Source organism: Lepisma saccharinum, chromosome 2, assembly GCF_977018435.1.
Source record: "Lepisma saccharinum chromosome 2, izLepSacc3.1, whole genome shotgun sequence".
Classification (NCBI taxonomy): domain Eukaryota; kingdom Metazoa; phylum Arthropoda; class Insecta; order Zygentoma; family Lepismatidae; genus Lepisma; species Lepisma saccharinum.
The window spans coordinates 7,915,926-8,204,283 of record NC_139230.1 but is presented as its reverse complement, the minus strand read 5'-3'; the positions used below and the strand labels follow the sequence as shown (position 1 = coordinate 8,204,283).

At 38.1% G+C, this 288,358-nt stretch overlaps 3 protein-coding genes across 3 annotated transcripts; all 3 read left to right on the top strand.

Annotated features, from left to right (window-relative positions):
• The first annotated feature begins 20,606 nt into the window (after positions 1-20,606).
• On the top strand, positions 20,607-26,564 carry LOC145984355 (uncharacterized). The gene is made up of 2 exons (XM_083118010.1): positions 20,607-20,716; positions 26,252-26,564. The coding sequence occupies exons 1-2, from the start codon at positions 20,612-20,614 to the stop codon at positions 26,486-26,488; spliced, it is 342 nt and encodes a 113-aa protein (XP_082974136.1). The 5' UTR covers positions 20,607-20,611; the 3' UTR covers positions 26,489-26,564.
• Positions 26,565-57,957: 31,393 nt separating this feature from the next.
• LOC145981096 (protein GVQW3-like) lies at positions 57,958-58,311 on the top strand. Its single transcript, XM_083114237.1, has one exon. The coding sequence runs from the start codon at positions 57,958-57,960 to the stop codon at positions 58,309-58,311; it is 354 nt and encodes a 117-aa protein (XP_082970363.1).
• A 45,236-nt stretch (positions 58,312-103,547) lies between these two features.
• dome (cytokine receptor domeless) lies at positions 103,548-257,520 on the top strand. Its single transcript, XM_083117013.1, has 23 exons — positions 103,548-104,066; positions 156,033-156,122; positions 183,417-183,652; positions 186,453-186,743; positions 187,708-187,846; positions 209,818-209,990; positions 213,726-213,883; positions 215,877-216,054; positions 217,426-217,588; positions 218,929-219,074; positions 221,183-221,340; positions 222,031-222,190; positions 224,315-224,476; positions 227,923-228,090; positions 229,347-229,519; positions 231,600-231,711; positions 240,631-240,795; positions 241,729-241,881; positions 243,651-243,741; positions 245,280-245,346; positions 245,761-245,862; positions 252,419-252,562; positions 253,931-257,520. The coding sequence occupies exons 3-23, from the start codon at positions 183,430-183,432 to the stop codon at positions 255,281-255,283; spliced, it is 4,479 nt and encodes a 1,492-aa protein (XP_082973139.1). The 5' UTR covers positions 103,548-104,066; positions 156,033-156,122; positions 183,417-183,429; the 3' UTR covers positions 255,284-257,520.
• The last annotated feature ends 30,838 nt before the right edge of the window (positions 257,521-288,358 follow it).

Here is a 288,358-nt window from a genome sequence, read left to right as displayed (position 1 = left end):
TTTGCCACTCTGAAATGGCGACGGCTATCATCATAACATGACTTGTTTCTAACCTGTCTATATTGGCCCTCTCTCTACCCCTCCATAAATTTGATTCGAAAGGCACAATCATTCCAGTTCTTGAATAAGACTCGCATATGCCCTCAGAAAAAACAAGAGAAGAAATAAATAAATCAAGTCATGTATATTCTTCATCCCCGAATTTTCTTCCACAACACTGCACGAAGCCTCGAGTTTCGGATATTGTTGTTGTGCGACAGGATAGGATAGATGAACCGTATGTTTACCGAGGACCAGACGTAATCAAACATTTTTTTGAAAAGATAGTTGAAGAGGTTGAGACTATTGGCAGCCTCTTACGCGAATTGAAACCAAATGCTCCCATTATCCAGCTATGAACTTCAATCTTACAATAATATTGAAACGTGTCCGGTGTGCGATCAAAGGTTTTACCGACGAGAACCGGAAAGTAATTTCATCATAATTATTTTACCGGAAACTACATTGGTGGAATCTGTAACATAATGTATTCATGTATGTGTTTGACAATCATATATCACTTACTAGAACAATTTTCACATTGTTTTCACTACGTGAGATGATATTTTATTTACATTTGCGATAAAATAGAGGTTTGGGTGTAATAACAGTTTTTATTAATTAATTTAGAGATGCATTTTTTATTTGTTGAGTTAATGATTAGGTTAATTTGTTATTTCTTGCAAAAAAAAGAGGGAACCACAGCTGAAAGAAAATACACAACTTGTATTATTGAGGTCAAGAGTTTGTTTTAACATCACTTTTTGCATACATAGGCTAATCGCGACTCGGGATATGTTTAAAATGGAATCTGAAATATTGATTATGCGACCTGACTGGAACTCGGAATAGGACACACTGATTACAAGACGTCGATATATTACTATTTGGTAAGAAATTGTAGTGTTTCAATTCACACACACACACACTCACAATTTAAAACAACTAAACTGATCGTAGGCCCAACTGGCGGCTGGCATACACAACTATCCATCCACCAGTCGTCTTCTGGGGCGTGTGTTTCGATGAGTGTCAACAACCTCCATTGTGAAGTAAAATTTGTAGGGGTAACATCACTCTCCAATTACAATGTTGGCAAACTTTTCAATTTTATCGTAAACGACGACAAAGGTATCGGCTACCTGATCAAAATTATCAACACGCTGCCTCCGAGATTCTGGAACGTTGCCGAAGGAAAGGGACTCGTGAACGACATCATCAACAAGTTACCTTTCGAGATATATTTACCTGGCTACCAATACTGCGGACCGGGTACCAAACTTGAGAAAAGATTGGAGAGAGGAGACAAGAGTGTGAATCCGTTGGACGCGGCATGCAAAAATCACGATATTGCTTACAACACGCACACGAATTTGGATGCACGTCACGAAGCAGACAAGAAATTGGAGCATGCTGCTTTCAGGAGGGTCATGAGCAGAGATGCTTTTTTGGGAGAAAAAGTTGCAGCATTGGGCACCACCATCGCCATGAACACGAAACAAAAATTTGGATGGGGAATCCTACCTAGAGTTATTTTTAACTGGCAACGAGGTGATCTTGGTCAGCACGACGAACCCTCAGCCGTTATAGAAGATATCTGAAACCAGCTTACACCAGTCACTCATAGCCCCCCCCCCCCCCAATTTTCTCACGATGGTGGGTTGCTACCGGCCCTATACGTAGGCCGAATAAATTCCGACCAGAGCCGGATTCGAACCTATACCGTCTCGCAGCGAACAATCTCAAGACGAGTGAACGCCGTAATTCGCTCAGCTACGGAGGAGGACTCTCTCTCTCTCTACTCTTTCTCTAATTTTCATCATCATTGTTAAAATTAATCCAAGAGAAAATATATATTTTGTGTTGACATGGGAAATATGCAATAAAAAAATACATGATCAATAGTTAAGGTCAAAATCTGAATAAACAGTGAGGGTGATACACGCAAGCTTCCAGGCATGTGATTTACACAGAATTAAATATAAAATGAGAGATGGAAGGTTTTTGTTACTATTAGAATTTAAGGACGGAAAATATGTACAGCAAATGAATACTACGTTTGACTAATCGTGAAGATGAGTATCACAGTACGTTTTTTATCGTTCTTATATAAACGTTGAAACGTTTAAGAACGTATAAGAACGTTTACCGAAACGTTTCACGCAGCGTTGAAACGTTTCGGTAAACGTTCTTATACGTTCTTAAACGTTTCAACGTTTATATAAGAACGATAAAAAACGTACTGTGATACTCATCTTCACGATTAGTCAAACGTAGTATTCATTTGCTGTACATATTTTCCGTCCTTAAATTCTAATAGTAACAAAAACCTTCCATCTCTCATTTTATATTTAATTCTGTGTAAATCACATGCCTGGAAGCTTGCGTGTATCACCCTCACTGTTTATTCAGATTTTGACCTTAACTATTGATCATGTATTTTTTTATTGCATATTTCCCATGTCAACACAAAATATATATTTTCTCTTGGATTAATTTTAACAATGATGATGAAAATTAGAGAAAGAGTAGAGAGAGAGAGAGTCCTCCTCCGTAGCTGAGCGAATTACGGCGTTCACTCGTCTTGAGATTGTTCGCTGCGAGACGGTATAGGTTCGAATCCGGCTCTGGTCGGAATTTATTCGGCCTACGTATAGGGCCGGTAGCAACCCACCATCGTGAGAAAATTGGGGGGGGGGGGGGGGGGCTATGAGTGACTGGTGTAAGCTGGTTTCAGATATCTTCTATAACGGCTGAGGGTTCGTCGTGCTGACCAAGATCACCTCGTTGCCAGTTAAAAATAACTCTAGGTAGGATTCCCCATCCAAATTTTTGTTTCGTGTTCATGGCGATGGTGGTGCCCAATGCTGCAACTTTTTCTCCCAAAAAAGCATCTCTGCTCATGACCCTCCTGAAAGCAGCATGCTCCAATTTCTTGTCTGCTTCGTGACGTGCATCCAAATTCGTGTGCGTGTTGTAAGCAATATCGTGATTTTTGCATGCCGCGTCCAACGGATTCACACTCTTGTCTCCTCTCTCCAATCTTTTCTCAAGTTTGGTACCCGGTCCGCAGTATTGGTAGCCAGGTAAATATATCTCGAAAGGTAACTTGTTGATGATGTCGTTCACGAGTCCCTTTCCTTCGGCAACGTTCCAGAATCTCGGAGGCAGCGTGTTGATAATTTTGATCAGGTAGCCGATACCTTTGTCGTCGTTTACGATAAAATTGAAAAGTTTGCCAACATTGTAATTGGAGAGTGATGTTACCCCTACAAATTTTACTTCACAATGGAGGTTGTTGACACTCATCGAAACACACGCCCCAGAAGACGACTGGTGGATGGATAGTTGTGTATGCCAGCCGCCAGTTGGGCCTACGATCAGTTTAGTTGTTTTAAATTGTGAGTGTGTGTGTGTGTGAATTGAAACACTACAATTTCTTACCAAATAGTAATATATCGACGTCTTGTAATCAGTGTGTCCTATTCCGAGTTCCAGTCAGGTCGCATAATCAATATTTCAGATTCCATTTTAAACATATCCCGAGTCGCGATTAGCCTATGTATGCAAAAAGTGATGTTAAAACAAACTCTTGACCTCAATAATACAAGTTGTGTATTTTCTTTCAGCTGTGGTTCCCTCTTTTTTTTGCAAGAAATAACAAATTAACCTAATCATTAACTCAACAAATAAAAAATGCATCTCTAAATTAATTAATAAAAACTGTTATTACACCCAAACCTCTATTTTATCGCAAATGTAAATAAAATATCATCTCACGTAGTGAAAACAATGTGAAAATTGTTCTAGTAAGTGATATATGATTGTCAAACACATACATGAATACATTATGTTACAGATTCCACCAATGTAGTTTCCGGTAAAATAATTATGATGAAATTACTTTCCGGTTCTCGTCGGTAAAACCTTTGATCGCACACCGGACACGTTTCAATATTATTGTAAGATTGAAGTTCATAGCTGGATAATGGGAGCATTTGGTTTCAATTCGCGTAAGAGGCTGCCAATAGTCTCAACCTCTTCAACTATCTTTTCAAAAAAATGTTTGATTACGTCTGGTCCTCGGTAAACATACGGTTCATCTATCCTATCCTGTCGCACAACAACAATATCCGAAACTCGAGGCTTCGTGCAGTGTTGTGGAAGAAAATTCGGGGATGAAGAATATACATGACTTGATTTATTTATTTCTTCTCTTGTTTTTTCTGAGGGCATATGCGAGTCTTATTCAAGAACTGGAATGATTGTGCCTTTCGAATCAAATTTATGGAGGGGTAGAGAGAGGGCCAATATAGACAGGTTAGAAACAAGTCATGTTATGATGATAGCCGTCGCCATTTCAGAGTGGCAAATGTTTAACATTAATTGTTGAATTTTATTTTAGGCTAGGCATATTAACTTCGTCAATTTTATCAAAACAACCATTATTCATCCTCATCGTTGCCATTAGCCAAAATAGCCTCCCTTCTTTTTTTTCCCCCCCAATTTTCGTAGTGATCTCCGTTTGCACTTGGCTTTTGTAGATTAACAAAAATCAACTGAAGTTTGAACACGTCATACAGGTGCAAGCTGCTTTTGTGATTGTTCTCATCGATTATTCAAAGTGTCTAATTTTCGCATATTCAAATACACACAAGTAGAGGGGGTTCATGCCACATTAGTAATTTTAAATTGTATTCTCGGAGCCATGCACACATTTCCTAACATTGTTGCCTTGTAGTCGATGAGTTGTGCAGGTACAGCTGTGAAGTTGTTAATAAGACCCAACACAGACAAGTCACCCAACATTGCTTTTCGACATAGATTTTTAACTAGAAAATTGTTATGATTACAGTACACCCATATCAGTATACAATAACATGGTGCCATTTTTTCTGTTTCTGTTGCCAACAAAAACAAATCTACAGACCACAGGTTCGAGAAATAAGACATTAACTATATTTTGCATACATGTAGGTACGCCCCGCGAGGTGTGTTATTGGAAGACTCAATACATGTGAGCATTGGAGTAAATTTTTTTCTTTTATTTTGATGTCCATGCATTTATCTGAACCCCTTGTCCAACCAAAACAAAAACTCCGATCCCATCTGGAGACTGCAAAAACTAATATGTATGTTTATTCAGAAAAACCATCCATGGACAATACCGTTGCGCCCTCCATGTGCATTTTCCTTGTTGGCTGAACGCAAAGATGCCCGAGACTGCTTTCAAAATTGCTTTCAGCCTCGCATCACCATACACCCGTTTTCTACAATTCTATTAGCCTACTATTATTATCTAAAACTATTTCATCACACACAATCAAAAAAAATAAAAAAAAATAACATTTCTCTCCTTCACTCGCTTTTAGCCATCGTCCAGTGTCCTTCTAGATAGCAGGTGAATCGTGACTAGCAAAAATATTGAAATCGAAATATGAATTATCCGTTATAACCCCCCCTCCTCTTTTTTTTCTCTCCCCTTCTTTACATGCACGCTCGATGACATTAAAATAAGCAAAAAACATACCGCTATGCTTAAAAAAAACATCCATTGTACAACTCTATAGGTCGAGGTTCATAAGCCTCATACATCTCATGCGAGGGACTGCATATCTTGTTTGCAGTTTATAGTGGCATCATATTCCTTCACTCGGGAGACTTGCAAGACAGCTCATTACTAGATCTGTTTTGTGGATATGAGAATGCTTGCTATCAGTAATAAAATATTTATGCTGTTTAACCTAACAGCTGAGGGGGCCGGGGCATTCCACATTTACCTTTGCTAGTGCAATAAATATCAATATTTTTAAGTTATGCAATAATTTTTGACATTATATTCATGTCCATTTCCAAAACTAGATTTATATACACAAACAACTCGCTCTTGCAATATATTATCTATTGTGAAAAATTCTCGCATGTTCGCAAAACAGGAAATACGCGTCATAGCTTCCGTGAATCAAGCACAAGGTTACTGGAGCACGCAAAATACCGTATGCCAAGAATTAAATATTCCAAATGCAGGCATCATGCACAAATAGAATAATCAGGTTGAATTTACAGTCTAAAACCACCATGTTCTGGCAGCAAGTATCAAAAACATGTGGTTAGGAGATTTTGATAGAGAGTGAGTAAAATAGTTGTTGCAAGTTACCTTTTAAAACCCAGTACATGTGTAGGAATATATTGCATATAAGCTGTCTCACTCTCTCCGTATGTGTGTCAGGTGGTCGTGTCGATCGTTAGTTGTATGTCACAGCTTAACCGTACTAGGTAATATTTTTACATGAGGTAAGTTGGCATACTCTGCAAGAGTATATGTTTCAAGCTTCTAGCTGTAAAAAATTAGCTTTAGCCTATTTGCAAAGTGTAAGTTTGGCTCGTCGAAAGCAACTCAAACAGTGTTGCCAGCTGTAGGTTAATTTTCCCCCGTTATACAATTACAAGAGGTGAGTTGCTTATACCCTATCTGGAAGATGTGTCCATGGCTTATGTCGTAGGTTAATTTAGTTTGCAATAAATCTTGTGTGTTGGCCCTTACAAGTAATATAGCTGCCTTTCTGCCTTTGAGTCACCTGTAAGGCTATATGTAGGTGGGCAAGTAAGGTTAGTTTAGTTTACGATAGATCAACCTGTCATGCTATGTACTATTTTCTGCTTTTTGAGTTACCTGTAAAACTATATGTGGGTGGGTGTGTGAGGTTAGTTTAGTTCACAATAGATCGCACTTTAAATTTGCTCACACTCTCTCTGTCTGTGTGTCGTGTCGATCGCTAGTTGTATGTTACAGCTTAACCCGAACTAGGTAATATTAACTGTACTTCAAAAAAATAAAATTGTGTGTATCTCATGTCAAACTAGAAATAAAAAAAATCAAAACATTAAGCATTCATGCAGATTAATTAAGCCGTAAATTCAAAATTTTGGCCTCCACACAAATCGCATTACATACATACATACATGTGGAAAAAACAAAAATATGCATGTTTTTTCACCCATGGCATTTACAAGAGCCCCCTGTAAGTAAGACTAATCGGGGCTAAACCTACAGTTTCAAAAACCACTTGTGCAAGTATCGAATCCTTGAATACCACTGCACCATAAGGGAGAAGGTCCGGTAAGAAGAGGGTGGGGGTAGAAAGCTGGAAACATTAACACCGCTATTGCCAGTTAGTATCTTCTTCATCTTATTGCATACTTATCATCTTATAGAAGATTACGCCGTCAACTTGTAACTTGTAGGTTAGCCTCGCCTGTGAAAATATCATATGTTTAAAAAACAAGAGGTTTGTGAAGCAACTAGTCAGTGTTGCCAACTCCTATTGGTAGGTTAGTTTCGCCTGTGAAAAATCACATGGTGAAATTTTCTTGGGGTGGGTTGAGCCCCACTGAGCCCCACTTTTCGAGCTTAGAACCGAGTTGATTGGTCTACTACACAGTACAGTCGATTTCAAATACCGCTACAATACAATTTTTGCAACATGAGGAGAAAAACATTATAGCAGAAGGCCCAAAACATCATAGAAGAGGTCCCGTTAGGTCGTAGCAGGGGCCAGGGATTTCCTTAACAAAAATAAATTTTGATTATCACACACACACACACATTGTAGAAGATCACACATGAGAGTTTTAAAAAACAAAACACATCGTGGCAGATTACGCTGAGAGCACAAGGTCGTGGTAGATTACACTGAGGGGGCTTACAGTAAAAAAAAACAGCCTCCTTATAGGAAAATATCATAAGTCATTTCAAAAGTAGGTCAAAAAACAAGTTAGCATAAGAGCAAAATTTGCAGAAGATAAAAAATAGCTTAAAAAATAATATCAGAGTTTTTTCTGTTCATTTTTTCTCTCATTGTAGGTTAGTTTAGTGCATAAAACATCGTAAAATAAAAAAAATAAAAAAATAAGTTAGCATAAGAGCAACATTTAAAATAGAATAAAAAATAGTTTAAAAAATAATGCCAGAGCTTTTTCTGTCCATTTTTCTCTCATTGTAGGCTAGTTTAGTGCGTAAAACATCATAAAATAAAAAATAGATCAAAAAATAAGTTAGCATAAGAGCAACATTTGCAGAAGGTAAAAAATAGCTTAAAAAATAATATCAGAGCTTTTTCTGTCCATTTTTTCTCTCATTGTAGATTAGTTTAGTACGTAAAACAGATTACGCTGAGAGCAGAAGCCTATTAGCAGGTCGTAGTAGATTACACTAAGAGAGCTTACAGTAAAAAAAACAGCCTCCTTATAGGAAAATATCGTAAGTCATTTCAAATATAGGTCAAAAAGCAAGTTAGCATAAAAGCAACATTTTGAAATAGGGTAAAAAATAGCTTAAAAAATAATATCAGAGCTTTTTCTGTCCATTTTTCTCTCATTGTAGGTTAGTTTATACCCAAAAACAAAAACCTTGGTGATTTTTTCGAGTGAGGTGTTGGCAACACTGCAAAAAAATAGGGCTCATGCCTTACGAGAGCAAACCGTTAACATACACCGTAAAAGGCTACGCCTCGCCCCTAAGTTGGCAACACTGCGAGAAAATAAGGCTCATGCCTTACGAGAGCAAACCATTAACATACACCGTAAAAGGCTACGCCTCGTCCAAGTTGGCAACACTGCGAGAAAATGGCGCTCGGTGAGATTCGCAGTATTGCCAGCTCCTTGCTTTAAATTAGGTTAGACCATGATAAAAACCTTGGTAATTTTTTCGAGTAAGGCGTTGGCAACACTGCGAGCACCACCGAGCGCCATTTTCGGGCTGTGAACCGGGTTGATTACTCTACTGACAACTTAGAAATTATGCATAGAGACTTGCAGTTTTTACTTCCATGCTGAGGTCCAGTAGTATAGCTAATATATAATTTTGTATTTCCCATGCATTTTATGTAATTTAATGTGAAAATAGTTGATGTTTGGTTACATGTTAAGTGAAAAATAGTTCCTTGTTTATTTAGATACAATTAACCTAGGGAGGTAGAAAAGAAACAAAATAACAAAAATTTATTTACGCATGGGGTATTAGGATAAGCTATGCATTTTTTTTTCAAATAAAGCATATACTGTTTAGGTATCACTGTATTATTTTGGATGTCAATCACAGGACCTTTCTGATAAAGAGTACAATTTTACAGCTCTATGCAGAGAATAAACTTGTTACATGATTCCTGTGTTTTTTTCTGCACCACTTAATTGTATTATTGTATTTATAATGTTACATATGATAAAAATTTATAAATGAAGTTCATATGAACACTGATAGATATTTTATTTTATTAAAAGCATGTGTGAAAATTAAATATGTAACATCTTTCAAGATTGAAATTTTTTTCAAGAACTTTGTAATGATAAAGTATCAATCAATTGCCAAGCAAAAGGGGGAAAAGAAAAAGTTACATTGAAAATTAAGAGAGTTAGGAAGACTCCTCCAATGAATTGAATAATTCCTCACACTAAGTGGTTTTCACTGGTTGTTTCATATTTAATTTTTGCTTCTGTGGTAGTATCATCCATATTATTAGAATTGTTGTACAGGGTGTCCCACTTGCTACTTTACACGCCAATGAAATGTGAACTGTACGTACCTTAGTCTGTGCGAAAGGCAGTGACATCACAGTGTGTGCTGAAAATAGTCACCGTTCACCTCCAGGCAGGCTTGAAAACGATATCCCAGATTTTTGAAGATCTGGGCAAGCATATCTTGAGGCATATGGATAGTTGGAACACATGCAAGGCAACCAATTACTGTTCAGCACGTCACTCAGCCGACAGCCTGACAGCACACACCCCTTCGCCTTCCATCCTTGTGGAATGAGCTTTGTGCAGTTCATGTTTTATTGCGATGTCTTGTCAAATATGTGTGTTGGGTAAAGTAGTGAGTGGGACATCTGTATTTATATTTAGTTTTACACACCTTAATTTTTGACAACACATCTTATGTTGTTCTCTTGGGAAATACCTTTCTACATTCCCACTCTTAAATTTCTTACCTCTATGCACATGTCTTCCAATTGACATTCAAGAACTTTTCAACTTTTAGTAATGGCAGGCTTTGTAGCATGAGTGGGCTACAGAATGACTGACAAATGGCAAACTTCAACATTTCAAATGTCTGATACTTCCATTTCCACATTCATTCTTATTGTCATGGCCAACCTATTGGTGCAAATAAGTGGTCTTGAGTAAATCAACATACACACAATATAGAAATCTGTGAAAATCTGTCAGCAAAGTTTTCAAACCTTGGTTTTGATCGATTGACTTTGTTTTACTTCACTTTTGTGCCACTTTTGGCTAATAGCGAAGATGAAGATGAATGATGTCATGAAATTGATGAAAGGACACTCGCAAAGAACAGTCGTGCCCAAGCCAGGATTTGAACCCAGTACCTCTGGCATCATAGCACAGTGTGCTAACTACTCTGCCATGGAGGCCTGCTTTAAAACCTTGGTTGCAACCCGAATCTTAAATTGCAGTTTTTATATTCCCACCTTAACCACTTCCCCGAAACCGAGGGAATGTGAGGAACAAAGGGAGAGATCCACCATGATATGAAACAAATGGAATAAAGGTACCAGAGATGTCAGAACATAGCTATGATTTCAAATTTCAGATGGAAATTTCTGACGCATGACGTTCAGAGCACAAAATATTTAACCAGAGTTTGTAGAACAAAGCACCGAGGGAAAAAGCTAGAAATATGAAGGAAATTATGAGGTTCAATTTCTTGCATGTGACCAGAGACTGCATTAGACCCAGAATTTGAAAAGGTACCTTGGTGGTCAAACACATTAAGTAGTAGACTTTCAATCTCTCCACCAAAGTTTTCAGGTTTCAGGCGTGGGTGTGTGTGTGTGTGTGTGTATACCTTTATCAATTTCACGTTAATAAAAGTCAAAAGTGGCAGAAAAGCACCATAAAATGATTAAGATGCAAGAACATTGACAAGTAGTCACACCTAATACAATATCCATCATGCCTGCACAATACATGAAGATGATTTGACAGGGCTTTACTGCCTATCAGGTTGTGTTGTTATCTGCCAGTTGCTCCAGAAATCAGAAGTCACATGAAGCATATTCAGGTGTATGCAACTTCCATCTAGTGCATGCCAAGCGCAATTGTCTGGGTTGCCAACCATGATTAAAATTGCTATGCATTTCAAGCTGTGTGCATGACATCAGTGTGGAGATTATAAAACTGTTAGATTTTGCAACTTTTCAATCTAGTCATTTTCCATAATTTTGCATAATATTCATAAGAATATTTTGTGATCTCCAAACTGACTACCACATTAATTTTTCTTGAGGGCATTAATTGCTTGTTACAATGCAATACTATTTGTATTGAAATAAAAGTATTAGAAACTATCAAATTTTCCAAACTTGTTTTTTTTTTTTTTTTTAGAATATTGAAAGTGTGTGTCTGTGTGGTTTATTTTATGTTGCTTTCCTTGTTTTGAAATCATTAAGGTTCTCTCGGTTTGATTTTGACAACTTGTATGTCCTTTGTGACTGGTAGATAATTTGCAACAGTGTTGGTAAATAATGAATAGGTGAAATAGAGGAGAGAAGGCAGTTTGTGTTGTAAATACTAATTTTTATTGGATCAGTTGTCAGACTCATGTGGCCAACATGATCACCTGTAAAGGGAGACACAAAAGTGAGGGGGTGATGCAACCCTCAGTAGATGTGTAGAAAATCACATATTTTATGCAAATAATTTCATTTCCGTCGCAGCACTTTACATTAATTAATAATATTTTATTATTAATTGTATAGTCCCATCTGTCCAAACCATTCATAACTATAGATTTAAGGTAAGGATATGCCCTTGCATGTCTCCTCTTTATTACCACTCCAGAAAAGTGGTAAGAGATTCCTGCATAACAGACAATGGGAACAGTTCACTACAAAAACCATCTAGACATTCACCTAGGCAGATAATGTTAGACACGATGTCTGGCCTTCGCAAGTTTGAAGACCTTCCTGACCTTTGAGAAAGCTGTAAAACATATGGATCTGGTGATAATTAGGAAGACATTCCACAGAAATTGGAGGACATAATTTTCCAAGCTAGTGCAGTTTGAAGCAACCATAAGTTACACGTACATTGTCTGCAAGTAACAGATGATTTTCATTAAACAAACCTGTCTTCCACTCATGTGTTTTGTGCAAGAACAAAGGTGACTTAGGCATATCATAACAAACTACATAATCTTCACAAGATTAGCGTGTTAAACTCGTGTGACTTTCGGGTTGTATCTTTATCATCATTCTGTGCGTGCACTTTAAATTGCACCATTGCGAGGCCACCTGTGCACTGTGCATTGATTGATTGACTGAGTTGGTATTTTAAGTCCACTTTATGCACAGTAAAGCTAATCGGGACTGGATCTTCAGTTTAAAGTGGGATCCGAACCACTATGTGCCTCCACCGGGAATCAAGCCGAGACCCCTTGATTACAAGGCCTCACTGTGCATTGAAAACGCTATCCACAATACTTGTACATCAGTTTTGGTAATCTTTGGTATGCAGAAATAGCAATTTTCAGATAATTAAAATGTCAACGCTCTTGTCTTTGGTGCGAGAGGTCCCGTGTTTGATTCCCAAAAGGAGGCCCATAGCCAGGCCAGGGCCAGGGGGGGCTCAGCCCCCCCTGGAACTGCCGTCAGCCCCCTTTACATTAGGTAAACTATTTTGCATAATTTGTTTGCAGTGAAGAGTGAAAATGTAGACAACTCACAACTTTAAGGATAAATCCACAGAATATGAACAATATCTATTACATTCGTTCATTTTGTTTATGAGCAGAAGTAGCTGCAAGTATTTAGAATATTCTCTAGACTTCAGAAAGTTTTTTCATAGGGGAGCTTCTTTATCTGTACCTTCACTGGCCCTGTTGCAACCTCCCATTTAGGCAGAAATCTGCGACTTTGATGTCATCATGCAGGTTCCCTCCTCATCTGTGTCAAAGGTCAACGACAGCTCCCAAGTTTTGGGAAGGAAGGGGAGTTTAATTGCTTCGGCCGGGGGTGGAATATACTGAAGGCACTTTGATTAAATATTTTGTGTTTTTTATGTGTGATATATATATATATCTGTATCATCTAAAATAGTATGGGGTGTGTAAGGGATAATTTCAGTATCCGTCAATTAACACTTCAAGATGATGTAGAAAAATGTAGTATTTGTGTAGTATATGATATTTAAAAATGAATGAGTGCCCCCCCCCCCCACACACAATTTATCTTCATTTAATATTTTTTTTAAAAAAAAATGGACTTGGTTTACAAAGCCCCCACCCCCAATAATCCGTGATCAATTTGGGCCTGAGGAGCCCCCAAACTTTCGGCGTTCCATCATCGTGAGGACAATTGGAGAGCTATCGATCATTGCACAACGAACAATTGTGGTGAAATATTCCCCGCTCCAATGTTAGGTCGCGTTTGTTTTCCTAGAAGGCTCACAATCATGGCGACTCCATCCCATAATGTTTATTTCAAGGACTTCATTTATAGGGCGAGAAGTATATAACTACCGGGTATCCGCCAGTCCGTGCTTGGTCACGTGGAGGCTGTTGCCGAAACACTCGTGTCGTCGGCTTCATTGCAGAAGCGTTTTCCACATTGCAAGAATTCTTCGCACATTGTTTTTTGTATTTGATTTTCAATATTCACCACCCGCATCCGAACGTAAAGCTCTTCTGTGTCGAACACATCCTAGAAGCACCGCACAAACGAACAAACTTTCCATGCTCCACAAGAATTCTATTTTGAGCCACACAGTTCCAGAAATAGGAGAAAGCGGCAAGCTTTGGCAACGCCGGTGGCCGGTTCACCAACATGGTTGGTGTTCCCTGGCACAGCCCCTACTGTCATCTGTTCTTTTGGCGGGAAGCCGGTCGAGTTATACATTTTTACCCTGCAGTGAAAGCGAAGGGATGTATTGGTTTCCAGGCATGGAATACTACTTTTTCTAAAACTGTGAAAACTTCAGTTTCAAGTAGTTGATATTTATCTGTTGTTACGGATGCCTCGCAAACAAACACTGAAGAAAGTATATCTATATTCTCTGTTCATGCAAATATCTTGAAGAATGTTATAGCGGATACTTATTATTCCACGGAGCATGTGAACTCTTTCCAATAATGGATCTCCCTGATGGTATAGTGGTAACATCATCACCTTTTAATCAAGGGGATCTGGGTTCAATACCCGGTGGAGGCACATAGTGGTTGGATCCCACGGTAAACTGTAGGTCCCATCCCGATTATCCTTTCTGTGCATAAAGTGGACTTATTGTTATTACCAAACTCAACATCGACAACAAAGTTGCAAGTGTAGTTCGACTTTCGCAGCACTGATGTCGCACCAAAATGATGATATGTGTACTTTTTGTAATCTGCAAGTTACTGTAGTGTTGCCTCAGCATCCAGAAGAGACCGGCGGATACGGTGTCGGAGATGCAAACTTTCTTTGACATCACGAACTGTATGTTTGCGCTAAAGAAAGAAGCGATTCACTTGCAGATTGATTGATTAATTGATTTTACTTCGCTGTTCTGCCACTTTTGGCTAATTGCGATGATGAGGATGAATAGTGATAAGATGAAATGGATGAAAGGACAATCACAAACGTATATAGACAACACAACACGAGCCCCATGGAGGATTATACAGACAGTGAGTCCAGACGCCAGAGCCTTGCTAGTCTTCAAAATGCAGTCCAGGGCAGGGGGCGATTTGCCATTAGGCTATCCTAGCCTAGGGGCCGCACAAAAATGAGAAACCCCATTTTTTATTATCGAAGTTTAATTAATATTTTTTAATCTGATTTGTATATATTTTAAAGCTTAACAAGTGTTATTAATACAGAGCGTGCAATTAGTGGAAGTGAAGTAACATGATAAAACTGTTAATAATAATGTCAGCAAGCCCCAAAAGAAAGGCTAGCCTAGGAACCCAAATTTTATAAATCCCCCCTTGGTCCAGGGTGTACTACGTGGAAAGGAGGTTCACATTTGAATGTCCTCAGAAAGGGTCAACCCTTCCACCCCGATTCACTTTCAGAAAGGTCCCGTAATGTATAAAGACACACTGTCTTTGATTCATATACTCTTGTACAGTGGCGGCGATTGGGTTCCAAAACTGGGGACAAAGACAGTTAACTTTACCTCCTAGATAAGATTTAGCATAGTGCGGAGGCAAATGCCCTCCTAATCGCTGCCACTGCTCTTGCACAATATTTATACATGGTGTTAGTCAGGTTGGTGTGGTAATTGAATAATTTCCAGTGGGGAAATTCTAGTAACTACCCTTGAAGTACCAGGATAATATATAAATTGAAGGACTCGGGTGTAAAACATGGTGACATTTTGGTCATTTCTGAGTTCATTAAGAAAGAAGGTTATTAGAAGCTATACTATAGATAAATTGTTTTCGTGTTGTGTTTACCAATTGCACAAGGTGTCACCGAGTCCAATGGAAATTGTAAGACATGGCAATTTCACTCGAAAATTGAAGGATGGCATATTTTACTTTGCAACTAAAAAATTACCAAATGTCACCATGTTTTACACCAGAGCCCTTCAATTATACATATATGTACGTAGTTCACCCCAAGAACCAAAAATTGGCAAGCAGGGGTGGAAAATGCAGAAACAAGAGGGGGAATTCCCCCTTATCCACTTTCAAATACCACCCTCGTTATGTTTATGCTACCTATATTTTTCTTCCTTCATTGTGAATTATATATTACACAAAGTATCAGGGACGGTGTTATTAAACAGAACATGCAATTTGATTTTGCCATAGCGGAAATGCACGTTGCAGTTTAAATGTCTTATGTGCATCCACAACAGTTGCTTAGCCTCCATGTTCATTTCTATAATGTTTACAATCCGAGTAGTGTGTTTTTACTCAACGTTGATCGAAATTGTACAGCTATCAGAATTGTTCCTACAATACGTAGGTACGAATTGCTATCGTTTCTGCTCGGACTCAAAATTTATTGTTGTGTAATGGGTTACTTTCCACGTAGTACATCCAATTGTCATCCTCACTTCCACGTAGTACACCCTGGACCATCGGAGGCTCAAGGGGGGGAGCCGCCGTGCCATGACACTACCCTCAGAAGAAACTCATATCTCGCCCAAGTATTGTTAAATTAATACATTGATAGTTTACAGACAAGGAGATTCGAATCTTGCAATCGGCCAAGCTAACTTGACCTCCAACCTCCTCACTGCATCGCCAGCTGTTTCGTACCCTAGCGAGGCAACAGTCCGAGCCGCCCAAGAGCTGGCCTAACCAAGTTGACACAAGTGCAGAGGGTTGAAGAAGTCTCAGCGAGGGATATTTCCACCATGAGCCGGGAACAAAAGTGGCGGGGGGCGGGGTTGGCCCATAAGATACCAGTCGTGCCCGTTTTCAGCTGGCACGGCGAGGGAACTTTCGCAGTGTTGAAACAGTTGCCACCTTCAGAGATAAGTCGCTAAATACGACTGATTTGTAAGACCCGTTGGGGAAGTAATTCGTGAGAAAGCTACTATCTACTTTTCTGCCTACTATTGGAGAAAAGAACCTAGTATTTTTCCAAAGTTAAATAAACATTTTGATAATAGATAGATGCGCCCAGTGATGTGCGTCTACACGCAAACAACGATTGTCTACATTCTACGTGTAGACAATGTAGACTATGTAATCTACGTAATCAACGTAGACAACATGGCACTCGGCGTTCTCTGTGCAATGCACGCACATCGTTCTAGAAGCAGCAACCAGCATCAGCAGGTGGAAATAGAAAGCGTGAAGTATTCCACTGTCCAGAAATAAGTGTTGTAAGTATTTATTTACGTTCAACTAATTCAGTAGGTATTAACTGAACTGCAAAATAAACTTGCCGCGACATGCCCCCCCCCCCCAAAAATGCCATGTCCGTAGAAAGACAATATTTCTTTTATTTCTATTTCCACCATTTCATATGTGGAAAAATCTGCTGTAAAGACACGTCCACTTTCCTAAGATAAGCAGTAATAAGACAAAAACTATTTTTAGCCTTCCCTTCAGGCCCGTAGCTAGAATAGATCTCCAGGGGGGATCACGGGTTATCAGGGGGCTTTGTAAACCAAGTCCAATTTTCAAAAGTTTAACAATATTAAATGACGGTAAATTTTTGGGGGGGGGGGGTCATTAAGTTATATGAACTTTGGAAATATCATACAAATACTACATTTTTCTATATCTTTTAAAAAATCGTGTTTTTTTAAGTGTTGACTGCTACTGAAATCATCCCTTACTGCACACACTATACTACTTTTGATGATACAGATATTTATATCACACAGGAAAAATGCACATTATTAAATCATAGTGCCTACAGCACATTCCACCCCCGGCGGAAACAATGAAACTCCCCTTCGTTCCGAAAACTTGGGAGGTGTTGACCTTTGACACAGATGCTGAGGGAATTTGCATGACGTCATCAAAGTCACTGATTTCTGTCTAAGTGGGAGGTTGCAACAGGGGCAGCGAAAGTACAGATAAAGAAGCTGCCCTGTGAAAGAACCTTCTAGAGTCTAGAGAAGAGAATTTTCTAAATACTTGCCGCTACTTATACTTTTTCTTACAAATAAAATGAAGAAATGTCTTAGCTGTTGTTCATGTTCTGGGAATTTATCCTTCACCAACGTTGTGAGCAAAGTAATATCTGCTGTCTACATTTTCAAACTTCGCTGCAAACAAATTACAGAAAATAGTTTTGCCTAATGTTAAGGGGACTAAAGACAGTGCCGGGGGGGGGGGGCTGACGGCAGTTCCAGGGGGGCTCAGCCCCCTGGCCCCTGCCTGGCTACGGTACTGCTTCCTTTTTATCAGTGTAAAAAATAATGTCAGTTTTCATTATGGCTGTCATATGTTTTTCTTCTGCCAATCCCCTTTCCTCTCGATAGTGAAAATTCGATAACTTTGATTACGTAAAAAAAAGAAAAAAGGTAAAGTGCTCCCCTGTGCATAGCACCATGCCATGAAGGCGTATAGGGGGTAACACCCCACACTTTCTTGATCCGGTCGTGAGTTAGGGTGATGTGATCAGCATCACGCCCCTGACCGCCTTTACCCCCCAGGGTTTCCCCCAGGTACCCATGTTATTCGACGCTGGGTGGGCGCCGTGGCCGCTTCCATCGTTAGAAAAGTTCCCGGATTTGAACCGGCCGGGGATCGACGCGTTACCGACTGAGCCACCGTGGCCACATTTGATATTTTTGATTACGTCGGATGGTGTTAATTTGGTTATAGGCCCAGATTATCGACATGTTTGAAGAAAAAAATACTTCCTCTTTCAAAGACTACTAGGATTTATTTCTTCCCTGTCGTTTTCATTGTCTACGGTAGACTATGTAAACTATAAGCCAATGTAATCTTCGTGTAGACAACGCATGTAGACGTAAACTTATAGTCTAACGCACCCTAGAGGGCCATCCAGACTTTTTTTATAAATATAAAAGTAAAAATTCCTATGGTGATGCGAGTTTCCTTTGGCATTTCGACAATTTCTTTTTACAATAAATGTTTAAGATATTTTCGACATCCAGTTGGAATACTTGTGCATGGGGCAGGTCCGTAGCCAGGCAGGGGCCAGGGGGATCAACCCCCCTGGCACTGCCATCAGCCCCCCTTGACATTAGGTAAAACTATTTTGAATAATTTGTTTGCAGTGAAGAGTGAAAATGTAGACAGCTCACAACTTTAAGGATAAATCCACAGAATATGAACATTCGCTCATCTTGTTTATGAGCAGAAGTCTAAGTAGCTGCAAACATTTTGAAGATTTTCTAGACTTTGTAAGTTCTTTCACAGGGGGGGCTTCTTTATTTGTACCTCCACTGTCCCTGTTGCGACCTCCCGTTTAAACAGAAATCTGCGACTTTGATGTCATCTAGTAAATTCTCTTCGCATCTGCATCAAAGGTCAACAGCTCCCAAGCTTTGGGAACGAAGGGGAGTTTCATTGCTTCGGCCGGGGGTGAAATGTACTGTAGCCAATATGATTGAATATTGTGCGTTTTGTGTGTGTGTGTGTGTTATACATACAGTATCTGTATAATCGAAAGTAGTATGGAGTGTGTAAGTATCAATGTCAGTATCAGTCAATTAACGCTTCAATAGATGGTTTAAGAGATGTAGAAAAATGTAGTATCTGTATGATATATAAGTTAATGACACTCCCCCAGACACACACATCTTCATTTAATACTGTTAAATTTTTGAAAAATGGACTTGGTTTACGAAGCCCGCCCCCTGATAACCCGTGAGCCCCCCCTGGAGATCAATTCTAGTTAGGAAAGTGTCCTGTAGTGTATACAGATAGGTTAGTGAGTGAAGATGAACCGGATTAGTGCGTTATTGCTTAAACACACATTGTTTTCCACGTTACCAAACGAGGATAAACATCTTGGCCAGTGGCGCAACCTCAAGGAGAGGGGCGGGGGTGAGCATTGCGGAGGTTTCTTTTTCGATTGCTTGATCACGTTGGCACCAACCATCATAGTTGCCGCCGGCCGCCACTACCCTGGACTGCATTTTGCAGACTAACGAGGCTCTGGCGTCTGGCTCTATGGCCAGTATAATTCTGTGCGTTGTCCTGTTTTTTTGTCCTTATGTGTGCTGAGTGCCCCTTTACAGCCTCAGCTTTTAACCAAAGTCAGATTATTTTAATATTTTAGTTAAAAGACATTACAGTTATGTTATTTTAGTTATGGTAAGGGGCTATACCCCGTATAAAGTGACGGCTGGTAAATAGCCTAAGTGCTGACGCACCCAAAATTTTAAATTCAAATTCAAAATTTCGTTCTACTGTCCACAGAAGCAGTAGTGTCATACATATATGTTACTGCATTTGAATAGGTAAGCATTGAATTGTCACACAAAGTGGGATGCTCTTACAGAATTCTATCTAGTTATGTTCGTTTCAGTTTCAAGATTATCTAGAATGTACCACTTTACCATATGAATGATTCTGTACATCGTGTCAGGATAAGCCTTCCTACCAGTTGCCCTTGTTTATTATTATTTTTCACTCGCACAACAGATTCACACTAGGGGTTCCTCCACCATTCAATAGCGATACCAACTTTGTTCCAAATTTGCAATGGCTGTTAAGAAGCAATAAAGATTCAAGCCAAGATTGAATGTTTTCTTCGAACACTAAATACGGTCCTGTTATATTCTTATCACTGGAACTTCCCATAAAGTGCACTGTTAACAAAACTTAGGTGATACAAGTAAAAAAACAGGAAGTTTTCTACCATGTTTCACAGTGTGCGAAGACTTCTGCTTTTGCTGTTCTTAATTTGCGCTATCAATTGGGCGATACGATGATCCAGATGTTTCTGAACACTCCTGAAAGTGATGCTTTTTATGGTCATATTCGTCACGTTTTCGTGACCCTTGCAACTTAGTCTACTTGGGAATACTTTACTATTTAGGAAACATATATGTTTGTCTTCCGCCACGTTGCAGAGAAATTTGAATAAAAGGAGATCCCCTCATGTAGTTAAACAGTCGAGGTCCAAGAAGCATGGCTTCCTTACAACAGTTGGCGCTAAGCTTTGTTTTGGTTCTTTCCTTCAACGATGTGCTATGCAAGGCGAATACTGGAGAAAGTATAGGCTCTGCTGTTGAGGTACGTTTACGAAAGTTAAGTAATGACAAATATATACATAGCCTATGTATTTTGCAAAAACGTGAAAGTCTTATGATTGTTTAAAATTTGAAATCAATTTGCTCCATTTTTTGTATCCCATGTCAGTTGATAAACATAAATCGAATATCAAATTTCGTCCTAAATTATGGAAATTAAAATGTGTAACAACCATTGCCAAATACACCACACATCACTGTAATATTTTATTACTGTTAAGCAGTTATGGACGGTTTTGGAATACTTTATCTTGCTTAAGATCTTAATAAAACTCACTAGTGAAAGCTTTTCGTGGTACACATTCTAGTATTATATTATTTACATAGAATCTCTAGCAATTGACTACTTCGGTAGTAATATCATACGTCCATGACAGGGCAGAGTTGGCGGTGCAACCCCACAGGGTCTCGCGCTTCCGTATATACAGGGTGGCCCAAATAAAACTACCCAAAACAAAGGTGATAATTAGGGAAAGGAACTTTAGGTAAATAAATGTTTTTTCTGCGATAAGATAGAGACCCTCATTTTTGCCAAAATTCTGATCATAGCCTTATATGTCAACACAGCAAATTTTATTTTACATAAAAACACATATTTTCCAGTTTTCCGTATGTAAATACATATTTTGCGAATTTTCATTTTAAATACATAAAATCGCTCATTGACTTCATCTACCTCAAAATCCTCGAAGGAAAAATGTTTATTCTCCACACCTCTTTCATATCGAGAGTGCTAGGTTTGTTTTGTCTTTGAACACCCTCGCTGGCAGACTTCTGGCACCTCGCCTATGATCCTATTGGGAGAAAATAGCTGTAAGTAGCTGGGGCTGGCTACACGTAACGATAGCAAGGCTTTTTAATGAAGCAATGCAGCTATTGTGGCCAGAAGGCATAAAATTTGACAATGTTCTTCTCTTGACAGATGCTGCAGCTTACATGCTTTAATCTTGCCGTTAGCTACCCCAAAATGGTGCACGTTACATGTGTGGCGCATGCGTTGCATAGAATATGTGAAAAGATAAGAGCTCTTTATCCCGATGTCGATAAACTGGTTTCAAATGGGAAGAAAGTTTTTATCAAGTCGCCTAGAAGAATAGACATTTTTAAACAAAAATGTCCTGAAGTTCCCCTTCCCCCTACACCTGTAGTTACGCGATGCAGATGTTATGCCCAGAACTTTGAAAAAAATTGTATCTGTTGTAAATGATCTCGACAGAGAAGAATTCTGCAAGAACTGTTGATGGAGCCCTCCTTAAAAGTCGAATTGGCATACATCTCAACAAACCTGTCCATTCTCTCTAATTTCATATGAAAGCTTGAATCGTCCGCGAACACTTTGGCAGCTTCCATTGGTGAAGTCCGTATAGTAGAAACGAAACTGAAAGAACTCACTGGATCTAAATGTACAGAATTTTTGTGGAAAAACCAAGTTTTTCAAACATTGTGCCAAATTGCATGTGTTTTGGAAGGAGGTGAAGTAGAGGAAGAGGAAGCTTTGGAAAACTTCGGCGTTAGTGACATTAGCTTCAAATATGCAAGAATTGTTTCTTGTGACATGGAGCGATCTTTCTCACAATATAAGATGCTTTTTAGAGATAATCGTCACAGATTTACAATGGAGAATTTGGAAAAACTATGGTGATCCACTGCAACTCTTCCAAAAAATAGCTCGCTAAGAGGTAATCATTTAGAAACTAATTTCAGGTGTTTAAAATGCATGTTATAGTTTGTTTTTGTTACCAAATGTTTTTATTTTTGTCACATATTTTCCTGTTTTTATCACATATTTTCAACATTTATGACACATAAAAAATAAATATTTCTGAGTTTTTTAGCACATAAAGTTCCGTTCCCTAGTGATAATAAGCTAGTATTTTATCAGCAGAATGTTTTTGTAGTTGTTGTCAGATACTTCTTGAGTGACGTGTTTTGGCTTATTCTTTAAAATTTGTCATGAGTTTCAAAATCTCAGCTGCAATTGCGATATTACACACCAGTAGCTTAAAACTACATTCTGACTAAAACTGACATGTGCCGCCTCTAGGCCACTTCCAGCATCTGATCTGGGCGGTGGAGCGTGTGGCACTCTTGTGACTGCATTTGCCCAAGTTTTAACATGTAAGTTACAGATTGTTACTCGTCTGGTCCCCACACTTTACCTCCGCACTCGAGGTTCGGTGCACTTCGTACGCGGCTCTGATTTGTCTAGGGGTATCTTTCTTTGTACGACAATGCACGTGGGTTGCTACAAGTCAACATAATTATATAATTAACTACAAGAGACAACGGATAACCTTTGCGAAACCTTTATTACGATAGGGGATGAATTACCTTGTCCAGCTTGTGTGAAATTAAAAAACTGTAATTTTGGATATTTTCTATAGTTTAATTAACGTAAAATTTAAAGTATATACAAGTCGTATCCGAACGTTCATTTCTCTAATTATTTATCGGGCCAAAACTCTAATTTTTGATGTTGGAATCTCTATTGTTTGTACCTGGATGCTTTACATTTCATGAATTACATCAGGAGTACGCTTGTCACAAGGTAGACTCGCGTTTCTCCAAGAAACGTCTTAACAGGCGCTAGGCCGCCCGACGTGTACATTTCTCAACACTCCACGGTGACAAGGCACTAGGCTGCCCGGCGCACCGTAATTACTTCAAAATAACATCCAGTACAAACTACCTTTTTACCTGTAAACTGGACACCAAGGCACTAGCTTGCCCGGCAATCCAATCTCTTACAGCATCCGTTTCGGGAGACCTGTCCTCCGGTCCTAGCTAACCGAAGCAAAAACAGCCTCTCCCTTCCAAGTCTCAGTTCCAACAGCCGACCTCCCCTACTCTCATCTGAGAGTTTATATACGTTTGGTTGGCGTCTGTTGCCAACGGCCCTTCTTTCAAAATTTTTAATCTTTAACAGCTAAACTGCCCGCCTTTCTCTTGAACGTTCGAAACACGAAGCAAGAACAGAGAGCTACATGGAAAAATACAAACCTAAAAATGCATAATAAATTGATTTACACTAATAACACATATATATGTTTATACACGTAATTACCTAATTAATTAACATATTAATAAAATATTTAAATAAGGAAAAAACACTGTTGCCCTGACACGGGGGCAGGGTAACAATATGTACTTGATAAAACATACTAACACTCTTCGCTTCGTTGAGTATAGTTTTGTTTGGACCACTCTGTAAAAGTGGCGAACAGTCCATACACCTAGACGTGAGTGGTTTTTCAAAAAAAGGCCAAATTTATTGTCATTTTGGATTAAAATTTACCCTTACAACCCCCTAAACAACCGCCGGGCCACGGGCTTGATCCTGAGGAGGCTACCACCTAGAAATATGGTATTTCGTTCGGGGTTCGACGGCGATAACAGGAAATGCTTTCGTGACAGTGGCGGTGATGGATCAACCGGTCAGAACTTTGCCTCCTGCCTCCAAATTTGGAGGTTGACGGACTGGCCGTTCTCGAGTCAGGGACGGAAGGGTGAAACGACTTTCAACCCGAACTGGCTACCACCTACTAAGATGGTCTTTCCAGGGCACATATTGATTAACGTGTAAAGTTTAAAAAATCAGAAAGTTATTTACGAGAGCATCGACTTTTAAAAAACGAAATTACAGGCCCGCAAGCTCAAGAAGGTTGAGAACCACGTACCTAAACACGAACTCACACGCGTCTCCCAGGTGGAAAATTTTAGATAAACCCCTACCCCGGTCCATGGACTTATCAACACTTGTATCGTAACCTTACGAAATGCTTTGAAATACAATATTCACTTAACATTTTTCCAAAAAAAATTCTTCCCCCTACCCTCGTACAGATTTGGGCCTATATTGTTGATCGTCTAAATGTCTGAATGTGTCAGCGCAGAGATTCTGTATTCATTAATGCAATATAGAGGGAACCGTGGCATGAAAGCAAAAGTTTAAAAGGACTCATCTTTTTTACAACAGAAAGATTTAATTTATTTATTACTTGGGAATTAAGTATTACTACAATCACTTGTAACACAGGTTGCATTGTATAGTACAAACTCCTTGGTAAACAATTCGACAAACGTGCTTTCGGATTGCAATGATCCCACATTTACACTAACTCTACTTGAGTAGCAAGTATTACTTTCTTTGATGACGAAAAAGGGGTAATGGAAATCAGATTTTTTAATATAAATTAAGCGTTATACCACGTAACTGGCACCACTGATGTGTTTACAAGAAGCGGAGAGGGAGAGAGATGAACCTGCGGTACCTATTGTATGCTGCATATTGATTTACAGTTCTTGCTTAAAAAATCGTATCGAGCAAGTAGTTTCATTCCGTTTGTGGCATTGCAAAGAACTTGTTAGGCTAACTGAAATCAATTACGGCAGAATACATGTAGAACATATTACTAGATGACAAGCTGATAATTTATTATACAATATGAAAGCACTATTTTTTTTATTTTTTTATTTAATGTACATCCTCGTGGCGGAGTGGTTAGCACATCGCGCTACGACGCCAGGGGTCCCGGGTTCAAATCCCGGCATGGGCATGGATGTTTGTGAGTGTCCATTCATCAATTTCATCATATCATCACTCATCCCTATCTTCGCAAATCAGCCAAAAGTGGCACAAAAAGCGAAATAAAATAAAGCAAAACAATCAATCAAAATATAATTAATTATATAATAATCCTTTGCGCAACAGCCCTGAAGGGCCTTGGCTTACCTACCGACTGCCGGTCTCCCTCCCACGCTTTGCTTTCCTTCGTCACCTCTAAGCGTGGAGATCTGCAACCAGTATTGGATCTGCCCGACGTATCCCCACCCGTTATAGTAGGTTTCCGGGACCGGATTACTCTTACTCATTCGAAGCTCCCCAATTTCCTCGCAATGGTGGGTTGCCACCGGCCCCATACGTAAGCCGAATAAATTCCGACCAGATCCGGATTCGAACCTACGCCGTTCCGCAGCGAACGATCTTAAGACGAGTGAACGCCTTAACCCGCTTTTTATTATTATTGTTATTATTATTAAGGAAAGCCCCTATGCAGAAGCTTCCCCCATCACACTTCATTCACTCATATAATTTCATTTATATTTCAATTTCAGGACTTTTCAGGACAGACAATCACAAACATCCATTCCCGAGCCGCTAGGATTCGTACCCGGGATCCCTGGCGTAGTAGTGCGATGTGCTAACCACTCCGCCACAGGGGCCGACACCCGCTCGGCTACGGAGGAGTACAAATCTAATTAATCTACTTAATTGATAGATCTAATTGGACTTCCCGATGGCGCAGTGGTAGCGTCGTCGCCTTGTCCCGGGTTCGATACCCGGTGGAGGCACATAGTAGTTCGGATCCCACTTTAAACTGCAGGTGCAGTCCCGATTAGCTTTTCTGTGCATAAAGTGGACATGGAACAACAATTCAATCAATCGATTAATAGATCTAATTAATCTAATCTATTAATTAATCTATGAACTAATCTATTATTAATGTGTTCTCCACAGAAGACGCTGTCCCTGATTCATTTAGATGACATCTTCTTGAGGAAGTGCTGTTGGTTTCAGTTGCCTTTCAACGTAAAACGCACATGTTGTGACGAGCTCCATAGACGCCAAACAACTTCAGTGCTACCTCCACTGACGTCTATATCAACTTCACCAAGTTCGTCTCCATCAACGGCATCGATACCCGGTACACCATCTGCACCGACGACGCAAGCACCAATATCGCCAGGACGTTGATTACCGAAGACAACACAGATCATTTGGCACCTGTTTTAAAAACCGAATAACAATGTTCGATGCATATTAAATTTATAATAAATATGTTACAATGTTTTTGGTACTTTAAAAATCCCAAAGAAATGGCAATACATTTAAAATGTTAAACCGTATCTTGTAATGCATGTTTAATCGACAATATGGTTGTTGGCGACCTCCGTGGAGGAACTGTTAACACAGGGGTTCCGGGTTCGAATCCCGGCCTGGGCACGGGTGTTATTTGTCAGTGTCCCTTCATCAATTTCATATCACCCATTCTCATCGTCGCGATTAGCCAAAAGTAGCAAGAAAAGCGAAGTAAAATAAAATAAATCAGTCAATCAAAAATATGTTTGTCACCCCCTTCTTTTCGATTCCCGGTGGAAGCACATAGTGGTTCGGATCCTACTTTAAACTGTAGGTCCAATCCCGATTAGCCTTACTGTGCATAAAGTGGACTTAAAACAACAAATCAATCAAATCAATCACCCCCTTCTTGTTGGATGTCGATGGTTTATGAGGGTGTGCCTGCCATCACTCCTGCTCAAACTGGATTGTAATTTCTTAGCGCACATAATAACGTGTGCGTTCACAATATCGCCCTTTCTGGAAATCAAGACAAATATTAATAGATGATATGTAGTTTCACAGCAGAAACTGCCACTTAAGTGGCCTAACGCCTGAAGGTTCGGCTCAGGACCTTCCCAGCGAGCGTTTCGTGTTTGAGTCCTCGCTGGACATGGGTGCTCATTTTCAAGTTTCATTTCATTTGTTATTTAGCGAAGCTTTTCTGCCACATTTTGTTAATCACGACGATGAGGATGAGTGATGAAATTGATGAAGGGACACTGACAAAGAACGCTCATACCCAGGTAGGGATTCGAACCCGAGGCCCCTTGCGTCGTGGCTCGCTGTGCTAGCCACTCGCTCATTTGTAAGTATCCACTCATCAGTATAATTCATCTTCGTCATCGATTCGCCTAAAGAAGCAGAAAGAGTGACGATAAATACGAAAAATTAATATAATCTAGTATAATACATCAAGAGAAACCTAACATAATGGAGTCTAGGTATCTATTACGCAAGCCAGCCGCGCTTCCTTAGAGATTTGTGCAGCTTGAGAAATCTAGATCTTCGCTTTATTGTTCCACCATGTTTTGTCTCTATGTTGAATTCGAAGGAAGCAAACGCTCGGTTCACTGGTTTTGAATAGCTCCTGCGAGCAAACGTGAGTTCTCCTGTTTCGTCTTTCTGCCACATTTAATAGTTATTATACTGTGTTTCAGCTTCGCATTAATGCACACAAACGCACGCAAACACAACACAAACAATGCCAGCGGCTAAAAGATGAGATCTAACACGCTATTCCATCTACGTTGCGAACATATAATTCAGTGTTTGGAAGTAACGATTTACTCACAACGCAGTTACAAGCAACAGTTACTTTTTCGATTTACTTTTTGAAATTAGTAATTGTGGCTCAGTTACTTTTCCAAACAACTAGTAACAAAATTAAGAGTTACTTTTACAGTTACTTCTCTTTACGTTTTCGAAAGGAACAAAACTTCCTTCAGCCAATTTTTGTAATATCTCGAACCAGATGTTCACCTAAAGAATGAGCCAATTGATGAATGTTAATATTATGAGCAAAATAGTATATTTTTATCATCAAATTCGCCCCTGCATTTGTCTCAAGTGTGTGTACTTCAGAACATCTAGGGTATAAGAGAATTATAGTCTCCGATTATCATCCTGGAATCCTGGACATTCCACAGTTTCTTTGTTATCTCCCGCCCGGGTTCGAATCCCGGCTTGGGCATGGGTGTTCCTTGTGAGTGTCTCTTCATCAAATTGATCACATCATCACTCTCCCTCATCTTCGCGATTAGCCAAAAGTGGCAGAAAAGCGAAGTAAAATAAACTAAACCAATCAATCAATATACATCAAGGTTGCCTAAAAAATTGTGCATGTATAGAGGAAAATGAAAAAACTTGCTGAACAAATGCAAAATGAAAGGACAAGTCTCTTGGTTTGCATATTGCAGCCGTGTACTTACCATGGGCACAGTTGAGAAGGGGGAGTGGGGAGTATTTTGGGTCTGAAGCAGTGTTTGACACAAAGCGAGACAGTCTCGACGTCTTAAAGAACGATAAACGGTTCTCTGGAAGCCTTTTCATTCTATTCTTTGTTCATTCACGTTCTCTGAAGAATATAAATATGTGACGCATTTTCCCTAGAATGGAACAAAACTCTCATTGGCGTTTATTCTCTTTTCAATAGCTCCATTATTCCTTCATATCTGGGCTGATGTCAGTCCACTTTATGCACAGTCGAATCTGGAGGACTTGGCAATGGCTGTTGTATGTGAATGAGCTCGGTTCTTGCTTCTTGGGTATTGAAGACGAATTACTTAACATCCGTTGATGAGACTTTCGTTTGTTCCCTATAGACTGCCTGCTGCACCACTGGACAGATACCAAACTACCAGTCTTTGGAATGCCAGGTTACCATGTATATTCCTCAGTACGATACATGTGCGATACTTAGAAAATACTGTTCATGGAAAAAATATTTTTTAAAACTAATACTTTCACGTCGTGGCTAAAAGCTGTGTAGATTTCTAGAAAGAAATAATTTCTCAGATATAGCTAAGGACAGGTCCAATATGTATGATGATGACAACTCTTCCCTGCATGTTGCATCACCACATACAGCGTAATATTAAAGAGATGTAATTAATGTCTTGCTCCTCACGCACACGTATCTTTAGGGATGTTTCCTCTTAACAATTGTTAATCTAGGAGCATAGCATCACAACACAGGTGGGACAAAGTTTAGTTGAATGATCTTTCACAGGTATCCAGCTGAGTTAATCTCCCATCTTTTTACATTTCCATTTACCCCAGCAGTGTTTACTTTTAAATGTTGTTCAATGTTTTTTATCACCAAGAATTCTTGGAAAAAAGTAATAATTCTTACTACACATATTTCATTTCAGTATTCACTGCAGTCTTCAATATATCATTCAAGTTGATGACAAATGTTGTCTCTTACCTTCAGTACCCCTGAACAAGAAATTATTTCCCCTTCTACGAAGAGTTAGGAAGCAAGGGTCATTTCGAAGGTCTTTTCAAGGAAATCTTTACTGCTTGACATCAACCTTGCTTGTACTTTGTGCCTTTAGAACAGCAAGACACTTGGAAAACTCTCATATAACCTGTTACGTGAACACTGAACATAAAACTTACAAAGTTGCTGATGCAACTTCTTGTCAAAGGTTGATATATTGTAAAGAAGATGTATTGTGGACAGGTAAGTAACAGCAACCTGTCAGGTGTGCATAGTAACACGTATTATTACAGTTGACTTATTTTAAGTATCAGAGACATTTCCCAGAAACACTCAGGGTCTGGTTTAAAAAGAGAATTTCTAGAACCTGGATTTACAGAAATAATAAAAGAATTGAAAAAAATGCAATTATCTTGGACAAATTGACAACTTGTGACAACCTGAAAATAATTTATTCCATGAGCCTCACAGTCTTAGTAATATTATTCCCATATATCATGGTTGAAGCCAATTTAAAAAACAATTAATGCTGAATGTTATTTTCCCACAAATTCTGTGTGACCTTAATTTGAAGATTTTTTATCTGGATTCATTGAACCTTAAACTTTCTTTCTTCTATTCGATCAATTCAAAACTCTTTGTTTTGTGATGCGTCATGTGCTATAGAAGTTATTATTATTATTATTATTATTATTATTATTATTATTATTATTATTATTTTAAGTTTGGGGGACCAACAGGCATTTAGCTTCCCAATTATAGGTCTCCGCTAATATTTAAAAGTGACAACTACAAATGTACATGTCACACACATACAAGTAAATTTGTGGTTGATTACATTATCAGAATTTGACATGCTAATTTAGAATATGCCCAGTCGAAAAAATTACATTATATAAAAGTAAAGCAAAGAATTATTGGTATGTACAAAGAAAGAAAAGAAATAGAAATCTACCACTCAAGTATTACAATAAATGATCATTATTTTTCTGACAGGAGAATTCAACTAATGGTTGTTATATGTAATATATTCACTATGGAATATGTATATGGATATGAATATTGAAGTATATTAGAGTATATTTTGGATGCAATATTATCAGTGCAAATTTTGTTTACTTTGTATATTTTGTGTATAAAAATGCACTCACTGTAACCAACAAAATACGTAATCATTGAATAATATGAAAGACATGGCAGAATAATAATAATAACAATAAGCAAAACAAACCATCTTTGCACAAGTATCAGATGGTTATTCCAATAGTTCTTTTTAAACCAGAAAAGTTACACAGTTGTAGAAGAATTTCAGTCACCTCGGTAGGAGAGTGTTGAGTCCTCTACTCACTACTCGCTATCGATTGTTCTGGGTTCGAGTCCCGCCTTAATAAGAGTGTTTCCTTGTGCTGGTCCCTTCATCCATCCTCATTGTCCACCTATCATTGCGACTATAGCTATTTTCCAGTCTTACGGCGGGCGCTCTACGTGCTGACAAGGGAAGTGGGGAGCGGGGAAGCGACCAATCCAGCGCTGTAAGAAACGCAGCAGCCTGTAGAACGAGGTGCGCGTAGTAGTTCCTCCCCTCAACGTCGTAACTCTCGGCGCCACCATTGTTGTGTGGTTGGTCTGCGGGGTATTCCCCGCTCCCCACTTCCCTTGCCAGCATATAGAGCGCCCGCCGTAAGAGTAGAAAAGACTTATAACCTATAAAGATAGGAAGTCGTTATAAAACAAGCAAGATAAGAAATCCAGAGGAACATGAAACTTCACAGTGTCATGATCTTCTTGTGTTGAGTAACTACATGATCTGAAACAATGAAGAATCAGAGGATCGTTTTCTTTTCAGGCATCTTCTAAACTAGCTCTTCATAACCTGTAGTCCGCGGACCCCCAGAGGACCGCTAGCCCAAAGGCTCCGCAAAAACTTGAATACATTTTACAATCTCTTTTGTCACGAATGTTCGATATCAAATATTGATTGATTGATTGACTTGCTTTATTTTACTTCGCTTTTTGTGCCACTTTTGGCTAATTTGCGAAGATGGGGATGAGTGATGATATGATGAAATTGATGGATGGACACTCACAAATATCCATGCCCAGGCCGGGATTCGAACCCAGGACCCCTGGAATATCAAATATTAAATGAACAGATTTAAAAATCTCGGCTTGCTTGAAATACAAACATGACAATATTTTCAATCGTTTATATTAATATTATAGATTGTTTACAATAATCATTTCATAATATAAAATATTAAACCATCATTCACTGTGAAGTATCATTATTATTACAATAAAAATGTGAGTAGGTAATAAACTGCTTTTATATTTGTAAGAGCACCTTTAAAAAAATTGATACGCTTTTGGACTTCAAATATTAAATCCTCGGTTTGCACAAAAACAAAGGATATTTGAAGGGGGTCCACCGTCTAGAATTTTGAAAGAATTGAATTGTTTTAAGTCCACTTTATGTACAGATAGGTTACTCGGGACTGGATCTACAGTTTGTGGGGTCCGAACTAATGTGCAATGTGCCTACACTGGGTATCGAACCAGGGAACCCGTGATTACAAGCCGACGACGGAGGATTTTGAAATCCACTATTTACCTTATCGTAAAGGATGGAATGCCTCGTAGCTACAATGCCGAGACACGATCTTCGTGGACATTTATCAATCCAGATTAGATCGAATCTCAGGCGTTGGTAGTCTCGAAGTGGTGATGATACTACCCCATCGCTATACAAATAGTTCTCGGAACATTCGTGACGAAGTGCTGGTACTAGACGCGCAATTTGGCTCTTTTCCAGACGCTGCATTCTGAACAAGCGGATTCCATTCATTAGCACAAGAATCCGGGCACCTCGCTTTCCGACTTTCCTCTTGCCAAAGGCTTTCATGATCGAACATCTCGCTTCAACGGCTATATATAACGAAAGAATTCTAAAAGCCAATTTGTTCGCCGGAACTTGGGTAAATATGCCAGTCACAGAGATTCATGAATTGTTCTTCGGAAAAAAAACACTTACAGCAAGATTCTATTTGCGGGTATAATACGATTCAATTTCTCCCTCGAATCTCAGGTTTGATCGATTCATTTGGTTTGTCACTTCTATTTTCTGTCACTTTTGGCTAATCGTGAAGATGAGGACGAGTGATGATATGATGAGATTGATGAATGTACACTCACAAAGAACACCCATACCCAGGCCGGGATTCGAACCCGGCACCTCTGGCGTACTAGCGCGCTGCTCTAACCACTTTTTTTTTTTTTTTTTTAAGGGAAACCCCTAAGCGGCAGTCTTCCCCGCACATCAAACGCATATCAATTTATCTGTTCTATTTTTTATTCAGGACAGACGAACACAAACATCCGACCATGTCTTACCCGGGATTCGAACCCGAAATCCCTGGCGTCGCTGCTCTAACAATTCGTCAACGGAGATCGGCAATCTCTGGTTTGGCAAAGGACGGAAACTATAGAATTCAAAACAAATGTTTATTGTGGCTATGATCACATTTAATTATTTCTATGGTGAAATAATCCATTTTCATTGGATTGCCGCCGGGGTGGTTGTAAATCAATCATCCAATCATATAGAATGCAATGACTACAAATTGAAATTTCAAAGGCTAACTGTAACTAGACTCATACATTTACTGTAAACAAAAAGGAAATAACACAATGTGCTAGGTTACTAGAGAGGATGTTCCAAAAAATATGTCGTAGATGGATCCATTAACAAAATAGTGATTTCTTTTAGAATTATAGGAACTATGTTTGGGTTGAAGCACCCAGATTGAAAATATCCAAAATACAATTACGTTATTTTATCAGACCTGGGTTCTAGCGGTTAATTTTATCACCATACTGCATTCGATTCTCGATTGAGATCGATTGAGATTGGTTCAGGTTCCAGCCCAGCTCCTACATATACATCTAAACGTGAATATGAAACAAACTTTATCAAAGTTTATGTACGTACATTGCTCTATTGTCAAACGTTGACCACCGCGTATAACCTTTTGATTGATTGATTGATTGATTTTGATATTATGGGTACTTCAGCACAGAGGCTATATTTGCTCGTTGCGCAATACGGGGATCTGCCCTAACTAAAACATAATTGAGGACAGTCCTCAACATGAAAACAAAATATCTGTGTTAAAAACTTCCTTATTAAATATTTAAAACTAATTCATTCATTTATTACTAAACACGAGCTAGAACTACATTATCTCTGAGGACTAAAATTTCCTAAGCTAAGGCTGTAATGGGACACTCAGCACACGTAAAGTCAAAACACACGAGAACACACAGCCCTACAGTACAGTAGGTCCAGACGCCTGCCAAAAATAGTTTCCGGGGTGTATTAGATGCAAGTGATTGATTGATTTGGTGTTTTCAGTCCAATTTATGCACACTAAGGCTAATCGGGACTGGACCTACAGTTTCAAGTGGGATCCGAACCACTGTGTGCCTCCACCGGGTATCGAACCCGGGACTCCTTAATTACAAGATGACGACGCTACCACCGCGCCATCGGGGAGGCCCTACATGGAAGTGAGGCTGACTTTTGGGTGCCTTACCAGAAGTTACCCCTAAGACGCCTGCGTATAGCTTTTTCGAATCTTTATTTGCGTACTTCCACATTTACTTTTTCTCCTTGAGATGTCAATGAAATATATGAGGTGGCTGAAGTTATGAAAGATGCCACGACTGCTTGCTTTCCAACGTCTGCGTTATTCACTTGAACCTTCGCATGCTTGCTGGAGTACCTGTCCGACGGGATGCTAGATATGTACAGCCACGTCTCGAGCGCAAAATGTACACAAACAAACATGCAGGCGGTGGTTGCTCTGCAAACACCCAGAAGTTTCGGAGAGCATTAAGGAACTGCTGCTGCATTTTTTACGAAAGGAAAAAACGGTACTCGAGAACGTTCGGTCGTTTTGATTTTAAATGTGGTCAATGTAAACACTTCACCCAGGTCAATTAATTCACAGGTGTCCTTCTGTAGAACTCTCGGCCATGAGTTACTCGTCTGAAGGAAACGAACAATAGTAATAGTAATCACAATAGTAATTCACAATATTTTGTTACTTCTTTGGTTACATCTTTAATTTTCATTCATTGCTCATTACTTATTTCAACCACATATTCAATTAATAAAATATACAGAGAGATCATTACGATTGAGAGTAGTCCATTCCGTTATTATAATCTGCAGATTCGTGACAAAAGAAGAGTCTCAATATTCTTCTGAGATTTAAATTGAATCTACTACCTAGTTATATGTACTAATGTGTGTACATACTACCAGCAATGTTGCAGGAATTCAGTGTTCGAAGTATGTGAAATGTGCCCTTGTAATCAGGGGTCCCGTGTTTGATCTTCACTTGAGACACATAGTGGTTTGGATCCCACTCCATTGATTGATTTGTTTTATTTTACTTATGTATAAAAAAATTGATCGGCCTTAATAACCAAACCATAAACACGAAAATGTTCAACAAGGTAATTTATCAAAATCCTCAACATGTAAAGTAACTGTCTCTGCTTCACTGAATTTACTGCAGCATTAAATAAGAGTAAAAAGAAGCACCTTAACAAATTTAGTAATACTTTTGTAGAATGAAAAGAAAATCAGTTTTCAACTTTCAACCTTAGGAAAAAAATAACACCAAAATGTGAAGCTATTTGAAAATAAACTTTTTTTTTTCTATTTCAGCATGTTCATGAATTTCATTGGAGGAACATAACATTTTCTTTAGCTTGCTAGCTTATATATTCCTGCCATTTTTTTGCATCATCTAAGTATAGTTATTTTCGTACAATGAAAGGAAAATATACAATGCTTCCTGGCTCAATAATTGGCAATAATTTATATTCATAATCTAAACAATCCTAATTCTAATAAATTGAAATTATTTTTTGCTTTAGATAACAATAATTGAAGGTAAATTATTGTTTGTATTTTTCTTATTCTCTGTCCCGTTTGGTTAATTTCGACCATATTGATGAACAATGATTGGGTGATTTAGATGAAGGGTTTCACAAAAAAAAAAAAAACTTCCATACCCAGGCTGAGACTTAAACACGAAATCTCCGATGGCGAGATCGTGAATCGACCACTTAACGAGCTAGGCCATCTAGTCGACTCAAAAAGATTGATAGATAATATTTTTATATTTGTGTTGGGGAGGGGAGAAAGAGAAGAGAGAGCGTCGTAATCTACGAGTTACAAGTTCTCTAAAGTAAAGTAACAGTAAAAAACATAGTTACTTTTACAGAAAAGGAGGCTGTAACTTAATTATTTCTTTTTTAGCTGTTGAAGTGTAACTATAATTTAGTTACTTTCAAAAGGTAACTTTCAGAAGATTGACTTGTGTATGTATATGAAATGTGGGCCTTGACGATGTTAGCATAGTTTTACTCTCCGGAACTTGCTACTAATTACAGTAATTAAGAGACATGCCTTACAACAGTAGCAAGTATGTCAAAACTTTGTGCTGTGTTTGTTTCCCACTATTTCCAGCAATAAAATTGCCGTGATGCCGTTCAACTTCTTATGCGGGTTTCCTGCTATGCGATTTGATTTCTGGATTCGACGAAAACTGTTTTGACTTAGCAACAGGTAAGTTATTGAGATATATATATATATATATTGCCTTTGATGCACATATGTATTAATAACCCACAGCGCGACAGCCCTTGAGAGCCTTGGCTTACCTACCGACTGCTGGTCTCCCTCCCACACTGTTCCTCCTTCACCTGTTATAGCGTGGAAATCTTAGACCAGTATTGGGGTGACGGGTGGTCAGCCCGACGAACCCCCAGCCGTTGTAGGCATTCTCGACCTCACTCATTCGGAGCTCCCCAATTTCCTCACGATGGTGGGTTGCCACCGGCCCTATACGTACGCCGAATAAATTCCGACCAGAGCCGGATTCGAACCTACGCCGTCCCACAGCGAACGATCTCAAGACGAGTGAACGCCTTAACCCGCTCGGCTACGGAGGAGGACGCACATATGTATTATTTCACAATAATTTTTTACTTACTTACTTCATGTCACAGAAATAATTGATCGAATTATTTTATTTGTGTATATGCATCAACATCATGGAAAAAAGAACTTCTCGTATAGGGCTTACATTTAATTGTTGTTTTAAGTCCACTTTATACACAGAGAGGCTAATCGTGACTGGACCTATAGTTTAATGTGGGATCCGAACCACAATGTGCCTCCACCGAGTATCGAACCCGGGACCTATTGATTACAAGGCGTTGATGCTACCACTGCGCCAAAGGGGAAGCACAGATAGAGCTTATATGTAACGAATAATAATGATAATAATAAAGTAAGCTTTTTAAGACTGTTTTATATCCATTAAAATTGCAAAAATGGGAATTGTGTTTTGAAATACAAATGTGCAACGCAATTTCTTGGCTTCATAACCAAGAAGGTGGAGAGACGAATCTTATCAAAATTTTGGTTTACATGAAAGGAAGCATGTTTCTTGATGAGTACGTAATGAGGCAATCGGCAAGGTTATGTTTTGTAATGCTGCAGGCTGCAGTTGCTTGCGCAGATACGCGATGTGTAGAATTTATCTTTTATTTGAACAATGATATGGCCCAGGCGCTTGAAGTGGAAAGTATTAGGTGGGGCTGAATGTTTGCTTGAGCCTCAAGGATTGCTGTGGGGTGATCTTGTGGTTTAGCACGGTGAAGATGAGACAGGTGGAGATACTTTGCGTGAATTTTCTTATCTGGGGGTATCATTCCCCAGCAACAAATCAGTTTACATTATTCGTAATTGATGGACTGCATGTAATGCTTAAAATATCAGCATTTTATGTAAAAATCTTTTGAAATACAGGGTGGGGCGGATTCTGAGATTTGTCCCAGTTAGTTGTGGCAATATATAGCCTATCTACTTATATGTATTTCTTATTTAATAATTTTCTATCTGTGTTAATTGTTACACGATGGATTAAAAGAATAATGTTTTGGTCCATATTATGTTCAGATAGGATACTTGAAGTAAACTTACCTAAAGAATGCAATTTAATTATTTTTCAAACCTATTATAAAGTTAATATCAGTAATCAGCGAATTCATTTTAAGTTGTGTAATCGCTACTTTATTTAAGTATTTTTCAGACATAATATTCAAAATTGTAAAGAGTAGAAAATATCAAGTATAGCACGAATGCTTAAGTTGTCCGGTGGTAGTTAACGTTATCGCTATCAGGGGGACAAGGGTTCGATCCTCGGAGGGGCACTCTCAGTGTTTTGATCCCACTCTAATCTATGGATCCAGTAGTGATCGGTCCAACTGTTCATAAAATGGACTTAAAGAAACCAAATGCCCTCCATGGCAGAGCGGTTAACACATCGCGCTACTACGCCAGGGATCCCGGGTTTGAATCACAGCCTGGGCATGAATGTTTGTGAATGTAGTACATCCTTCAATTTAATCATATTATCACTCATCCCCATCTTCGCAAATTTGCCAAAAGTGGCACAAAAAGCGAAGTAAAATCAAGCAAATCAATCAATTAAAGAAACATTTTTTTAGGTCTTTTGAAGCTTTATTAGAATCAAGATGGCGTATCCGACTGAGTAGTGGGCAACCGTGCTGTAGCTGTTGGCATTTCGATCCGAATCCAAGAACCCATCTTTCAAATACCGGGCAAGGAAATTATCTATCTCTTGCATTTCACTATCCAGCGATAGTCCTCGTTTAACTTAGACGAACAAAAGATGAAAGATGCAATTGACATAGTTAAAGTCGAGAATAAAATAGTTGCAGTGTGAATACTTGTCACAATCCTGGGTTCAAATCATACTTGAATTATCAGGAAATATGATCTCGGCTACTCTTATTCCCATGTTTCGTCAGTAGAGACGCGATGTTCTAGTCTTTGAAATTAAAACAAAAGAAAGACATATAATTTAACAGTATTCTGACAATTACCATGTGAGAAAATTACACTCAGGCACAGTACAATGAAACAAATTTATGAACGAACAGTAATTGTAGCAATTAAACTCTATTTTGCTGGCTAATGATTTTTTTAAATATATAATAACCGTCCCAGTATTTCTAAAATTGTATTAACTATCTCAGACCCTAAGGCTTCTACTGACGCATAGAATTTATTCACTGTACAACTTCCCTAATTTAAAATTTCTCAGTCTAGCTCTTGTGAGTGAATAAACTAAATATCATTATTAAGGATATAAACTAATACAATAATCAGAGCGAAATAGTTTAGCAATTTAGGAAGATGGAATATTGCTAATTTCTTCGCCATAAGGGGATTTAAAGGTTGTTAAAAGATTGTTGGCTTTGGGTAACAAATCAGGAGTCCGAAATTCGATTAGAACCACTCAACACCTCACCGAATTCTTTAAGAAAGTGGTAGTCTTTCCAGGAACAGGGACAGATGCAAATCCACGCTTTGTCTCTTCATCGGCCAAAATACCAGGCTTCCATTCATCCATCATCTCATCTCCCTAGTTAATCCCCATAGCGAGCGGATTGCTGCAACTCCCGAAAATAAACGGGTGAAACGAGAAAGATGCAGTTGACTAAGGTGGGCTGCTGCATATCAACTGTTTGGAACCAAACCACGGAGTCAATTTGGAGACGTTACTCGCATGGTGTGAATGCCATTGAGAGCATGAATTATGTGCGCGACGATATGACATCGTCTGGCGCCAATCCTAATAGCTAAAAAAAAAATGTTTATCAAACATGATCACGTAATAAGCCTTGCCAGAGAAAAGACAGCAAGGCTATTAGAAAGAAGCATCCTGAGTGTAGTTTCTCGGAAGCCTCGGGCCATCTGCAACACAGTGGATCTGTTTGGAAATCTGCATAGGTCACAATGTACTGCGACTCCAATAAAAATATGAAGCCTTTCTTCAGAAGTATAACGTATTTGGAATTCCCAGAAAACGGGTCAAGGCGAACTGATGAAGATTGAAGAGTTTATGACATTTCATTAAGTGGCTATCGCTTGACTCGGCTGAGTTCATTACTGGCTGAAATTTGCTTCGTATACTTTTACGACAGAGCTCGATATTTGCAACGGTGGGAGTTCACTAAAACTTTTGTTTCTTTGCTGCAGATGGCTGCGGGCGTTATGGAGCTGGCCGGGATTTTCGTGACGGAACTTTTTTCTAGAATGACACGGTTCAAGGGTTGGGAAGGGGAAACAATAAATTGACGGTAACTGGGCAACAACATGCAGTGGCGGTTCCAACAGATCAGCTCATGGAGGCGGAACGGTTCAGGACCATAATTAGAAGTTTACGTTGGAAGGTGTTCGAGTGCAATTAGATTTCATCGGTGGAACTTTGTTGCTGTTGTTAAGCTGGCGGAGATGAGGCAATAAATGTTTAGAGGCACTTCTATTATATCGATATAAATAAATTAATTAAAATATCGTAATCAGGTAGGCGCATGTGGTAGAAAACTCCTGTTCAAACCTCGCGATCTGGGTTTTCATTGGCCTCTTTCAGTCCTTTTGTGGCGAGTTCTCTAGTTAGGGAGGACTTACCGAAGGATACGGACGCTTGCTTCCGTCATTATCATCATCGCTGCAGCTATGTTATCGTACAATTCGCTTAAGTAGCACTTATCATTTGTCGACGTTGGAAAGAATATATTCAAAAGTGTTATTTAATAAGTTTTTACTTTACAGAGACATTGGAATGAATTAAATGGATGGTTAAAGCAAAGCAAAGAAATGTAAATTGCTGTACTTTTCAATTTTAGTGAAACAACCTTGCATTTGTTCCTTTGTTACAAGTTTTGGCAATAACTATTTGTTGAATTTCTTCTGTCCCTCTTAATATGTACAGTCACGGACACTTCTGGGTTGTAATGATTCCATTGAATTTTAATGGGAGTGTTGCAACCCAGAAGTGTCCGTGACTGTACAAGATGAGTCTCAAAATTCAGCATTTACTGCAATACTAGGCTATTATAATCAACTCTTTTTACTTGCATTATTCAAGGGCGTTGCATATTGATGAAAATTGTCATCGTTCTATGGGAAGTCCCAGTCTTGCCTTGATCTATCTTGATTTCCTCTAAGATAACCAGGAAAATTTATGTTACAAGAAGTTGTTTCTTTAGAGTCCACTAAATGTATTTTTGTACACATACATCTAATACTTTCTCAGTTGACACGGCCGTACGTAGATGGCAGCCTTATAATGCTACTTTTTAACTTTTGCGGATTACTACCCTAAGGAGTATATTCGGTCTCCTCTTGAAATGCCTTTCTTCCGACCTGGCCCGAAGAACACAGATTCCATAAAATAGCTGGCGCTGTGGGAGGAGTCACACGGCAAGCAAAAAATACAAAAACCGCAGAAGGTAAACAAATGAGTGTGAGCCTGAGATAAACATCACTATCAGGCAGCCCCTGCCCCTCAGCTAGCAAGATGTTTATGATCCAGAAGGGTTTGAGGACTGAAAGAGTCCCTTCGTGTTCCTCTTTCTTGGCATAATGGAATGTGGAATGTAAGAAATCGGTGCCCATGATCATAAGCTCCTGTGCCACTCTCAGCGGCGTGTCCAGGATTTTCGAAAGAGGGGGTTAGGTATACATTTTTAAGTAGTCAGCCCTCATTTTGTCATATTTTCCTGCGTTTGATGTTTTTTTTAGAAATACTGGGCCAAAAGGGTAGTTATAACCCCCACCACCCCCCCCCCGCCTTGGGCACGTCACTATCTTCTGGTTACAACACCACTTGTTTTCCAGCTTGTTTTGGGTACATCCAATTTGCTCATTTCTTATACCTCCCTCGGTGAATTCAAACTATAAGCTTCGAAACAACGATAAGATGAAACCGGCATTCATGGATCCTTGTATCTTTCTACTAAATATAAGATATTTCTTTCGATTAAAGGAATTCCTCCCCTATGGCGTGCTGGCTATCACTGTGGATACCACTTACAACTGTAGGTCCAGTCCAGATTAGCCTATCTAAACATAAACATAAAGTAGGTTAATCAAACATTCCTTTTAGAAAAGAAACTGAGAATTTATGCTTTGAAAGATTTGCAAAGATTTCTTTGTTCGCGACACTAATTACTATAATGTCAAATCAAGAGAAGTCTCCTCTGTTAGCACGCCCAATTTATAAATGAAAACACACCACTTGGCATGGTTTTAAAGATTTTTGAAAACAATTTATTTGAATGAGCTCGAAATATGCCTTTTTATTGTTGTTTGTTAATCACATGCAACGGGGGCTTTACATGTTTGTGAGAATGCTTACTTTGTATTGTAGTTTAATTTCACACACTCCTTATGGTGAGAGATACGTTGGCTCGTAGCTGCATCAAATCATCCACAACATAACAGATGGTTGTGGGCTATAAAGTTGCTTTTTTCAAGGGTTTATGGCACGACTTCGAACCGTTACGTGTTCCGGCTCGCAGTTCGAAGGACATCATAAATGAGATGGGAATGCACCATTCGCATCAACATACAGCTATACCTAGTATGTGGCTATCACATTTATGTGCTTTGGAAAGTATGTAACAGGCCTGATCACAGATGCACATTGAAACATCGGGAAAGAAAGACGGAGAAAAAAGAATAAACAGGATAAAAATGTATGAGTAAATTTCTCACTATGCTGTGTGAGAATGTGGAGGCAGTAAATGCCGATGTGGTATCATGCATCTACCTATAACCCTTAGGAGATAAATATCAAATCGGTTTTATTTACTCTTACAAGGCCCTTTATACCATGTGTTAACTTTTTCCTGAGTTGTTAATAATAACCAGTATTCTACACTGTTACAAAGGTAAACGAAGATTATATTTTTCGCAGCTACAGTAATTCTGATGCATTTCCGTAGCTTTTGCACATCAGTTTAGATTTTTACGATTTTTGAGCTAGTTATGCTTCTAGCTTTTAGTAATAAGCTGTCTAGTATTATACTTTTTTTGGAGGGGAGCTTTTCTTAATTTGGGTCGCTTTTCAACCACTTTGGGTAACCGTGAATTCACGATAGAGAATGATGACTAGATGCAATTGATGAACAGACAAAAAGGAACAGCCAAGTTCTGGCCGGGACTTGAACCCGGAAACTTCGGGGGCGAGATGTTGAGTCGACCACTCAGTGCGCTCGATCACCAAAGTTGCTTAGCTTATCTGGTAACAAATGGGAAGGGGTGATGCCTCGATGAACTTAATATTTAAAGAAAGTGACATTGGCCTCCCCTTAAAATGCACTCTATGAATCGACTGACAGATAGGGAACCCTTTAAATTGGCATAATATATAACCTAGTATCATATTTTTACCTATTGTGAAGAAATACCTAATGGCAAGCGCTACAGTATTTGAAGAATACTGCTATTACCGTTCATAACTTTTATTTATTGTGGCTATTATTTTATTTTATATTATTTATAACGATAAGTTAACAACAAGAAAGAAAACTAATAAAAAATAAATGATTGTAACTTTCTTAAATGACAGAGAGAAGCTATGGATAAATCAGTGTAAAGAGCGTTACTTCTTGAATCTACCGATACATTCTATGCAGTGCGGTATTTGAAAACTTTCCAATGAAGGAAATTCCAGTAACTTATCCTGAAGGATTGGGATATTGTATAAATTGTATATAAAATCCCCATCATTTTGCCAAAAATTAACAACTAAAAGGGGAAATTCCCCTCATTCCTCTTCAAATACCACCCAGATTCTACGAACATGTCCCCGGAACTCCCACTTTTCCGAGAACCCTACTTGTATCATACTTACAACATTGCTTTTATGTGTTATGTGCCGTTTGCCATTTTCATAGTAATAGACAATACATCATACATGTAAAAACTTTACATACAATTACTTTGGCATTTCTCATTTACTTTAAACTAGCCGTAAATGTTGCTTTACTGTTGCATCTCGTTTCCTGTGGTGTATTCTTGGAACTTGATTTCTGAAGTCCTTCCATGAAAGCGTGTATCGTAAACCTTGAAGAAAAAGAAAACGGATACACAATTAAAACACTAATTTAGGTTTAGTGAATCTCCAGATGAACTAATTTACGGTAGAGATAATAGTGAATGTGTTCCGAATGGAATCTTGAATCTAAAAGATAGCGAAGAAAGTGAAGAAGTATGAAAACATCACTACAGTTCCCATATTAATCAGACACTATTAAGTGATGTATGTATGTATATACGTGTGTATGTACGTGTGTGTGTTTGTGTGTGTGTGAGAAGGCATGCAGCAAAGAAAAATACAATATAGTCACATGGAAAGAGCATAGTAGATGCAGAAATTCTGTTCCTGGAGGGGCACAACATATGCTGTAAGCATTTATATATTAGGGCTGAGCCGATTCTCATACCGATTCCCACTGATACCTACACCATGCTTCAAAATTGTAACATTTAAAAATTTCAAAATTTAGTGGATGAGTATTCCACTCCAATTATAAGCATTAATATACTAGTGTTTTGCTTCAAAATATTAGGAATATTACATCGGAATATTAAAATATGCATAATATTGGTGAAAAATCAATAGAAACTTGAAATGTTGCAAAAATTCCAGGTTAATTATACTTCACGAAAGTGTTGCGTGCGATTTTTGCGGACCTCTCGAACAATAAAAGCGCTTGAAGGTATCATCGAGTATCCAAAATCCTACCAATAAAAATAAAATCTAACCGATACCTTCCGATATCGATACGACTGGTATCGGACGATGCCGATACATCGGAATCGGTATAGGTATCGGCTCAGCTCTAATATAAGTGTGTGTGTGTGTGTGTGTGTGTGTGTGTGTGTGTAGAAAGAAAAAGTTCAAACGGAACATTTTCTTTCTACAGTGCAGATCCTTCACTTCACAAATTTCCCAGAAAAGAGAACCAAAATTAATTGGATGGAATAGAAAGGTTTGAGCAGTTAAAGAGAGAAAAACTTTCGTGAGATCAACAATGACTTTTCTATATCTAATCTCTCCTTGCTCCGAAACCATTGAACGAATTATGCTTTACAATTCTTTTCTCCTTATCTTCCCTGGTTGTGTGTTTTTTAAAGTGCATATTTTTTAATGTTATACAGCCGAATCAATAATTTGGCGGAGTTCTGTTGGTAGAGACCTTCAAAGTTTGATTGCCTGAAGGTTGGGGGAGGGGATCCACGACTTCAATTCGGCCTTGACCACGTGTTCAAAGTGGCGACTGCCAGGCTCTATCATTTTTTAAAGTCCCCATGGAAAAATGGAAGACACGGAAATGAACAAAGTTGACTTGCAGCAGCGCTGAATTGACATCAGTGACGATACTAAAGGAGGGCTGTGGGCTACGCCCCCTAAAAATGGATGCGCAGACTTTTTAGATATTTATTTTTTGTTTTTACTATCAATTGCCATATAAAATATCCTATGCTAACTTTCGAACTTCTGAGATTGTTTGTGTACTCCTGTCTATCACTCGTCCCCCTCCCCCTCTTAGGGAGCTTGGTGCTGATCACATCGCATCCACAAATGGCCGAGAATACGAATGTGTGAGGCGTTGCTTCCACGCCCTTTATGCCTTCACATGCCTTTCCACGCGCAAATACACAGTCACACAAACACACACTACTCATCACATTTTTTAAAATTAATGCACAGCTCTACCCCGAATATAGAATAAAATATGTGCCACTGCTACATGCGACAGAAAGCTTTCCAGCATTCTATCAGCAATGAAATGGTGCTTGTTTGTGGTTATTGATATTGTATCAAATCCATTTGATATGTTCCTCTAGATAAAAATCGTCAGCGTTGCATATTGGATATAGCATAATATTTTATCAGAACGTGTGATATTACATCACTAATAATAATAATTGTGTTGTGTAGCCAGCCCCATAGCTGAGTCGTTAGCACATCGCGCTACAACGCCAGTGGTCTCGAGTTCGAATCCCGTTCTGGGCTTGGATGTTTGTTAGTGTTCAATTTCATCACATCGTCACTCATCCCCGTCTTTGCAAAATAGCCAAAACGTGGCACAAAAAGCGAAGTAAAATAAAGCAATTCAATCAATCAATCAATCAATAATAATTGTAGCCCAGCAAACCATGCAAAAGATATCACATGAAACCACCAAAAGCATTGAATCAGAGAAATTGTTTGTGGTCTGAAACATCAGGAGACATCAAAATTAACAAACACATTTTTTGGTGAGAGGTTCAGAGCATAAGTTGCGTAACTCCACTTTTCGTAGAAATTGAGTTACATGTATAACTTGGAACTGTGAAGTATCAACATTTCAGTGGTAGAAGTCTCCTAAGTTTCAAATTCTTTCTCCAACAAATTGTATTCCAACAGCTAGAGATAGTACTGAGTTATTTAAATGTGCCTTTTTGTCAAAACTGTCTCAAATGGAGTTAAGCTACTTGAGCTCTGAACCCCTCTGCCTTTCCAATCTCACATAATTACAAATTTTAAATTTTTCATTATTATAGCATGATTACTTTCAAGTCGTTGGTTCGACGACATGTTTCGAAGGATGAAGAAGTGTGAGTGTGGTGGTATTTTGAAAGATTGTGAAAATTAAAGGTGTACTCGTATTGCAAAACTTTCCTAGTACCCTTCGTATTTATCTATAACATTAAAATCTTTACTTCTTGCAGCCTATTTTTATTTACTGTTTACTCACCACTCAATTCATACTGAGAGTAAGCAACAAACTGGAGAAGTTTCAAAGATTGTTCTCCTTTGTACAGTGAGAAAGATCGTTTGTAAGGTATTGAATCGTATAATTGTTATTTTCCTAAGCACGAAAAGTTGAAGTAATTTAGCTCTGAGGAAATGTTTCCAGTTTCCAACAAAATTAGTTGGCTGGCGACACACAGGTAGGAGAAGTAACTGATGAGATATATCCAAGGCAACGGAAGAGCTTAATTGGCGATAACCGTCTTCTAGTTTCACTTGTCGTTTCAGTTCATTGTGTTCTTTTCAGAGCAAGTCTCTCGTCTGTTAACTGAAAGAACAATTCTCCGCAAAAGCAGGTTCGAGATAAAGCGAAATGTATTTCAGTCCTTATTTCTTCTCTAAATCACTTAAGTTCCTTTTGATACTTAATATTTGTCTCTTTTGTCTATTTGCAGTTTAATACAGAAGAAAATTTCCTATATGTATGGTATATACTTTTAAAGGACAATTGTCAAGATTCTAAGAATTGAAGCTGACCTTCGCGGCGACCTCCGACGCCAGGGGTCCTGGGTTCGAATCCCTGCATGGGCATGTATGTTGTTGGTGATTGTCATTTTTCATTACTATCATCACTCATCCTCGTCTTGGCAGAAAGCGAAGTAATATAAACCAAATCAATCAATCAATCTAAAAATCGATGTCATGTTAGATACATATTGCGAATGTTTTTGTATGTCTGTTATTTTGCATCGCATTTCTTCCACTTTTGACTAATCACGATGATGAGAATGAGTGATGAGGATGACAATGAATGGAAGACGTTCAGAGAGAACACCGTTGTCCACGTCGAGACTCGAACCTGGTACTTTTGGTGGTGAGATCGTAAGTCGAACACATAACGTGCTTAAAAAAAAAACCGTCATCTTATTTTGTTTTTATGGTATTCTATTATATTCTTTTATTCTTTAATTTCAAGAGGGCAGACAAACATAAATATCCCTTCAGAAATGGCACAACGAAGTAAAAGCATTATTATTATTATTATTTTCTTATTTTGTATCTATAATTTCAGAATTGTTATGTTCCCTGAAAATGTTTGATGCCGTTATTTGTACAGCCGAATCCAGATCTGACGCTTCCTTTACTTAATCTAAAATAAGGCAGAAACCAACGATAGAACAGAGAGCATTGAGAATAAAGGAGATTTCCTTCTCCAATTGGAAGGAATTGGGGAAATGAAACACAGACGTTCCAAATGTTCAGTGTTAGCTATAGTGAGGCACGTTCTCTGCTCCACTCACGAGTCATAGACCGGGGAAACCTTTTTAAATTTGTTTCAAGAGATATGTGCGTAATTGTGGTATTGCATTTATGTTACTTCGTTTTTCTGCCACTTACGGCTAATCGCGAACTGAGCTACAGAGAATATAACACAAGTGTTCAAGCACTCACAATATAGATAATGCACCCAACGCAAAAGGAGAGTTCTTTGTGTGACGGAGTAATCAAGGGTTCGATACCCGGTGGAGACACATAGTGGTTCGGATCCCACTTTAAACTGTAGGTCCAGTCCCGATTAGCCTCACTGTGCATAAAGTGGACTTAAAACACCAACTCAATCAATCAATTTGTGTGACCGATTCATATTCGAGAGTTCAAGAGTTCAAACCGTGCGGTTGGCCACCTGGACTCAGTTCTCTTCTGTTGTTTTCCTCAATCAATACAGACAAACCTACGATGGTACCTCTAACGGACATTTCCATTCATATCATTCAACCCTCTTTCTTTTCTTCGTTCACTCATCATCTTTCTGGTGGTAATCTAACGGTACAAATTAGCGACGTTAAGTAAATGAACAAATAATCATAATAACAATACAAGAGCTTCATATTCTACTCTGTCACACATTCACGTTGCGAATAGAAACATGCCGGTTGATATTGGAATTTTTCCACTCACTGATCTTTGTTACTGCTTTTTGCGGTATAATATTTCATCGTAATACACGTTATAATCAGTTTTGTCCTTTGAAACATATTATCAACGTATAATCGATTTCAGATTAACAACAGTGCTGATAAACTTCCTATAGATTCTAAAAGTCGATTGGGTTTAAAGACAACAGAGATTAAGGATGCCATTCCTAATCCTACCATTTATTTTATTTTGAAACGAGAGGTTTATGTGGAGTTTTCTATCCGGGGGTACAAGTTCGTTTTTAGGTGGTACAAGGGTGAATTTAGAGCTAAGATGACAATAAATTGGACCTTTGTGAAAAATTTTAATGGTGTGATTGAAAAAATGGGGGAGGGTTTTTGGTGTGTGTGAATAAAAATAAAATCACTGTATAAAATAGACTATGGGTTCTAATTTGCCAAATCCTTAGCTGAAAAGTTTATTCTGCTTGCTTGCTTTATTGTTCTAATATTATATAAATTAACACATACAATGTTTTATCTGTGTTGTTTTTGTAACATAATTGTATTATTTAATACATTTAGGCTACACTATCAGTAAGTTATTTGGAAGAAATGTAAATATTTTAAAATGAATTTTGGAATTGTTTTTCAATTAACTAATGGGCTATTTTTAATTGAATCGGTCACACGAACAACGTTGTAACCAACATTTTTTGCCAACAGAGACGATAGAGACTTTAAGTTGACAAAAGTAGTGTTTTTGGTAGTAGTGACACGTTTTATGAGCAGATGGAAGATTTCCGCATTGTAGAACTTCCTATTCGAGGAAAAACGTATAAGAGAAAGCAACAGAGCCATTTGTTTTGCTGTTTGTGTGGCATTTGGTGTTGGATTATAACGTTGTTCGCGTGATCGGTTCAATTAAGGGGTATAGTTGATATTTTTAATTATTAATACAAATTTTTACATGAAAACGTACTTTGGGGGGATAGATTTTGGACCAAAATATTTTGGGAATACTCCCATATGCAGTATTGGAGTATGCCATCTCATGACTGTTCAAATACGTAACATGCACCTAAATCTCCAGTAATTTTAACACAAATGAGATTAACCGTAATTATTTACAACTTCGTTACTTAGATTTTGCTAATCGTATCATTATTTATCGACAATAATTTATCAACCCGAAGAAAAATATTTCGAATCATGCCGAGTTCTATGTGGCTTGCGGAGGCTATATCAGCATTTACTGCCGAAGATTGCCAAGTGGCAATCACTGCCTTCTTTCCTTGTCACGTGATCAGCGTTGATTGGCTTGGCACTTTGACAGCAGAGTCTAACAGTATGCAAAGGCATTGCCAAAAATTTCAACTTTTCATACATGTTAACTGATTTTGTACACTTTATGTGCACTAAAAATGAAATATGCTCTATTTTGCTTTGCGCGTGCATCCTTGTATTTATAGTCGGGTTACGGGGAAAGAAGTTGCACAAACGAGCAAAGAGAAGCTATCTCACTCTCTCCTTCTGAACAGCCTTGGCATTGGGGAGAGCGCCAAAAGCGGGGAAAGGGAGGGAACCGAGGTTGAATTAGGGGCACAAGAACACAAACACCATGGTGTGACTGACTTTGCATCGCATTTCTTGTTCCGGTGGCCATTTTACAATATGGCTCCCACTTGAACGATTGGTACATGAAGTGAGTATTTCGGACGCAACTCTTAGTCTTTTGTAAGAAGACTATTTCTATTCTTGATATTCGTTACAAAAATATATAAGTGATTCAGTTTCATGTGTTTACTATTTTAAAAATTTGCCAGTAACGGAAGTTCAAGATTTTCTTTTGAAACTGCTTCCAGTGTGCGCTGCATTTGTGTATTGTACACCCAACGGCGAAAGAAACAGTAGGCGAATTGTCCACCACCATTTTCATTCGGTCTGAATTACACAATGTGTTAACAATGAATTGAAATAAATACGTCAATAAGCAGAGAACAATGCCTGCTTCGAACCAACATAGTTTCATTCCTTAAAACAACACAGGATGTAGAATAAAAAAGTAATAAAAATAGCGTTGGACAATTTGCGTACCATTATTTTTGCCGTTCACTGTACGCCCATATGACAAGCTCTCATTTTGTACATTGTCATCGTGCCGACATCCGCAGCAGAGTTGCTATCTCAGCGCGCTACGACGAGAGGGGTCGCGGATTCGAATCCCGGCCTGCGCATGGGTGTTCTTTGCGAGTGTCACTTCATCAGTTTCATCATACCATCACTCATCCCCATCAATCAATCAATCAAACATTCTTGTCGTTGTCGCGGTTAACCTGGGTGTAGGAATTCGCAAAATAATAACAATAATGTAATGAGTAAAAGAATGAATTTTTTTTTAAAAAAATGAACAAATTTTATGATCTAATTTACTCAAAGAACCCTGAGAGGGATAGGAGTATAGGGGTACTGGAAACGCCATACAAATATTGTTATATATGTATATTAGGTGACCGCCTATCATAAAATGTATTTCAAATATTAGCATTGTGTTGTTTCAAAGATTGAGACCGAAGGATAAATAAATATTATCTGAGATAGGTATGATTTTTTTTTATGTTTGCCCTTCTTCAGTGGAGGAAGGGTACATCCCAGACACATGGCCTCCGGGCTTGCATGGAAGCATCATAATTTTATTAGAATTGTTTGAACTTTGCATTATTTTTCCAGACACAGCCCATGACATAATTTTAAAAAGATCAATCGTCAATTTTCCAAATTTAATCCAACGTTCTGGTTTGTTCATTCGTTATATTATGTATCTTTTATTCTTCAAGGTTAATAGTGAATATGAGGATGGATTCACAAGGACCGAGGATGGTGATGAAACATAATGATTCAAACAAGAACCTCTACTTCAAAATCTTGCTATACAAACCACTACATCACAGACGTTGGCTCCAAGTTTTGCAGAATTAATATTACCAATACAGCCTCTAACGTGACTTGTGTGAGGTAAACTAGAGTTAGTCTCAGTGTTGAACACAACGAGATAAATCGAAAATATTTTTTCTTAGCCTCTCTCTTTTTAAAATTACTTCTAAAGTTAAGGCAAGCACCTCCTTACCAGAAGAATTCTGTGCAAAATGGATTTTGCCTGCTCTGAGGTGACACGAGAAGTAAATATGCAGATGAAGCCAAGGCAGGTGCAACTCAACCAGTCCATATATGGCAGGCGAAACGTAGGTGGCACAAATTTAGCTAGAAGGTAGAAAGCTTGGCCGTCGTTCATTCATGAAGTATCATGACATTTTATCACGTTAACTTCTGGCAACTTTTATGTACATTTTGTTCCAGATATGTTATTCCATTCACCGAATAAAAAGAAGAAAAAGACCAATCACGCACTACACATTTTTTTCTAACTTATGTAAGAACAAGGTGTCACAACTTTTGTAGATTTTGTAGTTGTCGTTAAATATTTTTACATTGCTACTTTCAGTAATTCATGGCTCAACGTTCGGAAGAGAGGCTACACCTTTCGGACGCTTCGAAATGAATAATGGATTGGGAGGGAATTCATGTACTCTTCTTATTTTGCGTAGTACAGGGGCGTACTGAACGATAGGACAAGCGGCCACCTGTCCCCCGGGCTCCAGCTCTAAAAGATATTTTGGGCCCCTTAAATTCCATAACAATAGATTGCAAAAATTGACATAATTAACTATTGTAAAGTGTACACTTTGTAAAGTGTACAACTTATAACAATTGTTGACCAGAAATTCATAACCAAGCTGAAAAAAAATACCATTAGTACAATTAGTAAGCCATGGTTTAGTATCATAATTTGTATCATATTTTTCTTATTTTATATTCGCCGGCTCCCTTGGCGGAGTGGTTAGCACATCGCGCTACGACGCCAGGGTACCGAGTGGGAATCCCGGCCTGGGCATGGATGTTTGTGAGTGTCCAGTCCATTCATTAATACTAATACTATACTATATCAGTCAAATAGACGTACTGAAACACACACTACACACCTAAGAAAACGACCACACAAGAGGTATCATACGCGTATTAACAAAATTTGTAAGCCGAGTTTGTTCTGAATTACCGAACAACCCCGGTACCAGATCCTGCGGATTACATTGTAACTTGCAGGAATGTATCTATATGTATTCTTTGATCCAAATAAAGTCACGAGGAAATGAAAACGGGGGAACTGATATTCCGTGGAACAGATGTTCTGGTCTTTTTAGGTACCAGAACATAAGCGCATACCCTCGAATGTATGCGGGTGGAGGGCCTCCCCGATGGCGCAGTGGTAGCATCTTCGCCTTGTAATCAAGGGCTCCCGGGTTCGATACCCGGCGGAGGCACAAGTGGTTCGGATCCCACTTTAAACTGTAGGTCCAGTCCCGATTATCCTTACTGTGCATAAAGTGGACTTAAAACACCAAATCAACCAATCAACGTATGCGGGTGGAGACGGGCATTATCCGGGGGTTCCCCCCTTTTGGTTTGTCCATTCATTAATTTCGTCATATCATCACTCATCCTCCTTCTTCACAAATTAGCCTAAAGTGGCACAAAAAGCGAAGTAAAATCAATCAATCAATCTTATTTTATATTCATTTCGTGCCACTTTCCATGGTTTAGTTGGCTTACAAAAAAATTAGAGCAGTATTCTGAAAGGCAGTCGTGTGTCATAATTGTAATAAAAATACGTAACATAACATGTAAGTGAAGCTTCCGAAAAGTAATAATTATATTTTCTAAAGTAAACACAGAGTACATGATGAAATGGAGAAATAGGGCACTGAATGATAAAGTGTTACCCTCCCTACAATGTCATTAAATTAATTTTATTAATTTGTGGCCCCACATTCATGCTGCCCAGGATGATGGAAAGCAATGTCACAAACTGTTCAAGCCAGTACTCCCTTATCTACCTCTGTAGTCTATGATCGGGTGAAATTGGTGAAGGGACACTCACAAAGCAATAAATAAATAATTAAGTTAAAATACAAATGCCCAGACCCGAACCCGCAACATTTTGGGACGAGATAGTCTACCGCTCAACGTGGTCAGCCACCAAGGCGGCCAGTTTAATGCTAGTCAGTGGCAGAAGTAGTCATTATTAATTATTCGTTCTCATAATAATAAATGTGTGGCAGCTTTTAAAAATTGGAGCCACGTAACCGTTATTATATTCTAAAGGGGCAAAACAAACCGAGATTGCTCGTGTTGCACAAAACTTGTGTTGTATATGTTTTGGAACGTATTTAATTGGGTTTTTCGGTTTTTAGTAGTTTCTGATGAACAAATTGGTCGGATAAAATATCTTTCTGCAGCTTTACTTATCATTAATTCTTCATAATGTGTACAATCTTTTAGCTTCAAGCCGACCTCCGTGGCGGAGTGGTTAGCACTGAACACTACGACGCCAGGGGTCAGGAGTTCGAATCCCGGCCTGGGCATGGATGTTCTTTGTGAGTGTCACTTCATCAATTCATCCCCATCTTCGCGATTAGCCAAAAGTGGCAGAGAAGGGAAGTAAATAAAACGTATTAATCAATCACAAATATTTTAGTTTCAAGGTTTGGCGTCTCAGATTCAATATTTCGAGAACAGTTCTCTTCTCAATTGTGAGTGAGATTACCACGTGATCTGGTAATGTCTCAATCTAGAGTGTAATGATCAGTTTCAAGCAGATTGAGAATATTTGTACGTGCAATAATACTCGGAGCAGGATGTTATTCATCTCGGATCTACCTACTAGAAAATTTGCATTTGGAGTGTAATCTTTTGCTCCGTAGCTTCGTCCCCCACGATCACGTTCCTCTCAACATCATCTTGATTACGCGAGTTGTGCTACGTCTCTTTACATGAAAGTTAGTGAACGCAGGGAGCGTTGCTGTGGAAACGACGACCGCAATCACATCCTGAACGGATTCGTAAACACTGGGAATCCTTTTCATCTCACGAATTGCGAATTGAAATTTCCCCAACTTAATCTTCACGTCTTTACATAGGCACTACCGATGCTCGACAACTTAATATTCTTGCCAATGGGCCAAAACTTATTTTTAAAGTCCATAGGTAGACCAATTAGGAGCGAGGGGATCCATAGTTTAAAGTGGGATTGGAAATACTAAAATGTGGTCCCACCAGTTATCGAACCGTAAAATTCCTTCAATTTCTCCTCGTCGCAGCTGTTGCGTTGCCGGATATAAAAACGTGGTCCTCACATTTTAACATCTTCCCGTGCATTTTAAGTTTGTTCGCAAAATGCTTCTCTGACCGCATACGTACAGTCACCGGCAATAAAAATGGGACACCTAGATCCTAAAATGCAGGCTTACTTCAATGCGTTATGTGTGTTGCCTAACTGTCCTGCGATAGCAGAAGTTGCTATTCAAGTCTGCTCATCGCCGTAGAATGAAGCAACACACATAACGCATTGCAGAGAAACCAATATTTCGGATCTAGGTGACCTATTTTTATTGCCGGTGACTGTACATGTTACTTGCTCAATTTCATCTCACTGATTGTGTCTTAATAGTGTGACACGCACGCGGAATAAATAGTGGTTACATTTCGTAGTATGAGAACCAGAGGAACGTCACTCGAAAAATGTGGTTTAGATATTTGTACAAATAAACTCCTCTGAAGATCTCTATTTGGAGTCAGGTCGACATACCTCCATCTCTAATCCTTAGCAGTTAGGTGGAGACATGCATCTCCAACTAACTAACTTTCTGACATATTCCTAAGAATGCATTATTTCATCTCTCCTGCAAATTCGAATCCTGGCCTGGGCATAGATGTTTGTGAGTGTCCATTCATCAATTTCATCATATCATCACTCATCAATCAATCAATTGATACATTAGAGTTACGTTTCTCTGGTTCTCGCACGACGATTTGGCTTATTACTTAACAAGCAATGGATGAAAAGTATTCCTTGAACACTTCAGGCACAAACACTTTACACCTATCTGTTCTTCTCAGTGATGTTTACTTTTAAACATACGCCGTTTTTACTGATGAACCGAGACAACAGATGGTATATCTCTCTCTGCTTTATTAGTCTGAATGCACGAACAGTGTCTGTTCCCTTTTTATTGGCGCGTGTGGCTGACATAGCTATTGTAGAGCAAGTATGCAATGAATAGGCAAGCTCTCTTTCTATTTCAGTCATTTTTACGTCATCTTTTGGGTTAATTGCGACGATGAGGATGAGTGATGACGTGATGAAATGGATGACGAGATACACAAATTGAAATACCGATGTGTTACCAAAGGTTCGAATCTGGGACCTCAAGCTTGATTTGATTTGATTTAGTTTATTTTACTTCTCGTTTTGTGCCTCTTGGCTAATTTGCGAAGATGGGGATGAGTGATGAAATGATGAAATTGATGAATGGACATTCACAAACAACCAAGCCCGACCGGGATTCGAACCCGGGACCCTTGGCGTCGCAGCGCGATGTGCTAACCACTCGGCCACAGGGTCGGGCGGGACCTCAAGCTAAGTAGCACCTTATGATGTCTATTGTGCTATGGAAGTCGGTGAATAAATTAAGAAAATTTTATCACATATTACTGGGGAAGATGGCGTCCTTCTTTCCATTTACTACTATTACCGTGTGTTGCGCACACGCGTGTATATGTCTGTTAGAGTGTGTATAATAGGCTATATATTATTAGCAGAAGAGAAAAGACGGTGAATAGTATGTTAGAAGACTTAACTGACCACTGTGGTACAAATAAATGTGAACAAGACAAGGGCAATGGTTATTGGGAAGAACAAGAATTACCTCCCCGATGACGCAGTGTTAACGTCATTACCTTGTAATCCAGGGGTCCCGGGTTCGATACCAGTTGGAAGCACAAAGTGGTTAGGATCCCACTTTAAACTGTAGATCGAGTCCTGATTAGCCTTTCTGTGCATAAAATGGACTTATAACTAAAAAGAAAACGTATTTGGAAGAATCCAAGAATAATTTACATGAGAGTACAAGACCAAAATGTAGAAAGCTGGCAGCTTCGGATGCCTGGAATGTATGATAAACAGTGATATGAGCTACAGTCAGGAAGACAGGTGAAGGAAGTGTGTTTTGTAGACATTTAGAGCAACGACTAACAAAGAGACTAATTAAATGTTTTGTGTAGAGTGTAGCTTTGTATAGCCCGGGAACCTGGATGATACTAAGAAGTAAGGAAAAGCGACTAGAAGCTTTACAGAAATGTGGCTGTGACGAAGAGTGCAGTGTGTGAAATGAACACTTTAACAGACAAAGTAAGGAATAAAACCGTGTTGGAAAGAGTTGGGCAAAGAACAGCAATGCTGAAAGTGATCAAGAAAAGGAAAAGTTATTGGTTGGGACATTGACTAAGAAGGAACTGCCTGCTAGAAAACGCACTGGAAGGTATGGTTAACGGGAGAGTATCCGGGGCAGAAGAAGATATCAGATGATCGATAATATTAAATTAAGTGGATCCTACGCTGATATGAAGCTTAAGGCTCAAGATCGGAAAGCCTGGAGGTTGCAGAGAAAAGTTGGCCGATTAAGGCAGAGGACGACGAATGAATAAATGAAACAAGTTTTCATTTTAACCATCATGCGTTTTTATCATTAGTCGAATATATCGATCCAGTAACGTGGCCAATGGATTCAATGTTGTAGTTTTTTTGAGTATCGGTATAATCAGTGGCGTTCCCAGCATTTTCGGAATTGGGAGGGTTACGCAATACTTTTCTTTTAGTGAGCCTCCTTTTGTCATCTTTTCCTGTCTTCGACGTTCTTTTTTTAGGAATACTGGACCACCACCAACTCCCACTTGGGCACGCCACTGGGTACAATAAAACCGCAACTTTTAATAGCATGAGTGTAATCGATGTCCTGAGACAAAATAACATGGTGTGTAAATATGACAAGACTGTCTTGGAAATATTTTTCTGATAAAGTGCACGGGGCGGGTTAACAGTTCAAATTACTTTCTTGCCGCACTGACTTCATTGTGAGTGACAGAAGAATGCAAAGAAAATTAAGTATCGATCTTTCCAAAAAACAAATAATGGTATGTATATCGTGAATTATATTTAAACTCGAGCGAGATCTCATTTTTTTTCTACCTGAAGCACCGGCGTCCTATAAACACTGATAATAAGTTATTATTTAAATAATCTTGGCGAGATAGTGTCAAACCGTATTTATTTTCACCACGCATTTGTAAAACATTTTAAAGGAAATGACATGAAAGTCAATTACACACATTATCAAGACACGTATGAGTGACGCAGGAAATTTCGAGTGCAAACGCATATTCGCCTGTGTGTTTCCCGCAAGTACAGTTACCGGCAATAAAAATGGGACACCTAGATTCTGAAATACTTACTTCTATTCAAGGTGTTATGTGTGTTGCCTAACTCTACTGCGATATTGGAAGTTGCCATTGAAAATTTGATTTTAGAATCAACTTATCGCCGTAGAGTTAGGCAACACACATAACGCCTTGCAGGGAAGCGAGTATTTCAGGATCTAGGTGTTCCACTTTTATCGCCGGTGACTGTACAAAAATATTGCTTGGCACGATTCAATAATACGTGGGTGAATCAAATATAAACGGGAATTTATTTCTTACGTGCAGGGAAAGTGTGGTGGAGTCCTGTAGCCTTGAGGTGATGATAGTGGGTGTATCTGGAGTCTGTTCCTTCCCTGGAGTCCTTGTCAACTTTTAACATCAGTCAGTAACACGATGAGTGAGCAGGGGGTACACCCGTCCATTGCGCAACGCATCATTATCAAATTTCTTACAAACGAAGGGGTAAAACCAAGTGAAATTTTGACCAGACTTCGAACACAGTTTGGTGAGTCCACCCTTTCAAAGACCCGTGTGTATGAATGGCACAACATGTTTTTGGTAGGACGGGAAACTGTGGAAAATGAAAGACATCAACGGCGGCCAAGGAAAAGCATCACTCAAGAAAACATTCAGGCTGTTCAGGACTTGATTGAAGGTGACCGTCGCTTGGCAGTCAGTGAAATTTCATCTGCAGTGGGCATAAGTTATGGTAGTGCTCACACGATCATTCTTGAGAACTTGGGCTAAAGAAAAATCGCTTCGAGGTGGGTCCCACGCCTCCTAACTGAGGAGCAGAAAAAGGTTCGACTGAAAATCTCTCAAAGGCTCCTGGTTCGTTATGAGAGAGATGGGGATGAATTTTTGCACCGTCTTGTCACCTGTGATGAAACTTGGGTCAACCACTACACACCAGAGTCAAAACAGGCCAGCAAGGAGTAGCGGAAAAAATAAGAGGCTGGGCCAGTCAAGGCCAAAAGCCACGCATCAGCTGGGAAGATTCTTGCCACAGTTTTTTTGGGTTTTCAGAGGTGTCATTTTTATTGATTATCGTCATGAAAGAAGAACAGTAAATGCTGCTTACTATTGTCAACTCCTGGAAAGTGTTAAGGCTGCTTATCGGACCAAACGACGTGATACACCCATCAGAAGTGTTCTGCTGCTTCGTGACAACGCCAGACCTCACACAGCGGGTGTAACACGTGACAAACTGGACGAAATTCATTGGACACCACTTGAACATCCTCCATACAGTCCAGACTTATCCCCTTGTGATTATCACTTGTTTGTACCCCTGAAAGAAGCACTCGGAAGTAAGTGTTTTCAGGATGATGTAGAAGTGTAAGAGTTCGTGTGCAACTGGCTGCACACACGACCGAGAACTTTCTAGGACAAAGGGATTTCCAAACTCCCTATCCGCTGGTAAAAGTGCATTTCAGTTCAAGGGAGCTATGTAGAAAAGTAATTTCTTTGTTTTGTATTTGTATTTTGTTTCAATAAATTATGAAAAATAAATTCCCGTTTATATTTGATTCGCCCTAGTTACTTTGGAAGCGCGAGGCCCTGTGCTCTTGCACGCGTCGCACACCTCTAACGGCGGCCCTGTTTCTACTTTTCATAGTTTCTGAGGTATTTATAGTTTGGTGGTGGATGTGCATATTTCAGGATATCTTCTCAGTCTTGGGTTGGGTACCCTAATATAGCTTAATGAACACATAGCTGTTGTGGAAATGCAGTAACTGGAACTCTTGAAAGTTTCTGCTGATACATCTTAAATACGGAAATTATTTTCCAAGACTTCATGATTAGCTTTTAATATATTTAAACCTTGTCGCTACGACCAATTTGGTTTTGTTTGCATACTTCCCAGTCGACATTACACTCCCTGATGCAAGTTATAAATATCTACGACATGAATTAAATTCTCTGGAACCAAGCCCTGTTACTTTGCCGGCAGTGCATGCGTTTCTTCCTGCAACAGAGCAGTTTCGATTTCAATTCAACAGTTTGAAGATGCTTTCTATCTCTTTGGGGTTGTTTTAGGTCGCTGTTCTACCTTGGTTTAATGTCGACAACGACTTGGCATGGTTTATTTACTTCCCTTTTCTGTCACTTTTGGCTAATCTCGAAGATGAGGATGAGTGATGATATGATGAAACTAAAGACTCGCAAAGAACATCCATGCCCAGGGCGGGATTCGAACCTGGGACGCCTGCTGTCGGCGTCGACGAGGGTGGATGGTGAAATGTTGAGAAGATGTTCTTATCCAATGTATAAAGGGATGTAGTTACAATGCAAAGAACTATGTAATTCTTTTCTCCTTCACCCTTCGTGGCTTTGAATGATTGTAGTTAAGTCAAATGGTGTAGAATTATGCTATAATTTTGAGAGAAAAGCCTTAGCTTGACTTTAAACTAAAAACTGGAAAGGCTTTGTGGATTAGAAGTTGATGAAAAGACGAGGTCACAGTTTGAGACTGATTAAGTTGTTTCTAAATCCTGGCCTCCTCCATTGTTGCACGTTAACAAAACAGCATCCCACTCCCACAGATTCTTTACAGTTCTTCTTCAAATTCGAGGAGTCAGTCTTCTTCCAGGAAATGTTGTTTTTGTAAGAAGGGTGAAGGTCCTGTACCAGTCTTTACGTGGACTTCTTTCTTGATGTCATGCCTTATACCGCCGCGTTGAAGCCGATCCAAGGATGGAAGAGATGGCAACTCTTGACCACATTCTACGATATTGTTCTCTCTTCTGTTGGTCTATTCAGTTTCTCCCTTTGACTCTTCCTAGGTGGTGTGGCTCTGCGCTATCTAGAGGAGCTGACCTTCACGCACGCTTGACCCAGCAGGGAGGAGCACACCTGCTGCAACCTTCGACCATACGAAAAAGAGAAGAAGACACAACAGCAGGTATGAAAAAGCGAGAACAAAACCTAAAAAAAAAGTACCTTAGTCATACACCCAAGCGAAGGGTAACCATCCATAAAATCGCCTCTTTATTGATTTCATTCTCACTGTTGTAATTTACTGGATTGCTCTATTAGCAAGAACGTAGCATCCATTTTTATCAGCCTTAGTTTTGTTTGTGTTTGTTACATCTTATACGTGGCAATAGTCATTTATTTATTTAAAATGGGGTGTAAGAGGTGACCCTTTGTGAAGCCACCCTTCAACGTAGTGCACCCAGAGGACTGCATTTTGCAGACTAGCAAGGCTCTCGCGCCTGAACCCATGGCCAGTCTCTTTGAGACTTCTGTGCTGTCCGTATTTGTTTGTGATTGTTCCTTCGTCTATTTAATCTTATCTCCATTCATCTTCATCTTCGCAATTAGGTGAAAGTGGCAGTAACGCGAAGTAAAATAAATCAAATCAGAAATATTATAAATGCATGTGTGTTGATTGATTGCTTGATTGATTTGTTGTTTTAAGTCCACTTTATGCACAGTAAAGATAATCGGGACTGGACCTACAGTTTAAAGTGGGATCCAAATGTATGTATGTATACCGTGCTCTGTCAACTATCCTGATTTCCTTCTAGGCACAGCCCTGACACAAATTACGTACATTTCATATTCAGGGTTGTCCCTGATATTGTAGTGGTTAACGTTGTCTCATTGTACTCCACCATCTGATCCCGATTATTATACACTGTGGTTCAGATCTCATTTTGATCTGTAGGGCCAGTCCCCTTCGGGTTTTTGACTTTAAAATAATGCTTTAAAGAATGGTACAGCGTTAAACTTCCCTAACTGAAGCCGTAACTAGTGTCCGAAGTTACATTCATTGATGGATAATATATTCAATAAACTCACTGGCTAAACCGATGGTCCAGTTGGTAGGGCGTCTCTCTGCCGCGAGGGAAACTCGGGTTCGATTCCCAGGATAAGAGATCTCAGGTGAGAATTTCTCAGACCATGTCCTTGCATAAGGCAGCTTTGGGGTTCACCCAGCCTATCATTGTGTGGCCACCTGGTGGTGAAGGCGGCGGGAGCGTGGTACTGATCACATCACCTCCTTAATAATAATAATAATAATAATAATAATAATAATATCGTCTTTATTGAGAGGGCGTGTTTCGGCCTCGCGGGCCGCTCTTACAACAAACCCTTTAAAAAAAACATTACAATTGACACTTTACACTTCTTGAAAATCATTGTTGCAGTAGAAAGAATAAAAAAAAACATTCATACTTAAATGTAAACAATTAATGTACTGAAGGTAGAGTTAAATCAAAAACCACAATTAGAATACAATTATTACAGCTAAAACTAAAACCAATACCTCATTCCCATTCATTAGAGAAAAGACAAATCCAGACAATATTGTTTGGACAGTAGATGATTCTTTAGGTTTATTTTGTGTGTTGCAGGGTGGAGCTCCCCTGAGGTCAGTGGTGGGGGAGGTCATTCCATTCTTTTATTGCGGTGATTATGAAAGAATTTCCATATAATCTTGTTCTGTGTACAGGAATCGTGTTTTTTGACGAAGATTAATTTGTTTTCCTTCCTTCCTGTACGGAGCAATTTGATCATATAAATATCTTGGTTCCTTATTGTTCAGGATCCTGTACAATAACGACAATGCCAAAAATGTTCTCCTGTTCTTAACGTTTAACCAATTAAGTTCCTGTAAGTATGGGGAAATATGTTCTCTTCTTTTGATATTCAGTATAAATCTTATGCAACTGTTTTCAAGTTTTTGTAGCTTGTAATTTAGGGTACTGTTGATGTTTATAAATACGGGGGAAGCATAATCAATTTTTGGCATTACGAGTGTGTTGACTAGGTGAGTTTTCGTTTCTTCGCTTAGCATATGTTTGAATGGAAAAAGTGATTTCAGTTTGGCTATCGAGTTCTTAATTATGTGTGTGACATGGGAACCCCAATGTAGATTCTCGTCCACTATTATGCCGAGGTTGCGTGCTGTTTCTACTTTCTGTATTTTGGAATTATTCAGTGTAGGGAGGGGGAGTTTTAATTGTTCTAACTTTTTGAGGTTACTCGTTGTGCCTAAAGTTAAAATGTAAGACTTAGATGAATTCAATTTGAGTGCATTACATTCAGACCATTTAGATATAAATTGAGGTCCTGTTGCAATGCTTCTAGGGCCATTGCACTGTTTCTTAATGGTGTTTGTATATATATTTGTGTGTCATCCGCATACTGGTGGTATTTGCAGTGTTTTAGTGCATCATTAAAATCTTTGATGTATAGGGAAAATAGGATAGGTCCTAGAATACTTCCTTGCGGTACTCCTTGTTTGATATCAAGCCATTTAGACATGCACGATTTATTCTCATGCACTAATTTCACACATTGTTGCCTGTTCGTTAGATAAGACCGAAACCATAACAATTCTTTATTTTTTATGCCGATAGATTTCAATTTCTCTGCCAAGAGGTTGTGGTTTATGGAGTCAAATGCCTTGGTGTAATCAAGGAGTACCAGGAACGAAATTTTACAATTATCCATCCCCTTGGCTATGTCATCAACAATGCTAACTAAAGTAGTTACTGTACTGTGTTGTTTTCTGAAGCCTGGTTGATGCGGATAATAGTGGTTATGCAACATCAGATGGTCTACTAATTGTTCTTTTACTATGCGTTCTATAACTTTAGACATAATTGGTAGTACGCTTATTGGTCTTAGATCTTTAACATCAAGGGAAACAGTGGTTTTCGGTATTGACGTCACTACGGCCTTTTTCCAATCTTCAGGAAATACCCCATGAGTTAGAGAGCAGTTTAAGATGTGAGTTAGGCTCCTTAGGCAATGCGGGATGCAGAGTCTCAACATTTTTAGACTGACACATGATTGTCATGAATGTGTGGAGACCGCCTCCACACATCCTATGAGCCTCCACGACTTCTTGCAATGTGCAGGAGAAGGCTTTACCCCCCCCTTTATGTTATTAGAGATTATTTTTTTATTAAGGAAGAGACACATCGTGCTCGCATGTTACTTGCAAGGACATTGAGGAGAATTTTTAAAATAACACTACGATAGAAATGCACAGCAGAAACTGAGATGGAAAAAGTTAAAACAAAAATGAATTTCATCATAAATAAAATTAATCCATCAGTCTATAGCGAAAATAAGAATCGAATGTACTAACGCTCTACATACTTTTATTCTTTCTCACAAACAGATCTGCAGGCTATGCATATTGCCAAAATTGCGTTTGTCAAGTCACGCGAAAGTTCTTTCCTTTTTGTAAATATATTAAGAATATGTAAAAAAATATATTTTGATCAGTAATTTATTTCTGTGGGAAACATGACTCCAAATACAAATTATTCCAAATGATATAGAAATAAAACCAATATTATTATTATTATTATTACCCCCACACCCCCTATACGCCTTCATGGCGTGGTGCTATGCACAGGGGAGCACTTTACCTTTTTTTATTATTCCTAACAAATTATTCCAATATTATTAATTATAATAGTTTCACTTACAATCAAAATAAATTACAAACTCACGTGTTAAACCTTCAAGTTTAATTAACTTATGGTTAACTTATCGCACATAAATGTAATTTTTATATATTTTCTGACTTGGAATGTAGTAAAAAAAACCCTGACATACGTACTTAAGAGGCAGTGAGCAGAACAAGTTGTGGTTTTATTGATTGGTTTATTTTATTTTCGCTTTTCTGCCATTTTAGACTAATCGCGACGATGTGGATGAGTGATGATATGATGAAATTGATGAATGAACATTTGCAAAGAAAACCCACGCCCAGGCCGGAATTCGAACCCGGGGTCTCTGGCGTCGTGGCGCGCTGTGCTAACCAGAACAAGTTTTGGGAACCACTGCTTTAGTTCAAACTTCAATTGCATTGCGTTTCTTAAATTTTTCCACAGTTATCTGCCACAGTTCTCTGTTTCCCTTCCTCTCCCTTGACCTTGAAACCAAACTTCTTTAGGTATATATGTACATGTGCAATGCCCGCCGTCAAGCATTTGTTTTAAAACACATCTACACGCGAGAATATTAACGCACATGACGTTTTTTCCGTTCTTGCGATTTTGTGACGCAACATATTCAAATAAAAAACATCGACTTTTCAACTCGCTCCTTCTATTTTCTTCGTGCAGCTTCTCATTGCATGTTTATCGACTGGAAAGAGGCAATCGTTGCAAATGAAAGCACCTTGCTTGCAGATTGTTGTGGTTTTATCATGCAGAACAACTTGCCGGACGAGCTGTGGACGGAGGGATAAAAACTTGGCTTGCGTGATTTCAGCAAAGTTTTGATTTCCAACTAGTTGTCTTCCGGGCCAAAGAATTTTTAGCTTGGGTCGGTCATGCATTCCAACCTTCGAGTCTGCAGACGTTCTTCGTTCTTCGCACAATCCACATTCTCTGCTATTATTACCATTTAATTGCATTATAAAATCAGATGTCTTGCTATTAAATCCAAACCTCCTCATTCAAAACTGACCACTCTGATCTATTTATAGCGTACCGTGTGTTTACAACAGCTTCCTGCACAAAGCCTTAAACTATTGTTCAGTGCTCTTTATTCTTTGTTATCCACCTTGTCAGGAATCGGAACACTGCAAATCTATACACCAGGTACCGTAGTGCTGTGTTGAACTCAAAGATCATGAGTATTGACAGAAAGAGATGCTTCTTGTGCTGTATTTTTCCAGTTTACGTCACCTGTACCTCTCAAGTTAATCCTGGCGAAGACGATGGAAGATGAACTGATTAAATTGGCAACCCAGGATTCGAATCCAGGAGGCTTTTTTGTTGCAATGCGTTTCCCACTTGCATTTAATTATTGCTGTCAGTGGTGGCACCGAGAATAGGCGAAGGGCCGGCGGAAAGGGGGGTGGGGGGCGAACCTTCCCACCGTCCACAGCAGCAAATTTCCAGAGCGGCAAAATTGAAAGAGAAGGAAAAATAAGAAGAAAAATTGAAAACTTGGAAGTTATAATATACTATAAAACTTGTTCGAAATAGGCTCAATTTTACTCAACAAAAATATAGTGAGCAAATGTCTACAAAACATCAATCTCGATGTGATAGATGCTGTTAGATTCCTTGCAAATATATCAGAGCACTTTGAAAAAAGCAGGAGTGATGAAAAGTTCCAAAATTACTTAGTTGATGCGAATGAATTTGCATCAGATTTAGATATAGTCGATCCAAAGATAAGCAATACTGTACAGTTTGGAAATCGAAAGAATAATAAGCAGTTTCAGTATGAAGCAGAAGACGAAACTGTTGAAGATTCACAAACACGGTACAAAGTTGATTTTTATTACCAGATCCTAGACATGATAAATCCTAAGAGAAAGATTTGTACAGCTTAAACATCATAGTGAATTTTTAGATTTCTTGTTTGATATTACAGTGCCTTTCACGGCCGAGGTGGCCGTGGAGCGGCGGCGAGCGCGCCGGGAAGAAAAAACACTTCAGTAAGCTTCCTTAGACATGGCATCTGAAAGTACAAAATCTCACGGTATATTAACAAATGAATGCTCTAAAGATATTAGCCCTATTGATTAAAAAAGTGAACTGAAATTGCTTTCGGCTACAATAAAACACAAAAGTTCCCCAAAGGAGACTTTAGAACTGATACAGGGCCATGATTTTGCACCTAATGTGAGTGAGTGTAGCACTTAGAATTTTATTAACTTTGCCGGTAGGTAGCAAGTGGCGAACGAAGTTTTTAGAAACTATAGCTAATAAAATTAATTATCTTCGATAAACCATGTCTGAAACACGCTTGAGTGGTATAGCGATGATATCCATGGAGAGCACCAGTTGGCTGAGACGTTAGATTACGTCGATGTGATCAAGGCTATTGCTAAAACAAGAAAAGTTTCCTTCAATTAATTGAGGGATGTTTAACAAGTCACTCAGCCCCAAATAAATGGGTACTTGGGGGCAACCGCTGGGGCTAAAGGCGGCCGGAGCGTGGTGCTGATCACATCACCTCCAAAAATGTCCGAGATCGAGGATGTGTGGGATCCTACCCAACATCACCTAAATGTGCCTTCATGGCACGGTGCTATATGCACGGAGAACTTTACCTTTATGTTTAACAACTATAGTTATTTATCATCACATTTTAGTATAGGGGTCTAAGTACAAATTCGAAGAGAATATGTTGTTACTCTTTAGTTGCGCTTAAAACCTACGTTTTTTGTAGTTTTGTTATTTTAAGGGCTAGGCCTATAATAACAATCAATTTATTTCCCATTTTACGGAAGATAGCATTACACATTACATGTAAATTTTTATGAAAAACTAAATATGCTGACCAAGGCAGTAATTTATTTTATTAAAAACATAAACTAAAACGTAACGTTTCAACGTTACATTTCATAATCATGGAAACAAGGCTTAATGGTGGTGTAAATTTTTAACAAATCCAGTCATATATCATAGGAAAACAACGGTAAAAGTATGAGATCAAGTCTTCAAAGCATTTTTTTTCTAATACTTGTTAGATTTGACATAAATTTGAATTTGAATTATATTACTCCATATATACCATATACATTGGTATTTGGAGGGTTCAGTACAGTTCAGATAGAAAATATAATTACAAAATTTCTATAATTTACAATCTAGATATTCACTAACGCTATAATATTCCTTATTAACAAATAGTATTTTAAATTTGTTTTTGAAACTTGTAATACTTTCTGCTTTAATATCATTTGGTAGGTTATTGAATATTTTAATTGCCATCTGTTCGGGTCCTTCTTGAACTAATGTTAACCTGGTGAAGTATGGCTTTAGAAGCTGTTTATTTCGGGTGTTATATGTATGTTCTATTGAACTTCGTAGCGAAGGGAGGGTTAATATTTTGTATTTCTTATACAACGTTTTGCACGATTCCATAGTCTTTATTCCTGCTATAATCCTAATGGCTTGCTTTTGATTTCTAAATGCTTCTAAACTTGCCGGCGAGTTTCCACAGAATTCTCTTAATGATATAAAATATAATTTACTGTCCCATTTTTTAAAGTTTTGCTGTGATCGAAACATCCCTTTGTTCATACTTCTATTGCAATAGCGAAACAGGTATTTAGTATTTTATAGTTTGATGTTTTACTTAGTAATATATTGATTTTTCATTTTCCCGTTGCTGCGTAATAATGAGGAGAGGGAGGGGGTTCGAAATAGAGCGGCATCTGCCGCGACCGACCTGGGCGGCAAAATGACTAGCGCCGGCCCTGAATAGGCGAGACTAGACTTGGTACAGTCTTGTCTCGTGATAAGAAAGCCTATCCCGCTCTCGTTCTCACCTGTTTCGTCTGGAGTTGGTAATATCTGTGTCGTTCTTGCCCCGGTACTATGTACTACAAAATGTAGAATTTTAACCAAGAGATGCCGAGTTCGATACCCGGTGGAGTCACATTGCACAGTAGTTCAGATCCCACTTTAAACTGTAGGTCCAGTCCCGATTAGCCTATCTGTGTATAAAGCAGACTTAAAACCCAACTAATACAAACAAACAAAATGTATAAAAATATTTTAAAGATCTTGCTGATTGTCCACATCAGGTACGTTTTTTTCCTTTCATATAGATAGACTTATTAAGACAATTTATAAGAACAAGATTTGTACATAATAAACACAAAAAAAACAAAACAATTTTCTGTATAAATAATCAGAAAGCCCGTTATTTGGTATAATCGAACAAGATCTCTCCGATAGAGTTGTGGCAAACGACTTATCCTTGTAATCAAAGGGTCCCGGCTTCGATTTCCGGTAAAGGTATGGTGTTCTTTATGAGTGTTCTTTCATCAATTTCATAATGTCACCACTCATCGTCATCTTCGCGATTAGTCAAAAGTGGCAGAAAAGCGAAGTAAAATAAATCAAATCAATCAATCGATCGTAGTGCATTCTGCTAACCACTTCACGGTGGAGTTAATAAAATAACAATAAGAAACTCTATCCCCCTCTCTCTAGTACAAAATAGCAAAGGCAAATGCCACTTGTTATATGTTCATTGGAAATTTCCTTTCTTTAGGTGGCTTTTATCAATAATTATAGGATAGGACGTTCTAGCGTAGATACTACACACTACAGTATGTACTTAAAAAGCACAAAGTAAACAACAACACTGCAAAACAATAATATTATGTACCTGTGGGCTGAAAGGTATTATAAAGTTTGATAATAAAAAAGTTGCATAACTTTAGAAACTTTCTTTGAAAAAAGCCCAAGGTTTCTGATTTGTAATCCTTCACGTGGAACTTGTAGCAATGAAATATTACTTCAAATAAAATGTTAATAATCTTATCTTACCACCGCGTGAACCCACATTTTTTCGCCGTATTTAAATTCGGAAGATGATGTAACACAATTTTGCTTGTTGGCTGGAACGTTCACTCTCACCACATGTGAGTCTGCAGGTCCATTCCCAAGAGAAAAGACCCACAGGCTGTTCGAAAGAACACTCGGTGGCACTCAAAAAAGAAAAAGGTTTGTACAAACATACCATTAATGACAGAATTAAATACTGTGTTATCAATGCAGAAAAACATATTTTATTGCTACCTTATTTGGATTCTTTCCCACCCTAAGTTCTGAACGCCAGAGGTCCCGGGTTCGAATCCTGGCCTAGGCATGAATGTTTGTGAGTGTCCATTCATCAATTTCATCATATCATCACTCATCCCCATCTTCGCAAATTAGCGAAAAGTGGCACAAAAAACAAAGAAAAATAAAGCAAGTCAATCAATCATTCATATCAACCATAAGTTCTGAGAAATAGAATCTACAATTCTAACTTCTAATTCAATAAATGGCGCTCAGAACTTACATGTTTCAGGTTTCAAATTTGCTAAGTATCTGGGATACTTTACATTTATTTTTAAAACAAATGCTTTGTGTGTGATTTCAGTGAGTCAGATCAAATTTAAACTATTTCATTGATTATTCTGTACTGATTTCTTCATTTTAGTAAAGCTCCGTCTTCTGTATATGTAATGTATTTATTGTTATCAATACTGGACGGATACCATTTCCGTTTGATTTCTCATATATTGTTACTTATGATGTTAGTGTAACGTTTCACAGAAGCTTACTTGTTTCTATGGAATTAGAACAATGCAAGTATGCATTAAGCTTTGTGTTCCAAGAAAGATATTCTTTTTAGTCAATGTCTAGCAGGTTATGAAGCAGAACGATAAGAAGATATCATATTACACAATGGGTCAAATGATTTTCTGCTTGCACAGGAGCTCATATGAACATTTTCTTGAGTTATTTTTAGCTTCAACAAGACTGTTTGTTATAGTTAGAGCCGTAGCCAGACATTTCTGTGTTCGGGGCGAGACTAGATTTTGGTACCCCCTTCAACATATTGTGCCCCTTAAAATATCGCTTCATGCAAAAGTTATTCTCTTGACATACACTTTTTTTAATATTTACATGCAAACAACACCATACCAAATAAACCTATATAGAGTTCCGGAATATTCTTCCTTAAAAAAAAAAATGTGTGTTTGTGTGTATATAACTCGCATCACTGCATCACGAAACCACTAGGAAGAGATATCACAGCTCAAATTACACTCTTCTTAGGCTTCTTAGTCTTAGCTCTGTTGATGTACGTACACCGCGTTTTCTTTATCTATAAGCCTAAAGGCATTTATGGGCATTCGAATCCATTACAGTGCAATGCACGCAATTCAAACTTGTGGACCTCACCGATGACGTAGTGGTAACGTCGTTGCTTTGTCATCAAGGGGTTCAAGGTTCGATAACTTGTGGAGGCACATAGTGATTTGGATCTCACTTTCGTCTAATCTGCAGGTTCAGTCCCGATTAGCCCATACGTGCGTAAAGTAGACTTCCTAGCGTTGTAAAAGTTCAAAAGTTAAGACGATTTGTGACAATTTCTAATAGTTCGAATATATCCATTTGATCACTGATAAACCTGGCGTTTAAGCTTAATCCTCGTTGTCTCGTGATTGACCAAACTTTGAATTCTAGATATGAATCTTTGGCTGTCAACATCTTATATTAATCATGGTTAAGAATTTCAGGAATTAAATAATTTTATAAAATAAATTTACATTGTATACATTATATAATATTGTATTTTTACAATATTAGTGCACTATAGAATAAGAATCTAAAGATAAAATTGGTTTTGTATGCTTTTACATTTTGTATATTTAATCATTGTTATAGTACAATAGTACAATACAATAGCCCATCTTTATGTATATATAGGTATTATGTGCGCTCTCAACCTATTATAATCTGTAATGTACATGCACCAATGCCCCTTAGTGGTATTTTGGGTATCAAGAGTTCTGAATAAATCTCAAATCTAGCGTTTTAAACGTTTAAAAATTATTGCGATTTCTACTAGAGAGAGTTCAAATTTATATTTTGCTTGAATGAAAAGATTAGTAACTAATGTTATTTTGGGGAGAAGATAGATCGTTAATATGTCATTCTTTGCAACGTGGTCATTCTGTGTTAGAGTTCAGAAAGCTACATTTGCGTTAAAACAACTTGTATTCTCTAGTAACTTTATTTTTTGTTTCGATTGCACTGGATACAAAGTACAATTTTGTTATTCATAAAATCTTGATAGCAGACTTAGGCAGTTTCAGTTTGAATAAGCGAATTTACCTTGACACACATGGTTCCAGTCATGCCAGTTACAAGGTGATGTAGATTATCGATTTGAAAATACGTCACGATTCGCTAACAACCAGCCACGCAGGACAGGAAGTGGAAAGGCTTTCCACTTTCGTTTCGTTCTTCTTTTTAGTATCACAAGGCAGCTCGCATCATGAATAGCAGAGGCACTAAAGAAAGAAGTTGGGACGAAGAACATCACCATGACATTACGTCAAGAATCTTCTGTTTGTCAACACTGCGCTGACAACTTTTTTAGGTGAATAGAACTAGATGACGTGCAAGATGACTTTTAACTTTAATAATGTCTCCCCTTTTCTTTTTATTAGCCACTTTTTTTCACGTTCAAGCTCTCTAAGATAGGAAAATGTAAAAGAAGAACATAAATCTGAATTCCAAGAAACCATAATTCTCCTTTGGGAAGCTTAGAATTAAAAGGAGCAAAACCGGCTTAATAGAAAAATGACATCTAATGGGCTGTATGGTGAAGTTACATTGTGTGATAACTGACCATTTGAACTTTTTTATTTTTTTTTGTTTGCTTGTTTTACATTTCGAAAGTTCCAAGAAGGGCAAATTAAGGGTGAGAGGGAAGTTTCTTTAAGTGTGAATGTTTTCATCTGCCGGATAATAATAAGCCATGTGTCGTACATTTCTGGCTTCATTTTAATAGATAACCATCAGCTATTCGCAGACGTACTAATCTGCTAAGAAAAGCCATCATCTAGTCGCTGGTTTTTCTTCTTGAAAATGAATGCTCACGCCATTTATCAAGCGCAGACCTTTGACTTAGCATGTTGCCAGAATTGAAGTAAATTGGCGTCGTGTTTATCGCCTTTGAATTGAAACACTGCTCTCTTCTAAGGTTTATGTATATTCTGTATCATGTAGGGTATGTGATGGTTAATATTTGTTTTCCTTCAAATAAGTTCGTCTCACAAAAACATTTATATTACATTTATACACAGGCATACATTATTTAAAAAAAAAAAAAAAAAACAGTTTTCATCTTGTCGGTCTATTTCGGGATGGTCCAAATCTGTCTTGTTAATTTTTAATCACACGTTCTGTACCTTCGTTGCACGCGCTTATGGGTTTGAGTTTTGGTTTTAAGTCCACTTTATGCACATTTAGGCTAATTCGGACTGGACTTACAGTTTCAAGTGGAATCCGAACCCTGTACCCCTTGATTACAAGGCGACGACGCGCCATCTGGCACTGCATGCTATAACCAACCAAAGGTTGGGTATACATCCCCAATACATACAGGCAGCACTCCACTCCAACCAAAGTACAAGGCCAATTCAATTCAGGTAAAGTTAATAGGAATAGACATTCCCAATATATGTTAAGATTAATAGAAATTAGGCCTAATTAGTAAAAGTATGATAAAACATCAAAATATTAAGTAATTAATAAGCCCCAGACCAAAATTCATTGGTTATCAAAAAGACATCCTTTTTTTGGACAAACAGAATTCAGAGAGCACATGTTGTTTTTCATGCAAATTTTTTATTAAAACAGATATTTTCAGGATAACATTTGTGCAAGCACAAATTAACTTGCTTTCCCTGAAAATAACTCCAAACCACAATTATATGTGCAAACAAACCACAAAAACATCAAAAAATCGATGTTTTTGGACAAAAGACAATCGGTCTCACAGCACCAGAGCCATCTGGTGAGAGTCAGTGGAACTAGCCCTGACTGGACTGCCATCTATTGGATTTCCTTAGGTACTAGATCAAGGCAAGTAACCCAAGGTGCTGTGGACCAATCAGATGGCTTCATGGGCGTGGCTACCAGACAATGAGACTGTGATAGCTTCTAACATGTGAGGAAGCCATCTTGATTCCACTCTGTGTTGATAGTTAGGATAGTTAACATCGCTCCAAGTTTTGGGCCAGTGTAGGCCAGTGGAGAGAGGACAAAGGAGAAGTCCTTGTGTTCTAACATGTGGAATATCCACTAAGTGCTGGGAAACAGCCCTGTAGTGTATAATATGGATGAATTACAGCACTTGAAGTACCTTAAAGTGCATGAAACCAATATCCATGAAAATTCGGAAATTTTCAATACCACATGGTGAGGGCAGTGAGCCACCAGGAAACCATGATGTCTTGTATCCAAAGACATCCACCATTATTCGGTCCATCCTTTGTGATTTAGCTCCCTGAAACAGTCCATGTGCAAGCCAATACCCATATGTCTTAAGATACCGCTATATTTTTAGTGAAAACCCACCAGAAATTCCCCCATTTATAGTTGGAGTGAAAAGTGTTTGTTTTAAGGCCCATGTGTGATGAGGTGAATGCAGGATATGTAAGTACCATGCTTTTTGTTACCTATTTGTTGGTTCTAAGTGTAAAAACGAACCTATAAGTTTGTGCAGTGCTTGTATATAAGTAAATGTCTTAACTCCCAGAATATTAAATGTGTCTTTCCAACATCTTGATTTATCAATTCATATTTGGGCGGGTAAGTCCGGGAAGCGTACCTCTCGCTCCGGAATAAATAGGCTGAAAGTCCCTATGATAAACCAGCAATCACTCCTCGGAATGGATGCTGGTCTATTGGGGACATCCTCCATGTTAATGGTCACTGGAGGACAGCGTAGAGCTGCACGGGGATAGGTGCGTCCAGGTTGCATAGCCAGGTAGTTTTGTGGGTTCAATGAAGCCCAAGGTGGGTGAGTAGGTTAGGTTCATCCTTCCTACCACTCGGCAACGTAACCTGGAGGCACGTATCCCTGGACCAGCCGCGTAGACAAAGCCATCCGACTCCCAAATCTACCGTCAGTAGTCTTTGGTCTCCGTTGTGTCTTTTGTCTCTCCTTGCCGCGCGGTTCGCAAGATTATGAGACTCAGTACCGGCACTCCCCAAATATGAATACCAGATCAAGGTCGTTGGAACGGCCAGCAGGTCGTGGGTTCCCACCCAGCGGTGGTGCAAGTACCAGTAGTAACCCCCAACTTGACCTCATTGTGGCAATGCTCCAAGAGCAAGCGAAAGTATCTGAAAGTGTTAATCAGAAACTTGAGGCGCAGGGTCAGAAACTGGATGCGCAGGGTCAGAAACTTGATACGCAGGGTCAGAAACTTGATGCGCAGGGTCAGAAACTTGAAGCTCAGGGTAGGGAATTTGCCAAGGCATCGGCTGAAGTAAATCGGAAACTTGAAGCCGTAAGGACGGAATTCCAGGCCAGACTGGACTCCATCCACGATGCCACCACAAAGACCTCAGAATTGTTGACTAAGCAAGTAGCTACCAACACCAATAGAATAAGTCAGATAGAGATCCAGTGTAATGACTTAGAGTCAAGGTTAGATAGGGATTTTACACATGTGTCAGGCCAAATTTCGGAACTGAGGGAACTCGTTAGCGAAGTGCAAGGCGGTGACAATCAGACCACCACAGCTCAGATTCTAGGGAGGTTAGATGCCCTAGAAAACATATGCAGAGAGCTCACTTGCAGTGACCACATGGTCACGATCGAGAACAGGGTTCTCGAGCAAGTGAGAAAGGAAATGCCGAACTGCCAGGCGGAAGGCCGCAGATCGAATGAATGCATTTTCGAGGGCCAAGTCACTGAGCAGCGCACCTCCTCACAACAAAGGGTTGGTGAGGAGCAGCTGCCAGCAGAACAAAGGTCTGACGATGCAAGCCTGATGAGGATTCTTGCTTGCCTGGAAGGGATGGAGAGACGAATTACTCAGTCCGCCCTTCCACTGACGTCAGTTACCATGCCCGTCTCATCTGCAAGGAATGTGTCTGTTCACCATGCCTTGCACAAAGCTAAACGAAGACCTAAGGGTTACGAAAGCTCTGACCAGAGTAGTGGCTATGTGTCTCCCCCTAACAAGTACCACCCACTTGGTAACTCCCCGGAGTCCAACTCCGAAAGCTCGGACGCCGAAGTCCGCAGCCAGAGGAAGAGGAAGAACCGGAGGAGGAACAAGAGCAAACCTAGGGTTAGGTTTGCTGATCTCAAACAGCTCCCAACCTTTAACGGGCAGGGGAACAGGCTGGCCTCCGATTTCGTGCAGGAGTTTGAGAGAGATCTCACTCTCCTGGAGGTAGATTTGGCGGATGCCCTCCAAATAATCTCGTTCTGTCTACGGGACGAGGCAGGGCAGTGGTACGAGAGGAACGAACGGAAGTTCAAGTCCTACTCAGATTTCAAAAGGCAGTTCCTCTCATATTTCCAAGGGGATGGGTGGAGAGCTTCTTCCCTTGCGAAGGCTCTCAACGAAAGGTACAACCCATCCCAGCACAGATCAGTGCACAAATATTTCTGGCGCCAAGTCAAAATGATTAGGCTTGCGTTGCCAGAAATCGCCGACAACCAGGTTTTCACCCACGTTGTGCAACAGCTGCCGCGCAGCTTGAAGGACCAGCTAATCCTAGCTCCCTTCGTCTCTCTTCAGGAGGTGGCCAACTCCATACTTCGGTATGAGAGTGTGCAAGTGCCACAATATACTGAGAGGGAAGTTGCAAGGCCAGCACGACCCAATTACGGGAAAACCACGACTCGCATTAACCGGACCTATGTGAGTCGTGGTCAGGGTGAAGCGAGCGGTTCGTCCAAAAAGGAGGACGCTCACATGTGCAAGTCTGCGAGGGGCTCCCGGCCTAAGGAGTACCCAAACAGAACCAAGGTAGACCGGAGAAAGGGTGGAACGTTCCAACGTAAGAGTTCCGCCAGCTCACACGGGTCTTCCGAGCATCTCGCTGAGGTGCATCCAAATGTGCACAACCAGGGAAACTAGGTAGGCAACGTCCTGACGTGGGGAAGGGCGATGCCAAACCTAAACCTGTCCCACAATGTTCAGATTCATGCAAGCACACTCCACTGATAAATCAATATCAGGCAGTGGGTGATTCAATGTTGTCACGTCTTGCGCAAAGAAAATTCGGGTATCCTGTCCAAAGAGACAGTGATGGTAATTACCACATCGGACTTTGCATATCTGGACAAACCTCAGCGCAGTTGCTCAGTGCTTTGAGAAGGGAAAAGTGTGTTCATAAAAATGTGTTATTAATGGTATCCACAAATGATATGCTCCGAGGGAAGGACACCAACCAGGTGTTCCGGAACCTCCAGGATATCATTTACACCCTAAAGAGGAAAGGTGCTCAGAAGGTCATTGTTCTGACTCCTCCGCCAGTTCCCAGGTTAGCCAATGAGAACCGACACAGGTTCTGGGCCATGTATGACTCATTGATTGCAAAGATATTATCCCTTGATGATAATAGCAATGTAAGGGTTCTGGATTCCTCATCGAAATTTGTGCACAAGGGCCAAGAAATGAACATGTCGCTGTTCGAAGAAACCATGGGTTACGGTCAAAACATGAGACCCGACCTGGTTCACTTCAGCCCACGAGGTATGGATACCATACTCAAGGCACTCGATGAGGTAAAATGGTTCACCAAACCAGGTCACACACCCAAGGGTAAACAAATGGAATCTCAACAGAGCGAGATGAATGCCATTCTGCCCTATGAGCAACCCTCGGGAAACTAGCCAGTGCTATTCTCGCTGGGGGTGATGGTGGCCAGGGTGTAACAATTCCAACTCGGTTAGTAAGCATGGAATTTAATAGTGAGGAAACTCATTGATATATGTTTTGTACATTTTTCACTTCCCCAAAGAATCATAGTAGACAATGGTCCCCAGTTAGGGCCAAGCAATTCACTCAGGAACCCCGTTATGGAACACTTCCATAGTCCTACAGGTGAACAAACCGAATGGGATCAGCAATTGTTCATGGCTGTATCCCGGACGGCCGAAAGGCGAAACAAAGCCAACAATAAGGTAAATGAATCACAGCAAAACAGGACTGTGATCAAAGTGTATGACTTAGTTTTTCTTAAATCCCATCTCCAAAGCAAAGCTCTAGAGGGACAGACCCACAAATTATTCCACACCTTCTTCGGTCCATTAGTTTGTAGTGATCAGGTGACAGATAACATATTTAATCTTGTTCATTGTGTTAGCGGTAAGAGCCTACCCAACCAACATGTCAATAACATGAAGTTGTGGAGGTGTAGCTATAAGGTGTATAGTCATTACATTGAGAAGCTCAGACTACTACATCCGGTGTTAGCATCGAGAGTACCTCAAAGAAGTTAATTCAAGCCAAGGGGCCTCTGAATTCAACGAGGACTCAACCTCAATCCCGACGGGGTGCAGCCGTTTCCCTACGACTTGCTTTGTCTGTTGGTAAGACGAGTAACTGCGCACAAATGGCTCCACCCTCGTACCCTTGTGATACTTCCCCATGGAAACTGTAGATGTCTGCTCGTCAGCTCTACGTTTCTTCCTAAACCCGATATCAGTAGGACCTAGGAGAGAAGTACGCGACGGTACGGCTCCTGCGCTATAGTATTAGTCGCATAAGAGGTATTGGTATCCCTCTAGCGCATCCAGGGTAAGACGCACGGATAGGAGTGTACAACAGGTACAAGATGAGGAGAAAAAGCTACACATTTTTTGAACACTAGTATTAATATATGGAAAAGGTCAGAAGTTTTGTGGATGAGGTTCTGTCTGGTCTGCGACATTCACCCATTTGTACATAGGGTAGAAAAATTTATGTCAAGATCATGTAAGGGATTATTTTATCATTGTATGCAAAAGTCAATTTCATTGTTGTGTACAAAAGTATTATCTCGTTGTTTTGTACAAAAGTATTATTTCATTGTTGTATACAAAAGTATTACTTCAGTATTATATGCCAAGGCAATTTCATTGTGGTATAAAGGATAATTTCATTATTGTATACCATTGCCATTTCTTTGTTGGACACAAAAGTGAGTCCAACCATCATATAGAGATTTATTTCCTTATGAGTGCAAATCTATGCTAGATCACTCACTACCAATCAAGCGAAATATTGTTTAGCAATTATTGGGTATTTGCACTACCGATGGGTTGGGTTCGACCAAACCAGGGTTAGCGGTAATAGAGAGATGCAAGCACCCCCAAACATATAGGGTTGTTTATGAGGAACAACCCATAACCAACAAGGGTAAGGTCAAAGCCTGCGTGTGAAGTGGGGCCAGTGAGTACATCACTCCAACTCCCCCTCGGTGTCACCACAAAATCCCGGAGCAAACATACAAAAGTGCATGGCGTCATAAGCAGAAGCAGACCCCCAAGCATATTATGCCAGGAACCAGAGACAATCTTTTCAGCGTTCCAGCAATATGGGGAAGCAGGGAGTGTGTCAGGGGTTCGTAATCGAACATTGACATCCAGAAACGAACCACCATGACAATCCGATAGACTTCACACAAGGAGTGCATTCCACAGATTGTTCACAATCCCAATGGGTAGCCAGGTAGAAGCATTGTTCCGCCAAGCGAGCAACAAAAAACATTTGCTGGCAACGGATGCTGCGCAAAGCCAGGCGACAGCATGCTCCACCTAAGGAGATACTGAAGAACAATTGTGAGGTGACCAAACGTGGACCACATACCAAGGTGTATGATGAACAGTTCTTCAAGGTACTGCACCCTCAAGTGAATGAGGGGCAGAGACATTAGATACATATCTAAAAACTATTATGCAGCTCAGGTCGAGTACAAAAACTGTATTCAGTGCGACAAAGAGCAGACATTATAACCAAAATCATTTATTGAAAACTTTTAAGTGTGTGTTATATTAACCATGTATATACCGTCTAGGAAGCCGTTCGATATATCAAACAGAACAATATCTCAAACATATATCCATGTGACGGACAAGAATAAGTGCAAATTTACTTTTTTTCATGTATATGTTCTTTTCGGACCAGCGTGGTCATAACGATTCAGTGTGTATATAAATGTTTTGTGTATGTATTTGGGTATAGTGTAGTAAAGGGTAAAGAAAAATGATCCGCTTCACGTATCCTTTTTCTTTTCCCGAGGGCCCGGGATATGTATAACCAACCAAAGGTTGGGTATACATCCCCAATACATACAGGCAGCACTCCACTCCAACCAAAGTACAAGGCCAATTCAATTCAGGTAAAGTTAATAGGAATAGACATTCCCAATATATGTTAAGATTAATAGAAATTAGGCCTAATTAGTAAAAGTATGATAAAACATCAAAATATTAAGTAATTAATAAGCCCCAGACCAAAATTCATTGGTTATCAAAAAGACATCCTTTTTTTGGACAAACAGAATTCAGAGAGCACATGTTGTTTTTCATGCAAATTTTTTATTAAAACAGATATTTTCAGGATAACATTTGTGCAAGCACAAATTAACTTGCTTTCCCTGAAAATAACTCCAAACCACAATTATATGTGCAAACAAACCACAAAAACATCAAAAAATCGATGTTTTTGGACAAAAGACAATCGGTCTCACAGCACCAGAGCCATCTGGTGAGAGTCAGTGGAACTAGCCCTGACTGGACTGCCATCTATTGGATTTCCTTAGGTACTAGATCAAGGCAAGTAACCCAAGGTGCTGTGGACCAATCAGATGGCTTCATGGGCGTGGCTACCAGACAATGAGACTGTGATAGCTTCTAACATGTGAGGAAGCCATCTTGATTCCACTCTGTGTTGATAGTTAGGATAGTTAACATCGCTCCAAGTTTTGGGCCAGTGTAGGCCAGTGGAGAGAGGACAAAGGAGAAGTCCTTGTGTTCTAACATGTGGAATATCCACTAAGTGCTGGGAAACAGCCCTGTAGTGTATAATATGGATGAATTACAGCACTTGAAGTACCTTAAAGTGCATGAAACCAATATCCATGAAAATTCGGAAATTTTCAATACCACATGGTGAGGGCAGTGAGCCACCAGGAAACCATGATGTCTTGTATCCAAAGACATCCACCATTATTCGGTCCATCCTTTGTGATTTAGCTCCCTGAAACAGTCCATGTGCAAGCCAATACCCATATGTCTTAAGATACCGCTATATTTTTAGTGAAAACCCACCAGAAATTCCCCCATTTATAGTTGGAGTGAAAAGTGTTTGTTTTAAGGCCCATGTGTGATGAGGTGAATGCAGGATATGTAAGTACCATGCTTTTTGTTACCTATTTGTTGGTTCTAAGTGTAAAAACGAACCTATAAGTTTGTGCAGTGCTTGTATATAAGTAAATGTCTTAACTCCCAGAATATTAAATGTGTCTTTCCAACATCTTGATTTATCAATTCATATTTGGGCGGGTAAGTCCGGGAAGCGTACCTCTCGCTCCGGAATAAATAGGCTGAAAGTCCCTATGATAAACCAGCAATCACTCCTCGGAATGGATGCTGGTCTATTGGGGACATCCTCCATGTTAATGGTCACTGGAGGACAGCGTAGAGCTGCACGGGGATAGGTGCGTCCAGGTTGCATAGCCAGGTAGTTTTGTGGGTTCAATGAAGCCCAAGGTGGGTGAGTAGGTTAGGTTCATCCTTCCTACCACTCGGCAACGTAACCTGGAGGCACGTATCCCTGGACCAGCCGCGTAGACAAAGCCATCCGACTCCCAAATCTACCGTCAGTAGTCTTTGGTCTCCGTTGTGTCTTTTGTCTCTCCTTGCCGCGCGGTTCGCAATGCGCCTATGGGAAAGGTTACTGTAATTTCAGATTATTGCAAGCACACATGTTCTAGAAGTCTCCAACGTGTTCCTTTTCACATGTAGTGTAGATTTGCTAAACAGATTCAGAGACGATAACGGACGTATGTGTTTAATTGACATTTTACGTAGTTATATCCAAGTAAAGTTAGTTGCAAATAATTATCTCATTCATACGATTTATTTTGTTTGGAAAATGTCCTTAGCTTGCAATGACCCTTGTCTAGAATCCTATAACGGGACAAGGTGAACGAAATGTGTTAACGCATCATTCATGGTCTTAAAATAAATTACTACTAGCACATGCCGGAAAGAGATAAGTGCACTAATACATCTCTGCTCTTCGCAAGCCAGGAATGCTATTTTGAACTTCAACATCCAAGGGTTATCAATGTGAAAGGTCAAGTAGTCCAATGTACTTCATTGGCTCCTCCTCCCAAGCTAAAGAAATAATACAGCATGTTTTATGTATGCGCTGCTATGCCCATATTTTCCAAATTCATTCTGACCGTAGCATTGCATCAGCCCTGAATTTTTAGCAGGCATTTATTTCGATCTTGTTCTGCAGCTGTAATGTGGACATATCGAACAGTTACTGTAAAGGGAATCAAAACAGAAGGCGTACCAGCGTACCATAGGGGGGGGGGGGGGGGGGGCAAGATAACAAGTCAGCTCTTTGTCAACGTCAAGTTGGTAAGAAGTGGAGAGATGGTGCGTTGCACATTGCCTTGCCCAGTTTCCATCTCTCTTTCCAGCTGCGCATCAGAGTAAATAAGGTGTTTTCAAAACGCTGCCCCAACCGCAAATGCAAATGTTGGGACACAACATGCATGCTATGGCTAAAGTGATGGTATGCCGCTGCGCTGTACCATGGGACTAAACGCTTGTTACCTCATGTAATTCCAATAGCCTTCCTGGTAATGGCTTGAAAATTCAATCTCGTATCTTTCCTTGAAAAAAGAAAGAAGTTCGGAAAAGTACCCACTTACATTTTTCCAAAAATCAACACATAATACGTCTAGGGAAAAGATCTAATTCGTTGCCTACTAAAAGCTGTACTGATACAGTAAACGGAGGTTGAAAATTAGCGACAATGATTACATTTTTCATAAAGAAAAACAAAGCTACTGTAAGTTTTTAAGTATGCATGTCTTAATACTGTGAACATCATCTGAAAAATAATTACATTATGTTATCTACACAATATCTATGGTTTGTGAATGTCCCTTTATCAGATTCATCTAACCATAATTTATCCTCATTGTCCCGATTAGAAAAAATCGCAGAAAACAATAAAAATAGATAACACGGTTTGTGCTATTAACAAGAAATGAAAACTGTGCATCCAGGGAACTTACTATCGAGCTCCTGTGATATCTTGGAATTGATTCTATTTAACATTTTCGTGTGAAATTAGTTATCTTTTATGTTATGTGAGAGCATAAATGCCTATAATTATCTTATAACAGGCGTTCGTATACGTTGAATTTTAAATATATATGTTTATATATCTTTAGATTTACACAGAAGTTAACCTTCTTAGAATTCACTGTCATCTTACCATCGGGCCCCGTTGCTTATCTTGCTTCAGGACCCCAAAGGTTGTTAATCCGGCACTGCTAAGAGGAACGTACATTTCGTTGAATGTCTGTCAGACAGACATTCCACGAATTGCTTACATTTGCTTACATTTGCTAATCATTGAAACTAATGATAATGAATAAATACTGTACATATCGAATTGGAATAAAAGATTTGAAAGTAGCTAGATCATAATTGCTGACTTTTACCGCATGGTAACAGTTTGACTGTGCGTGGTTATAAGTTGAAAGGTTAGTACAGACCTAATACTGAACTCGTGGGTCATGGCTATTTTATATAAAGCATATTTAATATTAATGAAACAATGCTTTAGTTTGCCTTTAATGTCTATCTGTGCACTTATTACTGGATTACTGTAATTATCAAAACCATGTGTCCTCCCGGATAGTGTAGTCATAACTTCGTCGCCTTGTAATCAAGGGATCCGGGGTTCGATACCCGGCGGATGTTGATTGATTGATTGATTTAGTTTATTTTAATTCGCGTTTTGTGCCTCTTGGCTAATTTGCGAAGATGGGGATGAGTGATGAAATGATGAAATTAATGAATGGACATTCACAAACAACCAAGTCCGAACGGGATTCGAACCCGGGACCCTTGGCATCGCATGCGATATGCTAACCACTCGGCCACAGAGTCCGGCACCCGACGGATGTATATTGTGGCTCGGGTTCTACTTTAAACTGTGGGTCCAGTCTCGATTAGCCTATTGCGCATAAAGTGGACTTAAAAACAATCTCGTAGAAAAGTATATATTAATCGCAAAGAATATTTCCATCTATGCTTGATGTAGGGGAAACCGTTTGAAAGTGTATGAAACAAACTCGCCTATTTCTTACAAAAAGACAAGATTTTCCAGCTTTATCATATCTAGCATGATATGGCAAGACTTGTTTATATTCTGAAAACTGTTAAGAACTTAGGTATCCCATATACCTAAGCTCTTTCATTTTTTACCTTTACCAAAGTGGTTGAGAATATGTTGAAATTATTATTGGAAAATAAGAAATTTAATGTTTTGAAAATATCCAAGATTTGATTTGATTTGATTTGTTTTATTTTACTTCGCTTTTTGTGCCACCTTTGGCTAATTTGCGAAGATGGGAATGAGGGATGATATGGTGAAATTGATGAATGGACACTTACAATATCCATGCCCAGGCCAGGATTCGAACCCGGGACCCCTAGTGTCGTAGCACGATGTGCTAACAACTCCGCCACAGGGGGCGGCGAAAATATCCAAGAGGGTGTGTGTTCAATAATATGGTCGACACTTTCTCCATGATCATGTGGAACATACTAAGGTCTCCAGTTTTGAATCATTTTCACAATGAGACTGACGAGTGTTTTCTCAATTTTCCTGTTCCTGTAACAGTAACTACAATACGACGTATCTCAGTCATTTTTTTACTGAATAAATTGCAATTTGATAATTCTAGCATAGAATATGAAATAATAAGTAAAATAATAACATAACATAACATAACATAACATAACACCTGGCGCTACAGCCCTGGAAGGGCCTTGGCCTATCTCCCGACTGCCAGTCTCCCTCCCACAATCCTACCTAGAGGTGTGAAGTTCTTAAACTGGTAATGGGGTGACGTGGGGTCATCGAACCCTCAGCCGATATAGGAGATATCCCTGACCGGGTTATGCTACTCACTCGTAGCTCCCCAATTTCCTCACGATGGTGGGTTGCCACTGGTCCTATACACAGGCCGAAAACCCAGAGACTCGTCCCGCAGTCGGAGTTCAAATCACAGCTCCTTAGACCGCACGGCCACGGAGGAGGACAATAAGTAAAATGCATTTTGTAAATATTATTGATGTGTTTCTCACAAGGTGGTTCGATTTAAATCAGGGGATTTAGAAAAACACACTAATTTAAATCGCTTTTAATAAATATTTTGTAGAATAATGTACAGATGGAATTTGTAGATATCAGAATCGCATTTGGTGAAAGTACATTAATCTCGTAATCATTGATGGTGTTTATTATGCTCTAAGAAAGGAAACAAATATATGTACCCATGGGGCGAAGTTCATACGAAAGGAAATGTATATGTAAATTGTAAACATACTTAAATTTATCTTTATTCAAAATTCAATAATTTTTATAGACAAAAATATCAAAAAAATTGCGTGGGATAACATACAAAATACTAATCACGTTAAACCGTAAATAGTGTCATTATCATTAAGCTGTAAATTAACATGGCAGCTGATATTTTGCAAACTATCATTAAAATAATCACCAACATTCAGCTACAAAAACTATATACAAAAACTATATCCAAAATGTTATATTTTCACTAAAAGAAAAGTTACTGAAATTATTATAGTTTTAACACCCTCAACAAACATTTCATAGTAGGTTGGTTGTTCATATATACAGTATCAGATACAGAAAAATATATATTTATATTGCTTTTATTTGCTTTAATCAAACTGTTCAAATATTTTATAGGGCTGTTTACTAGACAAAGCCTTTCTATATTAAATATATATATCGATGTATATGTATGGTGCCAAAAAAACATTCAAGCAATTTTAAGCGTGTTCTTTAAAAACATCGATTTAAAATTAAAAAGTCATCAAAAATGATATTTTTAAAATAAACATCATGATTACGAGTATTATCCACCCTGCTCTCTCACATGAGGCGTTACCCTTAAATTAAATTAGGGGCTTGTTGTATATGTAACTTTCTGAATTATTAACGAAACAATCATTGGCCCACGCTTCATATGTGCAAGATCTTACTCAAATATAAAGAATAAAGACGTTATTGTATAACGGTTTGATCAGAGCTTGAAGTGAAAAATGTTAGCTGATGAAATGTTTGGACGAGCCTTGGGGTTATCTGGATGGATGCTCTTGTGGTTATGAATTATGATACACATAGCTGGGGGATGCTTGGTGAAAATGTTGCAAGCTGGAGGAATATCATCCTCCCATATCCTCCTCGCTTTGAGCACTGGGTTTGATCCAAATAATGGCAACAATTGGGGAAGTAGAGAGAGGTTCTGAGTTCGAGTCACGAACCGAACTTGATTGTTTGAATGAGTCTGTTCTTTCATCAAATCATCGTGACGATGAACCTAACGTTGTAGAAAAGCGACGTTAAATAACCACAAATTGGAACACAACAAAAACAAAGGGACGGCAGTTGGTAGGTAGGTCCTGGATCTCAAGGGCTGTTGCGTACGGGTTATTTGGGTAAGAAAGTGAAAAACGGAAAATTCAGTGGCTTCATCCTTCAATTCAAACTCAATAAATGGCAGCACACATTTCATTTAACTTTTCTTGTTAAAACGGATAAATAATGTTTTTTTTTTTAGATAACTGTTTCCCCCAGAAAATATATATTTTAACGTTTTATTTATGTGTGCATAAATTTCAAATACAATTTCACATATTTGTGAAGAAAAATTATAAACTGGAATCTCTTGCGGTAATCCGTAAGTGAAAATGTGACAAAGAAATGAATTTTTTGTGTTAAAAAGAAAATCAGAAACATGTGTGTCGTGTATGTACGCGGAGGTACTTGATAATATAAAGATTAACACGAGGATACAAAATAACAACGATTTAATACTAAACTTACAATAACGATTTCTAAGATGGCTGAACACACATTCTAATCAATCAATAACTTTACAAACAATTGAATATCGATTCAGATATTATGCACACTTAACATTCCCCCCCTTCCTTATTTGACTTAGTTATATTTCAGTCTATCAGGCGGTTTCTCTGTCGAGAGGACTCCTACACTGATGCTGCTGTTGTCGCTAATGTGGGCTACAGGAATCATCCAAATACGATGTAGACGGTTTGTCATCTGGCGTAGAAGCTTCCGGCGCCACAGAACAACTGCCATTACTTCCACTTTTCCTGTAATGAATAAGTATTCATCGCAGAAAACTGATCAACCGTCTTGACCTGTATCTGGTCCATGAATTCGTTCATCATTATCCTCCTGCTTCTTCTGACTTCCAAAATGATATCTATCTTTCTTGTCTTGTATCCACTTCAACTGATCTTCATGCACGACCCGGTTTCTATCTTCAACGTTCACCAGCCATGTAACTTTGCTTTTCCGTGCTATAATTTTTCCCTTGACATACCTCATACAATTCCTCTTGTCCTTAAATGGTAGCATAACCCATACAAAATCGCCTCTATGGTTCACCTTTTCATCTGCTTCTGCTTTATCCCTTTCGAAGTTTTGATCTATTATTTCTTCCATTTGGGCATCAAATTTATTCCTGAGAATGTAGGAAAATATTATTTGCTGTGGCGTTTTGTCACCTGATGCGTCATATTCGCTTCTCAAAGCCACCAAATACTCTCTGCAATAATTCTTCAACGTTGACATGCGAATTCTTATTTAATTGCTCCCGTACAGCACAGTTTAGCTTTATTTTCACTGTCTGCACGTAGCGCTCAACCTGACCATTGCTTTCAGGATGGTACGCAGAAGAATGGTACAAATTGACGTGACGTTCATCAAAGAATGTTTTTAATTCTGAAGATGAGAATGGGGGACCATTATCTATCACAATACACTTTGGTAGCCCAAAAATAGCAAAATGTTTAATTAGATAACGCTTTACTTCTTTAAATGAAGTAGACGAAACTGTATCACAATCTACCCATTTGCTGTAGGCATCTACTATTATAATATAAGTAATACTTCTATACACAAAAAAATCCATATGCATCCTTTCCCACGGATATCTGCATTCAGTCCACGGAATATAGTTCTTAGCACTTGTATTTGGCTTGACTGCCGCACAAACTTCACATTTATTTACATACTCTTCAATAGCCTTATCTATTCCTGGCCACCAATATCTCTCTCTGAGCATAATTTTTTTTTTTTTACAATACCACAATGATCTTCATGGGCTCTCTGAATAATGTAATTTCGCACTCCTTTGGGAACCACCAGTCTCCGACCTCAATACAGTAACTCATCCGTAATGCTTAATTCTGCTTGTCTTCTCTTGTACGCCAACAGTTCCTTCAATTTATCTCCTTTGAACCCTTTCACATCGTGTGGCCATCCATTCTTGCAATAAGATTTCGTTAACTTAAGAATTTCATCTCGTTTACAATACGTCAAAATCTCATTCTTTGCATTCAGCGTAAGCGTAACCTGGTACACAAATTCATCTTGCCTAGGATCATCATCATCATGTACGTCAGGAAGTGGCAACCTTGATAACATGTCCTGCAAGTTCAACTTTTTTAGTACATATTAGTTTAATGTGAAAGAAGCCAAAAATAAACACCACCTTTGAATGCGTGGCGACGCCATAATAGGAATTGGTTTTTCCATAGCTAACAATTGCTTAGCCGGCATTGAATCTGTCCATATTTCAAACGATCTACCTTGTACGTATTTTTGGAAATTCCTCACTGTATATATGATACATAAAGCTTCTTTTTCATGCATAGGATACTTAACCTCGTGCTTATTTAACGTACATGAAATACATTCAATCGTACGCAATTCCCCTTGTACTTTTTGGCATAATTGCGAACCTAATCCATTTTGAGATGCGTCACACTGTATAATAACTTCTTTATCCTGGTCGTATGGAACAAGGACCTTGGTATTTTGCAAAGCCAGTTTAGCTGCCTCGAATTACCGCTGACAATCATTTGTCCATTGCCACCGCACATTTTTCTTCAATAAATTGTAAAGATCTGACAAGATAACTGACAGATTAGGCGCACATCTTCTGTGAAAATTAATACCTCCAAGGAAAGCCTTTAATTGTTTGGTGTTGCAAGGCTTTGGACATTGTATCAATGCATGCAGCTTCTTTTCAGAAGGATGTATTCCTTCTTTGCTTAAAGTATATCCTAAATAATCAATTTTGTTTTTGAAGAATGAACACTTGCTCCAATTAACCTTAACATTGTACTCATTCAAACGGTATAAAACTTCAAGTGTTCTGGTAACTGCTTGTTCTAAACCCTTGATAACAATAAGGAAGTCATCTTGGTATGGAATGACAAAATCTAATCCCTGTAGTATGCCTTCAATAGTTCTTTGAAATATTTGTGATGCGATCCGTACACCAAATGGCAATCTAGTATGTTGTACCAATCCCCATGGGGTATTCATTACGAGTAACTGTTTAGATTGATCATCAAGTTTTATTTGAAGGTAAGCACTTCTGAGATCCAAGGTAACAAATACATCACATCCATTAACTTTTGGAAACACTTCGTCTATCCTGGGCAAGGAATAAGTTACGTTTTCAACATATTTATTCACAGTGTTCTTGAAATCGCAGCAAAGCCTCAAATTGCCACCATTCGTACACACAACGACCATAGGACTCGCCCAATCACTTGAGTCAATCTTTTCTAGAATGTATTGCTCAATCAATTTGTCTAATTCAGACTTAACTTTGTCACGTACACCATACGGAACATTATAAAATTTCTTAAAAGTTGGTGTAATGCCTTGTGTCATTGGAATCGTTGCGGTAAAATGCTTAATTGGCTGCGACAAATCATTATCGAATAATTCTTTATATTCGTGCCTAATAAATTTTATTAATCCTTGCAATCAGATTTTTCACATTTAACCATCTGTGATTTAATCCAGGTTTGCCCATGCACAATTTTCAACTTGTCAGCTGTTAACACAGACAAAGCATTAGTCGTATCCTTCGACTTAACCAAAGTTTGCCCTTGATCAAATTTCAACTTGTCAGATGTTAACAGACGAAATATGAGTCGTGTCTTGATACACTTCCAACGGTGGCCTCAATTGAGATAGATTAATGTGACAATCAGGCAATAAATGCTTAATCCATTGTCTTCCCATGAGTGGATATTTTAAATCACATGCGACTACATATAAGTCTAATATTTTATCTACATGTTCACACCACCGACTGTCAAACCGATAGACACATTAAAAACATACCAAACGTTTTCAGACCATGATGAAGAGACAATACACAGACTGACCGCCAAGTTTCCAGCAGTCTACATCTACAACGCAGAAAGAAGCCACCAACTCATCACCTCAGTGACGAAGATAATAGGTGACCAACAAGCCAAGATTCGACTACTACATGATGGAATGAAGATCCAAGCTAACACTAGACCAGCTTACAACAAGCTCATCAATCACTGCAAAGAACACTCACTCAGCTACGCCACCGACAAACCTCGACGAGACAGGCCAGTTAAAATAGTACTCAGACAACTGCCAATCGACTTGTCGACTGAGGAAATACAGACAGAGCTATCAGCGCAACACTACCGGGTCCAACAGGTCCAACAGATGAAGAAACGGGACCCCAAGACCTTCATCAAGAGACCGATGCCACTGTACTTAGTTTCACTGAGCAAAGGCGAGACAACACGAAACATCTTTAACCAAGATTATCTCCTGAACTACAAGATGAAAGTGGTGCCATACCGGTCTCCAGGAATACTACAATGCCATAAATGCCAGTGGATAGGGCATTCCCAGAGCCAATGCATGGCTCAACCAAGATGCGTGAAATGTGCAGACAATCATCTCACGTCAGAATGCCAAAAGAAAGATCGGAGACTCCCTGCAAAATGCTGTAATTGTGAAGGAGACCATCCGGCCAACTACAGCGGCTGTAAAATGTTCCTATCAGTACAATAGATGAAACCAAATCCAAAGCCAGATGATGGGAAGGAATATCAGAAACAACTACCAAACTCACCGCAAGAGAAGCCACCAGCGAAGACCAAACCACCGACCACCATGAATTATAGCCAGAAGCTTCAGACTCCAACTGAGGAACAAGAAGAGACAAACGAGATCATCAAGTGGATCCTGACAAAATTGCAAGACAAGAGACTTAGAACTCTCATCAAAAATATGAAAGACAAACTCCGAAAGACAAAAAACGACACAGAAAAAGCCATTACTATCGTACAGACACTCATCGAGTTCGTCGCAGAAGAATTCTAAACAGACAATAAACAACAACTCAGACGCAACATAAATTGTCATAGCAAAAAACGGCCCTTTTAGGACCACAATTTCAGTCGGCCCTTTTTAGGATCACAACCTTCAGTTCATAATCGAACTGCCAACACAGACCGAACCTCAAGCGACAGTTGCAGGGGTAACAGATGCCCATTCATCGCACTACGTTAATACCACAACCCTAAAGCAAATGGAAGTCAGGGAAACGGCACTTCACCATGAAACCTCAAGAAACATTCATTCTTTCATTACATGTTCACAACGAACTCTTACAGCAACCTTTCCTACTAACGGCAAGGTCATACTGCTAGCACATCGTAAAACACAGTCAGCTTCCAGATATTGCAAACCATGCAGTTGACTGTCACAAAATGTTTTACTTGCAGTCGAAACTTGTGAACCTGTATCTATTTCAAACTTCAACATAGAATCATTAATATTGAGAGCAATTACATATTCGTACGAAGAAACAAACTTACTAGTAGCTTTATCACAATGAGCTATTTTCATAGGCAATGAAGAATGGTCAGATTTAAGATATGGTTGCGACGAAACTGAACTTTCATTACAGTGAGACAAAGTATACTCAATCGACTTTTCTTGCATAAATTTACTTTCTCCATTTACTTTCATAGTAAGCATTCCAACCCTTAATTCATTTACACCTAACACATCACTGTCCATATCATCCGAAGAAACAGGTTCAACAGCCTGTACAGCGTTAGCCTTGTACTTGCTATAAGGTTTAGTACTATTAGTTTCTTTATTGCGCTGTAACTTGAAACACTGGGAAACATTGTGACCGAACTTTTTACAGTATCTGCACTGCTTGAAATATTGTTGCTTTCTTTCCCGTTCATTTTTATTTCCCTCATTATTCGATTGATTTTGTCTAAACCTAAGGTTGGATCCACTTGACCCAGTATTTTGGAATTTCCAGCTATCCTGTTTTGGATTAGAATTGGCACCGGAGTTCAAACGCGTATCGCCCTTGTACTTATTTACCTTTGCGCGGTTAGTGTTCACAAAATTTACATTGGACTGGACGTAATACTCCTTCATATCTGCTTCTAATTTTTCCATCTGCTTAGCTACCTCAAAAGCTCTGTGAAATTCCATTACATTGTCAGCAATGAGTTTCTTGCGAATAGTGTTAGATCTGATTCCGCTAATTAGTGAATCAAATAAAGCAATGGAAAGAAACTCAGCATAACCACACTGCTCTCCGATCTTTCTTAATCTCCTTACAAAATCTTCTATTTGTTCGTCTTCTTCTTGTACACATTTTCTAAGCTTTACCCTTTGCACAATATACCGTGCGTCCATTTCGATCTGCAGCCGAGAGATCGGGAGAAGCGTGGCGGGCGGCGCTGGCGGAGATGCCGACATTTGCGGCCTGAAATGCCCGCTTATTTTATGGACATATGCAGACATTTATATAAATATTGCAAAGCGAGCACTAACCTGTGTTATAAGAGTATGGTTTTAATTTTAGTAGCTTAGTGGCTGTATGTGCTGATGATTTTGACACTCCCATCTCCTGTGAAACACGGCGTAGAGGTTTGTTTGGATAACTTTCTAACGCTGCCCCAATTTCATCGAGTTCATCGAGGAAGCTCACGAAAACCATTGACTTTTAATGGTTTCGTCGGCAGCGTAATCTTGATACAGTGTTGCACATTCGAAACCTCCAAACGATCCCCATCGACACAAAACTCTTTCAAGGATATAAACTTAAGCAGGACGTTGCTGGTCAAAACTATGATTAAAATGTTTTATTATCTGTGACTCTTATCGTCACTTCTAAAGCGTATTTTTTTTGTGTATATAATTGCAGAACTTGGATGAATTACAGATGATGAATTATAACCCAGGTTAGTGCTCGTTTTGCAATATTTATATAAATGTCTGGATATGTCCGTAAAAATAAGCGAGCATTACAGGCCGCAAATGTCGGCATCTCCGCCAGCGCCGCCCGCCACGCTTCTCCCGATCTCTCGGCTGCAGATCGAAATGGACGCACGGTAGTTACTAGATGGACTATAATAAGATTTTAATCTTTGTGCAATATCCTGATAGGATTTATCATGAGGCAATGCAGGTGCAAATAATTCACGTAGAACTTCATATGGCTTGTTTCCAATGACAGATATTAACCTAGGAACTTTCTTGTCCTCTGGAATAGCTTGCGTTTGACAATAATTATCAAAGCGCTCCAAATAAGCTACTATCTTTCCATCTTGGGGATCATATTTATCAAAAGCAGCTACTAAAGCCATTATACATTTATTTACACTATAACACGAAGCTTAGAAGTGAAACATACTTATCCTTGATTTCTAATCGCATCCTCGTCGCCATGTATAAATCTCTGTCATGTATGTACACAGAAGTTAAATTATTCACACACGTAGGTACTTGATAATATAAAGATTAACACGAGGATACAAAATAACAACGATTTAATGCTAAACTTAGTATAACCATTTCTAAGATGGCTGAACACACAATCTAATCAATCAATAACTTTACAAACAATTGAATATCGATTCAGATATTATGCACACTTAACAATGTGGAGCCTAGCTAGAGCTCCTCGGGATGAAATCTTGCCATTGCACACCGGCAAGATTACTCCTGGAGGGTGGAGACGTAATATTTTTTGGAAAAGAAACTCCAGTTCCTCTTGATTAATAGTAAGGCAATTTTTATTCGGGGATGGGGAGGAGATGATACAAACTGGGCTAGTTGAGGCCAGTTGTTGACCGTCGCAAGAAATTTCTGTAGAGAGGATCAGACCGCTGATGTAGATTAAATAGCAGAAACTATTATGGTCAACTGTTTCAAATAAGCCCATTTTACTCCTATTTTATCGTTATTATTAGGCACGAAATTTGACGACCTAAAAAATATCAAAAAATGACCCATAGAATGGCCTTAAAATTCTTAAAAAATTACCTAAAAATAATTTTCGCTCTGAAAATGAAGGCTTTATGTTTTTCATAAATTTCATAAATATTTCGATAAAACCTGTTGTTTGGTGGTTTAAACTACTGAAGCAAAGGTATAAAAACAATTAAGTGCTAATGTAATTTTTAGGGCTGAGCCGATACCACTTTGAACCGATGCCGATGCCGATACTTGAAACTTGCAATAATTAAAATTTGTTCAAAATAATTGATCAATATTACTGTGTAAATATTCTTCTCTAATTATATGCATCAATTTACCTACAACTTTGCTTTATAATATTCAAGACTTGAATCAGAATATTAAAATAGGTATGATGTAACCACAAAACATAGTTTCTAGTTTGGTGCAAAATTTGAATTGTGCATAATTTCCAGGAGGATAATTAGACTCCGCGAAAGTGAAATACCAAAATGCCGGGAAAGTTTCGGCTGATATCGGTAGATGAATTCCAGCCGATACTTTCCGATACCGATACCACTGGTATCGGCCGATACCGATACATCGGCATCGGTATCGGCTCAGCCCTAGTAATTTTCTTTATTCTTACTTCAAGGTTACATGTAATACACCGCAAGGTTTTTCTGTGTAAGTCATAATGTCATTCATCTTCTTTCAGGGCTGACCTTCCACGATGCAGTAGTCTGCCAGCAACTGAAAATACGGTTGTGTTTTGCGTACATTAGATTATATTTTTTTTAAAATATTGTGACTAATTTACTTTAAAACCACAGATTAAAGTGATAATATAGGTCGTCAACAAGGAACTTCAAAGTAGACTTCACACAAAGTATTTGTGTGAAGGAGCAAAAATAAATTTACCACAATAAATTACTTAATTCTTGCCAAAGATTTCAGTTAAAGCCAGCCTCCGTGGCAGAGTGGTCAGCACATCGCGCTACGACGCCAGGGGTCTCGGGTTCGAATCCCGACCCGGGCATGGGTGTTCGTGAGTACCCATTCATCCATATCATCACTCATCCCCCATCTTCACGAATAGCCCAAAGTGGCAGGGAAGCCAAGTAAAATAAAACAAATCAATCATTTCAGTTAAAATAATATTGTACTTTTCGACTGATCGTATTTTCCATTAATGGCGAACTTGCTAGAAGGACCATATCAGGAAATTTAAATATATATAATATAAGCGAATGCATTTAAAAATTAACCAGACAACAAGGGAGGAGATGAAAAAGCCTAAAAAATGAAGAAATATGCAATAAAAACGGCACAAAATACTGAAAAATGACCTAAAAGCAAAAAAAATGCCGAAAATGCAAAATAAAAATAATGTTTTCTGGTTGTAACTGAAGGGGAAGAGACAGGTATCAGGTATCAGGTATTGATTGTTTTCAACGCTCAGATAAAAAGATGATTTGTCAACAACACGAGCAGTAGTTATTATTAACATTTTGCTGTCTACTTTTCCCACTAAGTTAAGCTTAAAATGTTTCAGGAGGGCAATGATACGGGGGAAGGGTTATTCGCCATTTGCTCAGGGTAAATCGACAATTTATTGTCATTTTCAAACGACACTGGGATACCTTTCAGTAGGGATTTAACCTGAATTATCCATCTGGTAGGGGATGTAAGCTCAATTTAGGGGGTGTTAGAGCCAGAATTACCCTTAATTAGGCCTTTGTGAAAAATTGTATGAGGGTGTTTAAGAGATTTTAGGGGTGTTGGGGTGTGTGAATAAATTACTGCCTGACACCTCTTTTGTCCCCTTAAACCATACAGGTTCGACTTTAGGGCGGATTTTGAGTTGTGTTATTTCACGTCGGTTTCCTGTTACTTTTGGCTAATAGCGAAATTGAGGATGTGTGATGATATGATGAAATTGATCAAGGGACACTCACAAAGAACACCCATACCCAGACCGGGATTCGAATCGAGGTCGGCTGTTCTTACAATCTATACTAGATGGACGTAACTTTGTCAGGCTAACTGCGATTTTCTTATTTTTTCATCTACTTTATGCCTAAAAAAAGCGAAATAGATTATTTTTTAGCAGAATATTCTGCAGAAATTGAAGAGACCTCAAATGAGCACAAATTGGAACACAATAATAATACAATTAACAATGGTGGGTATAATAATAACAATAATAATAATACATAACACAAGTGTGTTTGAGCACTGGCGTACGCAGGATTTTTTTTCGGGCTATGGGGACTGAACTTGTGAACTTGGATGGTGCATAAGTGCGTTCAGTGGCGCAGGAACATACATATATACCTACATAGTACAAACATATATATATATATAACATAACCCACAGCTCTACAGCACCTTGAAGGGCCTTGGCTTACCTACCGACTGCTGGTCTCCCTCCCACACTGTTCCGCCGTCACCTTGTTGGAGCGTGGAGTTCTTAGACCAGTAAAGGGGGACGGGTGATCAGCCCGACGAACCCCCAGCCGTTTACTGTAGGTCTTCTCGACCGGGTTACGCTCACTCACTCGGAGCTTCCCAATTTCCTCACGATGGTGGGTTGCCACCGGCCCTATACGTAGGCCGAATAAATTCCGACCAGAGCCGGATTCGAACCTACGCCGTCCCGCAGCGAACGATCTCAAGACGAGTGAACGCCTTAACCCGCTCGACTACGGAGGAGGATATATATATATATATATATATATATATATATATATATATATATATATATATATATATATATATATATATATATATATATATATATATATATATATATATATATATATATATATATATATATATATATATATATATATATATATAATGTTGTGGCATGGAAAATTCTATTTTAGAAGAGCACACAAGGATTTCATGTTATTTTAATCGAAACTTTACATAAATACATTTTACATCTATATATTTTTAGAATTTTATAAACAGATAATTCCGAAACATATAAAGCTCTAGACCTCGTATTGGACTCATTGCGAATGTGATGGAACGGAAAATCAGAATTTTGTCATTTGAAAGTAGTGAACAAACATGCATCTATTCATTTTAATGGTGGGCGCGATTTCAAGAGGCGATGGGATCTTAACCAGGGATCATTATTTACAGCCCACTTGTAAACTCGTTCATACGGTGTTTCAGTTGAATTCAATTAAGTTTACCGCACCATAGATACAAAAATTTCGTTACGCAATTTATGGCGACTGTGTACAGTATGCAATTTATGGTCCCGAGCCTAGCCAATAATTTTTGTGAACTTATAATTCAAGTGTTTGAGTCCACCCAATGTTTTTTTAAAAAATTGACGCACATGGCTGTCTCTCTTTTAGATGCCATGTATTCGGTATTTTTTCTGACTTCTGGTTTTAACAAGTACTTTTGTATAGATTACTAAAACTGCTGTGATTTTGGCGTATGTTGGGTCACTAAGTCGTTTAATCCTGTTCGAGAGCTTGTTGAGATCTGTAGTGTTTTGTTGTGGCTTAATAAAAAAAAAAGCCAAGATGGTCCCCGATCGACTCGTGGGAGGTTCAGGTTTGAAGGATCGCTAAAATATTTGAGAAAGGAGTTATTTATGATTGGAATTTGCTATATTTTAAGACTCTCTACTACTACTGAAAGTACTACAGAGCATTCCCTGACATTCGCTACGAGACTCGGCGGCAAGCGGCCCGGCGTCAGCGCTTGTCTTTCCCGGTGAACGGAGTCCGCGACAGTCGCACGCTACAGTCGGTTTTTCTCGCTCTGCCTGCCTTCGCTCTCTTTCCCTTTTTGTTGACGTTGCAGACTGACGCCAGTATAATCCTCCCTCGGAAGTTGTGTTGTGTCGTGTCCGTGTGTTGAAGATTGTGGCTTAATATGACACCACAAAAGTTTGCATTACAACAAAGGATTTATCTTGTCGAGATGATATGATCCACATTTTTATGTGACGTCACCAGTAGAAGATATGTCACTAATGTATTTATTTTTGTAAAAGAAAGCGTAATTTCTTTGTTATTATATGTAATAATGCACCTTGTTTGTAATGTATATCTTTGGTTTATTGTTTATCGTACTTTATGCTACATTATGGGTAATTTAATGTATCTTTGTTTGCAAGAGTGCACTATACGAATTTGTATTTCTAAAGATGTATAGATGTCAGTTTTGTTGATAGTATCCTTTTGTAGATAGTGAGTGATTCATCTGTACTTTAATCTGTGTTCTCGAAAATAGTATAAAAGCGAGGATGTCGTGTAAGAGATATCACACTTTTTCGCCACGGATCGACGAAGCTTTTAAACTTAAAAAGAACTCCTCGGTGTTGTGCATACATCTTGGTATGGTAGTTCGGGGCGCAAGCTAGGCCTATGTGATCATAGGTACGCCGATAGCCATGCATTGATGATATGCACAATACTGCAGCCATTCTACGTCAAATAATAAAGTTAGCCTAAAGACTAACTAACTAACTAACTAAACTAACTCTCTAGCCTTCTTAAACCCGAAGGTTCATGGCTGCAGCAACACAGGCCTTCCATCTGTCCCTATCTTGAGCAAGATCTATATAATCTTTTCCATCCCTACCGATTTCCCTTAGGTCCATCTCGACGTTGTTCCTCCATCTTCGTCTTGGCCTTCCTACTGGTCTCTTACCATCAGGTTTCCCAACAAGAATCCTGTAAACTCCTCTTTCCTCTGCCATTCGTGCCACATGGCCTGCCCACCTAAGTCTTCTTGATTTAATTATTCTAATAATATCTGGACATGAATACAAATTATGTAGTTCTAAATTATGTAACCTTCTCCACTCACCTGTCTCCTCATCCCTTTTAGGTCCAAAGATTTTCCTAAGGATCCTATTTTCAAATACTCTCAATTTATGTTCCTCTTTCAATGTAAGGGACCAAGTTTCACACCCATATAATACTACAGGCAAAATTACGGTTTTGTATATTTTAACTTTTAGTTTTTTAGATATTAAACGAGAAGACAAAAGTTTATGAAGAGAGAAGTAACATGCATTTCCTGAATTAAGCCTACTTTTTATTTCCTCTTTAATATAATTTTCATTTGTTAATATTACTCCTAAGTATTTGAATTTGGAAACTGTTTCAAACGAGATGTTATCAATAATTATATTTTGATTATTACCTAACACTTGGTTTCGGCCTGTAAGCATATATTTAGTTTTCTCTTTGTTAACTTCCAAACCTATCTCTTTAGCAGTTTTGAAAAATATTTTAGCATTATTCTTAATTGTATTCACATCATCCCCCAGTAAGTCTACATCATCTGCATATGCTAACAACTGAGTCACACCATTTAATTTTAGTCCTTCTTTAGTTTCGTTTACCTTCCTAACAGCATATTCTAAGGCAAAATTAAAGAGCAATGGAGATAATGCATCTCCTTGTTTTAACCCATCATGAATTGTAAATTTGTCAGACATATTAATACCCACACGAATTTTACTTTCTGTTTCACTGGTGCATATTTTTATCATACTAACAAGCTTCTTAGGTATTCCAAACTCTACTAATATATTATATAATTTATCTCTTTTGACTGAATCATATGCTTTTTTTAAATCAATGAATAGCTGATGGACATTTTGATTATATTCCCACTTTTTTTCAAGTGTCTGTCTGATGTGAAAAATTTGATCTGTAGTTGATCTGTTACGTTTAAATCCACATTGATAATCACCTATAATTTCATAAGCATATGGGGTTAGTCTTGTTAAAAGAATGTTAGATAATATTTTATATGTTGTTGAGAGTAGAGAAATTCCACGGTAATTATTGCAGTTCATTTTATCACCTTTTTTAAACACAGGAACAATTATGGATTCTTTCCACTGTTGAGGGATTTCTTCTTTATTCCATATTAAACAAATTAATTTATGAATTTGACATATTAATGAATTTCCACCATATTTAATTAACTCAGCTGGTATTAAATCAATGCCAGGTGCTTTGTTATTCTTTAGCCTTTTAATAGCATCTTTAACTTCAGTCAAGTTAGGTTCTGGAACTAAAGGTTCTGCTGTGTGTACTTCATTCACTTCTGATTTATCTCCTACATGGACATTTAAAACGTCATTAAAGTAGTTCTTCCATCTATTTAGAATATCGCTTGGGTCAGAAAGAAAATCACCGTCTTTATCTTTTATCAAGTTTACTTTAGGTTGCCACCCCTTTCTAAACTCATTTACACCTTTATATAAATCTCTGATATTTTTATTTTTGCTGTTTGTTTCAATTTCGTTAATTTTGCTTTTCAAGTAATCTCTTTTTTTACTTCTAAACGTGCGGTTAACTTCTCGCTTTATTCTATTATAATTGTTTAGATTTGTATCATCAGAGTTATTTAACCACCTAAGTCTAGCCTGATTTCTTATTTCTATTAGATTATGACATTCATTATCAAACCATGGCTTACTTTTTCTCGGTTTATGGTATCCTATACTTTCTTTAGCTGCTGATTCTATTGCATTACGTATGTGCTCCCAATTCATATTTACGTCTGTTTCATTTATATTTTCATCATCATTTAAATCCTGCAAAACATCAAATCTATTTGACAGTTTAATTTGGTAATCTTTCTTAATTCTTTCATCAGTAAACTTTCCTGTATCAAATTTTAGAACTTTTATATTTTGTTGCTTATGATTTATCACTGAGAGTCTTTCTCTTAATTTAGCAATTACTAAATAATGGTCACTGGCACAGTCAGCACCTCTATGTGTACGAACGTCAATTATACTAGTATGCCTTCTCTTATCAATGAGAATATGATCTATCTGATTATGAGTTTTACCATCTAGAGAAGACCAGGTATATTTATGGATATCTTTATGTTTAAAAGTGGTACTTTTCACAATTAAATTCTTTGAGGTTGCAAAAGTAATCAATCTTATACCATTATCATTACTTAATTCATGAAGACTTTCTTTACCAATCGTGGGTTTAAATGTCTCTTCTTTGCCAATCTGTGCATTACAGTCACCTAACAGAATTTTCATATCATACTGAGGAAATTTATTAAAGACCTGTTCTAACTCTGTATAAAAATCATCTTTAGTATTATCATCTTTATCTTCCGTTGGTGCATGTATGTTTATTAAAATACTTTTACACCACCTACCCTGTAAAACTGCATATGATATCCTATCATTAATAAATTCTACTGTTTGAAGAGCCGAGATAATTCTATTATTTATGAAAAAGCCTGTTCCAAAATTATGATTTTCAGTACCACCATAGAAAAAAGTATAATTTTTAGTTTTACAATTCCCTTCTCCTGGCCACCTAACTTCCTGGACAGCTACTACATCTAATTTATACTTAACTATCTCATTAACTGTACACTGAAAAGCCCCAGGCCGGTAAAGGCTCAGAACATTCCAGGTGCCTAATTTAATATCCTTATTCCTAACGTAGATCTTATCCTTAGTCCAGGGACCTCCCAAAGTAGTCCCCACCCGGAGATCCGAACGGGGGACTATTTTACCTCCGGAATATTTTACCTTGGGAACATCCATGGCCTTATATTGCTGATTCTTGACATGGCTTTTTACAGTGCAGAGTTGTCAGCTCTACGCCTAACCCCCAATATGAATGGAGGAACTACTACAGAAGACAAACACAAACACATTAGACAGCACAACTACTACACAAGACACACACAAACACATCCCAACTATAACACAATATAAACACAAACACACCACAACTACTACACAAGACAAACACAAACAAATTATACAGCACAACTACTATGCAAAACAAACATACTAGACAGCACAACTACTACACAAACATACTAGACAGCACAACTACAACACAAGACACATACATACACACCACCGATACTACACAAGACAAATAGAAACACATTAGACAGCATAACTACTACACAAGATAAACACAACCATACTAGACAGCACAGCTACTACACAAGACAAATTCACATACAAGCACACCACAACTACTACACAAGATAAACACAAACACACTAGACACCACAACTACTACATAAGACAAACCCAAACACACTACACAGCACAACTACTGCACAATACACCCACACATAACAACCTCTACACAAGAAAAAACATAAACGCACAACTACTACTACATTTTAGTATTCATACATTCTGCTTATTACTATAATCTCCAATACCCCCACCCCTGTGTCACCCACTCTGATTCTCAGGGGAGGGGGAAAAGACAGTATATTTCCTAGAACCAAACCTAACAACCTCCATGCTAATTTGGAAATAAAAGGCTAAAGAGCAAATATTGGCTCAGTTATCATTGCATATCTCTTGGTGTGGTAGTTCAGGGCGCAAGCTAGATCTATGTGATCATAGGCTTGCCGATAGCCACGCATTGAGTTTTATGCGTTTTAATTGAGTCAATTCATCGACAAAGCGAAATCCTCGCCTTCGTCTCAAGTATAGTTGGATTATAATTGCAATAAATAAAGAATAAAACTTTTCAGTTTATACATACGGCAGTAATGTGGTTTTATTTCTCTGTGCTGTGAATATTGTCTTTGCCTAACACTATCCCTGTACCTGAGAGGAGTCTGTATACTTCACCGAGTCTCATCGTTCACCGCTGAGTATTATTAAGTTAATATTAATAGTATAGTTAATAATACGACGCGTCTAATAATAAATACTAGAACGTATCAGAGTGTTACTTCGGAAAGAGGAATTTTGGAGAAGTGCAACGACGTTTTGCAACGAAATTTCCTGGTGTTCCCGTTCCACATAGGACCACTATATTAAACCTCGAAAAAAAGTTTAGAGTAACAGGGTCAGTTCTGAATAAAAGTGGAGAGAAAAATGGGGAAATCTAAAAAAATGAAGTATACAAAGACAATCCGCACACCATGAGGGAGTTAAAAGAGAGTATTGTACGAGAAATCGGGAGAATTACAGTAGACGAACTTGCACGTGTAAATGCTAATTTCCTTCGGAGATGCCAGGAATGTGTTGCAGCAGAGGGACATCATTTTCAACACCTTCTGTAGTCAAGGTTAGTACCCAATATGAAAACTGTAATTTTAATAACCGACTCTAGCGACTGTCGCGGACCCGTTCACCGGAAAAGACAAGCGCTGATGCCGGGCCGCTTGCCGCCGAGTCTCGTAGCGAATGTCAGGGAATGCTCTGTATCATTATATATGCAAAATCGAAATCCTTCAGTTCTTAGAGCAAAGCAAGAAATTGACATGGCTACTCTTGAAACATTGAAAACGATTAATTCACCGTGTAGGAGGATGGTAGTTCAGGAGTTAGACGAAAACCATACGTTCGAAAGCAATTTTTTTGCAATCTTTGGTAGAAAATATGAATAGCGGGTTTGAAGACTTAGGCTTCTTTTCGCATGTAGTCCTTTTAAATGAACACACATGGCATCGAGATGATTATGAACTTGTGTTTTAAGGTGACGTGTCAGGGGAAATTCAATGTAAGCGAAATCATGTGTGCGTCACTAGTTAAATATTTTCACATTTACAAATAAAATCTAAACACATTGGCACCTCACTCAAGGATTTTGTGAATTCAATTGAAATTGTAACAATATACAATACAGCTGAATGTGAACACGGGTTCAGTGCCATTAATTTAACCTTTACTGAACAGACAACAGAGTGAGATTAAATATTTGCTTGGATCATAGAATGCATCGCGATGTTGGTGTTTTATTTTCATGAGATATGAGCTCCAATTATGCCTTTCTTTTGAATTTTTTATTTTCTAAAAATTTCGGGGAGAGCTGTAGCCCCTTCAGCCTCCTTCTGCGTACGCCAGTGTGTTTGAGTATTTGGTCTGGTTCCCGAAAATCATAGAAATCAGCTCTTACATATTGAAATATTAAAATAAACATATTCCGTTGAACTTTTTATGGAATTCAATTTAATAATGCACTTAAAATTTGCATTTATTAAATTAAAAACAAAGCTACATGCGAATCACACTCCAAAATTACAATTGAAAATAATAAATAAAAAACAAGCTTGCTTGTTCTGCTTTCCAGCTAAGAAAACTGGTCACCTTATTCGATTTTTAGTTCTAAAAGCTTAATTATAATTGTAGTTGTAAAAGTAATGTTTGAAATCAAACTGATAAATGCTCACCTAATTAGAATAAATATTATGCTTTTGTTACGTGCGCCTTGCCATATTATGCATCGTGCTCTTCATTTGTTTCGAGCATGCGCTAGTGCCATCTATAGAAGGTGAATAACTTGGGGCTGTTCCTGATGTGGTTTTTCAAGGAAGAACATTGTGTCCTCTTTTAAGTGTCTTTTGTCGTAAAAGGTGTTTATTATATGTGCAGAATTATGGTATATAGTGATATTATGAACTGGACAGAGCATTAATACCTATAACATGTTGTTTGGCACCAAATCAACGTAATATATTCTGTGCGATTTGGACAAAGTGTGTACTTGGCCCGTGACGTTTGACGTTATTATCGAGAAAGACGTTTCTCGGAAATGGCCGTCCGAGGAAGGATGGAGAATGGTGTTGGCGTGTAGTGCTATGGGATGAAGTGTTGGATTGTTTAGTTTGTAAATGTTCATGTGTTGTAAGACTATTGTAGTTGTGGTACTTATCAGGACACGCTAAAAACAAGCAAATATCTTTATAATGCAGTGGATGTGCGTTAAATGTGAAGTAATCTGCATGTGGACAAGCCTACTTTTAGTGTAAACACCATCATTGGAAAGAGAATCTACGTGTAGTGAGTGATTACACACTGATGACAGTAAGTTGAAGCAATATTTGTGGTATATATTGTGGTATGTATGTGCAAGACACAGCACTGTATAGTTGTCACTCAAATTAGACATGCGAAACACTTGATAGCCAGTAGCATTTATATCCAAATAAGTACATCGAAGGTGAGTTCGAATCTGAAAGTTGAAAAATTAGGAATGTTGAGGTATTTTGTGGTATTATTTGTGTAATACGTTATGAAGAAATACTTCATTACAATAGTTATGCACAATTTTCAGTTCTTATTTACCGAGGCGTAATGAATGAATGGATAGCTAACCGTAGTATGTTATACTAAGTAGTAATGACTACCCTTATCTTTTGGCCGAGTGGGCTCTTCACACCCTATTATCGACGTAACTCCGAATTTAGTTTAAAATTCTGCAAGACATACTTTTTTTCACCATTGGCTTGACAATTTCCTTAAAACCTAGTGTACACACGGGTATTTTTTTTTTCATTTCTGCTGCATGTTTTTGCCAGAATTCAAAATGCAGACAGAAACATCGCATTAGAAGAGTGCTGCATGTTGTTTGTAGTACATAGTGCTTGGTATATATATAAAAAAACTTTCCTCAAGGGGAAAAATGCATGGAATGCTTCAGGTAGGTAATCTCCTGCTTTGTGTGCAGTTATGACTATCGTAAATTGGTTATCATGTTTGGCCACAAAATCATTCACATTATACTAGTTTTATTATTTTTTTTAAAAAAAAAGTTGATAATTCGGTCTTCAGAAACCAACGGCCTCACTTCAGTATAATATATGTTGACAATCCATAAACAGTAAGCAAACTTAACATCTTTCAAACCAAAACATTAATTCTTTTTCTGCTGAAAGCAAATTTAACATGTAGAATCTTATATTTTATTGATTGTGTACACAAGTTTACTATTAAATGGTTCCTCAAGTTACTCGGATTTCCATATAGCCTTTTATTAAATGCAATCTTTGAGTTTTGGGATACATTCCTGGCATAGATATTTAGTGCTGTAGATCCAATTATAGAATCTATCTTGCTTGCCCTGATTTTTGTTTCACAAATTGTAGGGGACGATGAGGAAAGGTTTTAGAATATTGGAATTGAACATGAATGTTCGTTTGAAGTCTGAAGAAACTGATTTTTGCACTTTAATGTTACACAGGGCATTTGTTTATGAATTTTTCCTGAGAAGTAGACTGTGCAAGTAAATATATTTTTCATGTCCAGTGCATTTACAGGGATAACCTTCTTTTACATGCGAGAGCTGAAGGAAAGTTCTAAAGTAACTAGGCTATATCTAATTCAATGAAACTTATCTATCGTAATGTCGACCTCCATGCCTGTGGTTAGCACATCATGCTATGATGTCAGGGGTCCTGGGTTCGATTCTCAGCCTGAACATGGTAATATATGCTCTGTGAGTGTCCCTTCATCTTATTATCAACCATCCTTCTCATCGCAATTAGCCAAAAGTGGCAGAAGAGTGATGCTAAATAACAAAAAAAAAAAAGTCCTAACATATTCACTCCATAACATTGTAAGCATGTATAATTGTAATTATAAAGCCAAGAGCATGCCAAATGTGGTCTGCCTAACCTACTTTTGCACCTGTATGGGAATGGAACTATGATCGGAAATAATATTTGCCATGAAGAATAAGACGAAGCTTTATTTTTTAAAAAATAAAAAAGAGATGATCATGTACCAATTTGGGGCATGCAATTTTTTTTGTAGATGGCAGCGTAGTATGTATTCCCGGAAAGTCTAAAATTAGTTGCTTATTAGAAAGTATATATGACAGAAGAAATTATTTTGCATGAAGGACATAGTAAACAATCAGTGAGACTCTTCAGTATGAGAATGTAGATACGATTAGGATTAATTGACTGTTGAAATTGCATGTGTGTACTGATTTGATTTGCTATTTAGCATTGCTTTTCTGCTACTTTTGACTAATCGCAATGATGATTAATGGTTAGATAAAATTGATGAAGAGAGACGAAGATAGATCACTCAATCCAGTCTTCGATTCAAAACCAGGACCCCTTGTGTTATGTATCACACTGTGCCAACCGCTGCACCACGGAGGTCAGAATGTGTATAGTGATATCTGGTAAGGTAAAGTTCCCCGTGCATATAGCACCATGCCATGAAGACACATATTGGGGAGGGGGAGATCCACACATTCTGGATCTGTACCATTTTGGAGGTGATGTGGTCAGCATCATGCTCCAGCTGCCTCCACCAGGGTTGTTCCCAGGTACCCATGATTTGAGGCTAGGTTAGCCCTAGAGCCACATTATGCAGGTACAAGGCCAGAAGAATTCCGACCTTAGATCACCCACCATGGGAATCGAACCAGTCTCTCCCACGTGGCAGTTAGAGTCCAGCACAGATATTTCTGCCATGCGATGCACGGCAGAACTAAAGAAGCAGTGTTGCTAATGGAGCAGATAGAAAAAACGGCAGATAACAACATGCCAACGTGTTAAACCGCAACAATTGGACCACAACACTCCTCCTCAAGCAGTATTATTATTTCCTCTCTGTGATCGGCGAAAGTCGGTTGCCTTTGTTCTACATTTACAAATGATGCCGGCTTCCACAACAATAACAAGTACATATACTGCCACTAGACGATAAGCTGTGCGGCTTTTTTTTTTTCTATGAACCAGGGCTGGCGCCAGTCATTTTGCCTCCCTGGGTGGTGGCGGTAGATGCCGCTCCATTTCAACCCCCCCCCCCCCCCCCGTGCCATTACGCAGCAACGGGAAATTGAAAATCAATATATTCCTAAGTAAAACATCAAAATATAAAATAAATAATGAGACGACTTATGCTATTTAATACTATTAAGCGCAAAAGAATATCTCGCTCGACCACAGTTTTCAATAGGCTTATTTTTTCTTCTCTTCAAATTTTGCCACCCTGGCTGGTGGCACGGTTCGCCCTCCCCTTCCGCCGGACCTGCTATGAACTTGGTCACCCATCAAAGCATGGCAATTTTAACACAGAAAACAATATGCATCGCATTAAGCAGCAGAAATGACAGCCTCCTCTTCCTCCACCTAAATCCCATCTTTCGCAGCAAACGTCGCACTCTCTTGACTTCCCGCAAAATGTATGTCCGCCTGTAATTTGACATGCAATTTTTTTCAATGTCGGCACTTCATTTTCATGCAGAGCATAGTCGTATATGTGCCTACGAATAACATTTTCATCAAAAGCGTCCACTGACGATTTGGTCGCTGGTCTTTGTCATTCTTTCCCGGGAGTGTGGAATGATGTGGAGGGGCCTTCTGACATCTCAAGAGATTGTCTTTCGTTCATGATAGCCCTGATTGTTCGTTCAGAAACTCCAGTTGCAGCCGCTGCTCTCTTGCCAAAATGCTGTATTGGGATGCTAATACCTTCACTGGCTTCCTCCTTCATGAACTCGTGCACGTTGCAATCAATTTCCCGAGGTTGGCTATGCAAGGTTTTTGATTTCAACTTTGACAGAACAGGAGGCATTATGGAATTTAACGTTCATTAACGAACACACACTTTCACATACACACACGCAATACACGCACACAACGTCAAACCGGTAAAATACTTAGTATAAAATAAAAATATGGTGCTTCTAATCCAACAAAACTCACCGTCATTTTACCTGCCTTTCCCCTTCCGTGACAGAAATAGTGCTTCATTATTACAGTTGGCAACACTAGTTACTAGCTAGCCAATGAACATGCACTGCATAACAGAAGCAACCACTACGCCGTGCTATATTGCCACATTACCGTCCCTGCCGAAGGGTGTGAACCCCGAGCTGGAGCGCTATTAAATTGTTTTCAATGATGTTTGCGCGAGTGTGTCCAGGAATGGAATGACAATATGGCAACAATAGCGAAGGTTTTCGAGCAGGGTAGAACACGTGATACTAAGAGAGAGGGAGACGAAACGAAAATTGGTATCTACGCAACGGCAAATTTGTGTGTGTTGTACTCTAGAAGACAGCAGCCTTCCTGAAAGCTAATATTCTTCTGACTTGGAGACCTGGATATAATCTTATCAATGAGAGTTTATGAATAAAGCACTAGACACAAATACAGTTGTTATGCATTTAAATTTTTTTATTCTGAATTAAACTCTTTTTGTGTAGAGAAAGTGCAATAAGGGATAGACTGACCAAATGTTTGAATTGGTAATCAAGAGGTCCCAGGTTTGGTACCTGGTGGAGGCACATAGTGGTTTGTATTCCACTTTAAACTGTAGATCCAGTCCTGTAAAGTGGGTTTAAAAAAAAACTCAAATGAATCATTGGTTCTCAAATTCATACTTACGATTGTACATTTATTTTATATTTATAGATGATTGTAACCAAATTTCACTTGCTTTTGTCCACCATTTTTGTTCACAATTGTTAATGTTTTTATTAGTGATGGCCACAAGTAGACAAACTTAGGGTACCCGGTCACCTGAAAATTTTCACTAGGTGCCTGAATTTTCAATATCAGTTCTATTTTTTTTATATAAATAGTTTGAGTTCACCTTATGGAAATTTCTATTACCTTTTTTAAAAATAACAAGTAGAATGTTTTTCTTAATGTCTGTGTGCTTTTTGTATCATGTGTATAATTAGTAGGGAACGGTTTTTTAGGTGTTAAAAAAGAGGGATTTAGGACTTTTAGGTACTTATAATAAATTAATAGGCATAACTATTAATTAATAATAATTTTATGAAATTACTAGCTTTAGATGCAATTTACACAAAAGTTCAATGAATACTATTCTCCGAATTTGTCCAATATGAAAACCACCATATGCTTTTCAATGTTCTCTGTGGTGAAGTTGTTTGTGAATGCACGCTTGTACAGTCACGGACACTTCTGGGTTGTAACAATCCCATTAACTTTCAATGTGATCGTTACCACCTAGATGCGTCCATGGAGAACCTTCTCTCCATGCTGCAGGAAGTTATTGTTGAAAACGTCGTGAATGCAACTGCTCCTAATTTCCAAGGCAGGTTTGGTTCTCCCGAAGGTGTGAAGATAATGTCGTCGTCTTGTAACAAAGAGGTCGTAGGTGCGATATCTGTTAGAGGCGCATAGTGGTTCGGATTCCACTTTAAACTGTAGGTCAAGTCCTGATTAGTCTATCTGTGCATAAAGTGTGCTGTTAAAACCCTCAACTTGAAGCAAATTTAAACCATTAAACTATCAACATGGAATTTAGCAAAATGAAGGCCTGTGAAATTTTAAATTGGACATGAAGATTTATATTCTTTGATGACTCTTCCATTACATTGTTTGTCTCCATTCAATATTTACTAATTACTCAGAACCATGTAAATTTAGACAAATAACATTCAATGAACTGAAAAGTCTACTTAGTAACCTATTAATTGATATCTCGGAAGGCAAAACATAAGATTTGCTCTACCAAAAAACCTAAAATTTGCATTATTGGGAATTGTGCATTGGCTGTCTGTCTCAGGAGTAGGAATTTAACTATTTGCAGATATGCAAAATTAAAATGGATTTGCTTTACACATGTTATCCATTTATTTATTATTCCCCCCCCCCCAAAAAAAAAAACTCTTCCAAAGGTGTTAGTTTATAGGCATGTTCAGTTATGCTGTATTAGTATTTTTGTAATTTCTTTTTCTGTGGTCTAGTGGGTAGGTCGGTCATCTGACTGCCATGTGGGAGACCTGGGTTCAATTCCCAGGCTGGGTGATCTAAGGTCGGAATTGTTCCGGCCTTGTCCCTGCATAAAACTTCTCTGGGGCTCACCCAGCCTCAAATCAATGGGTACCTGGGAGGGGGAGGTGGCTGGGACATGGTGATGACCACATCACCTCCAAAAGTGGCTGAGATCGAGAATGTGAACTAAATATACCTTCATGGCACGGTGCTATATGCACGAGGAACTTTACCATTTTATATTTTGTGTAACATTTTTAATCTGAAGAGAGACGTTCTATTAGTTGGTTAGACAGATATAGTTTAGTTACCGTAGCATGTCCAAATTTCTTATTTAGATGCATGTGTGCCACACACACCATTTTATAACCTGAACTCGAGTAGCCAAAATATATCTAAATGATTACTTCAACAACCTGCTTTTGAGAAGGATATTTATGAACAATTACTGCCTTCCTTTAATAATTATTTGAATTATGTTTACATTACCATATTATTTTTAAGAAAAGATCAGGAATGTATACTACTACTTTGTACTTTTTTATGAACATAACTCTAATAATCCAGAAGTAATCTTCATGTTAAGTATATCTTATGCAAATATTAAATTATAAAGAAGATAACACATAAGTCAACATGTGAGAGCTATGGGTGCAAGTGACCCCAGGTAAATGAGAACTGAAGACATATATGATGAACTGAAAGTCATTGATTCCTTTTGAGAAGAACTATTCTAATGGATTGTAATTTTTTATTTGCTTAAAATTGGACATGAAAGTAGTTTTGTGTCCATGCTTCGTTGTTTGTTTTTCAGTGCTGTGTTTTGTATTTGCCTTTATGTTTAGTGAAAGGTCAGGGATGTTTTGTGAGTGATAACAGTACAGGACTGTGAAAACAATTATAGTTGGGTACCAAATTATGTATTTTTTTGTTTTGGGGGTAAAAAATATATCACATTCATGTTTAGCATATAAACGTATCATTTACAGTTTGAACAGGCATATTGCAGTTTCTGTCAAAGGCTTGAAAGACAGACTGGTCAAGTCTACTGGGTTTCTTGCTCTCAGAATCCTGGAAGATAGAACTGCAGTGAAGTTGCTCAGAGCCAGTACCAATGTGTCTGGATGGACATGTTAGTCCAGACAGAGAGCTAATGGATTTCACATGGTAGCAGGTGATAGTAAAAATAATATTTGTTTTCACATGTCTCTGTTGTTATCATTTATTTTTAATTTAAAAATGTGGAGTTCAGGTAAGTTAGATTTGTTGTTCAAGTTTTAAATGTTCTCATTACAGTAATTTCGCATTTTATGTGGTGTTCTTAGTCATTGTGCTTCAGAAATATTGCGGTCACTAACTCATATGATAATGGATAGTTTGTTTTACTCACAAGATAATATTGCATGCTCAAGATGTCTGCTGCTCATGAATTATGTCAGAATTAACCATGAATGTCAAGTGGGGTTTCTTCACAAATGTGAAAAGTGTGCAGAATGAAAAAAAAATATTTGAAACAGTAGATGATAATTATTGAAGATTAGGCACACACAGGAGACGTAGCTATTACGTAGAAATTTTCAGCGAGAAAATGCAGGCTCGACCAGGACTCGAACACGGGTCTCTGGCATACCGTGCCATTGCTATAACCACTGAGCTATCAAGTCCGCCTGGCCTCGCCCGATTTTTTGCTGTCGCTGTTTCACCTGCGTGGAATCGTCTCTCCAGTACTGCCGCAACTTAAAAACACTGTAGACTTCGACGTTGCCTGGTTCCTCCCAGCGTAGAGATGTTAATTATTGAAGATGAGGCACACATGGGAGATGTACTACGTAGAAATATTTATTGTATACATAAGTGATTTAAGATCATTAACATGATTTAACATTTTGAGTTTGTTTCTATAAAGCTGGAAAAGAGCGGCAATGGGATTCGATGTGATGACCACACATCACACCCCCCCCCCCACCAGTGAAAATATCCTGGCAGGTGATGGTCGTGAAAGAACTCTCTCGCCGCAGGGTGTGGGTGATCGAATGTCGTAATTTTTCCGGCCTTGTCCTCACATAAATCGGGTACCTGGTGGTATAGGCGGCCGGAGCGTGGTGCTGATTACATTACCTCTAAATTGGCCGAGATTGAGAATCTGTGGGGCCTTACCATCCACATACCCTAAATGTGCCTTCATAGCACGGTCCTATATGTACGACGAACTTTACTTCCTTTTTAAATATATATATTTCAAATGTAAACTATCAATAGAAATGTTTTTAAAATATGATATACTTGCTTCCGTTAATTGGTTTTGTATACGTTAAACACATTACGTTAATTCCAGATCCAGCGTATTATTTTCCTTACTACCGTATTATGGAGTCACAGAATACTCGTTTATTTGCAAATTTCAGTGTTTTTCGATATATTTGCATAAAAGTTAATGAAATCGCGAGAACTACTAAAATTGCGTACAGTCCAAATTCGCGCGATTTGGTTTGTATGAAGAATTGGTTCAGCATATCATTTTATACACACACAATCACTTTCCGGCAACAACAATTTTTTCAGTGTATGCGAAAAGTTAGGGTCCCTGGTGATGGCTCATGGTGCTGCCTTGTAATGAAGGAGTTTCGGATTCAATTCCTGATGGAAGCACATTGCACGGTGGTTCGGTCCAGTTCCAATTAGCATATTTGAGTGGACTTAATTCAAGCTTTGCCAGACTTTTTGTTTTTGATAGAAATGTGCAATATAACAACACGTCGTATTTACTTTGCAATATCTGATTTCGTTAAGACAATATTTTCGGTAATTATGTGTTGTATGGAATACAACTCAAGATCATGTGCTCATATGTTGTCTGGCTTCAAAGTTCACACGCTCCATTGTGCCGGAAGTGTAGCATGGTTCGAAATGCAGTGTCAGCTAGCCAGTTGCCTTATTGTGCAGTACAGCCATGGACGTCCGCAGGATTTTTTCCAGGGAGGGGGCAAACAAGGTAAATTTTCCCCAATAATAGTGTTGTTCCCTCAAAAAACATTGTTTAAATTTGAATTTATCATATTCATGCAATAATGAAGACATATAATTGTGGCTAAAATGAAATTATATGTGACAAATATATAATTTTTTGTTGACTTCCCCCTTCCGGACGCCCATGAGTACAGCCCACAAATCTTGGATAACACACGACTCTAATGAATGGAAATGCGCATGCATGTTGTGCTGCTGTGTTTTTGTCTTCCAGAACGTGGTTTAAAATCAAGAAATAATGTGAGAAAACATCCCCATTTTCATTCACTATGCAAGCACAACCACCAGACCGAGGCAAGGAGGTTCGTTTCCAAACGAGACGTATTGCTTGTCATTGTCATTTTGGTGGTCTGAAACTTTCCTTAATCGTAAGCGTGAGCACGGGGGCAAGGGGCGCAGTTCGTCCCCTAATATTTTCACTTGATGGTTCGCAAAAATCATAGTTCAGTTGGTACACCCACCTCAATTAGTACTCCGGAAGTTTGTTTCTTTATACAACATATTTGCAGAAGATACAATACAATTTACAGGTGTATCAATATACGTTGTATAAACACGCCTTATTACTAACTTCGTTGACCCTGTACTACAGTTTAAAACTCTTGTACCAACTGAACTAAGACTAACATTTCATGGCGGAAGTTAATTCGAACGTTGGACCAAGAGTGTTTCATATGCTATCCAATATTTGGAATTATTATGCATTCAATTTGCAAGCGTGTGTATAGTAAAAGTTTTAATTTAAGAAGAATCGTGAATTGTGTTTAGATTCGGCTTTCTGAGTAAATATAAGCTCCTGTTCCGGACTGGATGTATGGCACATATACAGGGTGTTACCGTGACCTTGTTCCAAACTTGCAGAGTGGATGGAGACTGACCCAAGTACCAGTATGAGATAAGGATACCCTGTCCGGAAATGCACCATTGAAAAGTTATGAGCCAAAACTAATTTGGACTTCTATGACGGTGGAATAAGACAACTGGAAGATGTGGCTTCTAGATTTAATACGGACGTTATCACAGTGTATCGTAGCACTCTACGACGAATTCGTTACAGTAATTGTTCAAAATGGCTGCCCCCAGCGTCGATGCAGGCAGGATAGCATCGCAAGAAGCTCTGTCGCATCTGCTGGCAAGGATTCTTTCCAGGAGGAGATGCAAAGGGCTGTTCCTAGGCTCAACACCCAATCGTTTGAGTGAGGAGGACCACCTGTTGGCATATCCAGAGCTGCTTGCGACGCTGAGGCCACTCTTAAGTACGCCCCTGTTTGTAAAACAGTGGGATGTAATGTATTTTTCTTTCCCCGACTGAACTTTCATCAAAGCTTTTGCTCCCCTCCCAATTAGAATGTGTGTGCACGCCTATTTACATATTTATTTATTTAATTATTCGTTTGCTTCCTACAGAGAGAATCTCCAATTACAGTAAAGCTTACATAATAGAGTTAGATTACATATAAACACACACGTCTGTCCTAGCCAGGATTCGAATCCAGGACCCGTGGCTTCGTCAAAATTTGGCAAATTTAAGTTCAATTTTAAGCTTAAAGCTTGTTTAGGCTATCGGATTGGATCTACAGTTTCGTATGAAATCGACCACTGAACCATGATTACACCATGAATCGAACTATGAATTCCTTGATTACAAGGTTAACCACTGTGCAGGCTACATTTTAAATTCGTGTTTATTGTATACATTATTGTGTAGTAATGGTACAGGGTAGGGTTTGTAAAAATCGAAACGAGACTGAGACTTAGTCTCCGAGACTTTTGGTGCGATATGTAAAATATATATACGTATATCTATCTAAACAGAGGTAGACGAAACTAAAAATAATTCAGACGCCGGCCCCTTTTTCTCAGGAGCCAGCATTTTTTTCAAGTACGGGATAAGAATCCATGAATCCAACTAAGATAAGCTATGAAATGTGATCTTGATACATTAAATTTATTAATTAATACAAGATTGGATTAAAAGTAATTAATTCTTGCGCGGATTGGCCTTCCTAAACAAGACTCCACTCTATGCAACACATTGTAATATATAGCCGAGTCTTCCATATCGATGCAGATTTTAAAATTCGGCTACCAACAATGCCAATATTTATAATGGCATATTTATTATTCTGATTTAATTATACACGTGGTACAAACATACTGTACTAGTTATTAAAAAAAAGAAAATGAAATTTCCGCAAGCGAACTTTTATATATATACACACACACAAAAATATATTTAGAATTGAATTTAAAAATTCAGTCGCTAGGTGAAATGTTTCAGGCGCCATGGCGACCTACCCCTGTACCTAAACGAACTTCTTCAGACATAAAATTTCGAGACGAGAACGAGATTGGTATTTATAACGCCAGACCGAGAGACACTGCCAAGTCTCGATACCATCCCTATTATCGTTTGACCAAGTTGCTGAAATTGACTGAATGAAGTACATACATTATTTGTACACTACTGTTGGAACAAAGTGGCTCATTATTCTAATCCTTCAACTGTGGAGTGTGCCACTCTTTCTGCACAGGAGTGTTCTTGAGTAGACAACAGAAGGTGGTTAAGTGGTCGATCAGCATTTGCTGAACCTCGACCAAGAATAAAGACTATTGAATTCTCAAAGAAAAGCATAGCATAGGCGTTATTAATTATAACATACAGTGTAGGGCCTCGGGTTGAATTTCATGTTCTTCATCCGAAACCGGGGGATGCGTTGCCATGTGCAAATAGCATAATGACCAGTTTCATATCCAGTGGACAGCTATCGATCGGTTTTGGAGACCATCATAGCAAAAAGGCTGCTTTTCCTGTAATCGCTTTGTATATGCTTTGTAATTAGACCCATATGCTACCGCTGTGCTATTGCTGTAAGAACCACACGCGACGGGTGGTTTCGTTGTACATTTGTGGGGGAGGGGAGATGAAATGAAAATGCGTGTCATGCAGAAATGTAGGAAGATCAGTCCAATAGGTCTAAAAATAGCTAGATGTATTCTTGATAATTTGTTGATCAAATACTGATCGAAACTGATGCTGCTTCATCTGCTAAAATTTTTCCGTGGATATGCATAGCATTTGAATTATTTCATACTCGGATATTCAAATGAATCAAGCTACCCATTTGCACACACGTTTTTTTTTTAAAAATACAACGGTAAATTTTCATTGTTCAAGAGCAAGTTGGTGCTGCTACAAAGTCACTTTTAACCATTTATTCATTTATATTTTATCCACGTTAAAAATATCAGGATTTGAGTACATCCTAATATATTTTTTTAAATGTGGATTTTCTCAACACAACGAGTCTTACATCTGAACATTCTTTTCATGTGTGTTGGAGTTTTTTTGTATGTATTTCCCGCACCCAAATAAATTTTCGTTTGCCCTGGGACTTATTTTACTACATTCTCCACCTACGTTAGGACATACTTTGCGCAATTCTGTTGACTTTCATTCTTTCGGTTTTCGTCTTTCCACAGTAAAAGTTCACCAAATACGAAGGCAGATTGATAAGTAACGAGATATATTTAAAGGAAAATATAGAATCATATGACACCCCAGGGTCTGAAAATCTTTTTGATGTAGCATCCCTCATTTTCATTAAATTTTAACAGGCTTTCAAAAACCTGTCTAAAACACGTAGCAGAGTGTTTTGCAACATGACGTTCAATGTTTGCAGGGTGGCGACAGACCTGGAAAACCGGGAAAAGTCAGGGAATTTGAGGTGTCAAAAATAGTCAGGGAAATGTCAGGGAATTTCTTCTTCATTGACTTTTTTTAAATTTAATTTAAAGATATCGTTATGGAACTCTGCACGGGAACAGAAAATTGTTATAACTCGGGCACTATGGGAGCAATCTACTTCAGATAAGTTTTGCTTTGCAGCTAAAATATCAGCGCATACAACCGTGTACAATTCAGAACGCCTGACCGAGATAGGGGGTTTGGGGGAGCCCGACCCCCGAATTTCAATGAAAAAAAAACAAAAATCTGAAGTTTGCCCCCTCTTCTCTTGCTATTTTGGGGATAAGGTGCAAACCTTAGTATTCTCTTCAAAGAATGGACGTGTCCAAAGAGAATGAAACATGTTTCATGTTCCTGGGTGCCATACAAGTTGAATAATGAGCCAAAATGTGAAAGTCTGTTCGGAAATGTGGCATGGATATGTTGCAGAGAAGGGGGAGGTTGGTCATCAATATGAATTTCCCAGGCTTGCTCCAGACCTGTGTCAGAGTTTCCACCGAAACTTAAGTGTTTGAAGGTCCAAAAAGCACATTCATTTCGTAATCAGCACCATGATACCATATGGTATCATCGGGCGAGTACGACCTTACACTGATGATACCATATGGTATCATCGGGGGAGTAAATGTTAAGCCTCTAAATATTACGTGGAAAATGCATTGAATTATATTTTTTTTTCTTGTCCGTATGGGAGTAGTAAGAGAACTTGTCAACAGATGGAGGGGATAAGAGCAGGTGACGCCGTCCGATAGTTGTCGGATGTCGTAGTAAGGCATTTTGTTGGGCAAACTGAAGGAACATGGAAACAAATAGGTTCCATTGATACATACGATTTTTGCCACCCGACAAAGTATCTCACTACAACATGGGACAGAAATTGCATGGACTGCAACATCCAGCAAAAATTTCATGCATAAACAAAAAGAGCTTTAGACTGCAAATATGCTACTGGAATTTTATTACTCTTCTGGCTCACTTATTTAATGTAGCAGTGCTTACGAAGGTTTTCTTTCATCGTCCTGACGTATTACTGGTTTTGCACAAGTTAACATACGTTTACAATGACATTGCACTATTCTTAGATATCAAGAAGAATCCAACCAAATGGAATATATATTGAATACTATCACGAAAAAGTGAAACATAAATCTGCATTAGTAAACGTTATAAAAATTGGCAAGTGCATGCTTCCAACCTCAAATTTACTGCAACACTGTAAATTCCTGTCTGTTTAAACTCATGAGAGATGGTCATTAATCTCTCACTCAGTAAGGTTAATGTCCAATATTATGAAATAAAATACTAATAATAGATACGTAAATATTTGAATATCATATTTACTCGAATCATTCAATCATAAAAGCAAATCACTTTCTTCAAGAATTGACTTTTCTCTGCCAGCCCTGCTAAATCTTCACTTGCCATCTACTGATTTATATGAGGGGTGGCCAGAAAGTAATTTCCAATTAGTAGGGACATTGATTTTTCGTAAACGGGAAAACTGTGAAAAATGGTAATTGCTGCGAAGTTATGTTTAGGAATGTGCAGTGATGATGTCTGGACACATTTTTTCGCTCGTTCGAAATAATGTGAATTTGGCATAAAATGTGAATTGTTGGCGTTTTTAGCGGTTTTTTTTAAAGAAATGTCCTAAAACAACGAAAAATTCCATGAAATCCAACATTCTTGTCTTTTGTAGGCCATGTTTGTGTACGTAGAACATGCAAGGTTTCCAACATTTTACTCAAGAGTAAACTATAGAGTTATACGTACATGGAATAATTCCGACGCCACATTAAATCATGTATTTCTCACGATTTTTTCAACTTAACAAGTGAAAAAAAGATAATGCCAATTTTTGGTGCCATAATATATTGGTATCTGTCACGTGAGATTGATTGATTTTAATTTTTTGTGTGCGTCGCCACTTATGGTTATTATGCACCCTTCAGTATATACGGGGAAAATTCCATTATCTAAAATCCTTACCTTAAAATTAAAAAAGGGGTATGGAAAATAACTTTCCCGAAATAACTTTGAAGATATCAAACTCTCACGAAGAGGCGTAAGCCATTTGACTTACTTTGAAACAGTAGTTTAAAAACACCATGAAGGTATAATTTCAGATATTTGCCAGGAAATGCGCTAAAATGAAAACGTGTAGTAAAAAAATAAAAAATAAGAAAATACACCAATTTTTAAAAAAATAACAAAATATCAAGGTCCTTACCGATTGGGCATAAATAAAACAAGAATATCAGTTGTACTTTATTACATTAGTAACAGTGAGTCCTAACCTAATTTTCGGCATAATCACCACCGTTGTTCTGGCATTTGTCATAGCATGGCACTAAATTTTGTATGCCCATGGCATATGTGTCTGACAGCAAAGACTGGAACTATTTCTACCGCAGTGTAGCTGTCAAATCCTTGCCCTGCCAGAAACCTCTTCAGTTAAACAAAGAGATGAAAGTCGGTACATTCAAGGCAAGGGCTGTACAGGGAGTTGTCCAAGATCTCTCGCCCGAAGTGATGCAAAGTACCCGTGTGTACTCAGCTGTATGGGGTTGTGCACATTCGATTGGCCTTCCGTGAATTGTCTGCACCATCGTCTGACCTTACTATCACTCACGACGTCCGGTCTGCACACCTGACACGATTGCTGGTGGCTCTGTGCCAAATTCTGAGCGTGCAATGTAGGCTACATCGCAGTCGGTGGGATACTGTATGAGAGCTGCAATCTTTAACCTAGAACTGTCCTAAAACGGCTGCATTGCAACTGTACCAGATGTGTAGCTCTCCGACCACTAGTGCTGCGTATAGGCACCTTTGGGGGAGCTTTTTTCAGGATGCCCCTCGTATATGAACTTTCAGAAGCTTTTATTATTAGAGTGTTCCTGTTTTAATGTGTGGTTAGCTAAATCAGGTACCTATACAATGCAATTCTATAAATTCCTTGTGTTCAATTTCTAATACCTACATACCCTTTTCGTCGGTATTAATGGTATAACTGCATATTGTCAGTTTCACACACTTTATTTTGTTAGATTCAGTTGTTTCACTTATATGCAAGAGTTAAGTTGTTTGCTTTACAGGGAAGAGAGAAGTAGCTTTATGCATTGAAAAATGAGTCCACACTCATGGTTCTTGCAAGCAGAGGGTTCCAAACCTCAGTGGAAATATCAACATATAATACGGAGAATGTATAGCTAAGGAGACTGATAAATTACAAATTGTATTTCTTAATCAATCACTCTTCACTCTTATTTCATTTAGTCGTAACTTTAAAAATAATCAAGTATTTTATTTTAAACTTACTGCATATGAAAAATTCCGTAATCGTTCCCTAGCTTGTGAATTGTAATAATTTTTCAAATTCACTATTTTGCAGTTTGAATTCAAATCATAGAGAATAGAGAAATTAAGTCAATTTCATAGAAGATAATATTGGTACTTAACAAAACCATACGTGGATCTGTGCGAGTTTATTATTTATATTTGCAAAAAAATCGATTTAGTTAACTTTGTAATTGTCAGGGAAAAATGTAAATTTTGTCCTGGAAAACCTGGAAAAGTCAGGGAATTTCATTTCTGCTTGTTTGTAGCCACCCTGGTTTGTTGCCGTGGAGTGTTTCACTTGATCTCAGGAGGTTGTTTTTCATTGTTGGGAATGCCTATAATTCACACTCAGACCAGGCTATATAGAGGGCGTTCCACTGTAGGCCCTATAATTTTAGTCAGCGCTGGCTGTCATACTTCACACACTTTCTCATCTGTCCTGACAACACTACGAGGTGCCTCCACTCATTGTGGCAGAATTTTGAAGACTGTGACGGTCCAACTGGAAGCATTCACAAACACCGATAGGTATACTCTACATTGTCACACCTACTTCAGCTCCCCGCAGAAATAAAAACGGAAGCAGTCTTATTACCATTCAGTCAGCCTTTGTATAATACTCTGAACGTGTACACTCTATTTGTGGAATCTGTGGACCAAGGCCGCGCATAACGACAGACAAGGGGAGAAAGCGAATGGGTAGAGTCAAGCAGTGCGCGCACCTGCTAACGGCTGTAGCTGCAGCCGCGTCTTTCCCTCCATGCTCTCACTTCCCCTCTCACGCGTTCATTAGTCTAGCCCTCTCGAGTCTTGTTTGTTTTCGTTTACTTGGTCCAGAGTCAGGGTGTAGCTTGTGTGACCATAGCTACAAATCTAAGGGTCCAACCACACGAGCCCACATGTATTTCATGCATATACATTCTATAGTAAGCTACTCCGTTACATCGAGACATGGCTTGGAATGCCACTCGGTGACCAATTGGTGGCACCTATATCATGTGATTGTTAGTATCAAGTGCTCTAACTCTGCTTTCACATCTAAGAAACGTACTAAATGCGACGGGCCGCTTCGGTCTGTTGTTCGCTCATGCGCGGTGAATGCTTTCTTACATACTGAAGGGGCCCGTGTCGCTTGCCATTTCGATGTGAACCTCCCTGTTGCTTCGGTCTGAAAACTAACTAAAACCCGCAGAATCAAACAATATGATTTACATGGTGTTCGCGCAGCGTTAACTACAACGGTGACTGACACACTGCAATTGTGTTACACCGAATTATTTTTGTGAAGTATTACTAAAACGAAAAATCATGAAATGCAGTTCATTTATAGATTTAAAGTGCACAATGCAAGGATGTCTCAGATGTAAATATTGCGTTTTGCTACAAATGTATTGTGTATGACATTTTATTTTTACGTGATACTGTCTTTCTCTTTTCGTGGCGACAGTTAGGAAGGATAACAGATGAGAGAATAAACAAACGCAGCCATGCATTTTCTGTGTCTCCTAACTAGCTCATTACGCTAACCAGCGAGCTAACGATTATTATTTTCACATTTCGAAGGCTAGAATCTTATACTTTGACATGTTTTGCTGTTGGATTTACTCGGTAGATCTCTGTCCTCCATGGCAGAGTGATTAGCACATCGCGCTACGACGCCAGGGGTCCCGGGGTCGAATCCCGGCCTGGGCATGTGTGTTCCTTGTGAGTGCCCCTTTATCCATTTCATCATTCATCCCCATCTTTGCTATTAGCCCAAAGTGGCAGAAAATCCAAGTAAAATAAACTAATCAATAAAACAATTATAAATCGGTGTCGTGTCATTTGAGCCGAGGCTTCTTATCCGTTCATTTCCACCGTGACATATGTCAAGACCTTCCTTGGCTGGTTTTCCCAAAATCCAGAGTGTCATCACCGCCGCGCGCACGTATTTATGGGCACATGGTGTGGTGCATAGTGGATAAAGTGGACTTAAAACATAAAATCAAACGTGTGTTTATGACGATGCACAGCTGTGTTTACACTGAAATGTTAAACCTATCGAGAGAGTCAGATGATGACTTTTCTTTGCTTATTTCATTACTTGTATCAATTTTATTCCACAACAGAAAATACATAAATAAGTATCAGCCTATTAACTATTAATCATTTATTGTTAATCGTCAAAAAAACATTGTAAATACAGTATTGTTAAAATATTGAAAGCATTCTACAAGTACTACGTAAATGTACACTTTGGAAGCAACATAAATGTGCCAGTCTATTGCAGTTAATTATTATACACTACATAAAATCGTCAAAAACATTATACATGCAGTGTAATTTTTTGCAAACATTATATAAGTAATAGCTATGTATATATAAACACAATATTTCGATACACTTGCACAACAACAATACAAATGTTATTTGAATTCTTGTAGGTATGCAAATGCTCTAAGGCATTCCACGCGTTGTTTCTATAATTTCCATAGTCTCAGCCATCTTGTCGTCTCTCTCAAGTCTCAGTTTTACATAAATACTAATTTCCCAATGTATATCCCTCATATATACTTTCATCTTACATTCATTTACCAGTCACCTTCCTTTTCAATCGAAGATAAACACAGCTGGAGGCAACGTCATAAACACACATGCGCGCGGCGGTAATGACACTCCGGATTGTGGGAAAACCCACCAAGGAATTTCTTGACATATGTCGCGGCGGAAATGAACCGATAAGAAGCTTGGGCGCAAGCGACAGGGACTCTTATAAATCACCCGGTAGTTCAGGTGAATTATAAGACTGTACCTTTAACAGTGGTTTCAGACATTACTTTCCACTTGCTGGCTAAGTGGACGAGAGCGTTGTGCCGCACTACCAATCTTTGTCGCAGGTTCTTGTTTGAGTCTTATCTAATGCATTTGAATTTGAATTTGATTTTAAAATTGTGGGAGCGTCAGCACTTAGGCTATTTTGCTCCCGTCACATTATACGGGGGCCAGCCCCTTATCGTTACAAATAACAACTCTAACGTTGCCGAACTAAAATCATAAAATATTAAAATGTTCTGACTTTCGTTAAAAACTGAGGCTGTAAAAGGGCACTCAGCACACATACAGCATACAGGACAATACAAACAAAATTATACTGGCCATTGGGCCAGTCGCCAGAGCCTCGTTAGTCTTCAGTCCAGGGTGTACTAACGTGGAAGTGAGGTTGACATTTGGGTGTACTACGTGGAACGTCACCCCTTACACCCCTTATCTAATGCATGAATGTTTTATTGTTTGTTCTTTTTTCTGATCATCATTCATCATCATCGCGATTAACCTAAAAAAGTAGAAGAACCGCTCACCTCCATGTAATTTTTATTTCATTCTCGCCAACAAGTCTCGTTTAAACTAACTGTAAAAATGAGAGAAGGTAATGTACCAATCACTTCTGTTGTTTTCGTTCTTCTCCATGTGCCTCCCCATGTCTTCTCTGCAGTCCGACTGTATAGCTGACGGATAAGAAAATAGAAGAGAAAAATTGTCCATTGTATTTTCGTTCTCAAGGGGTCCCCGTTTCGATACCGGATGGTTTGTATCCCACTTTAAACTATTAGTCCAGTTCCGATTAACCTATCTGTGCATGAAGTGGCATCAGCATTTAAATTCCTAGCTATATTCGTTCTTTTTATTCTACATCCCATGTTGTTTTAACCCTAGCTTACCGGTGTCGTACAGTGGGATCCATGAGTATTATCGTGCAAATTGTCCATGACTATTTTCATTAATTTTTCTCTTACATCTTATGGATTTTTATGTATGCTGGTGCAGAAGTTGTCAACAGCTTGTTTTTAGTTTTATTTTAATTCTTGAAGCTCTTATTGGGTCAAATAAAGTGCAAGAACATGGTGATGGACAATTTGCACGGTAATACTCATGTATCCCACTGTACAAGAAATTTACTTACCTGAGTGGGAGGGGGAGGTCAGAGGCCCACACATTTTTTATCACTAAAATTCAAGAAACCATTTTGTTATTGAATCACTGCTTCTCGTTGTTTATATAGCTGCAGTTACATAATAATTGCAAAAAATACCATCAGTAATAAAAAATAAGAACCAGTTAACGCATGAGTGTCGCACATCTTAGCATTCACTTAAACCACACTAAAATATATTAATGAATTTTTATTTGCATAGTAATTATAATACTTACGAAAATTACCATCATTACCAACCAATTGTACACTGTTACATGCATGAGTGTCATGTCGGAACACACATCCTAAGGATGGGGCTGATAGTCCCGCCACGTGATTTTACCTACTATGTACGTTCCCTTTATGATTTTATGGGAAAAAAGTAATACAGGAACATCCTAGGGGAAAATGTAATTTATTTGCAGTTTTGTTTAAAAAACTTTTCAGTTGAAAAAACTAAAAACAAGAAGTGGTGGGACTGGCATCTCCTGTCGGGTAAGCTAGGGTTAAGGAATGGAATGAGACTGATGAGGAGGTTCCTCTGCTTATTGGTGTTTTTAGTCCAATTCATGACTCTTGCACTGGGGAAAACAGAGTGAATGTACAGTCACCGGCAATAAAAATGGTACGGACATGGATAGCAAATTTTCAATGGCATCTTCCACCATCGCCGTAGATTTAGGCAACACATAACGCTTTGCAGGGAAGCGAATATTTCAGGATCTAGATGTCCCGTGTTTATTGCCGGTGACCGTACATGCTTATGGATAGGTGGCCTTTACCAGCAGAATTCCGCGATGATTTTCATAGATTGAGAACTTGAAGTAAACTTGCACCGAGTGGGTCGAGATCAGACACGGTCGTGCATATTTGTTCCCTCCTACGAGAGTAGGTCTGCGGGAAGGTAAGCCTAGTGTGTTCCTTGCCGCCGTCCGCGTCGTGGACAACATCAGAAATGCTGGGGAAGCTGGCGTTAACTTCAGCCAAGAATATTTGTTGTGAAGCCGAAGGCACCTGGCACCGCGGAAAGACCCACTTCGTGTTGTTCTCGGAATAAGAATGCTTGCGCAACTCATTAGTATATAGCTCCAACGTGCGGATCCATCATAAACTGGTTCTGTGAGCTTCGCTGCTCAGACCTGCTCCAGCAGTTTATCATCGCTCGATGCTTGCAAACTTGATCAATGATAAATGTTGTCCGTGAAGCCAAGCAATTGATGGCGTTTTGGCGATGTTTAATCAACTGCGTAGTACTTTGTTTCGTTGGCTGATACTACAAATCCATTACCCCAAGCCTCTCAAATTGCTGCTTTCCGTTTACGTAGGTATCGTAGCCGTCAATGTAATCCCTGTTGATTTGGTACCTACGCCCACCGAGCTGCTCATTGCCAGCAAACCTGCTGCTTGACCTTTTATGAAGCGAGGTGTACTTGAGCTAAATAAAGTTGATTCTCTTTGTTCTCAGAGTGATAGGAATTTGAGATGGTTGTCAATTGTGTTCAGAGTGATTGTATATAATACGCGTGCACAGGGTGCCCGAAAAACGTTGTCCATAGTTTCAGGTGCTGGCTCGGCGCGTTAAGTGATCGACGTTCTATCTCTTCTTCTTCTTCTTATAAGGCGCTACAGCTCTTTATGGGCTTTGGCCTGCTCAATTACATCCTTCCATTCTTCTCTACTCAACACACATTTCTTCCAGTTCTGTGTCTTCAGTTTTCTTATGTCATTTCTGACGTCGTCTATCCATCTGGTTTTGGGCCTTCCTTGTGATCTTGTAGCAATAGGTCTCCAATTGTAAATTTGTTTCACAATTCTTTCTTCGGGCATTCTTTCAATATGACCCAACCAGCTCAATCTTTGTGTTTTGATAAATCTTCTTATATTCTTACTCTTTATTAATGTTTTAAGCTCTTCGTTTGTTTTTATTCGCCATATATTATTAGATTGTCTCGTTGGGCCATATATTTTCCTTAATATCTTTCTTTCAAATATCATTAGTTTTCGAATTATGTCTTCTTTCAGCACCCAGGTTTCACAGCCATATGTAACCACAGGTCTTATTATGGATTTATACAGCTTTAATTTTATTTTTCTGGAAAGTAGTTTGGATTGGAATATCCTCTTATTCGCATAAAATGCTCTGTTTCCAGCTGCAATCCTTTCTTTAATTTCTTCTTCGATTTCATTGTTTCCATTTACTATTGACCCGAGATATTTAAATGACTGTACCTGCTCTATGTGCATTGTATCTAGATCCTCTTTTTGTTGTTGGATTTTTCTTCTTGTACATCTCATATACTTTGTCTTTTTTTCGTTCACTATTAGTCCATATTTCATTGCCTGTTGCTTTAGTTTCACTAGTGAGTCCACCATTGATTGCTTAGTTCTTGTAGTAATTACTATATCGTCTGCATATGCACAGATCTGTCTTAATCTTGTTGGAATGTTTCCTCTGATTTCCAACTTCTGAATTATTTCATCCATGACTATGCTAAATAAAGTTGCTGATAATGGGTCTCCTTGTTTTACTCCTCTATTTATTGCAAATTTCTGACTAAAATCGTTGTTTCCTTTTACTACTGCTGTAGTGTTTTGTAATGTCAACTTTATTAATCTTATTAGTTTGTTTGGGACGTTAATTTTCTTTAGACATGTAGGAATTATATTTCTATTTACTGAGTCAAATGCTTGCATAAAATCGATAAATATGTTATGCAATTCAATATTATATTCATAACATTTTTCATATATTTGTCGCAGTATGAATATATTATCAACTGTAGATCTATTTGCTCTAAATCCCATTTGATATTCACCCAATTTGTTTTCTGTATTTTCAGAGATTCTATTTTGTAGAAGAATTGCAAAGATTTTGTATGCGACATTCAGAAGCGTAATTGGTCTGTAGTTATTACACTGCAACCTGTCTCCTTTTTTAAAGATTGGGCAAATGATACCATGTAGCCATTCTATCTCACCACCGAAGTTCATGGGTTCGAGTCCCGACCTATGCATGGATGTTCTGTGTGTGTGTCCCTGCATCAGTTTCATCTAACCACCGTTCACTCTCATCGTCGCGATTGTCAAAAGTGGAAGAAAATTATGCTAAGCAACAAAAATACACGTTGACCAAAAATCTCCGTCCCCGTCTCGAAAATATTTGTTTCTCTCGTCTCGTGTCTTTTCTCGAAAGAGACGAGACTTTTGTCTCATGACGAAAACGAGACGCTCGAGAGCATCCGTGGAATCAAGAATGTGCTGTATGATTAATCAAGGCTACGCTATTGCCATTGTCTCGCCGTTTGCATCAGAAATGTTATGACGTCGCTTCGCAGAAAGTAACTGTGTAGTGACGGAAACAGTTTTTCCGCTCTAGTCGCCAGATGCACGCGGAAAACAGATCAAGCTATCGTTCTACCCAACTTCGTTAGTGGGCCCGACCCTGTGGCCGAGTGGTTAGCACATCGCGCTGCGACGCCAAGGGTCCCGGGTTCGAATCCCGGTCGGGCTTGGTTGTTTGTGAATGTCCATTCATCAATTTCATCACTCATCCACATCTTCGCAAATTAGCCAAGAGGCACAAAACGCGAAGTAAAATAAACTAAATCAATGAACAATGAACTTCGTTAGTGCGGTGGTGGTGTTGTCACCTACACTTCTTCTGTAAGCGCTCGATCCTTTAATTGTTGAGAGCTAATTATGTAGCTTTTTCGCAGGTAATTTTATTGAAAACACTCCCTCTGTGCATTACTAAGTTTTCCTCTTTGCTGTTTCTTCCGTCTATGTGAATGATATTTTGGCCCCGTGAGATTCTTTCGCACTTCGCGGCGTACAGTGCTTCAAAATGTTCCTGTTGGGTTTAACTTAACGGTGAGAATGCGTTACTTTAGTACGGAGCAAGCAATTTATTTTTTTGTGTATCGAGTACAGAGGCTTGGATCTCTTAATTGAACCGCATCCAGAACTTTAATTACTTGTCATGCAATCCGAGTTGGGTTGTAACGTAGTAGTAACGTATCCTGTTACTTCTTCTTTAATTGTGTTAGTATTGCGTTACAGAAATGATGTAAGTAATCGTAACAGTAACGTGTTACCTGGCGAACTTCAGAATTGCGAAGAGTTGGTCTCTTCCACCGTCTGTGCCGGTTACCGTGGCAGAGTGGTTAGCACATCGCACTACGACGCCAGGGGTCACAGGTTCGAATCCCGGCCAGGGCATGGATGTTTGTGTGTCCCTTCGTCAATTTAATCATATCATCACTCATCCTCATATTCGCAAATCAGCCAAAAGTGGCACAAAAAGCGAAGTAAAATAAAGCATATCAATCAAAATTTCCACCGTCTGTGAGGAAGCTTTTAGTATATTCTGACTTTTTAATGTGTTGTGTTTGTCTTGCGCAGGTCCCTTTACAACATTGCACTTTTAATTTTTCCAAAGGGGCTTTTTACACCCCATGTTTTAACTTTTTAAAGTCAGAATTTTAGATAAGGGATGTTTCCCCGTATACGTTGAAGGGTGCAAAATAGCCTAAAGTGCCGACGCACCCAAAACTTTTAATTCAATCAATCAATCAATGCAGAATTGCACACTCGAGAACAAAACATAGTTTCTTACTAATGAAAATTAGCAGTTTCACTTTCCTCAACAACCATTTATGTGAACATGCACATGTGTGTATCTGGTTGTATTGTATGTATATGTGGTTTGCCTGGAATTTGTAAGATATCTAATTTATATGACAAAGTGCTTTAGGATAAAGTAGTGGTAAAGCGTTATTTTTCAGCAAATTCCCCAACTTTGCCTGTATTTAATTGGTTTAATATAATTGTCATTCGCGCAACTTCACATTCATCTTTATTATAAGGGCCTGCCTCATGGCGCAGTGGTAGCGTCGTCGCCTTGTAATCAAGAGGTTCTGGGTTCGATACCCGGTGGAGGCAAATAGTGGTTCGGATCCCACTTTAACTGTAGGTCCAGTCCAGATTAGCCTTACTGTACATAAAGTGGACTTTAAGCACCAAATCAACCAACCAATCTTTATTATAAGGAAGATTGATTGATTTGTTTAGTTTATTTTACTTCGCTTTTCTGCTACTTTTGGCTAATCGCGATGAAGATGAATGGTGGGAAAATGAAATGGCGGAAGGGACAATCATAAACATATGCAGACGACACAACACGAGCCTCGCAGAGGATTATACTGACTGCGAGTCCAGACGCCAGAGCCTCGCTAGTGTGCAAATTGCAGTCCAGGGTGTAGTATGTGGAAGTTAGGTTGACATTTGAGTGTCTTCGGAAAGGGTCTACACCCCTATAAGGGAGAAGAGATTCAGCCTGTGGCTGTTTTCTTCCACCTAGACCAATTTTATGTAACAAATACCAGAGTGAAAAGACAAAGAAAACAACAACTCTCACGAAAAGGATATACGTGAATAAATATTATTATGTTTAGTTTCAGTTAGGTAAGGTACTAAAGTAATTCAGTCACACTGAATTTCCTTCTACTTTCCTGTCATACTCTAATTGATGTTGATCCAGACTACACAGAAAATGGAATTTGTGCACTTTTTGTTATTGCAGCAACAATAATAAATCTAGCAATTAATATTACTTATATCAAAATCAGAATTTAATCATAAATAACCAATATAATTTCAACTACCATAATTTAATATTCAAGCAGTAGATAATAAAATAAATACATCCCCATTTCGATTTGACAAAGCAGTTCTCCAGTCATTGCTCTGCGATAACGTTATACTGTTGGTTTGAGATTTTTGCGATGCACTGCATGTGGATTCTATATCACGTGCTCGCAGGTCCCTTGGAATTGTTTGTGCAGAAGGCTGCACGTCTGGGAATTTTTCGTTGAGATGAACAGGGCACCTTGGCGCCTTGTGTCCTGCATCGTGGGTCGTGACATGTCACGCTGGCCACGAAACACCCACTTCTGTCGCCCGACTTCTACCTGAACGTCATATTTAATAAATAACTATACAGACTTTAATCTATATAAATTGAGCTTCAGATAGTGTGATTCGCCGAAGAACATGTACAGTATATGCTTAGATATATTTTGGGTCGTTTCAATCCTACCATTCTGGGTTGCTATAATCGTTGTTAACATTATGGTATCAACGTAAAACTGACACAATACCAAATCAAAGCTAGAGGAAAGTGTCTAATGAAGCGTGCATATGTGTAAGCCGGCGTCCGTGGCAGAGTGGTTAGAGTTACATGCTATGAAGCCAGAGGGGGTTGTAAGGGAGAATTCACACCGAAGTGACACGTGTCGCTTGGAAGCTAACCGTCAGTAATCAATCACGTGTCGCATGTCGTTTACGTGGATCTCGGACTGTGCCGTTTTCTCACTAACGTGCATCGTGTCGCCTCAGTTTGTTGTTCGCGTATTCGCAGCGAAAGCTTCATTCCAACGAGCTATATTTAGACTAGAAGAGAGCCCAACCGGCGCATCAAGTTTGATATAATAAAGTATCGATATGTACAATGTTTTAAAATTGTTTTAAGTTTTAGACACAATGTTATTTTCGCTTTATCAAGTTTTTTGGTGCAGTTATCGGCTGTAATTTGCCTTCAACATCGTTTAAGGAGGCCGTGTTTTGGCCATTTACGATGTGACTGCTTTTATTTGAAAAAGCCAGCATATGAAGGCATTTTAGTCCAAAGTAAATCAGTAAACATGGTAAAGTACTCTTGTGCATTGTTTTTCAACCGCCCGGCCGCGACCCGATACCTTGCCCTCGTGTCAACTATACTGAGCTGCGAAAGGTTCTGCTGAAAGTGGTTGACAACTATCACAATCCAAATATCATATTTGAGTTGTGAGTTTTCGTTTTTTTTTAGTCCATTTTATGCTCAAATATACTTATCACGACTCGACGTACAGTTTAAAGTAGGACCCGCCCCACTATGTGCCTCCACCGGTTATCAAACCCGGGATCACTTAATTACAAGGAGAAGACGTTACCACTTCGTCACATTTTTATATTTGTCAACAATCCTACACGTAATCAAACTATTATTACTCTTTATGATTATGCCAGAATTTATTTATCAATATTTTAATTTCATAGGTACACGTTAATTCATGCATAGGATCTTAAATATTGTAAAGGTATTTACGAGGAAAAGTCTTGGTCTAAGGGCAAAAAATACCAGGACATGCTTTCGCGAAGGTAGAGAACCATTTCTCTAGTGTTTAGGTATTCGCTTTATTCAGGCTGGAAAGTCTAGCGTATACAGTTTGAGGTCAGTGCATATTACTTCTCAGTTTTCTCATGCACAACATGCCTCTCCCGAGTTTCAATAACTTGCACAAATTTTACAACGCGATTTACATGTAACTATGTCTCTTGTTGAGTTTTTTTCGAGTGACTAATAAACTGATTAATGCAATTATATCCGTACCATCATGCGAACTGAGCAAAGTAACAAGTGTCGCGTGCACCTTGTCTCTTCGGTGTGAATTCTCCCTAAGGGGTGGACCTTTATAAAGACACACACATTTCAACCTCCGTTCTACGTAGTACACCCTTGACTGGATTTTTTTTTTTTTTTGCAAACTTTCGAAACACTGGCGTTTATGATTATATTAATTATTTACTTTATTTTATTATAATCTTTTGGACTCGCAACCATTATAATCCTCTACGGCGCTTGTGTTGTATCGTGCATATATGTTTGTGCTCGTCCCTTCATCAATCTCATCACCATTCATCCTCACCTTCGCGATTAGCCAAAAGTGGCAGAATAACAAAATAAAATGAATCAAAATAAACAACGAAGCCAGAGTCCCCAGGTTCGAAGCCTGGTTTTACTTGTCTGATTATCTTCATCGTCGCTATTAACCCCTGTGGTAGAAAAGCGACGTAACAAACCAAAATAGAATGAGAGAGAGCTACATCAACGCAACCTTCATTTGTCCTTTCACCTCGCAAAACACATCTACTACACAGAATATTTATTACAATTCCTTTTAACTTCTTTATTTTACTTGTTCTTTAGCCACCTCAAGGAGCCTCCTCTTCTGATGTATACGTAATGGATTGTAAACTTTTCTTTCCGTTTCTGTGCGTGGCATATAACTTGACAGTCTTGCCTTTTTCTATATTGCTTGTAGTCTAACCTTTTTCTATATTGCTTGTGATATTGGCTAATTAATAAAGTTAATATGTATGTGGCCCATGTATTTTTCTGAACACCTAGCCGTCATACACTGTTAAGTCTCCAAATTTTTCACAAATTTAACCTTCTTTAGTACTTCTTTTTTTTATTGAAAAATGTGTACTATTTCAACTGCGTTCTTGAATTTCTGAGATTAATTTCTAAATGCCGAAAATGTTAATCAATCCGTTTCAGTATTGAATTTAGTATTGCTTGTTAATTGTTATAATCCTATGTTATATAAATTAAGGCGGAGCGTAATCAAGTGTCAGTAAAACGAAGGCAGCAGAACTAATTACGTGCTCTACGAATGCACATTGTGCAGGCAAGACCTCGGACACGCTTGTAATTTTCTAAGATTTGTTCGAACTCGAGTGGTTGTACCTAGAAGCATGCACTGATGTGAGAATGGTCAAGGGGAATAGTATCATAGCCCCACTTTTCACAACTAATATCGAATGTGTTTTACTTGCTTCATAATATAGCCGGCATTCCTCAAAATGTTTTGTATTCGCAGGACTCGTATCGAGTAGGAGTTGAATAGCACCTTTCAGTTTTGCGTTCTTTTATTTGTCGGCCTTGCTACTTTTACTTTGGGTGATGTCCCTTAAGAGCAAATACTGTGTTTGTGTTTATTAACGTTTTATCTTTTCCATGAGACGAATCTTTGCTGTAATTTTTTGTGTGCTTATTTGTGGTATTAGGGTAAACTGACGACAGGGAAAAGAGTATTCCTGGCGAGAAGACCGCGACCTCCTGCCCTCTCGTTTGAACCGTGCATAATGTGGAAAAACGAGAAATGAGTTTCAAAATAGGGGTTTCTTTGCTGACAGATTATTTATTTCATTGTACAGTCACCGGCAATAAAAATGGGACACAGATCCTGAAGTACTCGCTTCCCTGCAAGACGTTATGTGTGTTGCCTAACTCGACAGCGGTTGTAGAAGTTGCCATTGAAAATTTGCTATTAAAATCCACTTTTAGACATAGGCAACGCAATAGCGTCTTGCAGGGAAGTGAGTATTTCAGGATCTAGGTGTCCCATTTTTATTGCCGATGACTACATTACGATGGTTAAGTATCACAATACGAAGAAGCTTGCTACTGTTATCGAGAGATATAAGAAGAGAATGTATCAGCGGTCCTAGGTTCGATACGTGGTGGGAGCACCAGAGCTTTCATTGTTGACCCAACATCAATTTGGAAGCTACATGAAAATAAGTAACAAAACTCCTGTCAAGAAAACCAGCTATTGGCGATCCTCGGTTGACAAGCGTTGCCGCAAGGTGCGCAGCAGGAGGAGGTTCCAATTGGGCATTGGACATCTGCTGTAGTACACACCGAAACAAAAGTTACTGTTTCTATTTAATACGAGAGCGAAAATCACACGACAAATCAATGGCACTATACTTATTTTGAAAGAAAATATGATCGTAAAGATGTACGTACCTACTAAATTCTAATTCCAAAGGAGCATAACCCTTCAAGAACCACTCAGAAAGCGCACAAAGACAAATAAATTACTTTGACACCACAGAAACCTATTGACGAACCTTTGCCAGGACATGTGGGATGTGTTTGTAGCGGATGGCAACATCCATTTATATTCACCCCCTCCCCCCAAATCGCGGAAAACGCAAGAAACTAACTCATCTTTTCAAGATAATCTTGACTATAAGGGAAAGAGTAAAGAATCAAAACTTTACACCCCCAATGTTTACTGCATGTTCATTATTTTCTCTTCAAAAGCTAACGACTTACTTTTCTGATAAAACCACTCTTATTTTGTGGTGGTCCCATGCTGAACTCTTAACTTGGGATCACCAATAACAGCGGCGATGGGACTTGATCCGCTGATCACGCGTCACCCAATGAAAAGCCACTTGTCAGTTTGTGGCCAAGTAGTTTAATTTTTCGTTTTAAATAGTTGCTACTGCGCAGTCACGTGAGTTATCTGGAAATGAAAATGCCGTGGAATATGGTAGTTCCAAGTAGAAAGTTTTATCTTTTTTTCTCTGTAATTCCTATGTTTGTGGACTGCAAGGTGTAATTGTTTGATAAAAATCTTGGAGATAGCTCATGTCTTACCCTTGTTCGAATGAAATTTAGAGATAAGGTGATTACAATGCACTTTCTAGCTATGCTATTATTGTTCACAGATTTCCTCCTCCTACCCATGCCGAGTTAAGTAGAATGCTAAAAAAAATATCACTGTTGCTAGAACGTGCATTAGGATTACATTAACATAACTCTGCTAAAGAGAAGAAATATATTCACTGTCACTAACCGCCACAAATGATTATCTTGGCTGTGGTTAACAGCCGTGAGAGCCTCCTTGGTTTACAACAACAATGCTGTCTCTCTCAGTGACGAGCAGCGAGGGAGGTTGAAATTGAGTGCCTTCTAAACGGAAACTCTATGTAGAGAGGTACGTAGTGGGCATGTGCAACCCCACTCCTCAACACACATATTTAATGCCAATATTTATTAGTTACATATTAATAGCTTGTAAATGTTTTGTGCGTGTTGTACAGTCACGGACACTTCTGGATTGTAATGTTCCTATTAACTTTTAATGGAATCGTTACAACCCAAAAGTGTCCGTGTCTGTACAGAGGATTTCGAAAATCGTACAATCTTCAAGTTGGTCGCTTTTGACTTGAAAACTATAAGACATTTTTATATCGGGTATTCTGCATTATGAAACTTCTTCCATTGATATATTGTCAATGCTTTGCATCGGCAGTTTTTTCATGCAGGAAATTTTAGATATTAATGGCTCAAATCAGACGACTTTATCCAGAACGCCAATTTCAAGAGAGAGAGATAAAATTATAAGGACTACAATTCGAATTGTTGTGATTGAAGCCATGTTAATATGTGTTGAGCGACGTCATGTGCAGTACCAAGTAGGATTGGGAATGACGGTTTTTATTATCGAAATGTGAAAATTACCTTGTAGCATGAATGGCTTTCAACCAAGTACTTTACTGTATTTATATGTAAGATTCTGCAGGCCCATGTGTTTGTTTTATGAGGCTCTTTTAGTGCTCTGCTAAGTCTGCAAATGAGAATTTATAATTATTAGATGAAATTATAAAGAATTATTTCTAATATATATCTTACGAATACAGCCTGAATTCGGCTTAGTCTTGTTCGTGCAATATACGGTACAATTACTTTTTAATAACAATTAATTATATTATCGTGCTGAAAAAATGTTCGCAAAATTTGAGCTGTTGGAAATTGAGGGTCAGTGCAGTTGGCCGGGATTTTTTAACATTGACTTGTTGGAAGAGCTTGCGTGCAGGAAGCAAGTGGCGTCTGCAGGTTTTTATGGCAGGGAAGAAGGTGAGATGGTCCGATAATCCCTCTCAACAAAACCACCTTGTTGAGTTGGCCTGTGGATTTGTAGCAGCACTTCGAAAGAAGATATTTCCTTGGCATTTAAAGCATGCAGTTTCAGAATGTTCTTTTTTTTATGGGGAAAAATAAATATTTTATCAAATACGTTTCATGATTAAGCTTCTGTTGGGTAGTGTCAAAGCTCTTAAAAGACAAAGAATCATCATATGCGCGATGCTAAGTATAATAAATATTCATGAAGACATGTTACTAAAGGTAAACTGTGCTGGAACAGATCTTTATATTGTTAATGACAAAAGTAACCATACTGGTCTGTAACTTTGTTTCTGATTGGTGTAACATATTTGATTTTGTGTATCTTGACTGTCGGGTTAGCATAAAGGTTAAGCCCATTTTAAACTTCAGTAGCTGTAGCTGCGCTCACTTTTATTATTTGTCCAGAAAGTAAATGCGCTGTGGTTGTGATCAATTCTGAAAGATACTAACACCAAGGAATAAGAATTTCTTTCGTTTCATATCGCATATTGATGGTATACATGAAGGAATAGTTTTCGATAAGATATATATATTAGCAACATTAAATTGATTGTGTGCCGAAACTTTGTGTATTAGACAACGGTAACTACAAGAAACAGAAGAAATTAATGCTGTCGTCATAGATCTTGTAAATGAACGAAGTAAACGTAAAAACACAGATTAACATCTTAGTGCGTAATTAATTAGCATAAGCCTGTGTATCGAACTTGATGTTTGAAAGTAAAAATACAATAGCCATTCAAGTGGGGGAGCGAAGTTTAACGTAGATGGTTAACCTGGAAGCGTCCTACAGGATGTAATGCAATGCAGGAGCAATCATAACCTTTGTGTGGCCTCGGTTACTGACGTTCCAGTCCTGGATATTCCTTTGCAAGTGTCCGTTCACCAATTTCATCTAATCGTCATCATTCGTCCACATCGCGCGATTAGCCAGAAGTGGCAGAATAGCAACCTAAAATAAGAAAAGCATAAGTACGAAAATACAAACAGTATTTGTGTGAAGAAGCGTAGTTTGGTTTAAGGTGGTTTCATTATAAGTTGTGAGCTGCGAACACATTACGGCATAGGGCCTCCCCGATGGTATAGTGGAAACGTATCTGCTTTGTCATCAAGAGGTCCCGAGTTCGATACCCACCTTTAACTGTTGGTCCAGACCCGATTCACATACCTGTGCATAAAGTAGACTTAAAACAAAAAGAAACTCAAACACATTGCGATACTTTCAGTACAAGAAGACGTTCTTTAATATTTTTAAAGCTCCAGTTGTTACAATGAACGGAGTATCGGTAAGTCTATTTTTCCTGAGTTATCGAAGACAGTTCGAGATAATTAGAGGGAAGCAGGAAGCAGCCATACTTGATGCAGTGGTTCAACTGATTATAGTTGCCACATACAAGCGTGGTAGACCCTTGGCTGGCCTTTTCTGAGGGGAAAGGAAAATAAATTGTTTCGCGCGTAATTAAAAATAGTATCCATCCTTTACGTGGAATTTCGGAACGAAGACTGAACATCGGTCACGATGTCTACCGTTCATGCTGCTGGCGTCTTAGGTTCGAAACTTGAGAAAACCTGGATATGTCATTGATGATTGAGTGATTGAATGATTTTTAAATTATGGGCATGTCCGTCACACAACAGGGACAAAATCCTTTACTAAAACAAAAAACAAAACTGAAGCTAGGACCCTAACAATAAAGTAAAATGTTTGTTCATAAGCTCAAATTCTAAAACGTCTAAAGTTCTAAAATTTAAACGCCTTACCAACAGCTAAAACTATACTGTCTCAGAGGATAAAATCTCCATACCTAGATTAAAGCCGAAGATGTAAAGGACACGTATAGACCAACACAGGACAACACGACCTCACAGACGATTATACTGGCCATGGGTCCAGTCGCCAGAGCCTCGTTAGCCTGCAACAATTCAGTTACCATGGTGTACTATGTGGAAGTAGTGAATTTCGGTCGTCCCTCATTGCCATTGTGTTTATCTAATCAACTATTTCATCATTTAATCTCTTCTTCGCAATTAACCCGAGAAAAATCGGTGTCATAGGTGGAACGACTGTTAGAGAGAAATTATAATTTTGTGTATGTGTTTTCCATAACCTTTGTGTTGGTGATTTGTAAATTATTCCTGTTGTTTCCTTTATCTGAAAAGCGGCCCAGTGAAATGTTAAATACTGATGTAACCTCGTTCATTCGGTTGGTGGCTAATGTCCATCGTATAACACGCAGACAAACACACATGCTCACAACCCCCCTCCCCCCTCCTAACAGACGGAGCGGGAGAGAGAGGAGGAAGACTATAACCAGGCTTCGAGTTCCGTTTTAACTCCTGGAAGATGCTCCATTAACGCTGCTTTACTGTTCCAGGAACAACGAAGTTGTCGGAGAAGTATTCTTGTTGCTTTATTTGCCAATTCAGTGGTTTGTTGAGACCGTCATAATGACCATTCAAGTTTTGTTCAGTTATCAAGCATGCATAGTTGTAGTGACCTTAAATCTGAGTCAGCTTCCTAATTTAACCGTTAGAGCTTGATAAATCAATCAAGGGTCTGGTCGTAAACTTCCAGGTGTGTGTGTCTCGTTAGTGATAAAGTACTTGTTTGCAACAAAGAAATTGCATTCTAGTGCATAGAGTTATCAGTAGTACTGATAATGTTAATAAAGGTGAGACCTTTATGGAGAACTTGGGTACTCGTGAATTTTGAATATGATTTAGAAGGAATACAAATTGAAAACTTTATTATTCGCACGGTACTCTCTTATTATTATTGGTAATACAATGCTATCCTTTGCCTCCTGATATTCCACGTTATTTGTTTCCAGTGGCTTATTTTCAGACGTTCTCAGTATATGTCAGAGTTGTAGTTTTGTGTGTTCATTGTTGTATGCACATCGGGCCGTGTTTTCTTCTGTTACCGCAATCCTTACATTTAAGAACATATTTTCCAGGCGCTGCCCTCTTGATTTCACAAAACTTAGTATTCGACTTCTTTTCTAGATCGGATATATGTTACTGTTGAAAGGCTGATGTGATACTGCCGTAAGCAGGTATCTCCACAGAGAACAAATAACACTTGAGTATAGTACATTGTGAATAGTTACGCAAAAGTATGCATATACACAAGCACAACCAAGGGAGATGAAGACCTGTATATGCTTTTAAAATGGGATGGGTTTGAAAATACGTATACCTTTTATAAAAAAACTGAATCCTTTGAGTGTAAAATGAACGAAGGCTTTGACAATTTTCATTTGCGTGATCTTGCAGCAAAATTCTATGCAGTATTTTTTTTTTAACTGAACGGAAGGGAAACATACATTGACTGGTATTGTTAACTCCAAGTTATGCTGGCAATTACTTTGTAAAATTACGTTGTTGTCAATTGTTAATGGGAATACGGCATTATCTTTACGGCTACCGTATTTCTGTAAACGACTACAAGTAAATTATCGGGTATACCTGTTTCACTCAAGCAAGAATTCATTTGGGGGGGGGGGGGGGGTTAGATACAAACTCGGAACAGACAGTGAAAGTACAGGCTATTAGGTATCTTCAGAGAAACTTCGACAACAATTCGTATCAGGTTGTTTCTTACGAGACAAGTTGCCAGGCATTGTGCTTCACCTTCTGCCTGAAGATGATCGCTACTGTTTACATCGGAGAGCTTGTTTCTCACGTTGCGTAGAGTACCGTGAGGCTGTGACGAATCCCGTGCTTCTTTCCCGTGGAATTGGAAGTCCATGTGTTCAGAAGGTAAAGACCTCGTCTCACTCGAAAGGAGAATCCCTGTTCCTGGTATTTGAATGAGAGGTTAATTTTCTGGACTTCTGGGGCGGTCGAGAATTGAGTGTCGAACGTGACAAAGGCTATTTGAAGCGTGAGTCGAATGGCATGCCTGGCTGGCAATGCCATGGTTTGTTCAAAGAGGAAAGGTGCTTGGAAGAAAACTAATGACCTCGATCCCGGAGAAATTTTCGCTCCCCATCCTCGCCGTGTAGGTATTACGTTACTATTGTAGCGCCATTAGCTCTTAGTTCTCGCACACTATAAAAAGTTCTAACATTTCAAGGTTTTGTTGACTAATACACGTGGAATTCTATGTATAACTATGTAGTACATATTCTCTGCGCGACCTGGGTTTAGAGGTGGTTTGGGAAAGAGCACTTACGAAAAAAGAAAAAGAAAAAAAGGAGAAGTTTGTAGCAGACAGGTTTTTATGGTTATTCTTTTAATAGCAAACATTGCAGATATGATATACAGTTGAGACTGCTTTATACGTAACTCAGTTCTACGTAATTCTGCTTTATACGTAAATTACTGTAGGTCCCGGCAAAATATAAATCTTTCACCGTTCCCACTTCTCGTCTTTGGAACTCACTGCCCCTCGAAATACGGAACTCATCTTCAGCATATGTCTTTAAGACACAATTAAAACCTTTTTTATTTGTCACAAAAAGTTAGCACCTTAGTGGAATGTTAGTGAAAAATTGAATACGGCTACGTACAGAAACACTGAAAACCCTTATTCGAGTGTGTGTGTCTGTGTTTTGTTGTATGCTCTTGAGTATAGGTTAGACTTAATTCCCGTATGATTTTTTTTTATGTTGTAATTTTTCTTTGCAACTTTATATTTTCTTTCTTTGTTTTCAGTATTTAACTTTTTATGTGTATTGTGTGTTAATGTTTTCTAATTTTCATATGTTAAAAATTCGCTGTAAACATGGTTAAGTGGTAGAAAAGGCTACAAAGCCTTAACTTCGCCATGATAAACAAGACGCAATAAATAAATAAATAATTCATAAACGTGTTAATTAAACATTATTTGTACGTAATGCATTTATATGTAATTCGATGTTATACGTACTAATTTTCCTAGAATACAGTTGATTTGTACGTAATCAAGCTACAACAATATCACAGAGGTATCAATTTCTTGTAGTTACCAAAACACAAGGCGAGTTTCAACGAAACTGGATAGGCGGGTTTGTCGGCAGTCGGTCTCAAGTTGCTAGAAGACAAACCAAAATGTTTGATTTCTTTAAACCAGGGCCAAGTTCAAAATTAATATCTCTATTTAATGTTTAAATTCTAACTACGTAGGCCTACTGAATCAAATTTTGAGTTTCATTTGAACATCGAACAATTTGTGCATTTTCTTACAGTGACAATAATATTATGTGAGATTCCATGTTAACTATTAAAGTGAAAAGATGTTTAAGATTAGTATGAAAAATTCTAGTTCACTAAAACTATAGTGTCTACTGTAGTACTAGTACTTATTTCAGTGTCAAAGTGTTCACTAATAAAGCGGCAAATGTAATGCATTTAAGTATCAAACTTTTAGATTAGTTAATTTACCACTTTATGACAGAAATAACCAGTGTTATACTGTATCTTGTTTCTCAAAATAGATACAATGATATGACATGATATCTAAATCTGATTTGTAAATAATTCTCAGTTATACGTATTATTTTCTCTTCATCTTGACATACGTGTAAGTCAGGTTCAACTGTAAATGTTTCATCATCACTGTTTAGAATTTTTACATGCCCAATATAAAATTAGACTCACGATATTTTCTTTAATTGATTCAGTATGACTTATATGAAAGCAACAGAAAATCGCAATTAGTGATTTATGTGCCTTTTCCCGAACATCCTAGATTTGTTATTTAGGCGAGTATGAAGAGAATGTATTGAACTTTGAACCAATCACGTGCAAACGTGCATTACCATGAGAACGAAAATTCCTTGTTTGATCATTAGTTTCCTGCCTAATTGGTGTACACAGGGGAATATGACTCCAGAGTTGTATAAACTAACACTTTTGAACAAGACACAAAAATATTTTAGCCCAATAACTCACAGGCGAAAAGGTGAACATTAGCATCTTACTAGTACTCATTTAGTATAAAGAGAAAATGATAGAACTTTATTCGTATGTTTTGTTGAGTATTACCATATACATTTTCACCAAGTTCAGTATTTATCTTGCTGTGATTGTATAATAAAGGGTAATTGTAAAAGCATGCTATGTGCATTAAAAGGCGTTGTTCATTATTGTTCTTGAAATCCAATATTTCTGCGGAGTTACCCAAGAGTAGACTTCTTTTAATAGATTCAGTCTGATTTGTTCGTGGTCTTCGGCGATTCGCATAACTGATGTTCTACATGCCCGAGGATCGAAATTCTTCTGTTGGTGCCGCATGACCCTGACCGGCTGCTTTACCTGCACGAATATATTCAGTAGAATGTCCCGTTACATCGCCTTTGAGTAATCATGTTTCATGTCACGATTATTATTACTTGAAAAAAAATGGAAGAAAGTCTTAAGGTTTTCGAGTGAATCGGGCAAAGAAGTAAAAGGATTTTATAGGATACAGAAAACAGAGTTTACCAAAATTCCACGCTTTTGATTGAACTTGTCAGATGTTCAGAGACAAGCCTGTTCATCGAGTCGAAGAATAGATAAACAATTGGGAATATGGTACCAAAACGAGCAAATAGTATATGTGTGGAGTTTTGATTGGCAGTTGAAAAGCACTGCGGTGTGTGGTGTTTTGATTGAAAGTTGAAAAGCACTGCGATGTGTGGAGTTTTGATTGAAAGTTTAAAAGCACTGCCTTCTAAAAGTTATTTCAACTTCAAATGAGATCAACTCCGGGATGTCCCTTGATCCCGTCTTGATATTGTGGATGCTATCTCATTACGGCTAATCTTCTGTAACATTCCTGTTCATGGTAAGATATTTACTTCGTATAGTGTTGGAATTTAGTTTTTAACGGAGAAATCGCCAGGTAAATTGCTTCCTGCCTGACCAGGAATTGTCCAGTCAGTTTGTCCCGTTGATGTTTACTGCACGTGGCTATTTACGCTCTTTTCTCGACTAGATTGATAGAATGGAATATAGAGAATGGGTGGAACGGAAGTTAATACCCGCACCCCCATCCCCCATTCAATTTCACAGAACTGTGGAATTTGAAAGTCGTACGCACAACATGAGACTTCTTGTCGATAAGTGAATACCATCAGCCTATGTGGCAGATTTCCATATAATTGAGTTAGAGAACGATTAGTTCATATGAACTCTCCAGCCTAACCATTTACAGTGCGTAGTTAGAGATAGGTTAGTTTATGGAACTCCCCAGTCTAACTATTTCCTATTTTTTTGGGGGGGGGTAGGAAAAGGTTTATTAAGTCCGTGCCTTGACTCATTCTCATCCAACAGGTCGGTAGGTACCTTCCTGGAGATGAGGCCTGCTCGAAAAAGGTTTAAAAGTTTTATGTGGCTGAGAGTTTTTCGTAAGGGGGTGTTAAGCCAATGGTCCTAGGTTCGAATCGTAGACAAGGCATGCATGTTTCATTGTGTTTGTCACCCCATGCATTTCATTATTCCTCATCATCGTCGCATTCAATTGCATAGGTAGAAAAGTGGCGTAATAACATAATAGAATAGAATATGCTACCGGGTAGCATAATAAACTACGATGTCAATGTTTCTGGTGTTGTATCCCACCTTTTCTCTCCGTAGGTGTGGAGGCACATAGTGGTTCGGATCCCACTTTAAACTGTAGGTCCAGTCCCGATTAGCCTTACTGTGCATAAAGTGGACTTAAAACGCAAACTCAATCAATCAATCTCCGTAGGTGTGAATAAATATGTAAGAACGATCACGTATGATTATGCATTAATATTTTTTCGTAGCTCTCACGATAAATCTTGTATTAATATTGATGTAACTATAGTAAACTGACTTCTCCCCCATTAAAGCTCTGCATATATGAGTCTATATTTAATTTTTTTCTCATCCATTCCTACTGTTATTTTAACTTAGAGGACCGATAACTTTCAGTAACCTACTGATATAAACGTTTCACCGATATTTCAATGTGCAGACAGGCTAATCGTGACGGGGGCCTACAATTTGAACTGAAATCCGAGCAAGGTGCTCCACTGTAAATCACCAATGTTTATTTATTTATTGAACGCAACAGGCAAATGCCCTATTACAGTACTGATGGTTTACGCAGTGTGCTACCTCACAAATTCACACATTGATATTACATAGTTATTGTCTTAAGTTGCTTAATCATATTGTAATGCGTACATGTGTCTACTATAGAACATTGCACACCTTACTGGATTTATTGTAACCCCCTTTTGTCGTAGTCGTGAAGACGATTTTATTTGATTGTTTCACCGTTTTCGGGAGTAATGGGGTGTTGATATGAAATCGCGACATGCTTTGTGAGCAAGAAGTTAAATAACATTTTCTAAGAGCCCAGTTGAAGATAGCATCCGAGGTTCAGACGAGTAAAGTACTGTGCCATGAATCTTAATCTGTCTATATGAAAATATATTTATTGGTGAGGTCTTCAATCTCATTATGGACTATATTGACAAATAATAGAAGATTGTTTCTCCCCCCTGATCGAGGTTAATGGGGAATTCTTGTATGCTAATGAACATTCATTGACATGCAGAGCGTGTTAGCATTCGTTTATTCTCATTGTAAGCTTCAGACGGCGACCTTTCCTGCTTTGTATACAATGTACGAGATTAGACTTGCGGCAGAAGTCTGTTCTGTTGCTTCTTCGGTGACCAAGTGCGATGCGTGTTGTTTGATTGATTTTACTTCGCTTTTCTGCCACTTTCGGCTAATCGCCAAGATGAGGATGAGTGATGATATGATGGAATTGAAGAAGGAACACTCAACAAAGAACACCCATGCCCAGGCCGGGATTCGATGCCATAGTTACGGATATAATATCGTGAACCGACTGGCAAAGACATCCACATTGTTACCAAGTAGCTAGATGGCTCAAGAGTTCTTTCCAGGCACCTAGATCATGTTTTTATGCATAGTCGTTATCTGAAACACGACTGACTTTTCATGACAAACAAAAATAAATTAAAATGTTCCCTGTAGTTTATGTATATTCGTATCCTTTTATTATATTGTGATCTGCAGTGTGTAGTTATTGATCGTAGCTTAAGGTGTAAGTTGTGCGTGTGAGACAAGGGCCTGACGTCATCGATCGTTCACTGACGTACATCGTGAATATGCTTCACAGAATGGAAAGCTTGGGATCGTTCATTGTCCTTTAAGGCTTAAAATTGATCGGATAGCTTGCAACCTGAACCCTTAACATTCAGATCAGTTCAAACTTAGGTTCTGCACTACTTCATTTTTGTTCATAAAGAGAACGAGATCAGTAATAAATTAAGGGAGGCCGTAATACTGGGAGCCAATATTGGCAAACAATTGATTTTTAACTCTTGTTGACTCAAACTATACTGTTAAACAGCGAAAACTAATATCAACTAAAAAGTAAAAACTAAGTAATACTTCAAGTTCGATACCCAACTCTCATCTAATATAGCTTTAAGTAAAGCACTTTAATCGAACAATTCTCACTTCACACACAAACACACGAGTGTTTTATACACTAGCACGTAACTGAGTGAATATTTATATGAACGTATTACCATGACCTTGGAAGAATAGCCAAACTTCAAACACTAAGATTGTCGCAATATCTTCAATAGCAAAAAGTCTCCAAGTGAGAAACCAAAGAATCATTACTCCATGAAAATGTAAGATTTTTTAATTTTCCTATTTTGCATCGCTTCTCTGCCAGTTTTGGCTAATTGCGATGACGAGGATGAATGGTGAGTAGACGAAATTGATGAAGGGACTCGCAAAGGAGCTCGAACACCGACTCTTCGCGATTTAATCGAGATCATGAGTCGAAGACTCGATGTACTATGCCACCGAAACTGCGAAGATGTAAGAAATTGCTTAGATGATAATAGTATTTTACCCACAGCAGTTACGATTTTTAAAGTGTTTACATTAAAGTTACACCAGATTGTGGTTGCGTGCTGGAAATTTCAATTGTCCAGTCAAATGTTACAAAACCTGTCTCTAATAATTACACGCTTTGATTAACTTCCACCTTGGTTGAAAATTCTGTGCTTTGTGTTCTCAATTTTCGCACAAACATTCAGATGGATTTGACATTTACAGGCTTGGGAGCATATCTTTTTTTTATTTTCATGAGACTAGATATAATTGTGTTTATAAAAGATAAACAGAAGTAGCCCTACTTTATAAGATAACAAAGTCATCTTGTTTGTTTTGACTTTTATGAAGCGCGAATGATCTTTTTTGGTTTCGGACAGTATATGAATTGAAGTTCAATAAAGAAAATTACTTGGAAAAGTTAATTCCAATGTTTGTTACAAGTTAAAAAATATTATTTGAAGTTAAGATAGTGTGCACTACATTTGTTGACAGGACCTTTTCTTCATGCCAATAATGGTGTTTCCTCCAAACATGATAGCTGAGTTAATTGCTTTACCAAGACTTCCATGACTCAACTACAGTATTTGCTGTATTTTTAATAATAACCCACAGCGCGACAGCCCTTGAGAGCCTTGGCTTACCTACCGACTGCTGGTCTCCCTCCCACACTGTTCCTCCGTCACCTGTTATAGCGTGGAGATCTTAGACCAGTATTGGGGTGTCGGGTGGTCAGCCCGACGAACCCCCAGCCGTTGTAGGTCTTCTCGATCGGGTTACCGCTCACTCATTCGGAGCTCCCCAATTTCCTCACGATTGTGGGTTGCCACCGGCCCTATACGTAGGCCGAATAAATTCCGACCAGAGCCGGATTCGAACCTTCGCCGTCCCGCAGCGAACGATCTCAAGACGAGTGAACGCCTTAACCCGCTCGGCTACGGAGGAGGACATTCTGTATTTTTAGAGTATCATAAAATTTAAATGTTTTCAGTAGATGCTGCTGTGTTGTTTTACCATTTACCGTTTCTCTCTCCCAACTTTATCGTAATCCATAAGTACTGTAAAAGTATCTTCTAAATCGTGCATTTCTTGTTATCAGCTTGTTGTTATCAAAGTGCAAAGTTAAGTCAGACATAACGGGTGAAGGTAGATATGGATGGAGAAAATAGAAGCTTGTTTTTACTGCTCTGGAGTGAGCATTGCTCTTAGAGAAATCAGCCATTTTGGAATGTTTCCCCGGGGAAATAAAGCCATGCAATGGCAAGTGCCCATATCTCTCTTAGTTTTCATGCAATCCGTGAGTATAGTGTTTGTGAGGTATGTCTGGTGAAGTGACTTGAAATCATAAGTTTGCTAGAGGCTATTCTTGTGAGTAAACGAAGATGTTCGTTACAGTGCTGATCTAAATATTACAAGGTAAGACTCTTCTATCTAGAGGTTTAATTTGAATTTGAAAATATGCTCTTTATTTGTATAAGTCAGAATGTAACGAACAGAGAAACATGGAAGAAAGGGTAATAACGACACATTGATCATCATATACAAACCATACACGTCAACTTGATTCGAAACACTTTTATCAACTGCTCAGGAAACTATACCTGCTCCGTAACTGAGTGCTGTAACTATAAACAGTCTTCCCATTGTCGTTAGAAAATATATATATATATTTTTTTGTCCAGAATGATGACAAATTAGGTATTTCTTCAGGGCTCTGTATTCGATGAAACCAGCTGAAATGTGTTGTTCTCTTGTCAGTTTTTGTATCCTGTTCGTGACTCAAAAAAATAATTATATGTGGAACAAGTGCATTGTATTATGGATGTTTGAATATGCAATGAGAGAGAGAATCAAAATTAGAAAATAGATTTTGATTGACATTAAAATTTAATTTTCTTTCAAATTTTAATGAAAGTTATTTGCCGTTGAGTGTTCGATTCACGGCATCTCTCCTAAGTTTTATTTCCACTTTATGCGCATCTGTTTTAATCGCGATTAGATCAACAGTTTAAAAGCGAGTCCAGAACCATTGTTTGCTGTAGTTGAATCCAGAACCCCTCGATTACACGGTGACAGCCAAGTTCCATATTTTGGATTCGGATGAGGATACGCGGTTTCCACATTGTTTGTGCCTACGTCTAATTACATTCATTCTCATCTTCGCCATTAAGCTGAGGTAGGAAAAGGGAATTGAATAACGAAATTTGTACTGTTTGAGATTAGGTCTCGGGTCATTCGAGTCTCTTTGTGGTCTCAGTTCATAATCTCATTGACTGAAATGAGATCATGAACATAACTAATATGTGACCTTGACTGCGAAGGAATGAGTGGCCCTCAGAAGGTTCAGCAATAGATGGAATTGAGTCTCATTTCCTTGTATAACATCCAAGCTATAACTTACTTGGTGGTGGCGGTAACAACGAATGTTGTGGAATAGACAGTGGAATATCCAGTTTGTACATGCGAGTTTGCCCTCAGTGTGTAAAACGAATGCTCCGATGGAAATTATTGACTGGTTAGACTGCATTCCAGTGTAGGTGCTGTGTTAGCCGCATTAAAATGAAGTTACTGTTAAATATACGCCTTGAACAACCAGCAGATTAATTTTAGTAATACGCTGTTAAAACAAGCAATTAGGTAGGAGACATTACGTAATCTGTGTATTGGTTTATTGTACCTTTCTATGGGCTTATATTTCCTGTGGGCAGGCGGAAACCCGTGCTGGTGTTCTACTATTCTTGCATTTAAAAAAAGACTGCACATCGTTGAATAGCTATTATTTCTCCTGACATAGACTACTATGCACCAACATACAATCATGTATGGCCATATCGATAATACATATAATCCTATGGTTGATTTTGATATATTTCTATTTTCTTATTTTACGCAACTTTTGTGTCTCTCTAAACCGGTCGTAACGATGCGGATGAATAAAGAATCGATGAAATGAATGAAAGGGCTCTTGCAAAGAAACACACATGCCCAAGCCGGGATTCAAACCCGGAGCTTTTGGTGGCGAGATCGTGATCTGACGATTCAACGGCAAACTTTGATTATTGGCACACGCATACACATGGTTAACATTTGATTTGTGAAATTTTTGAACCAGAACCAATGTACTAGGTCATTCAAAAATAACCGGTACTGATTTTTTTTCCAAATCCTTTATTGTCAAATACTTATTTGCACATGTCACCAAGTACTCCCCTCCAGAGTCCATACATTTTTTCCAACGTTCTGGAAGCATCTTAATGCCCTTTTCATAAAAGTTTTCGATTGTCTGCGTATCCACTCCCGAACACTGCCGATGACGGCGTCGTTATCCGCAAACCGCATGCCTTCCAAGTCTGATTTAAGCCTTCCAAACAGGTAGAAATCACTTGGGGCCAAATCGGGACTGTATGGCGGGTGTGGCAGAAGGTCCCATTTCAATTTGCTGAGGATTGCCATAGTTTTTTTTGGCTTTATGAGGCCGTGCATTGTCTTGAAGAGAGGCTACCCGCTTTCCACCTCTCATCCGCTTGGATCTGATCGTTTCCTTCACTTCTGTTGTCAGGCGTTCTGAGTAATAAGCTGCAGTGACTGTTCTGGCATGTGTAAGAAAGTCTACATGGATAACCCCCTGCCAGTCCCAAAAAAAAGTTGCCATCGCTTTTCCTACCGAACGGGTCCTCCGCGCTTTCTTGGGTCTGGAAGAACCGTTATGGCCACCACTCACGTGATGACTGCTGGGACTCATTCTCCACGCGCTTTCTTCCCTCTCTGAAGTACTTACACCACTCCAAAACACGGGTTCGTGAAAGACACTCTTCCCCATACTGTTGATTGAGTCTCTGTAAAATTTCAGATGGCTGGACGTGTTCTCCAACGAGAAATTTGATCACAGTGCATTTTCATTGTTCCACGCTCCGCGGCACCTTCTGTTTGCTCATCACTCGAGCAACACTCAGACACGACTGAGCAGGTTCTAACCTAGGCGGAAGGGAGGGTGGGGGTTGTGGCTATATTCTCCCAAGGACGCACAACTGCTGCGCATGGCAGGTTGTTTGAAAAAAATATCAGTCCCGGTCATATTTGAATGACCTAGTATAATCCAGAAATTGTATACTTTATCTACAGTAATGATTTTTATTTTATTTTATTTTATTTAGCGTCGCTTTTCTGCCACGACGATGATGAGGATAAGTGATGCATTATAAAATTGATGAAGGGATACTTACAAGGAAACAGCCATACCGGGATTTGGACCCTGAACCGCGGAGGTTGGCTAGTAATAAATTCAAAATGAAGCAGTTCGCATTTTGTTATTATTGTAATAAAGGTTTTTCACAAGGGATAATCATGTACGGAACAGTATGAAAAATAAATAGGAAAATGTAGGATAAAGACAAAAGTTCTCCCTTATTTAGTGCGTGTAATGAAGTTGGATTTCCAAAGAAATGTTTGTATTGGCATTTCAAAATTTATAGATGCGCTTGTAGAAATGTAATAATACTAAGGATTAAAAACAACGATATCATTAAGTCACGTCTTTAAGTAGCGGTAAATACATGGCTTAAAACCAGAGCCACTTTTCGCCAAGTACCACGGTGAGTAGCTGTTAATGGATAACCAAGGTAACTAATTGCGCAAGTGTAGCAAATTCCGAACGTTTCAATTTGCAGATTTAATTCGCTCTCTTATGGGCCGCTCTGTAGTTTCTGAAAATGAGAGAGGGGAGTTTTTTTTTCCATGGATAGGCTGGTTGGAAACCATAGCAACCAGTGTGTCGCAAGGTTCGAATTGATCACGTCTCATGGTGAGGCATTATGAGAGAAGGATGAGCGAAATGGGCGTAATAAAATGCAGGGCCTTTGTCCGGGATATGAATTTTCGTTCACTAGGCATAAACAGAAGTGCGTTATTCAAGCTATGTAATTAGCGAGAGCGTTAATTAGCATGAATAACTTAATTCTGCGCTTAGTGAAGTTCACTAGATGGACAAAAGTACTCGTATTAGTAGGTGTTTTGGTCCAAACATTACTGGAGAACATATTTGAATTACATTCGTCACCACCAAGACTAACATAGTAACGCGACCTACAACCATTGATAAAAAATCTAACCATTACTTGTTTAGTTTGAAATTAGATATCCATCTTCCATGCTATTGATTCTCCCTTCCTTTTATATTTGTGTTCCTGCAAATCTATTTGTAATAATTTCGAAAATGTCTTTAAAAAAGAAGCAAATATACACTCCTGGAGTATTTGGGGGAATCAAGAGTTCAAATCGGTAAATATATTTCGTAATAGCAAGATATAAGATTAGTTTTGATTTTTAAATTTTTCAGTAGAGAACATGAAAATTCATTACCATACTTGGTCCAAAATTTTCAGTTATAACTTTTCTAAGCGAATGAGAGGAAATACTAATCGTAATGTATACTAGGCGGCATGCTATCCAGACATATTACTATTGTGGAGAAAGCTTTCTTATTTATATTGAGCATCTAGAATAACAGAGACCATAGGATAGTTAGTTGTTGTCCAGAAGTGATTGATAAAAGCCGCCACGCTAACCTCCATAACGAGTTCGAAGCCTTGCCCATTCATTGTCTATTGTGATATTGTTTGACCATTACAAGAGAGCAGATTGAGTATACATTACATGAAGACCGCAAGCGTTTCCTTCGTTGTTCACTCAGTTACTCGTCATCATTGTTTCACCTTCCCCTTCGTCATAACCTACTGGGAAAAATATTTATTTAGAAAATAGTGTAGTCCTAGTGTACGTCAAAGTAGTAATTGTTCATTCTACAGTTGTACCAATGAATGCTTGCAAGCTAGGTTCATGAATAGAATGAATATATATGTATGTGTGTGTGTGTGTATGTATGTATATATATATGGGGCATTCCATGTCAAAGTACCGGTGAATCTCAATTTTTAAAATAAAATGGAATGCTGTAACTTTATCCTATCTTGTGAGTGAACAATCTAAAATTGTCATTTGCATAAAAATTCAAGTATTATACATAATTAAGTTAGAAGTTTTTTTTACATATTGTTAGTTTATATGAACTTTTTCATTTACTTTTGTTTTCTATTGTGTCCCACCCGTGACAACAGAAAACAATTAATTTCTTCTTTAACTGTTACATTTCCCCCTCAACTCCTCTAGAATAGTCAAAGGTCAATTACCTACTATATTGGTCTTTAATATTTTATTTTTCATCATTGGACATTGACAGTATTTAAAATAAATTTCTTATTAAGTAGAGACGCAGTGTTTTGTCTGTCCTACCCGTGACACAAAATTGTTCACATATAGCTATAAATCTGGAGAAGTATTTTAATGGTGGTTATGTTTAATCAACAGTGTTAAATTTCATATTCACGTTGCACAGAAACTGCAAGAAAATGTTGCTTAACTATCAGTAGAATAGTTATTTTCATGTAAAAAATGTAGTCCGCGTGTGCCACCCGTGACAATGGAATGATGCCATATATTAAATGTGTGTGTGTGTATCCAGCTGGAAATTAATCCTAAGAATTCTAAAAATAATAAATCGCATAATTTCACCGTTATCTTACAATTTTTCAAATATTAATAAAATTCTTTAGCAATAATAATAAGTCTTCGCGTTGAAATTATAATCAGAACTCATAGCACAATTTAAGAGCATTCATTATAATAATTTCATGGTGCAAACGTCACTTTTCCTCTCAACGGAGACCTCGTAGGACTGGAGCATGCAGCCTTTTCTACGAGCAGATCGTATTTATCTTGGCAAGAATAGTGAACCTAGTAATAGCTGGAAACTTTTGAAAAATGCAGACCTCTCGGGTTACCGTTGATCAATACTGGCTGATGCCTCCTTCCGAATTAACACACTTTTCGGAATAAAAAACCGCGTGTAAAAGAGTGGAGAGATTTCATAGTCTAATAATGAATGATCGCTCTGTGTTTATGCTTATTTGTCTTATTTATGCTTACTACTTTCCCTCAGCCAATGTACGAATGCGGCTACCTTTTGTACGCATGTACACTTCTCTGGCGCCGGAATGTTGTGACCTGGTTGGCTACCTTAGGACCTATGGCGCCACTGCACTCTGCACGCGAGCGGTTTACTCCGAGTGCACGACACTGGGGCACTAGTAAGGGGCGCTGCCAATCAGAGGTAGTATCCTGAGAACAGCGTGTACTGTTCGCTGCAGGGCACAATATTTTTTACTTGCTGGTTCTGTACGAGAACGGAAAAAAAGGCAGCAGTTGCGTTCCGTGTGATCAATAACGCTTTAACACATATACGCCGTAGGAAATGAATGCGAATTTCCGTCATTGACCTTCTTGTCTTGTGTTGAACAGTTGCACAACGTTTTTTCCCTTTCTTTTGTTAAACTTGCCATTTTCGTACCCAACCATGTATAACTGCTGGAGACACATTGGAAAATGTGCATTTCATCCGATGCCAGAACGCCTCGGTGGCTGAGGGCGTTGAGGGGTTGGCTCGCGGTTTCACCACCGAAAGTTCCGGGTTCCTCCGGCTTGCTCCATCTAACAAGCATTGGAGTATCCTTTATACCAAAGGATAGCTGTATCCGATTCTACCATTGTATCCTAATCTATTCGGATACTCGAGATACGTATCGGATCCCGGATTATGATTATATCATGTTCCCATTCTTATTCCATATTGGTTAGATCAGTCAAACTCAGGACCCATGACTTTGAAGCATGCTACACTACCACTCCATCGCAGAGGCAAGCTGTATGACATTCCTGAAATTGAGGCTGAAATTGGCCGATGCTGCATATTTCAGGTATTTCCTTTAAGGAGGAAATTTAACAATAGTAAACTTTGTTTCATTTCTCGTAAAATGGTTTCCAGTGTAGAAGTATTTCGTCGTATGAGAACCAGAGGAACATAACTTCAAAAATGCGGTTTTCAGTTTTGTTTAAATCTGCTCCTCTGTAAAGCTCTATTTAGAGTCAGATCGACATATCTCCACTTCTAATTGTTAGCACTCAAGTGGAGTCGCGTATCTCCAATTTACTGACTCTCTTTAAGAGTCAAGCATATTTCTAAGAATGCATTATTTTCTCTCCTGTAAATTTCATAAATTGGAGTTACGTCCATCTTGTTCTCACACGACGAATTGACAATATTTAAGTAGTGTCCGGTTAGTTTCATTTTGTTAGATTTATTTGCGAAGTTGTGCGGCATCCCGTTGTGAATTAATCTTGCAGTCCTTTCTGTAGCGTTTGAAGTGGGAGTTATTGTGCGGGGTGCATTGCCATACACTGTTTTTAAAAAAAGTACTGTGGGTTCACCATGAAACCGTAATTTTGCAGACATTCCACTGTTTCAGTTACAGATAAAAAATGAAATTTCCCCGTAATTTTATAAACTGTGGCCTGTGACAGCAACAATTACTTACTGTACTTATTTTGCATAGATTAACATTGTGCCAATAGTAACAATAAGTTACTTTTTTGAACAACAATTGTGTACTATTTCATTGAGTTACTTGTAACCAGTTGTAGCCTACTTCTGTAGTGTATGAAACACTTTGCATGTGTGTGTGTGTGTTTGTGCATAACAGTTCTCTTGGCTCAACTTGGTATCTAAATGCTTTCGGTATTACTTTAGGCCAGTTAGAATTAGTGTTCTCAGCATATTTGCGTTTAGAGTAGGTTACGCTAATTCCTTCCTTTTCTGTACCTGTATGGAACGTTTTGTAATGTGGGAAAATGCTTCAGACACCTGCAGTTTTCGATCGTGGTAACTTCCGCAACCTACTTTACGGGAACGAATATATTTTTTTAAAAATTAACAATTTTCGTGGATCACAAGAGCTGGAATTACGTTCTCAAAAGACGATTTAACACTAAATTCATTTCGCAAATGCTTTCTTCATCTACATCTTGTGAAAATCATCCAGCAGACAGAAATCAAACAGTTCCCTTCAGGTATAAGTTTCATATCTGCAATAGCACTATTCCTGTTCGTGGTATTGCTTATGGTTACCATAATTTTATATTATATCATAAAAGTAATAAAATCAAATTCCCTTTGACCAAGTCACATGAGAAGACACAGGTATGAAAACCAGCAAGAAACCTAGTAAATATAACACCTTCGCGTGCAGAGTAGTGGTCACGATCAGAAAGAAGATTGGAATATCAATTGAACGGGAACGCTAGGTGCTACAGGTCTGCTCCTACCCGGTGTTTCTCTGTGCTGGTATATAAGCATTGATGCAACTAAGAAAACTAAAGACTTGTACTTGTAAAAATGTTTTTTTTTAATGAATTTCCAACGTTTAATATATTTCATGAAGATATTTATCTCCTGAACATGAATCAGGAGAATAAATGGTAGAGTGGTTAATCATGCATGAAAAGAAATGTTCGTGAAAGTTGCAACGAAGGAGACATAATCAAGTCATTGAACTAGGTACGGTTACATTCGACATGAGCTGATGCCCTCTCTGTCTTTAAATACATATGTCTTTGGAGGCAGTTGTAGGAATAGTTATTAGTCAAGCCTACCTCCGTGGCGGGGTGGTTAGCACAGCGCGCTACGGCGCCAGGGGCCCCGGGTTCGAATCCCAGCATGCGTGTTTGTGAGTGTGTCTTCATAAATTTCATCGTATCACTCATCCTCATCTTTGCGATTAGCCAAAAGTGGCAGAAAAGCGAAATGAAACAAACCAAATCAATCAATCAAGCAAGCAAGCGAGCTATTAGTCAAATCTTGGATTAGGGTTCAACTTCCGATGGGAGCTCGAAATTTGATCCATCATCGTGAGGACAATTCGGGAAATATTTGAATAATCTAGAAAGCCAATAGCTACCATAGGCATTTTGCAAACTAAGGAGGCTTTGGCGTCTGGAGTTCTCTGTGAGACCTACTCAGTGTGTTTGTGGTTGTCCTTTCATCAATTTCGTCTTATCATCACCCATCCTCCTCTTCGCGATTAGCCAAAGGTGGCAGGAAAGCGAAGTAAAACAGTCAATCAATAACGACAATGGGACTCGATGAGCTTACAACGTGTTACCCAATGAAAAGCCAGTGTGCAGGATCTGGGAGTCTGTTGGGCCACGGAGTTTATGGTTTGCAAATTCGCATTATTTGAATTCTTGTCGAAGATTTTGCTATATATGATTCAGCTAGCATTTGATTTTTATGATCGATATGTTTTGGTACACTCCTGTTCAGATAAAGTGGCATATACTTCAACTGTCCAACCTTATAAAATGGCCCAGTTTATGTGAACAGGAGTGTACAAACTTATCATACAGTAAATATATACGTATACAGCAGAATAAACAAATTGAAAGAAAAATATTTTTTGGAATATTATAGCGTAAGTGGCCGCGGTGGCTCAGTCGGTAACGCGTCTGACTACCATGCTAAAAGTCCCGGGTTCGATCCCCGGCCGGTTCAAATCCGGGAACTTTTCTAACGTTGGAAGCGGCCCCGCCGCCCACCCAGCGTCGACTGACATGGGTGCCTGGGGGAGAAAGGCAGTCAGGGGCGTGGTGCTGATCACATCATCACCCCCACTCGCGACTGGGTCAAGAAAGTGTGGGGCGTTACCCCCACACCCCCTATACGCCTTCATGGCGTGGTGCTATGCACAGGGGAGCACTTTACTTTTTTTAAAGTGAATAATTGGATTTTAAATTATGGAAAGTTTGTAATAAATTATATTTCTTGTAATGAAAATGTGAACTATACTGAACCCTACAAATGCCAATGTATATGGTTGATAAGGAGTAATAAATTCATGTATTTATTATATTATTTACTTCGTTGCAGGGATCAAGGGACACCATGAAAACCGTCTGGCAGTTTCAGACAGAGAGCGTTTCGTAGCATGTGAAGTTCACGATTTCAGAATGTACGAAGGTAAGTACAGTGTTCATATGTTCTCTGTGGGCACGAAGGATAATATCCACGATGAATTCTTTCCTGTCGCGAACCCGCTTATGTGAATGCACACGAAGCCGGAATTACACTTTTTAGTCTGCTTTTCAAGACATTTTAAATTGACAGAGGGTTTGTGCCGTATCATCTTCGATTTCTGCATTTTTTTTCTGCGAGGCTTCATTCTTTTCTGACCTCATAAGTCCAGTCCCGATCATCGTATCGGAGCATTCAGAGAACTGCAAAACTATGAATTAGTTAACCATTAGTAACGGGCAATTCCCTGTTAGACTATACATACATTCATTTTATCTCTGTAACTTAAGGTGACATTTTTCCCTTCACCTTGAAATGCAATTTTTTTGAGGGGATCATTCGTTGACACGGAACTAAGTATATGGCAAATATTATACCATGGATGTGTGTATTTCTCTTCTTTTTGTGCAATTTCCGAAGGAAGCCAGTCGCAAGAAAGTATATGCACATGGTGGAGTGTGAACCCCGATCCACACTTTGGCCTATTCTGACATTTTCAAATCTCTCTCTCAGCTACATTTTTGAGCTTACAGGAGTGTTACGATGTAACTTTGGCTACAACTTGGCAATAAAATCATTGAAATAATGTGGGTGGAGGAGTGGAAAGGCCTGAAAGTCATCAATTTTGTGACCACGATAACTGCCGGAAAAGTAGTCATTTTTGGAATATAGTTTTCAGCTGGCTGCCTTGCAGGGACGGTAATGCATATGAGCGAAATCGAACAAAGCAGCGGTACCTTTCTATTTACCACGAACAGCTTTTTAATTTATTTTGTTGTTGTAGCCTGCTCTCAACCCCACCCAAGATTGAATTCAGTGGTGTCTTGTCGTTTGCGCCGAGTCATTTGTACTGAGGCTTCTTATCGGTTCATTTCCGCCGTGACATATGTCAAGACCTTCCTGGGCTGGTTTTCCCACAATCCAGAGTGTCATCACCGCCGCGCGCACGTGTGTTTATAGGCACATGGTGCATAATGCATAAAGTGGACTTTTAAAACATAAAATCAAACGTGTGTTTATGACGATGCACAGCTGTGTATACACTGAAATGTTAAACCTATCCAGAGAGTCTTTTCTTTACTTATTTCAAAAGACGTTACACAGGATTACTTGTATCAATTTTATTCCACAACAGAAAATACATAAATCAGTATCAGCCTATTAACTATTAATCATTTATCGTTAATCGTCAAAAAACATTGTAAATAAAGTATTGTTAAAATATTGAAAGCATTCTACAAGTACTACGTAAATATACACTTTGGAAGCAACATAAATGTGCCAGTCTATTACACTTAATTATTATACACTACATAAAATCGTCAAAAACATTATAAATACAGTGTAATTTTTTGCAAACATTATAGAAGTAATAGCTACGTATATATAAACACAATATTTCGATACACTTGCACAACAACAATACAAACGTTATTTGAATCCTTGTAGGTATGTAAATGCTCTAAGGCATTCCACGCGTTGTTTCTATTATTTCCATATTCTCTGCCATCTTGTCGTCTCTCTCAAGTCTCAGTTTTACATAAATACTAATTTCCCAATGTATATCCCTCATATATACTTTCATCTTACATTCATTTACCAATCACATACCTTTTCAATCGAAGATAAACACAGCTGGAGCTGGGCAACATCATAAACACACATGCGCGCGGCGGTAAGGACACTCCGGATTGTGAGAAAACCCATCAAGGAAGGTCTTGACATATGTCGCGGCGAAAATGAACCGATAAGAAGCCTCGGCGCAAATGAGTTGTTGTTGTTGTTTTTAAGTCCACTTTATGCACAGTAAGGCTAATCGGGACTGGACCTACAGTTTAAAGTGGGATCCGAACCACTTGTGCCTCCACCGGGTATCGAACCCGGGACCCCTTGATTACAAGGCGACGACGCTACCACTGCGCCATCGGGGAGGGCCTCGGCGCAAATGCCTCTGAGCAAGCGACACGGACTCAATTCAGTATTTGAGGTCTTAAATATCTATGTCGCCTTGTAATAAAGGGGTCTCGAGTTCGATGCCCAGCGGAGGCACATTGTACAGCGGTTCGGATTCACTTTATAAACTGTAACTCTAGTCCCGATTAACCTCTTTGTGGATTTCAAGCAAACTATTGAAGTCCAAAAATGAATAAAAAATATTAAAAGTTGTTCATGAAGGGTCTTATTGCAATTATACAATACAAATTATTACAATACCCGAACTTTTGCTGTAATGACACATTCATGAAAAAGCGAAGACGTTGCATGCGTTTCGTTCGGTTGTTACTTATCTCAAACGGATTTGTGTTTTATATCAAAGATACATTTTCCTCGAACCTTCACAAGTATCATTTCTTAAACCCTTTGCGAATCCTTGGAAAATCCGCGGACCACATGCTAAGAACTATTGGGGTAAAGCGTTTCAATATGACGGGACGAAAAATCGATTTTTCCTGTGTTGCGAACTCTCCAGATTCAACTGACACTGTTGAATTTCTGTCCAGACCACATTTTCTGGCCTTGAGAATATAAGCTGTCAGCAATTTTAGGACATCAAGTTTGGCTCCTTTTTTCTCCTCGGTTTAGGAGGAGAGTGGGGGCTAAATAACAACAATTGTGACTACAATAACAGCCATAAATTTATAGAAAGTGAGCTTAACTTTTTAATTAGTGACGCCTGAATTCTTTTTTTTATGTAGGCGAGAGTCGAGTTGAAGGGTAGTGGAGGACACGTAAAATGTCTTTTGCAGGCCATTTTTTTTAAAAAAATATTTATATCGAATTTTAGTGATTTAAACGGACAATGACAAATTACTATGAATCTACAACTTTGAGCACAGCAACTAAATCGATGCACTTTACACGTGAAACGCCTTATTATAACAAGAAATAGAGCTTATGAGCAGCAAAATGGCGAGTGCCCTCTTTCTCTCATACACATTTGTGAACGATCCCCGGGTGGAACTATAAATATTTTGGTGTTGACCCAGCATAGTGTGGAAAACTGGGGAGCTACTGGAAAGCAATAGCAGCAGGCTCCGCTCTCGACAGTCAGAAAACAGCGGCGATGGGACTCGATGAGCCGACCACGCGTCACCTTGACCTGGGCTCTCAAACGGCTGTTACACCATGGAGTTTGGTTTGGCTTATTACAAGAAATAAACACATAAGAGGAAAATTAGTCTTAATTACCACTTATTCACCAAATAAATCGAACATCGCGCTACGACGCCAGGGGTACCGGGTTCGAATCCCGGCCTGGGCATGGACGTTTGCGAGTGTCCATTCATGAATTCCATCATATCATCACTCATCCTTATCTTCGCAAATTAGCCAAAAGTGGCACAAAAAGCGAAGTAAAAATAAAGCAAATCAATCAACAAAGAAATCGAGAGACATCGTCCTTCTTGTGAAATCTCAAAGTTGCCGATCGCCCTTGGTCCTACATTTCGCATGCCTTTACTGTGTTAGGTACGTTGGTGTATTACTCTGGTGTTGGATTTGAGCAAAATCGGTCAAGCCATTTCAGGATGTACGGAAAAATCCCTAGTTTGCAAAACAACGAGAGGTTCTGTTCATTGTTAAAAATCTCTCCCTCCGAAAACGTTTTAAAAGCCTAACAAAGAAAACTCTCATCGCCTCTAGCCATCCGTTGTACCACAGTGCGGTAATAAACACATTGAAATATAGTAGGTGGATGAGAAAGAGGAGAGGGCTTGAAGTCAGTTGCTAATACTGAGACTATGACAACTGCCGTAAATTCAGAGCTATCGAGCTGACGTTTTTATAATGTCTACGCACTTCAGAGGACTGGTCTTTTATTGCATTTGAACGAAGTTTGTCGGCGTGTTTCAAGATGGCGGACTTAAACCTACAAAACTTTGGCAGATTATTTTGCCCGATTGTAGACACATTTCGGAATGGCATTTGTTTCGGTTCGTTACATTTTCGGTAGGTGTATTGCTAGTGTATTTAGAACCAAATATTTTTTATGGAATTTCGCAGAAGAGTGTCACAAGTATGTGGAGAAGGGAGTACATACTTAGTGGATTGTGTTGGGATTTCACACCAAAGTGACAAGTGATGTGCCACCTGTCATCAGAGTGACCACGCGAAAATTAACCTAGAAAAATAATGCAGATTTCACACCTTATTGACGCGACACACTGAGCATGTAACTTGCCATTTGGATGTCACTCTAACCAGGATTACTGTATTTATAAAATACAGTACTTCCTAAACTTCACTCTCTACCCAACCGCAGGCTCCGTCCCGAAGACCCTTTAAATCTGATGTAAACTAAGCTTGAGTCCCGATTAGCCTTTCTGTGCATGAAGTGGACTTAAACAAAAACTCAAAAATCAAGACGATACGCAAAGGGATCATGTCGTTACTGAGACTGTCTTTGATAATGCAAATATACGTTCAATGAAGCACCGAGTCAGGAGACGAGATGAATACGCAGTTTGATCGATTGAACGTGGCTTTCCGCTTGTCTGTATATCGTACTTTTTTTGGGTAAATGTTGCATGCATGCAGTTGCCATATAACGACGTGTTTACCTTTTCTGGCAACATGTGTTGAGCAGCTGGGCTGAGCAAGAAGAAGAGATGATCTGCATTACATAGTTATGCAGTATGTAAACTTCTAGTTTTTCTTTCAGTAAGCAAATAATGGCAAGAGTAGACGACATGCATTCTGGAAATTTAAATCTCATTAACTCGTTGCGACTCATGTTTGTTTGTAGTCACACCATTACCTGGGTGTAATGTTTCAAATGCCGTTGCCAGAGCTCTGATTTTGTATGCAATTACATACTCCATGCCAACCATATTTATTCACATAAACTATCGACGAATTGATTTAACATTTCTACGTCCACAAAACAAATTGTAAAAAGATATTAATTTGTTATCGTTATGTAGTATGCCGTTTCTTCTTTAGATTGCCACTAGTTTCAAGTGTCTACGTTTAACAGTAATGGTTTTATCACAGTATATGTGACAACAGGTGTAGGTTGTTGGCTGCCATGTTTAAATCCTGGCGTTTTGGGGTCTGTTAGTCGTATACTGATCGGAGACAAAATATCACATTGGTTGCCTAAAAGTGAAATCTTGTTGCCCCTCTGTTACTCCACCCTGATAACACTTTAGTGGCATTATTCGTGTGTACTCCCATTGCAAGCCCTTTTAAAAGTAAATATCTTATTCTTACAAAATATGGAATATCGAAGTTCTCACTCCCCTAGAAATTCTGAAAACATTGGAAGAAGCCATGAAAATCAACCTTCGAGTGAAAGTCATGGAAAAGCTATGTATTATATACGCTTTACCCCAACATTTGGTCCGCGAATTTTCCAGGGATCCGCAAAGGCTGGAAGAAGTGTTACTTGTGAAGGTTCGAGGAAAATGCACGGCTTGCTTGATGTAAAAACATTACAATTTTTTTATCGTTTTATTAATACTAGAGATTGCTTATGACATAAAACTTACGTAAATTAAACACACACACACATAAAATTTGTGAACACCATTTCAGTACAGCAGTTTTTCGTTTTTAATAAGAAATACTTGCAAGAGCGAGTGTTTCGTACAACTAAAACCAGTGATTTAATATTTCCACTTTAGATGTAACATTTATTAGCATGTTAAAACTTTACGGAGAGGCGAAAAATTTATTTTTCAAATGAGTGTAATATCTGGAAAACTTATGGAATCGATTTAGCGAAATGAGTAGCAATTCTGAATATCGTAACTATCAATTAAGCATATTGTTGTATTGAAATCTTATGCAATTCATGAGTGTTGACTGAATACTGAACTTGATATTTCTAACTGTGCACTTGCATACGTTATTTCGGTGGTGTCGTGTCGTTTGCGCCCAGTCATTTGCGCCGAGGGTTCTTATCGGTTTATTTCCGCCGTGACATATGTCAAGACCTTCCTTGGCTGATTTTTCCACAATCCAGTGTGTCATCACCGCCGCACGCACGTGTGTTTATGAGCACATGGTGCATAGTGCATAAAGTGGACTTAAAACATAAAATCAATCGAACAAACAAACGTGTGTTTATGGCGTTGCACAGCTGTATTTACACTGAAATGTTAAACCTATCCAGAGTGTCAAATATGACTTTTCTTTACTTATTTCAAAAGATGTTACACAAGAATACTTGTATCACTTTTATTCCACAACACAAAATACATAAATCAGCATCAGACTATTGACTATTAATCATTTATACACTACATAAAATCGTCAAAGAAAACATTGTAAATGCAGTATTGTTAAAATATTGCAAGCATTCTACAAGTACTACGTAAATGTACACTTTCAAAGCAACATAAATCTGCCATTCTATTACACTTAATTATTATACACTACATAAAATCGTTAAAAACATTATAAATTCAGTGTTACTTTTTGCAAACATTATATAAGTAATAGCTACGTATATATAAACACAATATTTCGATACACTTGTACAACAACACTACACTAATTAATACTAATTTCCCAATGTAGATCCCTCATATACACTTACATTCATTTACCAATCACCTTCCTTTTCAATCGAAGATAAACATAGCTGCAGCTGGGCAACGTCATAAACACACGTGCGTGCGGCGGTAATGACACTCCGGATTGTGGGAAAACCCACTACGGAAGGTCTTGACGTATGTCGCGGCGGAAATGAACGGATAAGAACCCTCAGCGCAAGCGACACGGACTCATTTCGGTAATTTGTATCTAAATTTGTAGGAAATATAAAAACAAAAGTTTGGGCTTATTGAGAAGTAAATAGGAAATAAATGTAAATTTAATTTCTACGGTACTACGTATATGAAATCGTTATTTTTTAATTAAGCAATAATTTCCAAGAGACTGGATACTTTGCAAGAAATACTTTCCCGAAATTTTCAATGATTTAAAATAAAATATTTATCCACTACAGGGAAAAAATGACTAATCCGTGCTCACGGTAGATGTAGCCCGTAAAATGTTCCAACATTATTACCACATTAGAGAGAGAGTCCGCGAGAATTGTGCGAACCCACATATTATATTTGTACTAAATACTGTGGTATATTTTTTCTTACTAATTGGTGACGTCATCGATGGGCGTCATTTTCGTCGTACAAAGGCAATTTAAATTATCCAGACGTCAAGTCAAATGTTAGTGCCATATAAGTAACGACTAGTTTTCATGGTTCATTGCCCGAGCTATTAAACCAGCAGAACATATGTATGCAAATCATCTTTCAAGACTTGAAGGCTGTCAGATGATAATGCTGTGAGCAGCAAAAGGGAAGGAGGAGTTGCAACGTTACCAGAGATTCTGATCCCACTTGCCATGTGTCATTTTGTACTGCATTACGATCTCTTGCAGTCCAGTAAATCTAGAATTGTTTGTAAAGTAGGGAAGCAAAGCCAACAAAGAAAGATTTCATATTCGGTTTCGTATCCTGTAGCATTAAAAAAGAAGTTTACTCAGGAAAGTTAAGTCGTAATAAATTCAGCGAGTCTTCACGCGCACCTACAACGTTCTATCGGAGGTCTTACTGAACAAGACTGGCTTATGGTTTATAGATTTGTTTTATTTTACTTTGCTTTTCTGCCACTTTTGGCTAATCGAGAAGATGAAGATGAAAGGCGATAAGATGAATTGGTGACCCGACAGTCATAAACACACACGGCTAGAACACAACATGAACCCCACAGAGGATTATAATGAATATCAATTGTAACTCTCCAGAAAACAATCTGCCCCGTCCACCTCTGCCTCCCCACTATTTTTTTCTGGCGCAATCATTGCGTAGGGATTTGTCATGCTGTTTCGATTGTCCTGTAACTTTTCAGTCTGTTCCTACTCTCATAAGAAACAGTAACCCCTTGAGATGTAGTGGCAACTGCAAAGGTTCATTGTTGCTCTAGGTGGAACAAGGATACCAAGTTTATTTTCATATATTCTGTCGAAATTTCATATTCATCGTCGTGTTAAGGAACCGATTGACTGATTTAGTACTCTGCTATAGACAGGAATATACATTTAACATTATTAAAATTCAGAAAAAAGGGCAGGAAAAAAAATCTCCTAAAGTGTCCATAACAGTATGCGTATGTGGTAGCGCATGATTGTAACATCAAACAGACTAATGAAGTTGTGGTGTTTTGCAACCACAGAATAATGAAGGCGAGTAATCACAAAGGACTATAAAGTTTAGTGAACGTTGGTAAGAGGAGGTGCGTGAACGAATGACTAATCGAATGCCATTGTAGTTTCCGACATCCAACTTAATTTAGTCAAACATCACGCAGTACTTCCCCAAAGCTTTTGTTTGTTAAGTTTCTCGTTTTGGTAACATCATCATGTCAGCATATTACTTGTTAGTATGCAGAAGCTTTTTACTTTCCGGCATGTAGATAGCCTATCTGTTGCCTTGACGTGAAAGTTTCACAAAAATTCTTGGAAACTTACTCCGTAACATGGGAACTTGCTTTGAACTTTTAAGATACTACTTCACTGATAGCATTTGGAAGGTCGGGAGTTCAATTTTCTTGGTGTTGATCCTGTTTGAAATTGAGCCCGTTATTAGTATCTTCCTTGAATGCAAATCAAGTATATTTTTATCTCTTGAGTTATAGATGTCACACGCTCTCATTTATTGTACAGAGGCGATGACAGGCATATACTCGTACTATGCTAGCTGTGAAGTAGTACAGCTTCCAGGAATGTGAATGTAGCGACAACCTTTGTCGAAAGGCTTGTTCCGCGCAGCGTCGTTTACATCATACAATGGAAGGAGGTGCTTGGATTTTCCGAACGGATTACTAATTTCAAACCATTTCTTATTACAAAAAAACTTACTTAGAGGTAAGTATTCGTTATCTGACAAGGTTGGAATTGCGCAGTGGAATTCCACACTTAATCATATAATTTATTCCAGGAGCATAGAATTGAACAGTAGGACTTGCCATTCTTCTAAAGTGGTCCATCTGACCCGTGTTACCGTGTTGTAAGTGGCGTGATCGGTCTGGTGTCAAAGAGAAATGGGCCTATTTCCTTTTCAATGAAATTCTGCTTACATTTTGGCTATTCAGAAATTGAGATTACATTTTCAAAATACCTTTCTTTGCGGTGTAGTTCAAGTCTTGCTCATATTTTACAATTAGGCAGAAAATTTATGGCAGATATCTCACCTTGCCTGCCTTTGTACGAGGGCTGTTCAATAAAGAATGATCATAAATTTCTTATGCTCATGATGTATTGTATACACATTTAATTTTATGTTACATTGTTAGCTTAATGTGTAATGAATGTGTGGTAAGAGTTTCAATTATTTCTTGCCAGTAGTACGTCAGTGGTAGCCGTGCAAGTTCAGGCAGTTCAGTATCGCTTACGCCTCATACCCGAACAAGAGGACGTTCGCGTGCAGGTTTGTTCGCAGTTGAAGGCGATGTTACAGGAAGATGAGGTGTTTCTTTCGAAGGTTATCACTGTAGATGAAACTTGGCAGAGAGCAAACAGCAAGGCTCTGTGTGGAAATCTCCGTTATCACAAACACCAAAGAAAGCAAAAAAGTGGTGCCTTCTGCTGGGAAGGTTATGGTCATATCATTTTTCGATATTCAGGGAATGGTGTATCAGCATATCGTACCAGCACATGAAAACTGTAACTGGAGCATACTATAGGGATGTGCTGAAAATTCTCCCAAGTCCATATCAATCGCAAAAGGCCACATTTGAAAGTATCAGGTTGGATCCTGCACCACGATAATGCTCGCCCGCACATCGCAATGTTGTTACTGCATATCTCGCCACACAAAATGTGACATGTGTTCCTCATCCCCCTTACAGCCCAGATCGAGCCCCCTCTGGTCCTTTTTTTATTCCCTAATGTGAAGAAACACCTTCGTGGAAAGCGTTTTCCATCATCAGAAGCAGTGGTGAAAGTAACGGAGGCGATTTTAAAGGACCTATCAAAACATGGCTTCCAGCATGTCTTTGAAGAATGGAAAAAAGGTGGGGACAAGTGCTTTGCATCGCATGGGGACTACTTTGAAAAGGGTCATCAAAATTTGGACGATGAGTGAGGGTATGTTATCACAAAATTATGATCATTCTTTATTGAACAGCCCTCGTAACTGTCACGCACCTCAGATTAGAATGTCCATGAATTGACCCTTAAAGCCTCAGTAAAATGCTGTGAAATTGGTTATGTTAGGTAAAAAGGCGCAAACCTGTAACTTCAAAAACGTTTTATAACTTTTAAACTGTAGGTCCATCCTCGTTTAGCCTATCTGCGTACAGTGAACTTGAAATATTCAAACCTCTGCTTATGGCACCAGACTGCTGATGTCATTTCGTTCTGAGAAACTTTTCTTTTGCTGGTTTCGCGTTATTTTCTTTTATATGATTTGTCAGTATGTTTGTGACTAACTCTGTCGCGTGCATATCAAGTCACTCAATTGATGAAGGGCATTCACCAAGAACACCCTTGCCTGGATTCGAATCCTGAACCCCGACGCTGTGCTAACCATTCCGCCACGTAGCTGGGCTTTGCATTATTGAGTATCGTTATTGTCCTCTTCGTTCATGTTTGTCATATGTCTTGCTAAGAATATTGTCACAGGCTGTATCTCTGTACCGGCAAGTTTTCAAATGTATATATATATATATATATATATATATATATACCGGGAGGGGCACCTAAAAGTACCACCGGAAATATTTCGTGAACAACAATGAATATTGAAAAACTGCTTTCGCAGATATATAGGTATGAGAGGGGCTCATGAAATTAGTGGGGAAAGAAACCGTTAAACTAGGAAGTACGATTTTCAACACAAACTTGGTTTTATTTTTAATGGAAACCCCATTTTATTTTTAGTTCATTTGAAAGTACGGAAAAAATTGACGTAATACTTTGACGTATTACCAAGGTAACAAACGTAATTCTTAATGATTTTTTCCGTACTTTCAAATGAGCTAAAAATAAAATGGGGTTTCCATAAAAAAACACTAAGTTTGTGTTGAAAATCGTACTTACTTACGTAGTTTAACGTATTGTGTCCACTAATTTCATGAGCCCCTCTCATACCTATATAGGCTATCTCCGAAAGCAGTTTTTCAATATTCATTGTTGTTCACAAAATATTTCCTGTGGTACTTTTAGGTGCCACACCCGGTATAGTCCTGAAAGTGTACATTATAATCTCACCCGCATCCAGACAGCCAAGGAATTAAGACATCACTGGTGTGATGTCGATAAGGTTTAAGACACAGGATTTTTTTCGTCTTTTCTTGTCTGTTTTTTTTTTTCTGAGAGTTTCCATTACGATGTTCATGGGACGATTGCTTTCTGATATCTTTGCATCACTATTATTGGAACTAGTGGGTGGGCGAATTATCAAGTGTTTCTTTACAAGAGATAATGAAGATAGGGAGGGGGTTTATTATTTAAATTGAAAAGCATGACGCACTGGGTGGATAGACGTTTGTAATTAGTTCTTTCTAAGATGTAAATGTGTAACATTCCAAGCTTTTGTATTTTGTGTGGCGGAGATTGCATCGAGCTGTTAATGGTCTTCGTGTGGGGGCTGTTTTTGTGGTGTCGTTTCCAGGCCAAAGATTTCACGCCAGCCAGATTAAGGCGTGAAACAGATGATCTCAAAGTTTCTGAGAACGACCCCTTGGAGCAGCGCGTATTGGCGTTTACACAGAAATTTGGTTCAGTGGCACGGATCGCACGGCTGCTCATTTTTCTTCAGTATCAAGATACCTGGGCTGGAAGAATAGCCTTTACTTGTAACATCTGCTCAGCTGTAACCTTTCCCCACTCCTTTTATGTAACATTGACTCGCCGAAGTAGGCGTTTACGATTCACTTTGGCATAGAATCTTTCTTTTATATTCATAGAAGTCAGTCAGCATAATAAGTATAAGCAAAACGCAATGGTCTTTTAGACCGTCCACAAAAGTAAAAGCTAAACACTGGTCGTATAGACTAGGGATGGCCAAACGGATCCGGATCCGGAAATTTCGGATCCGGGTCCGAAAGTTTCGGATCTGGATCCGGATCCGATTCGGATCGGATCCGGAACTATCTCAATCCCATTATAATATTACCACACCTTAAAAGGTATTATGATCTTCGATTACAAAGAAATTTTTCATTAGTTAGTCCTACAAGAATTTTTTTCAAGTGTTGTTCCTAAAATACTTTGCTACGCATCGGCTAACACACTCGTGCACAAAAATAATCTTACTTGTTTAACATAAAATGTCAGAGGTGATTTTGTAAATGCCATTGAAACGAATATGTATTCATTCGAATGTATTGGAAATGAAAACACACATAAATGTGAGACGTTCCATTCCAGGATGAAACCTTTAACACACATAAGAAGATAGAAATGTTATACAAAAATTATACAATTGTTCTACAGTTACAGCTTTACAAATTAAAATAAAACATTATAATATATGCAGTGTTATATAATTATAAAGTGTAAGACTAACAAGGGAGGTTATCTAAGTGTCCCCCTCCGATTTCCACGAAACTTGGCAGGCGTATAGTCGGGCCCAAAGGAAGAAATACGTGTTTTTTTTTGTTTCAGCTAAAAAACGGTTTTAGGGGGCAAAACCCCATCAAATGTCATGATGAGGACAAATTGAAGTGAGGATCTGACCCCTGTGTCCCCCTCCGATTTCCATGATACTTGCCAGGTGTGTGTATAAACGGGCCCAAATGAAGAACTACGTGTTTTTTTTGTTTCGGCTAAATATCTGTTCTAGGGGGCAACCTCCCCTCAAATGTCAAGATGAGGATAAATTGAAGTGAGGATCTGACCCCTGTGTTCCCCTCCGATTTCCATGAAACGTGGCAGGGGTATAGAGGGGCCCAAAGGAAGAAATACGTGTTTTTTGTTTCAGCTAAAAACTGTTTTAGGGGGCAAAATCCCCTCAAATGTCAAGATGAGGACAAATTGAAGTAAGGATCTGACCCCTGCGTCCCCCTCCGATTTTCATGAAACTTCGCAGGTGTATAGAGGGGCCCAAAGGAAGAAATACGTGTTTTTTTTTTGTTTCGGCTAAGAAACTGTTTTAGGGGGCAAAACCCGCATCAAATGTCAAGATGAGTGGCAAAACGGATCCGGATCCAAAAGTACCGGATCCGGATCCGAAAATTCTGGATCCGAAAGTACCGGATCCGAAAATTTTTTGGATCCGGATCCTTAGGATCCGGAACCAACCGGATCCGCCAGGATCCGGATCTGGCCATCCCTAGTATAGACCGTCCACTAAATTTGTCTCATTTTCATCTTACAATGGTATCACATTCATGGGTGCATGGGGTTCATGGGAAAGATATCCCCTTTAACCTTCATTAGAAAAACAAACGTAAATCTGATAACGTGAAAAGATGAGGCAGCCTCTCCGGTGGCACGTCGTCGCCTTGTAATCAAGTAATCCCTGGTTCGATACTCAGTGGAGGTTCATAGTGTTTCGGACTTCACTTTAAACTGGAGGTCCAGTCCGTTAGACAATCTGTGGATAAAGTGGACTTAAAAACTCAAACCAGAAAATATGGTCAAATATCATTTAACTATTAAGTTATGTATTTACAGACGCACACACGTCAACCGCCATTACCCCCCCCCCTTTCACTCAGACTACCCTCAGTGTCCGAGCACTTTAAGTCGTCAACTTCACGGTCTCGCCATCGATGGTTCCAGGCTGGAGAGTCACGGTCTCGCCTTCGATGGTTCCAGGCTGGAGAGTCACGGTCTCGCCATCGATGGTTCCAGGCTGGAGAGTCACGGTCTCGCCATCGATGGTTCCAGGCTGGAGAGTCACGGTCTCGCCATCGATGGTTCCAGGCTGGAGAGTCACGGTCTCGCCATCGATGGTTCCAGGCTCGAGTCCTCTCCTGGTCATAAATTTCATCTAATCGTTAGTCCTCCTTGTCGCCGCGATTTGTCAGAAGTTGCAGAAAAACGACGTAAAATAATTAAAAAAGAATGCATAACCCCACGCAAGTTCATATGCCCCCTTACAAAATTCCTGGACACGTTACTGGTAATCACCAAGGCCGAATTTTTATGTAGGCAAAACATGCGATATATGTGCAGAAATGTGTAGAGTAAATCACTGAAGTATGTAGAAAGAATATTCCAAGTCTTAGGTTATTTCCTTCATTCCTGTGCTTTTTTTTAAAGCTTCGAGTGGATTTTTCGCAAATTCCGTCAGGGACACTGCCTGAACTGGTGACGTGTAGTCACTGTTCCCAGAATCGAAAGCTTTTATTTGGGAAAGTTGAAGAACAAATTTGATTTTTGCGGTATATTTTTTCATGGCTTGAAACAAGTTAAGTGGAAGTAACTTGATGGGGACCGTCACAATCAGATATAAATTACCGAATTTAGAGGGACATTTCGAGTGCTTATCCCAAAAATATATCTGCATTACTAAAAAACTAGAAAAATGGTCCATTTTGTGTAAAAATATGTGCTACAACGGAAAATATAAAATTCTTGTATTTTATTCCTAACATTGTATTTCGCCAACATACATAAAATTGAGGGAAGTTTAACGGGTGACCCTTTCTCCTCAAGACACCCACATATTTGCTATCTCTCTTCCCCGTAGTACAACACCCTGGACCGGAATTTGGAGACTTGCGAGGCTATGTCGTCTGGACTCTCAACCAGTAATTCTCTGTGGGACTTGGTGTTCTGTTCATGTATGCTTGCGATTGTCCTTTCACCATTAGCCAAAAGTGGCAGAAAAGTGAAGTAAAATAAAACAAATCGGCTAGCACATGAAGAGAAGTGCTGAATGTTACTTCGCTGGGCACTTTAGTGGTGTTAGGAATACAGTAAAGAAAGGGTAACCCTTCGATCGCGCGGAGTCATCATCCATTTGTCGTCAGTTTTCATCATCACGTTTAACATGGAGAGAGAAAGGTAGAAAACAACATAAGTATTCTTCAAATGTAGAGACCCGTCGGCGAAAAAGAAAAGGATGACGCGAAAAAGAAATGAATAGCGGTGTGGGACGAGTCACTCGATGCCAATCGCCGTAGCGGAGTGGTTATTACTAGACCTTGGATTTTTAGATTCTAAAAAGTGTGCTTTTAGGTTCCTAAAATAGGCTCTAAAAGTCCTAAAATAGGTTTTAAAAATCCTAAAATAGGTTCTAAAAGTCTTAAATTAAGCTTCAAAAGTCCGGAAGTTGGTTCCAAAAAACTTAAAATCTTTCAAAATTCCTGAAAAATACTGATTAGGTACAATCGTTAAACAAAATTTCAAAACAACCGTAAGAAATTTTAATAAGTGTATACATAATATAATAACCAAATATTAATTTCTTAACCAAATTTTCAAAAATATCCACAAATTATTGTAATACTATACTTATGTTGTTAGCAAAAGTTACTTGTTTAATGAAAAATGAATTTGTCATTGAATTTTTCGTCACCAGAGAAATACCTCTGCGTGATATAAAAATCCTGCGAAACGTAAAAAAACATAAAGAAAGGTTCGATTTAGGCGCTATAAAACTTTATTAGTTGTTTTTTTTCTATGAATCGCAGACATTGCTTGTTATTTCTTATTTACCTACAAAGGAAAAATAGGTCAACAACATAAAATCCGAGGTCTAGTTATTACACCGTGCTACGACGCCACGCGTCGCGGGTTCGAATACGGGCTTGGACATGGGTGTAAGTGTCCCTTTATCAATTTCATTATATCATCACTCATCCTCATCTTTGTGATTAGCCAAAAGTGGCAGAAAAGCGAAGTAAAATAAACCAAATCAATCGAGTCACTTGATAGACTGAGGATTTATATCCACTGAAAACACATAAAATATAAATGAACAACAATCACCACGAATACAATTCTACTGCTATCCTACAGAATACGAAGCGTTTCTGAAGTCCCGCAGAAGTCAACCTATCTTCCACGTAGTACATCCTGAACTGAATTTTGCAGACTATCTAGGCTCTGTTGTCCTTTCATCCATTTCAAATCAATCAACGAAGACTGCTGCTCAAACAAAACATGTAATGTTATCCATTTTTACCTCAATTGTTATATCGGAATTGCTTTCAATAATTTGTGTTGCGATATTCAAACTATTTTTTTTTTTTTAAAGGAAACTTAACAATAGTCAATCTTCTACGTTTATCTTTACGCCTATGTAGGCTGAGAAATAGCTTTAACATTGCACGACCAACAGGAGCGATATACCCCAGTATCTATCCACAGTGAAGATGCCAGAAGAGAAGAGAAGGATTCGACATCCATTACTCCAGTTTAACAGTCTGTCTACCATCTTCTCCTCTAACGAGGGTCTGGCGTCTGAACTCACATTCAGTATAATCCTCTGTGGGACTACTGTCTCGTCACCTTTTATCCTCATCTTCGCGATTAGCAAACGGTGGCAGAAAGTGAAGTAGCATAAACCAAATCAATCGGTCCAAGATTGTAGAATGAAAGCTTCGTGGTAAAGAAATATTCAGTTTCTGTAGTGGTAACGTCAAGCGGTCCCAAGTTTCGATACCCGTTGGAGGTACATAGTGGTTCGGATCTCACTTTAAACTGTCGGCCCAGTCCCGATTAGCCTATCTGTACACAAAGTGGACTTAAAAACTCAAACCGACCAACCCATATTCGGTTTCTGGAAAAAGCATATTCTAGTTATTTCTGTCAGCAAATCCGAGGAGGGGATGGATCTAGTATCATTTTAACAACCCTGGTTGGTAATTCTAAGGGAGATAAATCGTCCGGTTTGTGTTGCTGATTACACCATTCTAATTGTCAAGATCAAAAACGTGGAGTCACACGTGTTTTACCTCCAAGTTCCACAAGCTATAACGTAGGGAATTGGAGAGAAACTTCCAAGAGGAGCGTTTGTCTAAGTTTTGGATGTATCTTTTACTGCTGTTCTTTCTGCTCGTGATTTGACAGCATCGTCTTTTTTGTCGCTGCGCATCTGGAAAATGTTCCAATGGGCCGGGCCTATTGTTGTCTTTTCTTTTGCCATGACTCGACTTTTACTCTTGTTGGTGGGGGCCTGGAATGTGCTCGCGTCCGAGTGAGTTCAGTTAGCAATGTGCACTGTCCGAGTGAACCAGGAATTAGTCGTGGGTCCGCGCTTCAGAGTAAGAGAACTTGGACTTCGTAGGAGAGTTCGTGAGTACACCATTTTCCCTCCTCTGTTCTGTTCTCTTTCTTCATGCAAGTTTTGTCACCACATTTTCCTCACACGAGTTTTCCTCACGTTTGACTGTTGATGCTGTTATTTATTTTTATAACTTTCCTGTTGATCTCGGTCGCGTTGCGAAAACATTTTAGTGCAAATTCAAATGTCGCAATCTGTATGGGAAATGTGTATGAATAGTACGTACTTTGCAAATAGCATAGTTTTCCCCGAGCTTAAGTAGAAAGGACAATGTGAGATGAATTGTTCCAATTGTTGTGCTTAAACCGAGAAAATATAATCGTAGCACATGGCTGTTAGAGCTAGAATTCTGTAGATGTTCAGAAATGTCTTTTTACGGCCTTTCTTTTCTTTGGATGTTTGTACATGAAAATACTATACTATTTTATTTGAAATTTAACATTATCAAGCAATGTTCTTAAATGGTCACGAATGATCTTCTTCAAGCCTTCGCGATGACATACGCAATCAAGGGGTCCCTGCTTGAATACCCGGTGGAGGCACACAGTGGTTCGGATCCTACTTTAAACTGCAAGTCCAGTCCCGATCAGCCTATCTCTGCATAAAGTTGACTTAAAATAAAATCTTCAAGATTGTGACAATATATTCGAAATCTAGGCGACACCAAGAGATTAGAGTTCGAGACTTTGTGTGTGATGTCTATTGCGAAGAGTTCCAGTGAGGACTCCATTGATTTAAGTCACATAAATCAACAACTATCAGTCAATACAGTTTCATGAAATAGCCTTCCCGTTAGCATAATGCTAATACAGGCGACCTGGGTTCGACTCTCGTCGTCGACTATAATCAATAGAAGAAGGAAAAGCAACACAGAATAACTGAAGTATAGGAAGAAGAAGAAGAAGGTGATTCGTAAATCAGATCCATCAAATCAATGGAAGAATGTATTAACCATTTTCAGTTACCATAAGCTACATCATCAGGTAACGCCGATGATCTATCAGTCAGTCCAGACTTACAGAGTAACAATTCTTGATGAATTCCCACATTGAGCAAGAACTGTTTGAGTTCGGATCAACAGCGCCTGCAAATCTATATCAAGCTGAGAGAAGTGGAAAGTGAGCCTTCGGTTTTTTTTGTTTTTTTTGGGGGGGCGGGGGAGATCGGAGAGGTAATCCGACACATCCTTGAGGTAATATTGTTTGTACTTACTTATAGTAAACCAAATAGAATATATTAGTACCAACGCTGAGTTTGTGATGATCGTTTTTGCACATGTTTCCTCCTCTGCAAAATAATATTCAACTTACCAAGACGTTAATGGGCATCTGTTTTGACAATTACTCTCTCAGGTTACCCAGAAATTGCTGTGAACAAATTTTAGAAAGCAGGTAATAATTCTCTTTGGTTCTGCTGAATTTGGCAGTGAAGCACGGTAACTGAAGTAAATATTCTAAAGATTTTGAGGTGCTGGACGACACGATGTTTCAGAAATGCGTTCCTTAGCACACCAATCAGTTAAGAGGATAGTTTCCAAAATGAGAGAGAGTGGGTCTCTCCGATGTAACATCGTCGCCTAGTAATCAGGGAAACCGGGTTCGATACCTGGTGTAGGCATATAGTAGTTCAGAACGGTAAGTTCAGTCCCAATTAGCCCTTTTCATAAAGGGAGCCTAAAACAAACTTCAAACGATGATCAGACAGTAAAAAAAAAAGTTGAATTACCTTCAAAATGAATAAATGCAATTCACATTTTATATGTGTATATATTTGTATATAGTGGTCAGATACAAAGAAAAGATCCCTCTCCAAGATCGGCTGAAATCCTTTGAAAGGGCTATTTTTAATATATGCATTGGCACTATTATACAACTTTTGCAGTCTGTATGTTTCAGAATTTCTAATATATATATATTGAAAGAGGGGAGAGCTTCCTTGATACAGACCATTGTGGAGAGGTTAATATTCTAAAAAGAAGAATAGCAAATGAAGTTTAGGGGTACTACCAGACTCTACTTACCATGGTACCTTTCTTTACTCTGAAGTTTTTAATATACTTTTTGCAATTTATGTTATTGAAAATCAACAGAATTTTCCAAGAAATAGAAAAAGCATACAGTTACAAAACTAGCGCTATTAATTTTTTAATATAATTAAACTTTCGTAGCTTGAAAGCACCTTCAGAATTGATATCACTCGTCAGTTCTGGTGTACCGGTGTACTTGACCTCCTACTGTACTCTACCCATGATGTTTCTTTCTTAAACTAAACTTTTTAATAATCGTATGTTTAAAGAACTTCATACTGAACTTTGTTCATGCCGATGATTTATTTTAGAAAGAGTCAAGTTTTGTTACCATGGGAAAATTAGTGTGCAAAATAAGAAATGAAAGAACACGACATAGGTGTCAACATACAAAAATGTAATAATAAATATTTTTTGTTTTCGAATTACCTTTTTAAAAAATAATGAAAATTCATATTCTTTACTTCAAGGTCAGTTAAAGTTTAGGAGATACGCGTCCCCAAGAAAAAGTGCACCTGCACATTACAACATGCCGTGAAGGTGATGTGATCAGCACAGCGCTCCGTCCGCCTTTACCTCCAGGGTTGCCACCCAGAGTATACGTATGTGCGGCGTTCCTGCATGCTACACTGGCTTTCTTCAAAATCTCTCAGGAAATGCATTTTCGGTTTTGATAAATTCCACTCTCCCAGAATACTCTGTCCCGGTTATCTCTGGAGCAAGGCCGCGCATAACGGCAGAGAAGGGGAGAAATCGAGTGGGCAGAGCGAAGCAGTACACGCTGCTGAGAAGGCTGGTAACCACAGTCGCTTTTCCCTCTCCACGCAATCCCATTTCCTCTCACGTGTTGATTGGTGGAGCTGTCTCGCCTCACTACTTGCGCAGAGACTTGTTTTCGTCGCTTGCTCCAGAGATACCCGGGAAAGAGTATACAAAAAAGTTCAGACGTCCCTGCAGTTTTTCCAAAATAATGTCTAGCAAAGACCCAGAAAGCGGGATTTTTGGGGGGGAAATGTCCTCTGTAACTAGAAAGGAGATAAACATTGAAGGAAAAACAAGACGACCTAACCGAGACTTCGTTGTCATGCCCCTGCACAGCATTTGTGAGAAACAGAATGGCCTTGAGAGAAGATACTGCACCAAATCTGCCGTGTTGAAGGCGTCCTCACGGATGTCAGTTTGGATTTGGTGTGGTAAGGTCGGTGGCCACTTCAAGCTTGGAGAGTTTTCTTGCCTGGATCGTCATCTAAACAAAAGACCTATTTCCAGATGAGAGGCTGGAGGGGGTCGCGTTTAGCAGGACACCATTGCCCATTTCTTTAGCATCTTATTCCACTTCAGAATTTTGTTCATGATATAGGATTGTGGAATGGAAAAATCACTATTGTGATCCACAAAATATTATAGTTTTTACCCATTATTTGACAAATTTATCTGGTTTTATAGCGAGAATGTCCTTTTTGAAGTATTCTGGTACACTTAACAAAAATATATATATATATAAGTTATTTCACTCGACACATTACTTGGGGGAGGAAATTCTAAATCTAGTGCATTACATTTGGATGTGATGAAACCAAGCAAAACAAAAATACACAAAACTACATATCTAAAATCTTACTTTTATTATTTTCTTTCCAAAAAATTCAAATAAGGTTTGTGGCAGTCTGGACCACCCACTTCATATATTAATAGCAGATTTTAGAAACAATTTCCTATTCATTTGTACTCTGTGATTTAATCATGTTTATACCCTATCTAAATTGAACTAGTATATTTTGGCAAATACGAATTTTAAATATCTCATGAGATAGAAGCAGTAAAGGGGCAACAGTATTTAGTATTGCCCTACACATTGATTGTTGCCAATATTTTTTTTTCGAAGGGAAAAAAACAGTCTGTTGGAAGGGTTAACACAAACTAACAAAATATATTGATTCATTTAATGACATTACGAGTAAAATCCCCTCCTCTCTTCAGTGCACAAGTTTGATGTTGTAAAACATTTGTATATTAGTCCTAGAACTCCGAATCAATGGAAGGTTGAATTCAAGGAACCCACTAGTCTACGTTGTACTGTTTTCCTCTATTTTTCAGTCTAATATTATATTAACATAATAACATAGGAACATGCATTTTTTAAAAATAATTGTGTGGTTTCAACCAACTCCCTTTTATTCGGAGGTCATGCGAATAGTTATTGTGCAGTGCCGACCTATGTGGCGGAGTGGTCCCGGGTTCGAATCTTGGCCTAAGTATTCTTTGCGAGTGTCCCTTCATCATATCATCACTCATCCTCTTGGTAAATAACATAAATCAAATCAAGTTATTGCGCAATGTCTTTCTTTCTCTGCAACAACGCAGAACTACCTTTTTCTGGTCTTGTATGCATGCAACATTCCTTTCAAATGATTTACAGTAATGGTTGTGTTTTGTAAAGTCATGACGTGGAGCAGAGGCCTAGTTGGTGTTTGTGCTGATCATATCAGTACGAAGAAACACACGGAAAACTACTGATTACAGCAATAAGAACAACCCTAAACAGCATTGTGAATGTTATCACAGGATGTAAAAATCAGAAATACCTTGTAAATTGCGTCACTTGTTTTCAAGCGGATAAGTAAGAGTAAACAGTGTATAACATGAGGACATTCTCAGCGTATATTAGTTAATATGATGATTAATTTAATATTTGGTGCAATTAAAGCCAAATGTATTGAAAACACGTTGTCATAAAATTTACTTACAGTGCTTACGCATTTTTAAAGTTATATTTTTCTTCCCTTTCGGAGCTTTTTGGTTGATTAAACTAGGTTATTTTACCTCGCTTTTTTGCCACTTTTTGCTAATCGTGACGATGAAAATGAGTGATGATTGATAGATTGATTTGGTGTTTTAAGTCCACTTTATGCACACTGAGGCTAATCGGGACTGGACCTACAGTTTAAAGTGGGATCCGAACCACTATGTGCCTCCACTGGGTATCGAACCCGGGACCCCTTGATAACAAGGTGCTACCACTGAGGATGAGTGATGATTTTGATGAAACTGATGAAGGCATAATAAAAATCAAATCGACACTGAAACGCTATTGCCCGCGCAAAAAAATTACGCAGTAAAGAAAGCTAACGAAATCGCATTTGGGTAACCTGTGCGCCAGCTTTATACATCGACAATTGTGAAGTAAATATAATTTTTGACATTGTGTATTTAGAGATAAAAAAATCAATTACATAAATGTTCAAGTTTTTTTTCAAAATATTTAACGTCCCTTTTATTGCGCCTCTGGGGTGCAGTAGCGAGGGAGGGGATGGGGCTGAAGGCGGCCGGAGCGTGGTGCTGATAGAACAATGTTTCTGAAAACATTATTAAAATAATCCATACATATGCCTGTTTTGTACATGTTCATGATTCCCTATTTTAATAATTTTTTTGGGGGGGTGGGGGGGAGGGGGGTCGCGGCACACCCACACCCTTTGAGAACCGATAAAATACAGTGCGTTCGTTTTGGCTCTGGGCCGAGATAGCGCGTGACATGGAGCAGATGCCGGCATTTTCGTCCCCTAACGTCTCGCTTATTTACGCACATATCTTTAGCATGTAGACAATTATATTTATATTGCATAACGAGAACTAACCTGTGTTATAAGAGTTGTTCACGCGCTATCTCTGCCCAGAGCCAAAACGAATGCACTATATGAGGGCATTCCGTATGTGTCTTCAAGGCACGGGGCAATGCACACGAGATATCTTCTCCTATTTTCTACCTTTTGCTTAGGATAATCGCGACGATGAGGATAAATGATGGCTAGACAAAATTTGACAGTTTATGCAAGGCACGAAATTTCCGGTCGCCAGGTCGTCATTGGCGACCAAACGTTTGGGGCTGGCGACTAAAATTTTGTTGTTTCAAATGTGTGTCAAACATGCCCGAACATCTCAATCCAATGTTCGTACATGGTTTTGTAAAGCGAGCCGATTGAAAACCCCATGTTCACTCAACGCCGACCCCATCTTACAAATTTATTTAATGTAGCAAACTATGTAGATAGCATGAAAAGCCATTTAAGGACTTTGTAGATTTGCTGTGTTTGGCAGGAAAATTAAGCGTGAGTGTTCTACCTAAAAATGGCAATGAAAAGCAATGCAGAGCATTTATTAATTTCATAGCTGAAACTTTGAAGTTAGATCTAGTGGAGAAAATAACGAAAAGTATATATATCAGCCTTTTGATGGATGGATCCACAGATAGATCATCAGTCGAGCATGCAAATGTGTACGTATGTTCGATACGTGGATGCAAATTATGGTCACATCAAAGAAGACCTTTTAGGAGTAATAGAGCTCACAAACTCTACTTCTGCTGGTTACTTCACTTCTAACTGATTATTTAGATAAGACAATAGGTTCAAATAAATACAGAAACAAGTATTACATTGTAGGCTTGGGTACTGATGGTGCAGCAAATATGGTCGGGCACAAATCAGGATTGGCTGTGCAAATGAAAGTTATTTGCAATAAAATTATAAATATTCACTGCCTTGCACACCGTTTGCAGTTAGCTGTGTTGGAGTTAAATATCGTAGAGCATTTTATTCCATGATTAGGAATATTTTTCAGTTTTATCACGGCTCTGCTAAAGACTTCACCTCTTGAGAGAAACGTCAAAAGTTATAGGAGAAATTCTAAAACTGAGTGATATCCACACTATTAGGTGGTTAGCCAGCAAAGAAAGTGCTGTAAAAGATCTCTTGCAATCATGGAAAGCTGTTGTGACCCATCTTGAACAGGCCCATGGAAAAGACAATGATGGCGCTAAAGCTAAGGGTTTGCTGAAAAGTTTGAAGCAATTTAAATTTGCTAAGCTTCTGTACTTCCTTTTGGATTTTTACAGGAAACTGAACACTTTAAGCGTGGCACTACAAAACTACAAAATAAGAATCTTTTGATTTCATCTCTGAAAATAAGAATTGAACACTGTATTTCAGTTTTGGCTGACCTGGAATCTAATGTTGGACCAAGCGAACAAGATTTCTTGGGCCATGTATCAATTTCAGGAAAAATCGGGGATATGCAGCTCACAAACATTCAAAATGGAGAGCAAGAGTTTCAGACTGTTAGAGGAAACTTCATTAACAATGCGAAGGTGTACATCACAGAAAGATTGCAATCTATATCGACAGATGTGATTGCATGTCTGCATGTTTTCGACAACTTGGGTTGGCCTCCCAAAGAAAATATTCTTCAGTAGCTCTACATGTACTTGAACCCGAGTCTCTATAATGAGAAAGTTGAGGTTCTGTTAGCAGAGTGAACAGAATACAAACTTTTGTTTCCTTCTCTGAGTTTAAATCAGATGCTGGACAAGATTCACAGTGAGGAGTGTTCAGCAAGATTCCACAATTTGCTCCAGATTTTGACATTTTTTGTTGTTCTACCACTGAGCACAGCTTCATGTGAGAGAGGTTTCAGCTGCCACACAATTTAATAATTGCTCATATTTTTATTATTTATCAGTAAAATAGTGGCGACCAAAGATTTTAGTCTGGCGACTGACTTCAAACTTTAAATTTCATGCCCTGGTTTATGACTAGAAGGCGAGTCCAGGCTACGAGGTGACGGTGCTAGTTTCACAATCGACAGAGATGGGACGGGTTGTGTTCATGGTAATGAGCCGTAAGAACATTCAAAACACTAAGGTATTATGCGCATTTTGAAATTAAAGTCTGTTGTTGACTTAAATGGGCTTTTTATAATAAAACAACTCGCGTGGGTTTCAATATGTAAAAAAATATGTTTCATATAAGGACAATGGATTTCCAGTAAGAAAAAAGTATTCCTCTTTTAAAAAAAATGATTTAGAAATTACTTGTAATGTCTGCCTACTTTAAAATTATCCTTGTATTAGTTTATATACATCAACTGCTTTGTGGAAAAATAGGGAAGATCGCGGGATATGCGCTAGACGCTTATGTTTGTATTTCTTGTGACGTTCAGAGAAGACAAGTATGTGTTTGCGATCGGTGACGTTGTTGGTAGAAATCACTTAGACGAACTGATAAACAGGCTTTGTGGATTGAAAGATAAAAGACGTGATAGTAATGCAAATTTAGAAATTTCAATTATTCATGAATGACGTGAGACAATTCGTGTTACAAACAATACATGTCGCGAGAATGTATTCAGGTGCACTGACAAAGAGTGGCTGCATGTAGCCATGGTAGATGGTAATCCTAGGGGACATTCGATTGCATTATTGGGTCTTCCAGGTGGCGCAGTGTAACGCTGTCGCCTTGTAATCAAGGGTTCCCAGCTTCGATACCCGCTGGAGGCAAATTGCACTGTGGTTCGGATCTCGTTTTAAACTGTAGGTCCAGTCCCGATTAGCCTATCTATCCATAAAATGGGCTTAAACACGTTTTTTTTATTGTAACAGTGTTCACTTAATAATTTGAATTTGAATTTAGAAGTTTGGGTGCGTCAGGCTATTTTGCACCCGTCACATGATAAAATATTCTGACTTCGGTTAAAAGCTGAGGCTGTAAAGTGTCACTCAGCACAAACAAGGACAACACATAGAATTATTCTGGCCATAGGGCCAGACGCCAGAGCCTCGTTAGCCTGCAAAATGCAGTCCAGGGTGTACTACGTGGAATTGAGGTTGACAATTGGGTGCACTACGTGGAAGGTCACCCCTGTTCACTTAATAAGAAAACAGATACGTATGGTAAACATTCCCATAGAGTCAATCATTACGAGCTGTGGGCGCAAGACAGGTATCTGAGAGTCACTGATAAATTTGCTTCATACTATAAAGTATTAGTCGATACTAATGGATAGTCAGGTACTTAATCTTGACTGATTTGCAACACGTTTCTTTTCTTGGCTATTTATAGGTGGACGATAATTAAAAACACGCACACATTAAAGGAACTGTCGACAAGGTTTAATGCCGCCAGTAGGTGTATTTTTAGGTTTTCTTTACAATGCATGCAGGTAGAAACTTTCACATGGCTTTAGATCAAAGTTGAGTTAAATCTTATGATCTTTAAAGGAAATCATTGATTGATATCACCTTCACTTTAATGAAATAATTGATAGATTCATATACGAAAATCATTTGTAGAACTCAGATGACTTTTGCTTAATCTCTGCTCTCACCTTGTATGTTTTTGCAAAGGGCATAGTACATCTCTGTTGCCGTTGGAGGCATGTTAAGAGAAACTACATCTACATCGGGTATCCAACCCGGGACCCCTTGATTACAAGGCGACGACGCTACCACTGTGCCACCGGGGAGACCCTCTTTCATATTTGAAAATATTTAAGTATTCGAATAGGATGGCCCACATACAAAAATATTCTCATAAGATTTGATTGAAATTAAAAAGATCTGTGCAATATGGTGTTACTCAACCTCTTTCCTATTCAATTCTTGAGGGGCCGGCCCCCTCCCCCAGTCTAGGTATAAATCGCAAATTTTCAGAATACCACCTCTCGATAGTTTGTGCAGTTTATTATTTATTACAAAATGAGGACTTACCCTGCTTATGTGTATGTGTCTGTGTTGTGTGGGGGGGGTGCAGGGGGGCAGTTGCCCTCACTTTTTCTCAGGCTTGCTCTCGCACTATGATATACCTTACCTACCAATGGAAAGTAAACTGTCCATACCCCCCCCCCCTCCAGTTTCGTTACCTTGCCTCCCTAGGTTTGGAACCCAATCACCACCACTGTGTGTGTGTGTATATAACTGAAATTATAACATAATAAAAACTTCTTTGCAGATAACTCATATACCTTTCATTGATTTTAAATTTATTTTACTTCCCAGATGGCTGTATATTTTGTATGTTGCAACTGATTTACCACAAGTAGCTTCATATTAGAAAATTATGTCAAGCAAAATTATATTATATGAGTATGTTACAGAGTTTTTTCTTCCAGAGTTATTCTGATGTGCACATATTGTGATATTCATCATGTCTTGCTGGTTGTTGTTTACATAAATTGCCTTTTTCGTTCCAGGTCCTGATGCCTAATGAGCACCATGACGATGAAGGATATGCATTCATCTTTGGAACCAAGGTGCTGGTCTATCCTTCAGCCAAAGGAAGCTCAATATAGGTGCTTGAGGAAGATTAAACTCAGGATTTTATACTCTTGGGATGCTCTGTTAATATTTAGTATACTATACTTGTTACATTATAGTAATGCATCAAGTGATGATCGTTTTACATGCGCTGGACTCCATACAGCAGGGGGTGAGTAAAAAGTATTGTTCTTTAGAATCCTCTCTGAATATGTGATGACATTCTCCTACAATCTTCCTATTTATGTGCACATTCTTCATGGTATGCATAAGGTGTTTCAGAGTTTTTTTCTTTTTCTTTTCATTTTGGGGAGGGGGTGTATTTATTTTCCCACACATTCTGCCTTACCAACATATTGGGCGAAAATAAACTTTTAAAGCTTGAATTAGTTATGAAAGCATGGTCAGCATAAAATAAATTATTTTAGTTATCCTTGTGGGCAGATTGTGTGCCCGTTAGGGGCAGAACTTCCATTTAGGGCAAAGAATGATGGAAATGGTAAATCTGGGGAACAGAACTACAAAAACTTTAGACTAACTACATTTACTCTTGTAAGTGAAAATGAAAAAAAATCATGATCCAAGAGAAATTATTGGAATTGAGGATTACTAACTTAGAATTTTAGGAACATGTTCCTGGGATGGATGAGAAGCACAACAGAACTTTACACTGAATGGACTGTTACCTTTGAGAATTATTGGCTTGTGTCTGGATGTGTTAAGAGGGAATGGGAGTTGGTGAAGGTCACTGTGAAATGAAAAGCAATTCAATTTAATATGATTTTGTTGAATGAAATATTTTAGGTTAAAAATTTGCACAATAACGTGAAGACGATGTGGACCTTCTTTATAAATCTTGAAGTACATGACATTTTTATGCAGTGCCAGTTTGATAAATGTGCACAAATTGCAGTATTATATTTGAATTTCCCACAAGGAAATATGTAAAGAAAGAAAAAATGGGAGCATCATTTATGGCTAGCATGAACGAAAATTGCCATTTTGATCCATACTGGCGTAATGGTCCATGCTTTTGTGACACTGCTAGAAAAGGCAGATCTTTCAAAAGTCACTTGCACAGTGAAAATGGTTGTTTAAAAACACACGTATTATGGATGATAAACACAAACATAGCAGTTTATTTCTTTCCACCATAGTTAGAGATGTTCCTTGAGGGTATTCTATTTTTAGACATTGATGAGAATGACAGATCAACTCATTCATGTTGATGTAGCCAGGTAGGCTAACCATGCCTTGGCCTCTCTCAAACTTCTGCCAAATTACAAGGGTCATTTTTCTTGAAGTGGCAGCTTACCTGACATAAGAAAATATGAAAGTGACTGACCTAGAAGTGATTCTAATTCCTCGATGTAATCTGCTGCTGCTGTGATAACATGATTCGGAACATCAGGCAGATGATATATACTGTTGAGTGCATCATTTTGTGATAGCATGAGCAGAAATGGCAGAAATAATACTAGGGATGTCATGGACTCATATCTGGCGATAAAGGGAGATGCTCTACTACCTCCCAACCCCACTTCTGCAATAAGTAAGTTCTTCGTATCACGTGACATATGGCACCTGATATTGTCATGGAGGACAATGGGTAATGATTTTCGTGATTGCAGTAGATGTGGTCTATTTCACCTAACAGCAGGGTGCAGATAATGTTCCAGGTAATTGGCATAATTAGCATGGTAGGCAGTATTAACTGGGACAACCTTGTGGAACACTGTGCACAAGAATAACCCCTCGGTAGTTATATGCCAGTATCAGCATCACCTTCACATTTGTGGGCTCTTGTTTCATTTTCTTTGGGTGTGGTGAAGATTGGTTGACTTTTCAATTCAGGTTCATAGGACCTAGTCCATGTTTAGTCCGTTACATTAATATGATAAACAAATGCTTCACCTTTCTTTTCATAATGTTCCAAGTGAATGTGTTCAAATTTCCGGCCCCCTATTTCACCATTACTTTACAATATTTTGTTAACATGTGGTGCGTAGCTGATGGTGAAATGTTGAATGGGACCCAAAATTCATTACATGTCCATCAACGGTCATTTTCCAGTGCATCCAAGTAATGTTGATGTGTTGCAGTACAATGGTGGTGCCATCTGGCCATGGTGCGGTACAGAATAGTTGAGTTACCACAAGCATTCTGCAATCCCTTGTGAATTTGCAATGTGTTTCGTCCACATAAACCTGAAACTTTGTAAATACTCACTGTTCCTGGCACGTAAACATTATTAGGATGATCAACCACACACAACACTTTTGTGTATGTAGCTAACTTTTGAATTGCACCAACAAACAGAAGCTGGATTTCAGCATTTTTATTGGGGCTTCCTCGATGGTATAGACTAACATTGTCGCCTTGTAATCAAGGGGTCCCAGGTTCGATAACTGGTGGATGTCCATAGTGGTTCGGATCCCACTTTAAACTGTATGTCCAGTCCTGATTAGCCTCTCTGTGCATGAAGTGGACTTAAAAATTCAAACTCAGCATTTTTATTGAGGGGGGACATGAACAATATTCATATTTTTTATACACATGTATATGTACGTATTTAAAATAAAACAAAGTGGTATGAGTTTTCAGTCCTCTGTCTTACTATTTACTAGAACTGCATCATCACTTTTAGTAGTAATTATTATTATATTTTTTATTTACATTTAACTTTGGGGAGAAGGGAGGATAGTTGACCCTTGCCACAAAACCTCCTTTGCTAACAACTACTATATACTTAATATTAGTTTTCTCAAGAGGAGGTTATACCGTGTGAATGTTGTTTTTCTTTCACAGTTAACTACACATGAAATTATTTCAAAACAATATTGTTGTATTGTATTATTTAAAATGTGCTTTTAGTTCTCAAGATGCTATTGTTTTTATTGTACCAGTTGTACTTTTTTGTACAAGCGTGCACATGTGTATGTACTATTAATTTGTGTTTCTTTATTCAACAGTTACTATCCCTCCAGGAGACATCACCATTGAGGCTGGAAGTCCTCTGGAAATATTTTGTGTTCTTGACCCGACTCATTCGGATGCAGCTGGAAAAAATGCAAGTGACCTGGTATTCTATAGAAATTCAGAAGAAGTATTAAGTCCGTTTGTCAAAATAGTGAATTCAACTACAATTCGCCTATTCGTCAATAAGACTGTGCCAATGATAAGTAGTTATTATTGCAAGTTACGTGACAGAGGAAATCACTCCATCAACATACCTGTGTGCTTAAATCAGGTGACAATTGGATGTAAGTAATCAAAAGTTTCTGTTATGGTATCTTCTCCCTTTTTCAAGTGCACAAAATAGGTGCACAATGTTCCACATTTGTTTTTGTCAGTGGCATATCCTCCCATATCACCTGGTAAACCATTTTTTTTTCACAATGTATGCAGAAATTGCCAGAAAACTTCAAGTTTCAGATTTCTGTTTTTGTTTTATTTTACTTGCATGCCTGCATTGGTGTTTTATTTCGATTATATCTAATTAATATATAATAAATATATGCAATAAATAAGAATTGTTGCAGTAAACCAGGCCATATTTTCAGAATACACCACTGGTTTTTTGTTATATTTGAGCAACACATGCACAATTATGTGTGTCAATTAATTCCTGATGGATACGGTAAATGTAGTTAGCATGGATGATCTCCTTTCTTGTAATGTTTTATTGCATTGTGCACTTATCCACAGCCAATTTTCATGCTCTCTTCTCTTTAGAACCTTCCCAAAAAGGAACAAGGAAAAGACAGGTTCAGTTATCTGGGTGGCCAAAGATTTCTAAAAATCATATGATCAACAAAGGAGCTGTAGATTTAGCTCCATGAATTCACTGGAAGTGTGACATCATTCTGCTGGAAATGGCCTTCTATTAAGTTAACATTAAAGAACAAACTAGGAAAGTTTATTTGGTGCTAAGATCATTCTACAGTTCAGTGAGTGCCTAAAACACATGCGATTAGTACAATTATTGATCCTGCTTGTTGTATACTATTGTGCTGTAATTTTCAGACCAACTCTTTTAAGTGTTTGAAACAAAAACAAAATTCAGAAAGTTCAAAATGCATGTCTCATGGGTTTGAGTCCTATTTGAGCCTGCATTTTTCACTCTTCTATGTGCAAGATCTCAAAGTAATCTAATATAGCTCTTATGTATGTTCATATATTGTGTTTGACTTTACAATAAATATTTTTTTTTTGCTTACATTACAGACAAACCACAAGAAGTAGAAGATTTTACTTGCATATCCAGAAACTGGGAAAGTTTAAATTGCACATGGACACCACCTCATAATTATATCAAGACAGAATACACATTGCGTTTTAGACTACCTGGAAGATCTGGTGGGCGGTAAGTATTGGTCTGAAAACCATTTTTCTTTCTTTTCCTCACAGAGTAAGAAATTTATTTGAAATTTTTTAAAGAAATTTGTTTGAAATTTAAAAAGTAACACAGTATTTTACTTTTTCTAAAGTTCCATTAAGCGTGGGTGGAAAAATGCATATCTTTTATTTACTTATCATGTAGTAACTACCTACTCATTCACCTAAATTTTATATATTTAGAAGATGAAGTTTTTCATTCATGATTGGGAAAAGAGAGACGCGGTAGTATATAAATACGGAGAAACTAGTACTCACTTTTATCCGCGAAGCTGTTTTTTCTTCTTTTTCGATTAATTTCAGTGGCCACTGCCACCATCCTCGTTGGAACTTGCTGCGCTGTTGCTTGGCGTGCGTCTTTTGTTCGTAGTTCTCTGGTTGCCGTTAGGTGCGCTGTGCGTCTTGGTACGTCGTCTGCTATTTCCGGGCGATAACTGCTGCAGTAGTGGAATCCAAGTATGGTGCGCTTGCCCGCTATCGATGTTTAGTTCGTGCGGGAAGTGCATTATGGCATGCGTTTCCTTGATTTTGGTGTCTATGAGCGTGTGGGCAGTGTGTTTGACTCGAACCTTTTGAATTTTATGGCTATTGTATTTGATATGTCTAGCAAGACCGGTAGTGGGTTGGGCTTTTTTCGCATCTGCTAGGTGCTGTTGGATTCTTTCATTGACAGATCTGATGGACCTGCCGATGTAATGAGCCTTGCACTCACACTCAGCATCATATACACCTGGGTTGTCAAGGGGGGAGAGGAAGTACCGTTTGTGCTTGTTTAGTTTGTCAGTTATTTTGGAGTTGGGTTTGTGCGCTACTTTGATGCCAAATGGGAGAAGGGCTTTGGCTATGCGGTTGGAAGTGGTGGGATGGTAGGGGAAGGCAAACCATTTATATTGGTCGCTGGGGGTTGGTTGTGGCTGGGTTGCTTGTGGATGGGTTGATTGTGGTAGGTTAGGGTGTCTGACCTGTATTTCCGCCTTACTGCACCAAGTGGAGAGTTGTGATTCAGTGTAGCCATGCTTCAGGGCTATTTCTGTGATGGTGGCTATCTCCTCTCGTAGATCCTCTTCTTTGCCACAGTAGGAGAAGGCTCTTCGATAAAAGTTTAGCCACACATTGGCTTTTTGCTTACCCCACAGTTCACCTAACAAACTGGCTAAAAAACAAAATATCTCTTTTCAACCACAAACTTACATACGTGTTCCGCAACAGTGCCGATGCTAAAAATCTGGTAACTTCAATAGTGCAAGCTGACAGTGCAAAACTAGCCAGCATTGATATAGTAGACATGTACAGTTCAATTCCCATAGACCTAGCACTGCGTTCGGTGGAAAGATGGCTGACAACTAACAGAATCCCGGCCCTAGAGGTTCAGGAGATAACCAGACTATTGGAAGTTTGTCTAAAACACAATTACTTTCAGTTTGAAGATAAATTCTACAACCAATCCGAGGGCCTTGCGATGGGCAACCCGCTATCAGCTCCTTTAGCCAACATCGTCATGCACCTGGCTGAAAAAGAGATACTCCACACTCCAGAACTACAACACATCCGATATGGAAGGTACGCGGACGACACAATAGTTGTATATAAAAAGGCAGAAGAACTCAACCTCCTAGTGAACAAACTAAATAGCATCCACCCCAGGCTCAACTTCACCGTAGAGCATGAAAAACTTGGTAAAATCAACTTCCTGGACATCACCATCAGCCGTGCACTTAACAAATTCACAACCACCGTCTACAGAAAACCGGATGCAGGCAACCAGTACATACATGCTCTCTCTAGCCATCCCCCTAAGCAAAAAGCCAATGTGTGGCTAAACTTTTATCGAAGAGCCTTCTCCTACTGTGGCAAAGAAGAGGATCTACGAGAGGAGATAGCCACCATCACAGAAATAGCCCTGAAGCATGGCTACACTGAATCACAACTCTCCACTTGGTGCAGTAAGGCGGAAATACAGGTCAGACACCCTAACCTACCACAATCAACCCATCCACAAGCAACCCAGCCACAACCAACCCCCAGCGACCAATATAAATGGTTTGCCTTCCCCTACCATCCCACCACTTCCAACCGCATAGCCAAAGCCCTTCTCCCATTTGGCATCAAAGTAGCGCACAAACCCAACTCCAAAATAACTGACAAACTAAACAAGCACAAACGGTACTTCCTCTCCCCCCTTGACAACCCAGGTGTATATGATGCTGAGTGTGAGTGCAAGGCTCATTACATCGGCAGGTCCATCAGATCTGTCAATGAAAGAATCCAACAGCACCTAGCAGATGCGAAAAAAGCCCAACCCACTACCGGTCTTGCTAGACATATCAAATACAATAGCCATAAAATTCAAAAGGTTCGAGTCAAACACACTGCCCACACGCTCATAGACACCAAAATCAAGGAAACGCATGCCATAATGCACTTCCCGCACGAACTAAACATCGATAGCGGGCAAGCGCACCATACTTGGATTCCACTACTGCAGCAGTTATCGCCCGGAAATAGCAGACGACGTACCAAGACGCACAGCGCACCTAACGGCAACCAGAGAACTACGAACAAAAGACGCACGCCAAGCAACAGCGCAGCAAGTTCCAACGAGGATGGTGGCAGTGGCCACTGAAATTAATCGAAAAAGAAGAAAAAACAGCTTCGCGGATAAAAGTGAGTACTAGTTTCTCCGTATTTATGAAGTTTTTCTTATATTGAAAGTAAAACTTTATTATATTTTTATTGCCCAATGTAGCATAAAGATTACAATGGGATGATAGGAGTAAAATTTGAATCATACTTTCAATGTTGATTTTTAATGTACATGATGCATCACAATATAACATAGTAATTATGTTTCATTTTGATATATATCTTCTGTAAATTGTTTCCTATGTGTATATATATGATACTTTCATATTGGTGATGATGTGTGTCTCTTACATGCATTTTTTTCATTATTTCTACCATGAAATGATCATTCAGCATTTTTTCATAGATATGTGTGTGTATTTTTGGCATGTGCTTCTATTCTTGAAGTAGTTAATGAATGAGATACAGTAACAATTGATATGATGATAATGTGGAACAAAGTATAATAATTTTTGTTTTTAACAACCTCAATTTAACCTTGAATGTGTTGTGTTTTTCAAGATAACATAACCATAGGTTAATTTTGAACCCTTAAAATACAGATGTATGTAATTTGACATAACATCCCACAATATTACACTAGTTTGTAAAAGAGAGGAGTGAAAAATTGATCTTATCGAAGAGGATTTTAATGGAGTTAAATTAATGGAAGTGCTTGAAATTAGTTTCATGTTGTAATTGTTGCTTTCTTGAAAACATTGACCGTGTCATGAGATTGTCGACCTGGAGAATTCAAATTATACTAAATGAAAGCTAACTAGAACATGCTTACTTTTGTTAGCAGTTGGCTTACTAATAGGAAACTCTTACCAGAAACAGAAAATTTAAATTTTCATGGCTGCAGGCTTCATCTTCATCCATAGAGAAAATAAAGATGACAGAAATGGAAGTGAGAGTTCAACCTGCAAAGTTGCCAGATCCAGATCAAAGATATAGTTGGTATGGAAAAATGTGGTTCTCTTGCCATGTTTGCCGAAAACTGCGAGTGGTATGGGGAGAGGGCAATGTGAGGATAAGAAGAAGGGAGGGTTGGGAACGAGCATAAGGGGGTGGAGATAGGGTAGTTTGGGAAAGTTACCAAGTTGCCTGTTGAAACCAGAGGGTGTGGTTGCACTCAGGGCTGATATGTAGGCCCTTTCCCATCTTTCCCATACTGTGTTGGTGGATGGGGTAAAGGGTGGATGATTGCTACCTGCAAGCAGTCGTTGAAAGGGATATTGTGATTGTTGGTGTGGATGCAGTAGCGGTGGTTGTTGATCCTGAGTTTGAGGACTGTGGATGTTTGTTTTCCCCAGGTGAAAGTCACCACAAATTTTGCAAGTGAGGATATAGATGAAGTTTGAGGTAGTGTAGGTTCCTTTGGGGTGGAGGGTGAATTTGCCACTGGCAATTTACAGACCTTGGATAACATTCATTTTGTAGCTCTTGGATTTGTGCATATTATGCCTGAAATGTTCAAAATGCCCTAATTCTGAAACAGATCCTCATGCAACATCAGGAAACAAATGCTAGAAATTTAGTCAAAATCTGAGGAGGTTGTAGCAAATTTGCCCATTTTTCCATTGATTTCACATTGAGAAAAATATGTGTGAATTATGTTGTGATTTTGTGGGAATTATGCCAAATTACATACCATTTCTTATTGAGCATGGCCCAGATTTGAAACTTTTTATCATTTATGTGATATCTTAATTTATTCTTTTCATGTTTTTTTTTTTTTTACATAGGCCTACATGTTTAGTGTTTAACATGTGATTTAGCTCTATAAGGTATAACTATCTCACTAGACTATGTATTAAAATCCATTTGTTGATAACATAGTGTGCTGAATTAACATGTTTGTGTGTGTGTGTGTTTTGTGTGTGACTAACATATATTCAGTCAAACTAAACTGTGAGTATTTTTCTTCCTCTATTTTAAGATATATATATATACAAATTTCTGTAAAGTTTTTGTTTTTATAATCATCTTTACCTAAATGTAACTATATGGATAAATATTTTTCCAATTGAAACTTGTCTTTTAAAATTCTGTTTTGTATATGCTAGTGAAGAAAGAATGCCAACTACTTGTATTGAAATGTAATAAATATTTCATGTTTTGATTGTTCCAAAGGTTCAGAGTTCAAGAATCAGAGAGCTTGTGCAAAATTTGCAGATACTGATAACAGAATTACAAAATGATGAACATTTAGTTAATAACACACACTATACATTCCTCCTAGCTAAATGTAAGCAAGCAGATGGCTCTGGTGGGTTGTAGGACAAGTTGACTGTATTTAAAGAACAGTGTACATGAATTTTGCTGTTATAAGGGCAAAAATAGACTAACAGAATTGTGAAACGGAGTGATGTTTACTTTCAGAAATGAATTGATAAATTATCAGCATATTTACCGACATTCCCATCACTATCAGGGACTCAATTATTGCTATCACAAATACAGATACTAGACATATAATATACCATGCACTTCATTTTAAGTACAGTCACGGACACTTCTGAGTTGTAACAATCCCATTGACTCTTAAATGGAATCGTTACAACCCAGAAATGTCTGTGACCGTACAATAATAAGAATTTATGTACTGTGAGATTTTCCATTTTATACATTCCCAACAGAGCAAAATCTTATAAAATGTTTAAAAATTTCATTTTCATGGAATTTAGTTTCTCACCTCGGTCTCCTGTAAAATGTAAAATCGAGGTGTCAGTGTGGCAAGTATTCTTGATTTCTACTTCTTGACCTCAGTTTCCAGAGGTCTTTCTGAGGAATGTTGGTAGGAGTGCAGAAAAGCAAATAAAAATATCCATTGCATTTGTAACAAAAATATAGTTTTCCTCTTTGCTATTAGCACATTGATATGAAGTTGTTATTCTTGATCTCTAGCTGGAGGTGTAGTCAGCACCATGATGACTTTTACTTTCCAAGTAATCATCTAATATAGTCTGGGTAAACTCTCAATAAAAAATCCTACTCATACCAAGATATCATAGCCAGAACTTCTGTATGGTGGTCAGACATTTTACTGTTGTAACTACCATGACTCCATACAATTGTGGTCACTGAATTAAGAATGGCATGTGGAGTCATAAAGTTTGTTTGATGCAAATTGCTTTACAATATATTTTAATACATTTACACAGTAAAAACTTCAGGTACTTCAAATCAGATTTTATTATATGTTGTAAAAGAGTTTGTGCATTACCTAGGTACAGAGAAATATATATCGGTGGCAAATGACAGGGTTCACCACATTATTAATCTCTCATTTGTCAGCGTATGCATTGTAGTAGTGTGTAGTACTTATATGTTTTTCAAAATTAGAGTAATAGTGGCATAATAAATCGGTGTTTCAGGTTCTATTAGATCCATGTTGTAGATATGTTTATGTGTATATGTTTGTAAGTAGTCCAATTTTTTTTAATCCTGTTTTATGAAAGGGGTTTATTTTTTCAATGTATGCATGCATTGCAATTTCTTATCACTCAGGAGTGTAATTTTCAGGTTTACACTGGTGTAATGACAGCAAACATTATCCATATGTAGTGGCACAAATAAACTGAAGTCATTGTGTTCGTGTAAGAGGGGGTTTGGTTTAGCTTGTTAAATATTGAGATTGTTGGACAAACCAACTGTGATAAAATATCAAGAAGCATTCTAGTTACACAATATTTCACTTATGACGTACTTAAATGCTCTCAACTGTTGCTAAAACAAATAGCAATTGAAAACATATGTGAAAATGCAGATTCAATTCAGTCATCTTCATAATTGTAGACTGAAATTGTTTTGATATGTTGGTGACAGCAACACTTTAGTTTATAACTGCATGTAATATACTTGTTCAATTTTGGTTTATGTACTATGTGTATACATGTAGGTTCTTAGAAATTAGAGTAATAGCAATTTGTGGGAATTTGATATGTGCAAGAAGAGCAGGTTGCAGTGTACAGTGGGAATAGTTAATTCTGGCAGTTATAGTGGTGTTGGTTTTTAATGACATGCATGTTAGAGTGAATATGGGAAATGTTAGATGATGTAAAGTTAGAGATACATTGTAATTGAATTCAAGATTTCAGGATTGATTGTGTAGGCATTTTTCATTAAAGAAAATTGTGTTTTTAATCACTCTCATAATTTGGTTTAAACATAGATTTAAAAATATTCAGTTAAATGTCTTTGAGCATTCTGTGAACTGGGAACAGCTAAAACAAAATATTAAAATATTGGTACGTGGACAGAGTTCAAAGTTCCCTTTTGCAACTGAATGAAGTTAAATTTATGGTATCTAACATGTAGTTATAACATCTCAGCAGTAATATCATTTTAAAAGCCAGAAGTATTGCAGGAAGTTTATGTATAAATAATGTTTAATGTAGAGAAAAACATGTCAAGTTCAGCCTGAAATTAGTAGATGTTTTGGTAAATGTTCGATCTAGCACAAACAGATTTCTTCATTTTTACAGGAGAAAGTACTTACCAAATTGAGTTTCTATAGATTGTTTAAAGGTTGTGGATGTATTTTTTTTCCATTGTGCAATCTATTTGACTGCAAATTCATGTATGTAGTATCTTTCTGACGCACAATTTCCATTGATGATGATAGCTTTCTTTACGTGAACCGAATGTTGAGCCTGTCAGTGTTTCCAACCACACCGTTGTTTTGCAAGATGATGAAAAAATGAAATACGACCCCAAATTGTAACTGTTTGCCTAACCTAACTGAACCTAACCTAACCTTCCGTGAATGGTTTCTGGGGCTATGCGTGAATGGTTTGTGGGGCATTTTTAGGTTAAGACCCCAAATTTTAACTATGTTTGCCTAACGTAACCTAACCTAACCTAACCTTACCTTACCATGAATGGTTTCTGGGGCTATGCGTGAATGGTTTTTTGGGGCTATCTGTGAATGGTTTGTGGGGCATTTTTTAGTTAAAAAAGGTTGGAAACACTGCATACCCACTCATGATCCACGACGCGTCAAGCTGTGCCCGCCATATTGTGTCTTACAGAAGTGAAAAAAGGAAGAACAATAAATACTCGTAATGTGAAAAAGTGAAGTTATTTTCTTGACAAAATAACACCTTAAAGAATCTTTCGCAGTGCATAAGCAGTAAGTACGAATGTAAAAAATGACAAAATAAACGAGTCAAAGGTGTTTGTGCGAGATCGAACATTTAATGATGTTTTTTTTCATTGTCCTGAATAAAGGAAGGAAATAAACACACTGATTATAAGTCCAAGAGTAAATAATTTTCAAGATTACATGTGATGAGTGTGGGCAATACAGGGACTAGTCATTTTTTCCCCCTGCTTACCCCTATTTTCTCTTTGCAAATAATATTTTTTATGATGTCAATGTTGATGTCTTCTAGTTTCCAGTAAAAAAAAAGTTTCCCAAGCTCTCTGGAATATCTTGCTGGAGAAATTTTTGCCCACCATTCCGGTGTCTGAAAGTTCTTTCATTTCATATTTTCGCACTTTTTTTTTTCTCACACTTATGTTGACAAAATATTCAGTATGAGAACATAAACATCTTGCTCTTCCTAATATACTAGAGAATCATTCTCATATCTGACCTTTACAAGCTGGTTATAACCCTCTTCCAGATGACTGGTACATATTTAGAATGTTATATGAACGTATTGCATGCTTCAGAGCTGTGATGATCCAGTTGGTAAGGAATATCACTGCCACACGGTAGACCATTTGGGGGGGGGGGGATTTCAGGTGAGCTTTTTTCCATAATGCCCCTGCATGTACCACCTCTGGGATTCACTTAGCCTCTTAATAAATGGGTACAGAAGAGGGGTTAAAGTCAGCCATAGCATGGGGCTGATCACATCACCTCCACAAAGGGCTGAGATTATGGGGGGGGGGGCTCTACCTCCACCCCACCCCCATATGCCTATATTGCATCATGTTGTAATGTTCAGGCGATATCCTTACCTTCATGTGACATTTCAGTTAAAATGCTATGTGAGTGTAGTAGATTTGTTAACAATCTGTATTTTTTTAAAAAATTCTGAGCTTGGGGTGTTGAAGCACCCACTTTTCAATCTTGTGGATGTGTATAAAATGTTGTATCATAAGAGCTATTTGTCATGTAGAGTTAAAGTTAATTTTGTTTTGGAGAAGGCACAGGTTCTCGTAGGTCTTGAAATTTTGACATTTATCTCCCTACACATGCAGTAAGAAGAAGAAAAATGGGAATTTTTATGCAATGAAACAAAAGCAATAGAAAAATTCTAAGATGTAGCTACTATGTACCTACAATTGTTCATGGTCATGCGGGGAAAATGTTTGGAAGTTCATTGTAAAACAAATAATAAAATTTATTATGCAATGCTAAAGATAGAAAAAACAAGGTTGTTACCTGCAGAAAGATGATTCCCAAAACTGTGTTCCAGTATTGGGTCTATGTTAGCTTCATACTTACATTTAAGTACCATAGGATTCCTCTTTAAGAAAATGTCACCTGTGGGAATTGTAAAATTTGACTCTCTCTCGTTATCCTGCCAAATCGAAGAAAATGTATCTGCATTCAAGCAGTGTTTACCTGGAAAGTGTACTTAGAATAGAGATGCTGTTAAGCAGCTCAGAATTGCATTTTTCCTTGTCTTTTTGTTAATTTTTCTATTCACTTCTATCTATAAGGCACTGGAAGACATAATTTGTGTAAAATTTCCTTCTACTAGCTATACATGTAGGGAGGGGTATGTCAAAATTTCACTTTCTGCAAGAACTTAATCTTTCACAAAGATAGAAAACTAATATCCACTCTAAATAGTTCTCCTATGATTGTTTTTTGTCTGCATGTCTGCCAGTTTGAAAATTGCTAACCTTAAAACCTCTCATCTGGGGAGGGTTTACAGCATAAAAAAGTTAAATACACTTGTCCAATAAGTAAGATTCATACATTTTCATACATTATTAAAATTTCATATTATATTCTAATGCATTTGTTTGAAGGTAATTATTGAATTAGTACCTGCAGCACTTATTTACTGTTAAATTTGAGTTCATTAAAAACAAAACGAGAATGGTTCGGTATTATAAATCCATATTTTTAATTGGGACCTCTAATGGTTATTTACTTAACATTATAATTACATCATAACAAAATACTATTAATTATTGGAGAACTTTTCGTGTTGAAAATTTCTACTGCTGGGATGGTTCAACAGATTTCCTATTAACAATTGTAATGTCTTTGAAGTTAAATCTGTTTTAGTATAGGTAAATAGGTAGAGACAGATTTGGCAGTATACATTGGTGTAGAAAGCAAATATTCAGAATTATACAGAGCTTTTGAAAAGTCCCTGCACTCAAAGTTTGACATTGTTTTGCTTATAATTTATTGAATTTGTCAAGGTAATGAATACATGCATTTGTTAACTATATCTTGCAATACACAAAAAATAATTTGTAAACTAAATGTGAGTAATACTGCAATCTGTGAGGTTGGTAACACACTGACAAGACTGCAAACCACTTTCCGCGCATTGAAATACACAAAAAGAATATTGAAACAAAATTTAAAACAACCATCCATTGGGGTTTTAGCTGGTGCCACATCATCGGGAAATAGACTTCTCCATTTCTCCACACATCTTTCATGTGACATACTCAAAATATGCTTCCAACATAGCGATTTGCTGTGTGCACGTAAATCTTGATTGCCAGTGAGAGACAGAGCAACGTGGTAACAGAATGCAACTGACGCGTTTCTCCGCATCTCAGTGGGCGATGTGCTTAAAAGGCGTTGTTGACAAAATGTGATTGTACATCTCACACAGAGGACTGTAACAGCCACACTGTTCTAAATATGACATTAACGCATTCTTCAAGGTCATACCAAACCCTCCTGACAGGCTTGCCAACTCATCCAGATGAATACCTTAGTAGCTTTTTTTTACCCCCCAAGTATGAGTGCGGGGACTTTTCGAATGCACTGTAGTTGTAGACATATAAGGAATTATTTTGGTGCTAAACCTCATCTGTACATATTTTTTCTAACATGAAAGGAAGCTCTACAACTGCAGTAAATATGTATTTAGAGATGGAGATGGGCAAAAGTATGCTTGTGGTGATACGAATTATACATCGATGTTAATGAGGACAAGTTGTGATATTGACATCCAAACCATGCTTCGCCGTGTTGTCATTTTTAATCTATGGGCAGAAAATACTGTTGGAACACTTGAACAAGAATTCGACTTGTTCCATATTGGTAAAATTGGTTTGTATTTTTTTTTTTAAAGAATAAACTCCCTCAGTGTTTCTGTAGCAGCAGCAGATATAATAGTAGTAGTACTAGTAGTAGTGACCTTTACAAACAATTGCCTGTAGTGTGGATTTGAAACACCAACTTTTTATGCCACTTTGAAAAACAAATTGTGAACCCTGTCTTTTTTGTAACTTGCTTTTAAGTCAATTCATCATTTCAGATGATGTTTCTGGAAATATATATTTTTATAAAACTGCTCATGGAATTTGTAAATATGTCTTATAGAATAACTATTTTTGCCTTTAATATATATTTAACCCTTTTGGCTCCTATGTACAGAAATGGAAATATCACATCCAACAACATTTTTTACCCTTTTCTGAAAACATATTTTCTCTGTTACTATTTACTGTACATAACTTAAATTTTGTGTACAAATTCAAAATACTACACTTTACAATGTAACATACAAAAATTGTATGTCATATTTCTCGAGCATAAGGTTTCAACCCAAGGTTTCAAGAAACTCTAAAAACTTTTTTTTTTGTTCATTATGTGATAAATAGCTTTTCTGAGACTTCTAATGGTGCATATTTATATTCCTCAAATATTATTATATATTTCTGAAATATTTTTTTTGTTGCATGAAAACAATTTATACTCATATCCAGGGAATAGATTTATCTGTAAATACATATCTTTGGATGATGCTAAAATCAATGTTATTTTGTAGGGATGTGCCGATATGAAATTTTGGCCGATACCGTTAAAGTACCGATATAAAATTTACCGATACCGATAACCGATATTCTACTGATCCGATATAAAATTAGAAATGGTCCTTGAAGACCCTGAAATTTTCATTGATCTCCGTAATAAATGTGTGTTTCGAGCTGAATGCAATGCAAAAGAAGTTGAATATTTAGACATTTACTTTTTCAGAAAGTAGGGCATGGAGATTATCCATAAAAATTACAACAAAATGGCAGAATTTTGGACTAAATTATAAGATATTTATCGATATATCGGATCGGTAAAATAATCGGTAATTTTACCGATAAACCGATACACCGATATGCCTATATCGGCCGATACCGATAGAGTACCGATTAATCGGTCCCATCCCTATTATTTTGTATTATCATTGAGAATCTTGGTATGTACAAGGTAACCAAAAAGGTTCTTGCCGTTTTTGACGTCTCATTAATCATGCGCTCACAGAGAGGAAACAAAATGACACACAGCAGTCATAGCTCGTCCAGTGTCGAAGAGAAATAGAGGTATCGAAGCAGCTTGTTCACGTGTGTTTGTTGTATGACTTTAAAGTGGGCCTGTCAGCTGCCGAATCCATGAACGAACGCACTGTCAGGCATTGGTTCCAGAAATTCCGTTCGGGAGATGCGAACCTTTCGGATGTACCTCGCAGTGGATGACCACATGTGTTGGATGACGAGGCCCTGAAAGCAGCCATCAAGGAGGACAGTGGTCTAACGTGTGATGAACTTGCAGAAAGGTTCCATGTTTCCGCTGAAACAGTCAGTCTGCACCTGCATGGGATAGGGAAGTCATACAAGTTAAGCAAGTGGGTACCCCACACATTGTCGGCAGCCAACAAGGAACAACGAGTGAAAGCCTGTTTGTCCTTGCTCACTCGGCACCTGAACACACCCATATTTGATTGCTTGCTCACTGGTGACAAAAAGTGGGTCCTCTGTGACACTCCCAAGCTTTCCAGACATTGGTTGTCGCCACGTGACCCTGTTCCTCACACCTCATGACCACCTCTGCTCCCATGATTGGTTATGCTCTCTGTATGGTGGAATTGTTGGCAAGTGGTGCATTACAAGCTCCTTCCACCTTGTCAGACCATCACTGCTGACTGCTACTCTCAGCAGTTGCAAAGGGTGCACTGTGCATTTCGGCAGAAGGAGCCGGCATTGGTGAATCGCAAGGGTGTGCTGTTTTTGCACAACAATGCCAGGCCACATGTGGCAAAGAGGACCTGGGAGACCCTTCAGCAACTTGGCTGGGAGACACTGTGCCATCCACCATATTCACCGGACCTTGCACCAACAGATTACCACCTGTTTCATTCCCTCGACAACCACCTCCCTGAGAGATCCTTCACAAATGAGGGAGACCTGCGGAACGCACTCACAGACTTCTTTGCATCCAAGCCCGCTGAGTTATTATCACCAGGGTATTGTGCAACTGCAGGAACATTGGCAAAAGGTGTTGGATGCTGATGGAGATTACTTCGAAACTTAAAGGTCTGTACCATCCACTCTATTGCTCTTTGTTTATCACTACTCTAGAATGGCAAGAACTTTGTTGGTTACCTTGTAATAGCGAAAAATACAATTTTTATTTTCCATATTTTACATATATTACCTTTTAGCACATATTTTATATATTTTAGTTATTTTTACATATAATTTCCATATTTTCGAACCTTTTCTGACATATATTCCATATTTTCGAACCTTTTCTGACATATATTCCATATTCAGGGATGGCTCAAGTTAAAATTATCACCTGGGCAAGGAGGATTTTTGGCACCTCCCCTACTTTTCACCCTGCCACCCCTCCTCAACTTTCTCAGTTTTCACATTCCTCCAATATAAAAAAAAGGCCGGGGGACCCTGTCATGCCCTTAGTACATTTTCCTTCTTGTGTTGCAATTTGAACAACAGGAGGAGATTTGCATCTCAGAACTTAAAAGAAAGTTTGGTAATCCTTTGTTTTGGTACTAAAAATAAAACAAATTTTGTACTAGAATTTATGAATACAATTAATACAATGTGAGCCTAGTGCCTTTTATGCTAGGAGAGCTGCTTGCTCAATGAAAATTACTCTTTTTCCCAATTGTAATTCCATATTTAATTCCATATTTTGATTGAAATAACTAAAAAAATGCCATGCATACCAACCACCATAATGTCTCCTTCAATGGCTGCTTCTTGATAGTGATAATTCACCCCTTGCCCCAATCCTCCAACACCTACTTATCAACCATGAGTGCAACCACATCCCCTGGCCTGAACAAGGCCACCCAGTAATGTCCCCCAACCTCAGCCCTCACCTTCATCACCACCTTTGCCTCCCCCATTTTCCACCCCCTCAACAAGTCTCTCAAAAGAACCAAGGTTTTTTTTTTCCGCACTACAAAACCTTTCTGGATCTGGCAACATTGCAGGCCACACTGTTGCTCTGCCCATGTTGTTCAGTACACATGCTTTGTTTCTACCTCTGAAGATGCAGCTTGCGACCATGAAAATTTGAATTTTTCCTGTGTCTGGTGAGTGTTTCCCTCTTTTGCTTGTTATTTAACCCTTGTGGCCCTCCTTCCTTATATCCATAAATATATATTTACATATGTAACACTTTCTTAGTACATACAAATCTGTTCCCTGGTTATATCATACCCCTCCCCCCTCCTTTATGAAAATCCTAGGTATTGCATGTGATCATCATGCGAGCAATGAAAATGTTGTTTTAATATATGATCACTTGATACTGATTCAGAGAATAAACTTAAAAATTGCATCACAAGTCAATTCTGATATATCTGGCATCAAGATGCCAAAATTGTAGTGTGTGAAATTTCATATAAGGCGATACAGTGAAAGCAGAATTTTATATTTTTCAAGTGACAATGAGAAAATTTGTAAAGAAAAGTTATAATACAGGAGGAGGCAAACTCAGAAATTTTTTTGTAAGATGTTACTTTATTGGGGCCATGAAGATTGAATGTATAACATAGGAAAATGTAAAATCCATGAAGTTAAATTGGGGTTCCACTATATATTGTACATTTTTGCACAATATTGCAATTTTATAATGACACATTAACCTGTTAGTACATGGTGGCTATTGTGAAAATGTATGAAACTAATTGAAGGGGTCTGGTGTAAAACATGGTAAGTGACATTTTGGTTATTTTTGAGTTGCAAAGTAAAATGTGCCATCCTTCAATTGTAGAGTGAAATTGCCATGTCATACATTTTGCATTGGACTCAGTAAAGCCTTCTGAAATTGGTAAACACAACACGAAAACAATTTAGGTACAGCATAGCTTCTAATAACCTTCTTTCTTAATGAACTCGGAAATGACCAAAATGTCACTTACCCTGTTTTACACCCGAGCCCTTCAATTATGTTATATCTGGTGCATATACTGTGTAAATAGCATTTTTACCCTCAAAGAAACAAAAAAAAAAAATCATTTTTCCAAATTTAATATCCAGTATTCTTAATATTAGATGGTGGTAGAGAAAATTTGTTTGGTTTTATTTATTTTTCATGTAAATGGAAACTATTTGTCCTCTAAAAAAATGTTTTATCATGCATTTCAAAATAATCTAGCATTATTCATATGAAGTACAAATTGTCATATTGTTGCTAAGTTAATTTACTTTAGAAGTTGAAGTGTTGTAGGAGAGAAATGTAACTTTACAGTTACAGCCTTAAATAGAAAATTCAGGTATATGTAAAAATAAAACTTGGGATAGCATGCCTTCTTCAAATGTGTACAATTTTTATGCTTACACAATATGTACTTCTTTTGCTGATGACTGAGAGTGTGTGATAGAATTTATCAACATAGGGTGCAGTTTCTTTCAAAATACCAGTGTTGCTAATATTAAATTTTAAATACTGGCTGGTTCCATTTGTGACCAGTGTCTGTAAGCCTCATACATCAGCTGGTCCCTCCTAATGAGCTTTCAGACCGAAGTGACAAGCAACATGCGACAGGTTGCAGGCAACAACCGAACCGAAGCAGCAGCTGTTTTCTCAATATTATGCATTATGTCACCTTGGTCTGTTGGTAGACCATGCATGGTGAATGCTTGTGTAGAGACTTAGAAGGGCCTGTTGTCGTTTTTCGCTTTGGTGTGAAACCCCCATGTCACTTGTTGATTCAGTCTGAAAGATCCCTAAGTTTCTCATCATTTCTCCAGAACACACTCGGTATTTAATTTCTGTTTTTCTTTTTCATTGATATACATACATATGGAGATATGAAATACATAAATTAGTATTAAAAATCCACTTGAAATTAAAAGCATGGGCTTTTCAAATATGTACCAAAAGAAAATTGTAGAATTAGAATTGCGTGTTGATGTTTGTTTTATTCTGCAAAGAATATTTTATTCAGAGGAATACTTTCACAGAAAGTAACATGTTAACATCTTACCTCCATACAAACACAATTAGAAGAAGAAGAAAAATATATTTTATGTAAAGTATTCCTCCTTACAAGCCCCAGTAGCCCCTACAATAAATGAAGGTAAATAGGAAACTAAAATCTAGCACTATTTTGCTAAGTTAAGTATAATTCAAAACTCTTTGGTGGTTATCATTAAAAGAATAATCAAAATGCATTATGCTAGTAATTTTAACAAATATTTCCAAACTTCATTTCTTGCAACAGGGCTATGTAAACTAAGCAGTTAACCAGGTTCGATACCTGGTAAAGGCACATTGCACAGTGGTTCAGATCCCACTTTAAACTGTAGGTCCAGTCCCAATTAGCCTATCTGTGCATAAAGTGGACTTTAAACAACAATTCAAACTAGGCACTTAAGTTTAAGAACCGCAAAGAAACACACTGTGAGAAAATATTATTCTTGTCTGATTTTTTTTAATGCAAAAAATGGGAAAAAGGTCTAGTTTGCCCTTGTAATGTGGAAGGTGGGCAATGAAAATAAAGTAAGTGGAAGGTGCCTAGGAAGGCATGAATCGAAAGAATTATGCCTACTTCCCAACCAATTACAAGAGTCTCGTGTCTTGTTGAAGCTTGTGACACATTTTTGCGTATCGCCTCAGTCTCGTTTAAGAGAACCATCAACCAAAGATAAAATCTATGGTTTATATCTAGTATTAACTCAACTTGCTACACACCACAATACTTCAAGACATGAAGAAATACGAAGGTTTCTCAACAAAATGCAATTTTGCGTGTCCTTGCCAAACATGTGTTGCACCAACGTTCAATCCTATCATTAGTCTTTAATTTCTCAGTACCCAATTACTTGACTCATTTGGGATATTCGCGCAAACAATCACTCATCCTTTTGCAACATTACAATCAACCAAGAATTTAAGTGTTCCTTACTTGCTACATTTCTAAAGGTTAAGAAATTGTACAATTAATTGTAGTTTGTCATCTTTCTTTTATTTCAATAGCCTAGCGTAACAAAGTAGGTGACTATTGATGCATAACAATACATTAATAATATAGAACAATGGTGAAGGACCTGCGTCACTCGTACATAACCCAACTTTAACTGACAATGTACAGGATGACCAAGAGTGGTCATTAATTCCATATGTTTTAACAACTATCAATAAACAAAGTCACCATTTCAACTTGAGCATACATCGCCCATTCAACGCGATGATTAAAGCGTATAACGTGCATCCAGCTCACTAATTATACCCCAGTACTTAAATTACATCAAATGTTACTATTATATCAACTGGCGCTCGTAAACACCCTGTACATTCATTGCACATTTTTATTTTAAGATATCTTAGTTTTGGTATCCAAAGGGAGGGAGACTTTTCTTCGCAATCAACAAAACCCACAACGAACAAAACTGGCTGTCCTAACTTTACAATTGCTTTGACAGTCGAAAGGTAATGCATGTGTGAAAACTACAGTTCTGCAAATTCCAATCTTACATTCGTTCCACTTACGTGCTTATATTGCTTCACTTTCACTGAATGTTCCAAGAACAAGATTAATTGCCACTCACTGTACGTACCTTAATTTTTGTGACGTGCTGGTAATTTCTGGTAGAAAGTAGTCCTTTGTCACAACCTACTCTTCTTCTTCTGCGACAATCACCAAGCCGTTCCTTGACATGACGTGTCTTGGATTGAAAACAATCATCAAATTGGAGGGATGCAGTTTCCACTTCAATCCTCGTAAAGTCTTCCGTTTTGGTTTCCGTTGTTGACTCGGTGAATACTCAAATATCTCGCAGCTCCTATTCTTGCTGGTCATTCACTTTCTTCACCAAAAGCATGCCCAAGGTGTCCACGCATAAGTTCACAGTCAAAAATTCGTATGGAGTCAAATTGTTCATACCCAACTCACTGTTGTAACTTGTTGTTCCTTTTGGATCGTTGATTGTTTGTTTCGTGATACTAAGACAACTCACGCTGTTCCAACCCAAGCAGTCAAGGTGGAGAACAATAGCACAACTCAAATAGAATCACAGTTTGTTCTGCCTTATTTCACGCAAATGACAACTTACGAAAACTCTGTGTTCGTCTCGTAATGAAAAAATATGTGTACGAGTTGATTACTTAAATACGCAGCACAGCTTACACCAAAAGTTCATGACTAGGTTCTTTTAACAATCCTGTGAACACACATCCATTTCATTCTTCTTCCTGCTTAACTAGTCGAAGTCTAGCTGACACCCAGTTCCCCTATGCGTGACTTCACGCTGCTGCGGTTCTCCTACAACTTTTCCACTACAGTGTGCTGAGGCAGAGAAAGCGACGAGCAAGCACGAGCTCCTCTAGCGGCAACTTCTAGGACTACTCCGCACAAACCAAACTGACGCACAGCGTACAGACTCATGAAGGTGGAAGAGTTGTGAGGTGTTTTTCGCATTGTAAATTAATAATTTAAATCACTTATTACAATTCGTGGAAAAAACACGTCACACCCTCAAATTATATTTTTTTACTTTAGTCTACCTGCCTTTGACCCTACTTAGAGCATATCAAGAAAAACCTTGTATGCAAACAAACGTAACCTTTTGTGCACAACTTCATGAACAGTCGACCTTGGAACCTGCATGCTTGCCTCCCGCATTGACTTCCATGAGCTATGCGTGCTTTTTCCTGTACCGATGACATTTTTTTTTTAGCGACACTAGCACTACCTCCACTAGTTGTACAGCCACGGACACTTCTGTGTTGTAGCAGTGATATTTGCTTTGAGTAGTGATATTACAACCCAGAAGTGTCTGTGAGTGTACATGCATTAAAATTTGCTGAACCTTCTCACAAATGTACTATTGCTTTTGCTTTTGTTAGAGCTCAGACTGTTGAAATGTAATAACTATTTAAAAACTGTCTGTTACAATCCGGACACCCTGTATTGTAACTTAACTAAATTTTATAATTTTTGTATTTAGTTAATTGTGGGGCCCACAAGGGTTCTCCAAATAGGATTTTTGGGGAAAATGTTGATTTTTCTTCTTCTTGCTGTACTTGATGGGATAAGAATTTCACAATTTCACAATTCAAAGGAGTCAGATTCCTTTCCCAAGATGAAAAGTAAAAAAAAACAGCTCCAGCTATCTATGGTAAATAGTATCCTTCTAGGTGTTTTTTTTTCATACATCACTACATATTTGAAAAGTGTGCTTTTGAAATCATCCTGTCCCAAGAGACTTACAGGCATAAAAAGTCCCATATGCTAAGTATCATTCCTTGAAACTTGTAGCATATTAACTAAAACAGCATGGATAGTGATCATTCATTTCCGATGGTTCACGAGATGGTTGCCAGCCCAAGTGGTATTGCAGTCAATACATGTGCTACTTCACTTACGAGAGTAATGCAGCTTAATTTGTTCCTTGGATTTATATTTTACTAGGTATATTTATAAAATATTGAAATGTGGGAAAGAGAAGTGCTGCAAATAATTACATTTGTGGATGGATTTACAGTTGGAAAAGGACAGCTAATTCAAAATTATAATAATCTTAGATCAAAATAAAAAATGTAAACACTGAAAGCAGCAAAACTCTGCAAGGTGATGCTACATGTGAAGTGTTGGTTTGTTGACTGAAATTAAAATTTTCTGCCCAGGGCCTCCTGATGCCATAGTGGTAATATTGTCATCTTGTAATCAAGGGTCCTGGGTTCAATACCCAGTGGAGGCACATTGCACAGTGGTTCGGATCCCACTTTAAACTGTAGAACTAATCCCGATTAGCTTATCTGTATAAAGTGGACTTAAAACAACAATTCAATTTTCTGTGTTCATAAAATAGAAAGAGTATCCTGAAGGAGAAGTTACGACAGTTAGTGTAATACACAATGTAAATTTAAACTTCCTGTTCCCAATATAAACTTAAACTATGTATAGACACACACCACTCCTTATAAGTTTGCATATCACCTGTCCTGTATGTGTACATGCACATACATTACATTCAGAGGACCAAGCTGAAAATACTTAAAATGAGGGAAAATGTAAAATGGAATAAAATTTCATGACATTTTGCTATGTTGGCACCATCAAGATTGAATGTATAATGTGGGAAAATGTAAAATTTGGGAACATGAAATCAGGGTTCCACTATAAATACATACATATAGTGGATGAAAGGAAGAAGGGTCACAAGGGCCAAATAACAGCAGCCACAAGTAAAAAGGAAACTCAAGACAGGAAAAATTCAAAATTTTTATGGCTGCGAGTCACAATCTTCTGTAGTATGGCGGAAACAGAAGTGCTAGTTTGATCTGTCGAGTTTGTCGGGTCTAAATTGAAGAAGTGGCACAGAAAAACTTGGTTCTCTTAGGGTGTGGCATGGAGAGGGAGGGTTAGGGGTGAAGATGTATTTGGTTGGGGAAGTTACTGGGTGGCCTTGTTCAGGCCTGGGGTGTGGTTGCATTCATGGCATGGCATATGTAGGCCCCTCTCTCATCTTTTTCATACTGAGGTGCTGGCGAATTGGGCTAAGGGGTGGATGATTGGCTACCCAGAATCAATCATTGAAATGGATATTGTGATGGTTGGTATGGATGGTAACAGTGAATTCCAGGTTTTGGGTGGAGGAGCAGTGGTTTGTTGATCCTGAGGTTGAGGGCAGTGAGCCCTAGGTAAAAGTCACCACAGATGTTGCAGATAAGGATATAGATGAGGTTTGAGGTGTGACAGGTTGAGGGTAAATTTGCCGGTGGCAATGTGAATCTGGAGGGTGTGAAGTGATGAATATGGGGTAGGCTTTGCACCTAAACACATGGTTATGGTACCAGTGCAATTCTGCCTTGCCACCTATTTTCATGGCTGTGCATTTTGGAGGGTTGCATTTAAGAGATGGGGATATTGGTTGTGTGGTGATGAGGTGGTGTGGACCAGGATATTTTGGAGGTTAGGGGTATGTTAGAAAACAACTCTGGGCTTGTCAGGAAGATGTTTCAGGATCGCTGTGAAGAATGGGTAGGAGGAAACTTAAGGTGTGCCTGATTTTGTTGAGGTGGAGATGATATTGGGTGACAAGCACAGGGGAGTTGGTGTCAGTTTTATTGGTGGAGGTGTACGAGGCAGCTCAAGTTATTTGTTTTGTGACTAGGGTGGACAGATAGCCTATTCCACCCAAGAAAACTATCCATTCTCTCTGGCCCTCAGAGGACAATGCCTCAATACTTCACCTACCACCAGACACCTCCGCCAGGCCATTAAATTAACACATGCAAAGATGTTTACCCTGTGCAGATTTTATGGATTTGGACATATTTAATGCAATGACTCAATTCTTCCTGATATATATTTACATTTTGTAATTCTATAATTTTGCCAAATTGCCATTGTTTTATATTTTATCATGTCTTCTTTTGTATTTTATTTTTATTGCGTTTTGTTCTGCATCTTTGAAAATATTTTTCTGTGGCTTTTGAAAATGGTGTGTACCATGTTATCGCCAAAACAAGTATTAACTCACTTGAAGTACAAAAGAATGTTAAGTGTAATATCTTAATAATTTGTGTTTGTGTACCTTAAAAAATAGCATTTCTATTGTCCTTTTTGAATATCGATATTGTATATAGTTATTCAGGAACTCGTAATATATTAATTTATGTAATTCATCCAAATTTTATTCAAAATGAGAATCAGTTTGACTGAAGATGATGTTAGTTGCAAATTTACTGTGTGTGTGTGTGTGCGCGCATGTTTTTCCTGTGTTAAAATTATATTTGATACTATGAATTTATATGTGTGTAATATTGATACAGAAAGACAGGGTTATGTGTAGTTCAAATTATCAACATGTTTGTTTCTCATTACTATTATTATTTTTTGTTTTCAGTTTCATTTATTCTTGCCCAAATAATACAATGACTAATGATTCTTGCTATTGGGATTTAAAAACATCTCCACTCTACAGGCAACCATATGAGTATTTATACTTTTACATTCAAGGTTCAAATGTTTTAGGCACTGTAAAATTTCAAGTATTAAAATTCCATCATTTTGCACATGGTAAGTTCAAATCTATTATTATATTAGTAATACAGTGAACTCTTTTTAATTTGATAATAACTTGATAATTTGATAACTTGGATAATTTGAAGTATTGGGTAATTTGAACAGAAGTTTATTCTCCTTGAAATTCCTATTGAAACCAATGTTAAAAATTATCATATAATTCGACTTTGGAAAGGCAGCTATCCAGAGACAGCTGTAGGAAAGAGAAAGTTTCTGTTTGCTGGTATGCAGCCTCTGCCCTCTCCTCAATAAGGTGGGATTTCCCACCCCTTTTGCTTGCAGGTGTTTCTCCTTGAACTGTTTCCCCCCATTTGTGAAAGTCTTCTTATCTGCCCTCAGTTATCAGTTGTGGGGATTCAGGGTACCTTGTTCACAATGTCGAAGCTTGGTGCATGTACTAGCTTAACATTAGACAAAAAAGTAGAAGTTCTAAGAGATGTGGAAAGAGTTAGTGATCACTTGTTTCATGCAATGAATGAAATTCAAGATTTTGTTACTTGTGTGAAAATAAACAAACCAAAGCAAACAAAAATGATTAACTTCTTTAAGTCACACGAGTATGTGATTTTTTGTATTAATACAATACCATTTAATGCTAACTTAATTGCTATTGTGGGAGGGTTGACTTTTGCTTGCAGTATAGGACTACATGCAAGATTATGATAAAGTCTACTGCATGTTCATTACTTTTGTTATATTGTAGCAGAGTAGTTTTCTTTTTTTTAATAATGCATGTTTTGGTTAATTAGAATTTTTTCGAATTAAAAAGAGTGCACTGTATGTGAATAATTATTACTAGATTTAAAAATTGCATAAAATACATACTAATAATTATTGACTTTCATATATGATGTTTTCAAGCAATTTAAAGTTATGGTTAATTGACTCTCAACTGCTACTGTGATTTTTACTACAACAATGTTATGTACATATTTCAGCAAAAAATGCAGGCTTGACCAGGACTTGAACCCAGGTCTCTGACATACTGTGCCATTGCTCTACCACTGAGCTACCGAGCCAGTTGGGCTTTGTCTGATTTTTTGCTGTCTCTGTTTTGCCTGTGTCGAATCGTCTCTTCTAGTGCTACCACAATGGGATCTGTTGCCTTTGAAACACTGTAGACATAGACGTTGCCTAGTTCCTCCCAGTGTAGAGATGTCAATTCATTAAATTACGCACACACTGGAGATGTACTACTTAGATATTTCAGCGAAAAATGCAGGCTCAGCCAGGACTCGAACCTTGGTCTCTGGCATACCATGCCAATGCTCTGCTCAATGACATTATGCGTGAATTATTGGGTCCGTGAATTCTACATGAATGTTACTCCGTAGACGTGAAAAATTGCAACTTTTATTAATCCAAATCCCATTAAATTTATATATATTTATAAATGCCTTGAGTCAAGTATTTCACAGTTTGCCTTTTATTTTTATCGAGGAAGAAGGAAATAGCTGTGTGGTAAATAAAACAGAATTCTCTCAATCCGTTTACTTTATTAGTGCCCTTTGCAGAACACACTATCTGACAGTCGGAAGATTATTGCGAGATACGATATCTCAGAGTTGATTAGGTAAATTTGAGTGTGATATTCTTATACAATTAACAATTTTTCATAGATTAGTATATCCCATAACATTTGTGACTTGAGTTTGTAGATATATTTCAAGTCTGAGTATGTGAAATGGTAAATGTAAACTGCGCACCTTAAACTAAATATTTTATATATGTATACTGTTTAATTGAATTGAATTAGAATTTATGTTGGAATCACACTGACCCTTTATATTGTTAGTATATTTGTGTGTGGTTAATGAGAGGCGGTAATACGTCATGTTCAAATGGAGAGAACTTCTGTTGGTACCCTTGAATTTTTCAAAAGTTTGCTTTTAATACCGGGACTTATACTTGAATTTTATCATGGTCCTAGAGTAGCTACCCTGAATTAGCATTTTAGACCAATCCAATTTATTACCCTATGTAACAGCTTCTTCATACTTATCTGTCTGCTTGCCGACCCCTGTGGCGGAGTGGTTAGCACATCGCGCTACAACATTAGGGGTCCCGGGTTTGAATCCCGGCCTGGGCATGGATGTTTGCAAGTGTCTGTTCATCAATTTCATCATGTCATCACTCATGCCCATCTTCGCAAATTAGCCAAAAGTGGCACAGAAAGCAAAGTAAAATAAAGCAAATCAATCAATCAATCATCTGTCTGCTTGCCCTGTACTAGCAACACTTAATGTGTTGCACAGCTATGCCTTCCCTCTCCATGTGCTAGAAGCAGCAGGACCCTCACTTGTTCACATGCAACATAGCGACAGTGTTGCCACTGCTTTCCAACCCTGGTGAATCCAGATCTTAAGGTCTCCTGTTCTGATGAAGTTTGTTGAAGGCCAGTATTTTCTCTCTCAATGCAGGTGATGTTTTTTCTTGTAACTTTTAAAAGTTTTTAAAGGTGAAAATATCCATTGGTTAGCATGTGACATGAGATGCTTTGTTCTTGATTAGTGGTTGCAGAATTTACAGTTGAAATTATTGTACAATATTTTGACATGTGGCATTAATACTAACACTGTAACATAGGTTTGCAAAGTCCTTCGTTTTACAAATTAATGTGTAAAATTTGAAGACCCTGAACTTCAAACATTCAGCGTAAATTCTTTACAAGCATTATTTGTATTACATGAAGCTCAAGTCGATCAAGATGATTAATTTTATTATAGGTTAAAGGAAGTGTACATACAGCACCTATAATTTGTGCCCCATTTTTGGACAAAGTGAATTATTTTAGTATTACAAGATTTGGGTGTGAAGTCCTAGAAAGTAATGATTTTTCGTACCAGACAGTATATTACACCTTGATTTTTTCTGCGCAAGGGTCAGTATAGAGAAGTACACCATGTGCAAAAATATGCATAGCCTTTGATTTGATTTGATTAGATTTTTGCGATTTAGCAGTCCTTTCCTGTCCCTTTTAGCTAATCATGATGATTAGGATGAGTGATGATATGAAGAAATTGATGAACACTATGTAAAATAAAAAATAAAAGGGGGGGGACCCCGAAGTAAGCTTGCTTCCACCTGCATACATTCAAGGGTCTGCACTTAGTGTCCTGGTGCCTTAAAATGTACCAGGACATCAGTTGCATGAATTGAATGGTTAATTCTCTTATTTATTGATGCAATATACATGACAAAATAACATACATATAATGAAAGAAAAATAATTGTATGGTACTTGATTTGTAGTATTTTATTTGTTTACTTTTGCCATTCTGGGGACCAGAACAATATTAAGTACCTCGTGAGTGAGGCAATCTATGATTGAATAGTAGGTGTGAGGTCTGTTATTATTTTATTCTGTAATTATTGTCGTCATTCAATTTGAAATTTAAAGGAACACTTGCAGAGAACACACATGCTGGGATTCAAAGCCTGAACCCCAGACATTGTAGCGTGCTGTGCACTCCACCATGGAGATCAGCCACAGCCATTGATTTATGCAGTTTACAAACCAAAATGTACTGAATGATTTATGTGATTTTTTTTCTCCTTATCAAGTAAAAAATTAACTGCAGTCTAGTTTTTATGTATACCCTGTTTATGCACAGTTACATAGCTTAATTTTATAAATGAAATTTTTGCATTTGTTACCATTGAATTATTTTTTTTTTTTTAATTTTTAGACAGCATGACATTTTGTAACAAATCTTATTTCTTTTGCAGTTATTCCTTCTCCACCTAAAGACTTGAAAGTGGTCAATAAAACTGCTCACAGCATATATTTATATTGGACAGTCCACTTGCCTTTGCAGACCTTCCCACCTGGTCTTAAGCACAGGGTTGAGTACAACTCAAAATGGGATAGAAGAGACCAGTGGCATGTAAGTTTCTATGTAGCTTCCCCCCCCCCCCCCCTAGTTTAGTATGTATCTTCTCATTATTCTCATTGATGTATGCTGGTGAAGACAAGAGGGCTGATTGGAAAACACTACTAATGTATCAGTATTGGAGTATCAGAAGGATTTAATCAATAATATTGACCGATTTTTATTTCAAGTGTCCAGGTACCATGTAAAGTACACATAGTGTAAACACTTGCACAGTTTTCACATATCCTAGGAATTATTGGAAATGTAATTCATTCCATGCAAAAATTGCATGGTAAAAGTTTTTGTGATTTATTTAATCTGATTGTCTCAAAACTGAACATATGCATCAGTAATCTGGAATCTGACTCCAAGGACTCAGTTCAAAGACTTGGTTGCATTCAGACAAAGTTCAATCAAAGTCGAAATTCTACTTTTGTAGTACAATTTCAGTAAATGAGCTGTAACATTTAATATTCCTGTTTCTAAAACATGCCCCAAGCATAAAATATTTCATTAATAATAGTAATAATAACCCATGGTGCAACAGCCTACCAACTGCTGGCCTCACTCCCACCTGCCGAAGTTAGAGACCATCCAACCAGTTACAGGGTGACATGTGGTCAGCACGACGAACCCCCAGTCATTGTTGTAGGTTTTCTCTGACCAGGTTACGCTACTCATACGTAGCTTCCCAATTTCCTCACGATAATGGGTGGCCTGGCCACCAGTCCCACCCACACACAGGCTGAAATCTCAGGAGAAAAGTTGTTACCCTTCCCAGGAGACTTGAACCTGTGCATGCCCTGTAGATAGAGCCCAGAGCATGATGCCTTACACCACACGGTTACAATGCGGGACAAAATATTTTATTGTTGAGAGCTCAGCTCTGTCAACCTCTCTAGCATGGAGACCATGCAACAGGATTGTAAGTAAAATCAAAATTGTTGTTTGGAGTGTACAAACTTTAAAAAATCTTTGCTGGAACTTTTCAGTCAATTAGTTGTAATGTAATTGTAATATTTGTATTTGAGTTGCCTTGGCCTGTTAAAAAAAGTAAAAAAATCTAGTCTAACCTCAGAAATATATACCTTACCAAGGCAGTTAAGAAATTATTATGGAAGCAGAAAAATATAACTATTGTTCCATTCATCCTGTCAGAACTGAAACTGTGCCCATGAGACTTGAAACATGTTTCAGATGTAAGGTATCCACCTTGGCACCACCAACAGAACTCAGACAACTGCCATGGTCAGACGATTCTTAAACCAATAGACCACACACACTGGAATACTACAGTATCATCTCTGTTAACTGAAAACTCTTTAATATCCTGTGTTGCACTTAAATAAAAAAATGTGTACACCCAAAAATTGGCATAAAGGAAGTTTTAATGAGTTTTGTTTGAAATCCACTTTTATGCACAGATAGGCTAATTGGGACTGGACCTACAGTTTAAAGTGGGATTCGAACCACTGTGTGCCCGCACCAGGTATTGAAACCAGGATACCTTTATTACAAAGCAATGACGTGATGATACCATGTCATTGGTGAGGACAGGGATAAAGGAAGTAACAATAATACTTGTGTGTAATGCAAGGTATTTTATTTTCTCTCTTTTTTAAATCTAAACACCTCTCCCCCTAAGAAATTTTTACAGTATTGTTGGTTTGCTAACAATTTGAGAACTTCTGTTGAGTGGAGTACAAATCTTAACCCAAAAACAAATGTTGGTATCTGGTTTCCATGGCAACCATTGCCATGGATTATAAATACCTAATTCTTATGTCTGCACATTGAATTGTTTTCAGAATAATGATGTTGATAATATAAATGGTCTTACTGTTTTTATTCCATCCTCTGTATCTTGTGTGCTGAGTATACTTTTCTGTGCTTTACTCCAAATTTTCTTATATGTTTGTATTTGGGGTTAAAATATTTGGACACAAAATTCATATTTGTGGTTTAAAATGTTCTGCTTCATAAGATTGTATTAATTTAATTTCAGGTTGCAAATTCCAGTCTTATTCAAGTTCATGGTAAGCAGCAGTATTACCTGAATTTGACTGGTCTGAAATATGCCCATACACCTTATGATATCCGGGTATATATGAAGTCTGCTGCAGCCGTAGGAGATGACAAATGGTCAGATCCTGCTACACTAGTTAACAGAACAGAGCCAACATGTAAGTATATTTACCTAGTGTATTGTTAGTTATTTTATGTTATTGTGCTTTAAAAGTTTTAAGAATATTTTAGAGGTTTCTGATGGTCAATTTTTAGCTGTTTTTACATCATTCAGACTATTGCTTATTTGGTTTCTAATTTTAAGTGTGAAAAGAGTTTTCCATTACCTAAGGAACCTTGCAAATAGGTGTCAGTGATTAACAAATGGCCCCGATTCTTCATACTTGATAACAGAATTTATGTCAACTCAAATTTAGCATCTATTCTTAACCCATCCGCATACCATTTAAATACCAAATTTTTTGCTATGAAATACCATTTAAATTTGGCCATGTCCTGTGATGGTTGCACAGCAAGACAAGATGTCAAATATTGTAAAAACTATCCAAGCAATTTATGTGAAAATTTTATATATTGAAGTGAAAGTACAGTAATAAGTATGAACATATGCAGTTTACTTGAAAAATACATAGAAACTCACCTAATAGTTTTGATCACACACATCTGTCCATTTCGATTCCTCAACCTTTTGTTTTTTCCCTGCCACAGCCACCTCTTCCTCACTTTCACTAACACAAAATGAATTGCTGTGTTCTTCTCCAATTCCAAAATTAAAAGTTACCTCTTCATCGCTATCGAAAAGCAACTTTCCAATCGCAGAATCTTCTACAACATTCTTACGTGACATGTTTACAAGACGTAACAAATGAAGGTTTGTTTACATGAGAAATTACGGAACAAATCACGCTTGAAATGGTATGAAAAACTTAGCAGCACAAACACACACGTCATAGCTTAGAAGAACATACAACCTCTGCCATCTATTGGCAGAAAAATAAACTATGTGATGAAAATCAGGAACCCCTCGATTCGATGACTAGGTATGCAGATGGGTTAAAGAGAACCTGTTTTAATCAAGGGGTCCCAGGCTTGGACCCTGGTGGGAGTACCTTTCATTGTCTAGGATGCTATCTGAAACTGTTGGCCCAGTCCTTAAACTGTTGTATTGAATTTCCAATACAACAGCAGATCCTGGTTCAGCAATGTACTGTGTTATTTCCGATTTATAGTTAGGTTGATCCTCTGAATGAGAGTTTGCAATAATTTTATTACAAAAACTCTACAATAATGACGAATCATAACCAAATTTTCAATAAATCTTACAAAACTAGAATATAAAACTTATTAGAAGGTAAAACTCTAGTATAATCTGTACCGGTTTAAATATCGGATTTTTGCCGATTCTGATACCGATGCCGATATGTCAATTTCTGCCGATTTTCATACATCTGTAATTGGCTTCGGCACATCCCTAAGATATTCTAATATTATCATATGCCAAGTTCTGACACTTCTTTTCTTACTTACAGTACCAGATCGCCCACCAAAGACTGACATTGGTAGCTTTGAAGTTACAGGAGGATCAACAAGTCGCACGGTTTTCATATACTGGCAGCAGATACCTGACTATCTTCATAATGGAGATAATTTTAGATACAAATTCATTGGGGTAAAGGAAAATGGTTTTTCCAGGTAGGTTTTACATGTTAACTGACTACAGGATTGAGTTGCCGATTAGCCATTGTTATAAGTTTAACAATATGTAACATTTGACTTTCATATATCTTACCAGTGTAACTTTCTCTGAATGATTAAATGACTTTTAAAGAGGAGCCCCTTTCAGTATTGAAGAACATTATTAATACTTTGTTTAAAACTGTATTAAGAAGAATTTATATCTTCTGAGGTATAATAGGTAACTTTTTTTAAGTAATTGTGACATCCAGGGACTTGTGCAGTGTGATAATAATATTTTGTTTTTATTTCTGGCATGTGGGTCAGTGACTGTAATGCCTAATTTTATATTTAATTTCCTCTGAAATCAAGATTGCCTCCAAAATCTGCATTCTCCGGGTTATCTATCTGGATTCCAAATATTAATAAAATCCAGATTAAGCCATCTCTAATTGAAATTTCGCTTACAAAACCAGCATTTCATGACTTCTGTCAGTTATTAGGGTAAATGGCCATCAAGTATTCCAATTGGGCTGTACCAAAGTCAACAGAACATCAAATGATCTATCAGGATCTCAGAAATTGTAGGTGAAATTTAGATATGCTTCACCAAATGGAAGTTTCCCAAGTTCACTGCCTTAAGAACTTATGCAATTTGATAGAATGCCGCCATTTGTTGACTAGAGTCAAGTTAACTGATATGAACAAAAGCTCCTAATTTTGAACATGGAAGCTCATCATAAATAGGTGCATGTGCTTCACAAAGGATTGTGTCAGATGAATGTGTTTTATCTGTTTGAAAAATTGTTTTCATTTATCTTTTATACCCAGACTATCTATTCCTTCCAGATCACTCTTGTTGGTCTGGAGTTAGTCGTCCATGTATCCAATAAACTTTGCTATTGGATAATAAGTGAAGTGGCAATAATAAAATGGTATTTGATCTGAGGAAATAAATATGCAATATACTCTTTCGTCACTGACTATTAACTGTTGTGTGAGAACCAGAGGGATGTATCTCCAATTTATCAAATTTACAGGAGAGAGTAAATAATGTATTCTTAGGAATATGTGTGACTCTTAAGAGGAATTAGTAACTTGGAGATAAGTGACTCCACCTTACTACTACTAAGGATTAGAAGTGGAGATATGTCGATCCAATTCCAATTATAGCTCTTCAGAGGAGATACATTAAACAAAAGAAACAACTGCATTTTTAGAGTTACATTCCTCTGGTCCTCATACCATGATATGTAGCAACATGATTTCAAGTTTATGTGTGTTTATTATTTATGTATGTCATTAGATAATGTAAACAGCATGTCAAACCATTCTAATCATTTCATTTTAATTTCCAGTTCTGTAATTCCCAGTGAACTAACCAAGACATATGCAAAGTTTAAGGATCTGAGCAATAACAGCTATGAATTCACCATTGTTTCATCAAATGATGTAGGAGATTCTAAAGAACACTCAGTTGTTAGAGTTCCAAATAATTATGAGCGTAAGTAATCGAAGATTATAAAATTTCTAAGATTGTTTATGAATAGTAAGCATAGTTTATTCTTAGCATAATTTCAGTTACGTCAAACATTTAAGTATACTTTATGCTCAGATAGTTGTGCCAGGACTGAACCTACAGTTTAAAGTGGTATCTGAACTACGGTGCAATGTGCCTCCACCAGGGATCAAATCTTGAACACCTTGTTCACAAAGTGACGGCATTACCACCATACCCTGTCAGTTGTTACAAATTATTACAGTGTTTGCCAATTTTAGAAAAATCTGCCTCATATCAATTCCTGCAGAAACCACAGTGTATACAGCAGTTGGCATCTACATCCCTGCAATCTTGGTTAAAATTACAATTTGTGACCTTTATTCTCCAATCCCCACTCTCTCTGCTTGCTTATGGAATCTCATGCCAATCTACTTCTGACCCTTCAGCGAAGCCAGAGAGGATTGAAAACTCAGAACTAGACCTGTGTCTGTTGTTGCAAAACACCAGAATTTATGACTGTGGTTCCCCCTGGCATAAGGAAAATTAAGGTTGTTGAACACTGTTGTGGAGAATGATGGATTGTAGTGTATAGTTACACATGTCTACATTGCTTGCAAGAATGTACTGTCCATGAAATGAGCACTTTATATATAGTATTGGTTTACCCAGTTTAAATCAATCGCTAGCACATTGCACTAATATTGTATTATATGTGCAGCTATTGACCCTGATCATATTGGTTGGAAATTATGCATGCATAGCAAACCATATCATTATCAGTCACTTTTCATGAACTTTGTGGTTTTCATGCAGACTAGAGTTAGGGTCCATTTGGAATTATTGGACTTCTAACCACTGTTTTAAGTTTCCATGTGCCTATGTTTCAGAGACTGGTCCTGTCTCCATCTTCAGAGTAGTGAGTACAGACTAGTGGCTATTTAATGATGAACAGGGAACAGATTTATATGTAAATATATATTTATATATGAATCTGAAATCAGTTATATTTTATATTATGTGTGTGCATCATGGCATGTAGACTTGAAAAATTCAGTTTTGATTTTCCATATTTGTACATATATTAGGTTTTGGCTCATATTTTACATATTTTAGTTATTTTTACATATTTTTCCCATATTTATGAACATTTGTCAACATATATTCCATATTCGCAAAATAACTACATGTTCCCGTGTGACCAAAAGAGTTGGGTGAATTTCTTGCAAATAACTAGCAAAGTCCAAAGTGACATTAAACAAACAAAAGTTCACTGCCTTTTTTTTTTATACCTTCCAATTCCGTTAATTACAAGTTTTCTGTCGTCTGAACATTTTTTTTTACAACTCCCAACTCTTTGTTTTTGCTATTGTAAAACACTTGAAATTCCTGTTTATTTACAATTGTTGTCAACAATGGAGAATGAGGGCTCAAGCATCGGCTCCTGGTTGTTACAAACGTTATTTTGGCAATGTTGGAAGAGAGTCCCAAGTCCAGCCCATTGCTAACCCCACCCTCACTACTAGTTGCGTGCCTGACAACACCACCAGAAGCAACAATTTTTTAGCACATGTACGGGATTCACTTCTGGTTTCTCATCAACACAGTCACAGTATTAGTTACAATACCAACACTGTATTTTATGTAGCTCGTGTAGTGTCTTATGTTAAATATTTACAATTTTAAGTCCATATTTAACTCCAAAAATTTGGTGAAAATAATGAAATATGTATTTACATATTTAGCACATTTTTACTACCTATAAATCTGTTCCCTGGTGATGAGCATACTACTCTGAGGACAGACAGAACTAGTCTCTGAAACATAGATATATAGAAACTTATAACAGTGGTAAAAAGTCCGAAAACTCAACTTTAGGTCAGATGGTTGGTTATGTAATTTATATTTTCTCAATTTTTTCACTTTGTGTTCCTTTACAAAGCAGTGCTTTCCCAGTCGAGGCCCGGTGCTGTAGCCCCATCTAAATCTGTGCATAAGGTGAATAATTACTTTAAAAAAATTCATCATTTGTAGATCATTGAAATAGTATCTTACTGTAACGAACACTAGAAATTTGTGTATTGTACTTAAAGGGGCCTTTCTTTTTCTTCCAGGGCCTGCGGAACCTATGACATTTACAAAGATTGCATTTGGAAATGGCACTTATGAGTTGTCATGGCAAGGTACATCTTCCAATAGGCACAACAACAACATTCAAAACTACACCATATTCTGGTGCCAGAATAATAGGGACAGGCCCTATCAATGCACAGTAAGTATTCATTAACTCTTTAAGATTTTTTATGCTAAGTACTTTTTTTTTGACTAAATCTAGGTTAAATCAGTTGTGAATAAAATGCCATCATACGTTTTCAATAGAAAAATGCTTATTATAATTTGCTATTAATTTTCTCTGTATAATATCTCCATAGAATAGAAGATAGGCAGAAATGTTTAATGTTAAAACCAAACTACACATTCTTAGCTAATAGACATAATAAAGTTCACTTGTCATGAGTGAAAAGTCCGTTCAGAAAAGAAGATACTACATGTATTAATTCAAAATTTCATATTTTATATTTAGCCAAAAAAAAAAGTTTTTTTTTAATCATTGAATTTATCAATAATTTATTGAAGGCCATGTAAAAGGAATTAGGGGGGGTAGGTAAGTTGGCAGTTGCAACTTTGTGTGCAAAACATTGCTAAAAAAAAAATTTGGATTTATTTATAGAATTTATATTTTTCTTTTCTTTTAAACAAACTTAATTTCGAAACAGTGTGGATATATTGCAATGTTAAAATTAAATAATTCCCTATTCTGTGGATTATTTTAATAGAAACATATAGAAAACTATCCAGTGTATCCAGTGTAGTTTTATTTTTGGTATATTTTTATTTTATTTTATGTATGTATGTGTATGCATAAAAATAAAAGTTAATATTTTTCTTTCTTCTTGCTCAGGGTTACCTTAATTGGACATATGTTCCTGCTAATGTACATATTATGAACATCACACTGCCAGAAATTGATGTGGGTTTGTATCAGTTTGCTGTTTCAGCCAACTCAAGAACTGCAAGTAGTGGAATGGTATGGGCTTCATGTACAGTTATCCATGACCAAGGTAATTATTTTGAAATGTATTTGAGTGATAATCGCATGCTCTAACTTATGCAATTGAATGTGGCTATTTCAGTTATTTACTTCTCATTTAGAAAATTTCTTGTTGGGTACCTTCTATTTAAAATATGTTCAGTTATGCATAACCATGCCCATGAAATTACAATGACAAGAGTTGCCATATGATTTTGTTAAATACATTTTACCAGTAATATTATAAAATATTACAGGATAACCTTCAGTAGACACAAAGTAAATGAACATGAATTGTGTTTGAATGAAGCATATTCTGAAAGTAAAATGTACCTGTGGTCTGAGTAAAGGAAGGATTTTTATTATTATTATTATTATTATTATTTAATAATTGGGCGGAGGTTACTAAATCACTGTATGTAAGAAGACTTGACTATGTGAAGAAATACAGCCTAATTAGTAGTGTTTACTTTGATTTGGATAGATGTTTGGTTCACTTCAATTAAAATGATTTTTTTTTCTTATTATTGACAGGACTTGTGAAAAATTAGTTTGATGGTTTACAGCAAATGCATAGAGTTAGTACATAGGTTTTCTGCTTGCAATAGATTACATATTATGAATACAGTAGAATCTCAATTTTACATTTTTCTGCATTATATATTTACTCTTCATGGTCCAAATAAAGCTATATGTTATAAAATTTTCCCACATTTCGTGCATTTTAAGTTTTCCATCTCTGGCCCCTGAAAAACATAACATTCATGTTCCACTGTATAATTTTCATGGCCAAGTTAGTGCATTTAAAATTGGATACTTTTGGTTCATTTTTTTTCCCACCAATTTAGGATATAATTACATCAGTGGCCTTTTTTTTTTTTTTTTCCCATGTAAGCTCCCCAGACAAGAAATTAGTTAAACCCTCACGAACGCACAGTGGTCGCTTTATGTCGATATAGATGGGGGTTGCATGTGGCCACGTGACCCCTCACCATGGACGTATGAACCTGGCAGTGACGTGGCGTGAGTGTGACAGACTGGCAAAAGGAGGTCAATTGTGTTTGGGCATGCCCAAAGGCACACAGTGAATGAAGTTCCCGACTCGTTGGTTTATCAACGTGGACTGTCCAACGTGTCTACAAGGAATGGTGTACCACGCATGAACACGAAACACTGCATCAGAACTACAGTTGCAAACTGATCCTAACCCTGAGGGATTGGAGACAAGTGTCATGCCTTCCACCTGTCCCTTGTCTTGAATAAAGAAAATTTGAATTTAATTTAATTCATTTCAAATCTGTTTCAAACCTGACAGGAATTGCTGCTGTCCGTGAATGCAGGTCCATCCCCACCAATTTATGAATAATGAAAACTGCGCTGGGAACTGCATGCAATGAACATTTGGAGTCGAGTACCACTGCTCACAGCGGCGCATAATGGGCTCCAGAACACCTACCCTGGACTGCAGGGGACTGAAAATGTGTAGTGTGGTCTGACGAGTCCCAATTTTGTCTTTTTCCCAATGATGCCAGGCGTAGAGTGAAGCATTTTATCTGCAGTGGGTGGAGGGTGTGGTTCAAGCAGGAGGTGGGTCTGTGATGGTGTGGGGGTGTTTTTCATGGCACGAATTGGGCCCACTCATTCAGGTGTCTGTGAACATGAACAAACATGTTTATCTGGACATTCTCGGTGACCAGGTGTTGCCATTTATCCAACATCTTCATGCTGACTATACTGTGGACACTCCCATCTTCCAAGATGACAACTGCCGTGTGCACAGCAGTGTGTGTACATGGTTTGAGGAACATTTTGGCACCCTGTCACACCTGGTCTGGCCCGCAAAGTCCCCCAATTTGAACCCCATTGAAAATGTGTGGGACTATTTAGAGCAGCAGGTAAAATGCAGACATCGGCATCCCCGTACTTTGCTGGAATTACGGGATATCCTGCTTAGCAAGTGGATTCACCTTGATATGGCATACCTGCAACACCTTGTGGAGTCACTTCCTCACCGAATCCAGGTGGTGTTACCCGGTATTAGGGCAGTTCTTGAGGGGGTGACTAATTTTTTTGTCCGGGGTGCTTAAGTTTACTATGATACAGTATGCACAATCTTCACACTTCTCATTATTGTTTTTTGTTTTTTAATCCATAGTTATAGGCCAGATGAAGGATGTATGGTTCAACAAGAAGAATACACAACCTACGATTGTTGAAGTTGCCTGGAAACTTGAGTGCTCTAACAGAGTTGGAAGCATTCGTGGATTTAGAATATATTATTGCCCTACTAAAGCACCACAGGACAGAAACTGTAAAGGTAAGCAGTTGTTTGCAATAGAATAGTTATTAGTTCTACTTCAACATCACATTGCTTGGGTAAAAAAGGCTAACTAACTAACTCTCTCACCTTCTTAAACCCAAAGGTTTATGGCTGCAGCAACACAATCCTTCCATCTGTCCCTATACTGGTCAAAATCAATCCAATCTTTTCCATTCTTACCGATTTCCTTTAGGTCCATCTCAACGTTATCCCTCCATCTTGGCCTGCCTACAGGTCTCTTACCATCTTGTTTCCCAACAAGAATCCTGTATACTCTTCTTTCCTCCCATTTCTGCCACATGGCCTGCCCACTTAAATCTTCTTGATTTAATTTTTCTAATAATAAATGAATGCAGGATGGCACTGAGTCGACTGACACAGTTCGAAACTATCCATAAATATGTCCAAGTATGCCATTTATTATGCCTGCCAGCTTATTTTTTTAATATTACATCAGCAGATGGCCTCAGTTACATCAATGTGTTGCAAGCATGTCTGAAAATTGCCGTGCACGTGCCTCCGTAGGTCCTCATCAATAGCTACAACTTTGTCAACAGTGGCTTGGTTTAGTTTTTAAGTCATGATACGTTTGTCAAATTTCTTCATTCAAGCCAATATGATATTCCGAGACAGTACGTGTCCATGTCGCCCAACATGGAACTGTCATGTAAGGACACACTGCACTCCTGTCACAGACTCCATTTCGTAATAACACAAGTAACACGTTGTTGCATTTTCCAACACTCCATTGCAACTTCCCACCAATCACGATAGGCTATCGCGCAAGCACGGTATTCAAATTTGAAGTGTGTCAGACAGCTGGGTGCACCCTGTGGTTCCAAACCAAATTATATAGCCTTCTCCACTCACCTGTTTCCTCTCCCTTTTAGGTTCAAATATTTTTCTAATCTTTAGATTAGATCTTTCTAATCTTTTATTTTCAAATACTTTTAATTTATGTTCCTCCTTCCTCTTTTAATGTAAGGGAACAGTTTATATTGTCTATGACTAGTGCTGCATTACTTATGCTCCTGGGTGCACAAGCAATATATATAGCCATGGTGCATTCCAAATATGATGCATAGATGAGGTTTAACACAGTAGAAGTACAGTATTGTTTTGCAAGGCTAATTTAAGATGTAATGTAATGGTTAATGCTCTTGTCTTTGTTGAAAGTGATTTCTGGTTCAATCCATGATAGAGATGCAAAATTAAGGGTTGTGCAAACATCAGTAGATTAATTGGTAAACTTTGTGAAAAGATTAAACAAAAGGTTCCAGCCTAGAAAACTGGGTAGTAACAATGGCTCTTGGACTTGATGTGTCGACCATGCATGCTGTGGAACATTTTTCCTTAACCGGACTAACATTTACATTGTAGTTTCTTTTAATTTTGGTAAGTATTTTGCTATTATATATTGTAGGATAGCTTTCCAGAAAGGTAGATGCTAATCTGGAATATATCATTAAGACAATACAATTTCTTGAGAGAGAAAAAAAAATTACACAAATGTAGCTTGGTTTTTAAATTATTTTTTAAAAATATGAAGTTGCGAGGAGTTGTAGGTCCAGCCCTGGTGAGCCTATTTGGTCTTAAAAGCCACATACTTTTGTTGAACAGTTGGGATAAATATTCACTTTGCATACCTTGCAGGATACCTAAACTCCAGAAAGATGCCTGTGAATTTTCACAGCTGATATCTGTTAATATCAATAATGTCAGTATCAATGGCTAGAAAAATAACAAAACTGAGCAGAAAGTACTAAATGAAGTGTCTCAGCTTTGATGTATATTATTATATCAATCTAGTCCTTTTATCATATTTTTTAAATGCATCTTTTGCTGAAAGTTACAAAGTAATCCCTATTCAGGAAGAAAGTGGCTTCAACCTTAATGATGGTAAATTAGGATTAGGGCACTTCAGAAAATAACAGCACAAGTAATGCTGTGATTATTGTGCAAAAGAATATACAGATATTGACAATAAAAACTAGACTTGTCTTTTGAAGGTCAAAGCCTGTCAAGCAACTTTTCTCTCAGTGAATGAGTCCCACCCCTCCCTTTTCTGGCTTTCAAGACTGGAGTCCACCACTGTTGCTTTCAAGTAACACCCCAATTGTTCTAGTCAACATCAGAATTTTGGATCCCCTACTGGGGAACAAATCCAGGACTGCTCACACCAAAGGCAATAGCACCTAATCATTTGACTACACAGGAGCTCATAGATATACTGAGCATGTAACATTCACGGCGAGAGTTCATTTTGTGGGGATTAAATAAATTATTTTATGGTGTTAAAAAAGGTACTCACCTTGGCATATCGTGAGGTTGTTACCCTATCATTCACTCAGATCACTGGGCTTCTTCAGGGATACATTTTAAGACAGGAGCACTAACATGTTGGAGACTAGAATTAAAAATATAAAAATAGGTATTCATAGAAATGTTAAAATCAGGGCTGAGCCGGTACTCATACCGATACTGATGCTTGAAAATTCTAGCAATTAAAAAGTTGTTCAAAATATTGATTTATATTAGTGGATGAGTATTCCACTTATTTCTTGAATAAGTATAATTTTACCAGGGGTTTGCTTTAAAATGTTCAAAAATTACATCAGAATATAAGAATTCATGTTATGTTATCACAAAATACAGTTTTTCCACATAATATTGGTGCAAAATAAATGGAGACTTTGCATTTTGCATAATTTCCAGGATGATTAGGCTCTGTGAAAGTGTTGTGTGTGCATTTTTGTGAACCCTTCAAAATATTGAAATGCTGGAAAAGTATCAGCCAGTATCAGTAAATAATATCCAACTGATAGTTTCCTATACCGATACCACTGATATCAGACTCAGTCCTAAAAAAATAGGTATCCATAGAAAAGTTAAAATGGTTATAGTTGGCGTAGTACTACATGTAAAAGGTGTAAGTTAAAGAATGTTGTTCCTATGGAAGTGTGGCTTGTACTGAGTAACATAAGAAGGACAACGGAAGTTCGGTGGATGTCAGTGTAGTCCTCGGTATCCCAAGTTTGTATACTGTGCTGCTGTTCCAAGACTGACACAGAGCATATTTTTGTTATTTAGTTCTATAATGGTTTGCTAATGTACATTGAGGTTGCTCACATGAGAATAAAGTTGTTGTAAGTATTTAGGATGGTGAATGATTCTTTTGCATTTAATTCAATGTTACCTGATGCTGATTTAGGTTGAACTGTAGGGAAAATGATGATAGAAGGTAGAAAATATAGCTACAATGTGAAATGTGTGTCATAGTTGTATCTGTAATGCTTGTTTCAACTGGATATTATGTGGGTTTAATTAACTAAGGATCTGATTAATGTGACAATATCATACATGATGCCTTTCAAGAGAATGTCAAACAATGAAAACTTCAGTGTATAAGAGTTTGTTCACAAACATAATTCTTTTTTTCGCAGAGAGTGAATTGAATAAAACTGTTGAATTCAAGAAAATTTCAACCCAGATGAGCACAATCATTAGTGGACTGAAACCATACACAACATACAGGTTTTCTGTTTCTGTATTAAGTAATAGACAAGAGGGACCAAGGAGTGAACCTGTGCTGGAAACCACATTTGAAACCGGTAAGGAGGGGGGAAATAGTGTTGTTATTAATATCTTGTAGCTCATTCTTTGTTATACACATACCTTCCTTTAAATCAATGGTTCTCAGTTACTAATGACAAGGTGAAGCCATGGGCTACTTACCTTTGTCCTTTTGTCAAAAACATTGGTTAGCCATGAATGAGTAAATGAAATTATGTAGATCCTCTCCCTCCCACCATTGTAGTGTGTGCAGCATCAATTAGGATCCACTGTTTAAATTATACCTTTTGAGAATTGTATATTAAACAGGGTGCAAGTTTTTCTTGAATAAGGGAAGTCTGGTCTTTCTTTCAAGGTTTTTATGTTGTTTCATCCAAAATTTATCAGAAATTTTCTTGCATTCTATTAATTGTAACAGAAAAGCAAAAGGATCTCAGGTTCAATGTTTTATGGGTGCATATAGCACAGATGTGTAGATCAAGTCCTAATTATCCTATTCGGGCATAGAGTGAACTTAAAATTTAACTTTGCATTTCGAAGGCTGACCTGTAGGAAGCAAATAACAGTTTAATGCCCAGACTATAGTATTTGTTCTGGAAATTAAAATACAAGTATAATTATGTGATTCCATGAAGAGGATTTCTGAGGATATCAACAGGTGATTTCTGGATAGACTTCCGAGCTTTCAAGAACTTTCATCTTTGGGAATTGGGTCACATCTTCGGAAATTGGGTCACATCTTCGGGAATTGGGTCTCTTCAGTCCCTGAAGAGGAGTGATGTTAGCTGTCGAAAGCTCGGAAGTATATCCAGAAATCACCTGGTTGATATCCCGAGAAAACATCATCATTCGCCACCAGCAAAGCCTCAAGAATTAATGTGATACCAGTTAAACATACAGTCTCTTATGGTTAAGTATAGTCAGGTATGCTACAAGATAATAAGTCTGTAATAAAGACAAATTCTGAGTTATGAGAATTTTTTAGGTCCATTAGTATAGTCTAATTTCCTTGATTATCTGCCAAATATTGAATTTTTTGCTTTAAACATTGTGTTTAATTAATAGTTAATCATATATTGTTGGGCCTCCCCAATAGCATAGTGGTAACATCATTGCCTTGTAATCAAGGGGTCCCAGGTTCATTTCCTGGTGGAGGCACATAGTGGTTCAGATCCTACTTTAAACTCTAGTTCCAGTCCCGATTATCGTTTCTGTGCATAAAGTGGACTTATAAATAAACTCTTTGTTTTCAATAGTTAATTGCTATTTTTTAATTAAAAATATTTTATTCCAGCTCCAGATCCACCACCAAATGTGGTTATTTCAAACATCACAAACTCTTCTGCAGTTGTGTCATGGCTTCAACCTGTTCAATTAAATGGTCATCTTCGCTACTTTGAAGTTTTTTACAATGGTCTAAAGAAGAGAGTTGAAAAAGACAAGTTTAGTAACAGCTCAAGTTATTATGTAAGTATTTCAAACAAATGCTGCATTATTGATATCTGTGTTGTGATCATTTACATCCTAAATCAGTATGGGAGTTGAATTGAGTGATTGGCTGATCAAATCGTAGCAGTTTATTTTTAAATTTTCCAATAATTTAACGAATCTGATGTGTATATAAATAGCCTGTGACTTAGTTCCATAATGGTCGTGGTAGCTCAGTTGGTAGAGCATCTTGCTACCATGCGGAAGATCCAGGTGTGAATCACTGGGCAGGTGATCTGGACCAAGAATTTTTCCAGTCATTTCCCTGTTCCTGACTCTGAGGCCCACACAGCCTCATATCAATGGGCAACCGTGGGGTAAAGGTGGCTAGGCATGATGCTGATTACACCATCCCAACTATGGCTGAGATCAAGAAAATATCGAGCTCTACCTTCACATTGCCCCACATGCCTTCATGGCATAATTGTGTTCACTATATCCCCCATTTCATTGCTCAGTAGTGCAGTGTTTGTGGAAATATGGCACAGGACAGTTTTAAGTGAAGAACAGTGGACATCGTGTTTTAATTTTAAGTTAGACGTTATCATCTCACCAATTGTTATCATTGTGGTTATCCAGTGTAAATATGCAACATACAACAACCTGATATATTTTTTTCTTCTTCTTGGCTCTCGAGGCTTCAAAGCCAATTTTTTTTTGCCATGGTTATTGTTCACAGTGACCGTAGATGCCCTCTGCACTCTTCTACATAATGTCAAACTTTTTTTTTTTTGATGTAGCTGTGATTATTTTACAAGAGTCAATGATCCTATGTTTATAGGGAAATGTTGCATTGTTACAAGAATGTAGATAATTTGCATATGACAGGCACAGATGCCTTGGAGATTAGGCTCAAAACAACAATGGGGAAATGGTGCTACATGCCTTATTATTAGAGCCACATATTTATGGTGAATAAAACCTCGAGATTTTTGTACAAAAACTTGGCACATTTCAGGATCAAAAGCGGTATAAATAACAGCATTTTGGTGTTAAAATGGTGAATAAAACCCTAAATTTCATTTAAAAACTACACTTATTCCAACAGTATATTTATGTAGTTACCAGAGTATGAAATTTAAACAGAAATAAAGACTACATTTTTGCTTCTCAAATATTTACAGCAGAACTAATCATTTTTCTATGATTTGCATAAATCACAGAATAATTCAGATTTCAGAAGTGTCATGTGAGTAAATAAACTCTAAATTTCGTGTGTCAGAGTTTGTCACATTTTGCACTTTATTTTGCATCATTTCATGAAAAAACATGGTAGGAAAATGCACTTCACACCTTTCAAAAACATGAATGTGTTATTTCACATTTCATGTTTTCATCAAAACTGAAATATGTATTTCTCTATAAGTTTAACAATATGTGACATTTGACTTTCATGGATCTTACCAATGTAACTTTCTCTGAATGATTAAATGAATTTCAGTATTGGAGAATGTTATTGGTTTAAAACAATATTAAGAATATGTAACATCTAAGGTATAATAGGTAACTTCAACAGTTTTTAAGTAATTTTCACATCCATGGACTTGTGCTGTGTAATAATAATATTTGGTTTTTGTTTCTGACATAAGGATTAGTGACTATAATGCCTAATTTTATAGTTAATTTCATGTGAAATCCAGAACATTACAGTGTGTTATTTCACATTTCGTGTTTTCATCAAAAACTAAATATGTATGCCTCTACTTATTATATATTGAACATTCACATTATATTGTTGATTGTCGTGCATATCCTAGTAATTTTCTTGATCCAAGCTTGATTTTATCTTGGATAAATTTGTGGTACATTTGGTTTTACAGTTACATCATTTTAATATTTCACACTTCTCAACACAAGCACTGCATATGGTTGTGCATAACTGAGCTTGTTTGAAAAACCTGTAAGAATTGTGCTATCGGATTTTGCTTGGCAGAGGGGACAAAAAGTATGTGTATGATATATTTAGATGGATTTGACTTTAAAATTTAGTGTGTATTGATTGATATTTAAATTTTTGTATTTGTTTGAAAAATGAGCAATTTCTTTTGTCCTTTTCCAGGTGAAACTGAGCAACTTAGAGAGTTTTGCAACTTACAATGTAACAGTGCAGGCTTGTACAGTGGCATGTTCGAATGATTCATCCATGGAATCTTTGAAAACTCTGGAAGGGTGTAAGTATTTATTTTTCATAAATGTACATTTATGTCTTATTGCAGATGCATTTATTGAAATGCAATGCTTTGAATGTAAATAATGCTTGTCACAGAGTTCTTTTTGATGTGCAGTTTGCAGTGGGCATTCTGTGTCATGGTGGTTGAGCACATTGACTTTTATTTGTGCTCCATATATATTTGTATATCCAGCTCATATGTTGATGTATCTAAGAGCAGTTACTATGTTGGAAACTGTGTAAGGGATGACTTTGTTCATACTAAAATTGAGCATGTGCTCATAAACACCTGCTCACTTCTTTTTAGTATGACTCATGTTTTACTCATGATCTTCCTTACCACTGAAGGTTCTGGGTTGAAGTCCCAGTATGAACATGGGTGTTTGTCCTTTCAGTTTAATGTACTCATCATTCATTCTCATCACTGCAGTTAACCAAACAACATAGAAAAGCAACATTAAAATTACAAATTCATAAATATTTTGACATTGTTATAGCTAATTTCAAATTGCTTTCAACTGAAAAATCCAATCAAATGCAGTCAACTCTCAGTACAACGACCTTTCACAGTTCCCGGGAAAAGGGTCCTTATTTCGAAGGGGTCGTTATTGGAATTTGCACCAATTTTCAGCTTAAACGGACACAAAGATTCCTAGGAGACGCTAACACCATTTATCCTGGTAGTTTTACAACTTGTTATACACAGGACACGTGTTGTGAGAAGGAAAATAGAACATGAAAATGTTTTCACAAAAAAGGATTTAAAATAATGTCACTTTCTTTCAATTGTGCACAGTCGTTGGTTGCTCTTCAAGGAAATTCTGACAATTCTAGTTCAAGAGAAACCCGTTTGGACTGAGACCTATGGAAAAGAAAACAATCTCTCGCTTATTGCAAGCGAAACTTGAAGAATCTTGACACCAGTCTCACTGACACCAGCAAAAGTCTGGAGATAAATCAGGCAGAATGAATGTTGGATTTTATACGGGTCTACTGGAGCATTGTCGGTTACAAGATTAACTGGTAAGATAAGATCTCTCGGGAGAAACAACACAACCTTTCTAGGCACCAGACAAAAGAAAAGGCGGGGCTGTAAATTTCGTTCTGGTTCGGCTGTGTAAAATACATCGTAAAAAAAAAGTCACGTTTTCTTTGCTTCAACCAACTTCATAGTCACCCACCTCCCCCATTCAAGGGAGCAGTCCAAACTCCTTCCTTGACTTTCATTGTAATCCAGACTGAAAAAGGAAGCATGCAACTTGCAATCTGTTTTCAGCCAATGCGTATTCTAGGAGACATTAAACAGCATCACAGTCGATAATCATTCGGGTTTGGAATTGGATTTCACTTTAAACTGTATTCATACTATGAGAGACGCGGTAATATAGATAATTAAGGTACTCACGTTTTCCGCAAAGCTGTTTTACATTATTTTCTATTAATTTCGGTAGCCACTGCCACCATCCTCATTGGAATTGTGTTGTTGCTTGGCGTCTTTCTGTTGTTTCTTCCTAAATCACCGCTAGGTGTGCTGCTGTCGCCTGTATGTCTGCGCATATGTCATCTGCTGTTCACCGGTGTTAATTGCTGCAGTAACGGAAGCCAGGCGTGGTGTGCCTGACCACTATCTATGTTCAGTTCATGGTTGTAGTGCATGGTGGCGTGTGTTTCTTTCATTTTTGTGTCTATGAGAGTGTGTGCTTTGTATTTGACATGTACTTTCTCAATTTTATGATTGTGGAATTTGATATGCTTGGCAAGTCCGGTGGTTGGTTGGGCAGTTTTTGCATTTGATATGTGCTGCTGAATTCTCTCACTGATGGGCCTGATGGATCTGCCGATGTAATGAGCCTTGCACTTGCATTCAGCATCATAGATGCCTGGATTTTTGAGGGGCAGAGGAAGTACCGTTTATGTTTGTTTAGTTGGTCAGCTATTTTGGAGGTTGGTTTGTTTGCTATTTGGATGTTGTAGGGGCGGAGGGCTTTTGTAAGGCGGTTGGATGTGGTAGGATGGTAGGGAAAGGCAAACCACTTAGTTTTGTTACTGTGATCTGGTTGCAATCGTGGAGCAGGTTGTGTTGATGGTGCAGGTTGTCTGACTGGGATTTCAGCTTTGCTGCACCATGTGGAGAGTTGACATTCAGTATATCCATGTTTTAGTGCCCGTTCCATGATGGTTGCTATCTTGTCCCTCACCATCAAAAACACCCCACCCTCGACCTTATATGTGCAGCCGAAAAAGCAGCCTGTTTTCGTCCCAAACCTCAGGATTCTGACAGCATTTGAACAACAACAGACAGTATCTTGCAACAAGTGACCACCAATAGCAAAACAAGAAAACCGAACCCAGTGCATTAGAAAATTAAGTCTGTTCTATCCAATTTTAGCAAGTGGCTTAATGCTAAAATCGGACAAAACAAACCAATTTGTAAAAAGGGCAACTACACAATAAAAGTGATGGAAGAACTAAACAGTGACTCCTACAGTACCATCGCAAAGGACCCCACAGACAGATACAGCAAAATAGTGAAATGTGCAGTGAAAAGCAGTGCTATGATTAGACAGGAAGAACGCAAATTTCTCTTCAACCCCCACCCCTCACCCACCATTGCTTATGGCATCCCAAAACACATAAACCAGGAATTCCCATGCGCCTCATAATAGCTGGCTTCAACCACCCTACCATACATCTTACCAACTGGCTCAAAAACAAAATATCTCAATACAACCACAAGTTCTCATATGTATTTTGCAACAGTGCTGATGCCAAAAACTTGATAACATCCATAGTGCAAGCAGAAAGTGCTAAAATCGTAAGCATCGACATAGTGGATATGTATAATTCAATACCCATAAACCTAGCCCTAACGTGAGTTGAAAGGTGGCTGACCATAAACAAAAGTCCCCGCACTGGAAGTAGCCGAAACTGCCAATTTGCTAGAAGACACAATATTTTCAATTTGAAAATAATTTCTATGAGCAATCTGAAGGCCTTGTCATGGAAAACCCACTATCGGCTCCCATAGCAAACATAGTAATGCATTTTGCTGAAAAAGCATACTCCAAACTCCGGAACTCAAATTCATCAGATATGGACACCATAGTCATATACAACAAACCCGAAGAGATCAACCTGTTGTTGGAAAAACTAGATAGCATCCACCCCAGACTAAAATTCACCATAGAACATGAAAAGTAGGGCAAATCAATTTCTTGGACCTCACCATCAGCCGCGGGGCAACAAATTCACACCACAGTTTTCAGAAAACCAGATGCAGGCAACCAATATATTTATGCACTATCCAACCACCCGCCCAAGCCAAAGGCCAACGTATGGCTAAACTTCTTCCAAAGAGCCTTCTCCTACTGTTCCAGAGAAGAAGACCTGAGGGACGAGATAGCAACCATCACGGAACTGGCACTAAAACATGGATATACTGAATGTCAACTCTCCACATGGTGCAGCAAAGCTGAAATCCCAGTCAGACAACCTGCACCATCAACAACCCACTCCACCATCGCAACCAGATCCCAGTAACAAAACCAAGTGGTTTTCCTTTCCCTACCATCCTACCACATCCAACCGACTTACGAAAGCCCTCCGCCCCTGCAACATCCAAATAGCACACAAACCAACCTCCAAAATAGCTGACCAACTAAACAAACATAAACGGTACTTCCTCTCCTCCCTCAAAAATCCAGGCATCTATGATGCTGAATGCGAGTGCAAGGCTCATTACATCGGCAGATCCATCAGGCCCATCAGTGAGAGAATTCAGCAGCACATATCAAATGCAAAAACTGCCCAACCCACCACCGGAATTGCCAAGCATATCAAATTCCACAACCATAAAATTGAGAAAGTACATGTCAAATACAAAGCACACACTCTCATAGACACAAAAATGAAAGAAACACATGCCATCATGCACTACAACCATGAACTGAACATAGATAGTGGTCAGGCACACCACGCCTGGCTTCCGTTACTGCAGCAATTAACACCGGCGAACAGCAGACGACATATACGCAGACATACAGGCGACAGCAGCATACCTAGCGGCGATTTAGGAAAAAACAACAGAAACATGCCAAACAACAACACAACAAATTCCAATGATGATGCTGGCAGTGGCTACCGAAATTAATAGAAAATAATGTAAAACAGCTTTGTGGAAAACGTCAGTACCTTAATTAAACTGTATATTTAGTCCCGATTAGCCCATCAGCATAAAATGAACTCAAAACAAGCTTTATAAATCCTGCGCATTTTCAGATATCAAAATTGGAGATTGTTATTTACTCTCACGTTAATCGATGATTTAATGTTGGATTTAGGAGTATTCTTGATGTCAAACATCTGCGTCTCCAAACATTTTCCCCCTGAATAATGTTTCTTTAAATCGGTTTCAGCGTCCATTCCTATTTTGAGCACTTTTTTCTCTCCCACATGAATGGTTCTGAAGAAAAGTGGCAATTATATTGTGTGCATTTCCTTCCAACATGCTCCCAGTGTTGAGGAAGTTTATTCTTGTGTCAGATGGAAAATCAAATTTGCTTATCAGAAGGCACAGAACATGAAGTTGTTTTAACTGTTTTTCTTTCTGGAAATCGAATTTCGTTATCTTCAAATCAAAACAGCTTTGCGAGATTCAAAACAATGACTGTTTGCTTTGCGCTGGATGAGTCATTGCTGTTATTGGCAAGCGACAGCTTTGCAGACCCTAGACAAAACACTGGCGCTAGCTGCAGTGTAAAAACAAGGAGACCGGGTGTAAGTTCGAGCAACAGGTGGTGGAAGAGAAAATCCTCAGCATTTTAAGATAACACAACTGTCGAAAACGGAACTTTTATCAGAAGTGTGAAGAAGAAAGAAATGACCCTTGCTTAATGTTTTACTATGCAGCAGACAATAATACGCACAATATTTCCTATGCAGTAAATAGCATTGAAAAGAGAAAATAGGACCTGAATTCTGCAATTATCACATTGCCTCTCTGACATTGCCATGCACACCAGTGGCGGAGAGTGAGCTGGGAAGGGGGTTGGCTCACTTTTTTTTTTACGTGTCCTATGTTTTTTTGTTCATTTTCAAGAATGTATCCAGAACTGGTTGCCCCATTATAGATGTCAAAGGAAAGGAAGAGGGGTCCACTTCCACCCTCGCCTGTAATCACCCCGTGTGCACACACTAGCAAGAAAATCGTGGCTGAAACAATCGTCATCACCCCCCCCCCCTCCCTCTACATGTTTGCTGAAAGGAAAAGAGAGAGAAGTCACTCAGCCAACGGTACACTTTTTTGGCAAATATTGCGACATCGGCACAGTTCGGAAAACGTATGAAGTGGGAAACTGGAATTATGATGCACGTAAGATGAAGGTAAACTTTTGTGGAAGCTTGGATGACAAATCATTAAGCAGGTTGATGATCTTTAGTTGGCCTATGTGGCTTTGAATATCTCTAACAGTTTCACTTTTTTATGCAGTGTTACAGGGAACAAAGAACACATTTTGAATGAAAGCGGTTACCGAAAGTTGTCTGCTACAAGGCCAAGAGTTGCTCACTCATGGGAACCTGCTGAACTCTAGGTCAGAGCTAGACAGATGGTCCAGACTTCCAGGCACCACGCATCTGTATTTTGGAACATTCCAGCAATTTTATCTCTAATTTCTCAAGGTGGTATATTTATCGATGAAAGAGCTTGACCTGCCATATACATAGAAAAAGACTGCAAGTGCAGCACAGTCATTTTGGGCTGCTCTCCCCCCCCCCCCCCCCCCAATCCAGTTGTCAGCAGCTCTTAGGACAAGGAAACAAGTCAAGGTCGATTTAAAATAACATCCAAGTACATTTGATCTTCTCTTCTCTTACGTATCCAAGAGCAAGCGAAATCACAATGGCAAAACAAGGCTAGCACGTTGGGTAGCAGCCATCGGGTGCAGGGTAACATTAGCGTGGTTGGGGATGAGGAGGGTAGAGGTCAAGTGCTCTTGGATATCACTCAAGCTTGGTGTGGTGGTGTCTATTTTTAGATCAGACCCACTCATGAAGGAACTGAGTGTGAATAAAACTAGTGCAAGAAATTTATATTTTGTCAGATTTTTTTCAATTTTTCAACTTTTTTCCAAATTTTTCACGGTTCCCGGGAAAAGGGTCGTTATATCCGAGGTCTTAGATTCTAGAGTTGACTGTACTCTTCAATGCCATAGACATGAACTCAGACAAACATTGGCCACCCTGATGGCGTAGTGGTAACATCGTCACCTTGTAATCAAGGGGTCTCAGGTTTGATACCCGTTGGAGGCACATGGCACAGTGGTTCGGATCCCACTTTGAACTGTAGGTCCAGTCCCGATTAGCCTAACTGTGCATAAAGTGAACTTAAAACAACAAATCAATCAATCAGACAAAAATTACTCCTCCATTCCAAAAGTTACATAGATAAGTAAATTGCAGGTGGGGGGGGGGGAGTACTTCAAAATTTAATCATGTCATTCATTAGCAGTATTCTAGCAGGTCATCATTTGTATTGAAATTTGCATTTGCAAAAGTGAGAAGAACAGAGTGGTTCAGTATAAGTAATGAACTAAATCAGAGTACTGCTCTTTCCCCACTGCTCTTCATAATTACAATGGATGCAATTAACGAAGAGGTGGGGCAGAAGATAGGAGAGATGAAGGCCCTGTTGTTCCTCGATGACTTAGTAATATGGGGAAACAGGGAAGAAGGAGTACAGAGACAGCTTGATAGTTGGCATGAGGAAATCAGAAGAGCAGGAATGAAATTCAGTGCTGAAAAGAGCAAGGTGCTAATAACAACAAGAAACAGAGCCAGAAATGAACCAAGAATAAAGATGGACACGGAAGAGTTGAGGGTAGTGGAGAGCTTCAAATATCTAGGAAGCATAATTGAGAGAAGTGGAAGAATAGATGAGGAGAAAACATTTGGAGATTAATATGGAACAGGGATGTACCTATGAAATGCAAGAAGGTAATATGCAACACATACTATGTGCCAATAATTATGTATGGAGCAGAGACTTGGACAATGACAGAGAGAGACAAAAGAAAGATGCAGGCAGTGGAGATGAAATTTTTAAGGAATATATTTGGAAAGACTAGAAAAAAAGTGGGAATATAATCAAAATGTCCATCAGCTATTCATTGATTTCAAAAAAAGCATATGATTCGGTCAAAAGAGATAAATTATATAATATATTAGTAGAGTTTGGAATACCTAAGAAACTTGTTAGTATGATAAAAATATGCACCAGTGAAACAGAAAGTAAAATTCGTGTGGGTATTAATATGTCTGACAAATTTACAATTCATGATGGGTTAAAACAAGGAGATGCATTATCTCCATTGCTCTTTAATTTTGCCTTAGAATATGCTGTTAGGAAGGTAAACGAAACTAAAGAAGGACTAAAATTAAATGGTGTGACTCAGTTGTTAGCATATGCAGATGATGTAGACTTACTGGGGGATGATGTGAATACAATTAAGAATAATGCTAAAATATTTTTCAAAACTGCTAAAGAGATAGGTTTGGAAGTTAACAAAGAGAAAACTAAATATATGCTTACAGGCCGAAACCAAGTGTTAGGTAATAATGAAAATCTAATTACTGATAACAACTCGTTTGAACCAGTTTCCAAATTCAAATACTTAGGAGTAATATTAACAAATGAAAATTATATTAAAGAGGAAATAAAAAGTAGGCTTAATTCAGGAAATGCATGTTACTTCTCTCTTCATAAACTTTTGTCTTCTCGTTTAATATCTAAGAAACTAAAAGTTAAAATATACAAAACAGTAATTTTGCCTGTAGTATTATATGGGTGTGAAACTTGGTCCCTTACATTGAAAGAGGAACATAAATTGAGAGTATTTGAAAATAAGATCCTTAGGAAAATCTTTGGACCTAAAAGGGACGAGGAGACAGGTGAGTGGAGAAGGTTACATAATTTAGAACTACATAATTTGTATTCATGTCCAGATATTATTAGAATAATTAAATCAAGAAGACTTAGGTGGGCAGGCCATGTGGCACGAATGGGAGAGGAAAGAGGAGTTTACAGGATTCTTGTTGGGAAACCTGATGGTAAGAGACCTGTAGGAAGGCCAAGACGAAGATGGAGGGACAACGTTGAGATGGACCTAAGGGAAATCGGTAGGGATGGAAAAGAGTATATAGAACTTGCTCAAGATAGGAACAGATGGAAGGCCTGTGTTGCTGCAGCCATGAACCTTTGGGTTTAAGAAGGCTAGGGAGTTAGTTAGTTCGAAGGAATGAGGGGATCAGACAGACAGTGAGTGTGGTGAAGCTTCAGGACAGGATAGATCAGGCACAGATGAGATGGTTCGGACACATGAAGAGGATGGATGCAGAAGGACTACCAGTAAGAGCTTACAATGCACAAGGAGTGGGAATAAGGCCAAGAGGGAGAGCAAGATGTTGTTGGAAAGAGCAGATAGTGAGTGTTTGAAGAGGTCAAGATTGGAACACGGTAGAAGGAGAGGAGTGGTGGAAGACCAGGAAAAAATGGATTGGCTTGACTTCAATGTTGACCCAGCCAGAGGCAGGAAACTGCAAAGGATGATGATGATGATGAAAAGTATAAGAAAAAGGCAGAGGTTATAAAGTATTTAAGGTCAAATATAATGTTTATGCAGCAACATTATCCTGAAAAATAATATCAATCTTAATTTGTTTTGCAATTAGCCAAAAGTACCAAAAATGCAAAGTAAAATAAACCCAATCAATCAATTAAATCTTCGTTTCTTTACACTACAATTGAATTCTACCACAATTTATTTTTGAATGTATAATTATTATATTCAAATATAATCATTTTGTCATTAAATTAATTTTTATAGGCAAAATCTTAATCATTGTAAAAAATGCTTCCTTGCAGTTCCAAGCCAGATGGAGCCACCAATATTTGACTTTGTCAATTCATCTCAGATGCGTGTGTTCTGGAAGGAACCATTGAAACCAAATGGTCTGCTTGATTATTTTGATCTTATGGTAGAGCAGACAGGTGGAGAGAATAATATTTCTAGGGAGTACAATGTTACAGGTATGTACAGAACCTTCAATATCATATTTTTGTAATTTGGTAATTTATAATAAGATAGCATTCAGATTAATTTTTACATTAATGATGAATGATTTTGTATGTGAATAATAAAGTTGCAACTTTAAATTCTCCAAATTTTGCAGGTTGTTTCAACATTATAATTTACTTCCTAAAACAATGATTTAATAATCACTTTCCAAACACACTTGTTTTTCCTTAGGAGTAGATAAGAAAATAAAGTTTAAAAAAATTGATGCAAATTAAAGCAATAAATAAAGCAGTATATCGCAACACCTCAGCATATGGCTGTCATTAGCCTTTGTATGCATGTAGTTGATTCTACTAAATGTTGCAGTTTCGTAGGTATTAAATTAATCAAAATACAGTTGTGTTAGTTCACAGTTTTGGTGATGGAATACAGGGTGACCTTGATTTTATGTTTTCTGGTGAACAAGGTGAAAATTTAAAATTGGGAAAATTTTATAGCTATTTGCTCTATTGGGATCATGAACATTGAACCTATAATGGGGGAAATTTAAAAACTAGTAATGTAAAATAGCGTTCCACTGTATATATTTGCCTGAATGTTATATATTTGAATATACTTTTGTATCAACATCCAGAAAGCAACATTAATCATTGCTGTCAGTATTTTTAAAGGTAAAGACATATTCCAGGCATGTGTTTCAAATGCTCAGAATATGTTTTTTTTATATAAATTTTATCAGTGATTGAAATTTTAACATGAATTTAAATGGAGGTAAATGTATGCATTTAGCATACATATCAAAATAAGATATTAAATATCAGTGGAAATTATTGGAGAGCACTGTGCATTACAAGGAGAACAGTGGTCCTTTAGTTCAAAAATAGACTAACAATCTGTGTGAACATCATTAAAAGTAGTACTACAATATTTCTCCTTTGTTTCAGGTTTGGAACTTCAAGTACCAATTTCAGATTGCCAGAATGGTGGCTCATTGCATACATACTGGTTTTCAGTTCGTGCTGTAAATCTTGGATCTAATAATCAAACTTACAAAGGCCCATGGAGTGAAAAAAGGAAAGGAGGTTGCTATGCTCCAGGTAATCATATTCATGTTATCATAAAGGAAGGGAATTTTGCTGTGAAGTTGCCATCTCAAAGCAATAAGAATTTATGATATTGTGAATTACTATCTGAAAAGCCATGAGTCTACCTAGGAACTGTTTCTCTAGATTCGATTGTTTTAGACAGAAGAGAATGTTTTTGAGTTAATTCCAGGAAAAGAAGAAGAAAACGTTACATTAATTACATCTATCTTTACTTCCTGAAAGCTCTGTCTCGTGAATCACTCTAAGTTGATATTGAAAGTTGATGGCTACAGCTGGGGTATAGTTTAGGTAGATGCTGCTTAAAAATTACCATGTGAAAGGTCATGGGTGGCAGAAACGTTTTTTAACTACATTTTCTACATCAGAATGAATATAGTAAAGATGCAAGCATGAAATAAATTAATGTATCTTCCAGGATAAACCATAGTGTTAATGGAGACTATTTAAAAACTTACTTAAACCTTCGAAAACATGTACTCAATTAACTGATTGTAAGTAGGTTGTATGGCAAGTCCCATAGCTCTGAAAGGTGCAAACCCACACACAATATGGTGAGTTGCCTTGTTCTTTCACCAAATTTCATTTATGCCATCATCTCAGTTATTATTATCGAAAGAGTTAATAAAAATATTTGCCTTTTGAAGTTTAGGTTGCTTTTTGTTCAGTTTTTCTCTGTACTATAGGGGGAAAATAATTAATATTTAATGGAAATGAGAGATGTGGTAGTAAATAATTAAAGAGAAATTTGGTACTCCCAGTTTTCGTGAAGCTGTTTTTTAGTTTGTTTCTTTAGTTATTAGCATCAAGTTCCAATGAGGATGGTCGCAGTGGCCACCAAAATTAATAGAACAAACTAAAAAACAGCTTCGTGTAAACCATGTATGAGTAAAAAACCACCTGTGGTTGAAAGTTCAACTTATTAATTATAAATAAACTACAGAATGGAACAGTTTCTTTTTGATATCTAAAGGGTATACCTGCTACTTCTGATTCATATGTGGAATGCCAAAATATCTTACAGGGTTCCTACTGACCTGGAAATATTGGAAAAGTCCATGAAATCAGCTTAGGAGTGAGGAAGTCAGGGAATTTCATGAGATAACATTCAGAACCTTGGAAAAGTCAGGAAGTTGCCAGGATGAGAAATTGAAAGATCACATTTCACATTCTTTTTCATTGACCTTCAACATTGTTGAATAAACTCCATTAATTTGATTAGCATTCAAACTTGAAAACTATACAGTAATATGTTGAAGCATTATAAAGTGGACTGGAAAATTATTTGAATACACCTGGAAAGTCGTGGAATTTAGTTTGGCAAAGGGAATTGGAACCCTGTCTTGGTATTTCTGTTTACCATTCACTGGGTATACCTACAGAATGATATATGACTGGTAATAGTATGTAGTCAAAATTAATATATTTTTTTTTTTATTGAATCGATGTGGAACTATAAATTATGCAAATAAATTGTGTATTGGGACTTGATTTGTATTGGCAAAATTTTAATATTTGCTGAAGTTGATCATTGTACAAGGAATGTATTTTGACTTTTTATTCCTTATGTAAAGACTGCATGGGACAGGAATATTCAGATATCTGTATGGAGGAACTTACAGTTGAAGTGTGTGCTGATTTACTAAGTATTTACAAGATGTTTATGGATCATCTGTTGTAATAAAGATGATTCACAGATGTGGTAAAACTTCCCATGTAAAATAAATAGAACTGTGTAAAGATATTTATTTTCTTCCTTCCAGGACAACCTTCATATCTACAAGCTATCACTTGGGCATTTGCAATTACAGCTGTTGTTATCGTGTTCTTTGGATTTGCTTGTCTTGCCAGAAGGTAAGCGGAACAATATACTTTTTTTTATAGATGTAAAAGAGCACAGCAAACTACTCAATGTAAATGAATATTCTAACTAATAGAATTATTTGATATATTTCCAACCAGGCACACCTTCCGATATGCCTGTGTTACTACTTGTTCATAGTGTTTGGATTTGTCTTGTTTAATGAAATTTAGATTTCATGGTTTTGCATTTAAAAATATGTCCGGTTAAAGTCTTCTTAAGCTGAAGTCATTGTCTAAAATATGGATATTATACAACATACAGGAGCTTACAATAAATTACAAAATTCACCACAAAATCTGGTTGCTCCTCCACCATTCATTCAACCTTGCTTATTTTTGGCTGGTGATTTTTTCTAGTTGGGTATGTACTAGCAGTTTTTAGTGTGCCTACGTCAAAAGCTTTACATTTTATTTTAAGTCATTTGCAAAATAGGGATATGAAATATGTACAGCATACAGTAGAGTGTCATTCTTCAAACCTCGGTGACATCCATGGTGTAGGAGTAGCATGATCAACTTCCTTGTCTGTAGTCATAGGTTACATTCTCCAGCATGACAGAATCTTTGCAGAAGGCAAATGTCATTAAACAAAATATTTATCCAATATTAAAATACTCACTTGTCGTAAGTAATTTAGGTTTTTATACATTTTTATATTTTTATTGATATAAAAATATTTTAATATTTGCTAAAAGTGAGTAATTCGCACAATCAAGGGATAGCAAGGTTAAGGTTTCCAGACAACTATTTCAATGGTAGCAATTAGATGCTACGTGAAGGCACAGAATCAAGATAGATCAGAATCCCCCCGAAAAAATAAAGAAAAATAACTTCAACTCTCTACAAGAAATAGTTCTCACCTTACAATTTTCCTTTATACATGTCTGCACATTTGAAAAGCCCACATTTCAAATCATTTTTGTACATAGTTTTTCGATAAACATAACTCAGATGTATTGTAATTGAAGTATGTATATGAATGAAATATCAACTTGTAGTTGTGAATGTTATTGTCATGTTAGGGTAAGAGGGGGTGCAGATAGAGGTGTATATGTCCCATTGGCTTTATAGGCACTCTTAAAGGAATATTTTAAAGGTTAAAAGTTTAAAATGGCTGAAATTTTATAAGGATACAAATTGATATAATTTCCGTATGTATTTCACTAATATTCTATTTTATTAATGGTTTAATTGCTTCTCTTTTCAACCTCAGAAACTTACAAATTAAAAAATAATTTAAATTAACCTAACAGAAATAAAATAAGGAATAAATATTCAATTTGAAAGAGAACAGTTATATCTTACATATAAGTTCATCAGAATTACAATTATGTGAGACTTCTGAAAAATATGTGTACAATATAAATGTGTTTTATGTTAGTGGTCACTATGTTACCACAATTTATTATTTAAAATAGTTATTAGAAGCTAACATTAAATGTAGTTTTAAATTGGATAACATCATTTCTCAAGACATTTCTAAGTCATATGGTGATCATACTTGCTAATTGCCCCATGTATTATTTCAGATGCTGGAAAGTTTATAAGCAGATGGATGAAGTGGATGTTGTTCTTCCTCCAGGCCTAGTTATAGAAGTAAGTATTTTTAACAAGCCTTTTTATCTGTTATGAAATACATGTATAATTCATTTTTAAATTGATTTCATTGTGTACACTCCTGTTCAGATAAAGTGGCACATTCAGTAGGGCAAGTATGTGCCACTTTGTATAAACAGGAGTGTACAATAATTATTTTTTTGTATTTATAGATTTCCTTTTTCCATTATTGAGATACTATCATAAATTTAATCTTCAAGCAAGTACATGTCTATCATCATGTACAGTGCTTTAAAATGTTTTAGGATAAAGCCATAAAAACACATTACCAGACTTGGGGGAAGATGGGGTAACACTTTGGGTAATATCTTCTGTTTCTTGAAATAGTGTGGAGTATTTCTGTGCAGTCAAGCATTATTTTTTTCTGAAAGGTCTTTGTGTTATTTATTCTAGGTGCCAATGAAGACTTTTCCTGATGGCTATGATCAGCAAGGTTGCAATGGAGGACAAAACCACATGCCCAGTGAAAGATGTGATAAATCATCTGATCAAGAGGTAGAAAACAAAATTTATGTCTTCTTTGCATAGTATTTTAGAAGTCTTTTGTCACCATACTCCTTGCTTTAAGAAGTGTTTATACTTGAGTAGCTTCAGTTAATGTGAATTTTTAAGAATATGTTGAGTTATGATGTCTTGTATATTCCTAAGTGTGTTATGGCTAATGCAGCATCATTTTTATTCAAGTGAATGTAAGCAGTGTCATATTTTATAAATCCCATATGACACCCATATTTTGGTGTCTTATTTTTATGTATTATTTTTTAAAATAAATTACATATATTATTTCCTATTAGTCCCTTATTTATTTGTGGTGCTTGCAATTTTTAAAAATGTGGCTGAATAGTAAAACTAGCTTCAAGGATGATCATGTATTTTTATCATAATGAATGGTAAGCAAGCAAAATATTAGGTAATATATGAAACTTGAAAATGATAGAAGTTGTTTACTGCTGATCTAATTATCCAGAAAGTAGTTTTCTTCTCAATGTGAAAAATTTCTTATAGTACCTTGTGTTGACATTATTGTTTCTAGATTTGTTTTGTGCTTCAGATAATCTCATTATGTAAAATGCAATTTCTTCACATTTATATTCTTATCCCTGTTCTTGCAGGAAAGAAAAATATTAGAAATGGTAATAATATTAATGCATTTTACTCTACATTTTCCTAAAACGTTTGCCAGCCTTTTCAATATATACTTCTGTCGTGACTCGCATGGAACTTGTTGGTGTATAGTGATTAATACTGTGTGAAAAGTCAAAATCAAGGTGGTTTTGCATCACATCAAATGAAATGGGAAGAACATATATACTTTAAAATGTTCATTCATGATGATGTGAGGGAAACGTGGTTAAAATCACACTACAAGCTCTCAAATTTGGTAAATGTAACTTACTTTAAACTTGTTGAAGATCTCTGGAATTCTTCCCCTAAAACAAAGCGCTGTTGCATACTTGACCACTTCATTGGTTTTGCATGCCCTGAGAAATGTAATATTCACTTTATGTGATTATCTATCTTCCTGAGGCATTGTTCGTGGTCCCACATTTCCTTCCTGCTGGAGGCACTAATTTTTCAGTGTTCAGAAAAACATGGTTGAAATCACATGAAGAGCTCTATAATGTGTTGCTTACTTTCATTAACTTAGCACCTATTAATTTCTAATCCTCGTTGCATTCATTCTAAGGGTTCCCAGATTCCTTAGCCAATGAAGGCTATGAGCCTTTGAAATAAATAGATTCCAAGTGAGTTAAACAATCAACACAGATACAGAGCTGTTCATGCTAATAATAAATTCTAGTTTTTGAGTTCCCTACGAAACATACATGTCTCTTTACAGAAAAAAGTTATAATTTTACAATGTGTAGGTACTGCTTGGCATTTGAAACATTACTTTATGATTAGGATAAAATATCATTGAACTGTACTGATGCAAAACATCCATGAAATGTAAACGAATAAGGGTGAATTGGAAATATTGTGGTTTCATGTATAGCAGTAAATTTTAATTTCAATTATATTATGCTGCTGAGTACTGTGTGCGTTATTATTAGTTTTATTTGATTACACAATATTTTCACATATAAATTTTCAATGTTTTATTTTTAAAATTTTTATTTATTTTTAAATTTTTAATGTATCATTATATTTTTTTACAAAATTTGAATATATCATTCAGATACACAATAACCACTCATTTTTCCATTTGAGATTGAATTATAAAGTAAAATATAATAAAGTATTTCAGTGAATGAACTTTCCATGATAAATAAAAAATGACATGGACATAGCTGTACCTAAACCAAGAATATATTAGAGCCTAGGTTTTTGGTACTTAAAACTGCTGTCATTTGACATCCAAAATATTTTTTTCTTTAGTTGTAATTGTTTTCTAGTTAATTTATTATAAATGCCTTTTTTAGTGTGATGATTTGTTAGTTGACATTATGAATTTGTGTGTGTGTTAGGAGTGAAACAATATAGACAGAGTGAGAGGTTAATGAATCAGGCCTGATGCCTTGTGCTAAATTATAGGGATAAACCAATAATAAATTTTAACTAATTATGATAAATACCAATATTAATTGCTTGATATTCCATGAAGAGAAACATCCTTAATGTATGTATCAGGTCATTTCCATGAGTTTTGCTCTAGGAAATGATGCTGCAAAACAAGGATATATGACTCATACCTTTAGAAACATAATAACAAATGGCAAAATTATGCAGTTGTAGGTTATTTATAAAACTATTGGATTAGTAAAGTTTTCGGCAATTGTACTGATAAACTGATGTGCCTATATTGACCGATGCTATTAGTGTACAGATAAATCTACCCCTGTCCTAATAAATTATGTTAAGTTGAAATCAATAGAATCCTATCCGATTTGTTGTTACTACATATGACCCCCTGAGACATTCATTGTCATCCAAAAATTTAATTTCAACACAAGGGATGTGTCATATTTGGTTACTATATGATTTTTTGCCTGAAAGATGGGGTGGGATGTCAATCTTTTAGAAGCAGGTTTTTTAAAATTGCATGCTGATTTGAGCTTGTATGCATACTGCAATATTTCAAAAGAAGAGAAAAATAACTTAGGAAAAAGTTGGGTACAAAAAAAGAGTATTTGGAAAGATATTCCAAATAACATGACTAACAATTTGTGAATTAACGGAACTCTAGAAGAAAACGGAGATGAAAGTTGCCAAAACTTTTTGAAACAGAGCATTGTTCTGTAATGTTATAGTTAATTAATGATGTTTGGAACCAATGTGTTGTATGGATTATTATACTCCCTTTTGTCTACATTATCACCTTGCACACTCATAATTTCCTTTCTGGGGTATTGCAATAATTGAAAAGCATGAAGAGAGAAGATCCAGCATTTGACATTGAAACAAACAGTTGCTCAGCATATAAATTAAGGGTTTTCATTTATATTCCTTTGTGGAATTTACTAATATTATTTCTGTAAGATGACCAAAGTAAAATGGTCACTAAATTATAAATAAAAACTTGTCAGAACCACATCTTGGAAGATCCAGAATCAGTATTGCTTCTTTATTTCAACTCCATCCAGTATATGTGTAGGTTATTTATTTTAGAATATGTGGTTTTTGCTCCATAGAATATATTTTAATGTAAAAGTGGTGTATTAGAACAAAATAAGTAGTCCTATATTATTGCTTATAATAAATTAAAACGTTTTGAGGAAGGATAAACTTTTTACAAAGGTTCTTGTGTTAACATTTTTATTTGCAAATGTTTGACCAATAAAATAACCAGACTGAGTTCTAGACCTAGCTAGGAGTAGGCCTTTGCATTTTAAAAAGTAAAAATTAAACAATGTGTAAAATTGTATTTTTGCACCTTGATATAATCAATATTCTAGCAGATTAGTGAGGGAATTTTCTTATCACGTTGTTTCACTATTGTTTATTATTTAACTTCATTATTTATTATTGTCAGTTTTATATTACCACACTATAATTAGCAGTGAAACTTTCGTACACGTGGATCTTTAGTACAAATATATTAAAGTTGTAATATTGCAGAAGTTACTGTTTATCTACACATGTGCATTTCTGTTCATATAAATTTGCACTATAACTCATTAGCCTTATCAAAAGAGTCGCTTTATCTGAACAGCCGTATATATGTAACCACACTTGCTGTCACACTGACACTGTACACTACACTGAGGTTGTGTACTTCACTTAGTTCATCTTCTTTCGTGGAATAGTGTATATCTTCTGGAATTATGAAGCATTTAGATTCATTATGTTACCGCAATAGAAAATGTAAAGATAAATATTAAACTATAAAAGAAGAAAACATAGTATACTTCGTGTTAGTCCTATATGAAAACTCATTGTCTGGGGTAATAATGTGGCATTTAAAAGAATTCCGATATCTCGGGCATTTTCCTTATTTTTCACCAAGCAAAACATGATGTGGGAAGTATCTTATTATGGTTTGATGTGTTCCTGTGTTGTATTAGGAAGTAGATTCCAAGGGGTACACCGCATTTAACTTGTTGACCTTGACCTTTGACCTAGCCATGTGCTTTTAATGCCAGGCAGGGCCATACATCTTAAAACACATTTCTTTCACTTCTTTTCCAAAACTAGTTCTCATAGCATTATAGGCAACTTGTAAATCTCATCTTCATAAAAGTGTGAACGTATCTGAAACTTTCACTTTTTATCATTTTCCTCCTGTGAACTTGCATCCGACCTTTTGCTTTTTCTTCTTCATACTCCACAATTCTTTTAGCCTCCATCTCTTCATCTTATTTCACATTGATTTGTTCAAGCAATTTCAGCATTTTACAATAATTCCTCTTACTGTGGAAAACATCCTGAAATAGTGGTTCAGATCCAACTTTAGACTGTAGGTCCAGTCTCAATTAGCCTTTCTGTGCATAAGGTGGACATAGTAAACTCAAACAAGCATCCTGAAATAGATTTTAATATTTGTTTGTCAGTTGATTACAATAAACTTGAGATTAAAATGTGTCAATGAGGGTAACACATGTGGTCACATTTGTGTACTTTTTTTGTTTATTCAAGTAAAATTTAATGTATATATTAGAATGCTTTCACTAATATACAATTTGTTGGAAGAGGTAAAGAAGCAACCTTCAATAATTACACTTCTACTTTTTGAGGAGTAAGCTTTGAATCTCAACTCTATATAAATGTCATTTTCTAAAGTTAAAAAAAAAGTTCAGCACCTGGTTCAAATTCATTTAGTCTGCTTTTGACTTCCAAAGACCAAAGAAGGAGTTTCATGTTAAAAGAAATACCGATTAAAATGACTATGAGTAAAATGTCACTGTGGTTGGTGACTGGGAGTTTTTATTTTATTTTCTAACAAAAAAACATAATCTCATCCCATGTGAGAATTCTCTCTCACAACAACAGATTCTAAGTGTAGACTTAAAAGCACAGGTTTTCAGATTGTCTTCATTATCTTGGGGAGAAACATCCATTTTTTTAAATATATTGTTAGTGTAGTTCAAGTGAGAAATATTTGTGCAGTCAAAGAACGATCACATGTTATTAAAATAAAAATATTTAAGTTAGTACATCTCTTAAGAAGAAAGGTTCTTTGTTGGTAGTCATGGAAACACTGACTGATACAAATAGCTTCTTTTACAACAAACATGATAATCTTTATTTAATTATGCATAAACAAACAATACAACATATACACAACATCTCAACATAACATACTAATGTTGGATCCAGTGGACTTCAGCAGTCATTTGGCATCTGTGTGCTGATTGACTTCTTCCCCAGCATCATATCTGCTGTCCTCTTTCAATTTTGAATGAAATGTCAGGAGTTTTGGTACAGTTAAGCTGATGTAATTAGTATTTAATCACATTTTAATGTCAGGAAAATAGGAAATTGATTCAGCATTGAAAGAAACTCATTCCAGTTGATTTGCAGCAGGTGGCTGATGTATTGTCTTACTTGTATTACCAGCTATAATATATGTTGCCACTATGGCAGTGCAAAATCGTACCATTACAGGATACATATTGACAGCATATTCTACTAACAGGCCACAAGATTTAGTGGCAATAGATATTTCTTCCAATCATCCCATTCAGTGGCACAAATGTTTTCTTGGTGTTTTTAAAGTAAAAAAAAATAAAGTAAAGTGCTCCCCTGTGCATAGCACCATGCCATGAAGGCATACACTTTCTTGATCCGGTCATGAGTAGGGGTGATGTGATCAGCATCATGCCCCTGACTGCCTTTACCCCCCAGGGTTTTCCCCAGGTACCCATGTTATTCGACGCTGGGTGGGTGCCGGAGCCGCTTCCAACGTTAGAAAAGTTCCCAGATTTGAACTGGTCGGGGATCAAACCCGGGACCTTTAGCATGGTAGTCAGACGCCTTACCGACTGAGCCACCGTGGCCATGTTTTTAAAGTACATTGCACATTTTAGAAATGAACTCTTGCTATCTTAGTATCTCAAGTAACTTACTCAAAACAAAAAAAAAAGTTACGTACCTCTTTCCTCATCATGAAATGCTAACATATGGACAATGTATATGTCTGTGATGTATCTGAAATCAAAGTTAATAGGATCATTTATATGTATAGAAATGTGCTGGTTGCTAATTGTATATCCACACTAATTAATTTCTCATTCACACATACTTTTGATGGAAGTGCTTCTGTGTAAGCTGTGTAAAAAGCTGTTTTTATAGTAAGATAATCTGTGTAAAATAAACTGTTAAGCTTAAGTGTAACCCTACTTCAAATAATAAATAATAATAGTTATGCATATGAGAGACATGTGTAGTTGTGAGAATGTAAAACTGAAAATTCTGGGTTTATGAGAATTAAATTTAAAATTGCAAAGAGTTTCACGTGGATCAATATAATGACATTACTTACTACATTTTTCAATGATTGAATAAATATGGATGTATTGTTTCTATTTTAAGTTTTATGTTGTTCGTTTTGAAGTGTAGTTTTACCATAGCCAATGTAGTTGATACTGATACTCAAGTTGTTCTTCCACAGTTGCTGTTGAAGAAAAAAGATGAACATCATGGCAGAAATCCAAGTGGTGATAGCAGTGGTTGTAGTTCAGCTCATGAGAGTGTATCTTCTTCATCATCACCAGGCACCGATGTATCGTCTGATTCTGGAACAGAAGTTGATCAGGTAATTGCTTTTGTATTGTAGCCTGTTGCATACAGAGAGATGGAATCTTTGTCAGTGCGCTACTTCAGTAATGCAGAATATAGATCCTCATTAAAAAGATAGAGAGAGAGAGAGAGAGAAAGAAAGAAATGTTTATATTTTGGTTGCCAGACAATTTTCATGGGTTGTAGCAATAGCAGAGTTAGCATTTAGGTAGATGATGTGATAGGACCTCCCCATAGTGGTAGCATCCTCACATTGTAATCAAGGGGTCCCAGGTCCGATACCCGGTGGAGGCACATGGCACAGTGGTTTGCATCCCACTTCAAACTGTAGGTCCAGTCCCAATTGGCCTATCTGTGCATAAAGCAGACTTATTCAATCAGTCAGATGATGTGATAGTATGTAAATGTAATGGTTATGTGGGGAGACATGAAAAATTTAAGGTGGAAACACTGGATCTAGAAATATGCTCACAAATCCAATAACTCAACTCTCTATCCCCATTATATTTGCATGAAAATTTGCCCTTCAATTTTTGACCTTGAAATGTGTAATTACATAAAAAAACATTTTTTTTCCCAATGTAGTGTCATTATATAAGAGATGAATGAAAAGTAATGGCTCGAGCTTTATATCTCATCAGTAGATGGCAGCCCTGACACATTACAACCACTTGCTTATTCCTTGATATCTCTACTTTCACCTCAGTGTATGTGGAGTTGTAGGAAGCTCTTGTAGGTTCAGCTCTTGAAATGGAAGTATCTAATGACCATTTGTTGGCACAGTTCAAGCAGCATGGTGCGATCACAATTTCTCATTGTTGAAGACATGGTTTCAAGTTATGTTAACCATCATCAGCATAATATTGTGGGTATTGTAACGAGCAGTTTCTGTGAGTTACATAATAGGGCGTTGCCTCAACAAGGAAATAAGAAAGCAGAGCAGGAAGTAATTGCACCTGCACCATTAATAAATTTCTAGATGCACTTCCATGATATTACTAAATAACATCTCAATGAACAACCTTTACAATGCAAAAAGAAAAAAAAATTACGTCAAACATCAAAAGATATTTGATATATTTGAAATCCAGAAAAAGCTGAAGTACATAAGTAATACAATATAGGATGTTAATTTTCTGCATACTTCACAGAAAATGGATGATGTACAGTTTGTGCATACATAGCTGCTGAGTAAATTTCTAATCACCTCATGTTCAGTATCAGCAAAAATTTCATATTGGTCCATCCGTGTTATTTTACTTTAACCATGTTTGTATTCAAGTCTTTCCAAACACCAGTGTTTATGTACTTGATCAAAATGTATTGGCTAAATATCATTACAACCAGTTTCTGCAGAAGATAGCATTATAATTTTATTTTCCAGCGACCACCTTCCCCTGATGGAGTCTTCATGGAAAACCAATGGGTTCAGCCTCCGCCATTGTCATCTCCTCTCTACAGTGGACCAGAAACATCTGAAATTCTTGAAGATGATGGCACTCTCTCGAAAGACGATCCCTATGTTGGAATAGAGAGGAGCCTCAGTGTAAAAGAAAGGCTAGGGAGTGTTAAGGAGGGTTCGCTTAGGTCATCCAATGCTTACAGTACTCCAAATCTTGCAGATGCATCCGATAGTTCTAGAAATGGGTACAGCTGTTTAGGAACATGGCCATCTGCTTCTTACATCAAAATGCCCAGCAATGAAGAGGAAGGAGCAACGGAAACAAATGTTCCCGCTCCCCTTTATTCTAAAGTTGGAAGCCAAATAATGAACGGTGAAATACCGATTTCACCTCAAAATGGCTACTGCATAGTTGGTTTACCCCAAGATGACCCAAAACCTGAAGTTCCTATTCCCAAACTCAAACCTGCAACATTTGGTATGAAACCAAAAAATAAGCCAGCTAGAGGATACGTAAGCCTCGCCAGGATGAACGGTCAGCCAGTGTTTATCCCAACGACCAAGTCGCCAACGCAAGCAACAACACCTTCACCGGGGCCTAGTTCTGCACAACGAGGATACGTCACCCTGCCGCCGTTGGGACAGAGCATGAGAGAATCTCCGGTGTCTTCAGGGAAAAATTGCATCATGTCCATGCAGCCGATCGACGATGGCGGCGGAAAGGATCCACCTCTTCTAACCGTAGACGGTGAAGTAGAATCCAGAGGAGGTGGCGAAGGAGGCAGTGGGACTCCTGATTCATATTGTAGGGTTGGGTGGAATCCAAGTCCGACTCCTGTAATACCGGTTAAGCTCTCCAGTAACGAAGCAGTGGTGGGTGCCAGTGAGGGTAAAAGTGTGCTGAAAAGTGGAGGTGAAAGGGAGGACCCTAGTAAGAAGGCAGAGGGGTATGTGACAGTGAGCAAACTGCCAGAGCAAGTTCAAGAAGTGGCGAAACCTGTCAGTTCCAAGCCAGGATCTGGATATGTGATGGTGCCAGACAAGTGGGCAAACGGAACTGTATTGACAGCTAAAAACTCGTTGTCACCTCCTCGTTCTCCTATGTTACAGGACCAAGACTGGTTGGGTGATTTTAATAGCAAAGATGCACCAAAAGAACACAGTGTTAGTGGGAAAGAGCAGAATGGGGGATACGTTCCTCACAGACAATTTGAAAAGAAAGTTGCCCCAACTGTAACTCCGAAAACTTTTCACGTTCAGTCAGAAGAACCATACACCAAAGTGTTTACTGTGAGTCCAGATAGTAAAGCAAAATCACCCAGCATGATGGTGTAAAATACTTTTTAATTATTGTTATGGGTTGCATTTCCAAACATGTGAATGGGGGTAGAAAAATTGCAAGTGCACAAGTGAACCTTTTTTTGATGTGGTGTAAACACATGCCCTGGTGACTTTGTCTGGATTCCATCACTAATAATGTGCTTGAAAGTGCAACATCATGCATCGCTCTCATTTTTAATTTCCTCTTTTATCCTTTTGCCATATCAGGATGTCTTTCACATGGTGGAAACTTAAATATATTTATATATATGCAGAACAATGAAATTTTCTTAGACTCCGGAAAAGTTTTTGGTCAATGTAACCATTGTTAACTTGTGTCCCTTTTTTAAAGAAATTTTAATCAATAATGTAAGTGGTGTTGTTTAACTGATGTGCGATTTTTACTATTGCAAGGGAATCCAGTGAGGAAAACAAGGTCTAAGTGAGCATTGTCACATCGAATGTAAATGAAATTACTTTAGTAGGGTATGACAATTGCTTTTAATGTACAGATCTCTGTAATATTGTCACTCCATCCAAATAGTGCACCAGATGTATGTATAGAAAGAAGTTCATATGAAATATCATGCATTGATCTCTCCATTTTCAGTGAGAGATTTTTCTGTTGAATTTCTCTCAACATAATGAATGACCTATTTCAGGTCTTGCCAAGTCAGTTTCTAGTGTTAAAATGTGTGCCTAGTGAGTTTTGAAGTAAAATTCTTTTTATTTTGCATATTTGATTCCATAGGAACAACTGAAAGAGTTTGGATTTCTTCCATTTCAGCTATGCTTGGGGGTTGGTAAAGATAAATTAATAGACCAGCTTGATCACAAACAGATCATTGCTCATCCTTGTGCCTTTCCTTCTTCTATCACTTCAAAAGATAACATGAATTGTAAGGAAAAAGAAAAAAGCCCTTATTTTACCTTTCTGATTTCTATAGTGTTTCGGTATATAAGTACAGTGCTGGTGTAGTAATACTAACAAAATGATATAACATGAAGTTTGGTACATTTATTTTCAGCATAACATGTTATCAGGTTGCCATCCATATATATATATCCTCTAATGAACTGCTTCTTTGCAAGAAGGAAACTAATTTCACAAATACATTTCCAAAATTTTTGTATCATGAAATCTGCAAACTGTGTTTATCATTAATACTGTCAAATGTGCACAAATTTAATATTTATTTTAAAAGTTATGAAAACACATATTTACATTATGATTTATATTTGGTACATTTCTGTCAGATATAATTTTTCTATGTGCTATACAATTTTTTCATCTCATTCAGGGAGGGGGAGATGACACCTGTATTAGATTGGTTCTAGGCTCTTTGCTTCAATACACGTACCTGCAACAAACAAACATAGAACATTAGCAAACAGTGTGACTTGTGAATAGCTTTGTCTTCGGATATGTTGCTTTTCTAATTGTATTTTCCTGGTCTTAGCATGTCATTGTTCATTTTGTGTATCATTTGTCATTGTTGAGGGAAGCAGTTTATAAAGGAACATTGCATATCTGGCCTGATGTAAATGAGGGTAAATCATGCTGGTTAGTTGTATCATTAACATATTTAAGAATGTGAAAACTCTGTGTATGTTCACAGACTATATGGGAATGTTGAGAGGTATGCTTGCCATATAGCTTTTTATTTCTTTTTGTACAAATGCAGTCAAGCCTCATTAAGTCAGTCTTCATATAATTTGGTGGAATATGAATTATTGTTTTATGTAATGTAAATGTAATGGCCATAACATATGCACAGTGCTTTTTCAACATAACATTAATGCATTATCTGTGTCTACTATTGTTGTTTCTAAAGATACTCATCATGTGTTAGTCCCCTTTTAATTGCTGCATTTAACACATTTGAAAACATCATCATCATCATCTTGCTGTTTTTATCGTGTAGCTAGTGAATTTCCTTTTATTTCTCAGCGAAACCAAAAATTGTTATATCTTGTTAATACAACGAATGTGAAGTTATTGTTGTTCTATGCCATGTGTTTTAAATCAATTGTGTTGCGTATGTACAAATATTTCCAGTGATTTCTTATAACTATACTGATAGTTCATTTTCCCTGCAGATAGAGCAAGTTAATCCTGCATGTGTATTATCCATTTCTATTGATGTATTCATGGCACAGTAATGAGGTTTGACTGCTGTAAATACTTCTTATATGTAGAATTTTAGTTTGTACAGTTTGTAGTTGAAGAAAAATAAATTTATAAATTGAAATCCAAGTGTTCCGTATTTGAAAACAGTTTGCATCAGCACCGCACTGTTAATCTGGCAGTTCAGGTAAATGCTAGAAAGGTGAGTCATGCAGCAGTCAGTTTGAGCCAGGCATATATTGATAAATGTACCACATATATGTAGAAACGTAACAGATTTGCTTGTATTTTCCTGAAATCTAACCTGTTGCTTTCAAAGTTATTTAATTAATGTTTCCATGCAATAGGAGTACAACCTAAGGCCCGATTGCTCAAAGAACCAACTTCAAATTCTATTTTTGTCTTTTCCGTCGAAAGGCATGACCCCTTGAACCAATCGACTTGGTCCAGTCTCCGGGGAAATTCTTGAGGTAGTCTGCTTTGCCAAACGTATGCCTGAAAGCAAGACAGGTGTCAAAAGCATCCTCAACAAGGCCAAGGCATGGCAAAGCCTAATGGTAGCAAATGAGTTGGTCTCTGATCTGCTTCTCCCTGAACAGTGAGCAAAGGGTGCATGTTGACAGCAGAATGAGTCATTTACGACTGAGGCCAGCTTAGGTTTTTTATGTTTATTTTTCATTGGTAGAAAAGCTTTGCACCAACAAGTTCTCCACACTGTTCATTGCGACAAACACACAACTACTGAAAAAGCTTCATGTCTCCATGGAAAATGAAGAAGAAACAAGTGTCAATACTATCGTCTTCCCATCCGGTAGTTTTATTGCCTCGGGGTTGCCAGCCAATTTTGCCAAATTTTCAGAAATTTGTAGTTTAGTGTTTCCTGTAAAGCGGGGGGAGGGGTGCTCTTGGTGAGTTTAGATGACTGAGTTTCTAATTTATTTAACAGCCAGCATGAAAAGAAATTGTGACAACTTTGTTACATTATCAGGAATTTTTTGAAACTTCCTAATCAAATTAATTAAATCTTAAATATTCTTTCTTATGTTAACTTCATTGCTTCTGGCAACTCTTCATTGTTTACCGTTCTTCGGAGAAAGGGCCAGTTTCGCCTAGGGGGTGGGTTTCGGATGACAAAACCCTCCCATCTCCCATTCACTGGTCCCATCCGTGTTATTCCCTCAGTTTCCTCATCTCTCTTCCCTTGCGGCCGCACCTTAGAATGCTCGCAGAGACACAAGTGGGAGGATGGCACCCCCCACATTTCTCTCGAAGTTTTGTATTCCTCTGCATGGCAGTGTGCAAACTTCACAATTGTTGCGGAAGAATTAATACAGAACCGACTAACCAACGATCTGTAAGCAATGGAATATTTTGAATTCAGACAATGTAAAAGCTAATATATAAATGTTGAATGTAATGTTTGTTCACTTGTGGTTACACACGCCAGTGCGGCATCCGTATCGTCCTTATGAGTGGCCGCCCCTGACCCTGATGATAAGTCCTGTATTTTACATACTGGTAGTGTCGCAAAGGATACAGTATATGAGTTCAATGTTGCCATTGTTTTGGGGGATTTTGTGAAGTTTGTTTTTCTTCCAGTTTGAAGCTTTGAGGATATTTCTATTTCTGTAAAACCAGTTTTTTCTTTTCCAGTGCATTACGAGTGTTTTGATCATGGGTCTTTTTTTAAAAAAATCTACTTAATGTAGTACATAGGCCCCTGTGTATCCACTCTTGCCTTTCGTGCAAGCAGTCCCGGATTCGATTCCCAGTGGGAGTGCCCAAAATTTCGGTGGTAGCCCAGTATTGCAAGGACAATTTTTAAAAATGCATGTTCCCGCGGTGGCTCAGTCGGTAACGCGTCTGACTACCATGCTCAAGGTCCCGGGTTCGATCCCCGGCCGGTTCAAATCCGGGAACTTTTCTAACGGTGGAAGCGGCCCCGGCGCCTACCCAGCGTCGAATAACATGGGTACCTGGGGGAAACCCTGGGGGGTAAAGGCGGTCAGGGGCGTGATGCTGATCACATCACCCCCACTCACGACCGGATCAAGAAAGTGTGGGGCGTTACCCCCACACCCCCTATACGCCTTCATGGCGTGGTGCTATGCACAGGGGAACACTTTACCTTTTTTTTTTTTTACCAGTGGTAGGATACAAAATTCTGATTAAATATCGAGGTCCCCTGGCATTAATGGTAAATTCCATATCCATGTAGCAACAACGTTTTGAGGGTCAAATCCCTCCAATTGTCTTTTCATTGAGTGACCCCTGATTATTGAATCAAGTCCCACTGCCACTCTATATCTTCCTAGTAGATTCCAATTGATTTTTGATGCTACGCCACCACCAACTATCTAAAGGTCCAGTTCAACCCCCAACACTGAAATGGTAAGTTTCCTTGCACATGTTATTCACCTTCTAACACCATAGTGACTTCCCATTGAATCTTGGCCCCCTGCAACCAAGGGGATGCATTGTGGGGCTGAAGACCCACCCCCTCAGAGTCCAAAAGAGTAGTGCTTAATGTCTTCTAAACAATTCACCAAAATAGTGTTTTTGGAATGTCTGTGTGTATGGAATCCAAATCCTGGCAGCCACTGCCTTGAGGCAAAGATAATACAGTGTAACCTTGATAATTCGAACCTCAACATCTTGAATTCCTTGATAAGTCGAATTTTTTGTAATCCCCTTGAATTGTCCATAACACTCAATACTAATTTTACCTCAACTCGAATAAACCCTTGATAAGACAATTTTTTGTACAGTTTATGGGATGCCATTAGAGCTCAATAACTCGAAGGTAGAGTATGAAAAACCTCTATTAGTCAAAAGTTAAATTCTAATCACCTCTGTAACTTGAAGTTTTAGTCACACGGACCTCATTCAATGTCAGGCGATCAACAATCGTGTCGGGACATACGTAATGCCGACATTCATAAGTAAACTTTAGACCTCTATAACTCGAAGTCTGCTATTTTGGTCCTCAATAACTCGAGCCTTGGTAAGCCGAAATCCTTGACACCTCGATTTTTTCTTTTACCCCTCAAGTTTGAGTGATCAAGGTTCCACTGTATTACCAACTTCCTTTTCTAGTTATTTATCAGAGATATTCATATCATGGACCATGTTTTGGCTAAAAGTTATTTTCTTGTATGTTGTGGCTCCAAAGAGGTTAGCACATCAAGCTGGGACACTAAGGGTCCCGGGTATGAACCCCACTCGGGCTTGGTTGTTTGTGAATGTCCATTCATCAATTTCATCACTCATTCCCATCTTCGCAAATTAGCCAAGAGGCACAAAACGCGAAGTAAAATAAACTAAATCCATCATCATCACCATCCAAAGGGGTTACTTCATATTACAGTACCTTGAATAACGTAGTGTGGAAAACGGCATGGTTCTGTGCTCTCTGGCTGGTTCCACTCGAAAATGATACCACTAGAGGCGCTGGTGTTGGACCCGGTGCTTGGTATTCGTCTGCTTATAATTGAAGTAAATGGAGTTTTCGCTGCAATGTCTGATTCTTTTACATGAAGCATTTCTATGAATGTGATAATTGCTATGATATTTGGTACAGTGGTCGCGAAGATATTAACGAACATTCTAGACAGTCGACCACGTCATGTTATCGTCATACTTTCGTTAATAATACGGGAGAAAAAATACGCGTGGAATGCTCTTGGCAAACTAAATTTTTGTGTATGAAATAGGTTCATTATTATTATTATCATCATCATCATTTCTTTTAAAGATATACACACTGAAGCATTTGTATTTTTGATATTTACTGTCTCTTTTCTTCCCCTTTAAACTAATCGCGGCGATGATGATAATGATGATTGCATGAAATGACAAGGGGAACCCCACAAAACTTTCTTAGTGCCATCGACATGAGTGTAAGGAAACTTTCAAACCAATGGGACAAGCGACACGGGATGTTCACACTGTCACACTAGTGACACACACTTCCAGACTGTAAAATAGCATTCATTGCACATGAGGGTCCAAACAGCAAATGACACGTTCATATGGCGTATTCGCGTGCTACTTGTTACTTCGGTCAGAAAGCTCCTTAAAGGAAGGCTGCTGAGACCGAAGCGACGTGCTACAGGGGGAGTTCCCAACTAAGTGACAAGTGACATGGTGCCTTCAGTCTATTAGCAAGCGTTTGCTGCTAATTGTGCGAACAACAGATAGGCGACACGATAAACTGCACATTACAACAACAGATCTAGGCAACACGATAAGCCACACGTGTTGCTTCTGCATCGCTCAAACTGGGCCATTTCCTAAATAGCTTGCAACATGTTGCCGTGGTTTGTTGTTCGCGCATACGCGATGCAATGAGTGTCTTGCTTTAGTGAGATTGCACACCAAATCGACAAGCGGCATGTGACACTTATTGCTTGAGGATTTCACCAACCGAACGCTGGCCTGTGCTTCCTGTCATGCCGCTATGATGTGAAATGTTGCCCTTGATTGGCTTCTTTCCAAGCAACGTGTGTCGCTTTGGTATGAAAGTTGCCTTGGACCAAAGGACCCGTGTCGCTTTGGTGTGAAATCCTCATATCGTTTGTCGCATGTCGCTTTGGTCTAAAATCTCCTTGAGGAAATGGTGCAGTCAGAGCTTGTGTCCCTACGGATCGAAAGGCTGCATTGATTACCGACTGCTTGCTTTCAAGTGACACTTGTGGTTTGTCGCCTCGATATGAAATATCTCTCAGGATACTATTTATATTCTAATAACATAGAAAAATAAACTCTAATACACAGTCCAAGACCTGTCGTCTGGAATCACATTGTGATGTTTCTTCTTGTGTTACTCATGCATACTATTTATTCATTTTATTTTACTTTTCTTTCCAAATTAATGCCATTTCGTGACTGCAAATCGCTCCACAAATATAACTGTTTCCATCAATTCACGTACCACCTTTCAAGACAAACAAATCTACATAATATATTCCAAAAACTAACAAAGCCGCATTACTTTCATAAGAAAATTAGCACAGATTCTGATCACACTGCCATCTATGTTCTCATCAGTCGCGGGAACCAGTTTCTTGGGTCGTTTTCCACATTATGTTATTCAAGGTGCTGTACTTCATATCTACTGTACATGTGTCCTCCACCCCTCTAGCATTGTCATTGCATGCACTATCACAGTATTCTCCATTAATTCATTTCACTATATGTCCCCAAATTTATTTCTCACAGAGGCACACAGAAATGTGCTACGCCACCAAGTCTTATCTTCTAGGGTGTCCCCAATGGGTTACTGATAAATGCTGTCACTTGTAATGAAGACGTTCTGGGTCCGATCGTGGGCGGAGACACATTGCACATTGGTTCTGATCCCACTTTAAACTGTTTATTTTCAATGGTACATTCTAAGTAATTAATGTATAAATTTGAGAAAAAATAGAAAGGCTCTTACAAGTAAAATTTGTTGGGATGAGGACATCACTTTCTAAAAAAAAAATAATTTACCAAGCCGCAATCTCTCAAAGCTTGAGAGCCACTGGTTTAGACGATGGTTTGTGCATTCTTTTTCATTTTGAATGCTATTACCTAGCCCATAGCTAGGCAGACACACTAGTTTATACTTTGCTTCAATGCAGCCTGCAAATTCATTACACACACACAATCAAAGCCTTTGCAAATGCTCCAAACATTTTTTAATTTATATTGTAAGAGTAAAATCTTGTAAGCTAAATGTAGTACAGAGGCCCCTGTGCAGCCAAATGGTTAGCACTCTTGCCTTTGGTGCGAGCAGTCCTGGATTCGATTCCCGGTGGGAGTGCCCAAAATTTCGGTGGTGACCCAGCATTGCGAGGACAATTGGAAAGCTATTTCAAAAGAAGCTCCGGTCTCGAAAACCAGGAAACAGCAGCAATAGGACTAGGCTTATCAACTTTAAAGAACAAAATTCCAGAAGATTTATTTAGCCTTCAAACCCTTTAGATTAGACTCTTCTGGAAGACTGGCCTGAATATCAGCTGTTAACCGTTTGTGGTCTTGCTACTGTTTTTTTTATTATTATTTATTTAAATTGCCTTTTTTACAAAAGAACATGCTTAAAATTGCTTGCATTTTTTTTGGCACTGCAAATATATATATATATATATATTTTTTATGCAAGATTTTTCTTCTGGTAAACGGCCCTGTAACATATGTGAATAGTTTGACACCCCATGAGTAAATGTATTTTGTTTCCTTTCTTAGAGTCCAATAAACCCTATTCAATGATTACGATGCATGTACTTTCACCAAAAGTGATTCTTCCTGTACATTATTCTGCAAAATATTTAAATAAAGTGATTTAAATTAGTGGTATTTTTAAAATCTCGATTTAAGTCGCAAATTTAATCAAACTGATTTAAATCAAACCACCTTGTGAGAAAGACATCAATAATATTTACAAAATGAATTTTACTTATTTCATATTCTGTACTAGAATCATTTTCAATTGATATATACCAATTTCATCATTTAAAAAAATTGGTTTAGATACATTGTATTGTAGTTACTGTTACAGGAACACAAATTTGAGAAAACACTTCCGTCAGTCCCATTGTGAAAATATTTTTTTGTGAAATTGCAGGAGAGAAATTGCACTGTCTACTTCTTTTTTTATCTCAAGAGATTGAAAACTGGAGACCTTACCAGTATGAGATTTCTTAAATTTCTGAAGAATTCATTTCGCCTTTTTTAGGCATAAAGTAGAAGAAAAAATAACAGAATCGCAGTTAGTCTGACAAAGATACGCCCATCTAGAATAGATTGTCAGAACAGCGGACTACATGGGGGACTGGACTGCACGCTACAACACCAGCGGTCCTGAATTCGAATCCTGGCCTGGGCATATGTGTTCTTTGTGAGTGTCCCTTCATCAATTCCGTCGTATCATCACTCAACCTATTAGCCAAAAGTGGCAGAAAAGCGACTTGAAATAACAAAACTCAAAATCCACCATACCAGTATGGTATCTCCACAAATTTTTCACAATGGCCTAATTTCGGGTCATTTTGGCTCTAAATACACCCGTGCATCCCAAAATTGAGCTTAAACCCCTTTCCAGACGGAAAATTCTGAATAAATGCCTAGTGAAATGGATCCCAGAGACATCTGAAAATGACAATAAATTCTCTATTTACTGCCGGCCTCCGTGGCGGAGTGTTTAGCACAGAAAGACAAGGGTCCCGGGTTTAAATCCCGGCTTGGAAGTGGGTATTTGTGACTGTCCTTCGATCATCTCTCTTCTCATACTATCACCTTACTTCACCCTTCGATCTCTATATTTAGTCACATAGGTTTTTCTTTTCTCTTTACTATTATTATTATGATTTTTATTTATTTACTAACTCTCACATTTTAGAAACTCTTAACTTATTTAATATCCTTCAGGAAATAACAATCGTTCTACTGCCCCTGTCATAACACATTACACCTTGATTACTAACTTACTGATAAATACATATAAATTCTATTTTATTGCTCTACTAGCACAAAATCTTAACTGTAACCCAAGCTTGTTTCTGGTATGCCGAAACAATCTTGGTCCAGAATATCCATGAGACGTTAACCAGTTGTGGGTTATCGCGTCAAACATGTGCAACTGAAAGCATCAATAAAGAAGGGGGGAACCGAAATTCTGCGGATCTGACGCCTCGTTTATTTTAAAGGCACCAGGGTATTTAGTGCCTACCCCTGAATGTATGCGGCTGGAGGTTGGACGTCTTCAGGGGTTCTCCCCTTTTTCTTCGCTTTCTGTACGTTGTCCTTTGATCAATTTCAGCATATCATCGCTCATCCTCAGCTGCGCGATTAGCCAGAGTGGCAGAAAAGCAAAGTATAATAAACCAAACCAATAAATCGTCGATTTACCTTGAGTAAGTGGCAAAAAAAACTCCCTCTTCAAATTTTTTTAGCTAAACATCGTGGTAAAGAATAGACAGCTAAATAATAATAGCGATAAATCAGGAGTGAAATGGTCTTATTTTAATTAGTTGACGATAATAATTTCTGCGGCCTGATCCGCTCTACAGAAATTTCTTGCGACGGTCAACAACTGTCCATGATTAGCTGAGTTCCATTTATATCCTCCCCCTTACATTGATGAATAATTGATTGAGTGGTTTTGTGTTTTAAGTCCATTTTATGCACAGTAAGGTTAATCGGGACTGGACCTACGGTTTAAAGAGGGATCCGGACCACTATGTGCCTCCACGAGGAAGCCTTCTGCATTATCTTTCCCAAATAACCTGTGCCGGTTCCGTGGCGAACTGGTGAGAACATCGCGCTACGACGCCAAGGGTCTCGGGTTCGTATCCCGGCGGGGGCATGGGTGTTATTTGTAAGAGTCCCTTCATCGATTTCATCATTCATTCTCATCCTCGCGATTAGCCAATATTGGCAAAAGAGCGAAGTAAAATAAACAAACTCAATCAATTAAATAACCCGTGTGCAACAATCCATTAGTGCTAGAGCCTACCTACCGACTGCCGGCCTCACTCCCACATACCTTAGCAGAGGTAAGCGATTATCCAAACCAGTTACGGAGTGAGGTGCGGTCAGCACGACGAACCACCATTCGTTGTTTGTTACGTATTATTATTATTGTTGTTATTATTATCATACCCGCCATTGTTAATTTTATTATTATTGTTGTTCCAATTTGTGGTTATTTAACATCACTTTTCTACAACTTTAGATTATTCTTGACGATGAAGATGATTTGATGAAAGAACAGACTCATTCAAACAACCAAGTTCTGTTCGTAACTGCAACTCAGAACAGCCGACCCCCGTGGTGGAGTGGTTAGCACATCACGCTATGACGCCAGGGGTTCCGGGTTCCGGGTTCGAATCCCGGCGTGTGTTTATTCATCATATCATTACTCATCCCCATCTTTGCAAATTAGTCAAAAGTGGCACAAAAGGCGAAGTAAAGTAATGCAATTCAATCAATCACTCGAACCCAATTGTTGCCATTACGATCGAACCCAGTGCTCAAAGTGAGCGAGATACGGGGGGATGGAATTCGCCAAGCATCCCCCAGCCTCATGTATCTTTGTCATTTGTCACATGTTAAACCACAGGAGCATCCATCCAGCTGACCCCAAGGCTCGTCCAAACATTTCCCCAGCTAACATTTTCCACTTCAAGCGCTGATCAAACCGTTATACAATAACGTCTATCTTGTATTATTTGAGTAAGATCTTGCACATCGGGAGCGGGGGCCAAGGAGTGTTGGCCCAGTGTTGGATCCAGGCAACGTCGACGTCTACAGTGTTTCAAAGGCAACAGATCCCGTTGCAGTAGCGCTGACGCAGGTAAAACAGCGATAGCGAAAAATCAGGCGAGGCCAAGCCGGCTCGGTAGCCCAGTGGTGTCGGCCTCCGTGGCGGAGTGTTTAGCTCAGCGCGCTACGACGTCAGGGGTCCCGGGTTCGAATCCCGGTTAGGACATGGATGTTTGTGTTTGTCGGGATACTACCGCATAGGGGTATTCCTTTAAAAAACATAAAAATAAATAAGTGGTAGAGCAATGGCACGGTATGTGGGTTCGAGTCCTGGTCGAGCCTGCATTTTCCGGTAAAAAATTCTACGAATAAATATTATGATTTGAAAATAATTTTAGATGTGAGATAGATTGGTCTATCTCTGCTAGACTAGCTACTCCTCAGTGCACGTCACTGAGTATTGCTGTAATTGGAATCAGTATCACTAGTCCATTTAATTGATGAGTTGTACTAATAGCCGGCCCCCGTGGCGGAGTGGTTAGCACATCGCGCTACGACGCCAGGGGTCCCCGGTTTGAATCCCGGATTGGGCATGGATGTTTGTGAGTATCCATTCATCAATTTCATCATATCATCACTCATCCCCATCTTCGCAAATTAGCCAAAAGTGGCACAAAAAGCGAAGTAAAGTAAAGCAAATCAATCAATCAAGTGGTCGACTTTCGATTTCGAAGTTCCTGGGTTCGTATCCCGATATGAGCATGGCTATTCTTTGTAAGTGTCCCATCATCCATTTCATCTAATCATCACTCATCGTCGCCATTAAAATAAAAGTGGCAGAAAAGCGACATAAAAATAATCAAGAATACAGAGAGGCTTGATACACAAACCAACTCACCCAAAAATAATAAAACCGACATTTTCGTGGCGGAATGGTTAAAACAGCGCGCTACGACGCCTGGGGTTACTGGTTTGAATCCCTGCCTGGTAATGGATGTTCTTTGTGAGTCACTTCAATGTCAGGGTCTTCCCGATGGCGCAGTGGTAGCGTCGTCGCCATGTAATCAAGGGGTCCCGGGTTCGATACCCGGTGGAGGCACAAGTGGTTCGGATCCCACTTTAAACTGTAGGTCCAGTCCCGATTAGCCTTACTGTGCATAAAGTGGACTTAAAACACTAAATCAATCAATCAATTCAATCTCATTATAATCACTCATCCTCATCTTCGCGATTTGCCAAAAGTGGCAAGAATGATTGATTTGGTGTTTTAAGTCCACTTTATGCACAGTAAGGATAATCGGGACTGGACTTACAGTTTAAAGTGGGATCCAAACCACTATGTGCCTCCACCAGGTATCGAACCCGGGACCCAAAAGTGGCACGAAAGCAAAGAGAACTAAAAATAAATTTAAAATGGAAAATTGAAGAGGCGTTTTCAACTGCGTAAGTAAACGAGGAAGTTAATCTACCATACTTACACACCCAAGGAGCCATACACGAACAGAATGCAACCGTCTAGTTCACCAGTGGTCCTCTGTATGATGGAAAACGCAGACAGCTAATTTAGAAACGAATGACTGAAGTTCACCAATCTCACCCCAAAGTGAAGACAGGGGAAGTGGGAATTGTCGTCTTAACCGTTTCACAAAGGAGTAATCAAAGAGCTTAACAAGCAGCTACGGGGGAAGTGGCTTTCTACGAAACACAACCGGCAAAAAATTCTTAACCGAATTAACTCAAGCCTCTCATGTCCATATGTCATCGCTTTCGCCGCCTTTCAACTTTCGATGCTTAAATGTTACATCCTCATCGTCTGTTGTTCACGTTCATCAGCCAATAATTGCCTATTTACTAGCTCTTCTGCCCCCTTCTTACTTTAAATGAAGTCAATTAGCTATTCGTTAACAGCTAACTTTGGAGCGCGCTGTGACCCAGTCTTCCTATGTTCAGATCTGTTAAATTTCTAACTTCTGTCCAGTGGCGGCGATTGGGTTCCAAAACGGGGTGGGCAAGGTGGCAAAACTGGGAGGGGTTGTCAAGGACAATTTACTTTCTCTTCGTAGATAAGGTTTAGCATAGTGTGCGAGCAAAAGTGGCAAATAGCGGGCTCTCCACCTAATAGACGCCACTGCTTCTGTCTAATACTTTTCGTACGAAAATCGAATGTGTTGAGTGTTCAGAGTGGAGTGGTTGTCGTAGGGCGTTACGACGCCAAGAGTCCCGGGTTCGAATCCAGGCCTGTTGTTTGTAAGCGTCCCTCCATCTTCGCGATTAACCAAAAGTGGTAGAAAAGCGAAGTAAAATATACTAAATAAAAAAAATTAATCAATTCAGGTGGCCTAAAAATGAGATTCGTCGCTATTTTTTCTGTTTGAGTATAGATGGCAGTGCATGACCGTATATGTAGGCTTACCATATCTTTTTGGGTCCAACCCAGGACATATTCGCGATCAACTCGTTACTGCTGAATTTCAGTTGTTTTTTTTTTACAAAAATAAATTTAAATTACTTTAAAACCTTAACATTTTATTGGAACATTAAACTATAAATTGTACAAGAAAAATATTAACATTATTTTCTAAAATCATTCAATTAATTTTCAAATGTTTGAGTAATACATTTTCTGATGTTTAGGAAGCCTCTCTGTTCTAGGTAGCATTATCTGTTAGTTGACTCACGTCAGTTGAACTTTTCACTAGACATAACTTTTTTCAGAAATGGCTTGTTTGTTTTAATAACATCATAAAATTCACAACATAAAAGTTCTGAATTAATTTTAACATTCAGCAGATGTTTAACAGTGGATACTACCTCTTTCTGCAAACCAAATATTCCCCATAATTGAAAATACTCTCTCAACTGGAGCAGATGTTCCAGGCAAAGACATAGCAAACTCAACCATTTTAGAAATGTTGGTACATGAAATATCAGTCATTTTTGAAACACCTTAAAAATTGGTCGTGAATATTCAATACCGGTAGCTATTTTCATGTTCAGATTCTCAAAACCCCGGACAGCACTAAAAAACCAGGACTGTCCGGGCTAATTCCGGACGTATGGTAAGCCTACGTATATGTAGGTACAGAAATAATGGCAAATGACTAACATATATGTTGCACAATGCGATAACAACTCGCGAAAAATGAAAATTCAGTACAGCAAGCAGTGGAATAGTGAATACCTAGAAGGATGACATTGCAATTTGTCACTATTAGCCTATGTAATACAACATCTAATTTTGAGAGAAAATCATTGATATTACAACTTGGCGATCTATATAAGGTTATTGCTGTGTAAATGTGATTATTTATATTGATTTCAATTCCAGCTGCTTCGAATACCATTTCAATGCATAATGGTTTAAGCCACTTGATCTCTTTAGTCCTTGAAAGGCTCGCTCTTGTATATATGGCAATGCCTCCACTTTTATGTTCCACCCTGGTAAATTTTGACACCAAGCTATATCCCTCTAGGGTATAAAATTGAGATTCACCTTCCGTGAGACCGAATTCAGTTAATGTCCGGTTGAATTTCGTGTAAACATAATTCTATGAGATTGTACTTTGTTGGTGGCAGATTGTACATTATTGTGCATAATTGTCAGAATAGAGTTATTTGTCATTTGATTTTGCATATTTTTATTTCTGTGGGTCACCTTAGGAACTCTCCTCTGGACTACGTTTTTCAACAAAAATAGGTATCATTCCTTTGACACAAAAAAACATTTTTACAATGTAACTATGTGATCAAAAAGATAATTGAACGAGCTTTCAAAATATGTAGGGTACAGGTACACGAACACAGTTCTTACTTACCTTAAAATAACAACGACAACTAATCTGCTCGATCCCTGACGCAATAACTTACTTAAAATAGCTGCTGGCAGCCCGAGACAGTTCGTTTTCTGCATAGTTCACCAGAGGGGGACTGTGTACATTGATGTAGTGCCATTTGTTAACTTCGTTAAATACTAATATGATTTTTGTGAAGTGGGCCACCTTGGGAACTATGGCCACCTTTGGCTCACCTACCTTATGCGAAATGAGCAAGATAGCTCGACTTTATTGGTTTTGGTTCTTGAAAAGTACGTCCCTCAGACATCCAATATATTCAGTCCTACGTTACTGAAGTAGAAACGTCTTTTGACCGCGGGCGCCGAAATAAGGGGCAGGGGGGGGGCCGGATTCCCCAGTTCTTGTTTGCCTTCCCTACACACAGAGAAGTAACTGCATCATCTGAAACAAGAAAATGCATAAGGTCTGTAGCTCAGACCAAATGTTTGAGTGCACCCATCATGGAAAAAGATGCAGGAAGGTGCATCCAGAGACGTCGGTACTGGGGTGTTGGGGTTGGGGGGGGGTGAAGATAGGAAAGATACATACGGCCATGCACTGCCATTTATACTCAAACAGAAAAAAATGTGACTTATCTCATTTTTAGGCTACCTGAATTGATTGATGTTATTATTTCGTTTATTTTACTTCGAATTTCTGCCCTCCCCCCAGACACGCCCTAAAAATTGAGACTACATCTATTTCAACTTCTCCTTTTCACTAGATATGTGAACGTGCACTCAAGTTTCCGTTAACAGCAAGAAGCACGTGATATCGCAATCAGGTCTCTGCAAATAAAGTACAGTATGTAACATTCTTATTCGTACACACGGATATTCAAAGAAAATGCTTTAATATCTGAAATGAAATACACTCTTTTGAAAATGTTTCTTTACAATTCAATAATTAATATCATTAGGAACATAAAATCTTACCCAAATTCTGTATAACCAATGACAATAATAAATTAAATTAAACTGAAAGAGAAACATGCCATTTTTTGTACAACTTTTCTATTCGTACACTTAATAATAGCGGCCGCGGTGGCTCAGTCGGTAACGCGTCTGACTACCATGCTAGAGGTCCCGGGTTCGATCCCCGGCCGGTTCAAATCCGGGAACTTTTCTAACGTTGGAAGCGGCCCCGGCGCCCACCCAGTGTCGAATAACATGGGTACCAGGGGGAAACCCTGGGGGGTAAAGGCGGTCAGGTGCGTCATGCTGATCACATCTCCCCCACTCACGACCGGATCAAGAAAGTGTGGGGCGTTACCCCCACACCCCCTATACGCCTTCATGGCGTGGTGCTATGCACAGGGGAACCCTTTACTTTACTTTTTTACACTTAATAATATAAAACAAAATAGTATATTCAGAGCCCTAAAAATTGACTGACAGTTCTAATACTTTGATTCGTATCATTCGTATCACTGCTTGACATCTGTTCTTCATAGAATTAACCAGTTTCCGACATGTTTCAGAGCTTATTTTATTCCACTCGGCTTGCACAACAGTTTTCAACTCTTGTTTGGACTTGACGCCTGCTTTATGGACTCGCCTCTTCAAAGTTGCCCATAAATGCTCAATGGGATTTAAGTCTGGCCTTTGAGCTGGTGTTTGTAGTAGTTTGGGCACATTCCATATTAGCCAATTCATGTTAACTCGCGCCTTATGCTTACTGTCATTGTCTTGTTGGAATCTGTAGATAGGCGGCATGTCCATTTTTTGGGCACTCTGCTTTACATTGTTCTTCAATATGTCCAAATAGACATATGCATCCATGATACCATCAATAAACTGGATGGTACCAACACCGGGTATTTTTGCCCCCCGCCCCCCCCCCCGGTCGCGTTCCAAAAATGAGACTATATTTTTCCAACTTGTGTTGAAAATGGAAATATATTTTTGCACTAGTTAAATGAACGTGGACTCAAATTTCGCTACCAGCAAGAAGTACGTGACAGAAAGATCCGTGTGTAGATAAGAATCGCAGCCACGTCTCCGCAAATCAAGTATTAGGTGGAATCAGGGGCGGCCGCTCATAAGGACGATACGGACGCCGCACTGCCGTGTGTAACTACAAGTGAACAAACATTACATTAACATTTATATATTAGCTTTTACATTGTCTCAATTGCAAATATTCCATTGCTTATAGATCGTTGGTTAGTCGGTTCTGTATTCATTCTCAGTGACGTACGGTGACGTCGACACTTGGGATAGCAGTCAGTGGCGTGCTCAAGGGGGAGCGGGGGTTGGTGTGGGTCACCCCCCTTCCTCCCTTTAGGGCCAGTATTCCTACAAAAAACAAGAATTTCAATAACAGGAAAAGATTGCAAAATTATGAATGAGTACTAGAAAAAAGTACACGTAACCCCCACCCACATTCGAAAATAAAAAACTATTTGATTTGACTCTAAGCCAGAGATCCTGGGTTCGAATCTCGGATTGGCCATTTGTGTTCTTTGTGTGTGTCCCTTCATCAATTTTGTCGTACCAAAGGTGGCGGAAAAGCGAAGTAAAATATACCAAATCGAGCAATCAATCAATGATTTGATTTCATTTTTGTTACTTAGCGTCGCTTTTTTGTCACATTTGGTTAATTGCGAAGATGATACGATGAAATTGATGAAGGGACGAGCACAGGGAACGCCCATGCCCGGGTCGGGGTTCGAACCCGGAACTCCTGGTGTCGTAGCGCGCTGTGATAACCACTCCACCACGCTTGGTTGATTTGGTGACAGGTAACAAAACACAACATACTTTTTTGTAGTTTCTTCAATGATATTCATTTGACTTTTTGAGTTCTGAGATACATTTTTCATTCCAAATTATTTCATTATTCACTGCAACACATAGGACAAGAATGCGCACACATCACGGGTTCAAATCCTGGCCTGGATTGTTCATATGAGGTCCCTTAACCAATTTCATCATATTATCAATCAATCCTCATTTTCGCGATAACCAAATGTGGCAGAAAAGCGAAGTAAAATAAACCAAACCACCAACAATATGAACACGCGTTCTCTTGCCCAAATAAATACATTCGTATTTATGACTGTTAGAGACCAAGAGTAGTATATTTAAATAAAACACTACTAAAACGAGAGTCAGAGAGAGCCTGAGCACATATTTGTAATTTAATCATTATATATTCCATATTTGAAAAAGAAAAAAAGAAAGAAAGCATAACATTATTGTCTGCACATAACACGTTCCCATTTCATAAATAATAAAACTACATACCATATGATACATACGCACATATTGTACAACGTGTAAAAGGTTGTGTAAATACAGAGAACATAAGTACTGCAGAAAATTTTACCCTGTGTTCTTTAGAGGATTTATAAAAAAATTATGAGAAACCAATCCCCTATCTGTCCTATAGGAGATAGACTAGGGGACCTGAAAACCTGGGCTTTCAACCATTGCAGCGGGGCGGGGGGGAGAGGACAAGGGAGATATAGGTACAAATCTTCCTTTTCCTTGGGCCGGCCATTTCTACCTGGAAACTGGTCTGGCGGAAGAAGAGCGAGCTAGGGTATCCAGCCGGCTTTGCCCGCGGAGAACACCGATGGACGAGAAGCGCATAGAAAAGAAAGTGTTGCGTATGAGCTGTGGTGGCTTTAAGACAATAAATATTGTGATTTGAATATAATTCGAGATGTGAGATTGATTGATCTATCTCTGCTAGACTAGCTACTCCTCAGTGCACGTCACTGTTTCCGCGACAGTTGCGAAGTTTGCACGCCACCGTCCGGGGGAATACGAAAGTTCGAGAGAAATGTGGCGGGGCGCCGTCCTCCCACTTTACGAGACGTAGAGCATTCTCAGGCGCGGCCGCGAGGGGTACGAGGAGAGGGAACTGGAGGAATAACACGCGCGGGATCTGTTGCTGGGAGGACGGAGGGTTTGTCGTCCGAAACCAACCCCCTAGGCGAAACTGGCCCTTTCTCCGGAGAACGGTAAACAATGAAGAGTTGCCAGAATCAATGAAGTTAACATAAGAAAAAAAAATTACCAACCGTTGAAAAAAATCATTCTGTATTCCATAAACTTATCCACTTATGACATAAGAGTAGAGCAATAAATTATGCAATTTCCAATTTAAAAAAATATCGGTAACTGAAAAAGTACAGACTCTTGCTTGATTTTTGTTATTTACCGTCGCTTTCCGCTGCTTTTCGGTAATCACGACGATGAGGATGAGCGATGATATAATGAAATTGATGGAGGGACACTCACAAAGAACACACATACCCATGCCGGAATTCGAACCCAGCAGCCCTGGGTTTGTAATGCGATATGCTAGCCACGGAAGTCGGCTATAGATTCTTGTTACACGCAAAGTTATCATATATATGCGTTGTATTTTTTCTGAGTATAGTAAAAAGTACATTAGTATTACAATGATGTGGAGTACATCACGTAGATTTAATTACATGTTTGTTAAGCACGTTTGAAAATATCCTGATATTGTGACAAAGTTGTCCAATTTCTTTTCAAGGCTGATGTCAAATAAATTAGAAACTCGTCATCTAAACTCACAAAGAGCCGCTACAGGAACCTGTGAACTACAAATTTCTGAAAATTTGGCAAAATTGTCTGCCAACCCCGAGGCAATAAAATGACCGAATGGGAAGAAGATAGTATTGACACTTGTTCCATGGACTGAAAAGTGAAGCTTTTTCGGTAGTTGTGTGCTGTAGTTGTGCATTTGTCTATATTCCTTGATTTGTCGCGATGAACAGTGTGGAGAAATTTATTGTTGTGAAGTTTTTCTACCAGAAGTCTGAATGAAAAATAAACATAAAAAACTTAGGCCGAATTTGAATCTAGAACAAGTGTCAAAGAAGGGAGGTCGTGAGTTCACTCGCAAATTTCGCGTTGACGGACAGAAGGATGAATTTCAGTTACATGTCTGAAGATTTCTGGTAAGTTTGAAGTTTTTACTTTCGAGCTTCTGGTAACACAGATATCACCTTTCCAGTGAGATATTTATTTTGGTGCTCTATTTCACATATAAATTAGTCATCTTGGACAGGAAACTTTTTATGTCTAACTTTTTTACTACAAATTTTCACGATCAGTGCATGTAAATATTCGTCATTGTGCTTATCAAGTTGTGTAAAAAATAATACCCCTTCTGAATTTTCCCCTCTGTTAAACGACTAAATCTGTTAAAATTCTATTTCTTCTTCCATCTTCTTCGCATTACTGTTAAATAATTATTAATTTATTATAAAAAAACTAACTAACTAACTCTCTAGCCTTCTTAAACCCGAAGGTTCATGGCTGCAGCAACACAGGCCTTCCATCTGTCCCTATCTTGAGCAAGATCTATATACTCTTTTCCATCCCTACCGATTTCCTTTAGGTCCATCTCAACGTTGTCCCTCCATCTTCGTCTTGGCCTTCCTACAGGTCTCTTACCATCTGGTTTCCCAACAAGAATCCTGTAAACTCCTCTTTCCTCTCCCATTCGTGCCACATGGCCTGCCCACCTAAGTCTTCTTGATTTAATTATTCTAATAATATCTGGACATGAATACAAATTATGTAGTTCTAAATTATGTAACCTTCTCCACTCACCTGTCTCCTCATCCCTTTTAGGTCCAAATATTTTCCTAAGAATCTTATTTTCAAATACTCTCAATTTATGTTCCTCTTTTAATGTAAGGGACCAAGTTTCACACCCGTATAATACTACAGGCAAAATTACTGTTTTGTATATTTTAACTTTTAGTTTCTTAGATATTAAACGAGAAGACAAAAGTTTATGAAGAGAGAAGTAACATGCATTTCCTGAATTAAGCCTACTTTTTATTTCCTCTTTAATATAATTTTCATTTGTTAATATTACTCCTAAGTATTTGAATTTGGAAACTGGTTCAAACGAGTTGTTATCAATAATTAGATTTTGATTATTACCTAACACTTGGTTTCGGCCTGTAAGCATATATTTAGTTTTCTCTTTGTTAACTTCCAAACCTATCTCTTTAGCAGTTTTGAAAAATATTTTAGCATTATTCTTAATCGTATTTATATCATCCCCCAGTAAGTCTACATCATCTGCATATGCTAACAACTGAGTCACACCATTTAATTTTAGTCCTTCTTTAGTTTCTTTTACCTTCCGAACAGCATATTCTAAGGCAAAATTAAAGAGCAATGGAGATAATGCATCTCCTTGTTTTAACCCATCATGAATTATAAATTTGTCAGACATATTATTACCCACACGAATTTTACTTTCTGTTTCACTGGTGCATATTTTTATCATACTAACAAGCTTCTTAGGTATTCCAAACTCTACTAATATATTATATAATTTATCTCTTTTGACCGAATCATATGCTTTTTTGAAATCAATGAATAGCTGATGGACATTTTGATTATATTCCCACTTTTTTTCAAGTGTCTGTCTGATGTGAAAAATTTGATCTGTAGTTGATCTGTTACGTTTAAATCCACATTCATAATCACCTATAATTTCATTAGCATATGGGGTTAGTCTTGTTAAAAGAATGTTAGACAATATTTTGTATGTTGTTGAGAGTAGAGAAATTCCACGGTAATTATTGCAGTTCATTTTATCACCTTTTTTAAACACAGGAACAATTATGGATTCTTTCCACTGTTGAGGGATTTCTTCTTTATTCCATATTAAACAAATTAATTTATGAATTTGACATATTAATGAATTTCCACCATATTTAATTAACTCAGCTGGTATTAAATCAATGCCAGGTGCTTTGTTATTCTTAAGCCTTTTAATAGCATCTTTAACTTCAGTCAAGTTAGGTTCTGGAACTAAAGGTTCTGCTGTGTGGACTTCATTTACTTCTGATTTATCTCCTACATGGACATTTAAAAGGTCATTAAAGTAGTTCTTCCATCTATTTAGAATATCACTTGGGTCAGCTAGAAAATCACCGTCTTTATCTTTTATCAAGTTTACTTTAGGTTGCCACCCCTTTCTAAACTCATTTACACCTTTATATAAATCTCTGATATTTTTATTTTTGCTGTTTGTTTCAATTTCGTTAATTTTGCTTTTCAAGTAATCTCTTTTTTTACTTCTAAACGTGCGGTTAACTTCTCGCTTTATTGTATTATAATTGCTTAGATTTGTATCATCAGAGTTATTTAACCACCTAAGTCTAGCCTGATTTCTTATTTCTATTAGATTATGACATTCATTATCAAACCATGGCTTACTTTTTCTTGGTTTATGGTATCCTATAGTTTCTTTAGCTGCTGATTCTATTGCATTACGTATGTGCTCCCAATTCTTATTTACGTCTGTTTCATTTATATTTTCATCATCATTTAAATCCTGCAAAACCTCAAATCTATTTGACAGTTTAATTTGGTAATCTTTCTTAATTCTTTCATCAGTAAACTTTCCTGTATCAAATTTTAGAACTTTTAGATTTTGTTGCTTATGATTTATCACTGAGAGTCTTTCTCTTAATTTAGCAATTACTAAATAATGGTCACTGGCACAGTCAGCACCTCTATGTGTACGAACGTCAATTATACTAGTATGCCTTCTCTTATCAATGAGAATATGGTCTATCTGATTATGAGTTTTACCATCTGGAGAAGACCAGGTATATTTATGGATATCTTTATGTTTAAAGGTGGTACTTTTCACAATTAAATTCTTTGAGGTTGCAAAAGTAATCAATCTTATACCATTATCATTACTTAATTCATGAAGACTTTCTTTACCAATCGTGGGTTTAAATGTCTCTTCTTTGCCAATCTGTGCATTACAGTCACCTAACAGAATTTTCATATCATACTGAGAAAACTTATCAAAGACCTGTTCTAACTCTGTATAAAAATCATCTTTAGTATTATCATCTTTATCTTCCGTTGGTGCATGTATGTTTATTAAAATAATTTTACACCACCTACCCTGTAAAACTGCATATGATATCCTATCATTAATAAATTCTATTGTTTTAAGAGCCGAGATAATTCTATTATTTATGAAAAAGCCTGTTCCAAAATTATGATTTTCAGTACCACCATAGAAAAAAGTATAATTTTTAGTTTTACAATTCCCTTCTCCTGGCCACCTAACTTCCTGGACAGCTACTACATCTAATTTATACTTCACTATCTCATTAACTGTACACTGAAATGCCCCAGGCCGGTAAAGGCTCAGAACATTCCAGGTGCCTAATTTAATATCCTTATTCCTAACGTAGATCTTATCCTTAGTCCAGGGACCTCCCAAAGTAGTCCCCACCCGGAGATCCGAACGGGGGACTATTTTACCTCCGGAATATTTTACCTTGGGAACATCCATGGCCTTATATTTCTGTTTCTTGACATGTCTTTTTACAGTGCAGAGTTGTCAGCTCTACGCCTAACCCCCGATATGAATGGAGGAACTACTACACAAGACAAACACAAACATATTAGACAGCACAATTACTACACAAGACGAACACAAACACATTAGACAGCATAACTACTACACAAGACACACACAAACACATCACAACTACTACACAAGACACACACAAAGACATCACAACTATAATACAATATAAACACACACACACCACAACTACTACACAATATAAAAAAACAAACAAACAAACAAACACACACACACACACACATACATACACTCGTGGAAGTGATCAATTTGCAATACCGGGACGGCGCCACTCGTGGAAATGAGCAATTTGCAATGTCGAAACGGCGACAAGACGCCACTCGTGGAACTGAAATTTGGCGCTCACGTATAGAAATTCCTAAATTATGTGGAATGACAAACACTGAGGTGTGAATGTTATTTATGGTGCCGTTGACTCGTACAATACAACAAAATCTGTGGATACATATTCTAAGTTCATGGACAGTAAATAATAATAAAAAAAAAAATTAGCTTGCTTGCTTGCTTTATCGTGGCTCACACCGCCTATCCTTTGCGGTTTCTAGCCATCGGGACTGCTTTATTTGATCCGACTTCTTCTTGTCTCCTGTCGTTATTCCTTATGGCACCTACACAATACACTTTCACTTTCACTAATGATTTTCACTATGGGAGGGTATCCTGTTGGGTATGTTACACTGTGATCTTCCTTATTGTTTTTGTTTACATTGAGATGCTGTGTTTTCGTGTGAAGCTATATAGCGTCCACATGATGGGAGCTCGAGGCTGACTTATCAGGGTTGGGACTGACACCGGAAATGGAACAGCTAGTCGAAGTAGGGTTTGATACAACTGTTCCCGATGGGCTTGTCATAAGGGGCATTGGAAAAACATTTATTATAATGTGTGCAAACATGTAAAACATGATATTCGGTAAACACGAACGTTTCAATTTCTTATCACGTTGGCTGTTATACGAAATTCATCATTTAAACTCACATTACTTGTAGAGTAAATTTGCGCCGGCCCCCGTGGTGGAGTGGTTAGCACATCGCGCTACAACGCCTGGGGTCCCGGGTTCGAATCCCGGCCAAATGTGGTACAAAAGGCGAAGTAAAATAAAGCAAATCAATAAAGCAAATTTGTGAGCTATCGCCCCTCCACTTTGGTTCACCACGAGCCGCCACTGGGTGGAATTATACCCTTAGAAGTTCGCCGCTTCGATTTTACGTACAGATGCGGTCGGTGTGAAATAATATACCCAGCGCACCCCGATGAGAAGGGGCAGAAAACAGCTTAATTTTAAATCTTCTTTTCCATCTGCAACTTCATTCCACGGATGCAAGGACTCCGAACCAGGGGGGCAGGTGGAGCTTGAGCCTTGCAGTTAAAAAGTTGAAGGTTGGAAAAACAATCGAAACGAATGAGTGGTCTAGTCGGTAGGGTGTCTGACTGCCACGCGGAGACTCGGGTTCGATTCCCGTGGTGGCTGCTAAGGTCGGAATTTTTCCAGCCTTGTCCCCGCAATAAAAGCGGCTCCCGGGCTCACCCAGCCTCAAATGAATGGGTACCTGGGGGCAAACCGGGGGGAGGGTAAATGCAGCAGGAGCGTGGTGCTGATTATCACCTCCAAAATGTCCGAGATCGAGAATGTGTGGGCCCCAAAATGTGCCTACATGGCACGGGTTAAAAAAACAAAATCACACGTGAACATAAGAATGAATGGTATTACCTCTCTCTGAGGTCTAAAACTAAGCCAAGTAAACAGTAAAGCAGTAAAATTTTATTAAATCTAAGTGGCCAAGAAATGAAAGTTCCTCCCTTGGTCGTTCTGTCTCTACCCACCAATGCTTTCAGTATTGCCTGATGTGAAGAAACCCCAGAGGAGGGGCAAGATTGTCTTTCTGCTCGCCCTCCTCCGAAGTCAGCCCTAAAAAATGAGACTATATCTACAGGGTGAGTCAAAAGTCCCATTACCCCCTATGCATTTTGCGACGAGGGAAGGTTATGGAACTGAAGTAAATAGAGTACGATAATAGACGAGACATGTTAGCTGAGGAGGTTACAGACAACAATTTAGTCCAGAATGTCTGTGTGGACACCATCATTTTCATAACAGGGAATTATGCTCCTCCAGATGCGGTGTAAAATTCTACGCAGCATTGTGCGAGCGATCGTGGCAAATGCATGTCGAACGGCTTCTTTCAGTTCGTTACTTGTGTGGTAACGCGTGCCGGCACACGACGAAAGATCGGGACTTCTGGGAGGCCAATTCAGAGATGCTGGTAACTGTGGAGAACCACGTCCAATCCATCTGTTACGAAACACTTCATTAAGATATTCTCGCACGGCAATCGAATAATGGGCTTGGTACATCACTATCTGCACACAACTACTACTACCACTTAGAACTACAACCACTAAGTGTCACTACGAACCAGTACCACAGCACAGACTCACATACCTACGTGGTAATGAGACTTTTATTTCACCCTGTATTTAAACTTATCTTGGTTTTGAAGAATATTTGGAAAAATATTTTTGCACTAGATTTGTGAACGTGCACTCAAGTTTCCGTTAGCAGCAAGAAGCACGTGACATCGCAGACAGGTCTCTGCAAATCAAGTATCGCTGCTTCTGTTTCCAGCTTTGCTTTCAAGCCTGCCAGGTTTTGTGCCTACAAGTGCGCTCGCATATAACAATACCCCAAGGAGGGGGCACAGAAGACAGCTCAACTTTAAATCTTCCTGTGCACTTTCCGAACACGAGCTATTGTAGAGACCCATTGCTGTCAAAAAGGCCATCGGCCGTGAGAAATTCTTGGAAATTCAAGCCTAGGTTAATCTCCCCTTCCCTTTCCAAATTTAGACTTGGTCAGACGACACAGTCATTAGTTCAGAGTAGAATAACTGCAGAAGACGTGTTTCGGCATTTACTCTGCAAATTGTAGTGATGAGTTTGGATTTCCTTCCGCACCAACCGATATAACTGTGTATATAATAGTTTATATACATTTAAATCATTTGCAGAAAGTAGACCGACTGCAAGATCACATCACTGCACTGCAATTAGTCGCCTGATATAGAATCAAAAGACTAGTAAGATTTTACATCTCTCCTTACGTTTTCTTTACTACTTTATATTTTCTGTGTGAAAGGACATAAAAAGACGAGACTAGAGACAGACAAGTATCGTCCCGATACACCATCAGTTCTCTGCCCCTTCGGGGTTTAACGCTGCAAACTTTGGAGTGTATGAACCACATCCTCTCGTGGGAAGGAAGAAACTTTTATTTCTTTGCCATTTAGATTTATTAAAACTATACTGTTTGTTTTAAACGTCATGCTCAGGGCTGATGGCTTAGTTTTAGATCTCAGAGAGAGAGGTAACACCGTTCATTGTAAAGTTCGCGGGTGATTTAGTTTTAAGTTGGGAGGTTAGTTTTAGGTGGCAAGGTCGAGGTATAATCATAGGGTATAATCGTTTAGACTTCTCGGGGTGGGGAGGATCGCCCCTGTCGCCTTCAGTCTTACGTTCTTCTCTCAAATCTGAAAATCTAAGAGGGGCCATTGATCTGAAAAGACATGTAAAGTTCAGACTGATTTAATTTAAATGCAATACCAGGTATACCTAGCTGCTATGATAATTACAGATCAAAATATCTAATGTTAAAGCTGTTGGCCTAGCGTGGCGACTTGCCCCATATTTAACACCTCGGCCCTCTCCAACCATGCACTATAATTGAAAGTCTTCATTGCAAAACTTTAGACTAGGCTCTAAAATTACTGATAGTTTCATTTCTTAATCTTAATCTTTGAATAGCAGTATGGGATTCAGTAAAAGGTGAAATAATTGTTTTTGTACACTATTTTAGAAGCAGAAATGTTTTATATGTTGAAATATGTGAAAGTTCGGCCCCCCTTTCCCTCGATTCCATCCGGCCCTCTGGATTTCTTCCTACTTTTATCCCTCAATCTCTCCTTTCACCTCACCCTGGGTGCCAAGCGAGCAGATTATTTTTGCACCGGAATTACAAAAGGTGGGTTTCACATAATAATTTATATTTTTAGTCCCTGGTTCGTTTACACATGTACAGCAAGTGAATATACAACTGGTTTTCTTTGGACAGTACTGTAGTTCCTTGAATCATAACATTCTAGTAGGATATATTGGTTTATTATACGTAGTTATATATATATACATATTTACATTGCGTTTCCATGTGTGTCTTGCATAGACCAAATTAACAAATCTCTAAATCAATATAATTGCGCACCAATGGCTTAACCATCAGCACTTCCTTTACCGTAGAGTTAGCATAACTATCTCTGCGGGCCTACCCTCAGCTTAAATGATATTCCGTTCCTTACAAATGCGTTTCCTAACGCCTTCAATCTTCCTTTTGGGCATCAATTATTCAATACGGAAATAATATCCACTTAATCAAAGCTTTTTCTAAAAGGGGACTTGGGACAGCAACAGGGGTTGGCTTAACCAAATGCTACATTATTATAACCAGTCTAGCCACCATAAGTGGACTAAACTTGAGGAGACGTTTCTCTTTCGTCGATCAATGGGGAAACACTGTTTTATTACAATTAATTATTACAATATACCAAAACCAGTAATGGTCAATCCGACCATTACAAGTATGAAAAATATAGTGCTTACAAAATGAAAGATACCATATTGCTCAATCTCACCCAGATAGCACAGACAGCTTGCTGTAAGCATGAAGCAAGCTTACCATGGCAAGTTAAGTAGCTAGCAGCAAGCTTGCCATGGCAAGCTATTAGCTGGATGCAAGCTTGCATTAAGCAATCTAGTTACCAGAAGTGGAAGTTGCAGCAAGCTAGCCAAGGTATGCTTGCATCAAGCTTTTCAAAACTAGCTGTAAGCTTACAGAATGCAATGCTTGAAGTAAGCCATAAGGTGCATCTTCATCTAAATTTATATATGCAGGGTGTCCGGCTTAGACATTTAACATTACAAAACAGTATAACTTTAGTTACATTCAATTTCAAATGAAACTTATTGTTTGTATGAGACTGGCAACTGTGGCCATTTGCGAGAATCACCAGTACTTCGAGTTGACGTGACGCGCATGCGCGTGTAACGCATACATTCCAAGATGGATGAGTGGACTGTTCAGCAGAAAGTGTTCTGCGTTGTGAAGCTTGTTCAACGTGCTTTTCAGCGTGAATTCAATCTTCAACGTCACGACAATGTTCCTTCCTATTTGAGTATTGCTAAGTGGGATGAACAACTAAGAGAAATTTGAAGTGTTGTGTCGGTGCGCGGGAAGTAGCCGAAGCGGAAGGTATCAGAGGAAAACATTGAAGTGATTCGCACTGCATTCACAAGAAGTCCAAGAAAATCAATAAGACGTGCAAGTTTAGAGCAAAACATTCCATGGTCTACTATCCATGACGTTGTGCACAAAAGGTTACGTCTACGGGCGTACAAGTTTCAGTTACATGAACGAATTTATCCTGGTGATAAACCTAAAAGACAGACGTTTTCGGGCAAAATGTTAACCGAAATTGATAACAACAATGCTTTTCTGGACAAGGTGTGCTTTTCTGATGAAGCTGCATTCCACACGTGTGGCAAAGTTAACAAGCAAAATTGCCGTATTTGGAGAAGTGACAATCCTCATGAGTTTCGTGAAATTATGAGAGACTCGCCAAACGTTAATGTGTGGTGTGGGCACTGGGCAGAGGCGTGGCGTGCATGTAACCGGTGTTACTGCCGGTAAAAGCAAAATGTAAAGAAATTAAAAAGTTTTTCTCAATAAAATAACAACATTGTTAAATAAGTTAACCGACAGCGTTGCAGTTGAGTGTATATTGCAGAGGACATTTTTTCTGCAGCCGACAAAAGCGAAGAGAGAGGCCATTCCGCTACCCACAAGAGGCAACAAGAGGAAAGGGCGCCCGCCAATGCAAGGGAACAGCGGGGAAAGATTTGGAGGCAAGTGTGCTAGGGGGTTATTCATATGCCTGTTTAGGGCCCCTGTTGCCGCTGTGGCCTACGGATCAGCAAGTGTTGTCACATTGGATTTCCAGAAAAGAGCTAAATCCCGCCTAAAACGGGGATACTATTTCTCTGAAGGAACAAGAGCTAGACTGCAAAACCAGAGCTGGATTTAACTACAACTGAGACCGTTTAGTAATAGACGAAAAGATAAGTTCTTGATGCGATTCGTGATTTGGACAAACCTTGCTCCAAAAAACTAAGTTGGCAACAGTATTACGTACATCTGGACTTCCTCCCACCGATGGAGGAGGGAAATTCTGTCGTCTGCTCAACGCAGAAACGTCAAACTGACCCGAATGTGTGGTTCTTCTTCCCCTTTCCAACCAACAGAGATGGTTGACAAGGTTCGACTACTATTCACTGGATTTTCGCGGTAACTCTCTCATGAGTGGTAGTTCTTTCTAGGAGTGATTGTGGATAAATAAATCATTCAGCGGATTGGAAAAAAAAAGAACAAAAATCCAAATCAAAGGCATGTTTTTGGGGGGGGGCGGTAGGGTGGAGATGATAACGTCTTATGGCCGGTAACACTTTTGAAAAGTCAAGCCACGCCACTGGGTGTGGGTTAGTGAAAGAGAAGATAATAGGCCCGTTCTTCTTTGCTGAAGAAACAGTGAGAGGAACGAATTATTTAAACATGCTTCAGCATTACGCTGTGCCTCAAATGCCTCCAAAAAACAATTTTCCAACAAGACGGAACCCCGGCACATTTTGCTATCATTGTACGAGATTTTCTCGATGAGCATTTTCCTAGAAGATGGATAGGAAGAGGATCTAAACCACTTGCTTGGCCTCCGCGCTCGCCGGATCTTTCCCCCCCTAGAGTTTTTCTTTTGGGGGTTCATCAAGGACCAAGTCTACAGTATGACCGTCGAGAAATTGGAAGATCTGCGTAACAGAATTCGTCAGGCGATTAACAATGTGACCCCTCAAACGCTAGTGAAGACCTGGACGGAATTGGAATATCGGTTCGACATCTGCCGTGCCACAAGGGGGGAGGGGGGGGCTCATATCGAGGTTGTGTGAAGTGCTGGTGCTGTGACAAAAATGCATGAGTTTTTCTACCAAAATGTAAATTTTGGTAATAAAATTGTGTTTCTCTGCAAAATTATGCTCTTTTGTAATGTTAAAGTTGTAAGCCGGACACCCTGTATATCTGTATAAACAATAAACATGGCTATAATGTACATCGTATATATGCATAACAGCAAGACTAATAATAATTGGAGCTAATTAACAGCAAACACCCATGTTTGTAAAGTCACAGTTTCTCTTTGCAGCTGATATAACTTTTTCTGCTCCAACCAAAATAGCCAACGGTTAGGTTGGAGAGTTCGATGAACTAACCAATCTCTAACTATACGCTAGTAATCAATTTCTCTTTGCAGTACTTAGCTCCTGATTATATAGTCTGGGATAAAAATATTTATCATGGGAGTTTCACTTTTATTCATCACATTTCATTTTCTTCTTTGCAACTTCAGTATTCACACATCTTTCGAAAGATAATAAAACATTTTTTTTCACTAATTACAATGAAAGTTATCCTTATTTGTGTTACTAAAACTTATGTTTGTTTTACATTTGAGTCGCACTGCCATCTAGTGTACGCTACAGGAAATATAAGCTTTGGTGTTTTTTTTCACATTGGAATTCATTCCACTGTATTTTGTTTTATTTCAATTTGTCACTATTGTTCATGTTTAATAAGTATCTCTATTGTTATATTAAATGGGTGTGTTTATTGTTTTATTTTTTTAAAAATGCATCCAATCACGCTAGGTATCACATGCATCAAGCTTACGTCCAGCTTGCCATGTCAAGCTTGCTTTGACAAGCTATAAGGAAGCTATTGTAAGCTTGCCACAAGACTGCCTTCGCGATCAGCCAAAAATGATAGAAAAGTGAAAAAATAAACTAAATCTATCATTCAATTATTTCCTTTTGACTTTTTCATTCATGTAATTCTTCCTTACTATGCGACGTTTTTGTTAAAATTATACTAAGATTTATGGAATGATGAATTGATAAATGAGAACACGACCACGAGCAACTTTCTTTGCAATACATCGATCAGAAAGATTCAGAAAGATGGATTTTATCAATATGTTTGCACGTGTATTTCGCCCCCTTTTAAAAGTAGCGTGTTCTCAGTTATGTTACTAATCAATAAAAAAAATGCCTCAATATCATCATGCCTCACTGCATGCGAAGATCGAGTGCCAGGCAGGGATGGAAATTTGCGGTAATTATTGTAAGACCTAAAAATTCAGTTTTCATGTATTAAGTGCCGTTTAATGCAATTATGAGTAATAAAATATTCCGTAATAGAGGTCTCTGGGCCTCCTCTTATCTCTTATGAGTCTTCTCCACTGAGGATATTCATATATTCAATAAGTATATATTTATTATTTATGTAATAAATATATATATTTATTATTATTATTATGTAGCTTATTTTATTTTATATATATAAGGGAAGAGATTTTGAAAACTGGTTGATGGATTTGAAAACCTGCCCCCCACACTCCAAAATAAGTTCCGACGTCCCTGGGTTCGGATCCCACTTTAACTGTAGGTCTGTCTATCCCGATTAGCCTTACTGTGCATAAAGTGGACTTAAAACACCAACAATCAATCAATCAATGAATACCACTCAGAAATGTCACGAGACGGTTTTTAAACATAAACGCCTACATTATCTGGCCAAGGAACAAGAAAAGGCATTTTATGGCAAATCGTTAGCCTATTATTGCATAAAATTTAAAACAAATCTCCAGGATCAGCCTACAAATTTACTAAAACCATGCCAAAAACGAGTGGATGCACGAGGACAATATTTCCAACATCCCCCGTGACAATTTGCGTGCTTATTTTGATTGTATTTGTAAATGTAATTGGGAGAACTTGAAGTCATTTCGAAGCTAGCGGTTTCCATAGCGGAGATATCGCACGCGATTTGACGGGACTTGGCGTCCGGGCGGCCGCCAAGCGTGCCGCCGTCAGGCGCCCAAAGGGGAAAGAAGGACCCTGTACATTTATCATATTTACGGCCGAAAGATGTGCAGTGTGAGAAATATAGGTCTCTTTATCGCACAACACTTGAGCAACCTTTCGTTCTGACGTTAAACCAGGAATCCCTACGGGGTTAGGTTAGGTCTATTATGTTTGGTTCTATTAGCATAAATGAACTGAAAAAATATTATTTATGATAAGAGAACTAAACCTAAAAAGTTAGGCATTTAGCCTAAAATTTAAAGCAATTTTGCTGTGACGTCAGAAAATAAGGTCAAGTGTTGTGCGATAAGGGAGAACTGCGAAATATCGGTGCCGGGTTTGGGGGAAAATCCCGTTCCGATCCAACTTCGGATAATTTTCAGTTGTCGCACATACAAATTGCATATTTATGGAAATTTTCTGCACCAGAATGTTAGAAATTTC

Excerpts from the sequence above, each read along its gene's own strand:
- LOC145984355 (XM_083118010.1), top strand. The coding sequence starts at position 20,612 with ATGGCTTCCTTACAACAGTTGGCGCTAAGCTTTGTTTTGGTTCTTTCC. Across the intron at positions 20,717-26,251 it reads GTATAGGCTCTGCTGTTGAG|AAGACGCTGTCCCTGATTCA; the intron begins GTACGTTTACGA and ends TGTTCTCCACAG.
- dome (XM_083117013.1), top strand. The coding sequence starts at position 183,430 with ATGAGCACCATGACGATGAAGGATATGCATTCATCTTTGGAACCAAGG. Across the intron at positions 224,477-227,922 it reads ACAGGACAGAAACTGTAAAG|AGAGTGAATTGAATAAAACT; the intron begins GTAAGCAGTTGT and ends TTTTTTTCGCAG. Across the intron at positions 252,563-253,930 it reads CTGGAACAGAAGTTGATCAG|CGACCACCTTCCCCTGATGG; the intron begins GTAATTGCTTTT and ends TTTATTTTCCAG.
- LOC145981096 (XM_083114237.1), top strand. The coding sequence starts at position 57,958 with ATGAGTGAGCAGGGGGTACACCCGTCCATTGCGCAACGCATCATTATC.